The sequence below is a fragment of the Spermophilus citellus genome (genome assembly GCF_964194105.1).
Source record: "Spermophilus citellus genome assembly, chromosome: 8".
Classification (NCBI taxonomy): Eukaryota; Metazoa; Chordata; class Mammalia; order Rodentia; family Sciuridae; genus Spermophilus; species Spermophilus citellus.
The window spans coordinates 61,106,023-61,394,380 of record NC_138189.1 but is presented as its reverse complement, the minus strand read 5'-3'; the positions used below and the strand labels follow the sequence as shown (position 1 = coordinate 61,394,380).

Genomic DNA, 288,358 nt, shown 5'->3' with positions numbered 1-288,358 from the left:
CTCATCCTCGGAGATCCTTAAACTCAACAAGCCCATTTGAAGCCACTAGCTCAGTCTTCACGACCCATTTTCTAATCTTTGACCCTTTTACCCTGGGTGTTACAGTTTAGGACAGTCTAAGTGGGGCTATGATTTAATATGAAATAATATTTCATATTATTTCCAGTATTATCCTTTCAAATAGTGACAGCTGTTTTTCAACATGAAGTTATTTCTTTAAAGAGCTAGAATATTGTAACCAGTACCCAGAGATAGTAGTGATGTGATTACCATCACCATCCAAGTGTAAGTTTTAAAGGTGATAATGGCATCCTAAAGGTGCTCTTTCAGCTTTTCAGTAGTACTCTTCCTGGAAGGAGTTTACCCAGTATGCCATGGGCAAAAATCTGAACTGGATTCTAAGTTGATAAGTTGACAGGCACTAGACTTGGAAATCATACAAAGTCATCCCTGTAATCATCTAGGAAACCTCAGGAAAAAAAGGGGTTAGTACCTAATAGATACAAGAAGTAGAAGCCCCAGATTAAGGAGTTACCTTTATGTGAAGCTCAACCTCAGTCTGTAATACCAGTAACTCAAAGCCAAGCCTGGAGGATCAGGAGTTTCAGGACAGCCTCATCAATTTAGAGAGTCCCTCAATAATTTATTAAGACCCCCTTTCAAGATAAAGATGGAAAGGTCTGGGGCGGGGGGTGGCTCAGTGGTAAAGTGCTCCTGGGTGTAATCCCTAGTATATCAAAAAAAGGCAGTTTGCAAGGAATTAGGAAAAGGATTAGATTCCTGTGGTTTTTGTGGGCCTGTTCTTTGAAGATCCACTTAGTTTTAAGAAAGTTGGAGTTTGTTTTGTGGTACTGGGAATTGAACCCAGGGTTCTTTGAAGACAAAAATGAGTGGTTGCAGCTCAGTGGCAGTCAAGATTTTGTTAAGTTGAAGTTAGCCTCAAGCTTGTGATTTCAGCAACTTTGGAGGCTGAGGCAGGAGGCTCACAAGTGTGACCTCAACCAGCCAGGGAAGCTTCCTCTATGGAGGGAAAGAAGCACTGCTTCAGTAGAAGTTCAGGAAAGTGACATTTCTAATCCATTTTAGTAACATTCTTTGAAATATAGAGGCACTTGGAGTTGGCTAGACTGGAAACCTTGGAAAGTTACAACTTCCATCCAGAGAGCCTAGAAAACAGTACTTCTGAGCAAGTTGGATGAATTTCCTTGCAAGCACTGATAAGACCAGTTAAAGAGTCTTTAAGGACATTGGAGATATTACACTAGAAAAGAAAACTAAAGTACAGAATCGCATACTGGAGGATTTCTAGAAATAATCATCTGCCGAGTTGTGAAGTTTGAGCTCCTGTTAAGATGTTTGCATAACAGACCTTTTAAGTGGCCCAGAGAGAAATCTCAAAATGGTACCACATCACAGCCAAGGCCACTGGTCAAAGAAATCATTCTGACGTTACTGGAAAATATGGATAGTAGTGTCCTATACAATGACAGAAACATTCAAGAAAACCCTGTCACGTCTAGACTGGGAAAAAGTAACTTTTAAACATTTCTCTAGAGAAGTATACAAGTGCAAATGGTTAGACATTTCTTGCAAGTTGAGGAAGTTGTGTACATTGATGTTTTAGAAGCCAAAGAGTATGTTAAAAAATCCCTTAAAAGGCAAAGATGTGAAAAACAACCAGACTTCCCCCAGAGAGCCCTGACTGCTTGTAGCCACTTTTATAAGTGGCCCCAGTATTCCTAAGTGCACCCCGAGCTGAACCACCAGGAGTTGACCAAGGTTCTGTCCAAGGAATACAAGCAGCTCACAGAATAAGAAATATTGATTTCAGAATGAGAAATAGGAGTCTGAGGAAAGACTGGCTAGATTGAGGTCACCCTGATCTAGCCAAGGACTCCAAGACGTTGATATCTACACAAAGGTGCCAAACCAAAACCCCAAATGGGTTAAGGAATGTGAAAAACGTGAGCTCTTTTCTAGAAACCAGTGGATTTTCCAAGAAAAACTTTCATGGAGAGCCCAAGAAGCCTCCCGTGAATGGATCTTACAAGTTTCACCAAAAGTCATGGTCAAGGAGGGAGATGCAAACATCTGCCCCTGAGGGAACACAGTAGAGATTGGGAGGTGCCAGCAGTTCATCCCAGAGCCTAACAGTATGAAAGAGGCTGAGGAGCTGCAGCAACAGTACAGGGTAGACCCAACCTCTTGCCCAGTAGCTTGTCACCTGAGGAGTATACAGAATACGTAGACAAGCTATGGTAAGCTTAGAACATGACCAGCTCTGGAGGACCAAACCCCAAGTTTAGACGAATAGACTAGTGGTCTGCATCAGCTCAGAGTCTGCAAAGCAGCCTTGGAGAGGAGCAGGGGCTGCATTCTCCAGAGAAAAACTCAGTTGATAGAGCCGATTGCGTCCGAGCATTCTCACAGGAAGCAAGACAATAAGAAGGAAGGCGGCAAAGAAGATGAAGGAGGCGATTCCTCAACTCCAGTGGTGGAGATGAAGATGAATATGGTACGTCTTAGGGTAGTGGTTCTAGCTCATCTTCAGGGGGAATCTCTGGATACTCCAGATTTGTTCATGTCCTAAGTAGTTATGGTCAGAACTCCAACACAAAGGGTACAGGTTGCAAAGAAGGCAATATGGGGTACTTTATACCAGGTTCATAAGCCTGGGAAAGGAAGGCCCTTCAAGTAAATATACCAAGTGACTTCCACCCCAATTCAGACTCTAAGAATACACAATACGATTGTGCTCTGGAAGGCACACTGGAGTATTGAGAAGTTTTGCTTTCTACCTTCTCATGATGGTAGGTGGGATACTAATGAACCTGTGACCTTCCCCTTTCTGTGAAGTTGTCCCTCAGAATTCTTGTATTGAGTCTGGATAAGGATTATTTGATCGTGATAGAGTAGGTACCTTAAGGGGAGGACAACTCCTGGTATCTCTTCCAACTTGAAGTGGACAGAGTTATGCAGGCAGAAATATCTCCATGTGTATTTAACTTGGTCCTCAGTGAGACTTGTGTCACTTTTTAGTAATGGAAATTGAAAAGACACCGTAGCTATTTTGCCTCAATAAGCTCCTCCATAGACTCAGTCTTATCACTTTGGGAATGGTTTCTACAAGTGGGTATCTGAATTTATTCTTCTGAGAAGCTCCAAATCCTTCCTGCTGCCTCAGGGGAGTAATTTTACCTTTAGTATTCAAGGTAAAGTTACAGGTATAGTAGTATATGTATCATGTCTATCTGACCTGACTTGAATTCAGGTAGCAGTATCACTACATTATTTTGGTTTACTAGTATTGATGTAATGTTAGGACCTTATAATTTTCTTTCTCATGAATGTTATCAAGGAATATCCAGAAGTATGAAAATAGCATAGTTGAATCATTTAAGAACACGGAGTTTTGAATATTAATTTTTGTACCAAGGATTGAACTCTGACACTCAGCCTCTGAGCTACACCCCCAGCCCTATTTTGTATTTAGGGACAGGGTCTCAACTCAGTTGCGCAGCACCTCTACTTTTTGCCTATGCTGGTTTTGAACTCGCGATCCTCCTGCCTCAGCCTCCCGAGCCCCAGCTGCTGGGATTACAGGCATACACCACACCGTGGCCAGCCCAATTTTTGTGCTTTAATGTACCAGTTAAACTTGAGCCTCACAAGCTGGTAATCCTAACTGGTACATTAAAGCACAAAAATTGGGCTGGCCACGGTGTGGTGTATGCCTGTAATCCCAGCAGCTGGGGCTCGGGAGGCTGAGGCAGGAGGATCGCGAGTTCAAATCCAGCCTCAGCAATTGAGCAAGGGACTAATCAACTCAGTGGACCCCAAGACCCTGACTCTAGTGTAATAGAAAATAGGGCTAGGGGATGTGGCTCAGTGGCTGAATGTCCTTGAATTCAATTTCTGGTACCCAAAGACAGAAGTTGTACATAGTAATGTAGTGCTATGTTTTAATATGTAGTCCAATTTAAAAGTTGTACAATAGGTGTTTCCGAAGAGGAAGTGATTTGGAAAGTTCTAGCTTTTTGAAGTGTACAGGTTGTTCCTAGATATCCAAGTCAGTTATAGTATTCTTCCTCCTATGTTAATAGTTTTCAGGTAAAAATGGCAACGTTTGTAATTGCTGCACCTCTGCCGTCTTCACTTTTAAGTGTGTTGTATGAATATCCAGAACAATGTTAAGCAACAGCAGTGAAGTTCAACTTCATTCTGACTTTCAGGCTTTAATAAAAGTCATTCTGATACACATTTCAAATGTATTATCACAAAAAAAAGCATCCTGAAGGACAGTTGAGCCATGTGATCAACTTTCAGTAGCTTTCCCATCTTGGCCATTATCCAAAAAGCACCTTAAACTACAGATGTTTTTAAGTCTGTTAAGTTTTCATATCAACTCTTAGGTTTCCAAAATCCTAGTATACCAAGTTGAAGAAACAGACATTACATAGTCTTTTGTCCAAGTTATAGTACAGTATCTACTTGCCAAGGAACAGATGTGCTACGGCTCCAGTCACTACCTCACAATGTGACCCACTTGGTAACATGATGCATTCTATCCCACAACATCCATCCTTGCCGGATTAGAGGTTGTAGTACGTAGACAAATACATCATCCAGGAGATACAGAGTGGATTCCATAGAGCCAGCCTATAATTGTTACTTTGGAATTTCATTCCAGTAGACCAGTAATTCAGAGTTATTTTACTGGCAGGAATTACCCTAACTTGAGGAGTTAGGTTTCAGCTACATAAGATTGTGTAAATACATGTACTTTATTGCAGTGCTTTGCTGTATAGGGGGAAGAGGGACAAAAGTACAGTCACTAACTTGAACCACTGGACAAGAGTCCTACAACCAGTTGTATATGGAGTCAGTCTAGGTCAGCAGTAGTACTAGCAGAGGATGGCAGGAAATCCCCGATGTGTGGTTAGAAGCAGGAGATGGATGACCAATCTTAGGTCTCATGGCAGCTGTGGGGACAGTAGCTTGTCATAACATTGTAGCTTCTTTGTAAAGTTTGGTCAAGATGGTAACAAGTCAAAAAAGTAACCTTGGTAAGGTGCACAAGTGGATCCACATGAAAGGTAGGAAAGTGGATCAGTTTCTCTATTAGAGGTCATCCATAGGTCACCTGAAGATATTTCCACATTCCAATGGCTTCTATAGATTATTGTCACAAAAATTACCTTGCCTATATGTAAGCCAGGCCAGAAGAGATAGGAGTCAGGGAGATCTTTCAAGGAAGGGCAGGAATGGACAGATTACCACTGGGAGTTCACATAGACCACTTCAGAGATGTCACTAAAGGTCCTGCACTCACAGAAGGAGGACAGTTGTTCATGGGGCTCAGACTCAATAACACATCTGGGTTCACCTGCCTTCCCAGCTTACTTCCCATATTCCTACTATGCCCCTGTGATCATCTCTACAATAAGTATCTGCTCATATGTTCATCTCAATCTGTTCTTTGGAAAATCCAGAGAAACTAGGAGAGATCTGAATTGAATTTTCACCTGAAAAAAATTTAGGTTAGAAGTCGTTCAAGTTTGGCAAGTTTAACTGGGCTCATTGTAGTTAGAGAAATAAGTGGAGTAACTTCCTGGTCCACCTTAGATTAAGGTTTTAAAAGGCACAGTAGTCTGGTTCTTATGCTTTTACTTAAGTGAACAAAGTTAGCCTAGAGGAGTCGAGTTATGACATTAAAGATATTTGAATATTCTGAGATATGCAAACTTTGAAAGGAATTAAGCTTGGAAAACGAGAATGCTTAACTAAGAACTCCTGTGGATGAAACCATGTGTTTGGCTTTGCACAGCAGAAAAACTGTTGACTTATATCAAGTATTTTCCATATGTACACAAGTCTGAAGATTACTGAGGTTTCTACTGTACGTTACTGTCAAGAGCCCAGGTCCTTCCTATCCTTTTACACCATCTTCAGAAGATGCTTAAACAGTTGTACTTAAGGCCCAAGATAGCATGGTTCCTGGAGCTCAGCAGCTAACATTCCAGGCACAAACAGAATGATGTAATTAGAGCCATATCTGCTATGCTATTTTAATCAGTGAGGAAATAACCTTGTTTATATTTCTTTAGTTCTTATGTTCTAGAGTCTCGAGATTATATTCAGCAGCACATTCGTAGCTCTTTTGTAACTGCAGATATTAATGGGATTATATACGGCTATTGATTAGCCAATCAGTAGTGTATACCATGATGTTTCAGAATTTAATATGCAAGGCCAGGCTTCAAGGGAGAAGTGCTTAACCCTTCTCCTAGGGCCCATAGTGTCTTACCCTTATAGTTTAGTAATTGAGGAAAAGAAACCTTAAGTGCCATGTATGCCTACTGATTTGTAGGCTCTAAGGTGCTAGAAATAGGTACAGCAAGAATCATACTTCCTCCCCATCACACCTTATAGACCAACTTTTAAGACCCTCTACAGGAAGCCTAAGATTAGGAGAAGGCACACGTTAATGCCACGTTTTATAGCTGCCTCGACTCACCTTAAGCACATCCTGTATCAAAACAGGCTGAGCTCCATGTCCATGTGACAGTATTGCCAGAAGATTATGCAGGGAAGTACTTAGCCTATTTCACGGACTCAAGGCCCAACAGAAGACCCACAGTAGGAGACAGTATGTTCCGATAGTGTCTTTACCCCTTGTCAGAACTGCCCAAGAAACCTCATGCACAAGCCCCATTTTTCCGTCTCTATAGCCCCAAAAATAGAGCAGATAGTACAAAGGGTTAGGCTCTTATTCCTTGTCTAGGCCAAGTAGCTGAGCAACATGCTACTGCTTTACCAGGATTCTGGTAAAGTAATGAAGACACCAGCCTCAGATGAGCACTTGTACGAATTGTATGTACTTACAGAGCACCCTTCCTTCTAGATGGGTCAACAAGAGTTAACCAAGCAGATCTTTTGACAGTAGCTGATGTATGACCATTGTACTCCAACAATATAGCTCAGACTGAGCCCACTCAAGCCATCTAGCAACCTGGAGGATAGACATGATCAGCCCACTCCATACTTGGTGAGGCAGAGAATACACAAGACCTTATAGGTCAAGTCGAGTTTGGAACCAGAACTACAGTTTCCTTCTAAACATTAAGTGATCCAAGGGTTAGTTTACCAGGTCATCCAAAATTCATTCTGCCTTTGGTCAACAGGCTTCCATTTGGGTAGGCACATGGACATCCTCCCTCCAAAGACTCCACGACTAGCCCTTCAGCTAGTTGTGACCACATGACTAGATCCTGGGCACTGGAATGTGGGAATGTACCTTATGTGCACATTCCAGTTTATGCCACTAAAAAGGAAGCTGTGAATGGGACCCACCTTAAGTCACCTTTGTGCTGGCCAGAACAGTTGTCAGTTGGCCTACCTTCAACAGTGTAACAGGGAAACACTCTGGATCCAAAAAGTTAGATCCATGGTCGATCATCAACAAGACCATCCCTATGGACACCTAATAACTTAAACTAGTAATAGAGAAGATCTTAAGTTATAGTTGAGATTCATTCAGAGCTGCTCCATGTTCAAAAACCAAATAGGTATACACTAGCTCACTTATATAGTCATCCAAACAACTTGGTAGTACTGGACAATACAGTCCTCTTTAGTACTAGGACTCAGTAAGGATACTGGACCAAATCCCTCCCTCCGAGAAGTTCTATAGTGGAACATTCGAGGGTAATCACATTAGAACCTTCAACGGGGACTAGGGAGATGAGCTCCCCTCACAAGCACTTCATGACAAGAACCTAACAGAACTGAGCATAGCTCTTCCCGTCATCTCTAGTCTAATAGTAGACTTTCTACAAGGTGAGTTTGGGCATCCATATGGGTCTCCCAGGCAGTCTGCTCTCTCCTAGCCCATTTCTAGTAGTGACAGAGGAAAGGCTCAATACAGTGTGGTCAACAACCGTCAATGAACACTCAATCATTATTCTAACTCCACTGAACATTAGAGGGCAAGTTGAGCACTGAGGATCACAAGACAAACCTGAAGAGAAACCACTCAATCCACAAAAACATGAAGACCACGAAACTAAGAACCCAGAAGACCACAAGGGAAGAGAGTATCCCCAAGTCCCTATTGTTCCACATCTGAACACAAGCACTACGTATCAAGTCTTCAGTATCTCATGTTGCAGCCAAACCATAAGGACAGTTTGCAAACTATAGAGGTTACAGGTCAAAGTAAAGTAGAACAGAAGGAACAGCCCGATGTATTTCCAGGAGGTACCACAGATCCCCACCGTTTCTCAGACCGTCTCCTGTCTCAGTATTTCAAATTCCCTTGGAGTCTCACTGGATACTAAGTCAGAAGAGCCCAGTAAGTTCTGGTGAAGGACCTCAAGCTATAGGGTCCCTAATGTGAGGCGTCCTCCAGTCACTGGAACCATCTGACCCACAATGAGTAAGCAGCCAGTGTCACAAGAGAATGCTCAAGCTAGCTTCCTCAGGGATTCCATATAGCCTAAGTATTGAGGGGTGTGTGGGGGGGGGAGAGACAGAATAAGTTATTTGACTTCCATTCCCCCTCCCCCGTTCCCGTAAGTGGGGAGTTACACCAATTTAACAACTGAGTTTGAAAAAAATTCTAAGTTATCAATGAGAATTTTGTTCAAGAAAATCTGAACACAATTAGAACGGTTTCTACTAAAATTTAGCTTAGTGATTAACAGAAGTTTAGTTGAAGACTTCATATATTGAGTGTCTACTACCAGTGTGAGAATGAACACCCAGCAGCTTTTCATATGCATTGCATTGTAAAACAGCTATCATTTGATAAAATTTGGAAGCCTATGTATCTTTACCTTTTTTGATAGTAGTTTTGCTTGGCAAGAACATTCACCTATTTATATTTGCTGATGAAGTCCTTAATTCTGAAGAACTGTTCTAGTGAATAAAAGGACATGTCACCAAGGAGTTGAGGGATACTTCGAGAAATATTGGTGAGTCGTCCAACGAGTCTAGTTATGTAGTCCTCAGATTAGTCATGAGCATAACTAATCACTTCTCCCATTACAAGTCTCCATTGTACTGTTATTCAAGAATGACCATCTTTGGCCATAGACAGATACCAGAGGGAATAATAGAGGATATCTTCAGATTTCCTGGTAAGAAACTCAGGACAGTCAAATTCTGTTGACTACACTTCACAACATCCCTTGAACTAGTTCATTTCTCTATTTGCGATTCTGTCACCTGACTCCAAGTTACCACCATTTTTTACTTAGACTCAAGTCAAAATTAGATTTTTGGCTAGCACTTAGGTCATGTCTGAGGAAATTTAGAGCCTAAGTTTTTAATCACCTGGCCTTCCACAGGTGCTAGAGTAAGAACATGAAACTTGAAAGATTTTACTGATGAACAGAGTGCCTGAAGATTAAACCAAGTCTACTAACGTGACCCATCTGCCCCACAATTTAAACGAACTATTTCTTGACTTTTAATAGAGTTATGTAGCCAACAACATTGTCATTCCTTCCTAGCACTAATTGACTTGAGCCAATAACTCCTCACAGAATCTTGTCAGTTTTCCCAAATTTGACAATGCAAGACATTAGTACAGTTTTTAAGGGTAAAAATTTTAAAAAGGCAGTTTAGATAAATATTTCTGGTCCAAGTTTTCATACAAGGTTGCACTCACACCATTGGCCAGATGCATTTTTATTTAAAGTTTTAATTGGCAGCAAGTCAGTTTTCAATTTCACTCATGGCAGTTGTCACCTCCAAGAATGTCTGCTCCCAAGATAACTTACAGCTTCAAATTCTCCCAGCTATTGGATAGCTGGCTCCATGCCAGGCATGGTATTTGGGCCCAAGCAGGATGCAACCCAAAATGAACCTTGTATCTCCTTGGACAATTAAAGACCAAGACAGAAGCTACAGTCTTGATAATGGCAAAAATGATATACCTCAAATGTTAAGTCACATCAAGATCCAATTTATCGTTAGGGGGAAGGTGCTTAATATCAGAGGAAGCAAGGATCACTGGGGGCCATCTCACCAGCTACCTACCCCATACAGGCTATGCTTTATCCTTTTCACCAGGTCCTAATCACTTATTGTCTTCCGATCTGCTCTTGGATTCCTTGTTCTATTCGCCATTTCTTTGATATCAGGTTCCAAACCAAGACCTTCAAAGTGCATGGTTTGGAACCTGATATCAAAGTGCATAAAAGCACTCATCTGTAGAAAGCTCAGGGTTTATTGGAGGTCTTGCTCAATAGCAAGGTCTAGCTCCGCTTAAGATTTGGTCTAGCAGTTAATTTTTCCACATTGCATTAATGTGATAGTCCCCAAAATTTCCACGGTCCATTTTAAGTACATTACAGTCTGAAGATCAGACTTCACTATGAGAAACTTCTGCACCCGTTTCAGGCAGAAGCTCCTATAAGTTCTTTCTACTTTTCTTCTGAAGTCTCAAAGTTGAAGACATTCATATTGCTATGAAGCAAGCAAAGGGTTATAGTATTTCCCTATCATGGATAGAACACTTTGGATTCTCTACGCCCGAGAGAACTCAGAACTGTTCCTACCTAAGGAGTACCCCCAGCCTAGGGGACCTGCAGTAGAGGCCTAGAATAGCTCAGCTTCAGGACTGGGGAAAACTAAGTTTTTTTATAGGCTTTTCAAATGGCAGAACAGAGACTACAGACAACCTGGACCTACCTTTAACCAAGGCAATGAAAATAGTTTTCCATATGATCCAAGCCATCTGGACTTGGAATATAGTATGCCTAACTACTCCATATTAGGTAAATCATCTTAATAGATGCAGAAAAAGCATTTGACAATTCAGTATCCTTTCATGGTAGAAGGATGTGGTCAAGAACATTCCTTCTATACCTTAAGGTCATATCCGATTATCCAAATGATAGCTATGGGCTTAAGTTAAAGTCTTCTCCGACAAGATTTGGAATGAAACAAGGGTGCTCACTCTTGTAACTTGTTCAGCCTAGTACTGAAATTCCTAGCTATAGCAATAAGAAAAATTAAAAGGCATTAAGATAGAAAAGGGACAATTTCCTTTCAGACAATTTTATGTGGAAAGTCCTGAAAATTTCAGGCAACTGCTAGAACCAGAACAGTTGACTCATTGAAAACTATTTTGCAAATAAGTTTCTGCAAATATTCAATGAAGTTGATATACATTCATAGGTTGGAAATTATAATCTAGAGCTTATACTATATCATGTAATTAATGTATAATTTTGTAGGTTTCCATTATCTGGGATAATGGGACAAAATTGGTTAAGAAACTACAAAAAATTAAATAGCCCCATCTAAAATGTCAAAAGTAGGAATAACCAGAGGAGTAAAGTCTATTAAAAAAACTTAAAGAAGTTGAAGATGCAATTGAGAAGATGAATTGAGAATATTGTTAAAGTGTATTGCCCTAAAATTTTATACAATCCCTACCAGTGAAGCCAGATTTAAAGTTAGGTAGTCAGTGTAGTTAGGTCAATTGGGTCTAATAATCGAGTGAAATCTAAAATGGAGGCCATGCCGAGAATGAATTCCAGGAAATGCAGGACAACTCATGGAATGTTAATGAAGTCCTGAGAAAAGCCCTAGGCCCAAAGTCCATCCCAAATAAATGTCAATGAACAGCCCCAGCAGATTTGAAGATAGCCCATCCCAAAGAAATGTTAATGAAGTCCCTCCTGCCCAGATTACTTCTTTGGCCCACTTGTGTCCCACCTCAAGGTCCTTCCAACCTACATTCCATCACTGAAAGAAGGAAACAACCGCACTTCCACGGATTCCACCTCTTGAGTCCCCTTCTTCCTCCAGGAGAAGTCTTTTCTGCTGTCCTTTAATAAACTTCTACATTCCACTCTGACCTTGCCTCCACATGCTTCTCTGGTGTTATTCTTCAACATCGGGGAAGCAAGGACTCGTCACCGGTCAACAGCGGTAACATATTGGAGGTTCCCAACCGAGATTTTACACCGGAGGTAAGCACCTCTCCACGCACCCCATGTCTGAGGTGCATCTTTTTCTTTCTGGAGGTTAAGGTGGGCACCCGACGGCTACTTAAACGCAATTAGTGCAGCCGCCACTCAAGACTCCGGTGAGAGGTTTCCTGGCCTAGGCAGCTCTCAATCACCTGTTCAAAACAGAGCAGGCATGTTGGATTCTGTCAAAGCCACTTCCAGCTTTTCTGTCTGGGCCCGGAGAACAATTGGCGCTAGTACAGTGTCCTGAATCCCAATCTGACTCGGATGCGTGGAGGTGGAGGAAGGAGTTTGGAACAACTGCGGAATTCCAGTCTGGGCTACACTCAGACATATTCCTAAGGTTCCTTTCTCTTGAGCCCCCTCCCGACAGCCTTCAGGGGCATCTAGGGTGGTCAGTAGATGAATGGCACCGAGGGAAAGCCCCAGTTACATTTGCTTCCATTTGGGCTATGCAACACTCCCAACCCCGCATCCATTCCCTCCTGGATGCTCCCCTTCCTTTGCAGGTCAGAAATGTTAGCAATTCAGGTTTTAGGACTGAGAGAAAGGCATGAGATAGTAAAATTTGCCCAGGTTCCCCAAGATGCATAGGTAACTTTCACTAGTCTGTTTTACCGCTCTGATGTTTAAAATGTGCTGTGTTCTCTTTAAGCTGCTAGAGCAAGGCATCTTTAGAATCCATTCCTCCCGTCATCTCCAGTACCTTACAACCAGTAGATTTCCCTCACCCTTAGGCGGTTCCTTTAGTCTACAGAGGAAAGGCAACAAGAGAGTTCATGATTCTCTTCTGCAATGGGTTTTTAGTGGCCGGGAGGATAAGCAGTAATGCCCTTAAATCTGAATCCTCCCAGGGTCTGGCACAGGACAAACTGAGACCCTAGCACTTTGCCAAAGGGGACCAGAAACACCCTTGGCAAAGCAAGGTGAGAGACAGGTTTTCTGGATCATTTAGGAAGCTCAAAGCTTAGGGAGACGTCCCTAATGAGAACAGTTTTCTCTGGTGCAGCATGGGCGCCTGAGTCCTATTTTCTTCTCGCTCAGATGGGAGCTTCTCTCCAATACGCCAGGTGCACCACTAGCCTGCGTATTGAAAAATTGGGATAGATTTGACCCTCAGACGCTCAAGAAAAAGCGCCTCATTTTCTTGGCCTGGCCTCAATACAAACTCTGATGGAGAAACCTGGCCAGAGGGAAGTGTCGATTTTAGTACAATTTTACAGCTTGATAAATTTTGCAAAAAGGAAGGCAAATGGTGTGAGGTGCCTATGTTCAGGTTTTCTTTGCTCTAAGGGAAAATCCCAAGTTATGCCAACAGTGTAAAGTAGACTTAGCTATGATATCTGCCATGAAGTGAAAATCTTGGGGACTCACTGGGAAGAAGAATCAGGAGAACCATCAAAATCTCCATCTGCTGGCCTCTCTGCATCTGTCCCAACAGGCAAGCCAAATATATTACCTCTCCAGGAAATGCCAGGAGGAAAATTTGGGCCAAAGTACATACCCCCTTCTCCCATCAAGGCCTAAGGCAGATACAAACTGACTACTGGAAAGTTAGGAGATATGCCAGCGTGCCTGGAATTGGATCTAACCATAGGAGCTAATCCTGTAAGTAAAAGGAGAGACTGAGGGACTCCCAGCAGCTGCCAAAGCCATTTTGCTTTGGGGAACTTCCTCATTTCTTCCCTGCACTGTAAGGATTGCTCCATCTCCGTCTACTTGAGAAGGGGAAACAACCGCACTTCCACAGATTCCACCTCTTGGGTCCCCTTCTTCCTCTGGGAGAAGTCTTTTCTGCTGTCCTTTAATTAATTTCTAATTTCTACTCTGACCTTGCCTCAGCATGCTTCTCTGGTGTTATTCTTCAACATTGGGGAAGCAAGGACTCGTCACCGGTCAACAGTGGTAACACCAAGACTCCAATGGACAGCTTCTTAGAAGTTGAATACAATCCCAAAATTCCTACTAGCCAAAGCAAACTTGAGATCAGTGAAGCCAGAGGCATAATACCTGATCTAGGAAGTAACTACAGTATTAGAACAGTGTAAAAACAGACCACTGGAACAGAAAACCTAGAATATACGGCCAATTCTAAGAGCACCAAGATGTCATAGCAGTCTATCCCTAAGTTTTGGATAAACTTGATCTCTATCCCCAAAATAAGTTATGTCTTTATACAAAGAAAAACCTCAAAATTGATAAAGGCATAAGACCTGAAACTGTAGAACTCCTAGAAGGATTAGTAGTTTCTTGATGGCTTCACAATTGTTAAAACACCGAACGTACAGGCAAAGAAAGTGAACACTTTACCACACAGTAAAGATTCAGTGAAACAAAAAGGCAGCCTATGAGAAAATATTCACAAGTTTAATGTTAGTGAACACATTATGAGGAACTAAACTCAATAGCAAGGAAATAACCCGAATTAAAATTGGGCAAAGAAACCAAGTTGAGTTTCTCCAATGACAACTTAATCACCAACAGGTATATATGGAAAGATGCTTGAAATCTAGTCAATACGAGCTCTAGAAATAAGCTAAATCCACAAGTATCTCCTGGTAAGGTGGCTTTCCCCCAGACCTCCAAAGAATCAACTTGGTGATGGTAGTAAAAATACTATTCTTCTGGTGGGAATATAGATTGGTGTAGCCTCTGTGGGGTAAAGAAATTAGTAGCATGGTGATGAAATTTACTTCCATTAAACCCAGCAATCCCTCTTCTGAGTATAAACCCAGAGGAAAGATCTGTCATGTTCTTTGCAGTATTTTTCATATTAATTAAGATATAGAAACAATTTGACAGCCCATCAATAGATAATATACTTCATCTTAATCTAACACCATTCAAACTTAAGGAAATCCTGTCACTTGTGACAGATGAGCCTAGAGGATATTTTGTTAGAGATAAACCAAGAACAGAAAAACATTCTCTTTGAAATCTTGACACAATAGGGCTGGGGTTGTAGCTCAGGGGGTAAAGTATTTGCCTTGCATATGCAAGACACTGGGTCCGATTCCAAAAGGTATTATGTTTATTTTACAACTAAAAATATTTTAATACATAATAAAATGGGATTGGCATGAGAACTTGTCAAAGAACGTAACTTGCAGTTTTGTAGGATAAGAATCTCCTCAAGTCGTGTATGCTATGCATCACATACTAGCCATTTTACAATTAGGTTCGTTTTGTCATTTTGTTTTGTGGGGGTTGTGGGGGTTTGAACCCAGGGCTTCTTGCATGCTTGATGAGTGCTGTACTACCAAGCTACATCCCAAGCCCCCAAGAGTAGATTTTATCTACTGTTGGGTGGGCACAGCTAATTTCACAAGCTTCAGAAGACATCGAGAAACAGACCATTGCCGACCTGTGCCCTAGATGTTTCTGAAGATTGAACTCCCAGACTGGATTCTGCATTTCCCAATTCCTTCACATTCAATAGATTGAGAATGAAGTTGTTAGCAGTATAGTAGCACCTCTACACTTTCTGCATCCTAATTACGGTAAGACAAATTCCAGTCCCTTCGTGGTTTAGTCGCTTGCCAAGTATGTAGTATCTAAATCAGACTGCAACTTTGGGGCTCAGTAGGAAAGGATCGAGCAAGAAAACTGTCAGGTATACTCACATGTAAGATGCAAGAGACCATATTATTGGTTTTAGAAAAACAGAACACCCTAGGATTCTCCAGGGACATTGCCCTGGCTTCTGGGACCACTGCCAGTAGCCTCCAGGTGTCACCTTCAGCATTTGCTTCAGCTGAAGGGACATTCCTTCCCTGTAGAGCCCTCATCCAATTCATCTAACTGGATATGAGAGTCATGCATTTTAGGATGCTAGAGTAATTGTTGGGACATGTTCTTGCCAGCACTCCCTTGGGACTGGCCAAGGCATCATTAAGCCTGTACTATAGCTATTTGATGCACCATTCTTTCCCATTTCTTTACAGGTTTATGATCTGATGTGCATTTCCTCACGAATTCTACTTCATTCTCAGAGCCTAACCTGTAACAAGCTCAAGAGGACTTGATGAAGATGATCCCTTTCTACTTGACTGAAATGCCCATCATTGCTGAGCATGGCAGTGTACACCTATGATACCAACGACTCAGGAAGCTGAAGCAAGGAGGATCACATGCTCAAGGCCAGCCTCAGCTACTCAGTAAGATCCCTTCTCAAAAAGGGGTGGCGATGTAGGCTCACTGCTGGAGTGCCTCAGAGTTCAGTCTCTAGTAAGAAAATGCCCACCATAACCAAGCTCCGAGTACTGTAAGCCTAAAAATGCTTGGTGTTTCTCAACTTTGACACATCTAGGATGTTTCCTGGTTTCTAGACTGTAGTTTTTTTTTGTGTGTGTGTTTTTTTTAAGCTACACACCATCTTTTCTAGCACCAATGGTTTCTTGTCAAGTGTGGGCTCTCACCTATAGTAGTTTCTGTAGTTCCGTCTATCCCAAACACAGATGTCTAAGGATTCAAAGTTGGTTCTGTCTTGTTACTTTAGGGAAAACATTGCTCAGTGGTCTAGATACAGGACCTTATGCATTCGCCGATTCCAGGGAGGATCCCAATACAGAGCCAGACTAATATGGGGAAAAAAGCACTCATTCACACACTAATGGAATATTCAACATGAACCAATTCAAACTTAGTACTGCTGCATCTTCCATAGGAACTGCAGAAAGACGCGGTCTATGTATCTTTAGTCACGCCCAGAATCTGAGTGAAATACACTAAGCCGATTAAGGACAGTCCCACTTCTGATGAGTTACATTAAGTTACTTGCCTATAAATTCTAGATGTAAAAACACAGACCTTAACCCAAGGAGGCAAAGCCCATCTAGTACTCCAAGAACTAGATTTAAGTTACAACTAATGGTTTGTCGTTTTCCCCCCAAAACCCCGATTATTTTCCTGGAAGAGCCAAAGGTTAAGATTTTCCATGAACCAAGCTCACTGGTAATTTTAGTAACTAAAGTTAGCTGTAAGATTCTGTCTGGCAAGACTTATCCCCCACTTCCCTATACAAAAAAAAAAAAATCACTATGTGTATGTATTGATATATATTGAGAGAACCAAGATGAGCTGGTGTTCAAAGTCGGTGTGTATCAAATGCAGATGTCAACAGCCATCTCTACATGTTCCACAATGCCAGCTCATTTTTTCATGTTTAATGATTTGCTACGTTTCGTCTCTGATCATCCAGAAGTAGAATAACCTAAGAAGGCTAACATACTTGACGTATACAGTAAGATACAGGTAGTGAAACCATCAAAGATACATTAAATCTTACATTTATTTCTTCCGTTTCTGTGCCAAAAATGCAGTAGTTTTGAAAAGTTACCATGCTAGTCAGGCAGTTGTTTTCTAAAAACATGAAATTGTTCACTATTGTGACAATCCACTCACCAAGTTACCAGGAGTGCGGGAAGCCATCCGTGATCTGCGCATGAACTAAAGTGTTGTTGAAGCCATTAGGCAGGAAAGCCTGGCATCAGGAACTCCCAGTAGCAACCCTACTGGTGTAATGATGCCTGGTTCATTTGGCCTCCTGCCTAGCTCCATCTCAAGTTCAACACAGCATCGGAAATGTGAGTGACCAGCTCAGAGCCAGACAGCCTGCCTACCCCAACCTATATCATGAAGCAGCAAACACTACTATACTCCCACACTGAAACCAATCCCCTTTGATCTGTACCTCTATAAAGCCCTGGCTCTATCTTCCTTACCCCTGGTGGGCTTAACTTTCACTGCCCCCACTCTTTCAGCTGTAGGTCTGGTCTTTTGTGGTACCGTTATAGCTTTTGTTTTGTAGCCATCCCATTCCTGTGACAGGAACTCTTTTCCTTGCCCATGAGAGACTTGAGATAGAACAAGAGAAGCAAAAGTCCTGCTTTAGCCCTTCAGCATGTATCCCCCCCCCCAACTGAGGTCCTCTCTTGCTCAGAGCCGCTTTAGGATCCTTTCCTTTTAGTTGAACATGTCTCCCCCAAAACTGCCTCCATACAGAGCTGCACATAAGTTTCTTTATCACCATCCAGTCAATGACTACCAGTTCTTGCCAACAAATCCTTAGCTCTCCCACCTTAGACTCCGGTGTCCCAAGAAACAGAGCTTTGCTGTATGAGTGCTGCAGTCTGTTGGCCAACTCCAGTTCAGTCCCAGTGTGTTTGCCATTACACCTCTGCTCCTGCTACCTGAACTGCCAGGAATGGAGATACACACATAGGAGAAAGCATAGGAGAAAACAGATTATCAGTTAATATCTAGATCCTATGGCCTTATACAACCTAAAGACTAACATTGAGAGAAACTCAGGAGGTCAGGAGTGTGCAGATAAGTACTGCCCTTTGAAAGGTTTTCAAAGTCAGCAAGTTTCCAACATTCACCGGTGCTACACCAACTTTAATCCAGAGCAACTCAATGTTGAGAGATGTCTTAAAGACAGACCAGGTTACCAAATGGGTATACCATATAGGAACTCGCTTTAATACTACATCTTGAGCTAGTAGAAAGACATGGTTCAAGAACAAATGTATAAAGTGGAAGGAACAGCCACGGAGGCTGTCAAGTCCCTCACTAGGGCCATCCAACTAAAGATATTCTAGTGGAGAAGTCATCCCCCTTACCTATAACCACTGCAAATACTGATACACCAGTTACTAGAAGTACATGCAACCAGGACGATGATACAAGCCTTCTAGTGTGGAGCAGCCTGGAGGTAAAAATGGAACAGCCACAGAGGCTGTTAAGTCTTTGTCCCTGTGTTGAATTCATCAAGGGAGTCTCTGCCTTATGACATCAAGCAGATATGTCTGGGGAATTCGGATCCTCCTTGGGCCTCCATTCCCTATAATGTAGACCACCTCGTGAAATTGTACCCCTTACTGGAGGGGATGATTCCTGCAACTTAGATAGGTATCTATTCCCAGGGTGCCTTGACGGGATATTTCTAGCATTGATTTTTCAGGTGACTGAACACAGCTCCCAACAGTGAGCTGATCCAAATCCTGACCAATGGAGACACATTTCCTATAACTTTCATGGGTGGGTTTCAATATACCTAGATCAGAGCTCAGGAATTCGGTCCTTTTGTGAAAAGCTACCTTTCAAAAATAAAAGTACTAATATTGACACTCCAATAGGCACTATTAGTGCAACCAACTCGTTACTAGGTAATAGTGACACGTGTAGATACCCAATTTTGGTGCCGAGTTATCTTTCCTGCTGGTGGTTTCAACCAGGACTTCTATAATCCACTCATAGGTATGTATTCTTGTAATCCCATTGTGCCATAAAAATGGCAATTGTTACATAAGCAGTTTCAGGATAGTTGCAGAATCTTAGGACTTGATCTAAAATGACCAGGAGTCTGGCCGATTCTAAATAGACTTCATGGACATAGATTAGAAGGGGTGCCATCAACAGCTGTGGATGGACCCAAGTGGAGAAACTAGAAACTCCAGCAACAACTAGTCAGCCCTTTATATCCTCCCTCCAAGAAGCTTAAGTCCCTTTGCTATCCATCAGTTGAGCCAGATTTAGAGCATGCCTCCTGCCACTTGTATTAAGTTCTTTTTGAAAAAACTGATGCCATGGTACTGACATCTGTAATTGTTGGGCAGTAAGCCCTTGCTCAGTATGGAATCCCACTTCTATGCATTGATAGCCCACAAGTATCTCACTGGTGGGTTCACGTCATAAAAAGGATGTGCAGAGTTTTACGAGGTCAATTACGAGGTCAATTATCTAAGGTAATACAAACAGCTAATGAACCTTAGGCCGAGTTTGTGGATAGGCTTATACAAGCCGAGTCTTTGGGGATGTAGGACAAGCGATGTCATTAATAAAACTAGCCTATGAACAAGCCAATAGATGGTGTAGGGAGGTTATTAGACCTTGGAAATATAAAGACTTAAATGCATACATTAAATTTGGTAGAGATTAATGAACCAGTGTTGGCAGCTGCAGCACAACAGGCTTTAGGTGCCAGGCCAAAATCATGTTATGATTGTGGTCAAGCAGGACATTTAAGAAGGAATTGCCCCATAGGAGGAGGGTTTAAAACAAGTAACAAGACTGGGTATCAAAAAAGATAAGTACCAGGTGTTTGCCCACGATGTCAGGAAAACATTGGGCTAATGAATACCGTTTTTGGACTAATGTAGAGGGTACTCTGTTGCCAAAAAACGGACAAAGGGGCCCGATGCCCCAGGGCCCAGAACCACAAATGTTTTGCCCAGCTGGACTGCGGATTATGGAATCCACTATTGGACCATGTAACATCTTTGAGAGCAGGTAGCCTATTAGGACATTTATAAGCCTTCAGAGTACATAGAAGCACTAACTCAGTAAATACATGAATGCTTAGAAGATCTTCATTCAGGATGCCCTATGTATCTTGAAAGGGACATTGTTATGGAACCAAGATTCCTAATAAGCCACATGGGTCCAGAAACCAATGGGTAGAAGAGGTCCTAAGCCATTGGTTCATTTTGAGTCATTGTTATTGTAGGGATAACAGTGATCTGATAGAGTTGAGCTATGTTAATATACTGGGAGCTGATGAGAATTGAAACCAGGAGTATCTCCTAGTACTTCCTTTTCTCATTGTAACTTGGACACATTCGGTAGCCTTATATTGAAAAGTATATGATCAATAGGGGTTCAGCACTATTAAGATGTTTGGGGTCATGCTACCAGGTAAGCATCCACCCTAAGCTGATGTATATAGCTGAAGTTGAAGGAAAGTTAGAGTGGGCAGTGGGAGAAGGCAGAAGATAAGTTGTAAGGCAAGAAAGACTCCAGTGATGAGTCTTCATACCACCGACATCCCTCCTTTTAGTTTCTACTTGGAAAAAGGCTTATGAGACGGGAGGCATTGTTCTAAGAACCTGTCAGTAGGTCTATGCAGCACAGTCGTCAGTTCTTTGGGCTGCAAGTGACCTCAAAAAACAAAGAGCCAAACACTGTCTCAGTTGTTTGACTCATCTGAGAAGTCCAAGTGCTGGTAACTCCAGTTTACTGGTTCAAAGGACTCGGCTTCAGCAAGAATCCAATTTCTTGTGTCTATCCTCCATGACACTGGGTTTGTCCTCAAGGATGAGGCACCCCTAATAAGAAATTCTGGCACTCCCCGATAGCAAGTGCTTGAGACCTTGTTTTTCTTCCAAAAAAGCTCTTCTGGAAATTAGCCGATTCTAATAGTGTCCCCGATTTATAATGGCATGCCCATCTAGATAACATCCCATTTTATGAACTTGTCACTGTAGTCACAAGCAAGTGGGTAGGAGTGGAAGGCTCCAATAAAAGGTAAAGTCAGCAGACTTACAACTGAGGACGACCAAGGAAGAAAGACCGACTTTGGGGGAGAAATGACCCATTGCTCAAAGTTTGGCTGAAATGTGTAAACAGACACTGAACAAACTCTGCACGTGTAGGACTATTAGGCCTTCCGATTTCAGGTAGATTTCCTATTCAGTTCCCACCTCAAAAGAAGTCTAGCTTCAACTTTACTGTCCCGTGATACTTAGAAGTATAGTCTACTTGATATAGCCACCTTCTAAAGGAGTTTGGCAATTTGGTGCTTGGCCTACTTGAGAATGGTCAGCTTTCTGATCTATTTCTGTCACCATTGATGACCACACTGAAGTGACAGCTCTGTTCACAACTAAGGAAGTTGGGTATGCTCACTAAACTGAGGATACTCTGTCTACCGCTGAAGCCACCCCTCTTAGATTAAAATACAAATCACTATTTTCTGCTGGTTGTATTTCTAGTAAGCTTCTTACCTAGATATTAAGCCACTTGACCAGCTTTACAAAAGCCATGCTGAGCCAAGACCTACAATATGGAGCTAGATGAATAAATGTTCAAGTGCACAGCATTGTTGGGACTAGGAACCATTTAAACAACGAATTCCCTTCACCCCATGAAGTCTAAGGGTACCAGAATCTACCTGCCTCAGAACATGAATGTTAAACTCTTTGGAGGGTCTGAGATCTGCAGCCACATTCTAGGCTCTCTCAAATAGGGCTCTGGTAGCCACAATGGAGGGTGGGGGGAGTAGTATTCAGCCCGATATGGGGAGTGTAGTTGAGTAACAAACCCAGATAATTATCATGGCAGGGATATCAAGGAGTCCATTTCTACAGACCATCTAGTAACATTCAGGAGGCTCCCTCGTCTACCCAAACTCATGCATTGTCACTAATCTGAGACTTCATACCTTTTCTACTTTGTGGGATTAAGGTTTTCCTACAGCACTTTTGTATATATTTACTCTTCTGCACAGGTTCCTATATGTCCAATCCTTTTTGGTGTTTGCTTCTTATAGGACCAAGATCTTTTACCCCAACCTTGCTCAGTGCTCAAGAGCCCTTAAAGCCTTCGTTTCCTCAAACCATCCTATGAAAGGTTCCTGCCCATCAGTTCTTTCCTGATCTGCTTTATACCAATTAAAATTCAAGATGAGCTAGCCCTGGAACTCTTAGAGAATAAGCAACCAACTGATTTTACCTTATTCCCATGATTTGGTTTGCCATCTCCCCCCCCTCCCCCATAATCTAGTTTTGATTAGTGAAGAGGTCAACAGGATGGTGTCAAGAATTATGCTTCATGACCTACTTTAATACATGTGTCTACAGCAAGGAGTACCTAGTTATTCAGACAAGGGAAAAGTAAACAGGAGGTACTGATAAGGCTCTCCCCCATGCTCCATCCCCTTACTGTACCAAGGTGGATCTGCTACACCTTCTGAGAACAGAGTATGAAGTTACACCAAGTAATTAGACCCTGTTGTCTACCTAGAGCAGGAAAGACTTTTGCCCTGACCATGTTCACTAAACCTGGTCATTTGACATTCTCTAACCTTCAGAAGGTGGTCCGTCTCATCTGATGCAACACTTTTACAGACATGTATCTTCAGAACAGTTGACTCTTCCAGTAAACACTGATCAGTTCTTCCATTCAGTTCTCCACCTTAGCCAAAGAACACAAGTTTCACTCCTTTTTGGAGAAGGCCTTCCTAGATCCATTTGGTTTTTGACATAATACAGGTTAAGACATCTAGTGATTTCCTTATTCTTATTCCTTGAATGACAGTTTAGTAGCTTCCTCTGAGACCCAGTTTTGTCAGTGTAGTTCAAAAGGGCAAGTGGTACTCAAACCCACAGTGGGGCATGTTTTTTTATATTATGTCATTTGCCTTGTTTTAACTGATCCTCTGTTATGTTCCCACTTGGCGGAGGGGGGAGAAGATGGCAGCAATTCTTCAAACACCAGGATTGTCATATTCCTATCTGCTCACAATGATTAACACATCTACCAATCTGTTCAGGGCCTATTTGTAGAGGAAAGTAACAGCTCCAGCTGTTTCACTAAGAATTCGACAGTGGAGTAGCAAGTGGCCCAAGAACATACTGATAGACAGGTAGGCTGGGGCCTGCCATCTATCTTGTCCTTTGACCCAGGCCACTAAAGATGTAAGTTCTGATAAAAGACGTCAATGCATGCTTCTACATGCATTCATATTTTCGTATTGGCAATACTTACCACAAACGCCAACCACAAGCAGCACTGAACAACCCAACAAAATGGCCATAGTTTTCAGCAGTCTCAACACATACCATGGCAGAAGATACAAAATTACATGCTCAAAAATGGACTACTTTGTAAGGAAATTGTGTTACGTCTGAATACCCATTCTAACAGACAACCTTGAATCTCAATGTCCCTGTTAAACACCAAGGTACAACTTGGTCTCCTTAATTAAAAGGGGGGAGATGTTGAGGGCCGCAACCAAGTCAAGATGCCACCTGGCAGTTTGCCTGGAGGAGTGGTTTGTGAGGCAACGCCACTGAGCCATTAAGATGTAGATTCCTTATTGGCCAATTGCTGTATCTAGATGCTATTTGAGTCAAGCTGTGTGTAATCAGGTATATATACCCCTGCTGTCCCACAATAAAACGGCTCTCGCTACCTTGAGTGCCTGCTCAGTTCCCACGGAGTTTCCCTGCAATAAAGCAGTTCCCGCTTCAATCTTCAAGTTGCTTGTCACCTCCCGGTTATTTTGCCCAGCCGGACTGTGGCAACTTGTAAGAGATGAATATTAAGTTTTTATTTTAGGAGAGCCTTAGGAGAGTCAACAGTACGTGCTTACAGGGAATAAATACCTAATCGTAGTACAAGTTTTTCTTGATTGTGAAGTCTCAAGACTTCGTGGCTTACTCTGGAGTCTTCTGCAATCGTTGCTCCATGGGAATAGAATACCTCAAAGAGAATCTGGATAATGGCTTGATGTGACAAAAGGTTTGACGGACCTCCTGACCATGAGGTCTGCCCTTCATGACACCATTCATAAACAGGATAGTCTCAGAATGCTGAGCCTGCCTTCCAAAGGGAAGATAGATTTGAGTGAACACTGAAGATTTGAGTTGCCCTATTTCATGATGCAGAAGGTCATGTAGATGCCTCTACACTATGCCTAATCTCCAATAAGAGAACTGCATGGGTGCAGAGAACTAGTTGTCAAACCAAGGATGTTCCCATCATCCATCACTACACATGATCCACTGGGTAGTTTGAATATAATTGTTACAGGAGTAACAGGTCTATGAGGATGAGGAAGTTGGGCTATTTCACTAGGGCACTTACTGTGAAAGACTGACACAGGATTATCTACTTGCTCTTTCTTGCACCAATTTTCTGACATTCAGCAGCCCTATACTTTAAAAGTTTATTCTCACTAGGGGTGAGGGCCCATTAGGATGAAGTATTACACCACCATCAACCCTCAGCCAAGACAATAGATAAGGGTACTGAGGATTTAGAATGGAAAGTGCAGGCAGCACAGGATGAACATGACACCGAAGATCAACCCACAAAGGACAAGAGCTACTTTGTTCTATTAACATCCTCTTGAATTCCTATCAGAATGAACTCCTGTAGGACAGGAGTCAGCAGAAGCATAGAGAAGTAGATCTGTGCATTACAGGGACCAATTGGCAGGTCACTCAAATTCACTTCCCTTGTGATATTTAACCAATATGTCAGTGCAGCTGGGCCGCTAAGGCAGCCCCATCTAGGGCACCTGTAACGGGCAACTGGAGCTCTGATACTTGTCAACCTTGCCAACATACTTAGTATTTGATATTTCCTCATTTCTTCACAAGGCCAAATTGTGATCATCCTTTCCCAGGCTGCTGCAGCTTGTTCCCTTCTCAATTTCCTTCACAGGAAATCTCCAGTTTAACATCATTTGTTGTTGAAAAATTCTGACCACTCATGAGTGGCAGGGAGCTATGACAGACCATGGAACTCTCATTTTAACAAGTTTTCCTCTGCTTTAACATTGAGGATTCTTGCCCAAACCTTTAAGTCTATGTCATGATAGTTAATGCACTGGAGGAAGTGGTAGTGGGAAGTTTATTTTCTTTGGGGAGTTGGAGGTAGTGACCTTTCTCACTGGAAGATTAAAAATTGTTAGGATACAAGATAATTGGAAAACATTTCTAAGACTCAAAACTAGATTTAGTAATTTCACCAGAAGATTTAGACTTGTGTGGCCTTAGTCAATATGTACATCCCTTTGTAGGCTAATCATTATGAAAGCAAGTTAAGAAAAATCCTGCTTCTTGGTTTAATCCTAGAGTTATCATTGGTTTGCATTCAATTAAAGTGGTCACCTAGATACAATGTACAATATTACTAACATTGAACTTACAATGCGAGTTTTGGTGAGGAAGAAACCTTAAACCTCTCTAGGCAGCAGAAATACATAGAACAGTTACAAGTGTAAATACTGGCAAAGGGGCATAGGACTTTATCCCAGAGTCAAACCATAGAAATCTCAGTATTAAGAAAACTAATGATTTCTTACGTTTGCATTTTGTGGCAGGAGAGAAAAACCCCTGGTTCTTAGTACTTTAAGTTTTGTCATGCTTACGATTGGAACAGCAGCTTCTAAAGTCAGTATTCTGAGGGAATTTCAGCAGAGTCTGAAGTTCCCACTTAGGGCGATTGAAGTCATTTCTTTATCAAGGGAAGATTGTTAGTACAAATGGGAGTGTCGTGGTGAAGTCTCTGTATCCCAACCCCATGAAGCAGCAGGCACTCAGAGGTCCAAGGGTGACATCTGCCACTCCTCCAGTCTGCAGGAGGCACATGGGTGTGGAGAGGATCCGAGTTCAGCTGGCCGGAGCACCACAGAGCTGTCTAGCAACAATCGTGTCTCCTTTCCCCAGCATTCTAGTCCCACAAGCTCTTGGATGGGAGCCAAGGACCTTTGTGTGAACACATTTGGAATAATATCGTCTTCCAGGTGCAAGGGCAGAATATTGCCGGTAGGAATCATGAAGTGTACTCTTCTCCCTTTTCAGGGGGCTATACCTGTCCAGCATGGAACTGCACCTGAACCTAACAACTGTCCTCAAGAGACTTCCCCAGAGGCCTACAGCTACCTCTTACCATGGACCTCTGGCAGCAATTGCATCCTCTCCATTTTCAAAAGCTACAGTTCTGGCCCCAATCAGCCACCAGGGCAGAAGTTATTGCCACAATATTAGCCTGAAGGGCAGGCCCTCTGAAGGCAGGAAATCCTTCCATAGGGGAGGGCCTTCAGGGGTGCCAGGCCCCTTCCGAGGACTCCAAGGATATTTCTGCCTTGCCCACTTTTCTTTGTGGCAGTCTTGATCCTGCCCTCTTTTGCTGTGACAGGAATATTCTGATGTAGGTAAAGATGGTCACAGTCACTCATTCAGCCTGTGGTGCTCAGCTTTAATTGATGGCATCATTGATGTGAATGAGACCAAGCCAAAGTCACCGATTCTTGTCATTGGGGGGTGGGGGGGGGGACAAAAGACAGTGTAGACAGGGCTTTAGGAAAGCCGAAAGTGAGAATATACAGAATAGGCACTGAATGGTCCACCTCAAGGAACAATGTGGCTCATTGAGTCAGGGGTTTGTTTCATTTTGCTTTTTTTAGTCAAAATTTAAGCTTATTTTTCTTCATACCATTAAGTGATTTCATTAACTCAAGTGAGGTTTATGATCATCTAGTCACAGGGGTAGGTGTGACAAGGGGCAATAGTAGCTCCGTTAAGGAGTTATAAGGAACTTGAGCAGGTGTGGCATACCAGTTTCCATTTTCCAGATTGTCTTTGATAAGGTTCCCTGTGATTCAGTCCTGTGACCTATGGACTGGTGTACAGGTCTCATGTCTTCCCTTTAAGTTACCACCCTTCATTGTTCCCCCACCCATTTGTCAATGGGTGACTAGCAACCTAATAGCACCAGGTCCTCAGTGTCTTGAGGCAGGTGGACTACTGGCAATTAAGATAGGGAAGCAAAACTTCCAGTGTTTTAGGAAGTTATTACATCATGCCTTCTTTAGACTAGAAGCTTTGTCATCTTATCCCTTTCATTGGGGCCCTTACAGTAGGGTTCTTGGTTAAGAAACACTTGGTAGATTGAGAACCTAATCCCTCCCCCTTCTTTCCTCAACTCCTGTGGAGTTCCAAATATGGACAGTGCAGGAGATCAGTTGAGGTTAGGAGTTCTTTTCTTTCAAGATGGCCAGTGGCCCAAGATGGCTCCAAAAATCCTCAGACATCCGATTCTACCCTTGCATCTCAGAACACCAACAGCGTTAGTTTTAGGTCATAACTGAAAACTAGCTTAGGAAATTCAAATGTGAAAGTTAGCTTGTGTATACCTATAGATACTCCCAAGGCTACTCCAGAGGGAGGATAACTATTCATTTTAGCAGATATTAACTTCGTTCCACATTGGTGTGGTATCTGATGTATACAGACCCTTCCACCCAATGCTAATATATCAGTGTTTGCCAAGTTACCACCTTGCTATTGCTTGGGGGCAATTATTTCAGGTTCATCTCCCATGACACTATGCCCTTTCTTGTATCGACCCAGATGAACTCATGACTTACCTAGGTATAGATTACATAGCCATTTACATCCCAACTATGTCTTCATTTGTGGCTTATCCCCAAGCATCCAAAATTTAAGTGGCTGGAAGAACCCAGACTGGTCAGTACTTGCCTTCAACTAAGGTGCATAAATTATTGGAACCAGTTCTGCAAACTGTTAAGTACCAATAGCCAGAAAATAGGTTGTTTGCTCTGGAAACCTATACCCGTAACAAAAAACACGTGGCTAGAAGCATGTGGTGTGACAGGTATTCCTAAAATACCACAGGAAGTCAAGTTATAGTTCTATTTGAAGAACTGTAAGGTCATATGTAAGGTTTCTGAAAAGTTATGAACGAGACGGGACCGAATTCCTCTAGAACAGTTTGGAACTCACCTGGCTATAGAGACATCTAAATCCACCGCCTCTATACCTCGAGTGCTTATCCTATTTTCCCATTTCCACTCTGCAGCTGTCACTGGCGAAAATGTAGACCCATTCTTAAGAATGGTCTCAAATCCCATAAGCCTTCCAGAAAGGACTCCTGCTCCGTCTGCCTGAACTACCTTGTAGACCCAGTCGCCATAGGCTATGGGCAGCGCTTTTGTTGGCCCCGTCTGCCTTTCCGGAGAACAGCCCAAACCCCTGCCTGTTGCCATGTGTTTAGGAAGCCTCTGCCAGAGGCTTCAAGACCAATATTCCTTTGAATAATGTATTGTCCATTGCTAAGACAAGCTACTCAGGAAATTCCTGAGCCAAGGCAAATGTGTGACCCAGAGAATGATTTAAAAACCTATAAGTCGTCTACTCTAAATGCAGAGAGCCATACACTCAGTATGGATCTGCTATGCTTACATCAGGAAAGCTAATCAGTGCCAAGTATAGGAAACTTCATACAGTTCTCTACAAGGAGAGAAAACTACATTTAGAGAGTCTAAGATCTTGCTTTCCTCTTAGAGGAACTTCAAGAAAAGCAAAGCCAAAACGACTGAGAAGAGCAAAGTAGGAGAAATGTGTGGAGCTGGTGAACATGTCCCATGAGCCACATGGAGCTGCTCTGGGACTTGGAGATCTATTGACAAGGACCAAGTCGGTGCAGCTGCACATGCCTTATCCTGTGAGGCCAGCACTTCCTGCCCAGAGCATCACTGCACTGATAGCTGTTGAGCGTGTTTTCCAACTGGAAACTTCCTTCAAAAATGTAGTAGCCAATCATAACCTCAGGGAATTTGAGGCGAGAAGTTTGAGGTTTGGGCATATCCATCCAGACTTGGATTTGAGTCCTGATCCGTTTTGCTTCATGGAAAACAGTTTCTATTCCAGAAACTATTAGTGGGAATTGGATGTGAAGAACTCTTGGGGCTGGGCTCTAGAAGTCTAAGGATTCCTGGGTAAGGGAATGTCACACTAATTGACTCTGAAGACATGTTTCTCCTCCCACGTGTGAAGGGGGATGATCACTACAGTCTCTTGACCTCCTCCGCAATGTTTCCTCACTACATAGAGGAGCCTCAGGGCTGGGTTGGCGTGTTCCTCGATTTTGATTGTGAAAGCAAGTTTTGTGAATGTTGCCAAGAGATCCCTTATGAGGCAATACCCTGCTGGTTCTTTGAATTTTCCCTTTTGTTCATACTGGCCACAGATGACCAGGGGATAAGCCAGGAAACTATGCCTGAGAACTGTAGTTCAGGCAGCCCTTCTCAGTTAAAGTCAACAAGACTGTATACTTACAATGAGAAGTTTGCCTCTGCATTCTTCCTCCCTGAACCTATGATTGTATTCTATTCATGAGAAAAGAATCTACAAGCCAAAGTTGAGGGTCATTTTATGAAATCTCGTCTTAAATTGTGAAGGTCATGAAAGACAGGCTCTTTCAGACCAAAAGAGCATGAGAATGCAATGTTCCATTGTAAAATGGACCCTGTATGCAAGCTGGGGAGACTTAAGTTATGACTACAGCCAGTGTAACTCCACATTATGTACAACCACAATGTGAAATTATACTCTGGTATGGTAAGACAGATTCTAGTGTGTAGCTAATAAGTTAAAAAGGGATTAACAGTCCAAGTCATAACTGCAGCTGGAGTTCATCCTGGCATCGCAGATGATTGCCACAAGAGCCCTTTAGCCCAAGCCTGTGAATTCACATTCTCATCTGCCATCTCACAATGTACCACCTACTACAGGCTCAAGGTCTTGTCAATTCTAAAATCCTATTGGTTTGAGATGCTAAACTGTAGTAATACCCAGGGAATGACTAATTCTGAAAGAGTTAACTCCCAAGTATATGGGAAGTACTTGGTAAGTTGTATTCCTCATTAAAAAAGCTTTATTTAATTTTAGACTAAGTCATCCAGGTGGCAGTGGCTACATTCTTACTTGCATCATTGGTGACATTCTGAATAGGTCTTTATAAAGTGACACATGCTGAACTTAGGTCATACACCTGAATACAGTACTGTTTCAATGTTATTGGCCTAGGCATAGGCTGTTCATCTCCCTTTGGAAGTCTGTAAACCTCCCGCTTTTGCATTTCAAGTATTCAGTCTGACAAACCTTCACATTCAATTCATAATTCCCCCAGGCTTAAGTAGCAAGTTCATTTTTCATCTTGTACACTGTACAGGAAACAAGTTTATTCACATACAAATCCTCAGAAAAGTTCTATTGAGTTATAACACCTGTCAGACGTTTACTGTAAGTGACAAGACACCTAACCACTTTGGTTGAAGTAAATAGATTTATCGGCTCAAGCCAAGAGGTCAAATACAGCGTGGGCTCCGAGTGAGGCTGATCCAAGAGGCCCAGTTTCACCAAGACCTACATTTCTTGTCTCTTCTCCAGAGTATCCAGCTACTTCTCAGGTCCACACTGGGCCTTCCCTTTTACCCTCCAGATGGGAGGATCTAGACCCTCTATTCCAGTAAGTACCCCATGCCTCATTGTTTCAGATCTCTTCCAAAAAGAGCCTGCAAGTGACAATTGGCAAAGTCCAATAGTGTCTGGGTTTTAGTGCATGCCTGGCTGAAGTACAAGGTTAAGAGATTTCTAGAAGGAGAGAAGAAACTATTCAAGTGATAACGTGGGTTCCTATGCTAGAATTATCAGAGATGAGAATCTCTTCAGGAGTCATTCCACCCAAGTCCAAATTCCTATTCCTGAACTAATCACTGTAGTCATAAGTCATAAGGTACTGTGATTAGCCAAAGTTTGTCATGACTAAGTTTATTACCAGGGAGTTCCCAGTCTCAGGTTTAACTCTCAACTTTACTATTCCCTCAAGACCTGTCAACTTGACCTAGCTGGTAAGCCAAGAGGAATAAGTCTCATTTAGCAATTCGGTGTCAGTTGACTCAGACGTGTTCAGGTCCGATCCATTTCGGAGATTGTGGGTGATGACCACACTTTAACAGCTCCTTCAGTAGCTAAGGAATTCATATTTGAAGTACCCGATACTCTCACTGTTCTACCACAGGAGCTGTCCTATTAAGATTCTTCTGTACATCCAGCACAGAACAGTGACTACTTTTATCAAGTTTCCTAATGAGAGATCACTTGACCAGCTTTACAGATTTGCTGGCTGAACCCTAACACACATGGAACTCAGGCCAATGGCTAAGACTTCCAAGTGTTCTATACAGCTGGGATTAGGAGCCATTTAAGTATCTACTTCCTTCCATCCCAAGGAGTCTGGGGCTATCACTACTAGAAACTATACTGCCTCAGAACATAAACATGTTTAAACACTTTGAAGGGCCCGAGATCTGCAACCACATTCTAAGCTTCTTCAGAAGGCTCTGGGGGCCTTAGGAAAAAAGCTACAAGCTCTACTCAGGCTACTGTGAGAAATAAAATTGACTAGCAGTATCCCTGCCATGACAATGACCTGGGTCCAAGGCAAGCCTATTTCCATAATGGAGAGTCCTCCGTCTAAGCAACATTGGGTAGGCCGACAAGGAAGTCTCTCAAACATTCATGCAATGTCACTGCAAATGCAGGCTTTATTCTCTGCATTGTGATCTCTTACAGTTCCCTTTCAGACATTTACCGAGATGTATTTCTACACATCCTACCTTGTATTGGTGTTTGCTTCTCATAGAAGCTGATCCAACCCAAGAACTCATACTACACTGGCTCAAACTCCAAGAACCCAGAAATGCCTTTATTTCTATATGAAGTTACCTCTCCTGTGGCTTTGTGCAGTCAATCTTAGTATAACTTCAAATAGAAGTGATTCATTGTGACCTTTGTACATGCACATATCCTGATCTGGCAGATTTTATTCCCCATATGTAGAGTCAAATGGAACAAGCAAACAGCCTAAGAGCCCACATTTTGTTGCAAAGAAAGCCACGGTGTGGGAGGATGGAATCAGTTTTGATGAGGCATGGGAATCAACATTAATGTCAACAATTAGCACTTATGCTCTACTCCAACACCCAAGGACGAAGGTCCCCAGGAGTTGAGGGATAGGATTAAGGTTGAAAAACAGTAACTCGGGCAGAAATAATGGCAAATACACATACAATAACTGGTAGTCAAGGGTTCCTCCCCTGTGCTCCTATCCCCTCAAAGATACCAGGAAGACACCTGTACCCCTGAGACCAGTGTACAGGGTGCACCAAGTTACCATGCCCCATTTTTCACCTGGAAAAAGACTTCTCCTTGAACATGGAGAGTATTCCCCTGTACCACTCAACCTGATGGTTTTACTCGAAATCTTGTCCGCTTCAGGGAAGGATCTCACTTTGTATGATGCTGTCAATTTTACAACATCAAAAGCTCTTGCCACTATTTTAGTCCTATTCCTTGTTTTTAGTTACCAGGGACCTTTTGCTGTGGATGTGTGTTCTCTGATCCAGTATCTGTAGACAAAGTAATTTCTGACATCTTCATCCCGTTTACTACCCTACTTCTTCAAAACCAGTTATAGCCTTGCTGTCATGATCTGGTTGTTTCCTCATTTCCTAGAATGTGGGTTCCCAGTCTAGGTCTTAGATCATTTGTTATGAAGCACACTAATGGCATATCCACTTTTCCTGAAGTGGTCTTCCTCCTAAGACTCTACCCCATCAGAAAAAAGATTTAGTACTGCCATGTCATAAGATGCCTTTTCCCAAATTCACTTCCTTCTGATGTATAAGATAGTTACATCTCTTTAAAAACCTGTTCATTCTTAATCCTTCATGCTCTTTAATAGCTTTTAATGTATACAGGAAAAATAAAAACAGTCATCCAGTCATATGCAACTTAGTCATGTTTGATGTCTGAGGCACCTCAGCTGGAACTGGTGTGGTTGGAGAGTAAACAAGCCAATTCATACAGCCATTAGTTTTTATATCATAATCACCTTCTGTAGGCGATTATGCCTGGTATGGTTTCCACCACCTGGTCAGAAGGATCAAGATGGCAGCAATTCCCGTCAACTCCAAGAACACCATGTTCCCAAAGGTCTTATTGGCTAATCATGAAAAACCCTTGAGCTTCATAGAAAACCCCCTGGGCATTTAATCAGAAAGACCAAGTTGCTTAGTCAACTTTAATAGCAATACTAAGTCAGAAGGTAATACCAAAAGTGTTATAACCAAACTGGCTACCTTGAAAGAACTTTGTTAATGCAATAGTTATGAGGGCTCCTATTCTGAGGATAGGCGAAAATTACTTGAAGGAATAGAGGTAAGGAATACCCTGCTGGCCACTTTTTATTCTACGATCATTTATGAATTATGCTTATACCACACATTTATCCCCTCCCTCTTGGCTTCTGTGCGTTTATAAGACTCAGCCCATTTACCTTGTTGCTGGAAGGCCACCTTTAAGTTGAACTTGTTTTGTCTGTACACAGGTGTGTCAATTTATACACACCCCTCCACTAAACCAAGTCTGTTAACTGACTGTCAGATACTCAAGTATGATAGTCTGTGGTCCCCCACTCTGGAATCCAGAGGTCCCTACAGAGCACAGGATGTTACCCAAGATCACAACTTCACTCGACTGCCTACCAACCTGTCCCGCCTCCCTTCACTGGTCTCTCCCAAGACTACTTCCTTAATGTCTGAATTTCCTAGAGCATGAGAAACTCAACTACCAAGTTATTTGGCCTCACTTTAAACTCCTGACAACTCACAGCTCTTCTGGTTTTGAAGATCTGGTTCCGTTTTGCAGCATTTGGAAGGAACAGACTGGAATTTTCCCTTGTAGTGCAGACCTTCTGAGGAACCTCCAGAGGCTATCAGTGCTTTTCTAAGCTCTCAAAGCCATGTGGAAGCTTGTTGTCCCCTGGTAACACAACTGCCAGTAGCCACCACCCAGCACCTGTGTTGATAACTGCCAATAGAGCACAGAGGGCCTGGGAACTTATATCCCTAGTGGCTGGCTTAGGCCAGTGTTGGGGGAGACAATAAGGTATAAGTATTTCTCTTGCCTTGATTGACATCCTAAGCACTAGCTGTATATCCTGGTTACTGAAGTTCATTACAGGATCCATTTCCACAGAATCCAACCTAAGACCTACTTGGAAACTCCTGGCCATTCCCCAGTTAAGTCTTGGATAGAACCCGGTCTTTGAATACAAGCTTTTGTGTTCACCAGGACCATTGCATCCAAGCAAATGACAGTCACTTGGTCAACTTGCATCTGACACCTCTCTACCCTACATCTACTGGCTTTTATTTTTGGCCACAGAGATATGGTCCTAGAAGGCATAAGCCACTTGGTCATCTGACAAAGGGTAGTTATGTAGGCAAACACACCCCGAAGACAGCTCAGTTATTTTCTTCCCTGAAGGAGTAGGGTTACAATATGGCATACAGACATAACGTGGCATGTGGCATCTGAGCCAGATGCTGGATTCACATGACATGCTTGGAATCCACATGAATACCTGTTCTCTGATGGAACACTTCCAAAGAGATGAAAGTCCAATACAACAGCCAACAACGGGGCCGCTAGTGAGGAACAGTAAGCGGTACAGACTAATTGGGAGTAACCTCAAGCAAAAGTGGAGTCATCTAAGCTCATCCGACTTCACTTTCTTTAGCTAACCCTTTTACCCATGGACCCTGCACATTTGTGCTTCAAACTAGGTGTCAGGAGCTTTCAGAATAATCCTGAACTCCAGTCATGCCCATCAAGTTATATTTCAAGTTAAGGAAACTTCCATGTAGTATTTTTATCTCCAAAGCTGTTAGTGTCTAGTAGCCAAAGGGTATGTGACCTGTAACCGTGGTATACTGTGACCCACTCGGCCATAGAGTGCTTTCTGTCCCATAACTTCAGCCCTGGCCTTATTTGATGTTCTAATCCCAGATAGAAATTCATCCTCCAAAACATGGGTTCCATAAACCAAAAGCTATGTTTTGTCATAGGCCATTGAGAAGTCATGGCTTTCAACTATGAGAACCTGGACAGTAAAATGCTGCTTTGGGGAACCCTGCAGTGTTAGGGTGCCCAGGTAATGCCCATTTGCAAGACGAATCCTGTTGATAGGGGAAGTTTCGTGTTTGTCATGGAACTCAGTAGTTCAAAAGGCCTCTATTTTTAAATCCCAGCCTGCCCAGAGGTAGAAGAGACAAGTATAAACTGCTAAGCCCCACACAGAATCCCTTTGTTGTACCTACCCAGTATAAATAGCTGCTCAGGTTCCATTTGGTTAGATCCAGTCTCCAGAGCTGAACCATTCACATCGCCACTTTTCACTTGTGAGTCTTGTTTCTGTAGTTACTAATTACTTCCCCCCACCCTCAATCCAGCTCATCACCCGTGTCAGTCATCTGTCCTGGCCACAGCGGACAATATTTGGTCACTTAGGCACTATCATGCCAATAGACTAGTTAAGAGTTCTCAGAGAAAATGATCACAGCCATCATGAGAAAGTAGGTTTCCGCTATGAAGTGGGGGGAAATACGGCCAGACTTGTGACTTACTGCACGCCTCTTAGCATCAGCACAGGTGGTGACAAAAGGAGTTATAGTAATCATGGCCTGACCAGAGTAAGAATAATCAGGTCCTCTGATCCTTCATGGTTGAGCCAAGTAACCCTCGTAAGTCTGGGGTTGTAGAAGAGTATTTAAAAGTGAATATCCATTGTGACTTCAGGATTATTTGCAGCTGTGGAGACGACTTGGTCACCATGTTGCAAGATCATGGCCAGTGAAAAGTAGATTCAGTAGGGAGCACAGGTAGATTTGAGGTAGACTGAGCAGATGCAACTCCCGTTTTCTAAAGCCACCCACCTGTCACCCTGCAGACACTTTCACATGCTGACTACTTGTCTCCACCTGTTCTGCCATAGGACTGGCCATAAGTGCTAGGCATTAGTTCCAGTAAGACCCTTCAGCCAGGAGTGGGTGGCTTGTCCTTGGGAGCCGACTATTCAAAGTTGTCCCACTAAGGCTTCCTCAGAGTTGGCCTCAGTTTCCTACAGGGCTCACCTACTTGCCAACACTTTATCTACCTGCCTGCCCCACCTCATTCTCCCTCCATGCACTGTACTTCTGGAATCACCTCTCCAGTAAAACTACTCACTGCAGGCAAGGCAGAGATGTGAGAAGGATCTTGTATTTGAATTTGACACCATGTTTACAGGTTATCCTAAATGTTGATTGTTAGTCAACCAACACTAAGCTATAATCTGTTTAAAATGAGGGTATGAATCTGCTCTTAGAATTAAACTTGTACTCCTTTAACATTTGTTTTCTTCCAGATTGTTAGCCTATCACAGGACTCATTAAATTTAAAAGCCCTAAGTTCCTCCCTGCCCTCCCCATCCCTGTAAAACTTCTTCCTTCATGCTAAGGACAGAAATTGAGAAGCTTGGTCCAGGCAGTGCACCAAGGGACCAGGAATCACAACATGTTCCAGCATAGCCTGGCTACATCTTGTCTCTTATTTCTGTAGATCATAGCTACTTCTATTGGACCATTCTACATCATTTGCTTGTTTCTCATGCATGCTGGAAACCCAGTAGAGACATCCAGGATACAGGCAGTTTCCTTGGCTGCTGATAACAGTCTCCTAACTTCAGTTCTTTCCATTTAACTTATCTGAAGTGAACTCAGCTTTAATCAGCTCTCAGCAGCCATTTGTCCTTCCAGTTCTGACTCGGTTATCGTGGCCTGATGCCAAAGGGTTTCAGCCTGGCAAGAGATAGAGTTCAAACTGCCTGATGCCATAGCCAGACATTCAAACTACCAAATAAGGTAAGAAATGGATTGCAGAGAAAATCCATATGAGACTTTTGCCCTTCCTATTTTTCACTTGACAGGTATAGTTAAAATTTCAAACAGTTACTATGGGTAACTTGACAGAACCTCAACTAAGATTCTTTAGTCCACCAGTAGGTAACACTGCCAACATCCTGAAAGCAACTTTAAGAATTGTAACAATATAAATGGAATATTCTTTTAATTCATCCTGGTTGTAGGGTATTAAATGATTTTTAAGAAGTCACTCCTGTTAAGTCAGAATGTGCCAGTAATATTACGTTACTATTCCTGGATAACTCCTGGGGAAATTTGAGGTCCAACTATACAAGAGTACATTCGATGGTTATAACACATCGAGTTTTTCTTGGTCATTCAGTTGATTACTCTTAAGAGTAGAATCCCGATTTAAAACTACCATGCAAACTGGATTTATATTCTTTTGGGTTTTAGTTTTTAGAATCTTTACATGTTGGCTACCAAGTTTCTGAATTCCCAGTGAATGTTGGCCCAGTGCTATGATAAAACAACTATTTGAATTTAGACCCACACCTCTAAGCTTCCCTGTTGCTTATGTAGGCAAGTGTTTTATTAGCAACTCCCAAGTAGCTAGTCACCTCCCCTAATGTGGCATCAGGTTAGATCAACTGAGCAGGGTCCTTCCTGGCACAAGGGACAAATTAAAGTGTAACAATTACTGATCAGTGTTGCTTTAAGACTTGACCATTGCCTTTTGAAAACTTCCCCTTGATATTTCTGAACATACCCATCATTTAACATAGCAGGTGTATTCCCATTGCCATGCTATGCTATTTAAGTAACATTAGTACCTAAGAGGAACTCCTAAATAAAAGAGTACCTGAGTGTTAAGAGACTACTGGATATCTGATGTCATTTCCTTCCTTTAGGATAAGGTCCCGCAGTTAAATATGCGCACAACTCTAAGAGCATGTGATTGTGTCTCAGCTCATTGTGACCATGTGCCTAAACCCTGGGAAGTGGGATGTTCATGTCCTGGTCCATGTCTTAAGATGGAAGTTCTATTTTGGTTTCATTCCCAATAGATGGAGCACAGATGGCAGTCATTGAGACCATCTTCAACAATGCAACAAACTTCCCTTGGAGATGCTGCACTAAGACTGAATCCCAAATCCATAGATGTTTCTGCATGGAACCACTATTTGACAAATCAACTACTAAATCAAACTCAGGGGAAGCATGCTTTTAGGTTCAAAGTATTTTGACGTCTGTTAAATCAACAGGATGGATATACAGAACTACCCATATCATTAACACTCATCACCCAAACAAAGCCTAACTAGAAAATCCCTTCCTTGCTAGTCTCCAATAGCAGTTGACCAACTCCTTTAGGAAGTTGCTTTACAGTATAGCCTGTTGGAAATTGCTGTACAACACAGCCCCTTATAACAAGTTAGATCCTCCTGTAGAAACAGGATCTTCACTTCTTATTTCATGCCAGACACTTAGAAGTTAAATGCCAGTTATTTACCCCCAGATATTGATGGTTTACAAGTTTGAGGGCTTACATGGATCACTCAGGAAGTCTGACAGCCTATCTCCCAGTGTTAAAGGACAGGGAAGACTGAGGTTATTCTGTTTACCAGGCTGTATTCTCAGTGAACAGGTCTTACTTCAGCTCCATTACACAGAAGGAGCAAACACACACACACAAAAACCATTTAAGGTGAGAAACTCCTCAATCCATAAGGATGTAGGAGAGCACAAAACTCAGATTCCTCTCCTGCAGCCTGGCCATTGTGTCTAGGTATCTTCTAGTGTCCTGACTGCAAGTTGAAGAAAATATTAGTACCAAGTTGCAGACAGATAGCTTATATCAAGCTTAATAGTTCATAGGTCAAAGCAAAGAATGGGTAATGTCATAACTTCATTGAAAAACCACAGGCTCACTGGTTCTCAGATTCTTCCTTGGTCTCCATATCCAGTGAGCTTGCAGTGTCATCGAGTCCATGCTTTTGGTAGTGGGAATGACCAGGGTATATTTCACGAGTAGTATCAGCATTGTGGAGTGTACTCCATGAGATTTCTCATTGTCACATGCCCTTTTGCGTTAAGAATTGTGTACCATGTCCTATGGTGGCTGGATATACTGGCTGTCTTTGGGACCTAGCTCTCAGAGCTTGTAAGAGGTTTGTTACAGGGCATAGGAGAACTAAGGTTTCAGATGGAATTGAGGTTGCTAATCAGCTGAGCTTTAGAGTGGTATATTACCCTTGATTACTGTCATTACAAGATGTCAAACAGGAAAGAGGGAGGAATCAGCATAGTGGTGATATAAGACTCCAACCTATAGAACTATAAGCCAAGAAATACAGGTAGAAGCTGGAGTAGCCCAGAATATGGAACAGCTTCCATCTTTTAGAACTTCAACACTGAAAGCCCAGCCGATCTATTTTGGCCAGCTGACTCATTTCAGATACAATTTCCAGAGTTCTAAGAAATACCATTTCCCTACAGTTAAGCGGCAACTTGAGATACTGTTATACTTGATACTGTCTAAATTACTTTGTTACCAGATAAATTTAAAGCCAGTTCATGGTAGAAGTAGGAAACTCACATCTCCTATTATGGCTCAATTATCTCTGCCAAGAATCTCACAGGGAGTGCCTTGTCATTCCTTTGACAGTTCTAGCTCTACAAGGTACTCCCTTCTCCACCTGCTGGGAACACTAAGCTTACAGCTCATTCAGGAATGAACATATGCTCACTAGTCATTCATCACTACCTTCAAGCCAACTCAAAACCATTTGATGATCCCGAGCAACTCTATAATTTGCCTGTTGCCCTCAGTGGATGTCTCTCCACTCGGGGCAACCACCACCTAACTAGCTCATGCTCCTCCAAAGCAATGCTAACTGAGTCCCAAGTCCTACCTAATAAGTGTAGATTGTCAAATTTGCACTGTTTAAAAAAATTCCAGAAGCATTTCAGATCACACTTATGGTTCATGCATGTCAGGAGTAAGGAGAACAATCATACAACTTCTCTAATACGTAGTCTCAAGTAGTACATTTGAAGATTAAACTGCCTAAAAATGCAGTATTTTCCAATGGTGAACAGCTAAGACTAACATTTGAGTGTTTGAGTTTGGAGGGCTTTGAGCAAAGTCTAAGTGGGTTCCTTTGTAAATCCGTATAAGATTTTAAAACAACATTTTCCTCTAAAGACACTCATGTCAAGTGGTATCTTTTCACAGGTTGATGTAGTTAGTGTTTGAATAATATTGTAGCCTAAGTGTTGCTATGAAGTATATTGCAAGTGTAGTTAAAGCCCCTAGTCAGTAGAGTTTAACGTTATCCCCATCTGATGAGCTGGGTGCTCAGATGAATCACTTTGGTCAGGACTGGCTTTTTCAAAAGCCAAATTCCATTTGTGGACAGCAGTTTTGCCATGCCCTTGGATTCCATCTGGCTCCTTTGCCAGTTACATAGAGGCAGTATCTTTGGCCCGAGCCCACTCATTGTACCGTGTGTTACAGTACTATGGATACCCGCCCGTTTACTCTATCTTGGTTGGCCGTTAGCTTTCCATTGCTGCGACACCACCCAGAAGTGGGCCAAGAGGAAACATTTACTTTGTTTCGTGGCCTCATAGGTCTCAGTCCATGGTCATTTGGTCCCGATTTTGTGCCTGTGGCATGGTAGATCATGGGGAGCACATGCAGGAAGCCACTCAACTCATGGTGGCAAGAAGAGAATGTGGCCAGTGTCCCAAGTATCCCCCTCAAGGGTACACCTCCAAGAGTCTAGCTAGTGGAAGGTCATACCACCTCCCAGTAGTACCATCAGCTGTGGACTAAGCCGTCAACATGTGGTGGGGAGGCTTTTAAAGGTCCAAACCTACTAACTTCCAGCTTACCTAGCCAGCCCCCACCACAGAAGCCAATTCCTTATACATGTGTAGAACTTCACATCCTTATGGATATGTGGAAGTGCACACCCCCTTACTCATTCTGCTGCTGTGGCAGAATTGGAAAGCTCCCAATCTTGAACGGGTCTCCGAATAAGTTCTCTGCCACAGGCTTAGGTTTGGGGGCACTATCCCAGCCTTGGGTCACATAACCCCTAAGTTATAGGGAGTGGTGTGTTCATGGTTGAACATAAATAGGTCCAATGTTTACATGAACCAGTGAACAGGAAGCAATTGAGTGGTAAGTACTTTAGCTCTCCCATTCCTCAGGGGAGTATTCCAAAGCACATTCAATTCTTCAGTTGACAGGTTGTGCCCTAGTTGCCTATAGCAATTCTTCTCATTAAGAGAACTTTATTGCTTTTTGTTGTCTTCCCTTCCCTTCGTTTCTCCTTTGCCACCACCTTCGTTTATGCTTCCCATGATCACTTCCCAAATAAACTGAGATGAGGACATGAATGGCTTGAGTTTATCCAAGACCATCCTAACACTTGATTTGAAGTTCCAATATTAAATCTTGTATTTATTCGTACCTTTCTGTAGAACCAGTTTTCATGATTTGCTGGAGACAGGTGTGAAAAATGAATTGGAAGCATAACTATGCAGACTGAAGATGGGAAAGACTAGGCAGTAAGTTGACAAGCGTCAGTCTGAGAGTCTGTTGCCTTAGACAAGTCACTAGCAGTTTGTGTGAAGGACATTTTCTAAGATATTTGCAGACACATAAGCTTTATTAAGCTTAAATTCAGCAAAGATCTGCTGGCAAATATTTACAAGTTAGATGTGCAATGGCTTTCACATGATTCCAAGTGAAATGGTAGTATGTGTAGACTTCCAAGTCTTTTCAGTTGGTCATTTTTCCTGGGCCATTTCTAACTTGCTTTTCCACCAAGGAAGTTATGAGTCTTATTGTTGCCTTTATTGGTCTCATGAACAGTGTCTATGGAAGTCTGAGTCAACACCTTAAACTCTGCAGGTGACTACAAATGTTCAATTTATGTCCATTTCATAGGCTGTAGTTGAGCTTGCACTAAGAATGGAAACTTGAGATTAAGAGCATCAGTGTAGGTCCCCCATGAACAATGCATAGGGAGGTGCGAGATCGACCTTGACTCATGTCGTGCAGCCCCAGATGGGGCCAGTGCAGATGCACACCGTGGCAATATTCATGGGAGAACTTTGATGGTTAGTGTTTAAAATGAAAGGCTCCTTCCTATAAGCTGCTACTGAACATGGCCAACTGCTAAGAAAATGCTAAGCAGGCCATGTCTGTTTCTGAAGACTTCATGACTGAATGTACCAAGTAATCCAATAGCTTTTATTGAGGCGTGAGTAGGCTTGTAGTAGTGCATTGTAGTTCACCTGCATATTTTCAGGTGAAAAACTCGTAAGACACAGGCTCCAATTTGGAGAGTCACCTTCCCTAATAAGGTCTTCAGTATGCTCTGGAGACAGTATTGTAATTCTTGACATAAGTATTTTAAATGTGTTCAATAGATCAAAGTGTTCAAAAGAATTTGTTATTCAAGGCAATGGGTCTGTTACATTATGACATGATTATCACAAGTTGAAACTTGTATACTTTGTTACCTTTTGAGATGATTATCAAGTACATCAAAACATTGTATACTTTAAGTACATGGTGCATAGTTTGAAGGTCATCTATTGATCCGGGGAGAAAAATGACAAGCTCACAGAAGCTCACGGAAGTTTATGGAGCCTCCTCATCCCTTTTCCTTGCAGATACAATTGGTGTAAGTTATGTGATACGTGACAGGCCTTTCTTTTTCCACATGAGCTTTGCCTAAGGAGTCTGGCTCATGACTTCAGTACCTGTTGTGGTTTGGATCTGCAATGTCCAAAAAGCTTGGGAGTTGAAGACAGTCCAATGCAGCAATGTTCAGAAGTGGGGCTTTTGGGAAGTGATTTATTATGAGGGCTCTAACCTCACATTAATCCATTTGAAGAATTTTAATGGACTACTGGGTGGAGGTGCAGAGTATGGTTGGAGAAGTAAAGTGGTGTGCTGTTGGAGACTCTTGTCCCTGGCCCCTTCCTCTTTCCTGGCCATCTTGAGCCAAGAAGCTTCCCACTACCACCACATTTTCATGATGTTCCATCTCCCCTCAACCTTAGGAGAAACCTGAAAGTGGGCCAAAATAAACTTACTCTAAGGTCATTCATGTAAAGTAATTTGGTCATAACAAAAAAGCAGTACCATACCCAAGTATGTTCACATCTAGTTAGGACTTTTGTCTCTGCTTATTCAGTAAGAATGAGAATGAGGGGCAAAGCAGAAGAGCTACATCAAGGATTCTCCCAGTGCTGTGCTTGGGGTAGTGTATCCTTAGTTCTTTTGTTTTGCCACCTTTTGCACGTCTATCAGCAAAAACATTTGTGGTTATCTGACTTCAAAGATCTTGTCATGTCCAGACCTCACTGTGGTTCTCAGCATTGAGTATTATCCCTGTTGAAGTCTAGCAAAGTCAGACTAGTAACGTGGCATTTGAGGACCTGGGAAAGCAGCTCAGCTATAGCCTAGTATCTGGATTAGTCTAAGCAATTTTATTGACTCATTTTCTTTGAGCCCTTTGATTTTAGGAAGTATTTTACTAGTTCTCTGTAAAACTGGCTCTAGTTTTACAGAGAAGTTGGCTAGTTTTACTAGAAGTTGGCTCTAGTTTTCCCCGTGAGGTTCTATCGGGATTTGCAGTCATGTAACCTCTATCGGGTAACAACATAACCTGAGGTATTGGTGAAGAATGCCAATATAACACACTTGAGGGTCTGGGAGCTTTTTACAAGTGAGGCGTTTAGAGCTATGCCTTATCCTGACCATAGTAAATGCACTTGGGAAATGCAATTTCGTCATTCTTGTTTTCATCTTGATCTGTCATTCTCCATGAGGCAAGCAGACTCTTTCAAGAGCATGGAGATGGCCATCCCTTCAGTAGTTTTGTTGAACTACACTCAACCGAACTTGCAGTTGACAGTAGTACACAACTACAATATGGAAGAGGATCATGCCCATTTTCATCCAGGAATACACTTGTCCCCAGGCCTATCTCACTAAAAAAGGCTTAGGAAAGTGAAAGCTTAATGAAGTCAGACATTGCAAGCCCTATTCCCTAGAGCTTAGCGTTTACAACTCCACTACACTATGAGATAACAGCACGTCACCCTGGGAAACACTCTTCCAGCAAGCACAGGTAGATGCTAAGCAATCATGACAACCTCAGTAAGACTTCCAAGTCTGCAATGTTGTTTGTGCTGAAGGATAGCCCAACATTACCTCAGGAAGGCTCAACTTGGATGATGTTCCCACATACCATGAAGAGCCGTTTTGGTGGGGTCGGGGGTAATCAGGGATTAAACTCGGGGACCCTCAACTACTAAGCCACATCCCCAGCCCTTTGTTTCGAGATAGGGTCTGAGTTGCTTAGTGCCTTGGCATTGCCAATGCTGGGTTTCAACTTGCGATCCTACTGCCTTGCCTCCCTAGCAGCTGGGATTGTAGGGGTGTGCCACCATGCCCAGCTGAGAATATCCTCAAACCTGTCCCTTGAGTTTGGCTGTGACATCTTTGTACAACATTTCCATAGCAGTAGATGAAAGCTTCAACAGGTCAGTATGTGGTCTGCTGAGTGTTTGCTCCTCGAGTTCCTGGTATGAGACTGGCCATCAGTAGCTAGCGGGGACAATAAAGGAGGGTATGGCCTAGAACGGCGATACTTGTCTTTAATGTCAACCAGGCTTGAAATACATTACAATCCGGGATTAATTACCAATGGGAATGTGTGTCAAGAAAGGAAGATCCATGAAAGATCCTCGAAAAAATATCTAAGGAGGAAAAATGAATGGGGCCAGAAGGGTTTGGAAGGGAAATGAAGTTTCAGAGGACAGAGACCTAAATGCATGTTTAGGGAGGTCAAAGGTTAAGTCAAAGAACTATCATTTTAAACGCAAGTTAGTAAGACTTCCTACATGGAGACTCGATGAGACCGAGTATGAAGGTAGCTCAATCAGGTAAGAGCAGTCAACAGTAAGTCAGCATCATTTTTCTAACAGGTAGACTTCCTCCCCACCCAACCTCCAGGCATATCTGGCAATGTCGGGACATACCTGACTGCCAGCGTAGAAGAGGGGGCTGTGTGTGCTGTGGGCATCTATCAAGATGAGACCTGGTGTGCAGCTACTCAAAATACAAGAAAGCCCCCAAGGAGGGTTAGCCATCACAAAACATGCAACTCGAATTTCAAGCCGACAAATTGAGGTTTTGTATGGGTCATCCAAATGGATATTTAAGTCAGATGATGGCAAGACCTGGGGAAGATACATTTAGTTGTCCCACTCTTCACTTCGCTTACAGTTCCTTCAGTTCTCAGAAGCAGGGTTTCTAGAACTTCGAGCCCTGGAGTAACCAGATAAGCTGGGCAAGGGTTTTTTGCAAGAAGTCTGTGCCTGTGGTTATTTATTTCACTTGTATTCACCAGAATGAGAACTTGGGCACTATTGGGTGTGGGCTTTAGTCAACATTGACCTGGAGTCCTAAGTGATAGTCATGTGTTGATATGTAGAACTGTGGTTTAGGTAATTGGAGTTTTGATTGGTGTTTGCCCAAAAACTCGCCTACTGGGTCTGAGGACACTTCCAGGAGTTATTATCCTTGAGTGTAAAGTTGAGATTAACATGCCTGTCATTTGGAATGACCTACCTTCCTACCTAAACATCCTTGGCATGTCAAGTAGAGGCCATAACAGTAGGTATGGCCAGTTATAAGCCTCTGAAATTACCCTCAAGAGAAAATAAAATCCCCCACAGTGGGAGATAGCCAAGTTTAGTACCATTCTAGAGCAAACTGGGTTGGTGGTCCTTGAAGTTGAATTCAACACTCCATCCCATGGAGCACACAGTGGAGGATGGAGGTATTGGCTTCGATTCCCCGTGGGTCCGGTTCCGAGTACTAAACCTTGTCACTTCATGAGTGACAAAGGGCCTGAAGCGAGATTGTATGTAGGCAGTGTTCAGTAGCCTCGTTGTCCAAGTCAGCAGCCTCAGAGTGGCAACAAGGGGATCCAGGTAGAGGAACGTGGATGGACACGTCAAGGGTCAGTATTAAGTGGGATATTTTCCATTATACTCGATACCCATCTGAAAGGATCCACAGATGAGGAATAACTCCCTTTATCCAGCTAAGCCTATAAAGCCATACTGCAGTCTGAGGCTTTTCTCCTCTTCCTTTCTCCTTTCACAGGTATTAACCCTGAAAACTGATACAGAAGTTCCTCTAGTCATGCTAGGACTGACTACCTTTGAGTGCATTGTCCTCACCCCACCGTAGGCCAGGAAAAGCAGAACGGAATCCACGAGTTCACATAACTTTCTGAAGCGAGTTTAAGATGTTGTAAGCCTGTTCTGATACAGCATACTATACTGAAGTGATACTTGTCTCCCAGTAGTATCTTGCCATTTTAATCTCTCCTCCCTAGACTTGGGTTACTGCCTATGAAGTATTTCACTTCTGCTCTCAGTTTAACCCTTTAGTCCGACATTTCCTTTAAAGGGACCAAAGCCTTGCATACCTCAGATTGGGTGTTCTTCAAAAGGAGATGACCCTGAGTTGAGACTAATGTGATGAGCTTACTTCTGGAAGATTAGTTTAGGATTAAACACAGCATGAGAAAGAGCTCTCTAATTAGATTGAGAATGTAACATGTAAAAGGTGTCTGATGCCCCAGGATCTTCCGATTTGAAGAGATCCTAAAGATCAGAATTAGGGTCTTACAAAAGAAGGAAACTATCTTGGGAAGCCAACCATCATGTGCTGTGCCAAGCCAACCTATCTGGGAAGAGATGCATATTCCTCGTTTAGCAGATCCTGGAAGTCTAGTTTGTGGGCAGTGAACTCAATTCCATATGCAGTAGGACCTTGCTTAATTCCAGGTCTCTCCAGTCCCACTTGTATATTTGCCTGGAATACTGGTCCCCCTGCCCTTTTTAACCTATAGTGTCACATTATCCGGGGACATCTGGAACCTTGAAAAGCATTGGCCTGGTCTCCAACTCTCCTGCATACCAGCACAAAGCCTTGGATAGGGGAGCAGTGGCAATGTGTAGCCAGAGTGCCATAGAAGATAGAGCGAGACCATAGCAAGTCAGAGCCCAAGCTCTGTTTGAAGTACCTTTCACTTTACTACTCCCCCCAGCCCGGATTCAGAGCCAGTTCACAACTAGACCTGAAGCAAGATTATACTGGATTTGCTGCATAGAACCAAGCTTGGAAGAATCATTTCTCCTGAACTAGACCCAAGTGACTCTTCCCTCCATGAAGTGGAGAAACCCTGCTTAGTGACGCTTACACAAACTCATAGGGCAGATCACTCAGAAGTTGATCCACAGATGCCCTATGAGTTCTTTCCAGTTTTATTAACCTTAACTCCTCCTTTCCTCTTGTATAGGATTGAGGAGATGGGGAGGAAAAACAAAGATCTTAGTATTTCAAAAACACAAGTTCTACTTCGGAAACAATGAGGCCACCCTATGACACAAGTTTTGTTTAGGATACAATGCTTTCCAACTCTAAATCCCATTCCAAGGGACCTTTTTGTACTTGATGTACACAGTGGGTGTAAGTAAAATTGACATGTTATCTGTCTGACAAAGCCCCGATTTCTAGTCTTAAGAAATCTAGATGTTTTTCCTTAATTCCCTAACAAGTTTTATCTGTTTTAAGCATGTCAAAAGCTGTAGACAACTCTGAAGGTATATACACCAAAAACATGATAGCTGAACGGAAGTCAAACTTCCGTTTGTCCTTGTGATGTTTTTCCTTGAATGTTGCCCATCAAGGCAAGCCAAGGTTGACTTGAAAATTTAGTTCCTTTCATGTAAACAGTTACCACAGGAGTATTCCAGTGCTGACCCTGTCAGTCACACTACATAACCCACTGTAGTTCTCTTTAGTGTAACCCTAGTAGAAAAAGACTGCCGAGGCCTTTGTACAGACAAGTCATCCTGTATCAGATGACAAGATTGTCTGCCAACACTGCAAGCAGTAGATCTCCCAGTAGACAGTGTTCTCCCCGCCATTCCTGCCTACTTAGGAGTAAGTATTCCAGCACCACTGAAACTGGTGGTCTTGGCCTCAGTCTTTCCCAGCCAGCTCTTATTGTTCCCTCTCCAGTAGGTTAGGAGCACCACACAAGGAACTTGTTTAGGCAGTCCTCACCTTCTTTCAGGTGTACCAGCTAGAGTAGGACAGACCCCTTGAGGGCAGTTGGAATTCCACACCTTATGCTCAAGGATGGAGGTAGACAAGGATAGGACCCTGGCAGTTTGGGCCAACTTAGTCTTGACTAATCTCGCAGAATTTAGCTTCAAAGTAAAGGCCTTCATCCAAGTGATAATTTAGGAAAAACTCAATATGGAAGACATCCAGCATAACTGGTCTTGTTGAGGCAGGCATCAGAAAGGCCTTAGAAGTACGCTGAAGAAGGCTCCCAGTTACAACTCATACCCAGTTTGATCAAAGACCTTTGAGCAAGATATAATTAAAGAAGTGATTCAGTACACCAATGGTGTATATTACTAGTCAAGACAGTTCTTATGTTCCGTTTACCTTACCCCTTTTCAAATCCCACCTAAAGAAACTCCAAGTTCAGTCCAATGAGCCCTGGGAATCAGGATTTAGATAAACCCCATAATTTTACTTTGACCTCCAAAATTCTAAGTAGTGTGACGGTTCATCCGGAGCTCAGTGGTAGAGCGCTTGCCTAGCATGTGAGGCACTGGATTCAATCCTCAGCACCACACATAAGGCATGCTGTCCACCTATAACAAGGCTTTTGGAAAGTGAGACAACTTGGTAGTTTTTACAAGTTTATGATCAAAACCAGATTGGTCCTTTACCAGGTGATTTAAGCAGCAAATGTTCCATATTCAGGGATATTCCATAAAGAGAATACCATTAAGCAGAGCTTCCTACCCGCGAGCCACAGAATAACATTGTGTTAACTTGTGACAGATCTCATCCCTGAAGGGTACTGTGCCTCCAGCCATGAGCTGTTTCATCATTCCCAAATCCCCTTTTGTTTGTATGTTGTGACAAGTGTTTTCCATGTGGGCCATGACTGAGCATTGTTCTAGAATATCTTGATGCTTGGGACTCAGTATTCCCACTTTACTAGCAGCATGCTACAAGTATCCCCCTATATCGCAGACTCTAAATTTCAGTGACTTGAAACAGTTTCCTATTGAAATTCATCTTAGACAACCATATTGACAAGTTAAAGGTCTTGTGTCAGGCCAAGAAATAATTTCTGGTGTGATAACTACTTTCTAGTCCTATGCAAGATATCCTCCATGTTTTGTTTAGTCCCCAAATTCTGTTATTTCTAGTGAGAAAATGAAGGTTTTGTAAAGACAATACGTTTGTCGATAGGCTATGCTGCCAAGCCTGAGGTTTCGGGTCTTCCATCTTCTAACCTATGTTGTAGTCATTAGATTCGTTAGGAAAGCTACACAGTTTCCTAGAAAAGCTCAGAAAAGACGCCATTTCCAGAATCCTTACATAAGATGTATTTATAAAGCAGTGGCCAGGTTTGTAGTAAAGTGTATCCGTGACTTGAAAACGTGTTTGTATATCAGAACATTGATCAGGAATCAAATCAACTGTCAGGAATCAGGTTGGAGTTCTGTGGAAGAGGCAGCAGGTAGAATCTGTCACTAATCCTTGACAGGGTCAGTTGAAATTTGAGAGCATGACACTAGGTGTGGTTATATTTCTAGGATTCCATCACTTGAATACCTAGTGAACTATTAGCAACTTCAGTTCTCCAATTTTAGAGTCCATCTCAAATCTTAGTCCCCTCGAGTGTATAAAATCCTGAGGTCTCCAGTACTATTGATAATCTCAACTTTGAAAGGAATGAGGTTGTTTTAGATGCACAATTAAGTGGATGATCATACGAACGGGGCCAAGCACATTCTCCCTAGAATCCAGACTCCAAAAGCTGCTAGACAGTCAACATTTAGATTGTCTAGTTACAGGACTGGGGCTAGAGCTCAGTGGTAGAGTGCTTGCCTAGCACGCGTCAGGCACTGGGTTCGATCCTCAGCACTATCAAGATGTTAACTTTTTGCCTATAACTGCATCTTGTTACGTTATAGTCACTGAAAGTTTTAGTTATAGGTCTAAGATGACTAGCCGTCTGTAAAGTTAGGATTCGTGTTGATAAGACGTGGAGTATGGTTTGTTCTAGTTCAGCCCCCAGTTTTCCCCCTTACTACCTCCCTTCCCCTTGTTCTCATCCCTCTGTTTTATAGTTAGTCTTGTGTGTATATGTAATTGTAACATCAAGTCTTGCTTTCCATTGGAAGAATCATGTATAGAAGTTAGATCTGGAATCTATCCATCCCAATTATAGGTTAAGATAAATAATGAAGAATTGAAGACTTAAACAGAGTGAGGTATTTTGTATAGATTAGATGTGTCCCAAGTCTGATGTCTTTAAAGGCTTGCACTGACCAACCTGCCTGTTAAGTTTGAGACGGTTATTAGAACAAGGTTTAGCAATGCTACTTACAAGTGATAACGTGGCAGTCTGGTTTCAGTTAAGCTCATTTGTCACATTAGAGACTAAATAGTTTAAGCACCATGCGAATATTCATTTTGTAACAAGTTTACCTCACTTTAGGAAACTCATTGTATGATATAGTTGCAGGTATCTATGAGTTCAATTAACACCAGTTTCCTTTGGACTTAAATGTGGTTTCAAATAACGTTTGTAAATACAGAAGTCTCATGTACTGGTTTATAACCAGTCAGAACCAAATTGGCCCTTCACCAGGTAGTCAGGTGTACTAGTCTGGGCCATGTTAATCTAAATCATTTGATTAAATGAGTCTTAATTGTCTGATTTTACTTCTTCCTGGCATTAGGCCTGGGTTTTAACTCTTCCAAGAGTAAGAAGATATTTAGGCAAAAAATTTTCCTGACACCGATCAGCCAAGAAGCTTCCAGTTCTGAATTTTCTCAATGTCTTCAGCAAAAAAAAAAAAAAAAAAAAAAGATACGGCTGACCTATGAGGGGATTAGAAGAGCCCAAACAATGGGGTGGAGAGGCAAAAAGCAAGGGCCACAGGGAGATGACCTAATGCAGTCTAACCTCAGTCTTACGTTTGTGAGGTTTTGGCCTTTGTTCGGGGTAAGACAGGATCTTGCAGTTTTGAAACATTTGCAGGATATAGCCACCAGTTACAGCTTTAAACACTTCTACCAACAGGGGGCACTTGGTAACCACACAAACTGAACTGTTAAGCTTATGCTAACTCACCTGAAAATTGGGCCGAGTTATTAGATGGATGTTCCAACAGTAACTTAAAGGTGGAACCATTTCTAGTCCAAGTAGTCAGTTTCCTCACAATTTCATAGTCTTCAAGAGCACAGGTGAGTGCTGGTATTGTAACTCAGTGGTAGAGCACTGGCACCATGTAGGTAATAAGAAAAGCACACGTGAGCCCTGACTGCCGAGCTGACTAGAAATTTGGTATCACCTATACCCTGTTTTTCAGGATAAGTTTACTTATTAGGTCTCTAAAAGTTCTAACATCTTCCAAACTAGTTTAATTTTGTTGTTTAGATGGACACAATACCTTTATGTGGTACTGAAGATGAAACCAAGTGCCTCACATGAGCTACAACTGCAGCCCCTCGAACCAGTTACGAGTTTCCTCACATTGAGTCCCTTTGCTTCAAGGACTATTCTGGAGTCCCTGTGGCTATGGACAGTTGTGAGTATCAGAAGCAGAAGGACTAATTCAGAAAGGGACAGGGGGGTCCAAGTGATTGAAACCCATCTTGGAATACAGCAACTAGTTGGTGAGGATATGCAAGACCAGAATAACTTCCCTTCTACAGCAAGTTAAGGTAGTTTTTTTAATAATCTACAGATTTTGTTACAAGAAAATGGTGAATGCAGGTGTGGTGCATGCCTATAGCCTCAGCAACTCAGGAGGTCAAGGCAGGAGGATTGCAAGTTTGAGACCAACTTCTACAACTTAGTGAGACCTTGTGTTGAAAATTTTTGAAAAGGACATGGACATAGCGCAATGGTAAAGTGCCCCTAAATTCAATCCCAGGCAGTTCATTTGCTGACTAGGAAAGTGAGTCTTAAGACTACCCCAGTAGTCTTATTTTCTCTCCCTTCAGAAGTTTGGCATCTGGGAGAATACATTGGAAGCTGGTGATGAGTTTAGAGTCCTACACTTACCATAGTTTGATTTGGTCACTCTACCTTTTTAGGACAGGTTTAAATCCAGTTCTCCCCACTTTTATTTGTGCATTAGTTGTGAGAATTTGTTACATGTTCATACACACAGGGTAATTTGTCCAATACTCTCCACAACTTCCCTCCACCTCCCAGTCCTTAGTCCCTTTCCTCCGATCTCCTTTTGGTTTTCATGAGATCCACCTCCCCATATGCTTTTTAATCACTCTAGCTTCCATACATGGAAGAACATAGTCCTTGACCCTCCGAGTTTGATTTATTTTGCTTAATATAATGGTCTCTGGTTTCATCCATTTTCCTACAAAATGACAGTTTCATTGTATGGCTGAGAATGCCACTGTGCATGTATATGACACATTGTATTCATCTGTCTGGTGAACACCTAGGCTGGTTACATTATTTGTCTACTGTGAACCGCACTGTTATAAACGTGTATTTATGTGTATCATAGTATGATAATCTTTAGGATTAATTCCAAGTGTTAGTAGGGCTGGGTTATGTGATTCCATGTCTAGCCTGAGGAACCTCCATTTGTGATTTCCAGTGGTAGAATAAAGATTCTTTGATTCATGTGAGCCGAACTTTGTCAGAGTAAAAAAGAAGCCGTAAGTTCGTTACTTGGAAAAAGACAAGTTAACAGGGAAAGGTTAACTGCTGGTGCATCAAGATGAAGTGGTCAACAGAGGTGACATCTGCATGCAGATGAGCAGTCTTAACAGCTGAAATGGGAAGAGCTGAATAAGCAGGAGAGGAAGATGCGTTCCTGAAACAATCGAGTTATTTGGGAGGACAGAGTACAAGCTGTTAGCCATCTACTTATGATGAATTCGAGTGGAAACAGTTAACAAGGTGTGCCCAGGATGGAGGGGTGTTCCCACAATGATTGCCATCACTTCGATTATTTAGCTTTGGAAATAAAGCTGAGGTTCAAAACATTCAGCACCTTAAGGCAGATCTTTGACAGGCTAGCTTCCATGCACAAACCATCCTCTCCAAAAGCACCTAGGACCAAGTAGTTGAGTGGGTCAGAAACAAAGTGACTTGCTTGAGAAAGCATTCTAGAAGATGGTAAATAACATTTCCAGTTGTTCAGGTGACATAACAGAATGCCTCTAGAAGTGGCAAGAGCATCTAGGATTTTACCGTTTAGGGAGAGTTATGACAAATGCTGTCATGTACCAAGCAGTAGTTTAAAAACCCGATTTTAGTAGGCCAGCTTTGAGAAATCCATTAGGTGTACTTAAGCCACAGGCCAAAGATAAAGGATGGCGGGGACAGAAAAACATGCTCCAAGTTATGACAGGTCTACTCCACCCATTGTGTCTTTATTTGGTCACTTGATCTGATGCAAACATGACTAAGCTCGTGACATTTAGTTTGTCATTCTGCCACACCAAAAGTTTCCGTTCATAGAAGCTACATGCTACTCCAGCTGATGTTTGGGTGTGTACACAGCCAGGCAAGCACATAGGACTGCTACAGGAAGTGATTATTCCCTTAAGATATCTAACTTCCTGCTAAGGTGGGAGTGACATCCATCTGACTAATTCCATTTCAGAAGTTTAAGTGATCCCACCCTTGACAATGAAAAAGGCCAAATTCTGGTAAGAACAGTTTGATGGTTTCAAGGTAACTTTGTCTTACTTTGAAACCAACTAAGTAAGAATGTTTTCTAGGTTGAGGAGTTAAGAGAATTCCGGGTTCATTTTTCCTTGTGAAATTAGAAAGTAAATTACTCCTTAACTACTTTATGTGAAGCTCTCAGAACATTGATGTGAAGGCTCGGCAGTTACACATTGATAATCCTGTAGAGAATGAATGTAGATTAGCCCTGACCCCGATTTGCTTTCCATGTAACTTTCACCATGGTCCTACATGAGTAGTGACGTGTATATAAGCTAAGAAGTGCCTAGGAACACTAGAAGTCAACTAGTATCCACTGGTGTTTAAAGAATGGATTTAAGGAAAAATGCTAACCCAAGATGGAATACACGTAGGGAACTTTGTATTGAAGTCACTCAACAGGATGTCAACTAGCAACCAACCTTCCCTTCCGTCTTTCCCAATTGGTTTTGCTTTCAACTCCATTTTTAGACTATAAAAAGCAAACAAGTTTCCCTTCGGTTGGAAAAAAATGGTATGAACGCAAGAAAGAATACAAGAGCAAGCCGTAACAGAAGAGGACCTATACCAGAGTTAGGTTATTAGAATATCTGCAGTGAATTGACCACAGAGGCAAGTATAGCTGGAAGTGATGGGATAGAGTTGTTAAAAACGTTCTTTTTTTGCAAGTCTTATGCAATGGGGAATTCATTATGAATTACAATAGGAGAAAAATACCTCCTTCAGTCTTGAAGGGTCTTTACATGCTGTTCAAAGTTTTAACATTGTATACATTTGGGCTACTGTAGCAATGCCATAGGCACCCCCATTTAAGTTCACCTGGGAGCTAACTCCAGTTTCACTTCTATAAGTCACAGGAGTGAGACATTCTAGGATACCCAATTTCTACAGATAGAAGTGGGTAGAGCATAGCAAGTAACAGCACTTAAGGAAAACAGATTCCTCTTGAAGTTGGTTAGTATCCTTAGTTTTTTTTTTAAAAAAACGACATGCCAAGTTAGTGAGTGTAGGCAACTGACGTAGTACCCGTTTTTGCTTATGAACTCTAAAACATTCCATGTGCTCAGTTTTGTAAACAAAGCCTTTTGACTCATGGTTGTAATTTTTTAAACCCCTATTGCAGAAAATGCCTGTCCTGAGACATGTCATTACCCAGTTACCCAAGTCATAGATCCTTGGATGAAGCAAAGTATCAACTGGACTGTTTGATGTAATAGACTCTTTGACAGCTTGGAGTCAATACATTTTTCACCTATTAAGTGCTGAAGTCAGATACCAATCCTTTGTTCACTGCTAGGGTTAGGCATTTACATTGAGACTGGCTCCATTTGAACTGGCAGTTACACAGAAGTACATATGGTGGGGGTTTGTCCTGAGACCCTTGTACCAAAAGCTCAGGCCTGCTGCAACACACTTGTCAGTACTGGAGGTTACCCGGGGGCACCGCCACTGAGCTACAACCCCATCCCTTTAAGACAATTCCAGCTAAGTTGGTGGGAGCAGCCTCAAACTTGTTATCATCCTGCCTTAGTCTTCCAGCATTGCCGAGATCACAGGCATTCAGTCCCGATACTCTTTCGAGCAGAGGGAATAGCATTGTGGAGTCTCTGGGCTGTGACCAGTTTATGATGGGTGGGCGGGGCTACATTATCTTTGCTGCCTACAAACAGCAGTCACCTGGACTTCCAAGTGAAAGATTATGGAGATTCCCAAAAGGTAGGCATCTGAAGTTTTACAGAAGGATTTGAGAATTTAAAAATGGAGACAGCATGACATAAAACTCAGGAAAGGAATACTGGTGATTTTTCCCCATGGATTAATACAGGACTGCGTTTTCCTCTCATTTCCAAACAAGTGAGTAACACTTTGGGTGTGGGGTGCCAGTGCTAGGTTGACCATACCACTGAGCTACATCTAGTCTTTTTTGGGAGGACAGGGTTTAAGATGCTGAGGGATTTAGATACGAGATATCCTGAAGGCCCTATGTTAGTGCAGGACTTCAGGGGTGAAGATGAGTACCGTAACTATTTAGCCCATCCTAGTTTGATCAGACTGGGTGGTAACTGCAGGAAGGTGAGGCAGTGCAAAGTAGTAGTGGGTCACTGGAGGCATGTACTGTGCCCCTTCATTTCCTGACCCTGTCCACAAGCCAAACAGCTTTTTCCTTGGTCTCATCCCAGGCCCAAAGCAATGGACCGAATCTCAAGTTGAGAATAACTCATTTAAGTTTGTCAGATATTTTGGTCAAAGTTATCAGATGCCCAAGCTGATCCGTTTTTCATCCTTCTGCCTCAGCCTCCAGAGTCACAGGGAATACAGTTGGATGCCACCCATACCCACCTGTAAGTATCATTACCAGTGCCACATTCCATTAGTTTGCTAAGATTGTTACTGCCTTGCATTCGTGTTGTCAGGTGGCTTGGTGGTTTATGATTACCAACAGGGACTGGAACAACTGTGCTTCCCTACCCCTGTAAATTGGCTTTTGGAACTTGAAATTCCCACCTCCCAAGCCAGGGCAACTATGTCTCCATTCACTAGGAGTCTTCAGGTGTTGGGCTTCTCCCTCATGAGCTTCTGCTTTCCCAGAAGTCCTTAAGTCCAAGGATGGAGTTTGTGGTTTCCTTCAGCTAGGAGTTCAAGAGACCCCCGTAGGGTGGAGGCAGTAAGCGAGCAGGGGAACCGATGAGGACAAGGTGATGCGAGCTGGTGGCAGGGTGGCAAGGCAGGAGCCCCTCGACCTGGGAGCCAGGCTTCCAGCCCATCACAGCTAGACTTCACTGGTATCCTGTGCCTGACCAGCAAGGCAGGAGGCCCTGGCCACTGCAGAAGCAGTCTGAAGAGTTGGTGGGCGGGGCTGGGGATGTGGCTCAAGCGGTAGCGCGCTCGCCTGGCATGCGTGCGGCCCGGGTTCGATCCTCAGCACCACATACAAACAAAGATGTTGTGTCCGCCAATAACTAAAAAATGAATATGAAAATTCTCTCTCTCCCCCCTCTCACTCTTTAAATATTAAAAAAAAAAGAGTTGGTGGGCCCCCAGCCAGAAAGTCCCCAGGGAGAAGAACCAAGTCTCCCAAGAAGCTGAAGTCCTCACCACTCTAAGTGAGGCAGGAACCAAAAGATCAGCAGCAGTGAGAAGTGTCAGAACAGGACAACAGGAGAGCTGGTAACAGTACCTGGGACAGATACCAAGGCCATTCCAGCTGCAGGAGATGACCATAGTCCTGGGAGCTGGCAGGGACAAGATCAAGCCAGCAATGTGTGAAGGCACAGGAAAAGTGAGTTTAATGCTAGTCACCGAGAACATCAAGAATGAAGTCAGTGGCAGGAGTAGTGAGGCTCAGGAGTTGGTTCAGCCTGGTGGCAGTAACAGATACCTGCCCACCCCCAGAAGCTTTGGGCTTTTGGTGTCAACCAGCAGTACCTCACACACTTAAGGTATAGTCCGTAAGTACAACAACCTCCCTGCTCTCCAAGTCCCCCAAGAGCAACTCTTTCTGCTCCTTTGTAGATACACATGACTGGAAGTAATTCTAGACAAAGTGCTTGCCTTTTGGGTGACACCACATTGACATCCCAGTTGATCATCCCCCTTTAAAGGTGTATGCTGTCTTTTGGTATCCCGTGGAATACACCTGTGCTGATGGCAGTTGGCGGAAGTCCTACATCATTGGCCTTGGTTCAGACAATGGAACCTTAATTAACGTATTGATCTACAGATACTACGAAGGCAAAGAAAAGGATGTAAATTTTGGTTCAGTAGCAAAGAGTGTCTTGCTTCAGTTGTTAGATACCTCAAATAGATAGAAAGGAGTGTCCCAACAGCTGGAAAACAGAACTTTAACCATTAAAACACTTTCTTGGATGTCTTTGGATTGTCTTAAGGAGCACATTAGTATTCTGTAGCTTCTTATTGCCCCAAGTCTTTCCTCTATTGCTAGCCAGCTTACGTTTAACAGACTTGTGACATTAGCTACACACATGTGGTCATTTCTTTTAAGTAAAAGTAGTGTTAGTTTCATTTGAAGTGTGTTGTGGGTTTAGTTGCTTTCAGAACTGCCTAGAAAGCTAAAGCCAAGGGATGCTTGCTCTTTGTAAGCTTTGTAGACCAGGAGGCAAAGCCCTGAGCAGATGGTTTTACTACACTTAATTGTCACCAAAACAGCCTCTAACATGCCAAGTCTTTGACCTGGTTGAGCTCCAGTGATTCAATTTAAAACAGCCATTTTGGGGAGAAGGGGTGGTAATTTACCAGGTGACCTGAGTATTTTTCTTTATGCCACCTCTTTAAGCACATGACAGAAAAATCGTGTCTACTCCAATGGGTGCAGGTTTAGCAAAAACTGAAGTGGATTGTGGATCTGTTAAAATTCCCAATTTCTCTGGAAGGTATGTTGATCACGTTCATTCTTCAAAATTTGAAGAAACTGAAAGTTACAACTAATGGCAGGGCCATTTTAACAGATGGGATTATTTAAATGTTCTTTTACACTTCATCTTTTAATCAAGTTTATTTACCTTCCAAGGCTGGAAATTTAGGACCAGTTTTAAGTTTTCCAGGGTTGTGTAAGTCAAAGTTGTTAGGTAGGGTATATGTATATAAGTTGTGTCAAAGACCTGCATACCGATTTGCATATGCCAGTGTTTTGTGATACTTACAGGCAAAGCCCTCCTACATTTGAGGTTTGTGTTCTGTGGGCAAGTTTGTAAATTTAGCCCCCTTCAAAGAAATGGAGGATAGTCTTCGTTATTATGTCACATGGTTAGCCAATCTTGGACCTTGTCTTTCTGAAAAGAATGTTGCTAGAGAAGCCAGTTGGTATTTACAGACTTGGGTGTGTTACTGGTGTAGGGGGGCCAAAACCACTTGGGTTGAACACTTGTTAGTAATTTTAATCCTTCAAGCCCTAAGCAAAGCAATATCGACCAGTTCTGCCTATAAAAGGCAACAACTTCAACTGATATTTAGGTCCCCCCTCTCCACTAAGATTACAATGGTGTCGATATCCAGGTGGTTGGTGCCCGTGATAGTAAGGCCTTCACTTAAGGGTGCCCCCCACCTCAGTTATATTTGGTCTTTAAGCAGGTTTATGAAAAAGTTGGTTTAGGTTCTGTTCCGATATTGTCTACTGCCGAGTTCCCGAGGAAGGATACCTCAGCAGAAAACAATTTTGGTCTAAGGATATCCCAGCTCCTGGATGGGCCAGTTGGTATCTTCAAATGAGAGCCAAGCTCTCAAGCAGTCACCTTTCTTCTCTGTCACCTCAGCCCAGAAGGAGCCAGGTGCTTGGCCTTTCATGTTCAGCTTCACAGCTTTGCAGTTCAGAAAAGCAGACACATTCTCTATACCTGCATCTGCATGTGCTGGCTCCCAAAACCAGAACTTCCCTTGACAAGAGGGGAGGGGGGAGGACAGATCACCTATTTAACTCCTATTCAGACTGGGTTTTCGCCTTGAAGTATTGTGTAAGCAGTTGTGAAGAGACTCGTCTCCCTACTTTATAGGGACGTAGGAGATATTTACGTTGTTCCTTACACACGTATACCAATATCAAGTCCCACTAAGCATTATAAGCTAATGGGAGTGCGTAGACTAACAGCACAGGACTGGACAGCACACTTAAACCCGAGTGCAGTAGTAAAAGGCACGCTTCTTAACATGAAGTTGACAGATGTTTAAGAGTGGTAAGGCTCTGGCAAGACATGAAGATGCTTTCAAGTACTTTGTTGAATCAGTACTGGTGATTGATCTGAGGGCCTCATACATGTTAGGCAAGTACTTTCAGTGAGCGACATCCCAGCCCTATGAGATAGGATAACAAGTCGCCCAGGCTGGCCTCAACCTTGAGATCCTCCTTCAGCCTCCCAAGCAGCCGACATTACAGGTGTGTACCACTTTTAAAAACAAAATCCAGTAGCCCAGGTTGACAAATATTCAAAAGATTTCTCCGGCTTCCTGTACTGGAGATAACCAGGAATTATTCCAAACATCAAGACATGTGCTATTAAGGAACAGATGGCATAGAAGATTCTAGGTCAAGTTTGTCTGCAATAACCAAATAAGTGTGTGAGGAAGACTGTCACATTGCTGATGTAGATGGAGTGATTGCCTTTATGTCTAATGCTGATAAACCGCAAGTTAAGTTGTTTTGTAAGGGTCCGGCGAAACGGAGAAGGAAAGACCACACGAGACTAGCTTCATGCAATGGCAAGGGGGATTTTTATTAGGGATCCGTTCCAACGCGTTGGACTCTGTGCTCACTCAAGAAGGGAGAGCAGCCCAGAGCCCAGAGCAGAGGTCAAGCAGAGCTTAAGTACACTTTTTGGAGAGGGCGGTGGGCTTTGCATACATCAGAACAAATCATGAGGCGCGGGGAAATTGAACAACAATTCTGATACGTGATTAGTCCATTCATTGGCGGGAACAGTTTGGGCAGGGGCGATTGGTTCTGGGGCCTGGATGCCTACGTGCCATGTTACCTGGAGCCCTTAGCTATTAAACAACCAGGGAATCAAGAGATATTTACTGAGCAGGTCCCGCATTGTCCTAACAAGTTTACAGAGATTGCAGGTTCCGGGGATAGCAGGGGAATTGTAACAATAGGCTTTTACCTTTTAGCCCAGGCCTTGTAATCTAGAAGATTTACAATGCCCTAGTCTTTTACACTTTAACTCAGACTTTTGCAGCTTAGAATCAGCTTAGAAATTTTACCTTTACAGTTTCAAGATTCTAGTTTGACAATTTTTCTATATTTGCAGTCAACTGGTAATACTGAAGCTACAACTCTACATGTCACTTTAGACCAGCATCTCCAGAAGGCAGATAAAAATTCAGCCCCAAATGTTCAGATGTTCTATCTAATGCTACCACTAGCCATTGAGATTTGTGGTGGGCTAGTCCAAGTTTAGGTGTTTTAACTTGGAAAAAAGTGTGCTGGGGGTTGGGGTTGTGGCTCAATGGTAGAGTGCTCACCTAGCACGCCATGAGGCAACTGGGTTCAATCCTCCGGACCACCCGAGTGTGAAGTAAAGATATTGTGTCCACCTAAAGCTAAGTTTAAGTACTAGGTTTTAGGGACTTAGGCTTTTTTGGTGCTATGTTCCATGATCAATTATTTGATCTGTTGGGCTAAAGAGGAAATTCTACTTTTGAATGAAGCCACAGAGACATTGAGACATGTTGCTTGTAGCTCACGTGTTATAGCATTAGAGGGTCCTGTTGACTCCAGAGGGCATATGCAGAGAAACCTCTGACCTGGAAGCGTGTCAAGAGCACCATTTCTGGCAGAAGTTGAGGGCTCTTTGGGATGAGAACTCAGTTTCATGGAATTAAGATCACAAGATAGCTCAGTTTTTACTATATCCCACTTCCTACCTAGGAGTTCCCAAACCCCAGACCTGGAAGTGGTACATCAGCTCCTTTCAGATAGTTCGTTGGGCATGCCCAATTTAGAGGTTGTAGGGCATGACTTGCTGACCGCTTCCTGGTCTTGGGGCCGCACATGTGGCTGGGTTGGTGCCTAGTGATCAGCCAGGAGGCGGTGCTGTGGGTGGTGACGGAAAGAGCCTCCAAAAGGAGATTTCCCCCAGGGCCCCTTCAGGACCAGTTTGTCAAGATGCTGGTCTGGGAGGGGATGACCACAGACCACAAACTAGCCTGTGCAGGGATGAAGGACAGATCTATGGGGATATGGGATGGTGGCCATTTCCCCTAGATAAACTACAAAAGCTAAAGGAGATAATATCAGAACAATTGACCCTAGGGCATACTAGGCCCTCCCTGAGCCCTTGTAATAGCCCTGTATTTGTCATACAAAAGACCACAGGGAAATGGTGAGTGTTACAGGACCTAAGAAAGGTTAATGAGCAGGTTATTCCTGTTGGTACCCCCTTTCGAAGGCTACCCTGGATCCCCTCCATCCCTCAGGACTTGACTCATTGTGATGGATGTCAATTTTTTTTTTTTACTATTCCCCCTTGATCCACAGGACTGCAAGACGTTTGCCTTCTCCGTTCCCTCTGTTAAGTTCCAGGGGCTAAAGATACGAGTGGGTGGTGTTACCCCTGGGCATGGCTAATAGTCCAGCCGTCAACATTATGTTTCACAACTCCTGCAACCCCTTCGGAGGCGATTGGACATAGTTCTATGTTTACATGGACAACATTATTGGGGCGGCGGATGCCAAAGCGTTAGGCTCCACCTATAAGGTACTCCAGACTTAGAGTATTACATATGTCTAACGACAAGGTCCAGACCTTACCTCTTTAAGAGTTCTAGGGTCCGAACTCGAGTTGGACTCTTACCCCTTAAGCCTGTTACTTTTCCAGTCGTCCTATACCTTTGGTGGGATTACAGAAACTGTTGGGCAAACTGGTTAAGGCCCTGGCTTCACCTGCCTACAGAAGACCTGCTTCTGCTTTGACTGTTTAAGAGAAAGTCCCCACAGATGTCATTCACGATGACTCCATCGCATCAATTGATATTCCAAAATATTCAGTCAGCCTTAAATGCTACACAGTTGGCTTGCTACAGGCCCCAATGCCCCTCTGGATCCTCCCCGCAAGGAGCTTTCTTCGGCCGCCATTACCCAGTTAGGCGAGCCTCTTCAATGGATACGTGCGTCTGTGGGAGGGGCCCCTAGGGTCTATTCTAAACTTGACCAGTTGGCTGACCTGATAGTTAAGGGTAGGGATAGTTCCCCGACATTATGGGCGGGATCCTGATGTGCTAGTAGTCCCCTACCAGTTTTCGGACTTTGAGTCAGAAGAAACCATGGTCGGGTATCCAATGCCTTGGAGGGTTTCATGGGAAAGGTGGATTGTCATTACGGTACTTTGAAATGGGTGACATTCTCCATGTTACAATGGACCCCTAGTACTTTTTTCCCCCCACCAGACCCCTCACTAAAGTGGTAAATGTCTTTACTGATGGGGGAAAGCGGGATCTGCCGCAGTGGTGTACTCTGCCTCTTCCCCTGCCAGTGAAGAAAAAAGTACCCACTATTGAGCCAGTTACGGGATCTGCACTATTTAAGGAACTATGTGCAGTTGCCCTGACCTTGACCCATCTCCATGGACCGATGAACTTGTTTTCTGACAGCCTATGTAGTCAACTTGTTACCAACTCTAATATCAGCGTATATTAAGTTGGACAAAAACCCCAATTACTCCCGATTGTTCAAGTCCGATCCTTGTTGATAGGGTGGGCTGAGCCCACTTTTCTGCAGCATCTCGGGAGATACTAAGAGTTACCCGGAATCTTGAGACAGGGGAACCAAATGACTGAGACTGATCAGTAGCTATGATGGTCCCATTGGTAGCCAGTTAACAGACCCTTTAAGTTTGACTCAGAATCTTCATGATCTTCCTTACTGAAATGGGAGTTACAAAGATTCCCCCCGATTCCCATAAAAGATTTTAAGAATATCATAAGGACATGTAAGTCATGTATGCCGTTTTTACAGGTCCCACCTTCAATTTCCCGGGGTCAACCCCAGGGGCCTCAGACCTAATGTCGTCTGGCAAACTGATGTGGCCCACTATACACGTTTTGGAAAGTTTTATGTCTAGATACATATTCACATGCTTGGTGGGCAACTGCTCAATCAGGAAAAAAAGCTCAACACGCTGAAAGCCATTTCCTCAATGTTTGGGGTATGATTATGTTCTCTTTATAGGAATAAGACCATTCTGGACACTGCCTGGTTGTGACTGCACTCTTGTCTCCCTCGTGGCATTCATCATGGCCACGGGGATGGGAACTGGACTTGCTGGCCTCAGTGCACCCTGTCATCAGCACTACCTGCAATCTCAACTCCACTCCTTGGCTGCGGTAGTTCTCCAAACCTGCTTACCGCCCGAGAAGGAGTACTACGTCTGTTCCTACAGGAAGAGTGCCGTTTCTACTGGGCTCCTCCAGTTTCAAGGATCGAGCCAGAGCTGTTCAACTGATGGTGGTCCGGCAGCAATATGCTGTCTTACAAGATACTGTGAACCCTATGAGTTTGGCCACGGCCCCTACCAGGATGTGCATATGTAAGCTGGGAGCACAAAGGTTTCCTTCCTAGGCGATAGCCATCTCTCTTCCTTGATGCTTCCCATTGGGCCTGCAGGCAGGATTGCCTGAAGAGCTATAGTGGTTCTCAATGACAGGTTTGTCCCCCTCTGGGGATCTTAAGACAGGCACATACTCAATAGAACAAGAAGGGGGAGATGTAAGGCATGACTTGCTGCCCACTTCCCAGTCTTGGGGCCGCACCTGTGGCTGGGATAGCGCCTGGCAATCAGCCAGGAGACAGTGCTGTGGGTGGTGACGGAAGAGACCTCCAGGATAGGTTCAGGACTCTTCCGCCCTCTTGGACAGCTTGTGCCTTCCCTTAGACCATGGGATGGGTGTACACGTGAACTTGCTCCACCCCTGACCTTTATCCCGATTGGCTCCTGTGCAGTATATTAGCCGTGTGTACTTCCTCAGGAGATCCTGCTTTGACTCGTCTCTCTGGTGCAACTGATTGTCCTCCAGTGAGGGAGGGCTGGGTGTGGTCACTTGACTCTTGCCTTTCTTGGTTTGTCCTGGTTGGTGTGTGCTTTCCCCGTTTCTCCTGCTGGTCAGGAGGGGGCTGGCTAAAAACCGACAAGAGGTATCTAGAAAGTCTCTGGACTTCAGAACCTCACAAGTATCAGAAATTGTCCTGATCATTTCCAGACTTCCCCTTTCCCATCCTGAAGTTTGGCCCTGCTTCTACCAGACATTAGGGAAGTGAGACCATGTTCTCACCAGCTAGAGGTCCACTAAAGACTTCTCTCCCTTTACTAGGGTATTCGAGTCTTACCTAGTTATAGTGTGATCATGTGGCCAGATTAGACAACTTAGGTGCAGAAGTATGGTAATAGACCAAAACCTACCCAAACATTGATAATTACTTGGAAGGTTTTAATTCTTATTACTACATACTTTGAGAAAGGTGTGTTAAGCATCTTGAACTAAAGCTGGGCCTTCATTTGCCTTCAAGCTATGACAGACTTCTAGAGGACAGGGACAACCTTCAGAGTATGCTCAGCACAAGGGTATTAAATAGACATCACTATACCCAGAGTAGTCTCAACAAGATCTTTGATAATTTGCTGCCAATCACTTATTCCAGTCAGCCTCATGCCCATGACTTGGTATGTTTCCAGGTTGGAAATGGGGGAGGATAATCTGGTCATCTTGGAAAGCCTCTAGCCACCACAGCTCTCATTCATTAGTTTCATAAAGGGATTGAAATATCTGGAGCAAAAAATGCCATCCATTCAAGTTAATCAGGAGTCAGATGCCAGGAAGGGCCATTTTTAATCAGACCATATCTAGTGAGGGATCAGAAGTAATGAAAGCCCAATGTTTACACTCTAGGTTTTGACTTGACATCTTTCCATTCAGTACTGCAAAGTCACTAGTCAGTCCTACTTAAGCTTCGTTATTAGCCCTAGATATGGTGCTTTCCCATGGGAAGATTTGGAGAAGTGAATTCTGTGATCACAGCTGCAAGCTTGATGTGTTTCCCTCATTGGGGACCAATTCTCAGAAGCTAAGCTTTTTTTTTTAAAAAGGCTAACATTTAGCCACCAAGTTCCCCACAATGACCGATTCTTGTGATAGGAGGGTTCTGCATGCAATCTTCCGCAGATCATCTTAAGGATGACTTAACTTCATATCGGGAAATCCATTAAGTTCAAAACTCCCGAGTTGTAACATGTAATAGTGGCTCCTTCCATATAGGAAGACGGAGAAAAAAGGTAACTTGATGTGATTATCAGACCCCTAACAAATCTCTCCAAAGTCAATAGCCTTGAGACTTCAGCTGGTTCTAGTGTCACTTAGTTCACTTTTGATCATTTAAATTCCCCTTCTCATTTAGGGCTTATCTGTCATCCTCCTGATTGTAGTAAACCAATGTTTCCAACTAAATTTTAGGTTTATTATCCCCACACACTACTTGGCACCAAACCCATTTCCTGGCGAAGTAGCCACTGGTCTCTGGCCGAGTTGAGCCCAAAATGGCCTGGGGGACTTACTGGCCACCTGAGGCCTAGTCAGGGTTTGAACTAAGTTGGGTCTAAAATAAGTGAGTTCAGGCTATACCAAGTCTAGTGATAAGATTCATACCAAACTTAAGAGGTAGTCACCCAAATGACGCGTCCTCAGGCATGGCCAGATCTCTATTGATCGAACAAAACAGCGCAGACTTCCCTGCCTAGAAAGTCTGACTTGAGAAGCTTGCCGTTTTGAACCCCTTCTCCCCACCTTCCAGTTGTGTTTAGTTGAACCACATGGATTGTGTCCAAAGCCATAGAGCTGCTTCTCCAAGAAGCTATGCAGTAACACAACTACATGGTATTATGGTTTGGATATATGTCCTTCAAAAGCTACGTCAGTGCAGGTGTATTTGGCAAGATTGAATTGTGAGCTGTAACAGTCCAACCTAGTATATAGGAACTGATTGGGACTTAACTGTAGGTTTTGACTTGACATCTTTCCATTCAGTACTGCAAAGTCACTAAACTTTGGGCTTTCATTACTTCTGATGCCCTCACGAGATGGGGCATGAATGGAGGTGGTCAGTTACTGTAGAAATGCCCTACACAAGGTTCATCTTCCCCATGGCCCCCTTCCTCTCTACTTTCTAGATGCCATGAACGGAGTAGTGCTCCACCACATCCTTCTGCCAGGATGTTCTGCCTTACCCCTTGGGCAGAGAGCAATTAATTCAGCCTACCATTAATACTCAAGTCGTCAAATATAAACTCTCCATCCTGTTCTTGGATAATTTTGGTGACAAAAAGCTGACTAGAGCAGGAATTTATTCCAAGAAATGGTGTTGCTGTGTCTAACACAACTAGGTTGTCAGATACTTTAGACCTGGGTTGCAGATGTTTCAAGGTGCCTTACCATAAGCAAAGCTAAATAGACATTCTGATCTCCTGAGCTCCCACCAGAACTAGGAATGCCAGGAGTAAGAACTGTACAGGAAGTTTGAGAGGAATGAGCATTCAGTTGGAAATTTGGACTACAGGTCACTATTACATTCTGGCAGATATGCCCTTTATATTTTGCCCGTGTCCCGAGATAGGCTGAATTTAAAGGCTGACTAAATCCAACAGAGAAAGCGTTGGAGACACAACATTTACATAGTGGCATGGATATTTCTGGCTGCTTTGCCAGGTTTACTCGATTGGTCTGGAGCAGTTCAAGCTGTTTTTAAAAACTAAAGTGCTTAAAGCTGGGGCCAAGAAGGTTTGATTAGTTATTAGATTACTGATACTAGAGATGTTAAGTACTTGCAGATAAGTTAAAGATGGCTTGAGGGCAAAGAATTTACAGAGACCACACTCATTGCAGAGGCTTAAAGACGTAAAAGGGAAAATTCCTTTAAGATCTCGTGATCACCAGCTTGTAGAGGGCCCTAGAAGTTTTTCCTCAACCTGCACAGACATAATAGCACTCAAAAGATATTGCAGCCATGATTCCAGGGAGCCCAGGTACGAAGAAAGCTGGCAACAGACCTTGTCCACATGGCACCGAGTTCAAGGATGCTGGAGTTAAGGGAGACTTCCACCCAGACTTACAAGGCAATGGGTAGCCATATAAGAATCTGTGCAGGCTGCCCAGATGGTGAAGCATGATTCTGTTAAAGGTAAAGCTGGAGTGGAGACCAAGAATTCAGATGCCAATCCTGTGGGCTGTGATAAAAGCTATTGCCTGCGGAGAGCCAGGCTAAGAGCCCATGTACACTGTAACCAGCAGTGTCAAAGGAGCAGAGCTTCCTGAGCCCTTTAGAGATCACATTCCGCCACATATCCGATGCAGTGTGTGGAATTACAGAACCCAACCGAGTTTATGGTCTTGTTTCGTTCCCATCCTTTTTTCCTGTGGGTCTATTCCTCCCTTGCAGAACGGATATATTTAATCTGGGCCAGTGTGCATTGGCCATTTGTAACTTGCTTATTTTTACAGGGGCTCAGTCAAGAGTTTGGCCTTGAGTTTCAAGAGACTTGGACTTAGTCTTTAGTTTCATTGTTGCCCAAACTTCCGAGTATTATGGACTAAATGCCCTTTTATATTTCGAGACAGACAAACCTTCAGGGCCAGAGAATATTTCATTTCTGATACGAAGTGGCCTCCAAGAGCTCCTACATTAGTATAGGGATGTCTGGGGGTGGGATCATTTGTTATGTCTCATTTAAGGAGCTAATGGAAAATGCAGGTGGGTTGGGCATAGCCAGAGATGGCGATCACGGGATGATATGCCCTGAAATGATTCATCTTAGTACCCACTTTTCTCCCTGCCTCCTTATTCCCAGCTGCCTTAAGTAGAGCAGCACTCCATCACACCCTTCCACCATGATGTTCTGCCTTATCTTGGGCAGAAACAACGGGCTCAGAAGATCATGGACCTGATCTTGGAACCATGAGCCAATACAAGTTTTCTATCCTTTAAGTGGTTCTTGAGTATTTTGGTCAGTGCTGAAAAGCTAACACCTGGATAAGGTCATATTGACTCACCTGTAGTTGAGCCCATAATTGGTTAATGGGGTTAGATTGCTCTTCATTAGTGGATAATAAACTAGCTACATCTGTTGTCTCCACTGTTCTTTGCCCAATAGTCTGCTGGCATATTTGTAGGTAGGCTAGGCATACAGATCCCATTTTGTTTTTGTAGTTTGATAAAGTTTATAGAAGTGAGGGACTGGCAAGTCAGCATTATCTACATCTCAGACTTAAGATTAAGTGTGACTCAACTCTTGGAAAAGTAGGAGTGTAGTGGCTTCTGGAATTCCTAGAAGTGAAAAATTGCTGTCAGAAAAGGCGAGATCTCTATAGGATTTCTCATGAAAACATTAAGAGGCCCGAGAAACATCCCTGCCTTAGAGCTGCCTCCTACAGGATCTTCTCCTGCCCCAACACCCCAGTTGCCCTTGTAACCATCAGTTAGCATCCATTTCCAAGTGCTGTAGCTTCAAGCTCTCAGGTATAGTTTGTCAAGTTGTATAGCGAGTATTACTAGTCCAGCACTACAAGTCTCCCAATCAGGTTGTCTTCATGAAGATAGAAATCTTTGCTGTTAAGCCTTCTACTTCATCCCATAGAGGGACTCCCCAGTGATGGAAAACGCTGTGTTCCTACCCTTAAAATTTGAAGAATTGTGAGTAAGCTTAAGTAAAATGTGTCCAGGCAGCGAGATGTATCCCTGTTGATAGATGAAAGCAACATTTTAACTGTAGTAGGCTGCCTAACCTGTGATGTTACCATGGTCAGGACATTGACGTCCATCACAATGTTCCTGCCATGCCTCTATCACTTTTGACATAAGTACCTCTCCCTATAAACCCAAAGGATGCTCAGAACTCCTCATACCGACTTGAGTAGCCACCAGCTAGGTGTTTTCCTCACTGTCCCACCACACAGAAAAGAAAACCCTCTTCACCTGTCAGGAAAGATTTTTCAGGTGAATCTGGTAATGACTAGAGAACCTAAAGTGAGTACTCTACCTCTATAGCCAGGTTTAAGAGGAGCATCAGTCCACAGGCTTAGTATCAAGTCAGACAACAGCTAGGATTAAAACTAGCTCCGTGGCGAGAGGGTTTAAGAGCCTTGATGACAAAGACCTGAAGTGAGTGTCCACTGTCTTAGTGACATTCCCTTTCCTTGGGGAAGCTTAACCCAGAGAGCTTTGTTTCTTCTGTAGCACTCCACTAATGAGATCCCGGCTTCCATCTTAGGAAACATGGTATCAGCTGGCTTTCACTCTCCACCATTGCCCACAACAGGCATTTCTTCAACACATACCAGGATTCTAGCTTAGAAAATCGTTCCTGGATAGCGAAAAGTGTTTACTGAGCTTAGAAGTTCTAAGCATGATTCTTTTGAAGTTTAAGTTTCAGGAATAGGTTTAGTTTTTTTTTTTTTTGCTATAAGTAGAGAAGAGTACTCAGGAAAGCTTTGTAAGAAACACCCAGCTTAAGATTTAGTGTTAAACTTCCCACAAGGCCCAACTTGCTTCATGAACCCCAGTAAAGTTTCTCCACTGTTTCAAAGAGGCCTACCCCTAGTAAGATGACCTCAGAAATTAGCCGTGGCATTTTCTACACCGTGACTGGTTCCTTTCTTTACAGTTCCTTAGTACATCTGCTCCATTTCCCTCCCCTCTAGTCTTTGTTCTTTCACTTCTGAAGAAAGAGTAGCCAAAATTCCCCTTAGGACCTACCAGAAGCTCCATTCTTACTACCCCCCACTCCCAGCCATCAAAAAACTTTTTAGTACGCAGGACGTCTAATAAAGCGTTAGTCCACATCCTCCCAGAACAACCTACAACCCACACCCACCAGCACAGCAGTGAGGAATACCCCTTCCGTTGGCCTCTCTTTTATACTCAAAGCCCTGCCTTCTTTTTGGATGTGGACCAATGAGAACGCCTAAGAGTTAATTAGCTCTGCAAATGGTTCCTAACCTACAGCAGGTGAAACCCAGCTTTCCAAGGCCTACTGCCCTTCTCTCTGGGCTTCCTGATTTAAGAAGGCATTCCTCCCTCTCCCACTTCTTTTTTGCTACAAGGTGAAAGCTGATGAATTGTTAAGATTATTTTAACGGAATAACTCAGTCACCTTCAAACAGTGGCTGAATCAAGCTCCTCTCTACTGTTTAGTCTTAATGTAGAAGATGTTTAATGTGCCCCAATGCATTTCAGAAGGAGTAATATGAATAGCTATTTGCTCAGACACTGGTGTAAGAGCTAAACATCCTGACCCTTGGAAAACACTGATGAACTTCATCGCTCACCTGTGTGTCATGCATTTGTTCTTTCACTTGCCCGTGTTATTGAGGCTAAGGGTTCAGTGCAAGCAAGGAAGGAACCTAGTAAGGTGTGGGGTTTTGTCTGCTTTGCAGACTGCATGCCAGAGATTATAAGAATTCTCAGCATAGACATGATTCTGGAAAGTTAATTACATCTGTACATTTTGGGGTGAAAAGCAGTATTTTACATTAAGACAACAGCAATCTAAACCAACATAAACAGATGACTTCATGAACAAAGAGAAGAGACCAAACTTCCTTATAAAAGATTTCAAATAATATATGTGCACACTCCCCACTCCTGGGGGTGAAGTTTAATTCTTGAGTGTAAGCAAGTCTTAGTGATCTTCCTGCAGGTGAGGTGGGGGAGTAAAGGGAAAATAATTACAGTGAAAAAACCTAGAAACCTACCTTAATCAAGTGATCCAGACTAACATTGCCAGTGGCAAATCATGTTATGTACTCCCTGATATGAAGTGGGGAAAATAGCCCTTCACTCTTGCGTCCTTAAAATACACAACTCCAATCTAATCATGAGGAAACTGCAGACATAACAAAATTGAGGGACATTTTATAAGATCCTTCAAAATAGGTAATCAAGGTCATGAAAAATTAAAAAAAAAAAAAAAGAAAATATCCCATAACAGGAGAGACTAAGGAGCCATGAGAACTAAACTTGGTGTATTACCTGAATGGGATCCTGAAACAGGAAAACATATGAATGCAAGAGTGGAAAACTGAAATAAAGTTTGGAGTTCAATTCTACTAAAATGTACAAATGTCTTAGTCTTGACAAATGACCACAGTTATATAAAATATTAACATTAGGGGAAACTGGATGAAGGGAATATTGATCTCTGCTCTCCTTGCAACTTTTCTGGAAATCTAAAATTATTCCTAGATGAAGCACTTATTTAAAATAAAAATAAAAATACATTTTAAAATTTGCACGAAATTAAGATAAAACATGAACCTTCAAAGAAATCTTATGCTTATAGCAGACTGTTTTCAACACTGCCTCCTCTTGTCTTCCTAGAAGCAATTTTCCATTGTTGGGGTGAATACAACAGACATGAGTATGTCAACATGTAAATCAACGTAAGTGTAACTGATGTGACTCTGCAATCTGTATACGGGGTAAAAATGGGAGTTCATAACCCACTTGAATCAAAGTGTGAAATATGATATATCAAGAACTATGTAATGTTTTGAACAACCAATAAAAAAAAAAAAAGTTTGAAAAGCTGAAAGTTTAGCTAGATGAATCCCTTGGCTGTTTAGAGGACAGCTGTGAGAGGAGAGGAGCAGAGCCCGAGGACAACTGTAATCAGGCTGGGATAGGACCATGTCTAAGGCAATAGTTTAATAGATAACTAGGTACAAATTGGCCTGCTTTATTCCTGTGACTGATACCAGGGCTTTCTGGGAATTTTCTGATTCCAGTTGTTCACTTTCTTCTTGAGTTTTCATATATCTATAGTTTTTCATATATCTTGAGTTTTCATGTATCTATGGTTCCTCTTCTAGGGAAGTCAGGTAGCATTCACAAAATTGGCAAACGTGCTTGAGAAGAATGTGTTCTAAAAAAACTTAACAAAAATGAAAAACACCTACAAGAGACTGCTTAAGTAATGGTTACAATCTTGGGCTTTAGAAAAATCTGGGCTTGATTCCCAGTTCTACTACCTACTGGCTGTGTGATCTCACACTGGTTGACCTCTCTCTGCTTCATTTTCCTCATCTGTGAAATGGAGATAAAATAAGACTTACTTGTAAGATCACTGTGAGGGTTGATCGAAATTGTTTGAAACGTATCTAGAACATTTCATGGCATTAACACATATGGCACTTACTATTAACCTAGGTCTGTTCTATGTGCTATACACACTGACTCAATATGACACAACAATCCTATAGTCTCCCTGTTCCTTAGAAGGATGAATAAATGGCCTAAGGCAACACAGCCTAAGTAATGGACCTGGATTCATTCCCAAGCTTACTGCGTCTAGAATCCTTACCTTTAGCAGACTACGTGACATTGCCTCTCCTTCAGAAGGAAAACATCATTTCTTCTGTTACCAGAAAGGGGAAGAAAAAAAATACAAAATAAAGGAGACCAAAACTAAGGTCCCTTTATAAAAGGGAGAAGGCTAGCCCTATTGTGGAGCTGCAAATGTATAAATAATGCAGGAATGAATTTGAACAATACTAAATATGTGTCCAAGAACCGGCAGGGGTAGCCCTTGCTTCTGTTGGCCCAAAAGTCAGTGAGAACTTTCATCGAAAATCATATAAACATTGTAAAAATATAATTTACCAAGAGCCCCTCCCCTCAGGCTCATCCTCATATTTTCTCAGTTGATCTCCTGAACAGAAAGCTCAAAGACCAGACAATCCAGTTCAAAAGTAGACACAGGACAATCCTCACTGTAGAGGAGCAGGCCAACATTCCACAGTTAGTCAACATTCTTCTAGGCCAAAGAATGGGGCACTGGACGAAGCATGAGGCAATGATCTTGGAAGTTCCCACTGCTCCCCAGCCCAGGTAGATGGCACTCACAAAAGTGGGCTCCCAAATTAACCACCCCATCTCCAACCTATTGCTCAGATATTAAAAGTTAGCACAATTTACTACATAGTCTGACCCAGGGATTCTACAAACTTTGGCTCACTTAATTCCCCTTTCAACTCTGAGATATTGATATCCTCATACTGTAAGTGAGAAAAGTCTGGTTCAAAGTGATTAAGCAAAATTCCCCAAAATATACAGCTGGCAAGAGGCAGAGTCGAAAGCAAGATTGTCTGAATTCCAAGACCCTACTCTGAAGCAGAAATGGCTATAGTTGGGATTGTCCTGAAAGTGAGTTTAGAGGTATATAGTGGGCTGGAAGAGCCAGTAATATCTTGTTGTAGCCCTATCATGCTTTTTTTTTTCTACCCAGAGATCCCTGAAACCCATGAAAAGAAAGGCAAAATGTTCTTTCAGCCATAGGAGCTATCTTTAGGGACGGAGGCACAGAGAGAAGAGATGTGGGGAAAGCACTCCAATTTTTATTTCAACAACCTTATTTCAATTCTGTTACTTTTTAGCTAAGGCAAACTGCTTCAGATTCTTCATCCATCCATTCGTTTTACTTTCTCTTAGTTTTCCCCAATCAAAACCTGAGTCAGTAGAGAGAGAAATTAGGAGGGAAATAGTCTTTGTGCAAGAAAAAATTCTAGTTCCAGTTTCATAACTCATTCTGAGCTGGACTAGTCCCAGAGGTTATTCACTGCATTCTGATGGCTGCCTAGATCCTGCCAGCAAAGAACAAGGCAGCCAAGGGAACAGGTGGTGGAAGGTAGCCTGCCTACCCCAGCACAGCAGGAGGGATTCTCTGTGTTGGTGATCTGCCCTTTGGAAGCTTGGATTTGTTATTGTCTAACTCATTATTTGGATGAGGCTGGTGGTATTACATGTGCATATAATAGAATTTAGTCAATCCTATAATAATATAATATTGAACTCCAGAAAGTAGAAGCCTAATTTAGAAAAGATACAGAGCTAGAACTTTCCAGTTCCCTGTCATGAAAATATTTCTATATCCCCTGTTTAAAATGAAAAAGCAGTGGCAGGTTCTGCATTTTAAATGATACCTAGAGACATTGTCATGGTCCTTCCCTTCTCAGCATCCACTCTGATCCTGCCCTAGTTTAAGACCTTATTCCTCACCTCTGCCCTCCCATTTGTTTTTGCTACCTTTTAAGGTTATTTTCCACACTGCAGCCAGAGAGATCTTTCTAAAACACAAAATCCTTCCTTGGCTCCCCATTATGTAAAAATTAAAGACAAAAGAGGTAACTTCCTGCTGGACCCAGTCTTCCCGCCTTCATTCAAATACCATCTAGGCTCTGGCCCCCTCTGATTGTGCTTCCTTCTAGCATTTTTCCAATGCTATCCCCTCTTCCATTATATCCTCATCTCCTTTTCACCCTCCCTACCCACATGGCTAATTCCCACTTACCAAGGGTCAAAACAAGTTTTGTTTTTGGTTTTGTTTTTGTTTTTTTCCAGAAAGCACTTCTCACTGGGTGCAGTGGTGCACACCTGTAATCCCAACAGCTCAAGAGGCTGAGGCAGGAGAATCAATGAGTCCAAAGCCAGCCTCTGCAACTTAGCAAGGCCCTAAGCAACTAAGAGAGACCCTGTCTCTAAATAAAATATAAAAAAAGGGATGGTGATGTTGCTCAGTGGTTAAGCACCCCTGGGTTTAATCCCCAGGACCAAATTAAAAAAAAAAAAAAGAAAGCACTTCTCTGCCCAGCCCCTGTCTTTGTCCCTTTGAGCTGATAAATATTAAAATGATGTAATTTTTTTAAAGCATAAAATGCATCTTATAAACAGCAGAACTTTATTTGTGACTGTTACAGTTTGGATAGGAGGTATCTCCTAAAACCTCTTGTAATCATTTCAGAGGTGAAATGATTAGATCATGAGAGCTATGACATAATCAGTCCATTCTAATTTGAAAGGACTGAATGTATAATAACGTAGGCAGATGGGCCATGGCTAAAGGAGGTGGGTCACTGGTGGCATGCCCTGAAATGGTTCATCTTTCTTGTGGCCCCTACCCTCTTTCTCTCTCTACTTTCTGGCTGCCATGAATGGAATGGCACTCCTCCACCATGTTCTTTCACCATGATGTTCTGCCTCACTTTGGGCCCAAAGCAAAGGACTGCACTGAACATGAATTAAACTTCTGGAACTATAAGCCAAAATGAAATTTGTTTCTTGTTGGGTATTTTGGTCAAAACCATTCAATATTGACTAAAACATTGACAATTCTGAATGCTAGGAAACCCAAGATCAAGGTGCCATTGGATTTGGTGACTGATAAGGGTCTACTCTCCAGTTCATAGATGCTACCTTCTTGCTGTGTCCTCCTCTGGTGGATGGGACAAGTAAAATCTCTGGGGTCTCTTTTATAAATCACTAATCCCCAAGTAACAATAAATATTGGCAAGGACCTGGGGAAAAGGGTACACTCATACGTTGCTGGTGGGACTGCAGATTGGGGCAACTACTCTGGAAAGCAGTATGGAGATTCCTCAGAAAACTTGAAATGGAACCACCATTTGACCCAGTTATCCCACTCCTTGGTATATACCCAGAGGACTTAAAAAAAAAAAAAAACATATATTACAGTGACACAGCCACATCAGTGTTTATAGCAGCTATATTCACAGTAGCTAAGCTATGGAACCAACCTAAGTACCCTTCAACAAATGAATGTATAAAGAAAATGGTATATATACATAATGAACTATTAGTCAGCCATAAAAAAGAATGGATTTATGACATTTGCTAGAAAATGGATGGATCTGGAGACTATTTTGCAAATCAAAATAAGCCGATTTCAAAAAAAAACAAAGATCAAATGTTTTCTTTGTGTGGATGCTAACACAACAAGTGGGGTGGGAGAGAATAGAAGTTTAGTAGATTAGGCAAAGGGGAATGAAGGAAAGGAATGGGATACAGGAATAGGAATGATAGTGAAATGAATCTGACTTAACTTTTCCCTGTACATGTAAATAAACCACAGCAAATCTCCACATCATGTATAACCACAAGACTGGGATCCTAATTAGAATAAGATATACTCCATATTTGTTTAAATATTAAAATATACTGTCATGTATAACTAAAAAGAACAAATAAAAATGTAAGTCACTAAACCCATTCATGAGAGCTCTGCCCTCACCTACCTAATCGCCTTCCAGAGGCCCTACCTCCTAATACCATCACCAGGGACATGAGGATTTCAACATATACATTGGGGGACACACACACATTCAGATCATAGGGAGGCCCCAAAGAGTTAGGAATTGCTCTTGCATCCTCTTATTTGGCAAAAATGCACAACACTCCTGTTGTCACCATCTGTTCACTTATCTGTTTCCTGCATCAGCATTGGACTCGTGGAAAAGAAAATATTTCATTCATCCTTGTATCCCAGTCCCTGCAACAGTTCCTATCTGAGAAATAGATATCAGTCATGATTTTTGAAGGAATGGAGGAATGAAGGGATGCATGTCTAGGATGCTGTATCTAGAAATAGATGGTAAACTCTGTGTAATTGAAGAGCATTTAATAAAAGGACTATTGATAAAGTTGTGGGCAGGAGGTTAAATCATAAGAAATAACAGTGCTTCCATAGAGCCTGCTATAGCAGGAGCTGTGACCACCCTAGGCCTGCAGGTGTACAGAGAAACAATAGCTCCCAGAATCCAGAGAAGGCCACTGCAGGGGAGGACTAACCAACAGGTGGTATGACCATTAACAGAGGATATATTCAGCATGTAGTGCTCTGTAGTGCTCTGATCAGAGCTGAAAGAATAAATATCCTGGGGGCTGGGGATGTGGCTCAAGCGGTAGCACGCTCGCTTGGCATGCGTGTGGCCCGGGTTCGATCCTCAGCACCACATACCAACAAAGATGTTGTGTCCATCGAAAACTAAAAAATAAATATTAAAGAAAAAAAGTTAAAAAAAAACAAGTCAATTTAAAAAAAAAAAAAGAATAAATATCCTGAACTCACTGTCCTCCCATCTTCCAATCTCCTGTTACTGCCACACACAGGCCAAACCAAGGAGAAAACAGAGAGGGCAAGAGCATCAATGATGCATTCAGTTCCCTGGGGGCACAGAGCAAGGTGGGGAGGAGCAGAGGAGGGGATCTAGAAGAGTAAATGGAAATAATCCAACACAATTTCTAAGAAAAGAATCATGCATTCTACAGGTGAAGAAGTTCAAGAATATGATCAGAGGGGAAAAAATTATCTTCTTATCAGCTGGTAAGAGACTTAGTTGTAGGAAGAAAGACTTTGATCAGCCAGTTGTGATAAAAGAGCTTAGGCTGGCATTTAGGTCTTTGCAAAAGAAACATATTTCTCGGGATGATAAAGGTGGAGAGGGCAAGAACAGGTTGGATACATCCTCAGGGCAAGTTGAAGAGTAGGAGGAAGGCTATGGTTGAGAAACGAGAAGAAAGACTTTGGAGAAGAACTCAATCTAATGGAGATTTTTATGTGAGTTTCTAAGCATTCTGTCTATCTCCCAATGACTCTATGACCCCACAGTGAGGATGAAAAAGTGGTGTGCGTGGGTGGAATATACTCAGTATGAAGGTACTTCTCATAAAACCTAATGAAGGGATTGAGTTTACCAATATTGGTAAAGGGTTGTCAGAGAAAAGGATCGAAGAAGAAAGACATATTTCTTCATTAAATAAAGTAGAAACTTGGGGTCAGAGGTAAAGCGCCTGACCAAAGGACATATACTAGGAATGAAAGCAGGACTCCAATCTATCTATCAGACTCCAACATTGGGCATTTTCATCTGTCAAACTGCTTCCTTCCATTGTATCTCCAACCCAAAGAGGTGAATGTGTGCATGCTGATTGCCTCCCTGAACATAGAAATGCATATAAATGCAAATTTAATATACTGGCAAGGATTTGTGGAGTACATACTGTGTGCCAAGGGCACGTGCCCCATTTTGTCTCATCAGAGAAACTCAAGAAAGCTTCTAGTACAATTCCATCTTATGGAAGAGGAAATAGACTAAAGAGATCAAGCCAACTTTCTCACAATTGCATAGTAAATTTGCATTCAGAATTCAAATTTAGGTATCTGTATCTCTAGATAATCTCAAAAGTCATCCTGAATACATTTTTTAAGCATTTAGAAAGGGAGGATTTGTATCTTTTAAATTGAAGACCTACAATTCAAGGTGTTTTTTTTTTCCAGTTCCAAAACACTATTGATTTTTTTTTTTAGTCCCAATTCTTGCCGTCTTGCATACCACAATAGCTGCTATAGTTGTACTTTTCACATTTTTCTCTTTGAAATGAGACTATCCGTGGCAGCTATGGAATCCCACAGAGCCCCTTCAGGACTGCATATGTTAGAAGAGGTCCCCTGCGATGATCTCAGCAGTCCCTCATCTCTACACTTGATCCTCTCTGCAGGCCAGCTCTAAACCCAGGTGCTCAGGAGAAGAAGAATGGCTTTTTAATAAAGAAAGATGAAGCATTATTCTTATTATTTGTGGTTCATGTTCCTCACAGGGATTTCTCAAGCACTTAGATTTTGGTAGCACTTAATTCCACTGTAACTACCTCAAATACGAGTTGTGTTCTGCCATTGTCTAGAACGTTCTTGATGAGCACTGTGGTCTAAAATGCTGACTTAACATTTTAGACTTTTCCTTAAAGTTCATGGATATCAAAGCATTTGCTAGCATGTTATTACATTTAAGATCATCTGAATCTTGAAAAGGTATTATTATTCCATTTTATAGACACCAACAAATTGTCACCCAGCACAGGAGGTGACTTATTTAAGTCACAAATCAGCGGCAAATCTGGGGCCAATAGCCTGTGTCCCTGCCTCTAGGTGAAATGATTCATATCCTAAAAATACCCTCTCTTCTTTCTCCATATGTCCAAAACCACCCTTACCTACAGGATAATCTATCAGGCTTTTAATGCTATGTGTTGAAGCAAGGAGCCAGCACCAACTTCCAATAGGACCTTATACTTTAGTGGGTGGGGGAGGCACTTTGCCACTAAGCTATTGAGCTACATTCCCAGGCCTTTTTATTTATTTTGAGATAGTCTCACAAGTTGCCCAAGCTAGCCTCAAACCTGAGATCCTCCTGCCTCCACTTCCTGAGACACTGGGTGTTGAGAGCCACAGCTGAAGGGGCCCCAGCAAACTATCAGACTGCTGATGATTGGCTCACAGCGGCCCCAGCAACATCTAGCTGATTGGCTCCTCTGCGGTGATGCTCATTGGGCTGTTTCCCTGCACTTTCAGACCACGGAGCTGCTCATTGGGGGACTTTTTTGGCTCCGCCCATGCGGCCTCAAGAGCAGGAGGATTGTGGGAGGTGGAGAGGCTTGTGGTTGTGAGAGAGGCTTGTGGGAAGCCGGTGGTGGCAGTTGGGCTCTGAAGGTTTTCCTGAGGAGCTGTTTTGTTTGGCAGTGTGTGATTCTAAAAATAAAGTTCGTTTCTTTTGACAAGTGGCTCCTGAATTGTGCCCAGCCAGACTGCGGCAACTGGGGTTACATAGGTTCAACACCACGTCTGCCAGCAATGACCCTATAACCCTATGGACAAAAAGCCTTGGCTTTGGAGTCAAAAATAGCCAAGTTTAAATTCTATCTCTATCACTAGCTGTGAATAGAGTAAACCCTCTCACATCTGAGAGAGTTTTCTGTAGGATAGTAGACATGCTAGTTGCCTGCCCAGTATTAACTTTCCTTTCTATCTCCTACCAGAAAACTGATTTGGTACAGGATATCAACATGCCCAGCTAGAAATGCCAACTTTCCAGACTCTCTCAGCTGGGTGATGTGGGTGCCCACCTCCCACACCACAGTGTTCTGGGTAATGAGTCATAGCCTCCACAAGTGTATATCCAACCTCCTCCTCTTCCTGCTAGATCCCACTTTTCTTTATTTTTTTTTCCCCCAAGACTCAAACACCGACTTTCTTATTTCCATTATGTTATTTCTTGGATGAAATAACTAGCCAACTAATTGTAATAAGAGCTCTTCTTCCTTCATTACCAGCCAAAGACATGTTTCCAAACATGCCCCTCCCTTCAGCACTCCCCAAAGAGCCTATCATATCCAAGTCTAATTTGTAAGCTTGCAGTTTTCATAATATCTGCTTTTCTTAGGAGTAAGTTACACCATCTTCTCTTCCTTCTCTTAGTTCTAGAGATACTCGGCATCATCCCCCATAAAAGGATAAACAAAAAGAAAACCAGGGTAACTTTTCAGATCCACTCTCATCTCATTTCTGTTGGGTTTCCCAACCAGGAAACCGAATTGATAGACTCCACTGATAAGGCTGTTCTGCTCTCTGCTTCTCAGTGGGTCAATGAGGAACCCTGGCAGGAAATAGAGTGAGGGAGGAGTATGAGGTCAGGTTGTGTATTCCCCTGGGCTCCCTCCCTCAGGCAAGCTGTGTTCTCTCAACTGAGGTCACAGATCTTCTCAAGTCTCTCTCTCTCTCTCTAATTTGGAGGTACTGTACCCTACCACTGAGCTACATTCCTAACCTTTCATATTTTTTTAAATTTTGAAACAGGTTCTTGCTAAGTTGTAGAGGCTAGCCTTGAACTTGCAATCTTCCTGCCTCAACCTCCCAAATCAGTGGGATCACAACCTGTCTCAAGTCATCTTCTCCACACAACTCTTCTTTTCATCTCGGGGCCTAATTTGGTTAAGCTTTGCGGTTTCTACATCTGGCTTTTACTATCCCTCGAGATTTCCCTACACCCCACCCTGAGCTTTGGAAATAGTCTTTTTATTAAGCCTCTTTGAATTATCCTAATTTGAGTGTGTCACCTGTTTCTCTGAGAACACTGACTGATACAGATTAGAAAACCAAAATTGTCCATTTGTGCGTCTAAGTAGTACTTCTCGAATTTCTCAGAGTCCCCACAATTAAAGGACAGTTACCCAGAATTCCCTCTACTACAGACCAACAATGAATATTCCTCACTCTCTCTCTCGTCTACCCCATACTTTCTTCAACTACATTTAAAACTTACCTATTCTATATCCTTTTCCCATGACTCTGTCTTCTATGTGACAATGAGTGAATATGCCTGCGGGTGCTGATAATTCATGAAAGAAGGCTGACACAATGCTCAATAGTCCCCTGTAAACAAGTCATACCCACTGGTCACCCTTCCAGACAATACTCATTGCCCTCATAGTCGGAATATTCCTTGCTTTTCAACTATAATTAGTCAAATGGGACAGGTTCACCTAATACAGGCTCTACTTCATTATTTCACTGCAAGAAAAAAAAAAGAGATGACAGGTTTCAGGCTTTTGATATTTAAAAATTGTTGCTGATGGGACCTATAATCTTATTTTGCCCTGGAGCTTGAAACACTGCAAAACCTCTTTGCTAAGACTAAAAAGTACAAGTTCAGGGAGGACCCAGGTGAATACATGTGGTCACCCTTTTCCAGGTTTTGTCTTTAGCTCAGGCCTTAAAACTGCTTTCTCAGTACCCTCAGTGAATATTGATTTCACAAAGACTGACCCATTCTAACCAAAGCATTAAGAAAAGGATATGTAAAGCATGCCAACTTAACTAATTTATAATAAAGCTTATATGAGAATTTACATGTAAGTTATGAGAACCAAGCAATGAATATTGTATTAGTTTATCTGCAAGTAACAGACAAAAAGAAAAACAATGGATTAAACCATATGAACATTATTTACTGCTTGACAAGATGAGGTAATAGTCTCATCAATGTATCAAGGAATAACATCTTTTGGCATGTTTGCTTGGGACCTCATAGCTGCAAGGTGGCTGCCACTCGAGACAAGGTACTACATTCAAAATCAGAAAACAAATAGCTAAGATATTAGCTATAAGGCTTTGTCTTTTCATCCAGTTAGCTGATCAGAAACCCAATTAACCAGAACTGGGTCATATGATCATTTCAATTGTCCCAGTGATTGGGAAAGTAAATAACTCTCTAGTCACTTTTTTATGGAATAAGATTTGAGAATGGCTCTAGATAGTGTGGCAGCTATGCGTGCATGCTGCACAGATCGCCCTTCAAGAAGGAAGCACTGCTGAGCGGTGAAGAGTATGGCTGGTAGTCTTATCTGCAGGGTCTTTGAGATATACCGTGTTATTCCTGGGTGTCCCCCAGTCAATACTCTACCAGCTGGAAGTTAAGGTCTGGCCATGTCCGGCCAATGTGGGCTCCTCTGTAGAGCATTCTTCCTCCCAGAGCTCCCTGCTGGGTTGACAGAAACTTGTGCAGATCCACACCAGAGTCTGAAGCTCCCCCTGCCCAATTCTGCTTTCTCCTCCTTCTCCTTTCACAGTTGTCTGATCTGCATTATGGTGTGAGGACTTCCCTGTCTGGTTCCGGTTCCTCTCCCTTTGTTGTTCATGGCCATTACATCCCCATAAACGGCTTGTCCTCCTAACTCCATCTTAGCATGTGCTTCCCGGAAGAGCTGAACTGACAGCAAAGGGCAGCATGAACTAATTTGTTCCCTGTAAGGAAATCTCCATGGAAATCAAATACCTTATGTGCTAAGAAAACAGAACATCAGAACAAGCTAAGAGAATGAGATCTGACTACTCCATCCCTTTCCCCTGTAAGAATGTTCCCAATCTGGTGCTCTTTTTTCTTATTTCAGAAAGGCCATCCATGTCTCAGCTTCTGCTGGTGAGCACAGGCAAAGTGGGTCTCAGGCTGACTCATGTTTCCGTTTTCATTCCTATCCTCCCTGCGGGTGACCTATGCTTTCTTAGCCAGGCTAATTCAGTGGAATATGCTGTAGCCAAGCTCAGTTTTTCCCACCTTGGGGCCTAGAAGACTGTATTCTTTCTTTCTTCAGGCATTTGCTTATTTTGTATTGCTTTAGGGAAATTTCTCCAAATATCTGGTCCTTTCCACTATGTGTTGTTGACTTGATAATTTCATCTCTCAGGGTTAAGACTTTGAAAATATCATCAGTTCTGGAACATAATGTTCTCTGAGTAAAACTGCATTTGTTTTATTTGTTCATTTAACCTTCATTATTTAAACATCTGTTCTGTGATAGGCCTTCCAGAAGGTGCTGGACATCCAAAAAGGAACGGGACCGAAGTAGTCCCCGAAGAAGCTCACAGAGCTGTTTTTAAATTGAATAAAATAAATCCGAAGAAGTGAGATTGAAGCTCAAAGAGCAGCGAATCACTCATCAGATCCTTCTTATAACCTGTATGTTTTAAGTTTTCCTTTCTTCGTGAAACGCAACTTCAGAGATTCTCAAACCAGCATAGCCTCTCTACATGGACCAGTATTAAATATGGATGTAGCTTTTGTCTGCCAATGTGTGCTGCTTGTCCCTGCCTGGTGCCACCCTCAGATCTCTTCTCCTGATAGCTGCCTGCCTGAGATGACTTCTCTCCACCAATGCCTGACATATAATGGAGCTGCCTAAATGGTGATTATTTCTGCACAGACACACATTCCCAAGTATGTCTGTATTGAGGTCTGTCCTTGTCATGGTTTCAGAATGTGTATGTGCTGAATGCACTCATTCTCATTTATTAATGACTATCATCCAGTTTCCCACCATAATCATTTAGTTCTCGCCTTCCAAAGTAAAAATTAACAAAGCTCCAAACAGACTTGACTGGATCACAGACTGGATGTAATCTTAAGAAAGATTACAAGTGGAAATAATGACAGTCCTCCAGTCTGACACTTAAGAAACTCCTTCTCAGCAGACCAGAGTCTCAGGTGCTTTAGAAGTTTTTTTCCTAAGTCTTGAAATGAGAATGGCAAAGCTACAATGGACCTTAGACCATCACCGAGCCCAAACTTCTCATTATTTTACAAAGAGATTAACTTTCTTACATCAGATAACTATTGCCAGATCTGGGACTAAATCCCAAGATTCCTCCTCCCAGCCCTGGCTCTTTCCAACAGCTGCCACACCCTGGATCTGCCCAGTCTCACTGTCTTCCACAGCAAATTCTGCTCTTTCCATACTTTAATCCCCACCATGTCCCCTTTCTTTTATCCTGTCACCCACAGATTCCTCCCCTTCCCTCTTCTCCTGAGGGATTTCTTACATTCCAGGCTGTGCTCTGTTTTTTCCCATTTGGGCATCCTTTGTTTTTTTTTTTTTTTTCTCTTTGCCATTTTTAAGGAAAAAAAAAAGATAACTTGTACACATCTGTCTTTGTATCTTCTATATTCAGTACTTAAAAAAACTTGATGCATATGAAAATTCTGAACTATCTTTAAAATTGCAATTCTACAAATATACTATAGGTTGAATATCCTTTATCTGAAATGCTTGGGATAGTGCTTGGATTATTTTTATATACATAGTGAGATATCGGATGGGACCCAAATCTAAGCACAAAATTCATCTGTGTTTAATATACATGTTATATACATAGGCTGTTAGTAATTTTCGACAGCATTTTAAATTTGCACATGAAACAGTTTGGTGTGAAATTTTCCACTTTTAGTGTCATGTCAGTACTCAAAAAGTTTTTAGTTTGTGGAACATTTTGGATTCCAGATTTTCCAATTAGGGATGCTCCACCTGTATAAAGCCTACTACAAAGTTCCTAAGACTTAATACTAAAGCACTTCTGGGATGGCAGAAGAGGCTTGAGAATAATTGCATAGGGACCTTGAGGACTTGAAGAGAAGATGTAAAACTTCAGTGTCTTCTCTAGTTTCTATGAATTGATAAAATATAACAAATATCTATTGAGCATAATTGCACACTCTTGAATATGGTAGGCTATTTGCCCTCTAAGAGGAGACTATCTCCCTGGTTTCAATAATCCAGAAGTAGTGAGAATAAATGATTGAAGGAAATGGATAACTGGGTCTGCTTCCCTACCTGCCATCTCTTTCATGTTTTTCTAATAGCATCGAGAAAATAAAAGAAAGCAGTCTTGAGAGCCTGCCGGGGCTGACCCAAGGTGAGAAAATACCCAGTTCTCTTTGTTGTCTTGTCAGCCCATTTCACTTTTTGCTTGAACAACCTTGTCTGTTCCTGGAACTCGGAGTCCTGTAAAATGCATATAGAGCTATGTCATTGAACCCCAGTCAGGGCTCTTGCCCTAAGTCCAGGCAGCAGCTGTTAAGCAGCTGCACCATTGTGCTGTAAAACTGCTCAGTGTAGGGTGCAGAGGAAAGAGGAATAAATGCTCTGAAGCTATGTTAAAAAATACAACCCCCTGTAACAACAGCTGGCTGGTAACATATTTCATGAAGATATTTGTGCATTAGAATAGATGCATTGCGGACGAGGTTTAGAACAGTATTTTAAGGATTTTTCCCCCATAAAAGGTATGCACTTAGATGTTTATAATAAAAAAAATTTATAAAAACTGAAAAGAAAAAATTAAGGCAACTGGTACAAGACAGGCATGGAGCCCAGTAAATGGACTATCATCCTCACCTCCTTCCCCTGCCTCAGTGCCCCACCCCAAAATGGCATGGAATGTTTCCCTGGAGCAACCAAGATGAATGTCTGCTCTTGGGGCCCCAAGTTCAGGCACAGCACCACTTCCTAGAGTTGGCAACTTGACTAGCCTTTGATCTCTTTTCCTTCCTGGGATGTGTCAATCTTGTTCCTCTAATGTGCAAGTTGGTGCAAGAATTCAGGCTAGGTAAGTATAGCTGTAGGCAGGGCTTCTTCCAGTGCTACACAGAAAGCTCTTGCCTGCCCCGGCCAGAAGCAGTTGCTGTAATTGCTTACCTGCTGCATCCTATGGGAAGGAGTCTGGGTGTTCTGGTGGCTTAGCCTATGTGTTGCCCAATAATGGGCAAGCTGGAACCTGGGACTTAATGGAAAGCAGGGGACAGATTACTTGAGTCTGGCTTTTTGGGGTATCTATCCTTTTTCTCCCATTCTTTCTATGGACATTTTCTTCTGAGCCCTTTAGAAATCTAATGACCCCATTGGCTTTACTGAGCCCTCCTCCTCCCCCAGCCCCATTAAAATTCTCTTGCATGAAAGTAAGGAAACTGAAATACATTATTGATGGAGGCATAATTCTATATTCCCCTTTCAGGAGAGCAGATCAACAATATATAAATTTTAGATGTGTCTTGGTTAGGCCCAAGAATTTTGCTTCTGAAAATATATCCTAAAGAAGTGATTCATGGGTAAGCAGAAATGTATGTATAAGAATGTTTACTGTTGCTGTAATTAAAAACACTAAAAAAAAGGCATCCATTAGAAGGGGATCAGTTAAACAAATTATCACATAATATATAGTGAAACATTCTGGAGCCATTAAAAGTAAGGAAGTCATTCCATATTTACTCACACTGATATGTCCCCCTGATAAATTGTTAAACAAAAAACATAGGTCATAGAAATTATATAGAATAGGATCCCAGACTTGGATAAAGAAAAATTGATGTGTTTATACTTTCATTAAAAAAGATTAAAAATAAATATTCTATTGACAATAATATCTAAGGAGTAGCACTTTAGGCATTATCAACTTTATATTTTTATAAAGGAGTTATACTGACAGAAAAATATTCTGATGTATTTTGAAAACCTTCCCTTAGGAAAATATACAGGATGTCTTCACACAGACAACTTGCTTTTGTACAGAACTTTGCAGTTTTATTTTCTCCATTAACCTGCTCTGTCTTCACAATCCTGTGGAGTAGGAAAGGTAGATCTTGGTTTTGTCAAAAAAAAAAAAAAAAAAAAAAAGCCATGCAGTCTTGAAAGTGGTGAAAACAGATGTTGTTCAGCAACTACTGACAGTAGTATGAGGCTCTTCCGATTTGTGCAGAGGGGATGGGGCCATTTAAAGGGGGAAATGAGGGAATAAGGAGGGAGAGTGAGCAAGGTCTCAAGTGAACGACTACAAAGCACTGCTCAGTGGAAATGTGATTAGGCCAGCTATGTGCTAGCTGGCAATTACCAGAGTAGGATTTTGTTCTTCCACAGAGACTAGGAAGAAAACAGAAGCCTGAGTTCTTAATGATTACATTTCAAAGGAACGGCTCTGAGGTCCTAGAGAAAGATACTCAGTTGTCTCAAAGGGACAGAAATAATTCACAATTTAAAGCCATTTCTAGTAAATGTTCTAGGAAAGAGGGCTGTAGGCCCTGTAGTCAGGTATGGGCCAAAACAAACAGCAAATTCTTTTCATGGCTCTGAGTTTTCCCAGACAGGAACTCGAAAGGGGACTGGATTCTCTCATGGATGCCACCTGAGGCTGCCGAAAGTTATGTTAGATGGGTCCAGTGTGTCGGTGTAGTGGTTTGACTGGAGTGTTTGTGCTGAGAGCTTTTGCCCGTCTCAAGATCACTTTTTCAGATTTAAAAAAACAAAACTAGTTCTCAGAGAAATTGTGTGGTGTAGCACGTTGGAAGTGCACCACATGGCTCTCTCTTCCAGAAAGAGATTTGCCTTGCTACAAGGAGGACAGTAGCTGACAGCCTCCAGCTACAGCACCATCCGACTCCACCTCAGTATTTGAGCCAAAGCCAACCTCTTCCTGGGTAGTCCTCATCCAATGACTGAGTGCTTGGGAGCAGTAGGCTGGCATTTCTGCTCAAAATGGGTATATCTAATGGACAACTTCTGCTCCCAAGCTATCTGACTCTGTTACATCTCTGCATCATAGAGGTTCTCCTGTACTTCTGACTTCATCTCTGTCTGTTTCATGGGAAACCTGAACTAATAAATAAGCCTTGTCCAAAACTACATTCCAGTTAAGAGCTGGTCAAACCCTGCCTCAAACCAAAGTTTCTGAATCTCATGAAAGTGTAAACCCTGTTGGACATATCAGTATTTAACCACACTGCAAGTGTTTAGCTAAAGGAAAAATATGCTACAAGTAGAAAACAGAATGAGCTGGAGGGAAACAAGAATGTGAGGCCATCATCAGGGCCTTGAAGAAGACGGCCATCATCAGGGCCTTCCTTGAATGACTGAGATCACACCATATGGAACTAAAAGTTTCCACCTGGAAGGTTAGAAATAGATGAGAAGCAAAGCCAGGTCACTAACACAGCACCTCATAGATGTTTCTTACATTCCATCTGCCTCCCCTGTTAGATTGTGGGTTTCTCAAGGCTAAGAACTGTGGTTGAATTCCTTTTTGAATTCTCAGGGCTTGGGACAACACTCTACATCATAATAGCTCAATAGTAATTAGACAAATAAGGGAGTCCTGTTTTAGCAGGAAGGTAAAGGTAGGGACAAAAGTGGGATATTAATCATTATAGCCAATATTTACTGAGTGTCTTATTGGGCATTGTTCCCAAACCATGTATCATCATATTTAATATGCATAAACACTGCCCAGGAAGGCAGTGCTGCCAGTGGTGATGTGCATGAAGTGGACTCAGACAAAATTTAGGATGCACAGTGTATATTAGGGAGCACCTTTGAGATTAGCAGCTATGAAAGGAAGGGGAAGGAAGAAAGGCTGGTTAGAGGGAGTAAAGCTACAACGCAGACCTCACAATAGCTGCAGTCACTGGAAGCTCTGAGGCCAAAATGATCTATTTGAATTGTCCTAATTTGGATCCAAGTGACCAGGCCTTATACATCCTCCAGCCTCAACTGGCCATTAGGAATAGGCATTCCTGGGAGAATATGGTCCAGGGCTGAGATGCTCTCTGTAGCTAAGGCAATCCCCACTCTGCACAGTTGGGGAAGTTTGGCAATGCACTTCAGGTAGCCACTGTTATTAGCCCTTTACACAGACAAAGAAACTGAGACACAAGACGCTTTAGTTAACACCCTGCCTGGTCATAGAGTTAGTGGCCAAACCCAGTCTCAAACCCTGACAGTTTGGTGCAGAGCCTATGTTCTTCCTCAGTACACCACCTTCTTGAATAAGGTACACCTAATCCTACCAGTGGGCCAGGGCCTCCCACATGCCCTGTTAATGATTTAAACTCCTGGCTTTGGAGAGGGTGAATTTGTCCCTACATGCATAGAAGTTTAGCTTCACCAAACAAAGAATGGAAAAGACAGTTCAGGCATTATCATCAATGCGTAGGAAAGTGTTGACACATGTTCTTTGCCTAGCATTATGCTAGGCACCTTGAAGGATATAAAGGAAGCAGAATATGTAGTCTCTTTTCAGAAGCTTACAGTTTAGGCAAGATGATGAACCACAGACATGTGAAGTACTTATTGGAAATATCCCAGAGCCTAAATGAGTAAGTGCAAAGTGATTGCTATGTTGGATAATAGTAAAACAGACAAAGGGCAAGCAAACTTTTAACAGTCTTCTATTATTACAAAGTTCCACCCCCATTAACACTGACTTTGGGTCTTGGAATCCAGAATAATAATAAACTATAACCCAAGTATAAAAGGAACTAGATGTTAAAGGTTTTAGAAAGGCCCACAGGCCTGAGTACAAAGAGGTTTCCAGGGCAAATTAAAATTCCCAGCCATTGGGGGTTGGGGGTGCAGCTCAGTGGTAGAGCATGCATCTAAGCTTGCACAAAACCTTGGATTCTGTCCTGTGTGTATGCCTTGAATTTTTACATTAGTGTTCTAATCTGACTCCTGAATATGAGATATTTTAACTCTAAATCTTGGCCACTTTTCCTTTACATGGGTGGGAATGCTTAAAAACAGGAGAATAATATGATTTACTTTACTAGTTTTTTTGAGTAGGATTTTCTTCATACAAATTTCATTATTCATTCAATAACTGAGTACCATCAACTTTTGGGTAGTTAACATTGTGGTTAAGAGCATCGTGTTTGACAGACAGATTTGGATTGAGTTACAACCCTGCCACTTACTCAATCTGTGAGAAGGAACTTAACTTCTCTAATCATTATTTTCTTCATATGTAAAATGGGACTAATAGCAGAAGTTGCCAAATAGCATTGTGGTAAAGACTAAATAATTCATGTAAGGTGCCTGGGTCATAGTAAGTGCTCAGTAACGCTGCTTGTTACCTAAATAAAGCAGCAGGAGTGTGGGCCAGAAATCCTGCTGGGTGTTGAGCATTCAACTAAGGACAAGGGAGACAAACAGCCCCCATATTCAAGTCAGGTGAACAAACAAGGGGGACGGACAAACAAGGTATTAAAAAAATATAGGGTTTCATGGAAATATGTAGCACTAACAGGTAAAGCCAATGAGTTACAGAAAGATTATAAGAAAATATCATCACACCCTTTAAAAATTATATTAATTGCTGTGAATCATTGTTTCTACCATTAGACTGTAAATTCCCAGAGGGCAGCAATATTGTGAGTTGTGCTTTGTGCCATACAGCAAGCATAATGTGGTGCCTGGCCCATAAGAAACATTCAGATATCCAACAAGTGAATAAGAAAGACTATGTAAGGTAATTTGGTAGGAGTCCACTAGATGAGGGTGACAGGAGTGACCAATAGGAGTGGGCCTTCTTGGGGAGTTCCAGCCAGAGGAAATAGTGTGCATGAACTCACTGAAGTGAATGAAATCAGCCATAAGTGGAAGGAGCTAAAATATAGTGAGGCTGAGAAGGAAACAGAGCCAACTAGAGGGTCTTTTCATAGTAAGGAGTTTGAACTTGATGCTAAGGAATAGCAAGACATCACTAAAAATTTTCATGAAAGGAAAGCTATCATGTGTTTTTTAAAGTTCATTCTTTATTCTTTTAATATGCCAGTAATTCAAATCCATTTTAAGAAAAAAAAATAGGAAACTACAGATAAGCATAATTTAAAAAACACCTATAATCTCTCCAGAGATAATCACCAATTGACCATAAATAACAAACTCTTGCTGTGTAACAAACCACCCCAAAATCTAGTGACATTAAAAAAAAAAAAGGACTTATTATTTTTGTCTGTAGGCTGATTGGGATCAGCGGGTGATTCCTCTACGATGTATACCACAGGGAGTAGACAGTGGTATTCACCTGGGAGCTCAGATCATCCCAGATGGTCTCTCATCCTCAAGACCCACTCTCCATGTCTTCCCAAGAGCCAGAGCTCTTTTGCAACATGGTAGCTGGCTTCCAAGAGGGATTAAAAAGGTAACTGCCATCCTCTTAAAACCTAGGTGTAGATATACACTGAATGTCTTCCACCGCACTTTAGTAGGCAAAGCCAATCATAAGGCCAAACTTCAAGGGAAATAGACTCCCCTAATTTGATAAAAAGAGCAGCTTGTATTCCAGCAGCTTGTATTGAAGACTCACTTGCTGCCAACTTGGGAAACTACCTATGATATAATATGACTGGCTAAACACAAATGAATATAAATTTTTTATAATTCTGGTACTAAATAATTAGGAAAACTGAGTTCAAAAATTGCAAATGCAACATACATTGTTTTATCACATATAAAAATCTAAGTGGATTACCTAACTAAATTAATAATTTGCATTTGTGGTGGGGGGATGAGAGGTAAGCAGAGACATGCCATATTGGAGCATAATGTTAAAATGCTCAAAGAATTGAAGACAAAGGCAGATCCTAGATCACAAATGGTTAAAATTGCCATAAGAAGTGTGCAAACAATGCTTTTGTAATAGTATCAACTCTGAGTGTGACAGGTAATTAAAGCAAATTATTTGTCTAATCTCAGCTTCCTACAGGGAAGAGCAGAAGCAGTGTCAGATGGGTAGAGACCAAGGGCCCTGGCATAATACTTCACCATGCACAACAGAAACAGCAAAGCACACACACCTGCTCCAGTCCGTCTTCCACATAGCTGTCAGTTTTCTTAACACAAAATTTTAAGCTATAGGAAATGGTATGGAGAAACAAGCCAAAAACAAGTGTACATTAGAAAGAGACTTCTATGTCATAAGATAGGGCCCAATCAGAAAACCTATTAAACAACTTTTCAGGTCAATTTTACATATTTAACAGTATGTACAGGTAGCAATGAAGAGATAAGCAATAAGCCTCAAATGAAAAATAACTAACATATTGCAATAACTCTTAGTAAGAAGGCAGGTCTGAACCAGGGACAGAAAAAGAGACCAAGTAAAGAGAGAGAAACAGCATTAAGAAAATCACATAAATGATAAGAGGCTGGTGACCCTTCAGTAAACAGGCAGAAGAGATGAAGATATCACCTTAGTTTCTGACTTGAATAGATAGAACTCTTATTCATTGAGATAGACATACAGGAAGAGCAGGTTTAGGAGTGATCAGAAATTTCCAAGTAGAATGGCAGTTGTAAATAAACAGGTTTGGGAGCTCAGTAAAGAAGTCTAAACATAATATACTTAAAATCAGAAAAGGATACAAATGAAATCATATCCAACTTACTCAGAAGGAGCATCTACAAGAAGCAATACAACCCTAGAGGAACTGAAGAGGGTCCTAAGATTTGGAAAGTCACAAATAACTTTTACATCTCAAAGAACCAAAATCTGAATGCAGAATATTTTGTTCATTATGTGCCAAAATTACTCAGAAAATCATCCTCAAGCAGATTCTCCACTGAAGGGTAGGAAAATACACCCTTATCTCCAAGGAAGAAGTGGTCTTACATGAAAACCATATTCAGCATACTCTGATTTTTAACCAACACAGAAAATGATGTCTACAAAATCAAACTAGATGGGGGAACTTCTACAAAAAAAGATCACCACTTGTGAAACAACCTGAGACGTAAAGATCCAAACAGCCAGTAGCCAGCAGGACTCCATCCATGCTTATTCACTAAGCAACATTGTAATTAGAATTTGATTTGTCAGAGATTGTACTGACCTGCCAACCTGGGCATTCCGGTTGCCTTTCACCGTAATTTAATAGGCATTCAGGTTAATTCCCAGTCTCTGAGAGCTTACTTTACTATGAATCCACCCCAGAGAGAAGTCAATCCTCAAGTGACAGATTCACTTTGGGTACTTTCAAGGCAGAACAAAACTGTGGTAAGGAGCTATTACCCAAAGTACTTTTGGTAGCCAGTTAGAAGGCTGACAGCAGAGGCACTTCAAGCCTCCTCATTGAAATTCAGCAAGTACTTTTACCAAAAGATTAAAAATTAGGATGTGATTGCAAACAAAAATTCAATGATATTTTTATTGAATTATAATCTATTATCACTTCAAAAAGATCCACTTCAGAAAACATCCAATGGATGTTGACTTACCAGTAAAAAAGTAAGTCATCCATGTCTGATTATAACACCAAATACATAATAAATTATATTTACATGCAATGACTAGACTATCACACACACAAGGTAAAAAAATACAGTATTTTTATGTACAATATTAAAGATTTACATTTTCATATACAGTTTTATAAAGTTAAAAATTCTCTGTACAAAATCTTAGGTGTACAGAGTTTTTATATATCCCCATCCTTACAGCTGGATCACAACAGATTTGCTTAAAACTATAATACTACAAACACTGGAGTTCTTTTTACTTCATATTAAAATCTTGGCACCCATATACTAACACATTATTTTTGAAATGTGAATTACAAATTAAATAAAATGTGATCATGCAGACTTTTTAATATAAGAAAATGAGATAAAATGTGCTTCTAAATCAACATTTATCAATTCCATAGTTAACCTAGTTCTGTTTAACTTCCTGTACTGCTTTCATACAGGTACATGCAAAACTAGCAGATTATGGATTTTTTAATAACATTAAAATAATACTATAGTCTGACAATACTTAGGCATTAAGGATTCAACTATCTAACAACTCTAGCTTAACAATTATTTCTGCTTTAGCAGAAACCTCAATTAAAGACATTATATACTAAAATTCACAGAAATGTTAACAATTCCTAAGTTTATAGGATCTGCATCAAATAGTACAATGGTCACTTAAAAAGCAACAGAAAATGTTTGACATTTAAGAATACTGTGTAGTCTCTGTTCTGAGAATGAGAGAAGAAAATCTAAGATAAACCATGAAAAGATTAACCATTGTCCCTGCTAAGGAAGCACTTGCACACTCCCAATCTGTTAAATAAAGACACCTGAAGGCTTTATAAAAAAGCTTAAGCAACACTACTCAACTTTAAAAATCTTCTTGAAAAGTAACAAATTAAAGGTATCAGCACCTTCCTTCCTGCCCCAAATAGCTAAAGACCAACAACAAAAATAAAGTGCCAATGTCTAAAGTATTGTTAATTATTTAAGAGGCACTAACCCATTTGATGGCTTAGGATTTAAATATGAAAATAGGCCAGATCTGATCTGAATAATAAATAGAAGGTAGGTATTCTAGTCCATGTAATTCCTGCCTAGATGGGGGCTGGACCAGAAAACCACCTACTCCCCCATTTATTGCTTTAAAACTGGTAGACATATTTTAAACTCTGACACAGAACAATCAGTTAAGATGGAAAACACAGTGTCTGTGCCACTTTGAAATCGAAAAAGAAGGTGCACTCTTGGTCACTGGGTGGAGAACTGCTGAGACTCTCTTCTCCACAACTCATATCTTCACAAGAGTCCTCACTAAAGGGAAAAAGAGACAAAAAGAGTGGATCGTTACTTAAAATACACAGATGCTTTACAGGAAAAAGAACTAAACTGTAGTCTGTCTATATGCTGTAGTCTATATGAATATCTCTAGTCTTAGGACTTTGTATACAAACATTATTCTTTATAATACAGAGCCGAATTTGACTTGTAAGGATCTCCTATTGTAATCTCATTAGAAAATAATTTTTCTTTAAGAGATTTACACAAATTACTACTTGCCAAACTAATATTCTTATTCCAAATAACAACTCTTGCATTAACCATTTAAAGAATTCTAAGTGTTTTAAATCCAAGAAATGCAAACTAAAGACAACATATGTCCTATTCCATAGTCTATTTAAATGTCCTTCTAGTATCAATAATCATCACTAATCCTCTCCAAGTATCAAAGCAAGAAACCAACAAGCTACAAAAATGAAAATTCCAGTCTTATCTCTGTAGCATAAAACAATCAAGTTTATTAAAAATATTCACTTTACAAAAATGATTAATTCTAAAAAAGAAAATGACATTTGGCAAAACTGAAAAAATATCTGTAGAACTTGGCCCCTTTATTTTCCAGTCACTTACCCGTCAAGTCTCTTCCTCATAGCATCATATTAGAAATTCATTTGAACATTAAATAAGCCTAGAATACTGTTATTTGTTTTAACTGATCTATATTTCAAAGAGCAGGAGACAGAGACAAAAACAACCTTTTTTTTTAAGGGGAGGCTTATAAATTATTATTATTTTAATGAAACTGCTGGTTAATTTTTTTCTTCTGAAGAAATTATGCAATAAGAGTAGGACCTTTTTCTGATGCCTTATGTTGCAGTAATCCACAGCTCTTTTTCAATAAAAATTAGTTATAGTGTGTGGAAGTCTAATTAGCCAAGATACCTGCTTACCTTTCACTTTCATCAAAACAACCCCTCTCTGGGATTGTTGGCAACTCGGGAACACTGTAGTAGCTATTGTGGAGGTTCTGAGCTGTGCGCCTTGAAACAATCCAAACTAACTTCTTAAGATCTGGTTTGCAACATTCAGGAGAAGAATATTCAGCTAAACATTTAGATACTAGCTCCCTCCAATAGAGGAACTCGGTGTCATTAATCTGGGAGGAAAAAATATATATATATTTTAATGAAGAGGTCATAGCACTGGTTCCCAAACCCTGCACTTGGAATTATCAGGTTATCAGTTTAAAAAAAAAAAAAAAGTGATGGCAGGTTCCATCGCCAAATATTATAATTTGATACAGAGTATAACCTGGGTGTCAAGAGATTTTTAAGTCCCCTAGATAATTTAAATGCGATCAAAATTTGGGAACCAATTTTACAGGAAGAGCATTATAATTTACATAGCATTCAATACATAGAAAGGTTTGCCTACTCTAACACACTGACTTAAAAATACTGTCTTTTAATAAATCAACTATCAAATATATTATACTTTTCTTTCCCCCACAAGTATATTCTTTACTAGTCCCATGCAAAAAAAAATTAACATTCCTTTTGTTACATAAACATTGTTATAGAAATCAATGTTGTTTTTATAACAAGACACTGTATAGGTTGCTAATAATATACATTTATATTGTGACACCAGATATAAACTAAAGGAGAAGTTACCAATATGAAAGAAGATCCCCCCCCCAAAAAAAAAGTTCCTTCACCACTGGGTAATGCCCAGTTTATTTCATGGAATCAGTTTTCACTGATGATGCCTCCATATATCACCATTAATAAGTTCAGATGAAAACTGTAAAATTATGATTAAAAAGCCTAGAAGTTACCAACAAAATATTTCACACCACATGCCCTTCCACCACAAGCAGGTTTTTGTATCATCTTGGCCTCCATTTACCACTAGATTCAGTCACATGTTAAGCCTCCTATAATCTGTCTTCAACCAATCCTTTCTCACTACTCTATTAACATCACCTCTAAGACATCAATGACTTCCTTCAATTTTCATTATACTAAACTTGTCATCAAAATTCAATACTCTTGGCCACCTCCTTCTTAAAAACCTCTTTCCAACCTGACCATGCTCTTACTTGTCTGGATGTACCTCTCTATCTTGCTTGGGTCCTAAGGGAAGAAAAGGGCAATATTGAAAACCCTAGAGCTTCAAAGAAGCTCCCTAAGTTTCTTTAGGTTTCAACTATCACTTCTTCATGGAAAATTCCCAAACTAAATCTTTAATCACAATTTATCTTCTGAGTTTTTATTCCAGGCTGCCAAACACATGCATGCCTGGGTATGCAAGCATCAGAAATCATACTTCTTTCATCACAAATTAAGTTCTTCCAAGTTTCTTTGAATTATGCCAATATTCTCTCCATTCTAGGTCCAAATCTTGGTCATTCACAATTCCTTGCCTCATTTCCATGCTTGGCTCTGAAAACTATTGCTTGTGTTTGATTTTCTTATTCCTGCAGTGGCTATCACTCAGTCTACCTGCAAGCCTACCCTAAAATGACTTTCCAAACCCATCTTCTAACAGTCTACTAATTTCTTAAATATAAGCTTTTATTGTGCAAACCTTCACTCTTCAAGAATTTCTTAGCACTCACCAGGCTCCTCTCCTGGTCTGCCATATATCTTGGCTAACAACCCCCAAACATTCCTATATTCACTATTATCTGCATTGAAACATGATAATAAACAACAGAATACACTATCTCATGATTTGTTTCCTCAACTAGACTATTAATTTATAAAAACAAACTGTGCTTATTTTTGCCTTACCCCTCTTTTTGACTGCAAAAACACTGGGATGGCCTGCCTAAGAGGCTTAAAAAGAGAATGCTGATGTTAATTTGGTAATGCTACTAATGAAATGATTCAGCCCTACAGATGAGAAGGAATGCCATCCTATTCTATTAATGCACATATTAAGTCTACGTCCTAGTATACATTTTAAAACAATGTGCATGTGGCAATATATACAGCTTTATTAGCCTCTGACATGATACTACAGAAAGGACACCTGCAAGCAAACACAGTGCTGGACTAACTGATCAACTCCCATCTAGCTTAATATCCAAAGCTGTATTTATACTTGATATACAAGAAAAATATGAATATAAAAATTAAGAACCCCATACTATATTACTTAATATTTAAGATACCACAGGGGGCAAAAATGAAATATCAGGAAAAAAAACCTTGGACATAAGATCTTTACCTTGGAATGCTTTTTAACAAGCAGGAGAATTTCCAGTAATTCAACGGATTTCAAAGTTTCTACTTCCAAATTGAGAAGGCACAAAGCTAATATAGATGGCTATCAAAAGATAAAAAGAGAAAGAAAAAAGAAAAAATTAAATTTATTTTTTAAAATTCAAAATAGAAACTATGAGACGTGTAAGAAATACTTACTTTTGCTTTGGAAAAGACAAGTCGGCAGTTGCAAGCTTTCAGCTGAGCTTCTAGTTTGTCAAGGCTCAGTATTTCTTTCCTATAAAATACAAATGTCAAAGTCTTAAATGATTTTAAGAACTTCCTATTAAAAGTGCAAGTTGATCTGGATGTGGTGCTGCATGCCTGTAATCCCAGAGAACTGGAAGGTTGAAGCAGGAGCATCCCAAGTTCAAGGATAGCTTCAGCAACTTAATGAGGCCCTAAGCAACTTAATAAGTCCCCAAAACTCAGCAGCACTTAACCACTGAGCCACATCCTCAGAATCAAAAACCAAAAAGAGAACAAGTTGAAAACTGGCACCCTAATATTTTACTGTTACAGCAATGCTCAAAGAACAAAACTTTCATTATTAATCCCACTAACCTTTCTGATATATGACAGAGTATAATAGTATGATATAAGTGCAAAAAGTTTAAGGCAGTAGTAGCTTCCAATTCATAGTGCAATTTTTCTGAAATTATTTTTTCCATCCGTTTTATGTCAGAAGCAGTACATTTACACTGACTAATCCGGATTACATCATGAATGGACGGAATATTGCATTCTTCTTCAACTATTCTAGCAGCCAGCAAAAAACAACAGACTCCAATGCAAGATAAATGTTTAGGTTTCACCTGGAAAACAAAAACAAAAGAATTCTTTTAACTGTCACTTTAAGTATAGCAGATACTTAAAAATATATAGTAATCATGCCCCTACTCTTAAAAGAGAACACAATCCAGCTGCTTCTCTTATATATATATATATACACTTGCCTTTACCCACAATTATAATCATTTTTACATTTTAGAACTTCTTAGCATTTGTTTTTAGGCCTGGCATGGTGGCACATGCCTGTAATCCCAGTAACTCAGGAGGCAAAGGCAGGAGGATGGCAAGTTCAATGCCAGCCTCAGCAACTTAGCGAGACCCTGTCTGAAAATAACAAAGGGCTGGGATGTAGCTCAGTGGCAGAGTGCCCTGGGTTCAATCTCCATCCCCAGCACCAGTAAAATCAAAATCCAGTTTAAAAAAGTAAATAAATAAGGTTTTTTTGAACATTTAAAATATTTAAATGCAAGGGGAAGAAACACAATGCAGTGAAAAGTTAGATTTCTAGCACTGAGTAATACTCTGTAATCTTTTAAATTTTGTAAATCTAAAATAAAATCTCCCTCAAAAAAATTGAGCTTTTCAACGTTAAAAAAAAGAGAACCTGCTACTTCTTCAGATATAAAACAATACTTTCTACAACTTTTTATGCAAAAAATCTTTAAGAACTATTCCATACTTCTATATTATTTTACCCAAGAGAAATATTACATCAGTTTGTGCAGCATGTGGGACGTGTATAAAAGATGCAATGGACAGATGGCTGTCCTTTTCTTTCCAGTGCCCTGAAAACTGACCTAGCAGCTGAGAGCAATCCTACTGGCAGGAGAATTACCACATTTTTCTAACAGTTGCTAGTGATTGTTAATGACTGTGGCTCACTTTCAAAAGACTCACAGGGAAGGGTGTCTACTTCATTTGTTGTGTTTTGGAATTAAAAGCATCTAGGCTCTAATAGAACTGTGATGAAAATGAAAATTTCTTTTGAGAACTGTATACATATTTATATTGAGTACTGAAAAAAGCCTTCTTTTTGTCACATTTTCCAAGAAAAAGTATTTAAGAGGTACAGCAAAATCTAGTATAAAATACAATATACACTTAAAGTCTCTTGATCTGGCATTGGCACTAACAATCACAATTCTTATTATAAATGTATATGTATAATAGACTTCTGTTACGTTCACTTAATAAATATTTACTGAACCCTTTGTGCTAGGCTCTGGACATAGAAAAGGTATTAATAGGATGTAATTACAGAAATGATTAAATACCTTCATAAGAGCCAAGAATCTGTCCAAAATATTGACAGCTAGAACAAACGTTTCAGTGCAAGATCCAAAAAAGTTAGTTAAACTCCTTAAATCTTCTACTTTGGCATTTCTCAATCTTGAACACAGAGTATTATCATTCTACAATAAAAAAAACAAGAGCCAAAGTTAATTATATTCTTAAAACTATATAAATGATGCACAGATTCAAAGAATAAGGTATCCTTTCCCTTTAACTTTCAACAACACTGAGGGAAAGAGTGGTTAATAAAGCTTCATCAGATGTAAGATGTAAAACACTAATTTAAAAAAACACATCATAAAAGAACTTCAGCAATTCAACATAACCTGAACTTTTGCCACACTCCTGAGGGCAACAGCAAATACAGTATAATTCAGTTCCCTTAGAATAAATGTTTCCTTGCTTGTTTTTGTTTTTCTAAAATCAGCTAAGATTCTATAAATATTTCACAGGCAGAGGGTAGGAAATGAACTGCAATTCTCTAAGAGTCTCACACTCAGAAGAAGCAGGCTGGGGAAACTAACATCTGAACTTCTCTATACTTGGTATTACTTCCTTTCTTGCTAAGAAACAAAAACACGATCCTGTACAGTATTAAGGTTTTTCTTAGTACTCCAGGAAGACCAATTTTGGTCTTTTGCTGGCCTAAGTCTTCATTCAATTGGAGGCGGGATCACCTTCTCCAATCCCCATTAGCTACTTGAGCAAGTCCTCCTTCCTGCAAACTTACCTCTGGGGTAGCCTCGATCAAGCTCAGCCCTTTCTCTCGAGGTTGGAATCTCTGCTCTTGTTCCAGATAGAAACTCAACAATCCAAGGAGCTGAACTCCTTCACGATCTGCCAAGTATTCTGCCCCCAAATCCTTCATCTGTAGCAAAGACACCACATAAGGTTAAATATGTAACTTGGGGGTACGGGGACCGTGAAGTAAGGCAGAAAAAAAATGATGGCAATACCTCCAACGAGGGGCGCCCCAGCACACCCCTGCAAGGAAATGGTGGTGAGGGGACCAATCTGCCAGAACCTCCCTGACCGCCAAGGAGGTGTGGCAGGGGAAGGGCTTGTGGTCACGTCCGCTGGCCAGCGCTGGGCCAAACCAGCCAGCCCCAGCTGAGGCGCTTCACAAACAGGAAACTGTCTGCGGGTTGGCAGCGTCCCTAGGGTCTGCCTATCTACCCCACCTAAAGCTGTGCATAGAGGATTTCTGTCCAGGGGACTGCACAGGGACTGTAGGGACCAAACAGGGAGCCAGGGAAGCTCCAGGGTTCTGGAGGTGGGGTATTGCACAATAGGAAGGAGGGGAGAAAAAGTCTCGCGACTGAACAAAGAACCGGAGGGAGGAGACTCTCGAGCCCCGCCCCGCCTGGGGATCCCAGCACCAAAGACCCCCTTCGTTAAAGCCCAGCCTCCAAGATTTCCCTATCCGCTTCCGCAGCGCCAATTACTTAAGTACCCCAAGTGCCGGACACCCCAATCCGAGAGGGGGCGTGGCCCGCTGGGCTGGGGTCGAGATACAGAGCTTCAGTCTGCCCACACCGGAACATCACCAGGGAATCCACTCACGCTTGGGTTCCGCAACTGTGAGGAGCTCTGGGGCTGTCAATCCTGGAAGCACCACCCAAGCAAGCCCCCGTGACAAAAGGAGGTGGGGATGCCGAAGCAGAGAGCTGCTTTTAGCCTTGTTGCCCCCTTCATCCACCCCACCAACATTGACTGCTGCAACTCCCAGGGACTGGAGCAAAGGGCAGGACCCGGGCTGTTGGGGGGGGGGGGATGAGGGGTGGGCAGCAACCAGAAGTCTCTAATCACCCTCCCCCATCCCCACTGCAATCTCCACGAGGAACAAAGAAACCCAGAGCAATCCCAGGAGGCCCACTCACCGTGCCAAAGGTGCGCCTCCACGGCCCCCGGCGTTGCACTTCAGAGTGTACCGGGTGCGGTGGGGGCGCCGGACCCGTCTCCGAGGTCTGGGACCTGCCGCCTCAGCGGTGCCCCGGGGCCGACATCCCAGCCTTCCCTCCTGCCACGGCCGCCTCGGCCTTACAGCCCTGTCTTCATCCTGCTCCCTCCAGCGCCCACCCAGCTCTGGGCACAACGCTGACCCCTCACTGCCGGTGCCTCTACCTGCACCGCCTTAGCCTCAGCGAGGCCCCAGCAAAGCCCTTGTTTTTGTTTTGAGTTTTCGACGCCCCCAAGGGGGCGGGGCACGTGACTCTCCGCGGAGGAATCCTTCACTTCCTCCACAGACTTTGAAAAAGAGTCCCGCCTCTAAGCCACAGTGTCCAGTGTCTCTCTGGGCCTCCACAGCTCTCCTAGGTTGTACCTAGCCAGCCCCCGCCCAGTTACAAAGGCCGTGGGTGGAGTCTGGGCATCCGTCTCATTTCACAATTGAAAGGAGGAAAGGGCAGTGAGCTGGTTGAGAGGCGGAAGGAGATCATTTCTGTCGCATCACACCTTTTAAAGGTCCCCGATTTGTTTTGTTTCCCCTGTTTTGAAAAGTCCGCCCAAAGTAGCCGGGTCTCTGATTGGATACGGGTGGGGTGAGCAGAATGCGGAGGACCTGATTCACTTTTGAATCTGGATTGGCTAACTGATTAGTTTTTGCGCCCTCTGATTGGCTCTCGCTGTATCCTGCACCTCTATCTTCCTCCCGGCCTTAGCAACTCTGAGGTATGGGTGCGCATGCTCAGATTAGGTGTCTTTGATGGCATTCAGTTACCTGCCTCGAGGTCTGTGTCTTTTCTCCGGGGCACCTCCACCTGTCCAGGGAGATACACCATGCTAGACAGTCTTTGTGACAACCACTTCTGCCAGGGGGAAGTCTTGTGGTTTTTTTTTTTCTTTTTTTTAACGTTTCTTATTTTGTCCAGAGCTATTTTGCAATAACCAATCAAGTTACTGTAACATTTTTAGGGTCTTTAAAATGCCATCATGTTTTGGTATTTATTTAAAATTTTTCTGACCCAGGAGGGGGAAAAAAAACGGAGATAGATGAACAAGATGGACAAAAAAATGGAAAGCTGTTGAAGCTCGTCGATACAGATTGCATTCTTATTCTTTCTACCTTCTGTACCTTGAAGTTTTTCTATAATTAAAAAAAAAGAAAGTTCAAAGGAAGTTTTTTTCAATAAAAACTGCACATGATGAGGGCACCTAAACATCTAATCACTATAATAGCATTCCTCTAGAGATTGTGGTTGTGCTGTTGTTTTAATGAAGGCTTCTAGAGCTGCTTGGTCCTCAGTAGCCTATAAAGTACCATTTATTGTCCATTATAATTAGTATAGTTATTAAGGTGGACACCTCTCCCGAGGCGTGGCAAAAAGCAAACCAACTAGGTGCCTTAGGCTGGAGAAACTTTTACACGGAATATGTTCAGGAGATGTAAGAGACAACCCTGGAACATTTATAGTTCCTTTCTGCCTCCTCGGTCTCCTGCCAAACTTGAAAACCCATAAATAGCACATTCATGAGTTCTAATCTAAATAATCAACCCCTGAAAAACAGTTTCTCCTTTCTGCTCCTCTGTATGTTTTCTGTGAATTATTATGTTACTTGTGAAAAATGGGAAGGCACATAACATAGTTTTAACATCAGCTTTCTTCTTTCCAAAGCAGCTAAGGAAATAGGTCCCTTTTTATATTAACTGCAACTAAAACACTGGAGGAAGGGAGCCCAAAGAACTATCCTTTTATTTGTGGAGGTGTACCCTTGTTGGAATTTTTAGAAAATGATGTAAAACTAGCACACTACTACATAATTTTATTCAATGCTTCTCTAATTATTTAAACCTTATTTAAATTCTTATTTGACATAGTTTTTTTTTGCCAGAAATCCATGATAATAAACTTAAACAGAGACATGAACTAATTTGGAGAATAGATCCAAGATTAGACTATCGATTACAGCTCCCATACAGAGAACACAGAGGCTCAGGAAACAGTCCAGAGACAGAAGCAGCTGTACAAAAACATATACCGTGGGAGAAGAGAGAGAGTTTGTGGCCAAAATGCGAAGGACATTGAGGACTTTCTATTTTTTTTAAGTAAGAAGACAAAGGTAGACAAGGAACACAAGATATAAACTGAATGATATGAAATAGGAAATGTAAAATTATGTGATAGACAATTTTTAAAATAACAATTATAAGAAGGAAGGGATCTAGAAATTTCTAGATCCTTTGTTTAGACCATTAAATGGTATAAGTTATGCAAAATATATATTATATTTTATAAATGGTATTTTATGTACCTTTTTTTCCAGGCGGCCTCTTGAATGATGTGAACAGTTCTCTAAGAGTAAAACAAGAAGTTTGTAAATGGTTTTGAATTTCCTGCTCTTTGTATAGTTGGCTTAGCTCAGCACAAGAAAAAGATGATCAAGTTGTCCAACACGGAGCCCTTTATCCTATTAGTCCACTTTTCTCTTTAAAAGTGAAGGAAAACATCATTTTTAAAAAATCGTCCATGAGTTGCATCATCTTTTTTTTCCATCCTTCAACACACCTCCTATTATTTAACAATGTTAATAATCTGGAGGGAGGGGGAAATTGTATAGGTTTTCTCTAATGATTTTGTTGTTGTTGTTGTTGTTTATATATATTTTTAACTTAGTACATTGAATCGTTTTTTACAAATTAATATCTCTAATGAGGAGGAAAATTGGGACAGCCTTTCTCCAGACTTTTTTTGTCCTTATCACCTTAGCTTACTTAGTGTTTTAGGCTGCCAGTACTACTTATTAAAAAGACATTCCTCTACTCTAATCAGACTTTACATATTAGCTATTTTTTATCCTTTTCTGAGCAGTTATTAAGAGTGGCTTTCCTGCAGTGTGCAGCAAAATTCCCACAACTTCCTGCAGTGTGCGTCTTTACAAAAATCAGGAAATCAGAAATCTGGCTGCCCCCAAGAAGGATTTTGAAGGAATTTATTTTAAGATACTTGGTCTGATACAGAACAGTGATAGGGATATGGTAGGTTTGGGTGATACTTTGCCCCCAGTAACCCCATGAAGACTTGACACAGAGCCGATTGTCCTCAATGACATCTGAAACTGAAACTAGAAGGTGGGGACAAAACAGGAAATAAGCATGGGGCACCCACAGAGAAACAATACCTGCATTCAGCAAATTTGACTTGTGAGGTGTGTCCTTCAAACCAACTCACTCTTAACAATCTGCCTTGAAAAGAAAATAGGGCATGCCCAAGGGGCTGCTGCACCCTTCCCTAAATGATTTATATTCAGACATCTCTGAACTGTGCAAGGAATCAAAATTCCCACAACTTCCTAGATAACATCTTCCTCTTCAGAAATGATGGTCTATGACAGCAAAACCTAGCTTTTAATGCAACAGACATATAATGAATACACAGTAAGTGCTAGGCATGATACTAGGCCTCAGGGATTCAAAAAATAAATAATGAAACAAGGTCCCTAAATGTACCCTTGTTTATATATACAGTAGGGCAAAAGTGTTCATGGTTGGATCAGAATGACTTTTAAGTTTGAGCTTCCTACTAGAGATAGCACCTTGAATAATTTGCATTGTTCTGAACCTCAGCCTTCTAAGGGAAGGGGGAAAATGGGTAATTATGTCTACTTCATTTGTAACAATTAAGTACAAACCTATGTGAAAGCTTTTTGCTTGTTACCCATCTAAGCTGTTAGGATTTTTCACAACTCTGTGACTTCTGGAAGGGGAGAAAAGAAAGGATTAGCCCTAACTTCAGCAAAGAAATCTGGTGGAAAGCAACCCTAAAAGGAAAGAATCTCAGGATCAGGGTTTGTAAAGCTGACATGAGGTTACCCCACCCCCTCTCCACTTTCCTCACTATTTCTGGCTCCCTGTCTAGGCTGTTTTGGGGCTACAAACCAGTTTCTATGACAGAAATTTCCTACTTAGATTTACCCTGCTAGCAAAACCCGCAAGAGACAGGAATGCCTGTGCCAAGGAGAGGAATGGGGAAGGTATTACCCAACCCAGAATGCCCTTTAAAAGTGATTCTGATTTTTCAACCAATAGCCCATGGTTTAATTTGATCCTGGAAAAATGAGACAATTTATACATTAGACAATCAATCCCTTGCCTCAAGTAATCAACTAAATAAATCAGCAAGGCTTCTCATATAGTCTCTTTCCTGACTTTCTGAACATCAATAAATTCTTCTCAAATCTGAAATCCAAAAGCCCAACATTTTACCACTTAGGTATCTTGTTAATGATAGAAGCACATGGTATCTTTCTGGGAAATTGTATATATGTCTACAGAAATGTTGGTGATAATCACAACACAGTCAAAGTGTGCAGTCTCAGAATTGTGGGAATTATCCATACTGTAGAAACCATCTGAATGACCACACCAAGAGGACCAGTTTTTCTTGCCAGCCAGTTTAGCCTCTCCCAGTTCTACCAGCTTGAAGTGAGGTAGCCTTGTGTAAACTCTCTGAAATCCCAGAGCTCTATGCTCATTTGACTCTGTGGCCCCTGCATCGCTTTATTATCCAGAGCTCTTTCTTTTAGACTGAAAGTCAATTGAAAAAATGAAGTAGCTTTGAGGATGTGGAAAGGCCGTAAAGTACAACAGAGTACAGATATTCCTGAAATCAGAGCTGTTTATCTCAAAATATTGGTTCTCTCCTAAAGTGTATGTATGTTTTTCTTTTTTCTCTTGTTTTTCTTTTTTTCTTACAACCTGGCACAAATTTAATTAAACTGTGTGACAATGGCTACAATCTTTTGTTTTGAAGAGACAGGTTCTCACTATGTTGCTCATGTTAGTCCTGAATTCCCGGGCTCAAGTGATCCTCCTGCCTCAGCCTCCTTCAACACACTGGAATTACAGGCAGGCCAACTGCACCTGCTTCCAAAGTAAATATAAGTGCCCAGACTACATTCTGGGACATTGTATGTTATTTACAAAGTACTTTCTTCTTCTACAACTTGTCCCAAGAATCATAACATAAATCAGATTTATTCTGTCTTTTCTTGACATCACACTACTGTGTAAAGTTGTCACTTTCAGCAAAGACATCACTTAGATGATATATACAACAGACATCTCCTATTTCCCAGAAGAAGTTTTACATCCATGAAAGTAAGGATCTCTTATTTTGATCTCAAATGAAAAGGCAGTTGACATTCACAGTGATATGAATAAGGAGTATAAGCTTAAAATTTGCTTTTGTTAACATTTTAAAGTGGTTTCAAAATGAAGGTTCTTTTCAACTTCTAAAAAGAAATATTGCTTTATAGCAAAAATTCACAAGTCTGTTTAACTCTATATATTATGTTTTTAACCACATTCTAAAGAAGAAATTGTAGCTACATACAGGAGCAAAACCAGATTTGGGGCAGGGAAAGGGGAGATGAAACTTGACAATTTGAAGGGGTTCTCTCTAGGAAAAAGAGGAGAATTTACAAATACAAAATTAGATATGAAAGCGAATATTTACAATGAGACAAATCAAGACATTATACAGTTTTAAAAGTATAAAAGCTACAACATTCTGTTGTAGCTCTCTATTGCTGTGCAAAGAATCACAACCTAACTTAGGAGCTTTAAACAACAATAATTCTATCATTATGTCCCATTGTTCTGGGTGTTGGCTGAGCTTAGCCAGGCAGTCCTGGCTCAGGGTCTCCAGCGGCAGGGACCGCAGTCATTTTGTGACTCACTTGCTTATTATCTGGAGTTCATGCTGACTGTGTACTGGGGCCTCAGCTGAGGTTAGTGACGAGAACACTTTCGTACATGGCCTCACCATGTAGTCTTTTCACTTCCTCATGGCATGGTGATGGGGCTTGAAGAAAACCAGGTGAACGTCATTGTCTCCTTTTATAAACTAGTGTCTGTATTAGTTTCCCAATCTTCTATAACAAATTGACCACAAATTTAGTGGCTTAAAGCATCACACATTTACTCTAATAGTTCTAAAAGCCAGATGTTCAAAATGGGCCTCGCTGGGTTAAAATCAAGATTCGGGCAGAGCTGCATTTCTTCTGCAGACTCAAAGTGAGAATGCATTTCCTTGCTTTTTCCAGTGTCTGGAGGCCACTTGTACTCCTGGGCTCACAGCCCTCTCCATCTTCAAAGCCAGCATCACAGCTGTTTCCTTTCACTTATGAGGACCTCGGGGTTACACTGAGCCCATCCAGATAATGCAGAATAATCTGTCTTGGAATCAGTCAATTGATAGTCTTAAGTCTCCCTTGCCACCTAAAATAATGTGTTCACAGGTTGTGGAGTAGGATGTGGATAGTTGGGGGATGTTTTTATTTTGCCTACTACAGTGTCTCTTCATCCACAAAGTCTGCTCAAGGATGGGAGATATTGTGGTGTCCCCCTCTGAAAAATAAAATCTGACACATTCACCAACATCAAAAAGCTGGGAAATGTCATATTTTTATTAATAAATGTTCTGACATGTGACTGTAAAACTTTTTGCCAATGTTTTGCTGCATACTCTCTATTCACCTCTTTATGCATATATCACATTTTAGGGTTGATGTCTGATTTGGGAAAACCTGTGTAAGTTTTTATATATGAGCTACAAAAATTCAGGGCATCAGTAAAAAATGACTATACTCACTTGTTTAGCCTTATCACGTTTTTCCTTATTGCAGAAGCATATTTTGAGTTTTGTGTCATCTTTGACTATCAGCATTTTGTATCAAATCATCAAGAAATTTCTATTTTTAATATGATCTTATGATTTCTTCATTAAATTAGAGTACTAAACAATCCAGGAGTCTATCCAACATTTCTAAAGTTCTGTCCTTTTAAGGAAGTACTGCTTTCAGAGGGATCTGAAAAAACTTTTTTCTACAATTTGTTTCTTGTCATTTGAGCACATTCTACTGGTTTCATCATGCATTTTTATGACTTTTCTTTCATACACCACTAGTTTATTTAAATTTTCTCTTAGTTATTTGACAAAAATATTTATGAATGACAAAAGAGAGTACATTTTATTTTACTAACATTTTGCAGTACTGAGGATTGAATCTAGGGCACCCTACCACTCAGCCACATCCCCAGCCCCTTTTTGTTTACTGAGATAGGGTCTTGTTAAGTTACCCAGGCTGGTCTCTTTTCCTGCCTCAGCCTTCCTTTTTTTTTTGTGGGTAGCAGGGATTGAACTCGGGGGCACTCAACCACTGAGCCACATCCCCAGCCCTATTTTTTTGTGTCTTATTTAGAGACAGGGTCTCACTGAGCTGCTTAGTATCTCGCTTTTGCTGAATCTGACTTTAACTCACAATCCTCCTGCCTCAGCCTCCCAGGCTGTGCACTACTGCGCCTGACATGTGCCTCAGCCTTCTGAGTCACTGGGATTACAGGCATTTGGCACCCAGCGGCACCTTTCTTTTTTTATCCAAATTAGGAGTCAGTCATTTCCCAATTGTTTTATTAAAACATCCCAAATTGTGTTTCTAATTCTCAGTTAAAATGGCATGTCCCAAATTCAATTTTCCCTTAGACAGATTCCAAAAATGCTGGTGTACACTCAAATACCTCCAAACACAAGTGAGAACCATTAGAGTAAAATTTGACATGGAGAGAGATAGTAGCCTTAACTGACTGCAGATAAAAAAACATTTACTTTTTTAAAAACTCACAAAAGAAAGAAAAAGTGAATTCTATTAGGGTTCTCTGAGAATTAGAACCAATAGCACATATTCAAATATCGATATATAGAAAGAGATTTATTATGAGGAATTGGCTCATGCAATTCTGGAGATTAAGAGGTCCTTCGGTCTGCTGTCGGCAAGCCAGAGGCCCAAGAAACAACTTTAATTTGAATTAAAATATCCCACAAAGATCCATGTGTTAAAAAGCTTCATCTCTAGCCTGTGGCACTACTGGAAGATGGTGGAACCTTTAAGAGGTGGAGCTCAGTAGGAGGAAGTTATGTCAGTGGATGTGTGCCCTTAAAGGGGATATTGAGACCCCAGTCTCTTCCTCTTCTGTTTTCATATGAAATCATGAGGCAAATTGGCTTCCTCAAACCCATGCTCCTGTCATGATGTACTGTGCATCTCTGGCCCAAAGCAATAGGAACAATCAGTCATGCAGACTAAAAACCTCCAAAACTGTGCCAAAATAAACCTCCCCTCTTTTAAAGCTGATTATCTCTGGTGTTTTATTATAGCAACAGAAAGCTATTGTATAGTTACAGTCCAAGTCTAAAGGCCCCAAAACCAGAAGTGTCAATGTCCATGGAATGAGAAGATGGATGTTATAGCTCAAGCAAAGAATGACTTTTCTCTTCCTCCCCGGTTTTGTTCTATTCAGGCCTTCGGTGAATTGAATGATGTCTCACTACATTGGAGAGGACATACCTTCTTTACTCAGTCTATTGATTCAAATTCTAATTTATTCTGGAAATACCCTCACAGACACATCTATAAATAATGTTTTAACCAGATATCTGGGCATCTCTTAGCTTAGTCAAGTTGACACAAAGTTAACCATCACATAAACCCTCTACCAGGGCCCCTCCTGAGAACTTGGAGAGAGCTTGTATAAGTAAAGGCCCCTAATGTTAAATTTCATTAGCTTCCTATTAAACCCATATGTAGTAATCAATAATTAAGTGTCAAACATTGTGCTAGGTGATTTACATGTATTGACTAATTTTAATGCCCATAACACTCCAAGGGGTAAATACTATAGCACAGATGCAGAGACCCAGAGACCCACATTTAGAGGTGGAATTAATGCTCATACCCAGACAATCGAACTCTAGCACCCACACTGTTAACCACTATTTTACATAGTGATTCCAGCATCAGGGGGAAGGAAAATAAAACTGATCTGGACATAAACTTGATACGTTTGGCTATATCAAGTCACTCAAAAAGCTTGTATCAGTAGTTTAGGTTAACCTGTGTCAAGGTAGCTTGGATTGGATGTTTGATTAGAAAATTTAATCAACCAACTATTTACCTACATACTTGTATGTGGTTTTCCTTTATCCTCCCTCACTTCAATATGTAATGAATACAATTTTGAGAAATTTCAGATTAATTTCTACCAAACTAATCTGAAAAGAAACTGTCCCCAGAGATCAGGCCTACAAGAATCAACTGCCCTTGGCCTAGAGTTTTGGCTTAATTTATTTCTAACAAAGGAAGGCTAATTGTTTCAGCACAGACCCACCACTCAACTGGTCAAATGGGTCATATTTTGCACATGTTTAGGTATTCTCATTGGTCCTGATAAGGACTATTTTGCAGACATTTGGGCTGTTTGCTATCTTGTGACATAGAAGCATTTTCAAATTCTTTATAACAGAAGGTTATAATCAGCAAATAATCTGATTTCCCTGCATTTCTGCTTCTCCTATAATATCCTCATTCAAAGTAGAAGTCAAGGCCCTCTGATAACTCACTGCTGAAAAGACAAAATTTGAGTTTTACAGCCTGCACTGCATCCCAGGAGGGTAGATATGGCGAAGGTGGCACAAATAGAGTATATACAGGCCAGAAGTCACCAATTTATTGTGCTTATTATGTAATGTTCATAAGTTTTTATGATAGACAATAATGTATTATCTCAAGAGCTTCTATTTAAATATAACAGATGTGTATTGGCATGAAGGTCAGTACACTTTTTACAATATTCAGGTTTCTATAGCCATGTGTCTTACAAATGCAGCCCCCACTATGTTTAATTTTTTTTCCTTCTTTTGTTCAGTTTAATTAAACATTAAGTGGGCAGCTACCCTACTCCAGGGACAATGGTGGAAACGGGGTACACAGGGACTGTGCTTAGACTCTGCCTTTAGAGAGATCAGAGCCTAGGGGCTACAAATTGAACAAATAACAATGCCACTTGGGATCTGTGCAAAGATAGGAGTATTTACAGAGTGTAGCAGCAAAAGAGGAAGATGATAATTTAATCTCTAGAAGGAGAGGGAGATTAGATAAATCTTTAGAAAGGAGATTGTTGGCTGCTTCAAAAAAAATGTTTCTACTGTGTGATTTGATCTTCTCCCTTCAATTCAGAATGTTATGTTCATGTTTAGAAGTGAGAAGCTTCCTCCCTAAGAACAGACTAACAGCATCTGAGCTACCCAAGAGTATGTGTTACTACAACTTCTACCTTGGGAAGTTCTTTCTTAACATTGGTGCTTCCCAGGTTATTTGTGAAATCCATGGTCCTAAATAAAGTTACTTCAAGTTATATTTTGTGACCTATTTAGGATAAGTCAATGCATTTTTAGAGAAATGACAGTATGTTGACTTATATTGTGATTTCTCTAAAAATGCATTATTTTTGTTTTAACTATGAAAGTAATACAAGCACATTATGGAAAATGTGGGTGGTTGGAGGAAGTCTTCTGGTCTCTTTTCTGATAAATTTTTCAAAAATTATATTTTGAAAATACATACAAGACAGCATACAGGATGTACACACAATTAAAGGACTACTGATAAAACAAGTAATTGTGTATCCACCAGCCAAGATAATAAATAGAATATAATCTGGAATCTCTAGTGCCATACTTGGATCACATTCCCCATTGTCTCTCCTAAGAGTAGCCTTAGTATCAACCATTCCCTTTCTTCTTAAAATAAATTATTGCTTAGATCCATAACAATTACTTGTCTAATTTTTTAACTTTATGTAAGTGGACTCACACTAACCATACTGTTTTTTTAAAAAATATATATATATATATATATTTTCTGAGCTTCATCTGTTTCCCCATAGCCATGGCAATTTTTATAGGCATATAATTCCAATATATAAAAATACTCTTCTTTGTTTATCCATTCTACTGTGAATAGGCTTTGGGAATCTTTCTAGTTTATTGCCATTTCAAAAAAAAAAAATGTTGCAATTCATGGTTGTTGTTTTTCCATTTCTTTTTGTACACATCCAAGAGATTTTCTCTGTAGTAAATGCCTAGACCTGGAATTTCTGGGTCTCCAGTTGTGTGTATCTTCAACTTGACTGAATAGCAACAATTGGTTTCCAGAGCAAGTGAATTAGTTTCCACTCTCATCAGCACTCTGTGAGTATCTGCTGTACCACATCCTTACCACCAGGGTTTTTTGTTTGTTTGTTTGTTTGTTTTTGGTACTGAGGATTGAACCCAGGAGTGCTTCACCACTGAGCTGTATCCCATTCTTTTTATTCTGTATTCAAGTCAAGGTCTTGCTGAGTTGCTGAAGCTGGCCTGGAGCTTGCAGTCTTCATGTCTCAGCTTCCGTAGTTACAAGATTACAGGTGTGCACCACAGCACCCAGACACACATTACCTATTTTTATAATACTTAAAAACAAGGGCCAGAATGGCTTATGCTTCTATATCTTTCTCCTTGAATAAAGTTAAGCACAGAGCAGATTCTCAATAAGAATCTTCTGGCTGCTTGATTTTGGGGAAAATGTTCTATAAAGTCAAAGATAACTGTACTTAAACATAAAATAATTATTTACATACATACCTAGGCTAAAGCTTTGCTTTTATTTTTAAATTAATAAACATGTACATAAACATATGTTCAAACACGTACATATAAACAGAAACACATGAATGTGTAATGTTTATTAACACAAAAAGTGGGAGAAAGCTGGGCGCGGTGGCACCACTGGGCGCGGTAATCCCAGTGACTTGGGAGGCTGAAGCAGGAGGTTCGCGAGTTCAAAACCAGCCTCAGTGGAAGAGAGGCACTTAGCAACTCGGTAAGATCCTGTCTCTAAATAAAAGACAAAGTAGGGCTGGGGATGTGGCTCAGTGGTCGAATGCCCCTGAGTTCAATCCCTGGTATCCCCCAGCCAAAAAAATAGGTGGGAGCTTAGTAAATAGCACTTTTTTAGTTAAAAGGTATTCTGAAACTTTTTTACCCCCAGAGACATGTACATTGTGTGTGTGCAGCTGTGCATGTGTGAACAAATATGTGTACCTCCTTAAATATTTGGTTCTGTTAACAAAATCAGTTTTCAGATACAGTGATTTAAACACAGTAATCCACTTCACGGGCTCATTTGGAACCACTGACTAAAGGTTCTGATTGATCAATTTGTGTAGAAATCAAGTTAAACATACATAGTTTAAAATGAGCTTAAATACACACCCAGCTAAGCAGGAATAGAGCTTCAGTGTATTACTTGAAACTTTAAATCCATTTTCTATCTATAACAGATGGTTATCCTCCTACTACCCACCAATTTAAAACCAGCTTTGTTTTAAAATATAAAACTTTTATTCATCTGTCGATACAATTTCAAGGCAAACTTTTGAGACTTTCAAAGCTAAAAAAAAATACTATATTCAATTTCAATAACCAGCAAAAGATAAAATTTTAAATTATAGTTCTAAAAATCTGAACATTATACCTTACTAGTAAAATACATAATTTTTTACTAAAATAAAAATTGTTACTGAATACAATGCATTAAAATAATATAAGTACATATTTTATCTTGTAATTTTGAGGGACCCCAGTTAAAAAACATAACGGAATAAGTAGCTGAGAAATAATTATATATCAGTTACCTTCTTCATTTCATTCAGCAAAAATAAAAGTGGTTGGACTCTATGCATGCCCAAATAATCTGAATAATTGTGAAACCCCATTTTGTTTTGGACTGTACAGCCTTTAGCTTTACAATAAATATACATATGCCTGACCATGGCTGTCTGATAATTAAAAGATACTGAAGCCTTACTTTCCATACTGACCCTGACACCTATTGGCCAAGTGGCCTCTCAAAATCTTCATTCCCACATTTGTAAAAATAGAATAACTCCTGACTACTCATGAGACTGAGAAGATAAAGTGGAAGAATGTCTGTAAATGCAATTCTAAACCATAAAATGCTAAACAGACATAAATTATTATCTTGTGTTTAAATTTCAACTTTATGTTATTGCATGTATGAAACCTGAATATCTTTTACTCTAATGACTTTTGCATAAATTTAGAAAGTGTTTAGACACACAGCATAGTGCATTTGCTCTCAGAGGTACACAAAATTCTAGTGACAGATATATAGGCTCGAATTTTGGAATTATAGTTCTTATTCCAGTTGTCAAAAATAAAACCATGCCTTATGTTCTTATATTCTAATATGCATGTATTTTTCCCTTCTTTCTGTGTTTTCCTGTGTCTACCATTGAGTGCTTTGCTGTTTTGTTTAAACACTCAATTTTGTTAAATTTCAATTAAGTTGTAAAATATGCATTCATTTATTATTAATTCTAATGTGCAATTTTATTGTTTCTTTAGCATTATCTTGGCCATAGTTACCAGTAATTATTTGTGATAAATATTTTTATTATATTTTTTTCAATGCTGAAGATTGACAATAAAGCTTTCTTTCAAACACAAAAAAATAAATAAATTTCAACTTTATTGTTTAATATAACTTATATGGAAAGCTTCTTAACTTTTTAAAGCCTATTTTCTAACCTAAAAATGGTAGCTTTGTGAAGATTAAATAAGACAATACACAGAGAAAGCTTAAGCATAGTGTAAATGGTATTAAGCATTTGGTAAAGGCAACAAGATTTTCTTAATGTTATTCATTACCTTTATCAAGAGAGAAATTGCTATGAGTTGTCCTTTTCAATAATTATAATCAATTCTACCAAACTATCCACATGATCAATGACCTGTGCTTGTGAGAGACCCAGATTGAATAGCATACGAGCTACAGCAAAGGAACAAAACTTTTCTCCATATAGAGCTAACTGGCCAACATGAAAATGAACCTTGTCCTTATTAGGTAACTGGGTGAACCAATCTGGACACAAATTATATAAACAAATTTCACATATCAAGAATACTGTTGCCAAGTCCAAGGATTGGCATCAGTATAATTTGATGAACAATGCACTCATAAAATGTTTGGATAAGAATTAACATTGCTTGTTTATTTCTTACAAGGACACTGTAGTGATGACCTATTTCCTTCTCTTTGCTTTTGTTTTTATATTGCCCTGTCCTTGAAAATCTGTGCTCTGTACTTCCTTATCATCCATTTCTACCACCAAATGGCTTCGGCCATCACTACCCAGCTGTCCTTTTTCCATATTGCTCAAGAGGTGGACAAAGTAGGTCACCATGAAGAAAAAGCCATGTGCTTCCTCTCACAGGCTTAATTCACTTTTCCCTACAGCCCTTGAGGTCAAATGTCTCCAAGCTGTTTATGACCCAAATTCAGATCTGCCATGTGCCAGGGAAACTAGACAGCTGTGTATAGGACAACTCTGCTTTAAATGATGCTAACTCTTTGTGATTTTATTAAAGAAATAAAAGATGACATTCAATGGAAAAGTATAAAATTTTTATTGTAATATATGACATATATAGAACAATAGTAATGTAATGTAAGTAGTTATTGCTTTTTTTCTCCATTTCCAAGATCACTCTGTGTTCTCAGAAGCCACTGATTCATGGTAACTTCTGATCTTATCCCAACCAGTTGCACAAGTACTAAGAATCAAACACCTGTTTATTTGTTAATACAATTGAGGGAACTCAATCACTGGGTTTTAATGACTCTAAAATATACACATATATTCTGTTTCAGACCAAAAAATGTATTTCCTTTCATATACAGGTTTGTTATGATAATCAGTTTAATCTTTGAAAAACCCATGTGATTAATATACTTTGCCTCACTGTTGATGATTTATTGTTCTTGTTCTTGGGAAACAATGTGAACTCTAATAATTTTAAGTTTTAGGGGTTGTAGGTGATGTCAATAAATGACTTAGCATTCCTCTGGGATGCAAGACAATCAATTAAATGCATCTATGTCACATCATATCCTAATATAAGAAGATGATATTAGCATACACTCTATGAATTAATTATAGACTCTAACCACTTTGATATTCCCTGAGTGTTTTGTTCACTGCCCAAAGATACCGTGATGGGGATTTTCTAGGCACAGGACCAGTGTTCAAAATGATGCAGGTAGTACTCTTGGTTATGTATCAGCTGTCACTCTAACACTTCTGGGAGGGTTTTCTGACACTTCGCAGGAACACTGATTAAGAGAAAACATTCATTTCAGCTCAATGAATGCTTTTTGAGCGATTACTGTGTGGCAGGTTCCAAGGGCTTTGGGGGTAAAAAAAAAAAAAAGACATGGACCTTCATAGTCTAGTCTAAAAGCAAGCATATAAATAGGTCACTTAAATAAAACATAGTAAGTGCTATGCTAGAGTTATGCACAGAGCCATGGGAGTTTGGAGGAGGAGCTAGAATCTTCTTTCCTGAATTTCAGACTCACAATGCAGCAGCCTCTGGGTATCATTAACTTCTCAACATATTCACGACAACATTCAGAAACCTGTCATATCTAAACAACTGTAGCAGATGTTTTCTTTAGACTCTAGTTTGTTCTGCCATGTGTGAGAACAGTCCTCAAAGGATAACTAACTGGGTGGACACATAACCCAGCTCTGCCCTCATAAAAGTAGGATAACTCAGAGGTAGGATAATTCTGTTATATGTTCTATACTTATCCTATTGAAATTCTGCCCATTGGGAATCGGGATGGTAAAAATGAGTCAGGCAAAGCCCCTAGAAATTCCTGTCTTTACAGGATTGTAAAGCATAAGCAATACCATATCCCTGATGGAATTTGGAGATTAACTCCACTTTTCCTGTTTGGCTATACAGAAGTCAGATGGATCTTGGATATTAATAGTATATTATTGTAAACTTAAACCAATGACTCCAATTGCAGCTGCTGTTTAGATAGAATCTCATTTCTGAAACATAGCAAGAGCCCCTAGCACCTAGCTTGCTACTATTTATCTTTAAATGCTTCTTTTTCCACTACAGTTTGCAAGGACCACCAGAAAGAGTTTGTTATTACCTAATGTAGCCTCAAGACTATGGCATCTCTCCTGCTTTCTACCTTATAATATGGTCTGCAGAGATTATGAGAACCTTGATAGTCTACATAAAACTCACTGGTGTCCATTGCATTTGGTAATATTATTTTCATTGCAGTTGATCAGGACCTGGACAAGAAGTAGCAAGTATTTCTAGATCACTTATTAATACATATGAGAAGCAGTAAATAGGAGCTAAACCCGACAAAAATTCAAAGACCCATTACCTAGCTGAAATTCCTGAGAGTCACATGATATGGGGCATCTCAAGATCTCTCTTCTATACCTTACAGAATCTACCACTAAAGAAGAGACACTAGGCTGGGTTTGTGGCTCAGTGGTAGAGAGCTTGCCTGACATGTGTGAGGCACTGGATTCAATCCTCAGCACCATATAGATAAAAAAGTGGACACAATACCTTTATCTATTTATTTATCTATAACTAAAAATATTTTTAAAGAAGATGAAGAAGAAGAGGCACTAGATGAGCCTTTTAGGAGTATCTGTGTGTGTTGCTTAAATCCAGGGCCTTACACATGCTAATCATGGGACTTAACCTGATTCATGGGTAGTTGCTAATAGTTTATCTGGATGTTCAAGGACTTGGTAAAAACAGTTCTGGAATACTGATAAGAAGAGACCTAGGGAAGAAGTATGTAAATGGTTTTCTCTAAATGGGCCAACAGTGTGAAAACACTTGTATTTCATGTGAATACCCTAGTAATGAGCATCCACTGCATAGGTTTTCAATAATCAAGTAGGAAAATGTCATATTCTGTATATTTCAATCATTTTCTTTCACCAGCCACTGTGGGGCTTATTTGTGGGCCCATGTATTAAGTGTTCAGAGTGGCAAGAATGGAGGTTATTCATATTTAACAAGGTGAACTGACCTTGCTACTATTCCTAATGTGTGCCTGAAGGGCTGGCAGCAGAGACTAACACTAGTTCCATTCCCATGAGACCAGTCAGCTACCTGGTACAGACTGATTACAGTGGATCCTTGTATTATGGAAAAGGTGGAAATTTGTCCTCACTAAAATGGTTATGTATTTTGGATATGGATTTTTTTTCCTGTTTGTGATACTTTTGAGAGTCCATTTGTGAACTTTCAGAATGATTTATTCACCATCATGGCATTCTGTAAACATTGCTCCTAATCAACTAATTTTGTAGCCAGAGCAGTTCCACAGTAGGATCCTTCCCATGGAATTTTACAGTCTTCCCACATCTCCATCACCCAGAAGCAAGTGGCTTAATAGAATAGTGGAATAACCTCCTGAACTAGTTTCCAATGCCAGTTAAGGAATGGAGTTCTAGCAGATAAGATGAAACACTCTTTGAATCAGCAACCAATAGATGCTGCCTCTTCTATAACCAAAACATATGGGACTATGAATCAAGGGGGACATGGGAAAGGGTCCCTTCAATATTACACACCTAATGACCACTCACAGAAGTTTTTCCTCCCATACGTCAAAGTTTTAGTTCTGTTGATTGAACTGTCTTGGTTTCCAAGGGCAGAATGTTTTTGCCAAGAGACATAACAATGGCTCCATTGAATTGAAAGTTGAGATTGACATATGATCCTTTTTTGGCTCTTTATGCTACTGGCTGGAATGATTCCTCCAAATTACAGAAGAAAAATCAAGTTTGTGCTCCACTATTGCAGCAGAGAGGGCTATGCCAGGAACCCAGGGGATTCTCTGAAGAGCCTTTTAGTATTTCTATGTACAATAGTGAAATTTAGTGGAAATTTTCAGCAATTAAAAAAAACAAGTTAATATGCCGATGTTCCAGCATAGAAAGCCTAGATCCCACTGCCAGGCCAAACACACACACACACACACACACACACACACACACACACAGAAATCACTTGAGGTCCTACCTGAGGACAAATAAAATATAGAAAGGAAGAAATAAGTTAAAAAAATCAATGATGGTCTTGTGGCTGGTTACAAAAATAAAGACTATAGCAGCTTTGTATATTTTCTACCCAGCTTACTATGTACATACTTATATATAGAGAGAAATAGACATGCAAATAAATTATTTTCTTATTATTTGACACAAGTTTTGGATATTAACTTTATAATTTAGTCTTATGCAGAAAATTCAGATAAGACTATGGTTGAATTTGAGGGGTAACTGACATGGTCCAGAGAGGGGTGGTATGACTGTCTCCCAAACATTGGATTCAATAATTATTAGCATTTAGTGTCTCCTCACTTTGGGAGAAGGTAAAAATATCTTCATTCATTTAAAGGATAATTGAATCTCATTGGGAGAAAAACAGAGTTCTTTTCGTCGGTGGTTAGAAGATTGAATTAGTAGGTAAATGTGGATGCTGAGCAGCCAAGAGGTAGACTGTGTCCGTTATTAAGCTATTATCTTTCAGCTGCAAATGTACCCTTCATATTCTGCTTAATGAGTCTGGTTCAGGAACTCTCCAAACCACATTTCTGCTTTGCCAGCTGGCTTCCTGTTAAGCCCTGCTGATAGGGTGTTCTAGAAGGACACTGAAAGTGGGGAGGAGGAGGAAGGGTCTTGTCATATGTTTTCTTTCTGACTGCTTTTTGTGCTTTTGAGCCTGAGCATCATTTCTTCACATTCACAGCACTGTTTTTTCCCCTCTCCCATAGCAGCAGTTTAACTCAGTTTCCAATTTTTCTTAAACTTGCAGAACCATCCTCATTTTGTTCTGCTCAGAGACAACAGCACCAGGATGAGCCTCATCCTCTATCTGAATTTCGGCTTCACAGACCTCTACTGAAGCACCTAAATTTTAATCATTCCAATCTCTTTTCTTTATTGCATCAGTCTCAAAGTGGCAGCTGCTTCCTGCAATGGCTCTTTCCATAGTAACTTGGTATTTTCCCTTTGCCCCTTTGGTTACCTAGTAATAACTTTGTGCCTTGTTAACAGTGCCTCATGTTGAATTCTCTGTGTGATTTCTGTCTCCTGCCTGGATGCTAACTGATAGAGACACCTTCCTAGGATTCTGTCAGACCCTGGCCTATGTCAGAATTTCTTTCCCACTTACCATTAACAACCCCTGGCATAACAATTATCAGTATCTCCACTAAATAAAGAACTCTATAATAACAGATATAGTTGGAAAAATTCATCTTGTCATTACCTAGAAAATGGATGTTCAAGGAATACTTGTTGAAAAAAAATAAAAGAATGATTCAGGATGATTTCCTAGGGGAAGGTAACAGAGGAGAGAGGTAGAAGTGCCCACTGACTAGCCCAATGCTTTACCAACATTTTGATCTCAGGATTCCTTTACAGAGTAAATACATTGGTATGTTTAGTAAATATTTTTTTAAAAGCTCTGATTTGCAGTCTTTCCTGATGTATGCTTTGTAAATACTTCCTCTCTGGACAATTTCAAGCCACCAAATGATGTCATTGAGTGAAGAGCTGAAAAGAGATATACACCGTTGGCTTTCGTGAGTCAATAACAGCTCTAGGACTTTGGCTTTTTTTTTTTTTTTTTTCAATACTGGGGATAGAAGCCAGAACTTTGTACATGCAAGGCAAGCACTCTACCAACTGAGCTAGTTCCCCAACCCCATCACTTCATGCATTTTTGAGATAGTATCTGTCAAATACCCAAATCCAAATAGCCATAGTATTTTTGTCAACTATTCTGTCAAGAAAAAATGATATTCCATGAAAAAAAGAAGCAATTAGTTCAGCTTATATTTCAAATAATTGCATAAGAGTTTTTCTTGAAGACAACCATTGTACTTCTATATATAGCAGAAGTGCTTTATGTATATGTTCTGGAAAAACATGGCTTCAGTGTATGAGAACTGGCCCCAAGGTGCCATGAGAATGAAGAAAGGAAACACAGATCTAGAATTACGTGCAGTGCAATTATTGGAGGACTTATTGACAGAAGCATGGCCCTGGACCACAGCATGATCGGTTGGATCCCTGCAATTTGGGTCACAAGAAGGACAGGTTAGGATAAAAATGATTTCATTCTGGCTGGAATATACCTGGTTTACCTTGAACAGGTATCAAAGAGTCGGGCACATTTCTGGAGCCCAGGTCTGGTTTTAAAGCTCTTCAAACTGCTCTAATGATTTTGTCTATTTATAGTTTGTTGGGAAATTATGCAGGAAAAAACCAACCAGGGTTACTCTAGGGCAATCGCAGTGACTACAATTCAAGATGGTTAGAGTTACCTCAAGCTGAACCAATATGGCATACTTCCTTTTTAGGTACAGTATTTAAAAGTGTGTGACCAAGGTCTAGATTTAACAAAGGCAATAATTTAACTTACAAGTGCACTAGTGAGAAAATACAATGGCTCCAATTATGGTGTGGTGCTACTACCTGAGTCATACCCAGATGCCAGCAATTTAAATCACCATTTCTTTACACCACTACTGAAAATGTCCTCACAGTTTAATAGTATTATAAGATTATACCATCTTAGTTCTATTATAATTTTGACCTCATTAACTCCATAAGGGATCTCTACAAACTGCTGCACAAGACAAGTGAAAAAAAAAATCTAGCCATGAGTGGTCTTCTGTGAAGTTTTCATGTATATAAGGACCACCATAGATGTGAAAGATTAGAAATTTTTTTTTTTCCCTTCGAAAGATGTTTCTCCAGGTCACTAGGCTAGATGCAAAAGAAAAAAAAAGGGGGCGAGGAAGGTCTTATTTATTGAGTTATATTAAAGCAGTTAATCACATCCACTCATGAGGAGGCAGCTCTAGACAGCTAATATCTACCATTAGATCATAGGGGATCCTTCATAACATTCGCCATCCCCATCATCACCAAGTCATGACTTTGAGCTGAAGGCATTCAATAAAATACCTCAGAAACCAGGATGTTATGATGAACTTAATGCAAAAGCTTTACTGACACAGATATTAATGAGAGAAATCAAACTCCTTCTCGCCAACATTTTATAGGGGATATACAAAAAGGAATCTGCCAGGTGTAGGTGGTACAGATGCTGGAGGAGAAAAAAAAAAACACCCAAAGAAGAAATGGGGTAGTCAGGACTATGATGGTTTATGAGCATAACGATCATTAGAAGCTGCAATTACAAGAAAGGAGAAACAGTAAGGAAAAACAATGAGACACAGAAGACAGGCTAAAGAGGGAATGAGCAGTAGAGGCAGAAGCAGTAAAAGCACAAAGAGGAACCAAATCATCATAATGGGGGAAGGTCAGCAAACTTCTGTTGAATAGCTAACTAGAAAAGCTAAGTCTTAGAGTTGCCATGCCAGCCTCTAGATCTTAGCTGAAATTCCTTTTGTCTATTTATATTCTTCTAAAAATCCCACCTTTTTTTTAATAACTTGAATGAACCTCTGTTCCTTGCATCCAGTGGAGCTTAATTAACTCATATTTCCTGGGGAAGGCATCCCACTAGGTGCTTCTATATCATCCCAATTTCAAGTTAATATATCTCAATTTAGGTATACGTACCAACAATGCTTCCAAACATAAGATGCAACAAGAGAAAATAAAGTTGTCATGATTTTTATGTCCCATAAGCCATGTAGAGGCCACAAGCCCAAGGGAACTATGTAGTTGAAAAATTGTTGCTATTGTACTCCTGATTCAAAAAAACAATTGCACTACATACCATTAGAATGATAAGGGAAAAAAAATGGTCTGATTGGAAGTCTTTTAATTGTAGGAAAACCAAATCCAAATGAATCATGTTAAGCAAACAAGGAGAAATCAATACAACTACAGGAGAAGCTGATGGAGGCATAAAGATGTGATTTGGCCTCCAAAAGACCATCTCTGTTTTCTTTTATGTTCCTGTTTTTCCTCTCACTGTAATAGCATCTTCTGTCTGTGCACCCCGGCTTGCTGTTTCCCTCCCTGTCCGCCTGGCAGAGAAGGCCACCCACAGCTCCCCCTTATTGGTCACTGGTATACCTCACAGATTGATTCAATCCTCCTCCTTCCTTTCCTTCTTCCTTCTCTTGTCTTCATCTGCCTCTATTCTAAATCCTTGGGGAAAGTGCTCTGATTGGGTCAAATAAGGGACAGGATTAAGAAACCACCTTATTATATAAAATGAAAATGACCATGGAGTGGTGTGGGGTTGGGTAGTGGTCGAACTTGTCACCTTGGATCACCAGGTGGGAGTAGTTATGCAGGGCATCATCAGTTAGCTGATTCCAAAAGATATCCACTGTAAGGCAGGAACTCTTAATCTCCGTATCTTAGACAAAACAACTCTTAAATGATACCAAATAGATGAGTTACAACTTACAATCGAAAAATAGGACAGTCCATATCCATCTCCTCAATAAAAAGTTTACTGACCCCAGGCAATAATGTCAAAATGTGTTTTGCGAAATCTCTTGCTTTTTAGATCTGTTTACCATTCACTTGATGCTTCTCGGAGCCCACTTCTGTGGCCCGGCTTGGGCCTGCCAGCCCCCACACAATAATCTCCAGTTTTCCAGAACTGTTCCATTCCTTTCCTTTCATTCAAACAAAATCTGTCTTGTTTTCCATGACAACAACTGGAAAAGGAATTTGTGTTAGAGTTTTAATTCTCTGATACTATTAGGAATTCTAAGTAAGATAAATGTTTGCTAGATATCATTTATCATTTTATTCATTTTTGTTTATTTTTGAGTCAGGTCTCACTGTGTTACCCCAGATGATTTCTCCTGGGCTCAACTGATCTTCTTGTCTCAGCCTCCAGAGGTAGAACTACAGGCACATATCATGGGGCCCAGCATATAATCTTACTTTGGAGGAGGGTTCTGATGATAGCAACAATTTGAGCCAATTAATAAAACAGCTACATTAAGTCAGTACATACAGTGACAGACAATCTATCCACAACACAAACCATTTCTCCCAACATGTAGCACTGGCCTTCTGTTTTCATTCCAAACTGGCAATCTTGTTTTCTAGACCTACTTTGTAACTATTATTTCTGTGTTTTATTGTAGCCATTATACTGTGTTCTTGGCATAATGAACAATATTACAAACCAGAAGAAAGACATGCAAAATCCTAAGGAGTCTGCATTTGTGCAATGCTTTCCAACAAGAATGAACAAATCCTGAAGAATGAAAAAAAATTCAAGTTTTAATGAGCTGTAAGGGAATTTTCAAAGATGAAAGTTTTCTAAAATTTGCAGTTTCTATCCTCTTAAAATGCAAATATGTAAACATTCAGTAAGAACATTTTTTTAAAAAAGGAAACATTGCTGTTTACATGAATTTTAATAAGTATTACCCACATGTTCAATTCCCTTTTCATTTAAGGGACTGTAGATTATCCTAGAAACTGACCTACTTAATCAAAAATTCTGTCTGTAACTATGATACAGTAACCAAGATGAGATTATAAATTTTTCTGTCAGACCATCCAGCTCACTGTTCACTGTAAAATCTATACCCAGAAGATCATAAGCTTTGAGTCTCCTTATTTCCCCCACAAAAAAGCAATGTGTCTTACTGCTTGGACAATGGATTCTGTAACCAGACTTCCTAGTATTAAATCCTTTAGTTAGGAGTTGGAAGGCTTTAGAAAAGTTACGTAAGAGCTCTGTGTCTCAGTTTCCTTGAGGATGATAGTCTATTCATATGGTTATTGTGAACACTGAACAATATTGCAAAGCTCTTAGTACAGCAACTGGCCATGCCAAGGATTAGTTATCATTATAACTTTATAACCTCCATTGATTGTTGGTTAATGACCTATCTTCATTGTTAAATGTTCAATCGTCTGGAGGTTTGGGAGGTGAGGTACATTTAGGAGATGACTCTAAGGTTTAATCTTGTCTAATAATTTATTCTGTTTTATCAGTACAAGATGGAATATTTGTGATATATCTACATAGGACAAAGAAGAGACTATGGTTGCTTAGAAATGGACCAGCCTGTGATAATAAGAGTGGACAAAAGGAATCACCTCTGCCAATAAGAAAATGTGCTTTGATATTGCTTTTTATCATGCAGTCATAAACTTATTATTATTTTTTTTTGGAAAGCACAAATAGGAAGCAAAATAGCCAAATCTTGTTAAAGATTTACTAGGTATGATTGCTTCTACTATAAGGCTCCCAGTTTCCCTTAAATAGTTTTTATTCTATAATTCTATAAAGAGCAGGGGGAGACTTTTTCTTTTTATAACTAAAATGGCTTTTGATGACCACACAATTGTGGGAAAGTATTATTACATATACCATTCGTGTGGGCACACACATTTTTACTGTTAAATTATTGTTCCCCAAAGGATATCTCTGAAATACAAAAGAATATTAACTGAAAGATCATTTTGAAAAGCAAAATCCTTCAGTCTTTTTTTTTTTTTTTAAACTGGGGATTGAACCACCCAGGGGCATTTAACCACTGAGCTACATCCCCAGTCCTTTTTTATTTAGAGACAGTCTTGTTAAGTTGTATAGGCTGGCTTTGAACTCATGATCCTCCTGCCTCAGTCTCCCAAGCCTCAATCATTCAGTCTTAAGAAGAAAAAAATAGCCTGTGGGAAAGTTCATTCATGTCAAATGTTTTCCAAAAATGTTGGTCTATTAAAACTCTTATAGAGGACATATTACAAATCCTTCCCCTGGACATTGTCTAAGAGACTGCTCTGTGACCTACAGCAAAACGTGTCTTAGTTGAGTTTTGTAGAAGCATAGCCTGCAGAAGAGGTTCTGTATATGTACTTAATTAGGAAAAATCAGAGAGGAAAGGAGCACAATAGGAAAGCAAAAATTTGAGCAAGGATATGGTTCCCAGTAAAGGCTGAGCTGAAAGGAAAGTAGTGGAAATGAGTCAGTCCTTGGTCACCCTTGAAGAGGGTCTCAAGAGCCTCCAGAGAGGTGGTTCCACTTAGCCAAGGCCAAGTCTCTGGAGAAAGTCACTGCAATAAGCTGTTTGCCAAGGCACTTAGCAGCAAAAGGATGGCCTCTCTGGCCTACAAAAGGGATCAGAGTTGAGCAACAACAATGTCTACTGCCCTCCTCCTCATTGTTGTTCAGAAGTGATTCTTTAACTTGTTGTAGGGACCTTTATTCTGTGCATTCTTTGTATCCCACTTATCACAGTACCTAGCACTTAAATTATCTATTGAGAGCTGCCTATCGAATTTACAAGGCAATTTCTTAAGAGTCATCTAAACTTCAGATTTTACTTTGTACGCTTGCTAGATAGCATTGTAGTTTTCTGTATACCCTGTGTCACCACCCTGCCTGCTATACTCTGCATATTAATCATAGGAGAGGAAGAAAGTAAGGTCTTGTGGTTGGAGGAGTAGCTTGAGAACCCAGAGATCCTAGTTTTACCTCTCTTACTGGGTGCCCAAGGGAATCACTGGACCTCTCAAAGCCTGCAGTGTTGGAAAGGAAGGAAATAAATCTGTAAGAAGTCCATTTTGCTTCAATTAACTATACATTTCATACTCTTCTTTTTACATTAAGCATTGTGTGTGAGAGTTAATCTAAAGCATCTTCTTGCTGGAGATAAGAGTCCAGAAGTTCTGATGTTAAAAGAACACATTTCTGGGATCTTAGAATCTTTAATGCTCAGTTAGCTTCATCAAACCTTTTCCTGGGATAGAGAAACTGGTTGGTGACCACTTTCTTCCTGTCTACAATCATTAAACCGTGCATGTCCCCAGAGTAATGGAGGTTAGGGAAGGCTGCTTTAGGTATTAGAAGCCCTATTTTTTTTTAGAGGAGTGGAGATTGATTGCCCAAAATATATGATATTAAAACTATAACTGAGGGTATTAAATCATGGGGAAGTACAAAGATCTTTTTTTCATAGGATATATAAACCCAAAACTCTAGTGGAATTAATAGCCTAACTAAAACTTAGCTCATACATTTTTATCTAAATTATAAATTAATAATGCTTTTAATACCACAAATTATACCACATATTTACCTTATGAATAATCATCTGGCTCCATCAGAGCTGAGGAAAGTTGTACTTGGTGAGAAAAGAGGAGGAGTTTTGTGTGAAGTTGACATTACATGTGTGTGGATTTGCACTCTGGGTACAAATAACTAAATCTGTGAATTGGGAGGAGAACTGGAGCAGGGAGGCAGGGATAAAGAAGCATAGAATACTATGGAAACAAGTAAACAGAAAGTTTGTAGGCCTCTAAGGGTAAATCTTATCTAAATTCCCTACATTATTGTCTATTTTTCTCTTAGGAACCAGATAGAAATGAGATTCCCCTCTTTAGAAATTGCGGCTCAAAGATAATATGTTGGCAAGAATATGGAGAAAAGAGAACTCTTGCACACTGTTAGTGGGAATGTCAATTAGCACCAACGTTGTAGAAAATAGTATGGTGGTTCCTCAGAAAATTTTTTAAAAATTCATCACATGATCCAGCAATTCCACTACTAGGTATTAAGCCAAAGGGAATGAGACATCTGCACTCCCCTGTTCATGCAGCATTAGTCACAATCTCTGAAATAATGGAAACAGCCTAACTGTCCACTGACAAATGAATGGATTAAAAAAAATCACACACATATACATAGTGGAATATTGTTCATATTTTTTTAAAAAAGGAAAATCCTGCCATTTCCAACAAAATGGATGAACTCCTTCCTGTATGGTATCATTTACAAATGGGATCTAAAAGGTCTAACTCAGAAACATAGTAGACAGTTGTACAGTATAGGGGAAACATGAAGGGGTTGGTCAAAGGTACAAAGTTTCAGTTATGCAGGATGAATAAGTTCTGAAGATCTAATGTACAGTTTGGTAACTAGAATTAATAGTATAGTAATGTGTTATATACTTGAAATGTACGAAGAGAATAGATCTTAAGGATTTTCACCATACAGCACAATGGATAGACATGCTAATCAGGTTGATTGGGGTAATCATAATGTATACCTACATAAAATCATCACATTGTATATATAAATTATATACAAATCAATTATATATAACTATATAAATCAATTATATAAAATCATATTTATGTATAATCAATTATATATAAATATATATAATTTTTATTTGTAATCACATCTCAATAAAGGGGAAAAAAAGAAATTGATATTTATGGATGAGAACCACACCAGCATCCTCAGTGCAGACATGGGGCCAGATAGAGAATTCTACCATGCCATCTGCCTTACCATAGCAGGGCCTGATGATAAATAGGTTTAAATAGGGGAAAGGAAAGTTGATTTTTGCTGGCTTCCCCCTTCCGAAGCATGGGATTCTTACCTAGTAAGAGTTCTAGTTCCTTTCCATATATCATCCCCACTATCCAAAACCTCTCCTTTCTTAGTCTTTTTTTTTTTTAATGATAGCTTTTTAAGAAATCTTTATTTTATTTATTTTTATGTGGTGCTGAGGATTGAATCCAGGGCCTTTCACATGCTAGGCAAGCGCTCTACCACTGAACCACAACCCCAGCACCTCCTTTCTTAGTCTCTAACTTGCCTCAGAGCTTATTGCTGGAATAATCCTTAGGAATGGTTATAGAGACACTCACAAACAACAGGCTGAAGACATTTAGAGGTCATCACTGCTGAACGAATGGGTGCTGGGGAGGAAGGGACCTTGGCAAGAGAGGGAGGATTTCCTTTCCTTCCTAAGGAGACAGACTCCCTGGAACCTCCCTTAAAGTTAGGTTGGGGCCATGTGATGAGTTCTCTCCAGTGAACTGAGACTAGAAGTGATGTGTGACATTTTCATTCTATGACAGTTAGGGGCACATGTGAATTCTCACTCTCATCCCTTGCTGCCTCATCCCTGGAAGTCTTGGGTTCCACATAGAGTAGCTATTAAGATGAAAGCAACCTGGATTCCTACATTACCACTGGGAAGGGAGCTGCCCTGAGAAGTTGCAGCAGGACCAACAGTGGGCTTGCATAAGTGAGTTTGATAAGGTTGTAAGGTTTGTTCATCACTGACATAGCAGAGCCTCTCCTGACTGATTCAAGAAAGGATGCAGAGATGCAAGGCAGGGCTCCAGGAAATGTCTGATCTCATTGACATTTTTCAGAATCACAAAGAAAGGGACTCCATTCTGGAAAAGGAAAAATAATAAAAAAAATCTTTCATGAAAGTAGACTTAAATATCTGTATGCTTTCATATTGTCTTTTATAATAAGAATATATTTATCATGTAATTTTTAAAATTTATAAGTTAGGAAGAAATTCTTTGTAACTTAGAGACTTTGTATAACTTCATAATGATAATTTAAAAACTTTTCCAAATGTTTCCTACATTTATTAAAAGATTTACTTGGGTTACCAAGTACCCCTTTTAAAAAACATGATTTGCTGAAACAGAGCAAATGGAATGAATTTCTAGACAGGTATGATTTGATTTATTCAAATGCTGGTTGTTAGAACTCTGTCTGCTTCATTTGGCAGGGTGATGTAAAACATCAGCCTGATCTAGCTGGTCAGTTACAGCTTTCTGGATGAGCAATAAGTCCCAAAACTCCTTCAGGAAACCAGGATGGTATATGTTAGTAAGGTGTATTTCCTACAAGCAACCTAAAATGCTTTGTGGCAGGAGGTAGAACACAAAAGAAAGTAAGAGTACTTAATAAGTAAGTTCTACTGACTTGTAAAGCATGTGGGGGTGACCACTCTGGTAGGTAAACCACAAGAAATTAGAGAAGTTAGTTTGCATGCATTCTGTGAGACGTTGATTTACTGTACTCTGTGGAAACGATCCTTATCAGAGCTGTTGGTGGCACTAGCAGCTGAAGAAGACAACAAGACCAGCTCCATAAATTCTACTTCATAACCTTAGCAACACCCTGGAATCAGAGCAATATTCCAGCCAAATATCCCACATAGAAGTACCTCCAAAGACATTTCTATCTGTCACCAAACACTGAAAATAAGAGACCCAGAAAGACGAGAGAACCTTGAGCTTTTCTCTTCCACTTTCCCCATTCTTCTACCCACCCCCCTTCTGCTGATACTGGGCTGCCTCTTCTTGAAACTATGAAAGCCTCTCTTATCAGCTATTTATTCTCTGTCATTTGATTAACAGCACACTGGGGTAGAAATGAGTTTCTCCCAGTGAATTACTAGACCCAAGAATTTCCCAAGAGTGTGTTTTATGGGCTGGGGATGTGGCTCAAGTGGTAGCGTACTCGCCTGGCATGCATGCGGCCTGCACAAAGATGTTGTGTCCGCCGAAAAACTAAAAAATAAATATTAAAATTCATCTTCTCTCTCTCTCTCTAAAAAAATAAGTGTGTTTTATAATTGTGGGGATGGGGATTGCTTGACCCAGTAAAGAGATTTCACACTTTGGTATTTTGGGAGACAGAAGATTCATGAAAAAACACAATCCTTATTAGCAGGTTGGCCCAGAAACTGAATCTGATCAGTTGATCTTGAATCATCAAGAGCATTTTATGCTACTGAGGATAAAGTTCAAAAATCTTAGCTCTTCCATTTTCTCCTCTGACATACTAGAAATGATCTGGAAGCTGGTGGACTTCTGGAAGGCCATCCTATGTGTTAGCCTATTTTTTTCCTCAGCTTGGACATTGCTTGAATTTCTAGAATACTCTTCTTCTAGCTCCTGGTCCTCCCCACTCTCCACTCTCTGAGCAGGAGTTTAGGCTCCCCTCCCTATCACCAAATTTTAACACTTCCCCTTCCTCTGGTCTCAAGAAATTGTGTGTATGTGTGTATGTGTGTGTGTGTGTGTGTGTGTGTGTGTGTATTACTGTTTTTAGGAAGCATGGTTTTCATTACATAAACTACTCCTTTTATGAAAATTTGGATGGCTCTAATTTAATAAGAAAAATGCCCTATCTTACTCTAAATATTAGAAAATGAGATTGTTCTTTAAAAATGGTGGGTGTCTTTAGACAATAAGATAACAAATAACCCAATCAACAAATGGGCCAAGGACCTGAACAGACACTTCTCAGAGGAGGACATACAATCAATCAACAAGTACATGAAGAAATGCTCACCATCTCTAGCAGTCAGAGAAATGCAAATCAAAACCACCCTAAGATACCATCTCACTCCAGTAAGATTGGCAGCCACTATGAAGTCAAACAACAACAAGTGCTGGCGAGGATGTGGGGAAAAGGGTACACTTGTACATTGCTGGTGGGACTGCAAATTGGTGTGGCCAATTGGAAAGCAGTTTGGAGATTCCTGGGAAAGCTGGGAATGGAACCACCATTTGACCCTGCTATTGCCCTTCTCGGACTATTCCCTGAAGACCTTAAAAGAGCATGCTACAGGGATACTGCCACATCGATGTTCATAGCAGCACAATTCACAATAGCTAGACTGTGGAACCAACCCAGATGCCCCTCAATAGATGAATGGATAAAAAAAATGTGGCATCTATACACAATGGAGTACTATGCAGCAATAAAAAATGACAAAATCATAGAATTTGCAGGGAAATGGATGGCACTAGAGCAGATTATGCTTAGTGAAGCTAGCCAATCCCTGAAAAACAAATACCAAATGTCTTCTTTGATATAATGAGAGCAACTATGAACAGAGCAGGGAGGAAGAGCAGGAAGAAAAGATTAACATTAAACAGAGACATGAGATGGGAGGGAAAGGGAGAGAAAAGGGAAATTGCATGGAAATGAAGGGAGAACCTCATTGCTATACAAAATTATATATAAGAGGTTGTGAGGGGAATGGGAAAATAAACAAGGAAAGAAATGAATTACAGTAGATGGGGTAGAGAGAGAAGATGGGAGGGGAGGGGAGGGGGGATAGTAGGGGATAGGAAAGGTAGCAGAATACAACAATTACTAATAGGGCACTATGTAAAATTGTGGATGTGTAACTGACGTGATTCTGCAATCTGCATTTGGGGTAAAATTGGGGGTTCATAACCCACTTCAATCTAATGTATGAAATATGATATGTCAAGAGCTTTGTAATGTTGTGAACAACCAATAAAAAATGAATAAAAATTTAAAAAAAATGGTGGGTGTCTTATTTTAGCATCCTTTCATTATTAGAGGTCCTCAGAATTCCCATAGTCCCCAACAAATGTGTACAAGTGTCATCATACCTTTTTCACATGTGAGAATTCTTTCATTAAGCCTGAGTAATTTTAATAATGTTAAATTAATCTGAAAAAACAGAAAATGTGACTCACTCAGTACTTAAGCCCAATTCGACATACTTTGATAAAACTAGTATGTTTTCAATTCTCCATCTGTTTCTGTTACATCTTATTACCTCCAAAAATAAATTGAAATTTTTAGAAGTCTTCATAAGATTTCCGTTGAGAAAATAGATATCATTGCTTATGTTGCAAGTTTTGAACTAATTTAAGTAACAAACAATTATTTTTTCAAATCTTCTAAGCATTTACTGTTTGGAACTAAAATTCCAAAAATGAGGTAGACTGATTTTTTAAATTTAAAATATCTTAATATCTACAGGATATAAACACCCTATGATCTATGATCTGTGTTGTCATTTATGTAACCAATACAACAAAAGGCTGTATTATTTTAGTCATATGGAATAATAGATGGAATTTTCAAAAAAATCTATTTGGCTTAAATTTATTCCCCTCCAGCATCATACTAATACCCCCAAATATTAACTAGAATGGAGAACAGAAGAAATTTGGTCTTACTGCCTTTATTTTTCTTTCAAGTTGTTTGAGTGCCAAAGAACAAAGAAATAGTCAAAAGAAAGATAGCAGTAGGGAAATCAGAAACATAAAAGTTGTAAAAAAAAAATATATATATATATATATGCACAAATTGAATATCCAGTACCTTAATAAATTGGCAAGAACGATACTCTAGACTATTGTGTAACCAAAGAAATTAATGAGGGGGTGATGCATATGGTTGAAAAAACAAAGTACTTCAGACTATAGCAGACTATACAGCTTAAAAAATAGAAATTTATTTCTCACAGTTCTGGAGGCTGGAAGTCTGAGTAAAGGTGTTGAAAGGGCTGGCTTCTTTTACTTCTTTTTTTTTAAATTTTTGTTTTAGTTGTAGATGAACACAATACCTTTTTTATATTTTATTTTTATGTGGTGCTGAGGATCAAACCCAGTGCCTCATGTGTGCAAAGTAAGCGCTGTACCACTGAGCCACAACCCCAGCCCCAGGGCTGGCTTCTTTTGAGGCCTCTTACCTAGGCTTGCAGATGGCTGACTTGTCCATTTTGTTCACATGCTCTTCTCCCTGTTCATCGTGTCTCGTGTCCTAATTTTTTCTTATCTTATAAAGATACCAGTCATACTGGATTAGGGTGCACCCTAAAAACTTCATTTTACCTTCATTACCTCTTTAAAGAACCTATCTCCAATGCATTTACATTTTTAAAAATTTATTTTTATGTAGTGCTGAGGATTGAACTCAGTGCCTCACACTTGGGAGACAAGCGCTCTACCCCTGAGCTATAGCCCCAGCCCTGCATTTACATTTTGAGGGATACAGCTCAGCCAACAACAGAACCTGTTTCCAACAAGATGGTGAAGTAGATACCCTGCCCAAGCCACCTGCTGAAAACCACCAAAAATTTCTTTTATAATATGCAAAGCATCTTTTAAAATGCATCAAAGAGCCTCAAAAAAAAAAAAAAAAGATACATGTATAGGCCAAAAACTAAGTTAAAATGGGAACAAAGATTAGTAAAACAAAGCAGTGAAACTGGTTTCATATGAGAGCACTTGTCAAACCCCAGTGAACTTGAGCATCAGATTTTTATTTGTTTGCTTTTTTAATTTTCAGGAAGTAGAAGTAGAGAGCAGGAGGTAAAGCCCAAACCAAACCCAAAGCCTTCCCAAACCAAACGGATAAATATTCAGTAAATATAATATTGCCAAACCATGAGACCAAAGGAAAATTGCCACTTGTGAACCATGGCATTAGGTAGAAGGAAAAAAAATCTAAGAATTCAGTTACATCACTTTTATTGCTCCCAAACCCTCAAATCTGGAACTTAAAAGTACTTTTAGGGTGACTTCACCCACAAATATCTGACAGAAGTATTCTGATTATTGGTTGCTCAGTAAAAACCTGGGCTCCTTAAACTCTGTATAGCAAAACAATGGCCATAATAATATACTCATAGATTCCGTGAGCCAAGATTTTGGGCAGTGTAAAATAGGGACAGTTAGTCTCTATGCAATGATGTCTTGTGCCCCATCTGATAAGATTTGAAGAGTTGTGAGTTGGTGGAAATGGGATCATCTGAAGGCTGATTCACCCACATGTCTGGTGGTTGATGCTGGCTGTTGGCTAGGATGTCATCTGAGGCCACTGACTCAGATTACCATGGAGCTACATGGTTTCTCACGGCATGGTGGTTGGTTCCAAGTGCAAGGCATCCCAAGAAAAACAAGAAGAAACAATATTGTCATTTTACCTCCCAGCAGTGGAAGTCACACAGAATTACTACCCTGATCATAAGCCCTCCCAGATTCAAAGAACAGGGGCATAGATTCCACTTCTCAATGGGAGAAGTGTCAAAGAAACATCATAAGAAGAGTATGTGGGATGAGACATATTGTTGTTGCTATGTTTAGAACATACAATATGCTACCCAGAAACATACAAATTCTTTCTGGAAGAACCCATTTTCAACTCAGGCTTCAAAGCTTTCCCCCCCAGATAAGTTCAAAAGAATAGTATCTCAAGAATCACAAAATACATAAAATTCATAATGCAGAGATAACAAAAACAATCAAGAGAAAAATTAGGTCTCCAAGTTTCAAATGATGTAATTATTAAACCCAGAAAATACAGTAAGATTAATATGCCTGTATTACATGGTCATCTTCTGTTATGGACCTTCCTCTGGGTTGCAGACTGAGGACTTCCTATATCCTCACATATTGAAAAGAAAGTGAAAGAGCTCTCTGGTGCCCAAGAGGTCTCTACTCTTTTACCTAATCACTTCCCAAGGCCCTATCTTCTAATGCCCATTACCTAGGGGTTAAGGGGTTAACACGTAAATTTGAAAGGAAACAAATATTCAGTTCACAATGTAAAGGAATAAAAGAAAGGTTTAAAAACAAGAATTTGGCACTGGGTGTGGAGCTTAATGCCCTGGTTCAATCCACCAAAAAAAAAAAAAAAAAAAAAGGAAAGACTCTAAAAATGACTAGATTGAAAAAGAACCTGCTAGAATTTCTAAAAATGAAAAAAAAATATGGATTGAAATTTCAAACTCTGTGGACAAGGTAAATAGCAGAATAGCCAGAACTAAAGAAAAAGACCATAAACTAGAAGATAGATCTGAGTAAATTATATAGAATGCAGCATACAGAGTGAATGTGATAGAAGATATGAAAGGGAGGTTAAAAACATGAAGGATGGGGGCTAGGATTGTGGCTCAGTGGTAGATCGTTTGCCTGGCATATGCAGGGCACTGGGTTCAATCCTCAGCACCACATAAAAATTAAAATAAATAAAATAAAGGTATTGTGTCCAACTACAACTAATATATAATATATATATTAAACATGAAGAATAGAGGGAAAATTTTATTCAGTGTTCCAAAAAGGAGAGGAAAGGGAACAAATGAAGGAGAGGTAATATTTGAAGGAATATGATAATTCTTATGAACCAATGAAAGATTGCAGTCAACAAGTCCTAGAATTATCCATAAATCCCAAGAAGGATACATATTTAAAGAAATTGACATCTAGACATATCATGGTGAAACTGCAACACCAAAAATGTGGAAAATATTTATAAATCTATCCTTCAAAGGAGTGACAATGAGGTTGACAGCAGACATCTCAACAAATATATGAACGCCGTGAGGCTATGAAATAATATATGTGAAGATGTCAACCTAAAATTATACACCTGTTATTCAATGTCGAGGGTGAGATAAAGACAGTTTCAAAAATAAGAAATTGTATGAAGAGTTTATCACCAATAGATCTCCATAGCGGACATTCCAAAAGATTGAAAGAGAGAGAATGATTTGAGATGGAAAGTCTAAGATGCAAGAATGAATGTTAATCAAGGAAAGCAGGTGAATCTAAATAAATATAGGCTATACAGAACAATAAATAATATATGATTGGGTTAAAAATACCCAACAATAATTTTTACATATAAGTAAAGAGAGGAATAATAAAAGTGCTCCAATGATCCTTCCATTGTTTGATGGGGAGTTAAAGACAGTACATGATAAATTTCTAAAATAACAGCAATAGAAAAAATAGAATGGGAAAAATGGCTCAAATAAGCAAAAAGCAGTCATGATAGGAAAAGAAATCCAGCCCAAGCTGCTGCCATGTTGGCTCCTCTCCCCACTTCTCTGTCTGGCTCTGTGTCCCCACTCAGTTCTCTGAATACCTCAGTTCCCTTATTCTTTAACTGCTAGTAGGGTTTGGCCAATAGTAGATGGTGGCAGGAGATCATAGGATGGGAGAGAGAAAGGTAGGTATGTTAGTTCCCCCAGTTTCCCTCCCAGCTGTGCCAGAGTATTTCTGCTATCTCTGGTTAGGACAACAGCTCCTGACAGGCACTACTTTCCCAAGAAACAGCTTTTGCTGGATTCCAGGAATAATGTTCTCCTCTTTGACCTTTTAGAGCTAGGGGCATAAATACCTTTCTTGGTGATCAGTGGCTAGAGCATTTCATCATCTTTCTTTGGTTCCCTAATACTGTCCACTCCACACCTTTCTAAAGAATTCCTTCATTAAACTCTCTTCCATTAACATTTTGAATTGCATTCCCTGTTTATACCCTGGGATCCTGAATCTTATGGATAAAGCATAAAGATACTAAAAGGTTGAAAATGAAAGATTGAAGAATGTTATATACTGACTGCTATATATTTTAGGGGGTGAGGAGTACCAGGGGTTGAATTCAGGGGCATTCAATCACTTAGCCACATCCCCAGCCCTATTTGGTATTTTATTTAGAGACAGGGTCTCCCTGAGTTGCTTAGCAATTCACTGTTGCTGGGGCTGGCTTTGAACTAATGATCCCCCTGCCTCGGCTTCTGAGCTATTGGGATTACAGGCGTGCACCATGGCAAATGGCAACTGACTGCTATATTAAAGTAGACTATAAGATGAGGAAAATATATTAGAGATAAAAGAGAGTAAATAATGATGACAAATTCACTTCACTAGTATTCTAAATTACTACCATGGCCTCAAATTCTTTTAACTGTAAAAAAAAAATGAGACAATTACACAAATCTATCAAGCTAATGGAAAGGAAAAAAGATAATAATGATCTACAAATAACTAATTTGTGTGTTTTTCTAAAGTGCACCATATATATGGATTGCTTTATAATAGACCATTTATTTTCCTAATTTTATATTTTCTTAGAGGAATTTCACCCTTGGTTTGCATTTATCTGAGAGGATATTGTCAACAGAAAAAGGCAAGTAGAAATGTAAATGATGGAAAGAGGAAACTAGTAATGGTAAAAAAATTTAATCTTTCTTATATAGTATATTAAGTATTACTGGGGCCAGGCACAGCACCACATAAAAATTAAATCCAGTGACTTGTAATCCCAGTGACTTGAGAGGCTGAGGCAAGAGGATAACAAGTTTGAGGCTGGCCTCAGAAGTCTAGCAAGACCATGTGGATGTAGCTTAGTAGTAAAGCACCCCTGGGTTCAATCCCCAGTACCAAATAAATAAATAAATAATTATGACTATTAGTATTTTCCTTAGGTTGATATGTTAATGGTACTAGCATTCAAAAATGTAAATGGGCAAAGAAATAGATAAGTTATAATGTAGAAACTAAAAATGACTTGACAAATAGAAAAATGTTCAACATTACTATCAATCAAGGGAGTAGAAAATAATATAGTATTTTCATCTACAAAATTAATAAAAATTCTAGGGTAAAATAAACACTGTATTCTACTGCTGGAAGGAGTAAAAATTAAGATAAGTGACTTAACATTAGATCCAGTAATTCCATTTCTGGGAATCTACCACAGGAAAAATATGAATTAGAGATATATGACTCAAGTACAAAAAGGGAAAATGGTTGATAATGCATTTCTTTAGAGAAATAAAAATGTTCTTTTCCTTCTCTTCCCTCTTTCCTCCCCTTGCTTACTTCTGCTCAATTCTTCACTTCCCCAGCAATTGAAACCAAAATCTACTAGATTGGGACTCAGCAAGATGGGCAGCCCTGGGTGAAGGATACCTGTCCTCCCCGCCCTAAAGATTCCATCCACCAAAACTCCTTCCATGACCTGGCCTGCCCCTGCCCACCAAAAGGGCCAGCCAAAAGTATCTAATTCTTCCCATGGCCTGATTCTGCTAAGGCTGCATATGAAGCCCAGAACCTCTTGGTGGCCAGCAGCCATTTTAACCCTGAAAACGAGCCACATCAGATATTTGACCAATTGACACCCCCACTACCACCAATCCCCACCCCCCCAAGAGCTTGCGGATCTCGCCTTCATCATTTGTGTGCCATGTACTTTCATCCGGAGACAGGTAGTGTAATGATGGCCTTAGGCCTGAGCCTAAGCAACTCCATTTTAAAACTCCAGTTTGAAACCTGCAGTCTCACCAGGCACGCCCAAGGAACCCTCCAATATGGCCCTCAGGCACAAACAAGTCATTTCCCCCAACTCAGAGTGAAGTCTCTGGCATGTTTCCTTGCCCTATTAGGGGAAAAGGCAAGAAAATCTGGGTGGGGACCACCAGACTAGATGCTTTAATCCTAGGGCAAATGATGTCACTGAGAAACCCCACGGCAGCTGATAGGAAATGAAAGGGTGGTCAGAAGCCCCAAAACTTAGTATAAATGATGGAGCAAATGAACAGACATTCAGCCTGAAATGCCAGATTCGCTGGAGTCCCAATAGACCTCCAGGAGCCGAATCAGATGCAATCACACAAGAGTCTTTATTGCAAGCTCGAGCCTGGACTCACAACCCTTTCTGATGCAGAGGTCCCTGAGGAGTGAGTCCCAACCCTTAGTTCAGTGAGGATTTATAGTTTGGGGAGGGATACTCTATGCATCACACATCACAACATCACACAACAAATCATTTCATACCACAGGAAAATCAAACAACAACTCTTAACATTGATTAGCACATTCACTGGTGGGAACAAGTTGGGTAAGGGTGATTGGTTAGTTCAAGTGGTGGATACATTGGTTTAGGCCTGAGGGGTTGCAAGAGTGTATATGCTAAAGTGCAGGGTTGCCTAATCACCAAAACTACTGGGAGGGTCACCTGGCATTTCAGATATTTTCCCCATCTCACTCTGAGTAGTTGTTGCTATGGTCTGAATTAGGCCTCAAGCATTTTTTTTTTTTTTTTTGTCTTTTCAAGAACTTGCATTTGCTGAGTCAAGGATGTCTGGTACAGACAAATGACTCAGCAGAATAGCTTAGTGCCTAGGAACTTGTTTTCCAAGGACAAGGGTCATTCCCCCTCCCTTTGGACTGGCCCTGCTCTGAGGTAGAGGCTGGTTTCTCAAAAATGGAGTCACATCAGTTTCTCAAGCCAGCTGATGCCCTCATGCTGATGAGGACCTGGACTGACATCCCAATTTTTCTCATCGTTTGCCTCACCCTCTGCATCTTTCTCACTCTCTTGAACTCTAGAGCCACATCTTGACCCTGGTGAAACCCGCCACCTTTCTCTATGACCCTTCCTCCACCTGCCATCAGCTCCACCCCAGGAGAAACCTGCCTTGGTTCCTGATCTGATCACCACAGTCTGAGTAAAAGTGCATCTGCTGGACTTAGAGCCTAAGGCTTAAGACTTTTGATCTGACACTTGAGCTTAGCATGCAGAGGGAATGTCTGTCATGAGCCTGTCATGATTAAGTGTGTTGCAGTGCTTAGAATTAATCTAGAATTGTTTGCTGTGGATTGATTATGTCTATTGCAGTATCTAGCATTAAGGATTGTCATTTTCTTGATTAAGAAAATGAGATTAAGAAAATGAAATAGAGTGATTAAGAAAAATGTATTGAGTAATTTGAGTGAATAAAGCATTGAAAAGGGCAGAAGTGTGGACATTCTTTATTTCTCCCCCTCAACTGCAAAAGTTGTACCTTTTGCCCATCACAACAGGTAGAGGAGAACCATGGCATCCCACACATGGTGGCAGAGCCTGAGTGGAGTGAAAAGGGCGATCCTGTGGGGAATCCATTCAGCACAGATGTAAGAACCTCCAACAGAAGGAGGAGAGAATTTGTGTGTGTATTCAGGGAGTGGGTTGCCCAGAGCAGGAGAGGAAGGCATCTGCAGGGTGAGGAGGTGGTAACAGTTAGGAGAGCTGGTTATGTACAAGGACATTGTTCAAATAAGCACATACATTGAATATAGAGGAAACCAGGTTTCTTACTGCCAGAGAAACAAATTACAATTATAGAAAGGAAGAAAACATAATGAGGTATTGACTGAGCATTGGAGATATTAGCATGAACTCAACAACTTTCAATAAATATATAGATAATAACTACAAACAAACATATGTATCTGTGTCCCTTCGGTGGGTATGAAATCAATATCACCCCAGTAGCAATGAGGCCACTAGGGTCCAAATGTGGGTTTCTAAACATTACTACTATTCTCCACTAAAAGGAACAAGGTTCTCTAGAGAAATGGCTGATTCCTAGGCAGGGGCAGGAAGTATACAACGAAGCTGGAATATCTTGTGCCAGAAAGTGACATCAATCATTGACTAAAATCATCTAATTTTATTAAGAATCTTAATAAATAGACACTATTAGTATCTTCATTTTGCAAGTGAGGGAACAGAGGCTTAGAGAGTTCTGAGATTATTAGTTATTAAGGAGCTGGAAAATGTACTTAGACCTGGGCTACTCCAAAACTCATGTGCTAAACCACCATGCATACAACCTTGCAATATTGACAACTGTCAGAGTATTTTGTAGCAGATTAGTTTACATACTTGTTTCCCCTTTGAATTAAATTCTAAGTTCAAAGACCAAATCTTACCTATTTCTGTATTCTCAGCTTTACACAATGTCTGACTACTTTTCAGTATTTTATTCTGGGATGAATACATAGCAATTGTACGCATAACAATTAAATAAAAATTCAAAGTACTACTGGACTCAGTGGCACACACCTATAATCTGAAATTGTCTGGAGACTGAGGCAAGTTTGAGGCCAATCAGGGCAATGTAGCAAGATCTTCCTTGTCTCAAGATAAGAAGGTCCAAGGATGAGGCTAAGTGGTAGAGTATTTGCCTGGCCTACACAAGACCCTGTATGAAAAAAAAAATCAAAATACTTTGTGATAGAATGTGAAAGTGAATGACAGAGACAGTAAATGGTCTTAAAGACCTTGAGACATAAAAGATCCACGCATACTGTGTGGATTTTAAAGAATTTAAAGACAAATTGTGGTCTGGAACTAGACCTTAACTTAAGAAGAGAATTTGATCTGATGATGGAAGAAAAAAATTAAAAGTATAAAAAAATGAACATGGTGTGTTTATGGTGCATTAGGAAACCGATTCATAATAATTATGAGCGAGAAAAGAAAGCTAAGATTGGATCAGAAGGATGGAAGCAGTTTGTGGAGCACTTTGGAATTCATGTTGAGGAATTTATGTAGCAGAGATAAAAGAGTAAGATCATAACTTCTGTACTGAAGTGAAGCTTGCATCCCATCCCAACACCACCAGTACTGGGTGATCCAGTGAATTTTCTAAATATTCTAAAATTCTTCCAACTGTAGAATTGTTTATTAGTAAGGTTCTTCTGCTTGACATAATTAATCCATGTAAGAGAACTTACTATGGTAGGCAGCACATAGCAAGTATTCATAGAATATTAGTTTTTGATATTGTAATTGTTATTAATTGGAGCTACATCTTAAAACTGAATGATAACAATATTCTAGAAATATTAATTCTTGCATAGGACTGGGAGTGGGGTTTGAAATTTAAAGACAAATTAAGTGAGCATTGACATAATCTTAGCCTAAAATAGTTTTAAAAAGAAGACATTTATTACATTGATTAGAGAGTGCTTTTTCCATCCTTGCTGTTCTAAAGAGTTTACGACAAAAACTATGGAATTCAGTAAGTGACTGGACATGTGAGATCAGAAAATACATGCATTAAAAAATTTCTTCAACATTTTAAACTTCTAAAGACCAAGTCACTGGAAAAAAACATAGTCAATGGGAGTAAATCTCACTGGAGATGAAGGGAAAGATGAGAAGATGTTGGATTTGAGAAGATAACTAGAAATCTGCAACTGATGGGCTAAATAAAGGTTTGGAGTTTAAACTATTAGAACAGCTAGCATATATTTGAAATTACCTGACTAAAAGTAATAAATAAAGGTAATAAATTGATAAGGCTTCTTTTAAAAAATGTATCAAGAGAGTCAAACTAAGGTTTGGGATTTTGGGAACATGAGAGTTAGGGAATGAAAAAAGGGAGAAGAGCCAACAAGGGAAAGACCTTCTTAAAGGTAAAAGGAGAGTAGGGTAGAGCCCTGCCATGGACAAGCTGTGTCATGTGCTCTGTGAGGTCAAGATCAGAGATGATAGCAGGCCACTATCTAGACTACTGCTATACAGTGATGAATGGCTGTTTGAATAAAAACCATGAAAGCTAATACAAGGCTGCAACCTTGCAACCTTCTCAGTAAAAAGATAATGAGGCAAAGTCATTTTCCTAAGAATAAATGGAAGAAGATGGAGTCAAATGCTGTCCTTGTTTGTATTGTGGCAGAACAGATATTGTACACTGGAATTTGAACAGAGTTTGTATGAAATTGTGAGCAAGCATAAAAAAGAGGAAGAGATTGTATGTTACCTCAGGGTTAGCAATACTAGGTAATTACTCTTGTTCCTAGGCCTGAAGGAGCAAGAGGAGTGGGCAATTACTGGGACCTAGAGAAAGCTGTTTGGAGAAGCCAGGAGCTGTGACCATTAGAAATAGAAACAGCCATAGAAACGAGAGAAGGAGCAAGGGGAATAAATAATCTGACCTCACTCTCCTCTTGCCCTCTAGATTTCAGCTTCAGTCATTAGCTGAACACATGCAGAAACTAGGAGGTAAGGGAGTCAGGTTGTTGCAATTTGAATAGGTCAGATTCCTAAGACAGAGCAAAGTACACAGGGCTACAGGATGCATCCCATGCAAGTGCTCAAGAAGAATGGAAAGCATTCCATTGAGAAAAGGGATAAGAAGCCAAGAAATGGGAGAGAATTGTCAAGATAAATTAGATCTGGTTGACACTAGTCAGTCCCTTTAAATAAAGGTATATATTTTTATGTGATTATAAGAATCCTATATAGTTATTATAGCAAATTTCAGAAGCATTATAAGAAAATTTAAATCACCCATAATCATTTCTAACATTTTTAAAGTTACTTCAGCCTTTTTTATATGTACAAATAATTACAAACAAAATGAGATTACACCATAAAAACCCGAATCATCTTATGTTCTTTAGGTAATGATTTGATTGAAATTTTTTATCTTAAGAATTAATTTTTATCGAATGCCTAAAATGTGCAAGGAACTTTATAAAAAAAAAAAAGCTGGATAAATGGGTGGAGATGGGAGGATGATGCAATTAACCAGGTACTGAAACAGGTAGTAACTGATAGTTATACTCTGGATCTATTTCAAGGTAGAGCCAACAGATTTGCTAAGGAGGATGCACTGGGAGTTCTCTGATTGTCCCTTCAAATATATTTGAAAATAATTTTTTTTCTGTGACCTGAAAGTCTGACTCCACAGAGTACAATTCTCCTGTTCTCCTTTGGTTGGGTTCAGACAACAAACAAAACTAGGAGATATGATGGCAGGAGATCAAAAATGGGGTATTTTTTCTTCCTAATTATTCATTGAAGTTTTCTCAGATACCCCCTATAGTGTGCTATCTCTACATCACCAGGATGTTGAATGACACAGGATGTAAGAAAAAGGAGTCAAAGTTGATGCCAATGGGCTGAGGCTGTGGCTCAGGGGCAGAGCTCTTGCCTAGCATGTGTGAGACACTGGGTTTGATCCTTAGCACCACATAAAAATAAACAAATAAAATAAAGGCATGCTGTCCATCTACAACTGCCCCCCCCACAAACAAACAAACAAAACAAAAAGGTGAGGCGAAGTTTCCTGATCTGAGCAACTGGAAGAATGAAATTAATTGTCATTTACTGAATTGGGAAGAGACATCAGAGAGGAAACAAATAACACAAAATAAATTCATTAGGATATAGGGTACTTACAGAGTAGAATAGAAAGTAGAAATGTTATGAGGTGAGTGGATTGAAGCTCCAGGCTTGCTCAGAGCTCCAGGTTCAGAAGTTGGAAATTATTAGAGTTCAAAAGGGAAAATGGGATGGGGCCAGTCCATTTGAGGAACTGGGGCAGCAATCAGCTCACCTGTTGAGGGAGGAAACAATAAAATGGCTGCTGACCACTGCCCAGGCAACTGCAATATAGTAAGCTTCAGGCCTAGAAGAGACTCTTCAATGCACAAGACAACCTCTTCAGCAAAGAATTATTCAGCCTCAAGCAGGAGTGCCGAGGCCAAGAAACCCTGCTCTGTATGAAAGCTGCCTCATGCTTCATTTTCTATACCTCAGAAGACAAGTCGGATTATTCTAGATTCAGGGCCTCAAACTCCACTGGAAACCATATTTTAAAGCAGTAGTGGCAAATGTATAGGTACTTTTCAAAAGAGTCTCTGCAAGAATTGCCACCACAGTTGAAATTATTTTGAAATCCTAGAATTTAACTTTACAATACTATGGTAAAATGTAACTGCACAAATGAATACAACCCCACCTGGTATAGCATAAATTTATTAGGAGTTTAAATAGACCATCTGTATGTGCTCAAGTCTGCAACTGAAATTAATAAGGTTGTAAATCATGTTACAGCTTTGAAATTTTTGCAGGAACCTTTCCAGGAAGCAGAATGCTATGGTTTTGTCTAATGACAGATCCTCAGGCAGTCCTGTAACAGGGCTGCATTCACAGCACACAATATGCTTTTTGTGTCCCAAGGGTTCCCTTGGGACAAACTGACTTACCTGGAGCAGGTGGACAGATTCACTAGAGAATTCAGCCAGTGCTGTAGATGGGCTTTTTCCCTTACACTCAATACCAGAACTGAGAACCTGGGCTTGGCATGGAGCCAGGCAGGCATCTTTAGCAGTTAAAGAAGGGAAACTTTGCAAACATGCCTCAGAGCTTTAGGGTTTGTATGACTGGGTTGTTTTCTAACATTCTGGCAAAGACTGATATACTTTATAAGTAAGAAATATTTTCTTTTTTCACTTGGAGCTAGAAAGTTTTATGTCTAAAATAAACATGATTTATGTCCCAAGAAATCTCAGTTCCAGAGCACTCTGTACCCTTGGCTAACTTACACCTCTCCTACCACTTAGAATCTAATTTCTTATTCACAACCCTGAAGTGAAAACTCTGCCCTTAAATTTCAAGGTACAGGAAAACCTGGACACTCAGAAGGAAACAGTCTATGGAATAGAAATTGTGCAGCCTATGTCACAAGAATTCGGGCTCCAATTATCAGAAAAATGTTAAGTCTTTGGTTTTCCCCACTTCACTTTGCTATCTCTGGAAGTCCCCTAAATTTACTTAGTATTTTCCTGAAGCTATAAAAACCCCTACTCAGGAGAGTTTTAATATGTAAAAAAGAATTTCACAGAATTTCTGCTTGACTGCTATAACTTTGGCTATCAAATTAGCTCAACAACTTAATAAACTCCATCAACTGTTTTTTTCCTATTGTAAATGAATAAGTAGGTCATTTCTTCATATTTGTATGTTTTAAACTTTGTGCATTTTAATAATATTAATGTGATCAGATAATTAATTCCCTCAAGAAAAACATTCTTAACTCACAAATTAGCCAAAGTTTATACTTTTACAAAATTTATGTGTGCATAATTATTAAATAAAACTTATGAGTTCACTGTTTTGTATTGAGCTCCTACAGTTGGCCCCAATCGACAAGACCAAACCAGAATGAAGTCATTTACTTTAGGAGCCCACCTAATCAAACTGAACTTTCAAATGTTTAAAAAAAAAAACATGGGTTCACAGTAACCAATCAAAAGGGGTCAAATTTACCTGAGCCAGCATAATAAGGAAGTCCCCTCTGTTTTAACCCTATTAGGAAAGAAATGGTACTAACCAATCTGCTTTCTGTTCCCTTTTCTGCTTTCTTAAGCCTTTTTCTACCCAGGAAAACCACCTTATCTGCTCAGCTTGGGGGAGCACCTTTCTTTTCTCATGAGATGCTGTGCTGGTCATGAATCATTAATGAAAGCCAGTTAGATGATAAAATTTGTCTAAATTCCATTTTTAGAATATATATGTATGTACACACACTATGCAATTCAAACCACTTTAGGAAACAGATATAAAGACCTAGAAGGTGAGATACACTAGACCTCAACAGGATCTTAGAATAAAGGAAAAGTGCTTAAGAAGTCTTTGGAAAGTGGGAACTTGTGAGAAAAGGTACAATTTTAAGTAGATTCAATGAAAGGGGAAATAAGGATAAGCACACAAAATAGTTGCCAAGACAGAGTTTCTTGGTGATGATGGTGTTTTGATGTTTCCCTTAGGGAAGAAATCATTTGAGTCTCTAGAAATGCTAAGCCTAAAGTGAATTAATGACCTTAACACACTGATTGCTAATATGCAAATAATAAAACATAAAGGCTGAAATCCTAGTTAATAGTACTAAGTTCAGACTGCTGTAACAAAATTACCATAGACTGGGTAGCTTGAACAACAAACATTCATTTCTCACAATGTAGGAGGCTGGGAAATCTAAGACCAAGGACATACAAAATCACATGTCTGATGGAGTTTCTTCTTGGCTTATAGTTAGCAGTCTTCTTGCTATATTCTCACATGACCAAGAGATCATCTCCTTCTAGTCACTAATATCATTCATGAGGGGTCTGCCCTCTTGTCATAATTACTCCCTGAGATCCCACTTCCTAATCCCCTATTGCCTTGGGGATTAGGCTTCAACATATGAATTTGAGAGACGTGCACATTCAGTCAATAGCAAAGCTACTAGAAAAGCAGTAGGAAGTATTTGATTCTACTTGTATCAGAAATGTTTCATAGCAGATCATTGGATAATGGTAGATTGGACCTGGAGCATTTGCTTCCTTTCCATCTGGACTGGTTGAATTCTGGAGAATATTAAGCACAAATCGAAGCCAACATTGGAAGACAAAAAAAAAAACCAATGTCCTCCGAGTTAAGAATGACTTCATGTGTGATTTCATTCTAGATGAATATAGAAATTTCTAATGTCGTTGCACAATATATGTTGTGTTCACAATTTTCCCTTAAATGTGTGATCATATATATTTACCAACAGGCATATTAGTGTTTACAGCATTATCTCCTGGTTTCACGGTCAGCTTGATACTTTAAATCAGCCCAAGACTTTGTACACAGCTGATGCTCAACAAATATTTGAATATTTCTTTAATGAATCAGTTAGGTTCAAACAAGTTCAGCTTTCACCAGCAAATGTGGCTTGTAGAATTGACTGATATTAGCATGAGTCTGAACCACACACTGTCCCATGCTGTGTTTAAATGAAGAAATGCCCTAGAGAATTTTTGCACTTTGGATCTTAAAAAAAAGTAGTTGAAAGCTACCTAAACTTAACTTTTAAAAAGTTGATAAGAGCCTCATCTTGGAAGTCAAAGACATGAGGATTCTACTGAAAAGGCAAAATTTCATCAACTTATTGGCAAGTAGAACACAAACTGATGTTGCTCCCACAAGGATACTTTATCTCAGGAAATATCTCCTCCCCGCAGTTTCTCAGTAGTTCCTACTCAAAAGACAGGCTTGGGGGGGGGTGGGAAATAAGCACATAGCAGATCATAAAAATCTAATTTACTCTAAAAAGTAAAAGTCTCTGATAAGTAAAATTAGAAAATGAAATGATACTGATTTCAAGCATAATCTTTGCATACAATGCTTTGTCCTTACCTTTTTCTTAACTAATCACATTAAATGATGAAATGTTTTATTTGTTTGATGGAATTTTGTGTTTCTAATTTGTTTACATAAAGTGAATTTACCTCTTAAAAAATAAAAGCTATACCAGGTGCAGTGGCACATGTCTGTAATCCGAGTGGCTTGGGAGGCTGAGGCAGGAAGATCATGAGTTCAAAGCCAGTGCCTCAGCAAAAGTGAGGCACTAAGCAACTCAGTGAGACACTGTATCTAAATAACATACAAAATAGGGCTGGGGATATGGCCCAGTAATGGAGTACCCTTGAGTTCAATCTCCAGCACCCCAAAAATAAAAAAATAAAAGCTACATCTACATGGGACATGTTTACCTACACAATCTAGAAAGTACAGCAAACTGTAGCAGGCTAGGAGAGGCTCTAGCAGGCAGAGACAGAGAAAGAGAATATGCTTTGGAATTCATAGTAGTCTCTGTTAAGAGGGTACAGGGGAGGGACAGGGCTGCCCCCTGATTTCTTTGGGGTAACCTGAAGTGGGTAAGGAACCCACTTTGAGTTAACTGTCCAGACATTTACAGGGGTTAATTAGTACCACTGAAGTCAATGATAGCCTAACAGCTAAGAAACATAAGGAAAAATATTAACAAAGGATTTAATATTGAGCTCTATAAATATAGAAACAAAGGCAACTGTGTTTAGAAGTTAATTGAAAGGATTGTAACACTGGCAGAGGGGATACCAGTTCATTACTCTTCCCCTTTACATAGCACAACACACAGATGTTGCCCTCAAGGTCAATAGGAACCCTGATTAGTGATAGGTACAAACTAAGAGGTAGTGACCTCCAAGGTCATGCCAAAATCAGGACAAATCTAAAGAGAGCATAAAAAACCCACAGTTAGTCTGTTTTCAAGCATACAGCAATGAGCTGGAATTCTTCTAATGGCTATCAAAAAGATAGAGTCAACTCTTCTAAGATCTGCCACAGAAAGTGGGACATTTAGTGCTGGGAGGACTAAAGGTTGAGTGCTAGCATCTATGCAAGTAGGACTCAGTGCCAGAAACTCCTGATGTTGTGAAAACTCCCTGAGATGCATTCCCTCAAGTTACTGTGGACAAAGGGGATATTAACTGATTGCCCTGACTGGATGATATTTTCTGCAATCATCAAGAATACCAGTAACAATAAATGTTGGTGAGGATGTGGGGGAAAAGGTTCAATCATTCATTGCTGGTGGTACTGCAAATTGGAGCAACCAATCTGGAAAGCAGTATGGCAATTCCTTAGAAAACTTGCAATGGAACCACCATTTCACCCAACTATCCCACTCCCCAGTATATACCCAAAGGACAAAGCCACATCAGTGCTTATAGCAGCTCAATTCACAATAGCTAAGCTATGAAACCAACCTAGGTGCCCTTCAACAGATGAATGGATAAAGAAAATGTGGTATATATACACAATGTAATATTACTCAGCCATAAAGAAGAATGAAATTATGCATTTGCTAGTAAATGGATGGAATTGGAGACAATTGTGCTAAGTGAAATAAGCCAATCCCAAAAAACCAAAGGCCGAATGTTCTCTCCAATATGCGGATACTAACACACAATGGTGGGGGAGGGAAGACTAGAAGGTCATTAGATTAGACAAAGGGGAATCAAAGGAAGGGAGGAGGAATGGGAATAGGAAAAACAGGAGAATGAATCAGATATAACTTTCCTATGTTCATATATGAATATGTGACCAATGTAACTCTACATCATATACAACTACAAGAATACTCCATGTATGTATAATATGTCAAAATATACTCTACGGTCATGTAGATCTAAAAAGAACAACAACAAAAAAATACAGGGGCTGAGGTTGTGGCTCAGTGGTAGAGTGCTTGCCTAGCACGTGTGAGGCACTGGTTTGATCCTCAGCACCACATAAAAATAAAGGTATTGTGTCCGACTACAATTAAAAAAAAATTTTTTTTTGACTCACAGAAGATTAGCTGAGTCACAAATTAGTTGACTCACAGAAGACCCTGTACTCAAAAAAAAAAAAAAAAAAAAAAACCAAAATCTGAAAAATCTTTTCTAATGTTGGCCTTTACTCTAATTAAACTCCTAACATTAGGGATAATTTTAATATTATGATAAAGGATATTGGATTTGTCAGCTTAGGAAATTACATTTTATCTTGTTCCTTTGTTTAATGTTCAGCAAAAAGTCAACATGTGCTATGTGACATTATCATTTTTATAAATTCAATTTTAATTCAGTGAGTGACTAATGAGAACTCGGAATTAATTCCTGCCTTTGCTCACTTTTAGGCACCAAGACAGTAATTGAGTTTAAAGGCTAATATACTATGCAGAAATATAAAAACAATACTATTACTAACATAGTCTTTTTTGCACTAAGACAGTCAAGATCCAGTTTCTTTGACCTTAACTAAAACCATCCATAGCAAGAGATGTGGTGCACATATCATAATGTACGTGGGTGTAGCTGTCAAAGGAAGTCTGTTCCAAGTTCTATTCAATGATTCTCTTAGTGAAAAAAAAGTGACTTGGCATTCAAATCAGTTTTTAAATATTCATCACCTACTTATATGTACATTGTATATTTCTGGTAGCAGTCAGGAGGCCAAGTTTCAGTGGACCTATAAAAATGGATCAGTGCCCCTTCTCTGAAGGGCACATAGAGAATATCTGGCATTTGGGGAAGAGTGGAAGATCCCATAGAATATTAGAGTCACTGCCCCATAAAAATCGATTCCTCTCACCATATTTCTTTCCTTACCGAAACTTATCCTCAGGTGTTCAGAAGGCATTTTAGATTCTGGAATGAAAATTATCTTTTACAGAAGTAAATTTTGGAATATATCTATTTTTTCCCCTTAAAACGCAAGTGGTTATTAATATAAATAAGATTTAAGTAAAAATTAGCTGTTAACATTGATTATTCCAAATAGTTATTTGGTATGGTTATACCTTTGATTCTTAAATTCTGTTATCATACAGTTTAGATGAATAACAGGTTAGGAATATCTTTCTTAACACAATTAAAAGGAAAATATTCCTTTGGAATGAATTACTTACAGAATTTATAAAATACCTCACATATTCTGACAGAGTAAAATAATAGGAAAGACTTTTTTCCAAGATGGTTGAGGAATAATCTTATTAGAGAAAGATAAAGTATCAAAATCTCCTCTATATCAATGACATAATATTTGTGTTATTATGTCTGGAAATTAAAAAAAATGGTTTTGATAAAACTTTTATTTTTCCCTTTATGCTCGTTATGAAGCCTTTTCCAACTGTGCTAAAGATGGAAATCACACTTGAATTTGTAGGATTATCAATATGGCAATGGGGGTGGGGGTGGGGACAGACAGTAGCACTGAGGAATTAAATTGTCCTTTTTTAGGAAACTTGTGTCTCCCTTGAATGGCTTTGATGTCTTCACCTACCCACAAAATCCCCTCATGTAATAGACTCCCCAAATCATCTAGTAGTTTGAAATTCACAAACTGTACACTGCTCTCTAGAGGGAAAGTTGAATATGGTCTATAATATCCACAGAACCAGCTCCCAACCCTCGTTTTATGCTTTACCAGGTGGTCTCAGGTCCCATTTTTCTGCAATCCAGTATTTTTCCTTTCCAGTTTGTTATACTGGTTCCCAGCATATTGTACCATTTGCTATACTGGTTTTCTAGATTTTATTTTCAGCTCTTTCCTATCAGGGTCTACCCACTGGCTTAAACTCCCGATCACTTTTGGGTAGCCTAACAATACTCTCTAGCTTCCCCAATTATCTGGGGACCCAGACTGGAATGGCCCAAAACAAATTCTGAGTCTCCAAGAAAAATACTAAGGTTTCTTGCTCTGTTACACACAAAGCAACACAGTTCAACAGCTTTTATTTAATGCATATTCTGAAAAAAATCATAGCTTGAACAACATTTATACCTTCTGAATCATCAACCCAGTTGTTTATAAACTGGGCTCTTTAAGTTTCTACCTACTTTCTCTCTTCCTTCCTAATTTCACATTTCCCTCTGGTAGGAAGCATGGCTAAAAGAAAGCCTTGAAATAAGATATCAAAGAGAAATAAATGCTTAAGAGAAAAAGGTCTAAACAGGAGAGAATAAATAATAGTGAACAATATTTTGAAATGAAATTGTTAAATATTCATATATTTTGAAATAAATAAATTTATGAAAAAAGCTAATCACTTTTCCTTTAGTCCACATGTTTTTAGTATTGAAAAGACAAAAATATATTAATAGAAAATCCTGTTTTCTAATGACAAATCTCTTTAACAGATAAAGCACACCAGAGAAATATTCTAAGATACGTTCCCTAAAAGAATTAAGAATATTCTATGGGACTCTCCTATTTCCCACCAATATTAAATGTTCTAGATCATGTCTCTTAGCAAGAGTGACTGGTTAATTTTGTATAAATCCAACAAAAATAGGGGCTGGGTTGTAGCTCAGTGGTAGACCACTTGCCCAACATGCACAAGGCACTGGGTTCAATCCCCAGCACTGCATTAAAACAAAAAGAAAAACAAAACTTAAACTCAACAAACAGCTTAGCATTCAAGGCCCTCTATAATCTGAACTCCAAATCATCACTGTTATATAGGGTAGTATGATAGTTAATAGTATGTATTGACTTGACTGGGTCATAATGCCAGATATTTGGTCAACTATTATCTGGATGTTTCTGTGAAGGTTTGTCTTTAAATGGGATCAACATTAAAATTAGTGTACTTTGAGTAAAGCAGATTACCCTTCAAGATTACCCTTCATATGGATGTACCATTTAATCAGTTAAAGACTAACAGAACAGACTGACTTTCCCTGAGCAAGAAAGAATTCTTCTGGCAAGACTGTCAGTGGGTTCAAACTGCAATTCTTCCTGGGTCACCAGTTTGCAGCCTACACTATAGATTTTGGACTTACCAAGACTCTATAATTATGTAAACCAATTCCTTAAAAATCAACAACAACTCCCTACTTCCTTATACATACACACAGACAGACACAGACAGACACAGACACACATTGGTTCAATTTTGGGGGAGAATCCTAGTATAGTTAGTGATAAGATCAGCAATTCTATAATCAGAAATATAGGTTCAGGACTTAGATTTCCCATTTACTGTATACGTTGGAAAAGTTACTTTATCTCCCTAAGTCTCCATTTCATCTTTAAAATGTGAATAATAATAATACCCTTGATTCTCTATCTATGCTCAATTACATGCTAAGAAATCTTAAATCTCTATTTTTTATCTTATGGCCACCCTCTATAATTAGACACAGACCTCATTTTCCTTCCATACCCACTGTGGTTTTTAAAATATATCCATAAATTCTTTAATATTCTTCCCCTCAAGTTTAATTCCTTTCCCCTTCAATATAGACTGGGTTGCTTCAGATGAATAGAATATGTCAGTGATAATTCATAACTTCCCAGGTAGAGTTATAAAATGACTATAGCTTCCATCTCTGTCTCTGTGTCCCTACAGCTATGTTCACCCTCGGTTACAGCTATGTAACAGAGGAATCAGTTGTCTGGTCTTGGGCATCCTAGGGAAAGGCCCAGTGGTGAGGAACTGAAGTCTCCAGCCAATAGCCAATAAATTTTGAAGCAGATTTTCCAGCTGCCTCATGACTTTGGCCCAGCCAACAATTTCATTATAACCTCATGAAAGACTCTGAGCCAGAACCACCCAACTACGATACTCACCAACCAGTTCTTGAGCTTCAAAAACTGAGATAATAAATATTTGTTCATTTATACAACTAAGTTTTTTTGTTTGTTTGTTTGGTACTGCGGATTGGACTCAGGGCACTTTACCACTGTGCCACATCCCCAGCCCTATTTTGTATTTTATTTAGAGACAAGGTCTCATTCAGTTGCTTAGCACCTCACCTTTGCTGAGGCTGGCTTTGAACTGGCAATTCTCCTGTCTCAGCCTCCAGAGCCACTGGGATTACAGGTGTGCACCACTGCATCGGGCTACAACTAAGTTTTGAGGAATTGATTACACAGTAAATAACTAATATTGCAGTCAACCCAAATTTATGAGAGTCTTTACTAACACATAGATTTTCTCTTTTCTGTTGCTCCATAGCATTTCATACTATCACTACTACAATACTTAAGTCATATTAACAATGCTCATGTATTTGTCTCCCTTCCAAGGCTGTGAGTTGCTTAAGAGTGAGCCATGTTAACTGTACTAAGTGGAAAAAAAAATCAGACTCAAACATGGCAAACAAAGACCTCTTGTAACAGTTAAGCTAAAAATTAACGTTTCCCATGTGTCATACATTGTTCCAAGCCTTTTGAAAATATTATCCCGGTTAGTCCACATAAAACTTTAGGGCATACATTATTACTACTACCATTTTACAGGTGAGGAAAATGAGGTCAAGTTATAGAGAAGCTGAGTAGCTAGTAAATGTTGCTGAATTAAAGGATGATTGTTTCTTACAAGCAAAGCCATATTTTGGTCACCTTAGAATCCCTTACAGTACCTGACCTAGTATGCAATTTGGATATAAATATTTGCTAAATAAAAGTAGCTTAGGTGTGTGTTTTGTTTTTTTAGAATGAGCCTTGGAAACCTTGCCTGTGGATAATTTGATTCTCAATTTAAATAAAAGGAGGGGTACAGTAAACTATGTTGTTATGAGACCAAAATTAAACTTTGGAAGATTTAAACCCTTCTCCACATCTCTCCCCCATAAATGCATAATGGGAAAGAAAAGGTCTTGGTAGTTTGCTTTTATAAAATATACAAAAATAATTTTTACTAAATTTATTAAATGTAGTGGTTCAAAATTCCATAAAGTCTTTAAAAGAGTAAAATACATTATTTTAGTGATGTATTTTTCTCCCAACCAAAATACATAAATAAAATATTTCTACTGAAGACTTTTGAGATACCAATACAAATAGGTGGTTGTTATTTGATTTCCTGGCTCCTCTTGATAAAGCAGGAAACCAATGGTCCCTTCTGGTGAAGTCTTTTAAAGTAAGTAACTGAAAGTCATTTTACATCCAAAGTTGTCTGAAATATAAAAAGCAGGTTGATTTTTGACATGCTTTTGAGTCCTTCTTCATGTTAATTAGGAGGTCTTACATTATTTGGTGAATGGGGGTTCCCTGCTCTCTTGATGACATAATCAAGAGAGGTTTGGGAAGTTGGGAAATTCGTTTGGGAAGTTTCCATCTCTGTAGAAATGAACGAAAACAAATATTTTGGAAGCTATTAACAGAATCTTTAAATGTAGGCAGATGCTAAAGATAAGTGATTATAAAGATAGTAAACCATTTCCCTTGTTCTGTAGGCTTTGATATTTTTCCTACAAGATAGTACTTCATAAATTGTCTGGTGGAAATATTACCCAAAAGGTTCATTCAGGAAAACAAACTGGAAATTTCTGCCTAAATATTAATTAGGCAAAAATTAAATAGTCTTGCCTTCTTTACTCATAACATTGTAAGTAGTACACTTCTAATTGTATTTCTTGAAAAATTAAGGATTACAAACCACTTTGTGTTGAACCATTTGGTTCTCTTCCCCAGTCCTAGACTTCTGAAACCCGTAGACTTTTCACTATTTTGCATTTCAGGACAGACCCTTTATTAAAACAGCACAATTTCTCAGGTGCTTCCTTACTTTACTACTCTGCATTTGAAGCAAGGCATGCTTTTATTTTAAGATTTGCTATTTCAGTCATGAAATAAAGCAAGTCTAAGAATTTTAATAACTCCTCCAAAAAAAAATCAGCTCTTTAGTAACACAAATAACAACTGCTCACTGAATTGTTTTTTTTTTTTTAATTTGTTCTAGGATTAAAGACAAGCCAAAAATAACCATAGGTTGAGTATTTTCATTCTAAAATTTAATGCTAGCCAAAAATATCTACAGGCCAAGCCAGAAAAGAGTAGTGGTTAATAGCATACCACGCCCGGGAGTCAGTCAAACAGGGTTTGAATCCTGGCTATGCCTTTCTAAGCTGTGTGGCCAACCTTGGGGATTTACTTTACCTCTTGATCTTCTCAAACACGGGGACAATAAAAATACTACTATAGAAAAGTACTGTGGGGATTAAAAAAAAATGAGAGCTTATGATAAAAGTGCTTGGTATGATGCCTGGTAGATTGTCATCTGTATGTGTTAGGTTATTATGATTCTCAAATGCCATGTAGAATGGAAATCTAATTTTATTTTATTTTGCATTTTTTTTAAGAGAGAATGAGAGAGGAGAGAGAGAGAGAATTTTTAATATTTATTTTTTAGTTAATTTTAGAATTTAGGATAAAAGGGAAACATCCCTAAAAATATAAATTCCTTATCAATATATATATTAATGTCTTCTTATATGCTTTATTTTCTCAGGGGATATCATAACTTTGCATTTTTACAACTATAATTCATTATAAGAAAATTATAGTTATTTATAAAAAAAAAACTATTGGGTTAAAATTTTATAAATGAGTAGTGAAGAAAAAGAATGTCCATTTTTTTTAGACAATTAGAACTAGCTCCTTACCTATCTATTAACTACTTGTAATTATATTTATAGTATTGTGAATTAAATTGTCATTGGCAATCTTACAGACAGCAAGATGGTTTTAATTAACCTGAACTACAAAAAGAATAAATATATAATGAAGTGGTTGCTCTAAAATAATCCTGGTTACATTTTAATTGGTTCAATTCTTATGACAAACAATTTTGTAAATTCATATTCATTAAAAGCCATAGAAATGCAGATACCATAGGACCCAGGAATAACCTAGAAGAGATTATGAGAAAAAGATGTTAAGGGAAATTTTTTTCTTCATTTTTTCAGTAATAGCTTTACTGATATATATTTTACATAATTTACAAAATATATTTATATATATTTACATAATTTTACAAATATATTTTACATAATTCCTAATTCATCAATTTAAAGTGTACAATTCAATGGTTTTTAATATATTTAGAGCAAACATCACCACAATCAATTTCAACACATTTTCTTCACCTCAAAAACCAACCCAATATCCATTAGCTATCATCCCCTAAATCCTTGTCTGTCGCCAGCCTAAGCAACCACTTTCTGTCCTTATAGGTTTGCGTATTCTGGAAATTCATACAAAGAGAAGCATATAATATGTGACCTTTTGTGATTGGCTTCTTTCCTGTAGCTGGTTTCAAAGATCATCCATAGCACATAGGAGAACTTTCTTTTTAAGGTTAAGTAATATTCTATTGTACAGATTTACTACATTTGACTTATAGGTTCATCAGTTGATAGGTGTCTTAGTTTTCTGTTATAGTAAATAACTGAGACAGGGTGGTTTATGGATGAGAGAGAGAGAGAGAGTGATTGGTTTCTTTGGGCTTGAAGTTCTGGGAGTCCAAGAGTAAGGTGCTGGCATTTGCTTGGCTTCTAAAGAGGGTGGTGGAAGGGGAAGTGGGTACATGTGGAAGGGTAGAAGAGATCACATGGCAAGAAAGATCAAGCAAGGGAACCAAGGAAAATGAACTCATCTTTCAACAACTTATTCTTTCAAGAATTAATCCATTCTCATGAGATCTGACCTGTCCAGTGATTAAAGACATGAATCCCTCTTTAAGACTTCACATCTCACAACACACCTAGGGGACATAGCATCAGCATGAGGACAAACCATATTCAAACTATGAAGAAAGACATTTGAGTGTTTTGCTTTTTGCCGACTATGAGTAATGCTCTGTGAACATTTGAGTATTTCTTGAGTGGATAGATATATTCATTTTTTTTTTTTTTGAGTGTACATACACCTAGGAATAGATCCCCCCGTCCCCAGGGGATTGAATCCAAACCCTTGCACATACTAGGAAAGCACACTATCATTGAGATACACTTCTAGCACCTATTATTCTTACAAAAGTGAAAATATGCAATATTTTTTGGCCCAACAATGGAATTATACTACTTTTATGCTTAAATGTTGGCTATGTAAAATGAAGAACACTTAATACGGAAAAAGGCTACATGAAGGGAAAAAGCAAGACACAAGATAACCTAGGTGAAATCCTTCCAAGGATTCCCATGGGGTTTCTCAATCCATACTATCTTATGGATCTGTCCCCTGCCTTCCTATATGGCCTGGGCTCTGCCCCTCAATTCTCTGAGGGCCTGCCACACTAGTTTCCCGGGACTTTTCACAGTGTCAGCTTTAGAACCTTGGCACATGTTACTTCCTCCACCCATCTCATTCTTTGCCCACTTTTTTGCCCGGTGGTGGTTTCAAATCTCCTTTTAAATGTCACTTCACCAGAGAAACCTCTGATACTCCAAACTAGGCTAGTGGTAACTGTTTCCATAGCAGCCTGCAGTTTTCCACTTTAATACTTTTTGATACTGGTAATTGTTTATTCACTCAGTAATCAAATATTGAGTCTTTTACATGTACCTGATAAAAGAAACCATACAAGATTCCTGCTATCTGTGATCTTATATTCTAGGGAGGGGAAGGCACAAATAAACAAATGAATGCATTGGGTAATTTTAGGTATTGATAATTAGCTCAACGGCTACCTCTGCTTGGACTGTAAACTCCTGGAAGACAGAAGCTATTTCTTTCTTGGTTACTTCAACATTGCTCGTCTGCTGAATAAACTCAATGCTGTATGACCTTTTTTTTTTTAATTGTTATAACAGGCATACGGAAGACAAACATGGAAAACCCCAATGAGGTTATATTTATAAATGGTTGAGTTTAAGGTTTTCTTCTCTCTTCCAAAGAATTCTGTTAAGACTATACAGTCTTTTAATAATTAAAACAACTAAAAGATAGGCAAAAATTATCATTTGGAGTAAGACACATTTACGTCATCCACTCCTTAAGAACCTACTAATAACCCTGAAAAATTCAGACATGTTGGTTAAATGGATAGAATTCTCTTGGCACACTACCAAGCAGGCTCCTAGCCATTAGCAGTACAATTTAGTGCTTTAAATGAAGCCTTAAGCACCGATGATGTACCCCCCCACAACCCCATTTTCTGATTTCTAAAGCTCTTCATAAACCCCCTTCACCCACAGGATGTGGCAGCAGGGGAGGAAAACAAACTACAAATTCTTTTACACGCCAACGATAAAGAAGACGTTTTTTGCGAAGTCAACAAGAATTCAAGATTTTTACTCAACAGATCCCCAGCCCCTTATGTATAAATCCTTCTGTGTTGGAGATAAGCTAGATTGGAAAAAACCAGGTGGCTATAGGTTGGCAGAAGAGCAGACCAGACAACCCTGCCCCCAGGCGAGCGCTCAGCGCTTCTTTCTTCCCAGGAGCGCATGCGCAGCGTACTCTCCGGCCACCACACGCCTCTTCAGCTAGCCGAGAGGACACTTACGTCATCGTGAGGTTCAGGAGAGACCCTTCCGCACCTTCAAAGAAAACGAGTCCGCGGGCTTTCAGCTCATCTTAACCCACGGAAAATGTCCTCCCTTCTTCCACCCAAGTGTCAACGACTTTTCCAGTCCTTCTACAATAGCCTAACTTTTGGGCAAACTTCTCTTCGTGTTGGTTGGACAGAAAAAGCGGCGGAAAGGAAACAGGGGGAGGGTGAGCAACTAATCCAGAGTTGTTTACAAGGAGCGGACAGGCAAGGAATCAGTCCGCGAAGGCGGAGCTGAGGCAGCCGGCACTTCTTCCTGTCTTCCCCTCCCTCCCCAGCCTTCCCCGCGAGCGGACGCGGCAGCGCCTCTGTCTCGCTTTTTCTTATTTTTCCCCCTTTCCCCTTTCTTTTCTTTTCTTTTCTTTTTCCCCTTCCCCCCCTTTCACCATTTCCCCTCGGAGGCGCTTCCCCCGGGCAGGGGCAGAGCCGGTCTCACCCCCCGCCTCTCCCCGGCCCCCGCCGCCCTATGGCGAGAGGGAGCCCCCTCCTCACCCAGGCACCAGCGGCGGCGGTTGGAGGAGCGGGACCGGCGGTGGCGGCCTCAGGTCCGGGGTGGTCATGGAACTAATTCGCTGACCGACCTTCTGGCCGCAGCCGTGCGTCCCGCTCGAGCGCCAGCTACCGCGCCCCCCCAACCCCGCCGGGTTCCTTCTCTTCTCCCTCCTCTGTCGGCCCGGTCCTAGTCCTGCGCGCCCCCGCCGCTGCGCGAGAGGAAAATGAGGTGGTAACGGGCCTGCGGATGACCCCGCGTCACCACTTTGAGGCCTACAGCTCTGCCGGGGAGGAGGAGGAGGAGGAGGAAGAGGAGGAGAAGGTGAGGGGCGGGGGCGGGGGGCTCGACGCGTGTCGGTGACCGCCGCCCGCGCGCTACGCCCCTGCTGCCCGAGTGGAGGCGCCCGGCGGCGCGCTACTTGTCCGAGCTGCCTAGCACGGTCCCCCTCTGGAGGAACCTAGGGGCTACCCCTCGCTGTCTCCCCGAAGTATCCCGGTACCTCCTGGGTTTTGAAACAATGTGCGGGGTTCCCTTTCGGGCCGATTTTTCAGTTAGCAAGTAACTTTTTAGTAGTAACAGCACATTCTCTGCTCGGCCGTATGAGTTCCAGGCTCCGCACATCTGTATCATTACACAAAGGGGACACACCCCCACCTTCACACTCCACGGATCTTTTCTCGACTGCCCCTAGATAACGTGGGTTTCAGAGCCGAGTCAGTGGGGAGGACTGCCAGGACTCAAATTTGCGAGAGGGAAGCGTTACCCAGGCTTGGGCCGGTGGGGGAACCCGTAGAGGTGAGAATTGAGTTGCACCCTGAACTAGAGGTTAAAAGTACCAAATTTGGAGAAGAGGGCCAAAGGCCCTCCACCGAGGAAGGAGTCCCGTTGCAGACCATTTCGGCAAAAATTGAGAATTAGGAAGCAAAATAGTGAAAGCATAACCCGTCAAGAAGTAGGATGGATTCAGACTGAAGGTCTTTCTTTGTCAGGTTAAACGATTTCAATTGTCTTCTGCCACTCAGTGTTACACCAGCATTTGTAGATGAGAGTTATCTGCCAGGCACTGTTTGTTCTTCATTCTCACAAAGACTCCACCCAGGTGATACGAGACTCATTTTACAGATGAGAAAAACTGAGACTCCACAAGATTTGCTTCCCTTTAGATAACAGCGAGAACCCGCTAGCCAGAGTTTAGTCTGAATCTTAGGCTCTAACGACTCCATCCTGAAAATGAATTTGTTGAAAAGATTAGTAGGAGTCTTATCTGCTTCTAGTTTTTCCAGGTCATTTGTGGTAGAAAGGAACAGACTAACTAAGAAAGAATGGACAGGGTTTAAATTAGTTAAACTAGGACTAGAATAATGAGAAAAGAATGCCATTCCCTTGGACCAGGAAAAGTTAAATACTGAATGTAAGGATAGACTATTAGAATCAACATAGGTTGGGAAGGTATAATAGACGTGAACTGTAGTTAACAGGTAAATATTGTATGTGGTAGTGTGACGTTCTAGTAGGTTTCAGTGGAACTCTTTCATATCTTGGTCAAGATTGGAAGCAAGATTGTATGTATTTTATTTTCATTGCATTTTCTTTCCTTTATTTTTTGGTACTGGGGATTGAAACCTGGGGTGCTTACCAACTGAGCCACATCACGGCCTTTTTTTGGGCGGGGGCGTCTAGAAACAGGATCTTGCTGAATTGCTTAGGTCTCCTTAAGTTTTGTTTTGGTACCAGGCATTGAACTCAGGGGTACTCCACCACTGAGCTACACCTCCAGCCCTATTTTGTATTTTATTTAGAGACAGGGTCTCACTGAGTTGTTTAACCCCTCACCTTTGCTGAGGCTTCACCCAGTTTTTTTTTTTTTTTCTTCTTATTTTAGTTGAACATGGACATAGTACCTTTGTTTTACTTATTTATTTTATGTGGTGCTGAGGATCGAACCCAGTGCTCCACATGTGCAAGGCAAGTGCTCTACCACTGAGCCACAACCTCACCTAGTTTTTGAGGCTTGTGATTCTGCATCAGACCCTACCATCTGCAGGGTCGGGGGATCCGCTGGCCAGGCAGACCGCTTTGGGATTACAGGCTTGTGCCCTGATTGTGTAATACTTTTCAAATGAACTGTATTTACCATTCTGTGCATGCTTGTTCATCTTTAAGATGGATTTAATAATTCCAACTTCATAAAGTATGAGGATTACATGAGTTAATATGGCATATACTTTGAACAGTAGCTGGCCAAATAGTAAACACTCAATGCTTTTACTTGGTAAGCACCTAACAAATATAAGCTTATTATTTATTATGGTACTAAACTTCAGAGTTTTGTTATCAAGGAAGTAAGGGTTGGTAGGAGACAGCCTACCAACCAATGAATAAAATGCAGAAGTAGAATTGTGCCCAAGTGCCCATGTAGGAAAGCAGGGTGCGGCTGGCTGGGCCATTCCAGAGGGTACCATTCACCGACTGATAGTAATTTATGGAGGAGTGTAAGCCTAAGAAGATGATTTTTAGTTGAAAGAATAGTGTATGGAAAGAGCAGATTTTGGAATCAACCTGTGGTTTGTTTCTGCTGTTGTATAAAGTCAAGGAGGGAGTATTAGAATGTGAAATTCTGTGGGGTCAAGTCTGTCACACTTCAGAGGAGGTACTAAGATTCAGGAGGCAGCATCAGTACAGAATTAGAGTTGGTATTGTGATCATAAACACAATAATTATACATTAATGAAGTTGTTTATATTATATACCCAGTACTGTGCAGCACTTTTCCTCAGAAGAGTAGGTGGTCCTGAGTGTAATATTGTTCCTGCTGTTCAATTTTATGAATTAGTAGCTCAGAAATTAGGCTGTTTGTAAGTGTGGAGAACAGTATAGTAGAAGTAGTTGAGAATGGGAGGAGGAGGAATGTGAAATTCAAAATTAATTTTGTGTGGAATGTATCTACCCAAATTCGGATTGAACAGCCCTGGTTTGAAAAAGCAAAATGCTTCAAAGTCCAAAAATTTTTTGTTGCATGCTGACCTGAGACCACAAATGAAAAATTCCATACCTTGAAACTTTGTTTCATGTGTGAAATTACTGAAAAATATATAAGATTACCTTCAGACTATATTTAAAATTAATTTCCTGTTTTGACTAGGACCCCATCCAAATTCATTATGTATATCCAAATATCCAGAATCAAAAAATAAAACAAAACACTTTTGGCCCCAACCATTTTGTGTAAGGGGTACACAATTTATATGTAACTTATGTGTACATATGTGTATATATAAATTTATATTTGATTTTAGAGACTATTCTGCATGGCATGAAGAATAGGCATATATAAACAAGATATAACTAAAAAGCTCTTATTAAAAAAACTAAAATTGTATTTCAAGTGTATTTTATTCCTTAGCAGAATTCATTATTCATGTGACTTAAATAATCTGTTTTGCACATTTTAAAATAGGCTGGTACATTGTCAGTAAAAATGAAAAATGAAGCCCATGGTATCTCCATATCATGATTTCTGTCTTAACAGTATTATAAAAGGAAATACTAATTTAAGTATTTTCATAAGTTATGTGCTTTTTTCTTTTTTCTGCAGTATTTGTAAATAACTTAAAACTTACATCTTTTGCTCAGATTTCACCTGTTAACCTTTCATTTTATTGTTTTTATCTCCCCCCATGTATAAATTGCATACATTGTGACTTTTTACTTCTAAAATGATCAGTGTGTATTTTCTAGGAATAGAGATATTCTCTTGACAAACCACAGTACAGTTTTTAATTTCAGTAGATTTCAAATTAATAAGACAATTTTGTATAATCTACTGCCCATATTCCACTTAATGTCATTTGACACATTAATAAGCCTTATAGCATTTGTCTCCCTCCAGTACAAAATTCAGTTCAGAATCCAGTCCAGGCTAGGTATTACACTTTTATTTTTCTGTAGCTTCATTTAATCTGGAACATTTCTACAGTTAACCATTTTTTTTAAACTTGCATTTTTTATGTACCATTTTTAAAAATTTTAAGAAAAATTTTAAACTTTTTTCCCTTTGTTACATTTCCCTAGTGTAAGGAAAGAAATATTATTTTTCCCCTATTAATATGGTGTATTATGTTAATTGATTTCTCATCATTGAGCCAATCTTGGGTTGTGGGACAAATCCCTCTTAGTTATGGTTTATAATAATCCTTTTTATGTTACAGAATTCAGTTTGCTGGTATTTGGTTGAGGAATTATGCATCTTATTCAGGTGGAGTTTTCTAGTTATGCTTATTTAGTTTTAGTAGCAGGGCTTCATAGAATTGAGTTGGGAAGATTTCTTCTATTTTGGGGGGAAGAGTTCATAAAAAAAAAATTGGCATTTTTTTCTGTAAATGTTTGGTAGAATTAGCCAGCGAAGCCATCTGAGCATGGATTTTTTTTTTTCTTAGTAGTTTTTCTATCTTCTAATGGCTATTCAGCTCTTAAGTCAGTTTTCGAAGTTTGTTTCTTGGAATTTGTCCATTTCTTCTAAGTTGTCCTAATGTATTTGCATATAGTTGTTGATGAAATTCTATGATTTTTATTTCTGTAAGGTAGGGTACATAGTAATATCCTGTTTTTATTTCTGATTTATCTTTTCTGGTTTTTTTTTTTTGGTTGTTGTTGGTAAGACTAGCTAAATGTTTGCCATTTTGATTTTACCAAAGGACCAACTTTCATTAATTTCTCTATATTTAATATTCTCTACTTCATTCATTTCTTCTAATGTAATTTCTTTGCTTCTGGATTGCTTTAGCTATGGTTTTATTTCTCCATTATCTAAAGGTGGGAGGTTAGGCTATATTGATTTGAGATCTTTTTTTTTTTTTTTTGTATAACATATTTTCAGATATTTTCCTCTGAGCACTCCTTTCATTGCATCCTGTAAGTTTTCATATGTTATGTTTTCATTTTCACTTATCTCAAAAGTGTTTTTTGATTGGGACTTTTTTCTTTGATCAGATTCCTTTTTTTTTTTTTAAAGACAGAGGGAGAGAGGGAGAGAGAGAGAGAGAGAGAGAGAGAGAATTTAATATTTATTTTTTAGTTTTTGGCGGACACAACATCTTTGTTTGTATGTGGTGCTGAGGATCGAACCCGGGCCACACGCATGCCAGGCGAGCGCGCAACCGCTTGAGCCACATCCCCAGCCCAGATTCCATTGTTTTTAAAAAGTCGTTAGAACATCTACCTTTTAAGTCTTAGGCCTTCACTATAGGAGATCGGAGTCTAGGAATTCCTTGAGTCCAGTTTTATTCTTCTGTACATGTTTCTGTCCCTCTCTGTCCTCATCTACACCTCCTGAAAATAATTTTCAAATCAAGCATTGTAAGGGAAAAGTCCTTAGTGGCAGCTAGTTGTTGGGGTATGTTTAAAAGGCAGATCCTGGTGAGCCATCCTGTTGGGTATAGCTAATGGCATGAAAAAATTACTTAAATTTGAGGCTTGCCAAGAGTTTATGAACTACGGACTAAAATTGGGTTTGGAAGAGATCTTACAGCTTATGAAGTCCAGTCTCTATCCAATATTAGTGTCTCTTTTAAAAATATCTTGACAGATGGTTATCTAGCTTATACTACAGTTCCAAGGCTAATACTTCTATCTGCTTTAGATGAAATTATAGTGAGCTTGCTCATCAAATTGTGGAAGATTTGAGAAAAGCACCAAAGCAATAAAATTAGAATCTTAAACATCTTGGCAAAATGCAACAATGGGTTGAATCTAACAAGATGACTTAAAACTAAAAAATCCTTTTTAAGTCCTGAACAAGCATGTATTCCCTTCCACCCAACCCCCAAATTACCAAAAAGCCATACAGAGATGGAGCAGGGAGAGGTGGAATTGTCCTAACAGTATACTTGCATAAGTCTTAAAAGTTTTAGTTGATCATAAATTTTATCTGAATTGGTAGTGTAAAAGTGGTGCTAATTTAGAAGAGCCAAAATGTCATGTGAGGAATCATTAAACAGTTTTTCAGCTATGAAAAAGATGAGCCAGTGAGCATGATAGCAGCCTTCCAACATCTGAAGGATTGACTTATGAAAGAGAAATTAGATTTGGGTATGTTTGTTTTGGTTTTGTTGTATGCTTTTGTTTTTGCCTCCAGTGGTTGAAACTAGAACCATTTGTCAAGTCCTTCTTTCTTCAAAAGTACTCTGCTGTGGGTATGATATTTATATCATAGTATAAAAGATGATAGTTGGTAGATGTGACTTCAAAAGAACTTATAATTTTGTTGGGAGATAGTGGAAAGCTGCTTTCAAAGGAGAAAGAAATCGCATCTGATTAGAGAATCAAGAATAGAATTCTTGGAAGAAATTAACCTTTGAATTGAGCCTTTTAGGATAGGTATAATTTCTTTTCCTTTTTTCTTAGTATGAAAATACTTCATCCTCATTATAGAAAATTTCCCAAAACTTGAGAGTTTAAAGAAGCAAAAAAGAAAAAATCCAGTTAAATGGAGGTAGTCTGTAATAAGTTTAGTGGCGAGGAAATGGAGTGTGTGAAATGACTAATATAAAAGATGACAGATAGTAGCTAGAGTTGGGTATGTAGAATGTGGAAGTAAGAGGTTTGCTTTTTGTTTGAACTTTTTAATTTTATAAAAAATTGGAACTTGTCTCATGTTAAAGATTTCTAAAATATGAATCTGAAGCACGTGATACAGGTACATAGTTTTTAAAAAGTCAAATAATTACAAGACTTTTATAATGAAAAATATCCCTGCAGAAAGTCTTCTTGACCTTTCCTCATTCTCTGGAGGTTAACTCCTTTCAACCTTTACCTGTTTCTCCTGTTATTTAATATCATGTTTTCTGATAACTTGCCCTGCTACTGTTTTTTGATATGCCAGTTTAAATATTGTTGTTTTTGTGTTTTTGGCACTGGGAATTGAATCCAGGGGCACTTTATCACTTAGCTATATCTCCAGCTCTTTTCATTTTGGGACAGGGTGTAAGTTGCTCAGAGCTTTGCTAAATTGCTGAGGCTGGCCTTGAACTTGTGATCTTCCTGCCTCAGCCTCTTGAGTTGCTGGGATCACAGGGGTGTGCCACCATAGCTGGCATCCAGTTTCAGATACAGTTAATAGATTTCCTACTATGAAATGTATAAGACTCTCATCTAACATCTCCCAAAATCCACACTTATTACCTATACCATACTACAAAACATTTTATCAAGTTTTTAAATTTGTATTCAATATTTTCATTATTACTGCTATGTAAATATTATGGCATTAATTATACTTTATTATATAATTTTTTCCAATTTAGATTTTTTTTCACATTCTTCAACTTCTCAATCCAGTTTTATGTCACAAAACTTGGATCTGTAGTTCTCTTTAAAAAAAAAAAATCTAGATCATCACTTTTGGGCTCTCAATTACATGGCCATGTTTTTGCTCTCTATAACTGACTTTCAGATTGAAATTGAGAACATTTCAGATAACTGATTATTAGTGTAACATTTTAATATTTAAAAGAGCTGTAAAATCTATATGACCTCATAACATTCTTAATTTGTTTTATGAGTTACGTAATAAGTATCAACATATATATACATTTTACACTTATTCTATAATTAAATAATAAACAATATTTATATTTGATTTTATAGGTAGCTACATCAAGCTGGGTGGCAGGCAGATCCAAAGGATATCATGAAGTTTCCAGGATCTTTGGAAAACCAGAGATTGTCTTTCCTATTGGAAAAGGCAATCTCTAGGGAAGCCCAGATGTGGAAGGTGAATGTGCCGAAAATATCTACAAATCAGGTAATGACTTCTCTGCTTAGATAGATGAGTTTTATTAGAGATAAGTACACTAGTGCATATATATAATAATTTCTTGACACTGCATTGGATAAGTATGTACTTGTTTCTTCCTGAAACAAGAATTAAACTGTTTTTGTTGTTTTCTGAGTTACAGCTATAAGAAGATAGTTATGTCATTCATTTTCTTCATGGTTTAACTAACAGTAAGATATCTTCTAAGCATACAGTTAGACTTACAGGTAGAACAAAATTTATTACATTATATTTAGTGAACCAAAAAATCTATCAGTAAAGGGGCTAAAAGCATGAAATGGAGGAAGGATAGCATCTTCAACAAAAGGTGCTGGGAAAACTGGAAATCCATATGCAACAAAATGAAACTGAATCCCTTTCTCTCGCCATGCACAAAAGTTAACTCAAAATGGATCAAGGAGCTTGATCTCAAATCAGAGATACGGCGTCTGATACAAGAAAAAGTTGGCTACGATCTACATACTGTGGGGTTGGGCTCCAAATTCCTCAATAGAATACCCATAGCACAAGAATTAATAACTAGAATCAACAAATGGGACTTACTCAAACTAAAAAGTTTTTTCTCAGCAAAAGAAACAATAAGAGAGGTAAATAGGGAGCCTACATCCTGGGAACAAATCTTTACTCCTCACACTTCAGATAGAGCCCTAATATCCAGAGTATACAAAGAACTCAAAAAATTAAACGATAAGAAAACAAATAACCCAATCAACAAATGGGCCAAGGACCTGAACAGACACTTCTCAGAGGAGGACATACAATCAATCAATAAGTACATGAAGAAATGCTCACCATCTCTAGCAGTCAGAGAAATGCAAATCAAAACCACCCTAAGATACCATCTCACTCCAGTAAGATTGGCAGCCATTATGAAGTCAAACAACAAGTGCTGGCGAGGATGTGGGGAAAAGGGTACACTTGTACATTGCTGGTGGGACTGCAAATTGGTGCAGCCAATTTGGAAAGCAGTATGGAGATTTCTTGGAAAGCTGGGAATGGAACCACCATTTGACCCAGCTATTCCCCTCCTCGGTCTATTCCCTAAAGACCTAAAAAGAGCATGCTACAGGGACACTGCTACATCGATGTTCATAGCAGCATAATACACAATAGCAAGACTGTGGAACCAACCTAGATGCCCTTCAATAGATGAATGGATAAAAAAATGTGGCATTTATACACTATGGAGTACTACTCTGCATTAAAAAAATGACAAAATCATAGAATTTGCAGGGAAATGGATGGCATTAGAACAGATTATGCTAAGTGAAGCTAGCCAATCCCTAAAAAACAAATGCCAAATGTTTTCTTTGATATAAGGAGAGTAACTAAGAACAGAGTTGGGAGGAAGAGCATAAGAAGAAGATTAATATTAAACAGGGGTGAGAGGTGGGAGGGAAAAGGAAAGAGAAGGGAAATTGCATGGAAATGGAAGGAGACCCTCATGGTTATACAAAATTACATACAAGAGGAAGTGAGGGGAAAGGGGAAAGAAAAAAAAAACAAGGGGAAGAAATGAATTATAGTAGATGGGGTAGAGAGAGAAGATGGGAGGGGAGGGGATGGGGGATAGTAGAGGATAGGATAGGCAGCAGAATACAACAGACACTAGTATAGCAATATGTAAAACAGTGGATGTGTAACTGATGCGATGCTGCAATCTGTATACGGGGTAAAAATGGGAGTTCATAACCCACTTGAATCAAAGTGTGAAATATGATATGTCAAGAACTATGTAATGTTTTGAACAACCAACAATAAAAATTAAAGGAAAAAAAAACTATCAGTATTTATAAGGAGTTCAAGTGAGGAACTCGGGTAACCCAATATTGGAAGCCTCTTGGGAAATAGGCACCTAAATTCATAATTACTATTGGCTGTATGTCTTTGAGAGATTTTTATACTTATATCATAAAATTATTATATCAGTTATTTTTAAGCAAATAACTATTAAGAGTATTAATTTCAAAAGTTGATTATATAAGATGTGTTATACATCTTTTTAATCCTAGTATCTAGCATGGTGCTTGGGATATAGAATAGCAAGAAATTTGTAATATGCATGGGTGAATGAATAAATGACAAATATCTAAAACTCTTTTGTGTTATTGTTCACTCAAAAGGTTATTGAAATTGTAATCTTTTTCTTATTATTTCCTACAAGCTGAAGAAATATGTTCTGCATTTACTATTTCTTATTTGTCATTTTGCAAATTGAAGATTAATTGACTTGAATGAGTCTCTTCTGTGGTAGGAATATTTACATATGGTATCATTTTCTTTTTTTTCTTGATACTGAGGATTGAAGCAAGGGGTACTTAACCACTGAGCCACATCCCCAGCCCTCTTTTATATTTTATTTAGAGATGGGTCTCCTGAGTTGCTAAGTGCCTCACTAAGTTGTTAAGGCTGGCTTTGAACTCAAGATCTTCCTGCCTCAGGCTCCCAAACCCCTAGAATTTCAGGCTTGAGCTTCCGCAGCTGGTTTATATATGCTGTGATTTAACATAGGGATTAATCCTCTGAAATAAGGAATACTATTTAATTTGCTTAAGACTTTAGCTAATAAGTTACAATTCAAACCTTTACCTTTATACTTTTTAAAATTTTTTTTTTTTCTGTATGTGTGAGTTTTAGATTTCTTTAAATGTTTATTGAATGTTTGCTATATTCTGGACACTATTCTATAAACTGGACATATAACAATGGAAAAAAATTCCTGCTTGTATTTTATGACATGCTAGTGAGCCTCATAGTCTTTTAACCATTGCTTTTAGAACTTTACCTTTCTTCCTTCTCCTGCTGTATCCTAGAGTCTGTATGTAACCAACAATAATAAAAAAGATACTTTTTTTGGGGGGGGGGTACTGGGAATTGAACTTCTGAGCTACACCAGCAGCCCCCCCCCCTTTTTTTTTTTAAATGGTACTGGGGATTGAACCCAGGGCCTTGTGCATACAAGGCAAGCCCTCTACCAACTGAGCTATATCTCCAGCCCAGCCCTTTTGATTTTTTTATTTTTAGTTGAAGGTGGACACAATAGTTTTATTTTATTTATTAATATGTGGTGCTGAGGATCAAACCCAGGGCCTCACACAGGCTAGGCAAGCACTCTACCACTGAGCCACAACCCCAGCCCTTTTTAATTTTTTATTTGAAACAAGGTCTTGGTAAATTTCCTAGACTGGCCTTAAATTTGCAGTCTTCCTATCTCAGTCTCCTAAGTAACTGGGATTAGGATTGTAAACGCAGGCTACCACTCCTTACTTCGGTAATCATAAACTTTAACACATAGTCTTTGAAGGCATTTGTTGCTGTATTACTAATTAATCTGGCCTATTTCTATAGGTGATTTAACAAATTTTAGCAAGGTAACATTAGAACAGTACAGTGTTAAAACTTCTAGGAGGAACCCACTTCTTAAGGAATTGCCTTAAATAATGCCAAGTAGAAGTTATTAGTAAAATTTGGGTGAACTTGGTCTGGTGGGGATAGGGAAGAAGGAGCTGGGGATATAAAGAGCTAAGGGTGCTTGACTTACTTGCCAGAATAACCCCCCAGGAACACTATTTTAGTCCTAATTCCTTTGTTCTGCTACTGTCAGGGATTGCCTTTGGCTTTTCTACTGTTTCAACTTTTTTTTCTTTTCTTTCTTTCTTTTTTTTTTAAGTGCTGGTAATAAAAATGGAAAAATTGAATATTTCAGAGCTTCCTTTTATGCTTATTTACTCTAGTTTCCTTCTCCTTTTTTCCTTTTCCCCACCTAAACTCTACTTTGAGGTTATTCTCTCTCAATTCTCTTTTAATTTCACTTACTCCCAGTAAGTGATACAAATACTTACTGACACTGTGGTCAGGCAAGACTATATACACCTATCACCCTCTCTATGTGCTTTTACAGCTTTCTGTACTTATGATAGAATATATTATAGTAATTTCTTAGTGATTTGACTGTGAATTTCCTTGCGTGTGGTAGTGAAACACTGAGTTATATTGCCCAGCCCTTTTTAAAAATTATTTTTGTACTGGGAAAAAATTCCCTGGGGATTGAACCACATCCCCAGCTGCTTTTATTTTTTATTTTGAGACAGAGTCTCACTAAGTTGCTTAGGGCCTTGCTATGTTGCTGAGACTTGCCTCAAACTTGGATTGTCTTGCCTCAGCCTCTAGAGTTTCTGGGATTCCAGGTGTGCACTACCACATCTGGCTTTTAAAACACAGGCGCTTGGATCACTGGGTTATATGTGGTGCTAAGTGTATCAGAATTGCCCAAAAGGGTTCTTAAAAATAGAGATTCTAGGCCTGACATCTTCATTTATTCTTTCAACTTAAGTAAATTATGTTTTTCAGGAAATTTATTCACTTTATCTACATTTTTCAAATTTATGTGAATTTGTCCATAATCTTAACATCTGAAGACCTCATAATGGTACTGCTTTTAAAATTTTTGAATTAACAATTTATGCTTTTCTTTCTTGTTCAGTCTTGCTAAAGATCTGCCAATTAGACTTTCAGTTCTATTGATTTTTCCTTATTGTACACTTATTTTCTTAAAATTATTTATTTGCTCTTTCTACTTTGTGTAAATTCATCTATTCTCCTTTTACTTTAATTTCTTATATTAAATACTTTTCTGATAAAAATCTAGATCTTTTTGCCTATTTTTAAAATTTGTTTCTTTTTTTGGTCATGCCTAATAATTATTATTTAATGTTGAACGTTGTGTTATATAAATTGTTGAAACTTCAGTTGACAATCCAATCCCTTCTTTTAGAGAGCTAACACTTTACTCTGAGGAGGGACTGAACTGATGGGAGCCTGGGTTGCAGTCGGATACGGTTTTATCTATCTCTGGTTTGCCCCAGTTCCTAGAGTGAATCTGTAGGTTCCAGCTGAGAGCTTAGTTTGTTCCAGGACCCTCTTCCTCCTGAAGGGTGTTAAATTGTCCTCTAAACTCATGATTGCTTTTCAGGTTTTTTTTGCTTAGCATTTAAGTTCCCTGTGTCTACCTTCAGTATTTCATTCAGAAAACTGTCTTAAAGGGGGAAAATCAGCTGAGAATGGCATACAGATCTTTGACCACTCCCCACTAGGTTCTTGGCTCATCGAATCTTCAAATTTTGACTCTAGCTCTGTAAACTCTGAAAGCTCTGTGAGTTTATTTTTAGTCTTTTGCCCTCCTTGGGAAAGGAAAACATCCTAAAGAAAACTACAGAATGTCGACTCATCTCTTTTTGTTTACTCCCTCTCCAGAATCTTGGCTCCTCGTGGCTTAGTTGTTCCAGTAGTTCTGGTACCTTTTAAAAATAGGTTGTTGTAGCAGCTTTTCTAGTTATTCTCAGTTGGGGTGTAGGTTTGCTGCCACTTACTTAATCATAACTAAAAGCAGAAATATAATCTTTTAAAAATATTGAACACAACTATTAAAAAATATTGAACACAATAGGTGTAATGAGATGCTGTGAAAACACAGGAAGGTACTTTGCTCTTGAGTTATCAGGAAAAGTGGTAGAGAATGACCACTGAAATAGCATAGAAAGACATAAAGCAGGTGAAGTGAAGATGGGTGTGTGTTCCAACTAGAAGGAACAATGTTATTAGCACAGGAGCACTGGCAAGAGCAAGGAAGAATCAAATAGAAGTACTATTAGAGCATGAAATTTAAGGCAGAAAATGATGGACAGTATATGAGACTAGAAAGATTGGTGATGGAGGGATTTGTATGCACTTTAATCTTAAGATATAATGGCCAACCTTTTAGAGTTCAAAGTTGAGCAGGATGTATATTTAATGAAAAAGACCTGAAGCATGTAGAAATTATGTACAGATTTTCTTTAGAATTTTTTTTACTCAATTATTCGCTTTCTACTTTTCTTTGTGGAATTTACTATTCTTCAAATATAGATTTATGAAATATAGCAGTCTGTTTTACCATGTTGATGACAATATAAATTCTCCTTGAGATTGGTTATTCAACCACCTTACTGAATTCTCTTAACCTTGTTTGAGCAATCCATATGGAAAGAAGAAAATATAAAAGTTCCATTGATAAAATCAATAAATATTATCTAGTTTGCTCATTTCCTCCTTTCTTTCATCCTTTCTTCATTTAGATGAATGGAAATAGAATTACTTAATGGAATTAATTTTTTTGTAATATTACTGGTTTTAGTACATTTGAATTGGATTTGATAAAGTGATCTTAAGGTTAGTATTACTTCAGTAAGAGTAGAGTGTCTTATTAAACTGGGTTTTTGTTGTTGCTGCTACTAATTTTGGCTAATGATGACATGCTTTCTTGGTCCTATTGTGATCTCTTTTCATGATTATCATGTTTAAAAGGTAAATTCTTATATGATATTTCATAAATTCTTTGTCTTCCGAGAATCAGGTAGCTTAAAGGTAAAAAAGGAGAAAATTAGTATTCATTCTGTATGTGTGCTTTATATGGTAAATCACTTAGTTAACTTTGGTATGGTAATTTCCATATAACTGTTCTGTTGTATTATGTCATCTTTTGTGATACTACTTAAACTTTTTGTTGTTTAATGTCAAATATCAAATTATATTTAATTTAGTCTGTTATTCAGAATTATTTTTTCTTCCTTTAAACATAATAAAAGCCTCCTCAGGTTGATCAGATTATATAACCACCTACCTCTGCTTTTGTGAATTTATTTTTATTGATTTGTTTGGCTGGCTCACTTGATATTGCTCTTCCTTCTCTTAAATGGTTAATTTCCTTTGGAAATTTTGTGACTGCTTTCACTTCCCAGCAATCTTTAGGAGTAGAACTAGATCTTAGAAAAGCATCTTGGGGCTCTATAGAAATATGGTTTATTATAGAACTAAGGACCATGTTAACAGATACTTGATCCGGGTCCTAACTGCAAGACTGTATATTTTTCTCTTACCTAGAGAAACCATAGCTCCAGACAGTGGTGTTTTGCTGCCCTTTTCAGACTCTTTTTGTGATAGGGATAGCCTTTCTCAGAATATTAATAATGGCCTTATTCCATTTTCCACTTTCATATCAAACAATAGTCGTTAGGGCATAAATTCCCCTGCTACTCTGATGCAGCAAGAACCCATCAAGCCCATAACTTTAGTCTCATGAACTACCTTAAGTTCTTGTTCCCCTTCTTGATTCATAGAATGATATGACTATTCTTAAGAATGATTTGTAGGAATCTCTTCTGTCAACCTTGATGTGATTTGCAAGTCTGAGGAGTTTAACTAAAATTTTATTGCCTTCAGGTTGATATCATTTCTATCCTTCACAGTAAAGTTCACAGGCTTCCACACCATGACTCCTTTTCTTGCAGCTACAATGATCACCTTGTCCCCTCACTTTTAAGTTACAAATTATGTTTTATCTCAAGAAGCTCTTGTTTTACTACTACACTGGGCCAGGTCCCCTTCCCTGCAACCTCATCATACCTCTTTCCATATTTTATTGACATTTTTTATGGCCTACCTCTCCACATTTCTTAATGCGTTATTGCAGGGTCATTCCAAAGGTAAGTGAACAAAAAGTGTTATATGGTAGTTAACCTCAAAATATTAGTTATAATTGAGTTTAGAATTAGGTGTAAAAATTATGTGTGATAAATTGGTTTGGCTGACACAAAGGAACACTTTACTTTGTTGTGCCAAAGCTAAAAAGTGAAGTGACAGGAAGTCAAGGAGGAGGAGTTGGAATAAAATTAGAACAGAAACTAGCAGATGCATTGGCAGAAATTATAATGAGCAGCAAGCCATATGTTCCCTCATAACACTAGAGAAAGCCAAGAAAAATCAGAAATCACAGCTAAAATTCCTTTTTGAGGAGATACATTGTTAGATATATAGTGTTCAATGGCTATTAATGCATCTTTGTATTATAAAGGAATAAATTTCATAAAGTTGACAACTAAAGGATCAAGGAATGAGATAAATAATATGTTTTTTAAAAGATTTTGATGAAATGAAACAGTGATAAAGACTGCAATGTTTGTATTATCTCTACTTGTCTGGAACTCTCTCTTACTGAAAATAGTCTTTTCCACATACTCTGTTGTGTTTAACTTTTGTAGGAGTGGTACTCATAAGGACTTTTCATTTAGCTTTAGATTATTAGTAGTTGTTGTTTAGTAATGACAGAAACTCAAAAGAGTAAGTATCTAAATCACTGATGCTTTAGAATGTGTTACCCTCTAAAAATTAAGCCTCAGGAGTTAAAAAAAAAAAAAAAAAAAAAAACATGTAGGGATGTTAAAACAAAAGCAAAATGTTTGTATTTATGGCAGTCTTTCCCAGTAATAATTCAGTTCAGGTCAACTTCTATTTCAGTGTTTTCCCATCATCTTTAACTGGAATTTATTTGTTGTCCTAACATTTATTACTACTGATTTATTTTATAATGTGCTATCATTCTGTTATCAGAATCCATTTATGTTTCCTAACATAAATTAATAGCTATTTACTGCCTTAGAAATTCATTCTTACTCTCAAGAATTGGGAAAATTTAATTATAAAATCACTATCAATTGATATTAATTTGTTTAAATTTTAAAATCATATATTCCCTGAACATTAATTAGATACCTGTTGAAGTGATGTAGTAAAGATTTTAATAAAGAGTAAAAGTATATTGGTATTGATATTAAATGCAATTACCAGTACACAAAGTTTTATCTTCACCTATCTCAAGTTTGATTTTGAGTAATCTTAAAAGACATTTTTAATGTACAAATGTATTTTCTGTAATAAAAACATAAATTTTTATGAGAAATAATTCTAAATTATATTCTTATGGTAACTAACACTTTGTTGTCTTTTAATTTTATTTATTTTTTAATTATTCCCTTATAGAATGTTTCCCCATCTCAGAGAGATGAAGTAATTCAATGGCTGGCCAAACTCAAGTACCAATTCAACCTTTACCCAGAAACATTTGCTCTTGCTAGCAGTCTTTTGGACAGATTTTTAGCTACTGTAAAGGTAAATATTTTAATATTTAATAATATTTAATATTTACACATAACTTTTCCTTGAGAGTTTAGATATTAAACCACAGGTTATTTTTATACATGGTATAAAGTATAAATGAAGAACTTTCTTGGATAATGGTGTTATGTACTCATGTCAAGATATAATGTCTTCTATTGTTTTTAAAATTTTGTGTGTCTAATTAATTGTACTCTTTTTGCTACAAATACTCATAACTCATATTTACCCTATGAAATTTTGTTGTTTTGGGGGATTTATCCCAGGGGTCTTCGCTAATGAACTATATCCTCAACCCTTTTTATTTTGAGACAGAGTCTCACCAAATTGCTTAAGGCCTTGCTAAATTTCTGAGACTGGCTTTGAACTTGGGATCCTCCTGTCTCAGCCTCCCAAGTTGCTGAAATTTTGATCTCTTTATTTAGTACAAACCATATAGCATTGGCAGAGTGTCTAGCCATCTTCTAACATGTTGGTGTACTAGAGGTGGACAGTTTAATCAGACTTTAAAAAGTGTAATAAGTTTTTTGCACATTTTTCTCTGTCATTCTTATTAAATATGCATAGTGTGTGATTTTTCTGGACAATATGTAAATACTTTCCAGAAACATACTTGGGGATGTAAAGAGGTCATAAAACGACTTTGTTGTGTGTATATGTGAGTGTGGGTTTTATTTATTTTTTGGTACCAGGGATTGAACTTAGGGGCACTCAACCACTGAGCCACATCCCAGCCCTATTTTGTATTTTATTTAGAGACAGGTTTCACTGAGTTGCTTAGCGCCTCACTTTTGCTGAGGCTGGCTTTGAACTCAATGATACTCCTGTCTCAGCCTTCCAAGTTGCTGGGATTACAGGTGTGTGCCACCACGCCCGGCTAGAATGCTGTTATTTATCTCTGTCTTCTGTCTTTACCCTGTTCCCTTTCCTATAGCTAACCTTTCTTTCACAGGTAATTCCATAGAAAGTTGAGTTTTCAAAGTTAGCATTCTTTCTTGGGTTGCATATTTTTCAAAATTGGTAATGAACTTGCTACTTCTACCATAAAAAATTCTTAGGTTTACTGAAGATTTTAAACACATTTTTGGAAATTCTAGAAATAATTTTGCCAAATATAATCCTGTTTTTTAATATTTCTTATTAGGTTTAATCATGTTAACATCAAATAACCTTATTTATAGATGGTTATGTATGGTTAATCTATATTGAAATAGTCTAAAATGTAGCTTAAATTAAAGACACTTAGACAAAAACCATAAAAGGGCTGTAATAGTGAAGGGAGCCTCAATCCTAGCAGCAGAAATCACTGTGAAACCCTTAAAAATAAGGAGAGGCTAGGGATTTAATTCGGTGGTAGAGCGCTTGCCTGTTAGCACATATGAAGCCCTGGGTTTAATCCCCAGCACTGCAGATAATAAAAAACTACTGTCAGCATATCTAAAAAGAACAATAACAACAAAAAAGTCTGGATTGGGGATGGGGCTCAGTAGTGGTGTATTTGTCTAGTGTACTCAAGGCCCTGGGCTCAAAATAAACTGTATAGATGGATTGTAATATATATAATCAGACTGAGAACTAATATTTTTTAAAAAACATTTTTTGGGGCTTGGGACCCTTAGTGGTAGAGCCCTTGCCTAGCATGCGTGAGGCACTGAGTTCGATCCTCAGCACCACATAAAAATAAAATGAAAATGTTTCTTTAAAAAATTGCGATTCTTTTTATTAACAAATTTTTTACTGGTACCCTTGTTTTAGAAGTAGTAGTGTTTGCCTAGAGTTGTTAGGTTCTTTTCTTTGTAAAGAATTCAGTTTATTTCAGAGATGAGGATTTTATATATTATATACATGGAGAAATAATAACCCATAGAAAACTGTCCTAGCAACAAAATTAAATTTACTTTCTAGATTACCAGTGTCATGTCCCTTAACCTCTGAGACTAGTTTCTCAACTTTAAAAGGAAAACCTGATAGACATGATATTATTTTTGGACATGACTTTTTTAACTCTAAAGCTCTGATTAATAATTATTTTCAAAAATAGTATTGAACCATGTTTTATTTCTCTTGTGAACAAAGGATTGAAAGATCTGTAGGCTGTGCACCACTTATGCGGAAGCATAATATAAATATTGGTATGTTTATATCAGTTTAAAATAAGTGTTTAAACAGGTCATACTGTTTGTATGTTATTTAACTTGTACATCTTTGAATTTAATATGGCTAAATTGTTTGAATTAATAAAAATAGCATTTTGGTGCTGCATTGGCAGACACCTTGAACATGAGCCTATTTTATTATACATAGGAAAACAGGCAAATTCAAGTCATTTTGTGTTAAACCCAAGAAAGATCTTTTTTACCACTAATCTTGTATGTCTTTTTAGGGCCTTTTCTTTCTTACAAAGTAGGTGTGTGTGTGTGTGTGTGTGTGTGCGCGTGCGTGCGTGCGCATATGTGCACGGAATTAGAAAATTTCTACTTATCTAGCATCATAGTTTTTTAAAGCATTTGGAATGTGCTAGTTACTATGGTCTTTTATATTTTTTCTTTCTTTAATTTCCATAATACCTTGTATATTATCTTACGAATGCTTTGTTAGTTTTATTCTCTTTGGCTATCCAACTTTAAAAGTATGTATGCATACACATAAATATATTTTTAAATTTGGGAAACATTATTAAATACTTGTAAAATGAAGCTTTTTGCTGGGTAGAGATTGACTTTATAAGCTAACTGACTATGGTTAGTTAAACTTTTCAATAGTGGAATAATTTTATTTCCATAGAATAGCTCATGCCTAAGGTTGTGATGTTAAGTTAGCTCTGAGCTAGAAAGGAATTGGTAGAAATTGAATTAATTGAATTCTATAGAATTGTGTGTACTTGTCTCAGCATATTTAGTCAGCATATTTAGTTTTCAAACTTTAAACTATTTTAAAAATGACTAATGGTGCTTTTTTTCCCCCTTTTTCAAAATTTTAGGCCCACCCAAAATACTTGAGTTGTATTGCAATCAGCTGTTTTTTCCTAGCTGCCAAGACTGTTGAAGAGGATGAGGTAATAAATCCTTTCAAGATTAGTTGTTTCTCTTTTTTCTCTTATTAACTTGCCTTTTGTTTGCCAAGACAAAAATTTAACGTGAATTTATTTCTGTCTTCTTCCTGTTCCCCTTTTCTTTGGATAGAAAATTCCAGTACTAAAGGTATTGGCAAGAGACAGTTTCTGTGGATGTTCCTCATCTGAAATTTTGAGAATGGAGAGAATTATTCTGGATAAATTGAATTGGGATCTTCACACAGCCACACCATTGGATTTTCTTCACATTGTAACTATACCTAGTCTTTCAGTTTCATATTTGAATATGTATGTAATATATAAATTATACCCAAAATTTTTCTGTAATTTGAAAGAGATTACCCACTCTTTTTTTTTTTGTACTGATTTTTAGGAAAACTATTTGAAATTAGCTAAGGAAAAGTTAGAAAGTATGATATATGTCAAATCTCTGAAGCTAAAGTTGCAAATTTAGAACTTGAGTAATACCTGAGGAGATTACATCAATTTTTATACATAATTTTCTGCACATTTAAATAAAATTAAAATAATAATGTTCTTTTTATTTTCAGTTCCATGCCATTGCCGTGTCAACTAGGCCTCAGTTACTTTTCAGTTTGCCCAAATTGAGCCCATCTCAACATTTGGCGGTCCTTACCAAACAACTACTTCACTGTATGGCCTGTAACCAACTTCTGCAATTCAAAGGATCCATGCTTGCTCTGGCCATGGTTAGTTTGGAAATGGAGAAACTGATTCCTGATTGGCTTCCTCTTACAATTGAACTGCTTCAGAAAGCACAGGTAGGTGCCAGTCTGATTAAATAGAATTCATTTTGTTTTTATTTTATTGGGGTACATAAGACATTTCTAATCTGTAAAGGTAAACTATTCTTTAGAGTAGAAAAGAAGAAAGTGTTATACACTTTAAACTTGTGGGGTAGATGTTTTTTTCTTTTACAAAATTTGCATTTTTTAGTTATTATTTTCAACCCTTCTAGGTTACTTAATATCTAAGAATTTTGAAAACTGAAGATTCTCAATATATTCTCCTTTAATTTTATATAAAGTAACTTTGGTTGTATTTAGTTTGTTAGTAGGTTGATAAATCAGCAACCATCTAAGCAAAATTTCAAGATTTAGTGGAGAAAGTTCTCATTCAAATGTCAAGTTAGTAATAGTGCTATATGTTATCAGTTACTTGGAGGGAATCCTTACTGGTTCCATTATATCACTAAGTAGAATTCATCAAGTTTGGATCTGTTGCAAACCATACTCCTACCCTTAAAATAAAAGACTGAAGAACTCCCTTTCACTTTTTATGTCTATTCTCATTTAGCAGTACATTTTCTTACTTGTTATATTGATTTTATTTAGAAGACAAATTCTGAGCTTAAAAACATAAAAGAAAAATAATACTTGAATTTGCTGTTCGGTAGGATATTATTGATGATCTTTAATGATGAGCACTCTGAAATTAGGAGACACTTAAGAAGTATCTCAGTGCTAAAACCTTACCTTCTGAGAATTTTGGATCGTAGTTTGTGAGCAGAGAAGAACTGAGTCTTTTCATAAAAAAGATGATCAGACCAATATATTAGCCTGTTGTACTACTTATGTAGTATAACAGGCTGTTTTCCTTTTATAAAGGAGATATATTGTTCTAATAAATACCATATCTTAGATTGAAATAACTTGAGTGTTTCTTTCCATTGAATTAAATGGGTAATGAAAGTAAATCCTAAGAGGTAGTTGCTATTTAGTGAGGAGTTTTAGAAACTGTCATAAACTACCATACAAGTGAATAGCATGAACCAGAAAATTGACTTTGCCTGCATCAGGTGTTGGAAAGTAAAGTTGAATATTAATCATCAACATTGGACTGTGAAGTTGGGGAATAGGCATTAATCTTTAAATGCTTCCTGAATTGGCCTATGTGTCTATTCCCACGGTAGTACAGAAAAAAGTTGCTATGTAAAGTGTTATTGTCATAAAGAGTAGATTTTGAAGCATAAATAAGAATGTTGTAAATAGCAAAGTATATTCTGTAGCTTTGTGAACTTATTCTCTATTGAAGAACCCTGGGGAATCCGCTGATTCCCTTTTGTATATTTTGGGAGGGGCTAAAAGAAGAAAGTGTTTACTGAAATTTCTTTTCTTCTTAACTGAATGAGTATTATAAACTTGATGTTTGACAGGATCTTCTTAGATCAACTCCTTTATTTTACAACTCTAGGGAACTTTTGACTTTGTTAGAGTCACATAGAACTTAACTAGTGAAGAAGACTAAAAACCAGTGTTTTTTTCCATACCACACCACTCTTAAATAATTTAGTCCAGTGGTTTTCAGAGTTTCTTTTAGAAGTGGAACCTTTTCTTTGCCTTTCTCCTTATAACAAAATTTATACATACAATTCCAGAATAGAGTAGAAAAGTGGCTTTTGTAATAAGCATTCAGGGCAGAGACCTGTTGGGGGCAGAGTCCTTACTGATCAGAATGTTTTCCTTTCTATAATCTGTTTGGACATACTTTGAACACTACTGTTCCATTCTTTCTCATATACATTATATGAGTATATTAGCAATTATATTCTACAAACATTTATTGAGAAATCTATGATCTACACATTGGGAAAACAATGGTTTTAAAAGAAATAAAGGTTTCTGCTACATGTAGTATTCAAGTTGCAATGGGGAAGATAATAAACCAATACAAGTAAGCTCACAAAACTTGGTAGAGACTTTGGAATTTTGTGTAGCAGTTCTATCTTGGCTAAGTTCACCTTTGTTCAGGTTGGAACACCAGGTATAGTATCTTTGTAATTGACCTGTGACAAGGCCTGGTCTCATATAGCATATTTTTGCATCAAACTGAGATCATGCCTGTAATAATAATAATAATAATAATAATTTAATAATAATTATTTATTTATTTATTTTGGCAGTGCTAGGGATCAAACTCAGGATCTTGCACATAGTAGACAAGCCCCCAACCCAGTGCCAATATTACTTCTGACATGATTCCCAGCATCTTGGTTTGAGGGGGAGGGTCCATTTGTAGACATTTTTGTGCTGTGAAGAGGCCACAATCACTAGGTCTGCCCTCTGCATTTGGGACAAGGTATGGTGAGTGTTCTCTGGTTTGAAAGGCAAAACTTCTCCCTCCTGGCCTTTCCCCCTCCCAAGCCAAAATTTTATACTGCCTCTTGGTCTCTACTCTGGGACAGCTCAACCTTTTTTTACCCTTCTCTTCTTGATCTGTTTAATGGCTGTGCTCACGTTCTCCCTGTGACTAATGTGGCCCACTCTTATATAATCTCAGGGTGTTAACTCTACCTAGATTAGTGTGGTGATCTCCCTAATTTCTAGTGAAGAAGTTCGTCAGTTTTCTAGTTTAAAACTAAAGTAGAGAATTGAAAAGGCAGACTCTCCCCACCAGGGTCTCTCGTTATTCCTAAAGGTACCTAAGGTCACACTTCCAGCACGTATTTTCAGTGCTGCTTTCTGCCCACCAAACCCAAATCTATTTGGACCTATCCCTTTGTCATACTGTTGTACTTCTGCTTCTCATCAGTAACGTATCTGAAATCTGTTTTAGTGCTTCTTAACCTATCTCCTTGTTAAACTAAATTAGTTTTGTTTTTCTGGCAGAGGATACATCATATTAAGATTTGGGGAGACAGTCATAAAAATTAATAATGGTTCTACTGGCACCATGTAATTAGAAAATGTTCATTTTAAATGTTTTAACAGATCCATTAGAGGACTTGTCTAGTATCTAGAGTTGTGGAAATTTCAGTATTATATACATTTGGTTTTGCCACTGGATCTCAATAAGGATTTTTTTCTTTAGAACAAGGTCAGATTGTTACTAGATGAGAGGTTTAATTTGATGTGTTGTTTTGGACAGAGGACTGCCTTGAGACTTGGGTGGAAGATAGAGCGCATACAGATAATATTAGTTTGATTTGGAGGGGGGTCCTGCTGGGAATTGAACCCGGGGCCTTGTGCATGCAAGGCAAGTACTCTACCAACTGAGCTATGTCTCCTTTTACTGACATTCTAGCTATTATTTTCTTCCAGTCTTCACTTCTAAAACAATTCCATATTTCTTTTTTTTCCCCTACACAAAAAGATTATGGTGACTTAGTCTTTCTATATATATGTATCATTTTTCAGGATTCTTCCATAGTATTATGCCCAGTGATCAGAGCTTTAATATTTTTATAATTTTGCTTTTCTGAGTTGCAACACATCATTTAGTTGCTAAAGAACAAGTTTGTTAAACTTGGAACATTTTAGAAATAATTTCTACACCATAGTCTTTTTTTCCACTGTCCAATTTCTTTTATCTCTAGTACTTCTCTTTTAAAAGCTGCTCAAAATATTGGCAGAAGCCCCTGTGCTTTTTTTCCAGTATTTCACCATAGGCTAGCTTATTCTACATCTCTGGGTTCTACATATGACCCAGCCTACAATAGTAAGCTTGATGTTGGGGGACTATCTTAAGTATTATTTAAGGAAATAAATTCCTAATACTAGATAATATCTTACCAGTGGTGTGTTATCAAGTGCTCTTCAAAGTAGGGACAAAATATCAGTGAACAAAACAGTAGATCTTCAAATGCTATTTTCATGTTTTATTTCTGACAGTTTGAGGAAATTTTACGTCTGTATTACATGACGACTAACACGAGACTGTCATCCTTTCCTGGTTAACATATAATGAATATATTTAGAGATAAAATTAATTTTTGTGACCAAATATGTTCTTGTAGAATGTGTTATTTTCCTTTGTTTTTACTATAAAGAATTGAAGACACTCATATACTAAATGCTGCAGGTTATATAGGAATGAATAACACTTATTAAGAAAGGTCCAAAATACCTATAGGGTGCACAACACTAGAAAAAAGTGATCCCTGATAAATGTTCAAAAGAAGCTTCCTGAAGGTAATAGGGTTTAGTTAGGCTAGAGGCAATGGGTAATGCAGTTTCACAGGTAGAAACAGGATAAGCCAGGATAAAGAAAGAAAGGGAGAAAATTGTATGTAAATAGACCAGGCCTTTTGGTAGGAATGTAGAGCATAAATTTGGGATATGTTAGAAAATAGGGCTGGAAAATGAGGTTTGGGCTGATTATAGATAATAAGCTAAATTCCTTTTCCTTATTTGATATTTCTGGTAGGCATTGGGGTACTACTAGAGAAATTTGAATAAGCTAAATATATATGATGTTGTATGTTATTTAGACAGTGCTATAATTACAGGTAAAGTAAGACTTTTTTACCACAGTTAAGATTTTGGAAGCCTTACTTGTACAGGCATTCTACTAGAAACTTAGTGATGTGATACAGTGCTTATTATTTGAGATCTTTTAGTCTATAATGGAAAAGCTAAGTTATCAAACAGATTATTCTAATACAGTATGGAAAGTATGATGATACTTTGATATAGAAGCAGATGACCATAAATTGGGGGATTCAGAGGGTTGGAATCAAGTGTGACTTCAAAAAAGGACTGATACTTGAACTATCCTGAAGGATAAAAAGGAATAAGCAAAATTCCCAAATCAAATAGAAAGATTAACAAAGATATTGCCTAGTATTTTTAAGTTTTACTGTCTTCTATAAAAATGTGTCTAAAGTTTTAAAGCAAGGTACTGAAATTGTTTTAATTCTTAGATAAGCTTCCCCACCCAATTTTTTTCCCCCTTGCCTCTGGCTTCTTCCTTAAATTCTTAATGACTTTTGTATTTATCTTCTACTTTGATCTTCATGGAAAAACATTAGAAAAGGCCAAAAAGGGTAAGGTGAAGGGTAGACAAAAATAATAGACTGGGGGTGGGGGGCAGGGATGTGATAAGTAAACAGACAAAAAGACATTGCTTATATAGCAGTGAACAAAAGAGAATAGATATTTGATCCCAGGTAAATGTTCAGCATATAATTGCAGATATAGAATTCAAGTTCCAGTAGCCAGGTGTGGTGGGTCACACTTGTTATCCCAGTGGCTCAGGAGGCCGAGACAGGAGAATCACGAGTTCAAAGCCAGCTTCAGCAATGGCGAGGTGCTAAGCAACTCGGAACCTGTCTCTAATAAAATACAAAATAGGGCTAGGGATGTGGTTCATTGGTTGAGTGCCCCTGAGTTCAATCCCCGGTACCCCCCAAAAAAAACCAAAAAAGAGAATTTAAATTCCTGAAATATTTACATTAGATATGGACACAATTTAAGATGGGGTGGGTAGGCCATAGGCATTGATAAGTTTGAAGTAGATGTGGGAAAAGAAGAGAAAGCTGAAGGAACAAGAGGATGCAGCAAGGAAAAGTGGCCAGCAAAGATTACAATAGCCTATTTTAATTAATGATCAATGTTGTTTCTCCCCCTCCTTGGTCCAGATGGATAGCTCCCACTTGATCCACTGTCGGGAGCTTGTGGCACATCACCTCTCTACTCTGCAGTCTTCCCTGCCTCTAAATTCCGTTTATGTCTACCGTCCCCTCAAGCACACCCTGGTGACCTGTGACAAAGGAGCATTCAGATTACATCCCTCCTCTGTCTCAGACCCAGATTTCTCCAAGGACAACAGCAAGCCAGAAGTGCCAGTCAGAGGTACAGCAGCCTTCTACCATCTCCCAGCTGTCAGTGGGTGCAAGCATACCTCTGCTAAGCGCAAAGTAGAGGAAATGGAAGTGGATGATTTCTATGATGGAATCAAACGGCTCTATAATGAAGATAGTGCTTCTGAAAATGTGGGTTCTGTGTGTGGCACTGATTTATCAAGGCAAGAGGGACATGCTTCCCCTTGTCCACCTTTGCAACCTGTTTCTGTCATGTAGTTAGCTTTCAGTGCAAACTAAGGTTGACTATTCTGGGAATCAGAATATGCAAAACCAGGAAAGTCTGTAGAGGGCTGTGTATCTTATCCAGCTGGTTTGAAGTGAGCCAGGAAAAAGTTTTTTTTTTCTTTAATTTCATTTACTTGTGCAACTTATTAAAATTCATTTTTAAAGGCCTATAAACACAAAAGATCCAAAATATTTTTTAAAAGTTAAAAAAAAACTTCTTTGTAGTATACCAGTTTCACTCTTTTCTCTGCTAAAATGTAGTTTGCCCCATGTCAAAAATTACACTCTTAATGCTCCAAAAAAGTTCTAAAACTCTAGCAACTGTGTTCCTGTCATCCTGATTTACATTGTATTGCTTTTGCTTGCTTCTCCACTGAATACTTAACAAATTTTATGTTCATCTCTATCTTCTGACTTCACTGAATAGGTAACCCTGATTTTTTTTTAACCAGTTTAATTTAGTATGGCAGCCATGTACAATTCATGATTCAACTCCAGTTAATCTGAAAAGGGTACTTTGGAATTGTCCCATATGAATCAGAGGTGGTAGAAGGAAAAAGTTCTCACGTTACCACATGATTTTGATCTTATTTCAATTTTTAGAGCTTAAAAACAAAGTAACTTCATTTTTGTTTAAAGTGAAGCTTGAAATAGCAATGTAATTAAGACAGATTTGTTGAAAGCATTTTTAACAGTTGTATAAAAGAATTTGTGACAAGTTAATATATCCCGGTGCTTACCAAAGAAACATGTATGTAACCTATAATTAGATTTTTTTGTAACTGATTTGTTTTTACTCATTGATAATCAGTAGGAGAGACTGTCTAGATATTGGGGCAGCTCTAATGATTTGAGTCTTGTAATATGTAATAACTGAATTTAGTACCCTACTTTTATGTTAAGCTATTAGGATTTTCTTGATAAAAGTTATTCTCCTCTCCCCCACCCCAATATACCTATGTTTTTCTTAACTTCTGGATCCTGAGCTCCCTTCACAGTCTGAAGAAGGTATTATAGCCAGAACCATGTACTGATGATAAAAAGCCTCTGGAAGCAATAAAAAGTTGTCCTTAATCTTTGTGTCTGAAGTCCCCCCCCTTATGAAGGGACGGTTTCCTGGGTACTTAGGCACTGCTATTTGAACAAAGGAAAACAATAGAAAAGATTAAGATATGTTTACTGAAAATAAAACATGAAAAAAAGGGATTTGAATGTGACAAGGATGCAGATTTTAGACATGAGAATTTTCCCTTTATGGTGTTTTGTCACTGATGGGCTGTGGATTTTCCAAACAGTAAACTTTTATACTAATGGGACTGTGTAGGGGAAGGCCCAGACCTGCATCTAGGAAACATTTTTAGCCCACTGATTTTGTTCAGGTATAGCAGAGCAAGGTTGAAAGGTTGACTACCTACCTTCCAATTTTATAACCTTGAAGGGGAATAATTTGCTCTTGTCTAAGTTCAGGGAATGAGGGAAGATGATAAAGAAATTGTTAGTGAAGATAGCAGGAATTGGCCTCAGATACATATTTTTTAAAATTCCATAACTGTATATTCACAGTATCTACAAAACAAATGGCACTTAGTTCCCCCCACCCCCATAACAGATGACATGGTTTTGTTATGTAGAAAGCCGGGAGTAACATTAAATCCAGATTTAGAATAATTAATTTGTAGTCCTAGAGCTTCAAGTTGAGCAAAATTAGAGGGCAACAGGATTTTGATCACTTGATCTTAAGTTTTTCTAGTATTAAAAGTGGATAGTAGTTGGGTGCGGTGTAAATCCAGCTACTCTGGAGATGAGAATACAAAGTTTGAGGCCAGCCTCAGCAACTTAAGAGACCCTGTCTTAAAAGTGGTGCTGGGGATGTAGCCCAGTGGTACAGTGCCCCTGGATTCAATCTCCAGTACTCCACCCCACCAAAAATAAAGCACAATGCTACATACCAGTAACTCCTGCTACTTGGGAGACTGAGGTAAGAGGATTACTCATGCCCAGGAATTTGGGACCCAGCCTGGGCAAATGTAGCAAGACCCTGACTCTCCCCCAATCTCCCAAAAATATGGTAAATCAGTTTGGAAACAGTATTATTTCTATGGGGCACTGAATCAAGTGGGTGGTTGGACTTCTAGTTTTCATGCCTCAAAGTACATTTAACCCATAGTTCAAGTTATAATACTTGAGACCTGACCCGTGTACCCTTTCAATGTGTGTTCCCTGGTAAGTCTAGAGAACCCAGCCCACTTTCTATGGTCTCTTTGAAAACTCTAGCTTGAGAAATAGCAGTGAACTAACTTTTCATTAAGAATATTCTAACTATTCCTGTTTTATCCAAAACTTAATCTGTCCCAAGTTAGTATCTTGGCATGACAGCCAAGATTTGGGAACTTAAAACTGTATCATAATTGTTTGGTGCCTCCTGGTGGTTATAAAACCATTCCATGAAGCCTCTGGAAAGGCTAGGAAACTTGATGGGCATAAAGTAGTTCTCTAATACTCCCACAGAAGAGGGAAAGATCATGCTGTAGTTCTTGAAGATGAAACTATGAGAGACTATTAAAGAATAATATGAAGTTAGTTACCTGTGGAGAAGTTAATGTTTTCCCTATAGATGGACGATTGTCTTAGTGTGGAGGGGGAAGGAGAGCTGGAAATGAGTGCTTCCAAACACCAAAGAAAGCAAATGTTACACACTTGTGAGAAATATTCCTGACACTGCCTTTTGTCTCTGAAGAAAGCTAGAGGGTAGCTCTTGACTCAGCTGCCTTGGCTTCCCACTGTTGAGGGAATTGAGAGATCAGTGTCTGCCCACCCAAGAAGTACTATTTCTTTTCTATGTTAGAGCCAACCACTTTTGTGTTGTCTATACTCCTCACATACCTGGATGGTCAAGCTTCCCAGTTAACTCTTCGTGAAGCAAGAAGGCAAGTTGTGCTTGAACATTACTGCCCAAATCAGCATGGTGGCTTCTTCCCTTGAGCAGAAAATGTTATTAAGCTAATGATGCTCAGCCAACATGATGGGTAGCTTATCTTCTAAGGTAGTTTGTACATTCTTTTTTTTTTGTTGTTGTTTTTTTCTTAGTTTGTACATTCTTTAACTGAAAAGGGAAGACACTGTGCCAAACTTTCTCACAATCATCCTGAGAGAAGCATCTCTGGTTTACATTATCAAATTGAGGGTTAAGAGAGTTGTACAGTACCACATAGCCAAGAATTTTGAAAGAGGTTCAACTTCTAACTCGTCTTAAACCTTTACCCTTCTATTTGACATCAGGATGTTTTGACTAACATGTAAATGTCACTTCTAAAGCCTCTCAAATTCTTGAAATTAGCGTTTAAACTATGTTAACAACAGTTTCCTATACTTATTAAATAATGCTTTGAGCTTTGACCACTAGATGGTGCTTCCAGAAAAAGAATCATTGTTTTAAATTTCTGAAAGAAATTGAGTTTTGGGGGGCTTCATCTAAGGTAATGAGCAGTTGAACACTGCCCTGGTTACTAAGTGCCACTGCATCAACAATTTTTGCAGTTACTAGTACAGATCACTTAAGGTACAGGATGCATGTAAAACGGAACGTCAGCAAAATCAGAGAAGGGTAAAAAAATGACTGGGTACCCAGTCTCAAACCAAAAACAAAACAAAACCCAGACCAATTTTACAAATTAAGCATCCTAATTAGTGAGTTTTGTGAGTCCTACAAAGTAGCCTAGAAATAAAATTGATGCTTGATGCTTGAGTTGGATTCCACCAGTCATTAGGACAGTAAATAAATGTTCACAGCCAGCATGCATCAAGGAATTAAAACCTTTTCTCCTCATAGTGATGAATTGAGTTAGTTTTACAAAATACTGATGTGTAGGACAACTCCACTTCTGTCATCTGTTGATTACTCTTCTTCAATGCACAACCAACAATGGCTTATACAGAAATATGAATTCACAATTCTAGTTTTGTAGCTCCCCGCTTCTGAGCTTCTGAGTTAAGGATGAGGGAGAACTCTTTTAGACTCAACATATAATCTTCATAGCAGATCAAATGTCAGAACTGTTGGTCTTATTATGTTACACAATAGCTAAGGTAATAAAGAAGGAAAAAAATTTTTTTTCTCAAATAGCTCTAGACACAGTGAACTGGTGTCTTATTTCCTGGGAACAGCTTATTTTATTAGGCAGCAGATACCCCCAAATGAAGGGCAAACTCCAGCAAAGAACCATAGAAATGCAACTGGTAACGGGACTCTCTTGCTATTCAGAATATAATCTATCTTCAGATAAGTTAGCAATGGAAAGGGCTTACTTTTTCCTTCACTCCAAAAATTTACTATGCTTAGGAGGTGTAGAGGGAGAAGTGCACCTAATGTACGTTTGGTGCATTATGTAGAATAAAGTTTATGGAAAGGGAGTAGTATGGGTGGATGTAAAAAGCAAGGAGAGCTAGATCTGCAACTCATCAGGGTTCTAAAAGCATGTACAAAGAATGCCTGGATTATGCCCACCTCCTGATGGAATGTTATTCTACTCTTTACACATGTGCACATTCATTCTTTTGTGGGACAGACCTCATTAAAATAGCCTCTGCCTCTCCGGAGGCATAATTTTGAAAGACAATTTCCACAAAGGAAGGGAAGGCCATTCAACTCATGGTACTTCAAATGATTTGAGGCAGATGTGGACTCTTGCACTCCATATGATGTTCCACTGACAACCAGCAGATTGCATTTCTAGAGTTACTAGTCAGGAATGGCAATGTTGAAAAGGCTTACATGAGTCTTCACAAATGAATATATTCAGTTCCTTCACCAGCCCTGGGAATGACAGTTGCTCTCTGGAGATTGATCTGAAAGCCAGATGGCATCAGTCACAAGGACTAGATACCACAGTCATAACAATTCAAGCACAAGGGACTTCCAAGTGGGCCCCCGTGCCCTCACTGTCAATCTCCACGGTAGAAAGATGGTAAATCATCTGTCAAACAAAAGGTTTTGTGTAGAAAGTTCACCTAAATACAGCAAAAAATTATGTACTTAAGCTTCTCGACAACCATAACTATTTACCCATAATCTGTGCTAATGGTAGACAAAAATATAAATAAGGAATTTTCATACAAGTACTGTTGATGGGGAAGAAGGTTTAGTCAAACACTGGAATAATGCCTTATTTTCATTTGCTGTGGCTCAGTGTATACCGATTCAGAAGATCAGATGTCTCCTTTATTCTTGTGTTGTACTAATCTTAAGGGGACCATCTAGACTGTGCCTGTATTAGGCAGAGTCTGTATCTAGTATCAAGTAATATTTTTAAAAGATTGAATGAAAAATTAAAAGGCTGTCACCCATGGAAATATGTTCTGACAGCTAAGTTCTCCTTGCTTTTCTTTTCCACTATCTAGTTTGAGATAACCTAGTATTTTTATTATTGCTGATCATTATCCCCAGGGTGGTTTCACACCCCTTTCACAGTCAGGAGAACTTGAGAACCTACCAGTTTTGCCAACACTTGAAAAAAGGAGCCACCGAAGGTAAAATGCCAAATCTGGCAGTCTTAGAGAGATAGCAAGGCACTTGACAATGGTGTCCATGATTGGCTCCCCTAAGTTTACTGAATGGAGGCTAACCTACTAAGAACAGCCTCTGTTCCTATCAAGGTTACTCTTAGACTGCCTCTAACCTGGGGGCTAAGATTGAAAAAGAATAGCAACTTCAGACCACACATTTCTCTACTTAGAAAAATAATACTACCTAGACTTTTAAACATTGCTCAAAAAAATCTTTACAACTGATGCAGAATGTTCTTAAAACAATAGTATAAAATTGATACAATATTAAAAATAAGGGGCTTAAGAATAAAGCCAATTATACTTTCAATGAGACCTACATGTTTAATTCTATGATAATGTGTTATATTCTGGTATCAAAGAGTTGCAACCCTTACACTGCCACTGATCCCATCACCAGATTTCTGTTTTTACAAATTGTGGTGTAGTATGAGGGAGACAGCTCTTGACTCATGGTTTCATTATCTAATGGCACAGATGAATCTGACTTGACTTACATTTAGTTTCTTTCGAATGCTCATCTCATGGCTTTAAGTAACCTCTTTCCAGGAATCAAAGCACCAGCCACTTTGCTTCATCATTTATCTCACTGCCCAACAAAAGCATAGATTACCTTCTCATACAGAGGGGACCACTCCTAGGGTCCTGACCAATTCATGCTACCAATAGTACTTTTATGATCTACCTACTAGAGCTGGAAAAGATGCAAATAAGTAAAACTATAGGTAAGCAATGAACTTGGAAGGTAACTTCAAAGGCATGACTATGATCTACTATCTACTGTTGAATTTGAAAATTGTACAACAGGTAGAGCTTATTTAAGTTATGGAGCCCTGAATCTGACTCATCACAACCAAGTCAGCACTGGAAATCAGACTCATGCAAATGGCAAAAGTGTGCGTTTGGATGTGGGTGTATCTGAAGTGATCCAGTGCTTTCATGACCAGCAGATATTTTGCAAACAGTGTGGCAAAAACCTCTGGGTCACTCTGAGAAGACAATGTCAATCAGCCCATGTTAAGGATGCTGTCATGTGGGAGGGAGCTGGAATGTGCTTGTGTGGGGTTCATTTCTCATGGTACAGGACACACGGGTCCTGGTGAAAAACCATGGACACAAGGTAAAGCAGAGCTTCACAACAAATAAAAAGGCAGGGATGGATCAGAAAAATCACTTTAAGGTATCTTTAAATATAAATTGAGCCTCAGAGGCAGAAAAGTCATCTACTCATTTTAAACATGATTAAGACCCGTAGATCAAAAACCCTAGTAACAAAAAAGGGGAGTTTTTTTTTTAGTTTTGTCTAAGATGAAGAGAACATATTAAACAGAATTTTGTGACTTAAACTTCACTCATATTTCCCCTTGAAGTGAGCTTAAAACTGGCATAATTTTGATACCAAAAGTAAGTTTGAACAACCAATACAAAAAACAAAACTATATAATTTTTTCCCCAAAAAAACCTCCCAAAGCAGAATCCCAATCCCAAACAACTTGTATAAGAGATGCAGGTAACAGAAAAAGGGTCAAATAAAACAATGGTTCCTGAATTTAAAGGAAGGATGCCCACTTCTCTTTCTCAAGAGGCAGATGGTCAGCTGAAAAATAAAAACATTGTATCAATAGGACACTCCAAAGGAAACAATTGCAGCCATCTCTGTTCATGCAATATCAAATGTTTAAAAAAAAATCCCAAACACCAAAACAACCCACAAGCCCACAAAACTAACAGAAGGAAGGAACACGTTGCCCAGCTCTTATGACCTGATGGTAGTGAGGATCCTGATGGGGCTGTTCAGAATGTTGCTCATGGGACAGAGAGGTCGGGAGTTACCATGAGATCAAGTTTGCCCTGGAGGTGGGTCCACCTCAGGTTAGGGTCCATGAGTTCTTGGATCAGCAGCATCAAGAACATGACAGCTAAGCAAGAGGATTCCGGCACAAGACCTTGGGTCTGGGCCCAAGTTTTCTGTTTCACTCTATTTCCTTTTTTTCTTTTAATTAATATTATTAAACTATTTTTGGTAGTGAAGTCACTTCGGTAGCCACTGTGGGCAGTGGTTTGTAAACAAACATTGACAAATACAAACAGCAGTGCAATATTTGACCCAGACTTTAAAAGAACGGGAGGCGATGGTGGAAATGAGGTAACTCTTCCCCAACACGTGTGAACAGACAGCTCCTGCTCTTCTAATGCTCTATGTCCATTAGGAGAGAGTAGGGCTTGTCAACAGGATGGTTACATAAAGAAGAAGCTACAGAAGAGAAAAAAGAAAGGTTCAGATTCAAATTTGGTTCTCAAAACCTTAAAAAAAAAAAAGTGCTTCTCTATAACAAGCTGTGAAAGAACAGCGATGTGTCAGTTAGAGGGATGATGTCACTGAGCACAGCTGGAGGCACAGTGGCAGCGTGGGCACCGCAGGCGCAGGTCAGAGAAGAGAATACTTCTGCTGGGCACCCAGACACGTGAATCCACAGGGCAGGCAGGGACAGAAATGGAGGGAAGGGGGCGGGGACCATACGTGAGCTGCAGGACACGACATGGCAAGTGTCTTGGAGAAGCTGGAGCTGCCCATTGAGCAGCATCTGAAGTCCACCACACAAGGCAAGAGAGCGTGAGACACTGCCATCCCTAGTTATTTTATCCAATATAATAAGCACGTGTATGTCCATATGGATATCAATCAGTGACTAAAAAGAACTCACAAAAGGGCACACAAAACAATGTTTGGGTAAAAATATATTTTCCCCTGCTTAATGTCTTGGCACTGGTGATATATGCATAGATTACCTGTTCACCACTCTCCTACCTTAACAGACACCAAATTATGCAGCACGCTGCTGATTAATTTCATACTTGAAAAAAATGAGACTTCACAATAATACAATTATTTTAGTTCTTAAAAAAGACAAGTGTCTAACATGCATCTTACATATATGACAATTCTGCATTAACACTGAAAGTAGATTACACAACAGTTTTAGAAAACACATCGGTTATTTTCAAACAGCAAAATGACAAGAATCTACAGCTACAGTTTAAGGCATATCAGCATATTTTAAAAATTAAGAAATAGACAAAGTTCTAATGCTGTTCACAGCTTAATTTTCAATTTATTTTTAAAAATTCCCTTCATACCTACATACAAACTAGACTTTGTAGGTCATAATTCCCGCTAAAGAATCATCGCACATGTCCTGCCAACAGAACCAGGACTTTGGAAGCTGAGACTTGACAATTCCAGACACTTGCAAGGGGCAAAGCCAAGGAATCTGAATGGACAGTTCAGGTTGGACCGCACAGAGACAGCATGACGTGGGCCAGGAACAGCTGAAAAACCCGACTCAACAAACCATGTGTGAAACATTTATGGATACATCAAGAAAGTCAGGAAAACATGTGCGTTCATCGGAGGTGCACAAGATATGGAAAATATGCATATTGCTGGTGAGTTACAAAGCAGGGAAGGAAGATTACAAGACAGCTTGCCCAGCGTTGTTATCAGACAGTTCCCTGGTTGAGAGATGATGCCTTTTTAGACAAAACCTTGACCATTAATGCAGAGCCTATGCTGGGAAAACCCAGTCTCTGACCTGCAATAAATTCCCATACGTGCTCTTCCATCACATCCTACAACACATACAACTGTTGGGGGTATGTACAGTCCAGAAGAAGGAAAAAGATGGTTATTATATTTGAACAGAAGATGGGGGGGGGGAGGAACTGGAACTAACTGGCCAAAAAAGAAAAAGAAACAAAACAATGATCACTGTTACTGTTAGCACCAAGGAGAGCCCATTTATCAAGATCCAAAATTTAAGTGATCATGAAGTCGGCCCAGCACAAAAGGTTTCTTTCTTTTTTATTTGCTCCAGCGGAAGGTGGCAGTTTCTCATTCTAGTTTACAACGTCAGAGTCAAGGACTCTGTGTAACATCCAATGATGCCCATGATACTGTGCAGAACACAGGCTGGGATCAGGATTTCCAATTTCCACATTGAAATCAAGGAGTTGAAAAACATGTACATTGTTGGGGGGGAAACATGGCCACTTTAGATATTTTTAATTTGTTTAGAAGAAAAGTTACTCAGACCATTCTCTCCCTACCCCCTCAAAAAAAAAAAAAAAAAAAAAAAAAGGAAAAAGAAAATCCATCCATCCCATTTGTTTTCTCTAATTTTAAAGCGTTAGAAAGATCTGGAAGGTTTCTCACTACTATACTTACATGCAAAGGCGAAAGCACATCCAATTAGATTTGAGGATATCATTTATTCCGTGCAGAGCCAAGGACTACTGTGAAAAAAGGCATAGATACAGAAAGAAAAAGAGCAGCAATAACAAACTAAACAGGGCTGGGGAGCAGTGGTAGAAAAAAGTTCAGAAGCAACACATTTTTTTGAAAAAAGCTTCTATATGTTTCTTTTGACTTTTTATTCCCTGACTCTCCATCTGATTCATTTTGCTGTGTAAATTTTAATGCAAAAAAAAAAGAATCAATCCAATCAATCAATCATCTTGGAATCAAAAAGTCAGCAGGATGCTTTTCATGCTAGGCTCATATTTAAAAGCTTTCAGGGATGTGAGAAATAGAATTGAAAAGTATGTTTTCTGGTTACAAGGCACAAAAATGCTCACACAAGCAGTGGTTGGAACAAGCATATGACACAAAGATTCAAGCTTTTGTGTAGTGCTCAGCATAGGAGCAAACGCAGCCCATGGTTAGAGTCGGCATGCCGTCTAGTGCTGGACAGCCAGCTTCAGAACTGCTATACAAACAAAAGCTAAGACAATAATGATGGTCTAGTGGCTTCTCAACCTGTGAAGACCATAACTGCTGCTGGTCTAGTTGGCAGGGTCTTTCCCAGCTTAGTTTGCATTCCAGTGAAACTCATTTCCTTACTTTGCCTAATTAAGCCTACATCAGGTTCATGGGAGAGTGTCCCTTCTTTCCCCTCAGTATGACTGGGGACAAAGAGAAGGTTGGGGGGGATCTTTGTTGTAATCAAATACTTATTACTTTAAAAACAAAGTGTGTGTCAGGGGAAGGGAGGTGCAGCATATTCTATCTTGTTTAACTTAATATGCAACTAGCGATGGTCAGAGAGGAAACCTAGAGGTAAAGTGTTGGGTTCATGAGAAATGTTATCCTTTTAAGTAAGAAGTAGGAGAGGACAGGGTTAGAAAGCTGGGAGGATCTTGTTGGGATCAGGGGAACAAGCATATACAAAGATAAACATGCGAAAGGACTGGCACAGAAAAGAGATCAGATATGCCCTTCTCCATACCAATCAGGAAGGTAGTATATGTCCTGGTATATGAGTTAGTCCCAACCCTGGATGAGACGGTGGGCCTGAGACACCAAGGGCAAGTAGAGTCAGTCATGGTGAGGGGACAAGTGTGGAAATTTCATTCAAGACAATTGGATCTGAAACATTAGCAAGGAAACTGGCAGTGAAGTTGAACTTCTTTTCTTTCCTTTTTATTTTTTGGACTCATGGGTTTTGTTGCCTGCCTTCTCAGTTTTACCTTAAATTGATGATGTCCTTTCAACTTTGTGCTACAGATGACACACACAATTTATAGCAAATTTCTTATGTGAAGTATTTGTGAAACTTTCTCTCGTGGTTAGTGAATGGTTTTATTACAAGTACCAATGTCCAGTGCCTCAGCCTGCTGAGAGCAAATGTAGGAAAGGGTCCCCACTGTAAATAGATTGTGGGAAGCCCATCCTCCTTAGTGGAAGATTCTTTTACAATCAGTGATATAGGACCTGACCTTTGAGATCTTGATCGGAGGGAGGATGAAAAACACACTGGCCAACGTGAACATGATCATCATTTTCTAACACCAGTCGGTGCCAACTCGGCCAGGCTTTGGGTGGGTGTTCAGATGCAGTCTCAACCCCTGAGGGGAGACAGTTGGAACAGACCACAAGCTCAAGCCAATAATGTTAGCCATTAAGACAAAAATTCATGCAAATGTAAAAGTCATCTATGATGCTCACCCACCTTTCTGCCTACGTTCAAATCTATCTTAGTTTGGGGCTGGTGTGGAAGAAAAAAACCAGGGAGTTCGGGATTGTGCAATCATGGAGATGAACAATCAAGAAAATGCAAGTTGTTGTCATGGCTATTCAGGGTTTTAGTTCAGCTGCTGAGGCGGTGAGAAGTTTTCACATCAGACGTACAGGCAGCATTTTACCCACTTTCCTCGATCCAAAGCGACATACAAGTAACAGGCATGCTTCCCGCTGCCATTCGGAACAGGCATAAAGGGCAAATCATTTAATTTCCGGAAACAAAAGTCCAGCTGCACAGAGCCTTTGCTGTTATTCCCTTGTTCTATGGTTTTCCACCACCCGACAACATTCAGCAAAATGAGTTAAGAGTTATTGGTGTTTGGGGAAGGGCAAAACAAAATAAAACAAGGACACAGATGGCAGAGATACACTATTACTGCAAAAGCAGGTGAATGCGGGAACATCCTTGGCTTGCCAGGCTTTATGTGAAGCTTGCACTGCAAGTTAAAAACAAAACAAAAAAGTTAGAAATAATAATAAATTAAAAAAAGAAAGGAAAAATTAGGAGCGCCAGCACCAGCATTCAGTGATGGTGAATGCTCATGCAATGATTATGGAACTGACAGAAATTAAAAACCAAAAATCGGAATAGGCTATTCTACATGACAAGCAAAAGCAAAATTTTAATACTGAATCAAAGAACACGTGGTTAGTTTCCATTTGCATGTAATTTAGAATTCACAAGTGACTTCTTGAAACCACTGCATGTTCCGGTGGAAGGATTTACTGTTTGGTTTTTTGTTTTCTCAAATAACACACAACCATGATCTACTGGATGCTGTTATCACATTAGCACTGAATAGGAACTTCATCTTCCACTTTCTGAGCTGCTAAAGGAGTCAGAGAATAAATACACAATAAATGCCTTTGTACAAATGACTTGGAAACATCTACAGTAGCTTGGGGATTAGAATATAGTGGATGAAGACATGCTACTAATCTAGTTGGGAAGGACACAAAAAGATCATTATATGGTTACAGCTACTGCAATGCTGAGCTTTCCCCCTCTTTTAGGAACAAAGCAATGCCAAACCCAAGATCCATGTCTAATTTTAGGCAAGTCAAAAACATGCAACTTTAATTCTTTAGCAAAAATCAAAATGTATGTGTGCTTAAAAACAAAGGTGAGTAGATGGTTGGGTAAACTGTTACTCCATGCCAGTTTTTAAATGATGAATCTGAAAGCTTTCTTTTGGATTAGATGCATTTTAACCAGCTAATGCCTACTGGCAATTGTGCAAACTGTTTTCAGAAGAGATGAATGCTGTCTACTGAACAACTTACCCTCAGGCAGTCCCACCACTGTGGTGTAGCCGCAAACAAGGAAAGTGACTTGGTGGCCAGAGATGGCAGAAGGTGGGGTCCAGCTAATGGCAGTGCCAGGGTTAGTTCTACTTTGTAATCTTAGGTAATGTTATATACTCTCATGCCACTACAGGTCAAGGAGAAGTATAAAGCCTTACCTATGTTAAAAAAGGAGCGTGTCATTAGAATAGAAAAAGAAAATTTTAAACTATTAGAAAAACTCAGGTAAGCTTGAAGGGGGAAGCATAGCAGATTCAAAAAAGAAAAAATGTCTTAGTAAATTTTCTACCCCAAACAAAGCCAGCTCCTAAGAGGTGACTATGGCAGCTCTGGCACCTGATCCAGCTACACTAAGAGGAAGAGGCTGTTTGTGTGTGAGGTGATCCTCTGGTTGCAGTGCTTACTATCTTTCTGTGGGCCTCTCTAGCCAAACCCTTCCACTGCCACAGGCAATAAGAGGGGTGGATTTTTGTTTTTCCACTATGACACTTCAGGCCTCCAACTAGCTTTCACTATACAAAAGAGATATGAAAAAATATGTGCCATTGTGGGGCGCAGAACCTGGTAACTATTATGAACCAAGTCTAATGCCATTAGTAACAAAGGAGAATATATACATAAAGCTAAAACAGAATGCACACAGATGTCATGTAAACTTTAAAAGCTTAATTGGTAAGGCCCAAGATGGGAAGAAAATAAGCTAAAATATCAAAGGGGCAAGGAAAAAACCTCCCTGTGCTGGGAAGTTGGTTACTACGTAGATTTTTTTAATGGAGGCACAATATTGATCAGCTCTTGGGATTTCCATTACTTAAAGGCACATCCAGTATACATGAAATATTCTTCAACATTGCTGGTCTTCTATAAACATTTTTAGTTTGAAGACTTGTACCTTGACGCACTTTAGTGTTTTGGGGAAGGAAACCTAGACTTTGGGTTCTCTAAGCTGAATCAGCAGCCTTTTCTCTCATCCACACCTACAGACATACATGTACACACATACCATACACACGTGCACCCTATTTTTATCTCAGGTTAGTCTGGATGGAGGGTACAAAGCCAAATGGCTTTCGTGTGTCTTCACTAGAAGAGTCATGTAGCCTCTGAATCTGTGTGTGGACCACATCACCCAGATACTCTTCCAACACACAGAGCTAAGAAGCATTCTCTTGAATTGGATTATGATCTGAGCAACCGATTCTCTCAGAATTAATCCAGGATAACCAATCTGGGGCCCTTGGACTCCTCTTTGGTCACTTACATCTGTATCCACCCCAGTTAAAATCACACCTCATCCTCACCAACTATTTCTGTTATTGCTTAGAAAAGATGCCTGCCCCTTTACCCTTGACACATTTCCTGCTACTTGGCAAGTCAGTGTACAAAGTGTAGCTTAATATTCTCTCCGTGTGTCACAGTAGCAACACATTTTGATCTTTACTATAAGGGGAGAATGGCTGTGCTCACTTTTCCCTTTCAATTAGGATTGCACAGACACTCAATCCTATGTGCTATATTTTTAAAGAATGTAATCTTTGCCTTTTTGAGTATCATATTTTTGTTGTTTGCTTAGTTGCCTGCTCTTTCCCTAGAACCCTATGGCATCTAAGGATGAAGAGCAAGAATCCTCAAACAAGCTCCGAGTTGCTTCATAGCTGCCCTAAGAGTATGGCAGGTTAAACAGACAAAAGAGGGTGGCATCTGTGGGCTTGCCATTGGGCCACCACATAGGTTTCCTTCAAAGGCCTTCTTATCATCATATTTACTATAACCAGCAGCTATTGTCATAAAACTCACTCTGTATTCTTTAACGAGATTCAAAGGAGAGCTTCAAGTGACAGAATTTCAAGGAAGCTCAAATCTCCCCTGGGTTCAGGCAGCTGCTACTGGAGCGTTCTAAGAAGTGACCAACTCAAGAGCAGAATCTGAACCTTTGGCACATTGACTCAAGACAATATTAAAAACTGTTTCGTGAGACTTGAGGGTTGGCAGGGTATGTTAAGGGGAAGGGCATTTTGACTGCATTTCACAATAAGATCATTCACCACCTTGTTGAATTTAGGGGAAAACCAGTGGCTACAAGCAGCTCTTCCCGCTGTTTTAGTTTGGGAACATGATTCTCAATGACTGGCTTGCCAGGCCTTACAACACAGAGTGGGAAAACAATTTGAACAATCAAGATTTTAAGATGCTCTTTATCAAGAGAATCATGAGAACTGTCTTCAGAGGTACTGAAGAGAAATAAACCTGTCTTCTCTGAGAATCCTAGTGTTGGTGCAGACGATGCTATGGGAGATGACAGGTTAGTCCATCCTGATTGCTTGATCAACGTGGTCAAGTTTTATAAATTAATCCTTGTGTACCCTTTAAAAATACTTTTAAAAACATTTATCATCTTCCCTGCACTGTAGAGAAAATACTTGCTTTTTATTTTTCTGGTAATAGACCAGTTTCCAGTCTGTCAATGGGTAAAGCAGACATGCAAGAGGAATAAATTGTTAGAGGTCCCCAGTAGATGGGGTGGCACCTGCTTACTTTTTCTTATCCTTGTCTTTCTTGGTTTGCTGGGCCCCAGACTGCTGGGCCTGGGACTGTAGTAGCTGCGCTGCTGCTTTCTTCTTCTGGAAATTGTTCACCTCGTCCTCGAGCTCCTTCTTCTTGTCTTCCACTTTCTTCTTCTCTTCTTGGTGTGTCCGCTTTAGAAGGTCAAACTTCTCGTGGAGCTGGAGAGAAAAAGAGGCAGACATGCTTGGAGAAGGGAAGGAAACTCTTACTAATGTAGACCATGTGAATTTGCTCAAAAACAAAAGTTGCATCATGTGGCTGCTGTTGCTTTCATCGCAGGAGTGAAGTACTGCCTGGTGGCTTATCGGAGGAGCCAGGCTAAGGTGCTCAGAGCATCCCTGAGACCTAAGCTCCTTTGTTACTTGAGCTCCTTGGGGCTAAAAATTCCTTGAAAACCCTGATAAAAAGAAGATAACAAAAAAAATCCATCCTGGTAGTAAAAGCGCTTCTTTATTTCTGATTCCTTTTCACTATGTATGAAACACGTTAACTTAAGAGACGTACACAATGACTACAGAGATATAAACACATATCCATATTTTAAAAAAACACAATCACAGGATGGGGGTGTAGCTCAGTGGTAGAGTGCCTCCCAGCATGCATGAGGCTCTGGATTCATTTTCCAGCAGACACATTCAGAAACAAATACAGAGAGGGAGGGATGCAGAAAGGGAAGAAGAGAGGGAAGGTATGCTTACTAGGTAATTTTAAATTTTTACCCATTATCCATTTGGTTCTTAAAGCCATAGCAAATAAAGCTCAATATTCCTTTCTCAGCAGCAAAACCATATTGAGTGCTTAGTTATTCAAATGACCTCCAAGTTTTATTAGTCTTTTAAAGATAAATTAAAATAAGATAAAGTTACTTAGATGATTTCATTTAGAGAAGCATTGAGTTATAAGTCAAGCACTTGAGATACTCATTTATTTACCAGCAAAAGCAGCCATCTCTCTCTCTCTCTCTCTCTCTCTCTCTCTCTCTCTCTCTCTCTCAAACAGAATGGGATGAGTGTTATGCTCAAAATTCATGTAAACTTTTAGAACACAGTTAGTTTGGCCTGGGGGTGGGTACCAAGGTTGGAGGGATGCTGAGATTAGGAAGTGCAAGCTGGTAAGGGAGAAACCTGGGCACAGACGTGGAATATGGGTTTTGCTTCAAACTGCAACCCACCAGAGAATGCCCTCCACTGTTCAGCCGAATTGTCTGATAGACTAAGATAATAATAACAGTTCCAGAATCCAGACTTTCATATGTCAAGAACTGTAAATTGAAGAAACACAGAGCTGCAAAGACCCTATGATCAGGACTAGAAACCCAAGATCTAAATCAGGCTTCCTGTATGGTTCCCAGTTTTTCATCTGCAAAATGAGGATAAGATTATCTAGCTGGGTGTGGTGGCGCACATCTCTAACGCCAGCAGCTGAGGAGGCTGAGGCAGGAGGATTGCAAGTTCAAAGCCAGCCTCAGCAATTTAGCAAGACCCTGTTTCAAAATATTAAAGAAAAATAAGCCGGGGAGGGACTGGGGATGTAGCTCAGTGGTTAAGCATCCCTCAGTTCTATCTCACTGTCAAAACCAAACCAAAACAAAAAAGATATCTGGCTCACTCTTCTTGCCAGGTTAGTATGCCACTGTGATAAAATATGTGCGGCAAGTACTTGAACTGGCATGAAATCCTATAAAATGCAAAAAAATATATATATTATTAAAATAATTCTAGATTTTTGTTTGTTGCAGGAGGACAGACGGCTTACCTCTTTCTCTGCCTCTTTAAGTTCAGCCTCTTTCTCCTTCACTCTCATAACAAACATCTGTCTCATCTCTTCTTCTTTCTTCTGCAATTCTCCCAGGAATTCATTCCTTTTTGCTTCATAGGTCTCCTGAAGACTATTCAAAATCCACAAATCAAGGGCAGGGTTATGCCATTGCATTGTTATGAAATTTCAGTGTACATCATTTCTATCCATCTACTTCCCAAAAAACAGATAAAGCTGCTGCCTACCATATTAAAGCTCAAATAGAATGAAAGGTTTTTTTTAAAGTTATTTACACTGGGATTGAAAAGACAAGGGCATCGGAAACCAGAAATGAGCCAATAAACACAATGCTGCACTAAGGGAAATCACTAACTAGCCAAGTTTTATCTCACACACGTTCACACAGAGATAGCCTGGGCTGAGGATGTGATTTTGAGTTTTAGAAGATGAAGGTGGCCTAGTAAGGGTGAAATGAACAGGGAATGAAGTCAGACAGAGCAAAATTTGAATTTTGGCCCCACCAACTGACTGACCTTGGGAAAGGACCAGCCTCTCTAACTCTGCAACTGTGAGACGTGGATACAATAGCACTTACCTTCTGGGATGCGATTATTAGAATTAGATGCAGGACAAGTGAGTAAAGCATTTGACAATAAATCAGTGCTTAATAAATATTCCCCTTCCTCCACTCATCTCCCTCCAGCCCTCAATCTGAAAAACAGACTCAGTGAAAATACTAGAGAGACAAGAGTACTTCTAAGTGTAGAAGAGAAAACTGCTACTTTTCAAGTTATATCACCAAATGTAAATCGTGCAGGAAGGATTTTATTTTCATTTTAAGCCCCATCTTCTTTCTGTCTGCAGAACTGAGAGCCTAATATTTTATACTGAGTGCCATAATGCAGCTTTATCTCTAAGTCAGAACATTTACAGAGAAAACTACATTTACAGAGAAACTACCTTTGGTAACAATATCAAGAAAACACACCCCACCCCACAGGTGCACTATAAATAGCTGCTGATTTTATAAGGTGTTCATCCCCGCCCCTACCCCATCAGTTTCCCTAGAACAATGGTTGTATGGAGTCTGCAATACAATGTCTGTATTATATCTACCTTTACCCATAGACCTATTCACCCCAGGGATAAATTACAAACTGAATACAAACTGCTGAGGACCCAGGGTCCCGGTAAAGCCCCCACAATAGCCACAGAAACATTAGATGGAAAGAAGGGGGGGCAGGGCATGAACTGAACAATTAGGTTAGGATTAGAATCTATTAGTTAGGATGGTACACTTCTATAATTATCACCCTTATTAGTTTATGAGAAATAAATTCTCCAGTCCCCAACACTGCCAGCCCTTTCTACTTGTGAACAACCATGAGTCTTGAGTTTCTATAAATATATTTAGCTTTCATATTACGAGACAAACACAAGTTGGACAGTGTTAATGTTAGGTAATACTAATAGAACTATTTGGTCTATAGTCACTGAGAGATTGAATTCTGTTGGCAAGAAAACTATAAATAATTCATGAATTTGGTTTTGTCAGCTTGTAATAAACTCTTCATCACTGTTATGTGGGTCAGAACTACCAAAGGAAGCTAGGCATGGGGGTGCACGCCTGTAATCCCAGTGGCTCGGAGACTGAGGCATGAGGATCACGAGTTCAAAGCCAGCAACTTAGTGAAGTCCTAAGCAACTTGGCAAGAACCTACCTCTAAAAAAATATCTAAAAGGGCTGGGGTTGTGTATATATAAAAATTGGCTTGGTGGTTAAGCACCTGGGTTCAATTCTTGGTACGAAAAAAAACTGCCAAAGGAAGAGAATGACTTGTCCTTATTATGAAATGTTACAGAAAACTCAATTTCTATTGATTTTAGTATAATTAACACATCTCTCTTCTAACAAGCAATGGAATACCTTTTCATAGAAATAATACCCAACATGTGGTGTTTTAGAGATCACCACCTAGTTTCAAGAGAGGATCTCTGAATGAGGTTTCCAAAACTGAGAGTTAGGTGCTGTGTGTGCTTCTCCTTAAAAGGATTCACAATGCACAGGGCATCCCCCCTGGCAGCACAGCAGCACACCGGGCACACCTGAGTATACTTTTTCTAAATTCATATTTCCAAGCCCACTCCTAGAGATTCGGATTCAGAACATCTGGCTAAGGTAACATCTGTTTTGAAATGCTTCCTGGGAGATCACAGGTAACCAGCTGGCTAACCACTGCTTATTTGAGAAGCCCATCAGTGAAAGAAACAGGTGGACTTGTTTTAATGTTTTATCATAGGAACTTTCTGAAGGAACTCACAGATAGAATGTGGTTTGAGTAATGCTACCCCAAATACTGAGAACTCCCACAATGACTCTGTTGTATCTAGTCCCAACCACAACCTAACCCATGCCCCAGTTTCTGGAAATACATTTTCAAACTATGTATCACAGTCCAATCATAGATTTTTTTTTCAATCATAGATCTCAATCATGATTAAAAAAAAAAAAAAAAAAAAGATCGAGACTAGGACAGAAAGCAACAGAGTGCAGTGCAAACAGAAGAGTTGGTGTGTTGACACCTGATCACAATGGAAAATGTTTTGTATACTCCAAACTCCTGTCTAGAATGCCCGGTCCTTGAGAAAGCCTAAGAGCACCTTTGCTATTAGCAAGACTGGTCTCAGCCACAGGCTGGTAGTTCCCTGGGCCAGCACAGGGGAAAAGGGCTCAACAAATGCTACTACTTAATTATTCTGTACCCTACGATGTGAACCAGCTTTGACATGGGAAACGATAAACATAGCAACATATGAGAAAGAATCCTAAAACATTAGCCCAAGAAACCAAACAAAATTAAGTTACTTAAAAATAATTTAGAAAACCTATAATATCCACAGAGTCCTATTCCCTAGGCACCTCCACCATTTGAGCTGTTATTACCCAGAGACTGTAGAAACCCTAATATTTCCAGGTATCAAACTCCAGTTCAGAAGCTGGGATTGTAGCTCAGTGGTAGAGCGCTTACCTAGCATGTGTGAGGCACTGGGTTCGATCCTCAGCACCACATAAAAATAAAGTTATTGTGTCCATCTACAACTAAAAATATATATATATTTCAAGTATAAAAAATAGAAACAAAACTCTCACAGGGGCAAGAGGGACCTCAAAATGTTTTAATCTCTGACACAGTGGTGGTAATGAGCACTTTCTGTGGCCTGACTAGTGGTGAGTCAAGAAGGGGCTTTTTGTGAGGAGGAGGAAGCAGTTTGAGCAGGGACTTTTGTACAAAGGGCAATGGTATCTCAGGAAAAAAAAGAAGTGGGGAATAGCCAAAGGAGACACAATCAGGTCCAGTGGCGGCTTAAGTCCTCTCTCCTCATTTACCCTAAAATGCCACTCAGAAAGAGAGATGGAATAAGAGGGCCCTGGGTCCAGGGAAGAGATGGCTGCCCTCATTAGGTGGAAGTGAGTTCCAAGGCTACAGGGCAGCAGTGAGCATACACGGGGGTGAGTAGGCACAGGAAGGGTAGGCTGAAGCCTGGATATCTGTGCTCTCTGCCAGGAGACAACAGAGACAGCACTCTAAACACAAGCAGGTTCAAGGACAACCCCAGGGCCAGACTCCATTAGCTTTACTGCCTCTGGTGTGCTTCTGAGGCCTGAATTCTCCCGTCACTGGCAGCCCAGCTCCTCATTCTCACACTATGTAACACACACAGGTGACAGCTGTCACTACTAGAACTGATCTTAAAGTTCACTCTCTATTACAGACACGATATACACTACTGCTTAAAGGAAAGGATAAATTTCAGCAAACACCCACATAGGAATCTACTTTGAGGATATTAAAAAACATTAAGGTTTTTAGATTCCTCCAAAGTCATCCTAAATTCATATGGGGAAAAAAAATCTCCTACGAATATCCAGGATTGATGATTTTGAAGTTGAAATTCTGGGAAGTCCCTGAAATCAACTGTCGTTTCTGCTTTTCCTAAATTCTGCCGTCCTTCACATGAGGTCACCTAACTCCACTCCTCCCTCCATGGTCCCAGGTGCTCAGGAAGTGCTAGGTAGGATAATGATTCCTTAGGGGAAAGGCTCAGCGCTTTTAAAGTAGTCGTTTCCAAGAAAAGGAAATCAAACTCATCTCACATTGCTCTTTACCTTCATGTATAAACCAATGCCAACTTTTTTGTTCTAAATGATCTTTCTAGTAGTGAGAGGGACCTGCTTTGAGTGAGCAGCTTTCCAATTTAAATGGAAAACAGGGTCCTATTTATTGAGAGGATACAAAGTATTCATTTTTAGAGGGTCTGTTTTTTCCTACTTTTATTTTTTTCTTATATAGGGTAAAGAGTAAAGATCTTGGTAATAAATTTGTAAGTATGATTTTTTTTCCCTTTTCATCATCAAAAAGGAAATTTAGGCCAGTAGAAAAGGGACCAAATGGAAATGGGGAGACAAGTTCTCTATGAGTCAGGTAAGCTCAATGACTACTCTCACCAATCCTAAAAGCCCTGTCTACAGAGTGGTCAGAGGAATGGGTTGGCCCAGCAACTCCCCAGCCTTGCAGAAACTCTGCTGGAACCGCCCAGCTCCACTTACTCTGGTGGGCACTTACTCTGGGCTTGCAGGAGATGCCTTAATTTAAACGCCAGCGACAGAGACAGCAGAGCAGGTGGCAAGCTAGCACCTGGGGGGAATGCCCAGCATCCCCAGGTTCCCAGAAACCTATAGAGCCCTGGGTCACCTGGCCCCTTCTGGTGGTGGTAGAGAGCTAACAGTAGTATCACAGACTCTTCATATTCCACAGATTTCAGAATTAAAAAGAACATAGCTGTGCTGAATGGTTCCGAACACTGTGGGAGGCAAATTACCTCTAACAAACTCAGTCACACATTCTAATTTTTACAGCAATTCACAGGCTCCAGGTTATGATCTAGTCTAGGTTTCCGCAAATTATAGCCCAAGGACCAAATGTGAGTCCCTCCCACCTGTTTTTATAAATAAAGCTTTACTGAAACACAGCCATGCCCATTTATACTATGGCTTGTGGTCACTTTCAATTGACAAGAGTAGAATTGCTAACTTATGATGAGACCACGTGGCCCGCAGAAGCGGTCCATTATAAGGAGTCCTGGTGCTAGATCTAATCTGTCCCTGATCTGGCTCAAGTGAAGAAACTCAGGCCTGGATGGGTTAAGGATGTGAGTAGTAACAGGGCCAAGACTTAAACCCAAACCCCAGGAACTTTTCCCAGTGTTCTTTAGCACTAGCTGGATCTGAACAAGTGGGGGATGTAGCCCAGTAGCAGAGCACTTGCCTAGTATGCGTGGAGCCCTGGGTTCAATTTCCAGTACCAGGGGTGAGGTGGCTTGGATTTGAATGAATCCAGTGAATGAAATCCAATTTTATGGCAGTTCCTTTGTTTTATTTCGGGAACACAAATACTCTATGAAATACTAAAGATAGCCTTTTCTATACAAAAACTATTTTTATCAGGTTTAATAACCATTGAATGAGCCTAATTTTGTGGGACTATTCTTTGGTAAATGCATTTCAAGGTACCTAAACCTGTGTAGACAAAAAGGCCTCCTATCCCTAGACTAAGAAAGTAACATTTCACACGGCTGGAGAGAGTCAGTTTTATAAGGCCCCAGGGCGGGATGCATGATGCAAGCTAGAAGTTAACTTCTTGGTGAGCAGCCCTTTGTTTGGGTCTTCATTCTCACCAAATACACACATGCCCATGGGCCTGCCCAATAGCACTGTAGCAGGGGACCAGCGGAGGCATTACTGAATTACCTCCAAAGGAATTGCAGAAAAAAAAAAAAAAATGAACCTCTTCTCTTTCCCCAAAGTAGCTCAGACCCAGGGGACAGCACAGGTTGCCTCAGGTTCTGTGGATATCAAAATGTTTCTGGGCTAGCCACAAAAGAGAAAGAAAACAGTTTTTTTCCAAGGCATTGCAGCCTCCAATCAGAAGAGGCAGCCAGCACAGACAAACCTCACATCATTTCAATTCAAATTTCCACTAAGAAATAGGTTGGGTACAATCCTCTCCTCTACCAGAAGGTGGCGACCTGGCTTGGCAGCCTCACCTTCCAGGGTGACCCAGAGCTGTGCCTCTATCACCAAGCCTGGTGGGCACCAGTACTCCAACCCTGTCAATCCTTTCCCTGCCACTGGGCTCTAGCAAGAACTGCACATTTGTTAGGGCAATAATTCTACATTCATTACTCCTTTTCAAACTTTACATCTCCATCCATCAATGATGTGGGAAAATATATATACATTTTCTAAAAGTTATTCCCTTTCCTACTCCTCTGTTGTTAGAACTGTACTGGACCACTGAAAGCTAGTAAGAGCGCTCAAAAACACCAAGAGCTTTGAGAAGTTAAACCTATTTGGCAAAAACGTGTGGCTCAATAGCTGGGCACAGTGGCGCACACCGTAATCCTGCAAATTGGGAGGCCAAGTCAGGAGGATCACAAGTTTCAGGCCAGCAGCAGCAACTTAGTAAGGCCCTAAGCAATTTAGTGAGACCTTATCTCAAAATTAAAAAATTAAAAAGGGTTGAGGATATAAAATTAAAAAGGGTATGTTAGTGATAACACTCCCCTGGATTCAATCCCCAGTACTAAAGGGTGGGGGGACTGTATGGACCAGGATCTGTACTCTGCAAACCTAACAGTTAAGAGCCTGGGCTCAGGAGTAACATAGTGAAGCTCAAATCCCACCCACCTCACTTACTTGTAGGGTATTAGCTAGGTTGCTTACACTCTTTCAGTGCTGTGAGTTTCATCATCTACAACTCTAGTTAGTTACAATAATTCAAATACAGTGGTACAGTGGTTATCACAGTGCCTGGCTTTATGTTCCTTGAATCTCCTTCCCCAGGCCACTCCATCACCAACACCCCAATCCAACATGCATTTTCTATGATGCACCAATGTGCTACCCCCAGCACTGCCAGATAGACACTTAACAGCTGGGTACCCTCATACCTGAAGGGTTTGCTGTCAGGGTCAGTGTCCTTGAATCCCATCTCCTCAAGCTTACAGCGCCGGTACAACTCATAATGGCGGGTGTGTGTCTGTTCTCTCAAGTCTTCCATGTTCACTCGAATCAGCATCTCCCGCAGCTTCACAAAATCACAATGGTTTTCATTCTCAACTGCAAATGATGGGGGAAAGTAGGAGAAAGGGCTATTAGCAACATCACAGAAAATCTTAGATGCTTCCAAGATGTTGCTACCATCACTCTGAACTCTCTGAAATCTCAAAACCAGCTAAAGGTGTTTTACAGCTATCAGAAAGGATTTCAGATAGCACTGAAACTAACATTAATGGTGGTAAGGCTAACTGCCGGGTGCCTATTCTGTGCAAAAACTCAGAGAGGAGCTTTACAGATTTTGACTTTATCCTTCACAATCATTCGACCAATAAACTTTGTGATTTTTGCTTTGCAGATAAAGAAGCCTGGCTTTGATAAGCAAGCTGACCTCCCAAAAAGAGGTAGCAGAGTCTAGACTCAAACACCATATCATCTGGTCCAAAGCCAGGCCTGTTTCTATCATTCCATGCCATCAGGAACTGTACCAGGCAGTTTTTAAATACCACCATTATTCCCAATTACCAAATATTTATTGAAATAACACTTAATTGGAAGACAACTTTCCCAGAGATGACTGAGCAAGTCATCCTCTTGTTTGCATGAAATTGTTTTTTCGTACTTTCTGATACTTTGCTGATGCAACTGGTTCAGGCTCCTGGGGAAATTTTTATTTTCTAGGAATTTATGCTGAATTTCCTACACAACCAGTGAAAGCTAGTAAGAGGAGTCACCTCATTGCCACTAGGGCTTGGCAGCTGCTTCTCTCTACTGTCTGTCTACCTGCATGGGTCTTTCTCACCTTGATAACAGCCAGGAATGACACCACACCAACTACTCCCACCTGCCCGTTTTACACTTCCCAACACAGGGAGGGAAGAATTGTGGTCATTCACCCCGAGCACTGACTTTAGAGTCGCCTTCCCGTGATGGACATACCCTGCACCACGCCCCAGGGGTACTGCCTGGCCTTTGCCATCTTGTTGCCAATCTTCACCTCTTCGGTGCTGCCAACCACTGCGAACGGGAGGTGGACCTGCCAAGCAACAGAAGAGGAGTGTGGTTATCTTCCACAGGTCCAACAGAGTCTGTTTCTCCACCCACCTCTGCAAGCTCCTCCTTCTGCAGAATCTCTATTTCATGGCAAGACACAAGGTGGGCCAGAAGAACACATAGAAGATTCTCTAGCTCATGTATCCTACACCCTACAGCCAAATACTTGTTAGGAGCTAGATTGAAGGGAAAACTGCAGAAGCGGTAGCATCCATACAGTAAGCTCTAGATGTGCCCCATCCAACACAGCCGTCACTCACAACCTGTGACCACAGAGCAGGTGAAGTATAGTTTGTGGAACTCAAAACTTCACTTTTTAATTTTATTTGCTTTTAATTAATATACATGTAAATTCCAAATGAAAGCAATATAAAATGTTTTCCTGTTCAACATAACTTGTTGTTTGTAAGGACAGCATTTTACTACGCTTCAAAAAAAAAAAAGACCAGTTTTGGCAAAGTACATACAAATTTAAAGGGAAAGGGCTTTTTGTTTGTTTGTTCGTTTGTCTGGGAGGCGGGATTGATACTTATTTCACATAGAAGTATGTTAGGAGTAATCTAAGCATGTGAATCTACTTTTTAACTATAAATTTTCTTTCTTTTTTTTTTTTAACACTAGTTATTGAACCCAGAAGTGCTTTATCTCTGAGCTACATCCTAGTACTTTTTATTTTTTTTTATTTTGAGACAGGGTCTCACTAAGTTGCCCCAGGCTAGCACTGAACATGTGATCCTCCTGCCTCAGCCTCCTGAATTGCTTGGATTACAAGCATGTACCACCAGGCCCATCTTACCTATAAATTTAATGAATTGTAAATACAGATTAAGCATTGTTAATAAAAATTGAAAATACAAATTGAGATGTACTAACATTATAAAACTTCAAAGACTTGCTATTAAAGGATCATGTTAATAACTTTTCAATTCATTACATAAAGAAACAATAATATTCTGGATATACTGGATTAGGATTAAGTAAATTTTTAAAATTAATTCATGCTTCATTTTTTTAATGTAACTACTAGAAAAATTTAAATTACTTGTGTAGCTCACATTGTATTTCTATTGAACAGAACTATTTAGATAGCTGATCACTGCACAAATTTCAAGTCAGAAATACACGTTAGCCCAAAATACTGAATCAAGCCTTCCACTCAGATTTATCTCAAGCATAGGTGGTGTCCAAGACAACTGACTCTTTTCTAATGGTTTATTTGGTAGTTATGGCTACACTCTGGGGGTAGGGAGGAAACTAATTCTGTTTTTCTATTAGCATACAAGAATAAAGAGATTTGATAGAGTTGCTCTTAGAATTACAACCCAATATCCTTCTCCTACAAATCCATTGAGAAGGAGAATGTTTTCAAGTCAAATCCTTTTCCACGGAGAGCTTGGCAGAATCCTCACCTCAAGTTTCTCAAGTGGGACTTTGTGGAAGAAACAAGATTATTTAAATTTCCTAGTTAATCTCACCACTCTGAAGGGAGAAAGGAAAGCACATTTTCCTTCTCACACTCAAAGTCTGAAACTGAACCATGGTCCCTGAAGCTCAGGAACTCAAAGGTCTTTCTAGTTAACATTCTGGTCCGATGACCAAGGAAACATTTCCATTCAATGCATCAAAAGCAACCACCAGGGGAATCTGTGTTACTCAGCTACATACACATCATATGGAATCATATGATTCTGTTTCATATGAACTGTTTGCATGAAAAGCCTAAAAGAAAATTTTTTGATAAACAGCAGGATTAGTTTGGAATGTCAAAGATCTTCAGTCTTACTAATTAGACAAAGAGAGAAAGAGAGTAAAAGTTTGTGGATATTTTCTTTCTAGGAAGTTCAATGCAAACTTAATTTTATAACCATGAAACATTATTTAAAAGGATTGAGGTGGGGGGATGGAGAGGTGGCTCAGTATTAAGAGTGCTTGCCTAACTTCTCAGAAAAAGACAATTGATCAACAAATGTATGAAAAAAATGTTCAACATCTCTAGCAATTAGAGAAATGCAAATCAAAACTACTCTAAAGTTTCATCCCACTCCAGTCAGAATGGCAGTTATCAAGAATACAAGTAATAATAAGTGTTGGCAAGGATGTGGGGAAAAAGGCACACACATATATTGCTGGTGGGACTGCAAATTGGTGCAACCAATCTGGAAAGCAGTATGGAGATTCCTTAGAAAACTTGGAATGGAATCACTATTTGACCCCCGCTATCCCACTCCTTGGTCTATACTCAAAGGACTTAAAAACAGCATACTACAATGATGCAGCCACATCAATGTACAGTATAATTCACAATAGCGAAACTGTGAAACCAACCTAGATGCCCTTCAAAAGACGAATGGATAAACAAAATGTGATATGTATGTGTGCGCACATACACACACACAATAGAATATTACTCAGCATTAAAAGAGAATAAAATTATGGCATTTGCAGGTAAATGGATGGAGTTGGAGAATATCATGCTAAGTAAGCCAATCCCCCAAACCAAAGGCCAAATGTTTTCTCTGATAAATGAATGCTGATCCATAAGGGGAGGAAGGGCATGGGATGAATGGGCACAGGGGACAGAGGGAAGGGGAGGGGGCACAGGGGATAGGAAAGATAGAGGAATGAGACAAACTTCATTACTTTATGTATATGTATGATTACACTAATGGTGTGATCTACTTCATGTACAACCACAGAAATGAAAAATTGTACTCGGTTTGTGTACAATGAATCGAAGTGTATTCTGCTGTCATGTATAACTGATTAGAGCAAATTAAAAAAAAAAAGGCTTGGTGGCATGAATGAGAACCTGGGTTCAATTACCATTAAGGCTTTAAAAAAAATGATGAAGAGAGATATAAAGAGAAAGATGATTTTATTCATGCTTACTGAACCCTACACTAAGATCCCATATTGCGGTTCTATAGAAGAATGCACACATGGCATCTCCACCTGAGCTGAGATTTGTCTTGGAAATCAGTAACCATTCGAGTAAGAAGGAAATCTGAGATCATCCTGTTTAACTCTCCCACTTAATAGGTGGGGAAACTAAGGCTCAGGCTGGTTAAAAGACTTGCAGTGGTAGATCTGGACTCCAAATGGAGTCTCAGGTCCCCAGTGCAGGTTCTAGCCACTCTGCAATGCTGCTACTAAGAAAATCTTCCAGGAGAGTCATTTGTACCCATTTTATTTGAGGTCTTACACTCATCGTTGCATTAATCTCTGCCACCGTTTCTTCATCTGTAGGGAACTGATATATCTGGACGCCATTGCTGACTAGTTCACTCATGATCTTACTTTTAAATTTGTGCAGTTCATTCTTGGCAATCGTGTCTGCTTTTGCAATTATTGGAATAATGTTCACCTGTAAAACAAACATGTCCATTTTTACACAACTTCAACATAAGAGAAATAGACATGGGTGTAAAACAAATAAATAAATATTGTGAAACCTCACTGTAAAAAACATATATGATGCTGAAAACTGGACTATTTACCTAGATGCAAAATTAAGAAGACCTGGGATAATCTTTTAGTTCCATCTCAGAACACTTAGACTTCCTTCCATCCTACACAGAAATCATACTTGTAATTTCCTCTCCTGTGCTACCTCATCCTTTTTTTTTTTTTTTTTACAGAGGGAGAGGAAATGTTATTACTCCATGACAAACAGTGATAACAAAGGAGCTATTCTTTGAATAACCAACCACTCCTTCTGGACCCCTCCCACTTTCTTTAGGTGCTTGACTTCTGCATGCTCTGACAGTGTGATCACAAAGTTTCTGTTAGAGCAGCAGAACGTCAGCCCCATGCAGGCTAAAATCCTTTCTTTGTTCTGATACCCTGAAAATTGCTAGGAGAGGGGAACCTAAGTATTAGAGCAAGAATATTTTTACTTACTTTAAAATTTTTCAAACTCACACTAGCTAATTCTTTTGAAAATCAGCTTCTATCAAATTTCTCCTTCATGCCAGAAGTAGACCCAGTGCCAAAAACATGGCTCAATTTCTGAGTCTCCTCAGTTATGAATAACAGGGGAGAACTTGGAGTTTGACATTAATGGCAGACAGCCCAGAACGAGGGCCAAGGACACCCTAGAGTATAAGCTTTAAACCCAAGGTGGGCCATTTTTTTCCTACCATCCCCCAGCCCTGTCCATAGGACACATTTTTTAAATCCACATTTTAAGATTAACTTCCTTCTTCCTGTATGGAGGTTTCAATAAGACGCTACTGACATCTGATATTTAGAGCTCTGCTCTTCACCCAGCCCAAGAACACTGAAGGAGAGGTTTCAGGTCACATCTGCACTTTTGCTTCTCCTTTTATCTCCCACAGGCCAAATCAGAAGACGTGCTGGTAGAAAGTCCTTTTCTTCAACCTATTCTACAACACACTCCTAAGTCCCTAGCACTTGGGATTCCTCCAAGCGAAGTATAGACTGGAAATCATCACTGATGGCAGGGGATGTGTCTGGATCACAACCAGGGAACCAAAACCTTCCCTCCTGTGTTCACTGGCTATCTTGCATCCACACTTAGTACTCCATTAATACCAAAGTGGACAAGATGACAGAGGTTCGTATTTCCTTGACCAAACTGATCAAGTAGATAGAGACACCAAGCAATTTAGTTTTAAAATCTCTTTTATCTCATTGACAGGAGTTTGAGAATCTTTTCTGAAATTATCATGTTTTCTTAATTCTTCCCTTCACTTGTGTAAACAAAACGTGGATAATATCATTTTCAGATGCTACACAGCTCTCCAACTCTATAACAATTCAATCCTTGAAAGTTTGACTTGCACGGTGATTGAGGTGTTTGGTTGCCTTGTGCTGGATCAGCTTGTTTTGCGTGCCACACTCCCTTTTCATATGAAAATCACCTCTGCTAAACACAATTTCATTTTGTGGGCTATTAACCTGGCTTGGTCTACATGCATGGCCCTCAGGTAAGAGGCCACCTCACTCTGCTTCCTTCGGACTGTCTGTGGAGCCTGGGGGGCTCCTGATGATGGGGGACCTGCCTCACTTTCAAAGATCTGACAGCAGAGAGAACAGCCTGGCCTGTGCAGAGTCCCATCCGGGTAACGGCACAGCTCCCAGGCACTCAGCTCAAGTGCAGCAAACCCAATGGGCTGAAGAAGGGTTTCTATTTATTCTCCCAAGAGTGCTCTCACTGCAGTAATCCCTTCAGGCCATCGGAATATTTTTCTGTAAAACACTGTGTCTGTGTGTGCTGGAAGCCCAAGGAGCCTGGCTCGGCTTCAGCCTCTCCAGCCAAGCCCTTTGTGGGCTGTTCCAGAAGAAACCTTGGGGACAGGCTGATCTCTAGTTTGGCCTCTAACTATTTTATCCCCCTAGAGAATAAGCATCTTTTAAAGAGTGTTGTTTGGACCAAAAAAAAAAAAAAAAAAAAAAAAATCACACCAACCAAGCCCTCTACGGTCCTTATCACCTGATAAGAATTTCCATCTGAGGGCTGGGGTGGTGGCTCAGTGGTAGAGCGCTTGCCTAGCATGTGTGAGGCACTGTGATTGGTTCTCAGCACCACATATAAATACATAAAATAAAGGTCCACTGACAACTAAAAAATATTAAAAAAAAAAAAAAAAGAATTTTCATCAAATGGAAGAAAGTATTTTTCTAGGAGAAAATACCATGACTTAGATTTACGGTTGTTCTGGTTGCCATTTGCTTTTCTTTGTTTCAAAATGTGTTCTCTTCTATATATTTCAAAACAGAAAATCAAATTAATTGTAAAGCAGGAAACCAATTTATCAAATTTAATAGTCACCTCCTTTGAATGCTCTGAAAAAGAGGATACAAAGGCATCAAGCTCAGGGAACAAGCTGAATGGAGACTCCACTTCTTCTGAACACCCATGTTCAAAAATCTAAAAAGCCAGGCTGGCCTCAAATAGGCAAAAAGTTAACATTTATTTCATTTTAAACTTTGAATTAAAGTTTTAAAAATCATTTAACCTTAAAGAAATGGCCATTTTAGAAGTTAATTTAACCTTTAAAAATCTTTTAAAAGAGATTTAGAGAAAGGTTTTAAAGAAAATAAATGAATCTTGAATTTATACTTCAATCTCCTACTTAAGAACTAAATGTATTTTCTAACAAGCCACGTTTCGTTGTTGTTGTTGTTTTGTTTTGTGGGCTATTCACCTGGAGATTAAACCCAGAGCCTCGTGCATGTGAGGCATGCACTCTACCAATGAGCTCTATCCCTAACCCACAAGCCACGTTTTGTGAGTTTTGTTTTGTTTTGGCCTAACATCCAGAAGATGATTTTAAGCATTTCTTACACTGCCAAACTCTGTAGTTCTGTAATCCAGAAAACAAAACAAAACAAAAAACCAAATTGTAGTGAAAGCAGAGAATAAATTGAGGCCTTAGAATAAAGGTACTCTAAAAGGAGAATTGATATAATCAGAGTGACAGACAGTACCTTACTGTCCAGCTTCTTCATGGTGACCAGGTCCAGAGACTTCAGTGAATGTCCCGTGGGGGCGATAAAGTAGAGGCAGGCGTGAATCCTCGTGTCGTGGTAGTTGAAGAGAGAACGTTTAATCTTCAGTTCCTCTTGCAAATAGGCCTCAAATTGGGCGTCGATGTATTCCACTATTGGCTTATAGCTACAAAACAGAATATTTTGAAAATACTTTTAAATCAGCATGTTTCCAGTCTCAAACCTCTTTCACAGAAACATCATCAGTGGCTTTCTCCTAAAAGCTGGAGCCCAAGTTCCTTGCCTTGGTATCCAAGGTCTTCTGTCACTTGGCCCCTGAAAAACTCTCCAGGATCATCCATCTCTCCCACTCCCTCCCTGACAATACACAGCGACGACCTGTAGTGGCCCTTGTACAGTACATCTTCATTTGCCTCTGGCCCTCTGTCATGCTGGCCCCTGTAGCTCTAACAGTCTTCTTTCTAATATTCTCTAGGCTAACACTCATTCTTTAAAACAGAGACTATACATACATGGAACATGCTACCTGTTCCCCGACCTTTGCCCCCCTCCCCCCGGGTGCCCAGAGAAGATATTAATAAGAGGTTTTAGCATTCTTTCCTGCTGGGCCAAAACTAGCTTTGAAATCCATCTCAAAAAAGTGTTTCTGAAAGACTTTAACAAGTGATTGGCCCTGGTGCACAAAATGAAACTGGTTTATGACTTTGGGATATGGCATCACCACCCATGGGGGCCTTTCCTCCAGCCATTCCTCCAGAGACAAGGTGAGGTGCCTGTCTGTGCTCCCTTAAACCCTATACACACTCCCCAACTCCATCTAGAAATTGAAGAGCTTATGTTACCAAGATCTTCAAGATTTATTGGTAAACTCTGTAACTCTCTCTTCTCTTCACCAAAACATAGTTCAACTCTGTTTTGGATAATTGTGTATGACTCTATTAACTAACCATCAACACACTGTTAAAAGCATTTTAGGTCTACATCATCAATAAATCCCAACTTCTGCAGGGAGTAAGTCTTATGTTAGGTCACCGTGGGAAACCCATGAACTCTTTCAGTCTCCAAAGGGGAGCAGCTCAGAAGTTCATTTTAGCAGCAGAGACAGATCTATTAGGAAGACAAATAATCTACCCCAAACTTAGTGCCTTTCTGGGGAATGATTTAAATTGTAAGAAAAAATAAAAACCTTTCAACACACAGATCCCAGATCCATAAATTAAACTGAAACCTTGAATAGGCACTACAAATATTTCATAATAAACATGACAGCAGACATTCTAAAGGAAAAAAAACCAAAATCCCCTGAAGTAAATAATAATGCATTTATGATCAAGACTAAAAGCAGTCAATAAATACCTTATGGTGGTATTTTTCTTTGGTGATTTTATCATAATATACTGGTTCAATTTAAGCACTTAGAGTCTTTAGATATTAAAAAAAAAAGGTAAAATATGTAACTGTAATTTAAAAGCCCTGAGTCATAAAAAGTGAAATTCTAATAGAAAGGATAAGTGAGTAATTAGATTATTCTCTATTTTTCAATTTTAAAATGCAGGCTCGTACTACATAGCAATAATCATAATTATTATTATGGGATAGTTATATAGGATGGTGGCTAGAAAGATGGATTCAAGTCAGACTGCCTAAGCCCAAAATCTGTCTTCATAGTCCCTAGCTGTGTGGCCATTAGCAGGCCACTAAACCTCCCCTTGCCTCACTCTCCTCAGAGATAAATCAGGGACAAAACAGTACCTTTACCAGAGAGCTATTCTGAAAAATAAATGAGCTAATATAAAGGACCAGCACATAAAAGTACAATAAATTAAAATGTCCTGAATTAAAACAGAAAACCAAACCAGGAAATTTGTACCCACCCAGTTCCCTGGTGACTGTTCTGCTACTGAGCTCATACCTCTGGGGAAGTGGACCAGGCCATTCAAAGGAGGTCCACCCATGTCTGCAGGCTGGTGCTTTCGTTTCCTGACACTGGAGCAGTGTTTAGAGATAGATGAGGGTTCTCCCTAGCACCCTCTTAGCCCAAAGGGAGAAAAAAAACAGCTCACCACATTTATTCTTCTTGCCTCCCTAGTTTCTGAATTTAAAATGTCCTTGTCTCCTCTCAATACTAGCCTAAGTGCATTTCCGCTTTCTTACTTCTGGTTTTGATTTTTATCCTCAAAAGACCCTGGAAGGCATAATAACACTGAATTTGTTTTATTTTATTTATTTATTTATTTTTTTGCGGCGGGGGTGCTTTAAAAAAACAGTCTCCTTTATTTGGTGTATCTTTGTTTATTGTTATAAAATGATTATATCTTCCTCAGTGAAGGATGCTTTCTGAGCTGGATTCAAGTCATCTTTTGATCTCTCACATCTTAGGTTTCCCTTGCCTGCCCCCATTAACCACTCCTGCTAGTCTTTCAATCTCCCTCCCTCCACTCTCTGTGATCTTCCTGAAAAATCATGCTTTTTCCTGTGTCTCACTTTGCATTTATCTAATGACAAGTCACAAATGTCTACCTCAGTGAGCTTCAGATCACTTACCCAATTGTTTATCAGATACTTCCAACAGCTCTTCAAACCAAACTGTTCAATCCTGCACCCCCAACCCTCAAGGTGGTGAATGACAAGAGCATCCATACCACTGTCCCATCAGAGACCTGGGATTCAACCTGGAGACCTCTCTTATCTCACGTGCCTAGTCAAGCATGAAATCCCTTCTGTTTTACCTTCTGTATCATAAACAAATAACCACTATTTACCAAAACCACTATTCCCTAAGTCAACTATTTAATTATGTTTACAAAAGTTTCCTCTTGACAAGAAATAAGCCCGCCAAGTGATTTGTACTCCTTGTCATAATACAAATTTTCTGCCCCTTCCTTCAATCACTTCCTTTCTTTTTTTCTATCTGCATTCATGGTCAGAAAGACCAAGAAGCTTAATCCCAGCTGGCCTTTTTCTATCTTCCATTCACACAGAAAGGACACCCACTTATATTCTGTGTGGCCAATTCAAACTTCTTGATTCTAACCATACCGAGCTGAGGAGATGGAGGAGATCAAATCAAACTAGTGTGCATTTTTACATAATCCCCTTTTACAACATGAGTGTACTCCTTGTAACCCACTACTCATTTTCTTCATATGCTTCCAGACAGGAAGGGGGAAAAAAAAGCAATAAAATCACAAAGGGTGACCCTAAAAGTAATGGAAGAAGTTATTTAATATACTTTTCTATCCATCCAACCTACCCACTGATCATTCTAACACAATGGCAAACTTACCAAGTTTTTCTCTTATCTTGCTGTTAGTCCAAAACAACTTTTCTTACCCCTGCACTACCTCTACCAGAAATCATTAAAAACTTAGAATTTAACAGCTAAACAGCCCATATCACTTCTATTTTATAACTCTAATAAACATCAACGGGTTTTGGTTATTCAGGCTTTTCAGGACTATTATCACAATTTGTGATACCCTATGGAAAGTCCACCTCCCATCTCTCAAATGTGGGACAAAGTAACTATTCTATTTCCAGTTGGACAGCAAAATATAGTTTCCTTTCGTCTCCAGACCCCTTCCTTTTTCACCGAAGAATACAGACAGTCAAAGCAAGGAAACCCTTAAACAACAAGGAGTTAAACACAACAGGAAACCTTACCAGATCTCTCTTCCTGCCTCCTTCTAGCTAGCCTGGTCAAAGGAGATAATGATGCAGGAATGCTACATGTCCCAAGCCTATGTAAACAAACTGGGACATTCTTAAAGTCTTGCATCTATGGCAAAAAAAAAAAAAAAAAGCTTGCCTAATCCCCGAAGTAGGTAAAAATAATCATGGGTTACAGAAGGCACACATCCTTTCCCATGTGGTTACATACAGATGCAAAAATGCATATTCTACTTCCAATTTTTCTGATGAAAGCAGAGCTTGTCCGAATAACTATTTTTAAACAAGTGATTTGGGTTTATAGTCAACAGTGTCAACAATGCCTTCTGAGGCACAAGGGAATGGGGAATTTCAAATGCCATTCAAAGAAGTTATGCAACAGCTGTCAAGAAATTTCAGAGGGAAAAAAAATATTTGGTATCTAGGTTAGGTTAATATCATACTTCCTCTCTTCTAAATCTCCTTGGTAACTATTATTTGACCCAAATGAGTCAGATCAGTTCTTAAAGAGGACTCCAGCTGCAAATATGAGGCTCCACGTTGCACTAACTTCAACTATTTGCTGTTCAGGACTGGTGAGTGATAACCACCAGCCAGAGGGGAGGTCCCCATTCGGGGGAGGCACTGAGACAGTGACTCTTAAGCTGAAAAAGCACATGGAATCTTGGTAGCAAGATGCTAGGTGGAGAATGATTCTTACTCAAGTGGGAATCCTGAAAAAGTCCAATATAAAAGCATGATGTTCCCTAACCCCAGGGAGAATCTGTCCAGCCTGAGAGCTAAGGAACAGGCCTGGCTCTGGTGTGCTCTGTGACCATACAATGACCAGAAGCCTCTGGCACTCTCCCCAGCTCCCACAAAGCACTGTGCACTGTGTTCGTTTTCTCTCTCTCTCTCTCTCTTCCTTGATGCCAGGGTTTTCTCTTCATTTATTTCACTGGGCATTAAAACCAGCCTTCGGGCAGGCACCTCTTCTTCATGACTTGGCATTGAGGTCTCAAGCGAGGAGCAACTGCTCAGCTGCAGAGTCAGAGCTTAGCTGTCCCTGCCCCAACACAATGTACAGACAGTCCATTTTGACCAGATGCAAAATAAAATCTTCCTATCTAACAATAGACACAGGACAAGGTCTACTGAAGAGCATTTCAAGTGCTCTATAGATAAAGAGCTCGGTGCTCCAAGAATGAATTAAATGTTTCTCTCTGATTATTGAGATGCTCTGCTTCTACTTAAATCAGGAATTGTTAAAATATATCTAGACAATACACATTTTTACATAAAAATAATTCAAGTTCCTCTTTACAAAACACATGTATATTGTGTTTTGAGGAAACACAATTTTGAGGAAAAGTTAAAAAGACGAAAACTCTGATATTAATGAAGACTTAAACAAATATACAACTTATTTCTACACACTGGTGTCTTAAGGGGTGAGACATTCTCATAATGTCACTGCCCAAAAATGTCTCTGGAAGTCTCATTCTAGAAATATCTTTGGGCCGGATAGTTTCTTAAAACTCTTTTGAGAATGAATTTACATTTTCAAACAGTCAAGCTATCTGAAGTTGAGACTAAAGAACAGGACTGGTGTTGGGAAGGACAGTGAGCTAGATCTTGCAAGTAGAATTAACATGTGGGTTGTGCATTGGGAGGTTAAGAATTAACAGCTTCCCTTAAGCAAGCACAAACAGCAGCTCACAGTGAAAACCCAAACTTATATGTCCTTGTAAATGGGCTATATGTATTTTATAAAATAAAAACTTACTATATATTATTTTCTAATTATATCTTCATGCTTATGTGAAGAACCATACCAGTTTTAATGACTGATACACAAAGCTTGACTGGCAGCTAGGAGCCTCCATCTATACACAAACTACTGAACCAAAATGCTTTAAAAATAATTTTCTTTCTTTCTCTCTTTTTTATTTATTTTTTAAAAAATATCTCTAGTTGTAGATGGACACAATACCTTTATTTTATTTATTTATATGTGGTGCTGAGGATCAAACCCAATGACTCACACATGCTAGGCAAGCACTCTACAACTGAGCTACAGCTTCAGCCCCTAAAATATTTCTTAACCAGGCATAATAGCATATGCTTATAATCTCAGAGACTTGGGAGGATGAGGCAGAAGGTTCACAAGTTCAAAGTCAGCCTTAGCAACTTAGCATAGCCCTAAGAAACTTAGGGAGACCCTGTTCCCAAGCAAAAAAGGGTTGGGGATGTGATTCAGTGATTAAGCGCTCCTAGGTTTAATCCCTGGTACCAAAAATAAAAAGTATGTATGTATTAAATATATATCTAATTTCTTAAGTAGGTTCAACAAGTGTTTTTTCCACAGATGCACAGAATTCTGTAGCATCAATTACTCAATTATCTCTGCTTAGGAGGGGAAATTTTATTCAATTGACTGGAATCCTTATTAGTCTTCACCAAAACCCCAACTGCTCTTCAGACTCCATTTGGCAATTCTGACTGCAAAGCTCTGCCTAACAGAGCGGCTTCCCTCTCCAGAAGAGCCTCAAGCCATACCACTATCATCAACATTAAGATCCTATACCAATCAGAAATTCACTAATACATTTCAACAGATCATGCATAAAAGTGCTTTCTTCATTATGGAGTTTTAGGAGTAATATCACTTTTAGAGGTAATATCACAAAAGCCAGAATTACAACCTTAATATAACAATATTCTTCATCAAGACCTAACCTTTCACAATGTCCTTCCTCAGGCCTCCATGTGAGAAGAGGACTGTATGAAGTGTCAGAGTGGCAAACACCTAGGGTAATCCCTCAAAGTTAGATACATTCCTAAGGTCCATGGCTTGTCACCAGTCAAAAACCCAACCACTGATACAGTCTCCTAAATCCTGGGCTGTGGTTTCTTATGCAGAATCACAATGATTCTCAGTTTTCATCCAAATCAGTAAAAATTTGCAGATTAAGTCAAATATCTCATTCTGCCTCAGGGACTAGAAAAGCATAGCAGATATTTATTTCAAACCTCCTACTTTTTAATATTTTCTAATTTTGCATATCTAAAAAAAACCCTGAAAACCTCATTTTCTAGACTCTCTTGCAGCTAGTATTCTGGATGTGGCTTCGTCTCTGCCAAATGGATGCAGCCACCCAAGATCTGGAAGCAGAAAGTGAGCAACAGAGCTGAAGGCTTCACTAGGGGAGAAGCAGGGGTGAAGGCCCTTAGTTATCTGGGACAGATGTAGTAGAGGTTCTAGGATCCTCCCCTCCAGTGCCATGGGTCCCAGCTAGTTTAAGGTGATTGATGGTAGGCTTTCTGCAAACACTCTCTATACAGTGCCTGGGATATAGATTGCTTTTCCGCATGAGGAAACCCCAAAACCTGGCAAACACTTTTCTGGAAAAATGGCATAAGCCACCTTACTCCTCTAACAGGCTTCTCTTTCTGCTTAGACCACCTAGAATCAATTTGTTGTCTGGTTCTGACCTCAAGGAAGAATATTCTCAGAAAATTTCTTTGAGGACAAGAATGTCCTATCTTTCAGGTGACAGAGGATGGAGCCCCACAACTAAGAGAACACCAAAAATAATTCACCTTTGAAGTTACCTGGAATGGAACCTACTATCTTCCACATCTAGTTACATCCCCACAAAATCCCAAGACGCACCTGTCATCTTTATTTATCTGGTCTCCAAATCCCACGGTGTCAACAATGGTTAGCTTCAGCCGTACATTGCTTTCCTGAAGCTCATAACTTCTGGCTTTTAACCGGACACCTGGTTCGTTGTGTGTAGCTGGGTCACTTTCAAATTTGGTGTTGAATAAAGTATCCATTAATGTGGATTTGCCAATGCCTGTCTCACCTATAACCACAAAGAAAAACATCAGAGAATACGTCTATCAGTTCGATTAATCATGCTGGCAAAGTTAAAAAAAAAAACAAAGAGTCATGTTACCAGAAATCCTGCTGTGAAGAGAGTTTTTCCTATGTATGTCCTGAGGAATGTCCTACCTAGAAATGCCTCACTGAATTTCAGACTATTCAGCAGAAAAGAGCTTGGACTTAAAGACGTTCTTCTTCTCAGGGTAGAAAAATAGTACCTATGAGTTTGAGTGTGGTCAGTTTGCGTATTACAAGGATACAAACTATATCTTTATCTTTCCTAAATGTTGGTATGCTAAACTGAATTACTTAAGGGGAAAAACTATGTTGTTGAATTTGTTACTAAACAACAACAAAAATTCCATGTTGTAGAAAAGAATTATTTCAAAAGACTCTCCTGACCATAATAATTACTTTATGCCAAAAATCTATGTCAAGAGGTTCCTACTATTCCCCTATGAAATAGGTACCATGGTTTCCTTTCCTCCAGATGAAGCACTAAGGCTTAGAGAAGTATCTTGCCTGAAGTTATATTGCACAGTGTCAGAGCTAGGGTTCTAATCCAGGTGTGTGCAGTTCAGACATTGACCTTCAATCAGCACAGCATCCTGACTTTACTGTTACACAGAAAACTGCCTGCCTGGTATTTTCCAGATATATTTCTTTTACTTTTCTTTCTCTGTTCAGCTGGAGATAAGATAGCCAACATTTGTTAGTCTTCCCTGTTTCCTGGTCACCTTTAATGATAATGAAATTAAATTGTGCTAAGCCATACCACTACCATCAACATTAAGATCCTATACCAATTAGAAATTCACTAATACATTTCAACAGATCATGCATAAAAGTGATCCACTTTTAGGGGTAATATCACTTTTAGGGGTAATATTAACCTTATTATTTTACACTGACAATTCCAATTCATAAATGTTTATCAAGACCCTCACATGTACAAAGCATGGGGGCAGACACCTGGAACAACTCTACCAATCCAATGGTGGGACCCAAATGTGGAGCCATGACGAAGTTCAGCTCAATCTTCAAAATGGGACCAAGCAATGGTCTCTCTTAATTCTAATTCTGCTGTTAAATCAAAGATAAAGTGGTTGAGTATGTGGAGACAGAGAGGTAGAAACTAAGAAACACTAACCAGAAAAATGCCTTTTTTGGTGTTTCTTTTTTTATTTTTATTTTTTCTTATCTAAAAAATTTCTCCAATTTCTAGGTCAATTGAAACATGCCAATGGTTAGAAGCCCTTTCAACAAATCTTTATGCTGATGACATTCCTGGAAACATTCCCTTATTTGAAGGATTGCAGTAATGACTTTTAGGACGCTGACATCCCATGGGAAAAAGAGAAGCTCCAGAATCTGTAGCCTTAGGGCTACTCCCACAATAAGGACAAAACCTGTTAATTAGAAGTTCTGTGTTATACTCACTGCTTTCCAACATAATCCAAAATTAAAGTAAGATGGAGTCTTCCTAGATGCATGTTTTCTTTGATTAGAGGCCCTCTGTGGCTTGCCACTTACTATGATTGGTTTATATGATAAGAGTTGTTCAAGTGCATTTCCCTTACTCTTTAACCTTTCCCACTATGTCCCTGATCTATCTAAGATCACAGAATTTCCTCCTTAATCAGCTTCTGTTTAGCCAATATTTTTCCAGTGCCAAGATTTGTGCTAAGTTCTGGGAATACAACAATGAACAGGGCTAATGTCTTAGGATCTGGTCTAGAACACAGCTGAATAACAGACTCTAATTTATTGTTATGAGAATAACATTCCACATGTCTACCATGACCACATTCTTCTCATGAGCAAGACCAGACTTTATACCCTGTGACCTTGTGAATTGACCACAGATAAGTGGGCCAGGGCTCGGCTCCTGACCTGAAGACAATCACGCAAGCCTGACTGTTATACATACTGCGCCCATCCAATCGAAACGTCTCTATTTGAAGGGGAGACATACAATCTGCACACAGTGTAGAGGCATGAGAAAGGAAAGAGGTAGAGAGAGAAGGAAATAAGCAGAAGCCATGAGACAGCAAAGGCTTTTATTAAACAGAAGCCGCACTGTAGATACACCACTAGCTGGGAATCTAGGAGAAGGAGAACAGATCAATACAGTAGAATAAAGTATCAGAAACCCATTTATTAAATTAATACTTGAATACTTGCTATATAACAAGCGTAGGTGTGGGGATAAAGGTTTGAACAAAAACAAATAATGACACTGCCCGCAGTTCTGTAATATAATGTCGTTCCAGATTGTTCTGAGGTCTGGTTATGTTCTGTCTTCCTTATTTCCCTGAATACTCTTACAAAAACCCTCATTAATACAATTAATCACAATTCATGGCTTAACAAATCAACTTTAAGCAAAACAAAGTTACTGTGTAATGGATAAGAAATAAAACACGGTTCCCACTCTTAAAACGCTTAGAATCTGGTAGGCAACTCAATACGAATAGTACTTGAGTCAGTGTAAGCACACATTGTGCGTGTAACACTCTCCAGGATAGCCAACTTCTTTATAGGATTTACCCATTTTCAGGTCATGGACATAGGACACCATCAGAGCACCTTTATAAAAATCTCTCCAAAATGTCAAAGGTTCTGTCAGTAGAAAGTGATCTACTTAACTTTCATCTGTTTCCCTAAGGACAGCAATAAAGACTTCAATTTACATGGCAAGAATTCTAGGCTCCTTAAATAGGAATGAAATTACCATCTCCTTTACTAGGTTGAGAATTACTTAGCACACATGAATCCACAGCACCAAAACTTTTTTTTTTTAAGGCATGGTAATCTTAATGATCATTTACATTAAGGTGGAAATCATGAACAATTAGCATTCCAGGCCTTACTTAGAGCACAGGGTTAATCAATGGGTTGAAAAAAACCACTGTTCCTCTAAATTTCAGAGTGTTTTGCTTTCCATTTCCATGCTCTGCGCTTTTGAGAGCCATAATTAGGCACAGCAATGCTAGCAGCGGTGTGATTCACCAAGGCAGCTCAGTAGGAAATGACAGTTCTGGAATAAAAGGAATTAGCGGAGTCTTCAATGCTTTGGCTTTTGAGACTCCTCTCTGAACTTTGAAGGAAGGGCCTTGTCTATACTTTTGAGGACCCACAAGAGCAACAAAAAAGTGTCTTTCTAATTGAGTAACTCAGAGCCTATGAGGTAGAGGTTCCAGTCCAAACCAAACAACCATAACAATATGTTCAGAAAATCAATGACTCACATAGACTTTGCAGAAGACTCCCTAGAAGAGTACCAGACACACCCGAGGCATTTATTAAAATTAACTGAAGATAAAAATGAGATCATGGTAATAATTTATTCTGAGATTTGCCACTTTGGTAGATTTTTTTGGTTTGTTGTTTATTCTGTTGTCAATTCATCTGCCTAAACACTTGGTCACGGGAGTAATTAGAGAGTCACTCGTGAAGTGCTATCTGTGGTTTCTGTTTTCGCTGCCGCCCCAGTGCTAGCGGACATGCCGCCCACATCCCAGGGGAAAGCATCCCCCCTCTTCCACTCTACTCTCAGGCCTATCTCACCTATCAGCTCCAAGGTGGATATGAAAAAAAACATCGGAAAGATTGTATTATTAATTTAATTAAAAGGTGACTGCCAGTTGATCAAATAGTTGATGTATGATTTAGCCTCCTTGGCTCTAACTGCCAAGCCTGGCTTCTCAGGAAAGTAATCAGGCTTGCTAGTCTGCCTGCCTTCTGTACCAGACTGAGTCTAGATTTTATTCTTGGATGGAGCTGGGTTAGCAGAGAGCTGTAAGCCTATAAGCTGTGTTGTTACTCCTCACGCCTTCATCTTCAATGAAACCTGCCCTAGCACAACACCACCAGCCTGCACCGGGAACTTGAAGGAACAGCCTATGACATGTCACATCATCAATCAATTGCACTGATTTAGAGAATACCCCCAAATCTAAACAGCATATTTACCCCATCTCTTTTCTGAAAATCCATGAGAGAAATTTCCAAACTATATCTTTGTTCGTTTGTTTGTTTTGTTGGTGCTAGGGATTGAACCTAGGGCCTCATACATGCTAGGCAAGTACTCTACCACTGAGCCACATTCCCAGCCCCTCTAGGTATATTTTTCCAGAGAAATTATCTCTGTTTTTATATTGTGGACACTATAAATCTGACATTTGTTAAACTATTAACTGCTATTTGGCATGTAGTATGTGCTCAATAAATAAAGGATTTATTAAACTAAAGTGTAGTGTAGTAGGGAGTAGTTTAACATGTTGTAAGCAAAACAGGGAGTGGGGAACCATTAACTCCAGGGTATTTTGTTATCTGATTAGCATCAGAATTCTCTTCTGAATAAATGAATGAATGAATTCTCTCCGTGCTATGACCACTAAGTTGAGAGACAAATGTATTCCCTCACAAATTAATTGCTATCAGGAAATTTGAGCTCTGACTCTGTTTTTGGCTTCACCTTACTTTCTGGAGTCGATTTTATCTTCATTCATTTTACCTTATAAGCAATGCATAACTTTTCCTGGAAAAAGATGGAACTGCAATTTTTAAGATTTGATTATTAAGCCTCACCGTTCATGTTGACACTTTTGGCCTTAATTAAAACAACCTTAAACGTGTCTGTTTTCTATTCCTCTTCTCTCATCTCCTCAAAACAATTAAGCTTGAATTTAGAAAAACTAATCTAGTTTCTAAATGTACTACTGATTTTCTTTAACTCTTCTATTGAATTTGTTCCTCTTCAAAAGCAGAAATATCACAATATCTTATTCATCTTTCTGTGTTCACCAAGAACTGACACACAGCTGGATCAATGCAGATGAGTCTTCTCAGAGCATTATCATTTTGGAAAATGAATGAGAAAGATACATACATTAAAATGTTGAAAAGAGGCTGAATACTAGAATCTAATTTAGATTCTTTGGAGAAATACCCCCCGATAAAACATAAAGGCTTTATTTAAACTAAAGTGTAGTTTAGGGAGTAGTTTAACATGTTGTAAGCAAAATAGGGAGTGGGGGAACCATTAACTCCAGGGTATTTTGTTATCTAATTAGCATCAGAATTCTCTTCCTAGGTAAGTGAAAACTTTTCTCGCTCTATTGCATTTATTCCCAAGACTCAACAGAGATCGGTTCTAACAGTGGAAATTTAATTCAGGATTTCTGAAACTAGAGTAAATTCATACCAGGATCAGTTTCTGTCTTGGTTTTTTCCTCTGCTTTCTACCTATAAGCTCTTGTTACAAAATGAAATTATGACTCTACAGCCTTTTTGATAAAAAAAAAAAATTTCTTTAATAGAACTGTAACTTTTGTATCCTCAATCCCCTTCCATATTTATCACATGAAAGTAAATATCACATGGTTATAATGTATAAAAAAAATAGTAGGAGGACAAGTTGGAAAGAAGTGACTATGAATAGTCTTAAGTTAAATATGACACCTAATCCTGTTTGTGGCTGTCCAAATGTTTTGATTGTCTATAACATTTCTTTATAGATTCTAACTATAAAAATCATTGACTGACAATGGGAATTATTTCTTATGTAGGTATTTTTCTTTAAAATATTTGTGGTAAAGGGTTTTGAGGCATTCTATCCTGAGAATACATTGATAATTTAATGCTAACACCATATCCCCCAAAGACCTAATGGCAGCTTTAACCAAAGGCTTCTGTATTGATCTATTTTCTGTTACTATAATGAAATGCCTGAGGCTAGAGAACTTTACTAGAAAAGAGGTTTATTTAGTCCACAGTTCTGTAGGTTGCAGGGCCTGGTGCCAGCAACAACTCAACTCTGGTGAGGACCTCATTGCTGATAGCACAACAATGGTGGGGACACGCACATGACAGAAGAGATCACATGGCCAGACAGGAAACCAAAGAGGCTCGGGAATGGCCAGACTTGTTCTTTTGTAATAACCTTCTTGAAAGAACTGATTCAAAGGGCCCATGAGAACTCTACTTTAATCCCAGAGCAGTTCCCCCAATGACATAAGGACCTCCTACTACCCCTCAACTCTTATAGGTCTCACAACCCTCAATATCATCATGCTGAGAACAAAGTTCCTAACACATCAACTCTTGAGGACTACATTCAAACCAAATCCAAAACACAGCCGACTCCAAAGGGCTATGGAAATAGGAGAGTTAAATATACTGACATGGAAAGATATCCAGGACTTATTGTGGAGTGGAAAAAAGAATATAAACAGCATGATCTTATTTGTGTAAAAGCAAAACAAAACACACCTAGGTAATTGTGAGGGAGCTGTTTTTATCTGCTTAGTAGGTGTCTATCCATGCCCAATCTCCTTTCTCACAATGTCTTGAGTCCCTTGTTTTGAAGTGGACTGACCCCACCTCCTAGTCAGCCTAGGTATGTGACCCAGTCCTGGTTAGTCAGAGAAATCCTGTGACATTCAGCAAGACCTGTCATGAATGGCTTGTTCTTTTGCTTGGGGTTGCGAAGCTGGTAACTGCTGGAGGCCAGACTGTTGGAGGAAAAGGCCCAAACGTGAGGCCCAGCAGAAGCAAGCATGATCGCAAACCAGAAATACAGCCCTGAGGACACACTCTGACCCTGGAGCCAGCTGTTCTTAGTTCTAAGATTCAACATATTACCTTTTTAGTGTATGTTGGGGACTAGGGGGAGTCTCAACTGCATTTAAATTGGATCTCTGTGATTCTCTATGGAAAATACAAGAAAGTTAGAGAGATGCCACACTGCTGACATTAGAGAAAGAGTAAAGCATCCAAGAGCCAAGGACTGCAGGCAGCCCGTGTCCTGCCCTGGAGGGTTCCCTAAAAAGACACCGCCCTGCAGACCCATATAGACTTCCACCTACACAAGTGGAAGATAATATTATGGTGGTGTTAACTGCCACCAGAAATGATTTCTTATCACAGAAAGATGTAGAAAGCTCCTGGAGGATCCCACATGCTATCACTATGGAATGGAAATGGGAGTGGGAAGTCAAAGGGGGAAAGTTTATAACTTTCAAACTTTAAGTATATATCAAATCATTAAGTTTGAAAAAAAAACTAATCTTAACCATATTTAAGGGTGGAAACATAATACAATCTAAGAATCCCAGATATTCTCACCCACCCAGGGAAGTCAGAATAGCAGGTGCTTACAAGTCTAACAGGACAGCACTGGTGTGGCCTGTGAGGAAATCCAACCTGCATCAGAACTGTGCTGTTTAACACGAGAGGCTGGCCACTGCACCACTCACACCACACAGCTGGTTAGACCTGACCCTTCCACCTAGTCCAGTTCCACTGGCAGGATTTCCACTACTATGCAGGAGTCAGGACACAGCTTTCAGATATGTTCTTGAAGTCGATTTTGGAGACAGGGCCGGGGAGGTTTGAAAGCCAGAACAGTAATTGCCCCAAGATTACAATTTAGCATAATTTTCTACAGAAAACCAACAAATTGCTATGCTAATGAAGAATTGCCCTGCTCTGCAGTGAGCATGTACCAAAAGACAACTTATTTATGCTACTCTGTAGAACTAGCTGCTGTGCAGGAGATCCCCTGCTGAATTTTAAAAGGCTTTCATGCAGGGAAAGGAGCAAAGCATGAGAGTTGGCTGCTTTGGCCATTTCTCTCCAGTAATTTCCTTATCCAGTGCTTAAGACATAATGCCAGACAGCAAGCTGGCCCAGCGCACCGGGCAACTACGGCTTCCTATGTTACGGGCTTTCATAATGCCCAATGCAGAGGCCACAGGCTATGAATTCCTCAAGAAGCTTTTGAAAAAGAAAAACATCTGCTCCCCCAAATGCCACTACTAACAAGTCAGTCAGTGGTGCGTCTCACATTGAATGCACACCTTTTCTAAATGCACTTCATTTTACTTGGACAACAGAAGTAAGTCAAATTGAAAGGAAGACCGCTCCACTTGGCCACATACAGAAGGGCTTTGATCTGTCTCAAGTGCTATCTAGATGCAAAGAGAAATAAGGCAAGAAAACACTGCAGCCCAAGCCTCCCCCTGCTGTTTAGCCTGGTCACAGGACGGTGACCAGTAGAAGATTTATATTTTAGAAGATTTATATTTATATTTTGGTTTTCTTCTTTTTTCTCCTTGTTTTCTACTTTCCTTTTCTTAATTTAAAAGCTGGTTGCAAGTTCAAAGCCACCCTGGGTAACTTAGTGAGACCCTGCCTCAAAATTAAAAATAATAATAGAGTGGAGATGTAGCTCAGTGGCAAAGCACTTGCCTCACATGTGTGAAGTCCTGGGTTCAATCCCCAGTACTTCAGTCACTCCATCGAGGATATGGCTAGAAGAGAAAGAAAATACACCAAGGCTGGAGGCCTGGGCTAACATGTAACATTTAAGGGATCTGAATAAAATATACTGCAGATGCATGTCATCCTTTGGACTTTTCCATCTGTCTACCAAGAACAAACTAAGTCATTTTTAGATCCCAACTAAAGACAGAAGGCTAATTCAATAATTAAGGTAAAACATTTATATTTTTATTAAAACATTTATATTAACATTTATATAAAACATTTATATTTTTATATCTGAAAAAAAATTCAGATATAAAATAGAATTTTTAGACTGTCTTCTGTCCTAGAAGCAAAAGTTTTAAACAGCATAAGGATAGTTAAGTAGTTAGAGTGCTTTAGATTTCACTTTCTGCAGGTAGTATATCTTAAAAAGACTTCAGTGGAGATTATTATTTCACTATAATCAGAAAAACCTACAAACAGATTCTAGTCACAAATATATATATAACATAACATAATCTTGAAGGGGGTCCTAGGCATCACACCTTGTGCCTGCTAGGCAAGTGCTATGCCACTGAGCCTCATCCCATCTTTTAGAAGCAGATTCTTATAAAGCTTTTGAATATTTTTATTGCAGGCGTCTCAGTTCTTTCTTTCAACTTTCTATAGTCTAGTTAGGGTCCATGTCCCACTCCCTACCAAAAAATTAAAATAAGTATTTTAATAACCATATTAAACTGATATCGCTTGACCATGTGACAAAAATAATAACTGGAGTAACACCTCAACACTTAGAAAGCATTTGCCCAAATGCAACTCTGTCTTTACAACAATGTTACCTATGTAAAGCAAGTATTATTTCCTTGCTTTCCCAAAGGAAAAAGAGTAAAAGCATCATTTTCCTTATTTCCCTGAAACATGCCCCTCTGACACTCACCTGCCAACATCCAAGGGTCAGATGCCCTGCTGGGAAGCAGGTGACCAATCACTTACCAACACACAGGATGTTGAAACAGAATCCTTGAGAAGTAGACTTGTTGACCAATTGGTCTGGGAGACTGTCAAATCCAACATGGCCAGAAAGGGACAAGTTTCGAAGCTCTTCATTCTGGAATTTCAAAGAAGAAACATTTGAGAGGCCATGAACTACACCACCAAACATAACATATTACAGACATTACCTCTTCCCTTCTCTCCTTGACATGTGTAGACAGAAAGAGACTGCCCAGTGTCTACACCCTCCTTGGCTTCTTCACAACAGAGGGCACTAACAACTCCAAAGCCATGCTCTTTCCACAATGTCACAAAATCTCCTTTCTAAAGCAGACTGTATCCCAGGGTGCTTCGTGTGTTATTGTTTTTATTAGGTGTACTGATCCTAAAAAAACATAAGCTTCTAGAAGTGCAATTTCAGATATTCATTAAGTAACATTAAAAAAAAAGACTAACCATTTTGATAGTGTCCATCACTCAAGGAAAACTTTCAATTTATTTTCAATGCATAGTTAAACAAACCAACACTCTTCCAGATATATAAAGGAGCTTTCAGAAGCTCACAATGGAGGATATATACTCATTACAATTAAGGCAATGTTATAACCACCATAATGCAATATATTAAAAACTAAGAGCACAGACTGGTTCCTTCTCCTCCATTTACTGTGCAAGCTTAGTGAGGGCTTCTCTGCTCTCTGCACAGTTAGCTAGCACAGGCTTTGTACTCCCAAGAGCTTCTCAGAATGTACTGATGGACACCGGGATAAGGTAGTTATCACACTTTAAAAAGTTAGTAACTTATACTGCTTTATAAGATAACGCTGACTGCTTCTACAACTTTATGTGTGTCTCATGAGTGTTATGGATAATGTAGGAAACCTTGCTTTCCTGGGGAACAGAACTCACGGATGGTCCTTCAGTTGTAATACCATGATTATGTTTTACAATTCCAGAATCTGGATACTGAGAGTCTTCCCCTTGAAAGCAAGATTCCTGGTAATCTGGCTGTGTCACCAATGAAATTTACATTCAAAATACTGAAGTCCAGGTGAGGAAATGAGCCTCACTGATCCTTAAAAAAAAAAAAAGAAAGAAAGAAAGAAAAGAAAAGAAAAAGAAGAAAAAGGAAAAGGAAAAGGAAGCCAGGCATGGTAGCACAAGCCTGTAAACCTAGCAACTCAGGAGGCTGAGGCATGAGGAGGAGTGCAGGTTTTAGGCCAGCCTCAGCAACTTAGCAAGACCCTGTGTCTCAAAATCAAAACTTCACCCGGCTGGAGATGTGGCTCTGTGGTAAAGTATCTCTGGGTTCAATTCCCAGTACCACAAAAGGGGGAAAAAAAAAGAAAAGTTTTGCATGGAATTACTTACTCGATGATTTTTAAAGACTGGTTTTCACGACCCTATTTTATATTATATAATTATGAGAATGATTTCTTATAATAATCAAAGACTGAGACTCCAATTTCAAATTCCTATGGTTACTATACAGAGACAATAATGTGACTTCATAAACGTAGCAATTTAATGGGTTTTAATGGTTTTACTAACAACAATGTCTAAAATCCATACCAGCTCTAAAATTCTGATTCTGTGAACTAAAACTAAAACCCAACACACTGTATGAATACCATGCTGGCAGCTGCAGGTCTGAGGTCAATAGGACACAACAGATGTCTAGTCTATGAATAGTTTCCTTGAAACTTGCCAACAGCAGCGAATATCAGACTCAAGAGCAGCCACTTATGCTTTAACAGGATGGCATGGTCCACAGCCCACCAAACAGCTTCGGGAGCAGGCCCAGTGGGCAGCAGTCCTGGTAGCCGGACAAGCCTCCTACCAACAGTGGACTTCTTCCAACCCCAATTCTAGTACCTGCCCCTTCCTCTTCAGATACCTCAAAAGTTCAGACAGCAGGTATTTTTAGGGTGTTTACCACATCCGCCAAGACCTGGGGGAGGAGGATTTGAAATAAGTCCTGGGTTATATTTAAAACTGTTTCCATCACAGCTGCTGCTGTGCACCAGGCTGGGAGTCGCCATTGCAACAGCTTCACTCTCACCATGCAGACCTGAGCAGCTGGGGAATGAATGGTCTGCACATAGAAGAGGCGAGGAAGGACCCCATCCTGCATTCCCTCCACTCGCCATCACAATCATTCCTTTAATTTCTGGGGGGCTGGGGAGTTACTGCTGTGGATTCTAGCTTGTTGGGTTTCTAGAGACCAGATATCCACCCATGAGCCAATCCTAGGACAGAATCAGAGTTAGTAATTATAGCTCTCATCCCAGAACCCAAAGCTCAGCATCTCATATTCTCACCGTTTTCCAAAACATGAGAAACCACCCACACACCCACAGTGTATTTTTATACCCATTGAAAACCACATACAAAATGAAGGGCTATAAAACATTTTGGTCTTGGAATTTTTGAAATTTAAAGTTTCGTCTTTAGAGTCTCTGCCGTCTTTGTGAAATAAAATACGTAAATTTTATAATGCTGTTTGTTAAATTTCAAAATTTGAATCGAATTCTCTCCCCAGTATTAAAGGAGAGTCCCTGCCCTATCAGCATGTGGTGGTCAAAAAGGAAATAGAAGTTCCTCCTCTGGTGCATGAGCGATCTTAAAAACCGGAAAACACTGGAGGAAATGCAAGGAGTGGCTCAGAGCAATTTACCTGGTGACTCACACACAGCAGCTGAACTGAATTCCTACACCCAGCATTTCAGGGCACTTTCCTTAGCTGTCACTCACTATCCCAGGAATGCAGGATCTCATTTGAGTCTATAGTCCCAGTTTTATATTCCTACATTCCTAATACTATCACAGATCTATAAGTGACTCCCCCAATTTTACCTCCAATACTGAACTCTTCACCCAGTTCTTGATTTTTATCATAGCAGGGCTGTTTTCTTGGGGTTTCCTATCTACACTGCAAGCTGATGTTCACAAAACTGAAATCATTTCCTTCTAACCCCAGCGGTCCCTATTTCTGTTAATACTATTGACTTATGCTGGAAACCATCTCCCCTACCACCATCAACTCCAAAGGCTTAGCAATGCTACATCCTCCCCCACTCAACTCCTACTAACTCCACAGCCTCCCTGTCTCCATTCCATCCTTCTCTAATTCTTTTTCCCTCTATATCTTGTGGCCAAAGGCATCTCAGTACTCACAGGCTGCCAATACAAACTCCTTGGCTTGCCACCTCAAGTTCCCCAGGGGCTGAAGCCACTTCACCCAGGGAGCACCTGGTGCTGCCGTTAGACTGAATTACTCCCTGTGCCTGGGACCACAAACCCAGGGATCTGCCCCTCAGAAAACAGGGACTCACACTATTTCGTCTTATCAGGAAGGACCTCATACCCAATATTAACGCATACAAACCTTCCAGATTCTACTGAAATTCTACCTGCCAAATCAGTTCTATTATGAAATCTCAGGAGGAGTTTCAGTGAACACTTTTCTTGCCAATGAAAGGAAAATCTTGATTGAATAAGGGTGGCTCAAGCTATTTGACATTCTGTGATCATCATCATAACGGCTAACATTTATTGACCATCCCCATGTTCCAGAAAAGCCCCAAACACAAATGAACTGATGAAAATAGAGGAACACTAGTTATCTGCCCAAGGTCACACAGCTAGTAAAGCTGAGGAGCTAAAAACTAAATGCAGGAAGTCAACATCAGGCCAGAATCCTTGCACTTGGTCACAGCTATCTCGTGGTTATCTAAGTTTCCAAGTAGCCCCAGACATCACAGTGCCTTCTGCTGCTGTAAAAACCCAGTGTTAAGATAGGAGGAAAAAAAAAAAGTCTCTAAAACCTTAATTCTTTGGCAACCAGAAAGGTTGGAAATCGAGAATTAGAATTGGCAAAGTAGCTCCAGGTCTAGTTTCACTGCTCCTGGCAATGCTGAGACCCACACTTTGATTTTTGCAGCTGTGGCACGTGAAGCCCATAATATAAGGCTTAGGTTTAACCGTTTTCAAAACAAAAGTGCCAATATGAAGCCACTAAGTAAGTAACTATAAGACCTTAATTGATTTAGCCCTTCATTAGCTAATCTGTCTAGGGAGGATTTGTTATTAGATGATTTCTATAGCCCACTACATCTTAAAAAGGGCTATGACTAAGAATGATGCAAAACAAAATAGCTGGTCTTTAACTGGATTATTTCATTTTTCTCTTTTTAGACCATCTCCTCTTAAATATAATTATTTACTAATCCATTTAAAAATAGTACCCAAAGCACTAAGGGAGCTAAAATGCGTTATTTTTGTTTTTCACTAATAACACTCTTCTTAACTCCAAAAAGTTTTACAATGTAGCAGTAAAGACAGAACATACTAAATTTACTACTACTAGGAATAAAAAGTGGCAGATACCATGACCTCAACTGTATGCAGCCAGGGAGAAATAGCAGCTTTTGGCTACAGAAATGCTGGGGACAGTTCTTAGGAAGGCTAAACTGCCCCATTCTACCAGTGAAATAAGAATGTGGCTTGCAGAAGCCTTCTACATAAATGCTATCTCTGCCTAAAGGAATGTATACTCTGAAGTTTATAATTGAGAAGTTTTTTCATGATGTCCAGCTGACTTAATTATTGAGACAATTATAAAACAAATTATATAAGAATGTGTGCCAACACCTACTTTCTGACTATTGCTATAAAATGTTCCACAGCTCCAAATCTTGGTTAACCAGAGCAGGACAGCAAAAAGCCTGGAGTCTGATGGATCTGAATCCCAGTTTTGCTTTTTCTCTTTGTTCTGCCACCAGTAAAAATGGAGCACTTGGTAGGGTTGTATTTAATAGGTCTTGAAGAAACTTGTGTTTCCCTTCCCTAAATTTCATGAAAGAGACAACTATAATTTTAAAATCTGAAATGAATTAGGAGTTCTGTTACTGCTGCAAAGCATTCCAGGAGAAGCTGCTGATCAGCAAAGTGCTTGGAGTAAATAAGAAATTAAAATCCAAGGGGATTAACACACTGAACAAAAGAAATCAAGAGACAGAGTATTCTAGCATGAAGAAAATCCACCTTCTAATAAGAGACTCTTAAAAAGGGGGAGGCAAAAATAAGAAATACATTCCTGTTTGCAAAATCAAAGGTTGAACAGCACCAACATCTTCTAAGGCTGGAAACCACTCTGGATTCCCCATCTTCACTTTTGTTTCTATTTTAATCCAGCCTAGACTTTTGAGATTAACAAATTGGATGTGCCCAGATGGATTCCGTTCACCATACTCAAACTGGTATCCTTTGACTTTAATTTTAAAACTTCAGTGCTTCAGGGTTGGATGTGGTTGGGAGCTTACAGCCTTTGATCCTTATCAGCAGGCAGAAGCAAGAGAGCACGTTACTAAGGTGACATTTTAACTGTTTAATTAAAACAAATTAAAATTATGTTTTCATTTGAAAGCAAGGCAATTTTTTCTTTAAAATCTGAAATTACAAAGCAAGGTAATTTTTACCTTTAACATCAGAAATTACAATTTAAGTTTAGAAAGACTTCCCCATTTTTAAATTTAAATTATATAAATTTTGAATTTAAGAGACAACTTCTTTTATGCATTTAGTTAAGAGAGTCAGAGATTTTTGTTTATAAGAAGTGGTGATTAGGGTTGGGGCCGTAGCTCAGTGGTAAAGCGCTTGCCTGGCATGTGTGAGGCACATGGTTCGATCCTCAACACCACATAAAAATAGATAAGATTTTGTGTGTCCATCTACAACTAAAAAATATTTAAAAAAAAAAAAAGAAGCAGTGATTACATTTTTCTCAAAGCATTGGTTTATAGATGATAAATTATTATATTGATCTAAAACACTTAATCCCAAGGTTTATGTTTCCTCATCTGTAAAGTGAGGAGATTTCATCAAATAACCCTCTAAACAAAGCCTCTGAATCTAATGCCAGTTCTAAGGTTTCTTGAACTTGGAAACCAGAGATGCATAAATCCAAATCTGTCATTTTGCCTAAGAAAGCCAACACACAGTGAAAACTTCCTGGTAGTATATTTCTTCTCACCAGATCAAGAGGGCTCAATTTTTAAATGATCCATGAAAGAGACTTTCTATCAATTATCCCAGGAAAACTTTAAGCCTAATTGAAATTTGCGTGCATATTTCCATGTTTTTCCACCTAAACTTTCCATTTCTGCTTATTTTACTACAATAATTGTGAATTTGTTTTTCTTTTAAGTTACATTGTTTATGACTATTCTGCTCAAAAGCAAGTTTTCAGATATATATGCAGGTTTTTGTTTGTTTTGTTTTGTTTTTTTGGTGTTGGGGCTTGAACCCAGCGCCTTGGGCATGTGAGGCAAGCATTCTACCAACTGAGCTATATCCCCAGCCCTATATACAGTCTTTCACATAATTTTTGAAAAGCTGATTGATATCCTCAAAACAAAACCTAAGAAATAATTCTTAGGTGTAAGTCACCTGTTTTCAAGAAGAAAAGTAAAGCTTTATTCATGATTTCATTCATTCGACAAGTACCTTCTTCGTACCTACCTACAATAGATACTGTGCAAGACTAAGGACAAGGTGAAGATGAAGAAGTCCTAACTCAAGGAAGTTAGTGGGGCACCTAGATGTTAATCAAATAATCAAAAATTAAATATAATAATACTAATTTATGCAAAGTACAGGAAGCAATGCAGCCTTGTAACTCATGTGAGACTTAGAGCTCAAGTGAATTCATGAGTCTATAGCATGTAAGAACATGTGTTAATCCAAGCACCATTGGATATTAATTCAGATAACTGTTTATTAATTAACTGTAGGCAACACCTATGTACAATTGATGTGTAGGTTTTTTGAATTCAGATGAAAAGAGTCCTTCTGAGCAGTACTGCCTGATGGGCAGAGGTAAAAATAATGAAGACTCAAGTCCTAAGGGGTTGGATTTAAATAAAGCTGAGATGGAACCATGGGGCAGCAGAAAGAAATAGGAGAAGGGAAAGGCATACTCCCTTTGCTCTGTCTTGTCCCCATAAAAATGATGGCCACATAGGGAAGAGAAAAGGTGCACGTTCCTTCCTCACCTTGGCAGTGTCTTTTTTTTTTTTTTTTTTTTTTTTTGAGGTCCTGTTTCAGTAGTACAGGTATCACCTGGCCACAGAGGAGCAAAGAGAACAAACTGATTCTCATAATAAGACCTTTGACTAACCCCAAGTCCAGTAACTGAACAAATGCTGGCCCCACAAACTGAGAAATAAGTTTTATCCAAGGGCCCTGATAGATCATTTTGGTAAATATGTCTTTTTATGTGACTATAATCTATAGAATATTGAATTAGTCTCATGTTTTCTTTCAAAGAAAAGAAGGTTAGCAGAAAGATGAGAAACACCCTTAGTTCCCATGCAAAATGGAAAATGCTGGAATGCAAAGTATTGACCCAAACCACAGCTATGAAGCTTACTCTGGGATATTTTCAAGGCTAGGCATAGCTAGAGTAACTTTCATAATATAAAACGTCTGAAGCATCTCATTACCAATGAGGGTTACATTCTTTAAGGATGATTCGGATAACATTTGCTACTCTGCTTGTCATCTATACCATGAAATCCTAAGGCTAGAGCCAAGAAAAACCCCAAGGAAATTGTCTTAAACAAGCAGCAGAACAAAGAGAGCCAGGGAGAAGAGCAGAACAGTTACCGGGGAAACCATATGTTAATAAGGAAAAAGCAACTTCTCAGTGTAGCCCATCTGGAAGCTGAGACTGGGACAAGGGACAGTCTGGAGTCAGCCCCCAGGTCATAAAGTCAGGTAGATGAGCTCAGAATGCCAAACCCTCAGAGCCACCCGGGAAAACAGCACTGAATTACAAGAAAAGAACTTGATGAATACCGAGTAAATGCCCCAATTCCAAGTGTTATCTCTTAAGTAACTTTCTCCAAAAAGCTTCCAGTGAAGAACAAAATTTGCTTTTCCTGATCCTGGCAAAAAAATAATGCAGTATAGAGGGTTTCTTAGATGATGGTAGAATTTACTGTCGGGAAATTTTACTTTCTCATTAGGTTTCTATAAATTTGCATTGTTGCAAAAGGAAAAAAAAATCCCTTCCACTTTTATAATAGAAGATAAATAAAGGATTTTAAATTCAGGAATGATAATAAAAATATACTTAACGTCTATTTTAAGGAGGTAAGCCTACAATTTTTATTGCATCCCCTGGGTGGGTGATAGGATAAAAATGTGAGCACTTCATTTTTCTAAAAACAGAACCAAAGACTCAGCAGAAAAGCAGAACAGTCCAGTGGAAGGTAAGCTTGACAAATGATGTCCTCACAAGGGCACCTCAACCATCCTTTAGCTGTGTGACAAAAAGTAAGTCACTAAACTTAGCCATGGTTTTGTCAACTTTCAAATAACTACCTTAGAGTGCTATTGCAAGAATTAATTATCTATCCTCTGCCTGTTTTACACAATTTTCTTGGGTTACCTCCTCCTTGCCAATCACAGGCTAACAGCCCCCGCTTCATGTGGGCTCCCAACCTGTTCACCTACAGTTCAGGCATCTCTAAGCTAACTTTCTCAATTCCAATATGTCCTTCCTCCTATTTTCTCATGCCAAGTGGCAACATGTACTTCAAGGTATCAGAGATGTTCCTGGAATAACAATTCCTAATACACCACTGACTAAATCTGCAGAAAGTTAGATGTTCCACCCTCTTGTAGAAGAAATCATCTTAGACCTGCCCCTATGCTATGATTTGGACAGTGAAGATTTCAAGTTGTTGATACCAAAGTAACTCTTCTCTGCACCCAGATGTTAATACCAGCATTCACTGCCCATCAAGCACACTGTTTGGTTAAACTTTTCCTAGCCTGCTCTCTTGTTGACATAACTGCAACTGCTCTACCAGATGGTTGCTATCTCTATACCCTAAAAACCAGTGACTTGGGCCTTCCCTTTCCCTAACCTTATCCACACTGAACTTCACCAATGTCTGTGTTTAATGTGGTGGACATATTCTCCAATTTTCTTGTTTTCAGATGATATAGGTACAGTGGCTCTCCTTGTGCACAGGGGAAGGAGGACAGAACCTCAGGGTATGGCCCACTCCCTCCACTACACAGGGGAGAGAATTAAAGTTAGTTGCTGCTGGAGAAGCTGAATTGGAAAGGTCTAAAAACACCATGCTGCCTCATTCCTTCACCTGTGCCCAGTCCTTTCTGTCTTCTCTACATCCAACCAACCTTCAGATTAAATGACAACTGTCCACATTTTCTCTGAGATCTGGCTGGTCTGTCTGGGACTAGAGTTTTACCTTCCTTCCATCAGAAATTAGATTTCTCACATACCAATTAGGAAAAATACTGTTGAAAAATTAGACCCCAAAATAGGTATATGCAGTAAACACAGTCCCAGGTTCTGCTTACAATTCTGGATGAGGGACAGGATCATTAAACAGTCCATGGGCAAATAACTGCTGAGTGTGACATCCAAACAAAATAATCCCAACCAGCACACAGTGAGAGCATTTTTTTTTTCCTTACAGACAGAATATTTTTCAAAAAGTCTGTTTAAACTCAAGAGATTCAACTTAACTGGATGCCAAGAATTAACAACAAAAAGACATTTTCTTAAAGTTTCCAAAGACTTACAGTCTTTCTGTTGGAGACCAAGTGACTAAGGCCTGTAAGAGTCTCACAAATCTACAAAGTGCTGACCAGCAGAAAGTCTCATGTTCGGGAATGACAAGGTCCACGTGTGCATTCCAGGGACGCTTACAAATTTTACAGTATTCAGAGGGAGACAGAGTGGGAGGGAAACAATGTGACAAATAGTCAAGAAGTATTTATAAAGGCATGATATGATGAGAGACAGATGTTGCAGCGGTTCTCACCTCCCCTCACAGAGATGAAGAGAAGCCCGTGTATGTAGCCACCTAGGAAAGCTAATGAGCAAATCAAATCATGGAGGTCACTAATCATTTCAAAACCTCCAGCTCTCCAGGTTATTTTCCAAATCACCTGACTCCATTTAAGACACATTGCATCTCTTGTAGAGCAGAAAATCACCTAGTTGTCTCATGGTTCTTCCTTTGGGTCATATTTGTCCTTTCTGCCCTGCCTTTACCACAGACTATATCTTTCAGGTGAGCATTTCCAAAACAAGGATGAGTAAGTAGGTCAAAGAAAATTAAGAGGCTCAAGTCAGCTGGAAGACTCTTCCTCAACTTTTCATGTACTCCATGTTCACATATGCTTTCCTTGGTGTTTCCTGTTTGAGAAACACCGTGGCTTACTTCATATATTTCTATTCAACCAAATGTATTAATCAGCAAATAATGATCTATGGATGGGACACTGCCTTCCCTGTGCTGCCGTTTCTATCACTGGATACAAATTGGCTACTTCCTGATTGAAAGATACCATTTATTTCTGTTCCTTTCTGGAAAGGTGGGGATTCTCAGGTATACAAATGGTCACATAATGGTAGCCTCTGAGAGAGAAGAAAAAATAACCCCAACTAGCACTAAGGCAGTCATGAACAAAGCACCAGGTCTGTGTCCCTCAGTCACAACCTGGCCACTTTCTTCCCTTAAGGGATGTTTGGTTCCTAAGCCAGACCAACCTAGCACAGCAAAGCATTTCTATACCCTAAACCTGAGACAACACCTGAACATACAAATTAACATCTGGCCTTGTTCTACAAATATTACTAAACAATATGGCCCAAATTCTCAAGCCTTTCTAAGAGTTTCACTGTGTCTTAATCTTAGCCCTGGATGAAACACTATCAGAGTGAAATAGAGGTCATTTGCATAGGTCATTTGGAATGTGTATTAGTTTTGCATTGCCGTGATAATAAATTATCACAAACCTAATGCCTTGAAACAGCACTCATTGTTAGCTCTCAGTTTCACAGGTCACAAGGCTGAATATGGCAGGTCTGGATTCTTGGGACACCAAAAGGCTAGAGATCAATGGCTGCCAGAGGTTCGGGAGGAAAGTCCACAGGCAAGTTCATTCAGTTTGCTGGCATATTCAATTCCTTGCAGCTGCAGGACGAAGGGCCTCCTCTGCTTGTAGCTGAGGCAGTGCTCAGCTCCACAAAGGTACTAGCTCCTAACCTTAGGTCCACTCCATATTCAAGAACAGCACTGGAAAGTCTCCCTGTATTCCTTTCCCATTTGGGATCTCCTTTCCCAGGAAGAGCCCTGTCCCTTTTAAGGAACCACCTGATTAGGTCCAAGTCCACCAGGATAATCTCCATTTTTAAAAGTGAACAATGATATGACCGGCTCCTAGGAGTGGTTATCCCATGATATCCACAAGCTCTGGTGTATACAGATTATATACACCACAGACAGCTGAGACCAGGGCCTTATTAGGATTCTGCCTACAGAGTGTGCATGATTATAATCTTCAGGTTCTTTAGGATAGGTTCTAATAATGAATATTAGCATTTCCCCATCTCAAAACAGAACACAACTCAGTTTCCTGTGGGAAAAAAGATAGAAATTAGTAACAGCACACCATAAACTAGATTTCTCTCAGGTTCCCAGGGCGTCTTTTACACTGAACTTGATAAGGGCAGATATCCACTGACTGGCCAGAGTCTCTCTGTCTTTAGAGGAAGCCTTCCAATAATGAAAGCAAACTGCGAACAGCTAGGTGCCTGGTGTGTGACAAGAATTCTAGGAAATGTAAAGATTCTTTGGAACTTGATTTTTATTAGGAAGATACGTAACTGAGACAAAACAAACTCTCAAGTGTTTCACGATGAAATACAGTACCAAAGTTAAGGGGTTGGACAATGGATGTCAATGCCAGCCAGGACAAAGAAGAACGCTTCCTTAGCAGAGGGCAGATTTGGTCTGGGTCTGGGTGAGCTGAAATAAATTTGGATAGTTTGCAGAAAAGGAATGGAGATGACAGGAAAGGAAGAAGTGGAACTTGTCAAAGAAGGCAGCAGGAAAAGAAAGCGCTCCAAAGGGCAGGAAATCAGTGAACTAAAAAACTGAGGATATATCAGATTTTAAAACTGGTTCATATTTCTGTTTACTGGAAATATTTCTTAAAGTAAACCATTACAAAGACACATACGAGCAATAATATGTAAATATTTATATGCCCAGGATCTGACACTGTGTTGAAGTTTTCTATCACCCAGCGTAGTTATGAACATATCTTCCCACCAGACCCAGATCTTGAGTACAGAACTTGCCTTCTAGCCAAGGTTTTAACTCAGATTACTAGGAGGGCAACCATCCAAATGGTAAGCTGCTTGATGCAAACTTCCATCAGAGCATTAAAAAAAAATGCATATTTAGCAGAGAATCTAAGAGATTAACTCCATTAGTGATGGCTACAAGTCCTGCCATTCTAAACAAGCTAAAGCTTTCTTCTTTATTCCTTATTCTGTTCTTCTTCTCAAAAAAATTAGGTCCAATTAACCCCAACAAAATAAATACTCCCACTACCAGAGAAGACAACTTTCTGCCTTACTGAGGTTAACTGCACATCATAGAAGCATCCATCTAGCTGCAGAGAAAGTCGGCTGAGGGGTTTTCTCATACATATTGGTGTTCCTTGGAAAGCAGACCCAGGAGGTTATGTTACAGTTTTTCTCTTCACTCAAAGTGTCCTATTGAAGGATGATTTTAGCTGCTGGCTCTTTTGCCTTGATCAGCTAATGCAAAACAAACCTCTTTTCACATGCTGCCTGCTCCCAAGAATGTTCCCACAGTCCTCTCCACGCCCTCTATTGTCCACTAAGAATGCCTCTTAAAAAGGCATTTTCATTATCATTATTATCAGGTTGATATGTCTGAATAATCAAATAGGGCCCATGCAGAACACTGGGAAAACTCTAGTGCATAGGAAAATCTGTTATAAAACTCCACTGGCTCTTAAAAAAAAGACAAAAATAAAGAACTGGGAATAGAGCTCAGTAGTAAAGTGTACCTGGGTCCAATCCCTAGTATCAAAAACTAAATTTAAAAAATTTAAATCCCATCAGCTCTTAAAAACCGATGCTCAAATATGTGCAACAGCAGAGACTCCATTGTAATGCATGCTGTCACCACAGAGAACTAAGCATTTGGTTCAGCAGACCAGACACCTCAAAGAGATGGAATCCTACTCCACCTCAATGTCCTCGATTAATAGATTAAGAGTTATGGGATATGGGGATACATTTCTGACAGTCTCTTATAGCACGAATACAAGGAACCATTAACCTAAAATCCAAACCTGAAAGATTACAGGTTGGCAAGAAAAAGAGCCTTGCTGTGATTCATATATTCTGTAGGAAGGAGAAACTGAGAAAGTTAAATGAGACCTAGGGCGAATGAAAGACCAGATTAGCAAAAGTCTTAGGCACTGATCCAAGTAGCTGCCATTAAATTCTTCCAAAGCAGAATGGTTCATTAGAATAATTAGTATTCAAGTAGTGAAAATGAAAGCAGGCAATGGAAATAAGTGAAAATTATACTGGCAAAAATAAGAATTACTCCAGCCATCTGAGTTTGAAAATAATCCAAGCCTCAAATCCCAACCCGCAGAGAGAGGGTCAAACCATGCATCTTACTGTAATCATGGCTACACAGAGTTAAACCCCTTCTGCCACAATTGCCCCAAATGTACACACTTGGGTTAGTTATTACCAGGAGTGGGTTCAGCGCAATGTGGCAGCTCTGACCACCAGTGCAGGGAAACCAGGCTTCACTGCCATCTCTCAGATTCCTTCCCAGCCCAACTTCCTACCCACTCCTCAGCCAGATGTTCCTCACTCAGAGAGGGTGTGACAGCCATGATTCACATGCACCTAAGGATCACTGTAAAACCAGATGTATTTGGACAGAGAAACCGATAAAGCTTCAGTCCCCAAGGAGAGTAGAGTACTAGTAAATGCACCTCGTATTCTGCCTCCTATTCTGGCAATCTAGGTGGAAAAGTAGACGGCAATCTTTAAAAAGTGTTAATTCAAAGTTGCCTAATGAACCTTTATCATGAACACTGAAATACTCAAGAAGGAAAAGGAAGAAATGGGTTCTACTGCTTTTTTAACTAGGAAACTAAAAAGAAAGGAATCTAATATTTCCCTTCGTCAACCAACAAAAAAACAACACTGGACATTTATATAAAAAAACAACAATGTTATGCATAGGCTAACAAAATGAACAAGGTATTCCAAAGGCTGCCACGCTTGGCCTGCCCTTCCAACGCCCCAATATATCCCTCCTTCCACCACAGTCATCAGGAAGGTTACTAGGTGCCTGGCCCTTTAAAAAAACTTCCCATTTAATCCTCATAACACTGGGAAGTAGGTATTATTGTCCCCATTTTACAGATGAGGAAACTAAAGGCAGAACCTGTATTCAAACCAGTTTTGCCAAATTCCAAGGCCTTCACCACTCATGCCTTAAACTAGACTACCAAATCTTTTCAAAGCATACTCACATTTGCACAGAGAATGCCTCCACTCTCACACCAACTGTAAAATCCTTCACATCCTCAAAATTGCTAGCAAAAATGCCACCCCCTTCAATGAGCCGTCCCTGATTCCCTGAATTAGACACCACTGTTCTATTTTACAAATGTCCGCTGTATTTGGGTCATTCATCACATCTTGCATGTGGTAGGACACTTGGTTTATTTTACTTGTCAGGCTCCCAGAAGAATGTAAAGCATGAGGACAGAAACTCTTACTCATCTTACTTTTTATTTTTTCCATAGCTTTATTGAGGTAAAATTGAAGTACAATAAAATGCACATATTTGAAGTATGCAATCTGATCAACAGACATGTTTTGATATATATGTAACCAATACATACTCAATATAAAAAGCTTTCCCATTACTTTTTTTAAATTTGAAATCACGCTGAGTTGTGTTTTCTGCATGATTTATTATATTAGAAATCAATCACGTTAAGATATATAGAACCCCACCACCACAACTCAACTACTTCAAAACTAAATGGCACACTTATAAATATCTCATGGGTCAGAGAAGAAAGCATGAGAAAAAATAAAGTGCTTTAAAATAAGTGATAATAAAAGCTTAAAATATCAGAATCTGGGATGAAACAGTGCTCAGATGTATAATTAAAGTACTTGTATCAGAAAGAAGCTAGATTAACAATCAAATTATTTTCAACTTGGGTAGGTGGAAGGAAAAAAAGAAGAGTAAGAGCAGAAGTATATGAAGTAGAAAAGAAATAGTAAAGTTGATAAAACAAGCCAAATTAAAAAAAAAAAGCAAGAACACAAAAATTAATAAATGAAAAGGGAGCTATCAAAAGAGCCCCACAGATACTAAAAATATATTAAGATAATATTACAGTTGTATGCCAACATATGTGATACCCCACATAACATAGTCTACATTAGAGAAGGATTGTGTGCTGCTGAGAAGAAAGTATATTCAGTCACTGATGTATGAAATATTCTATATATGTCTGTTGTCTGAATTATCAATTGTATTTTTTAGTTCTACAGCTTCTTTATTTAGTTTTTGTTTGGAGGATCTACCCAGTGGTGACAGAGGCATGTTAAAGTTACCCAGTATTATTGTGTTGTGGTCTACTTGATTCTTGAAATTGAGAAGGGTTTGTTTGATGTACGGAGATGCTCCATTGTTTGGGGCATAAATATTTATGACTGTTATGTCTTGTTGATGTGAGTTCCCTTAAGCAGTATGAAATGGCCTTCTTTGTCCCTTCTGATTAACTTTGTCTCGAAGTCCACTTTGTCTGATATGAGGATAGAAACCCCTGCTTGTTTACGAGTTCCATGTGAATGATATATGTTTTTTGCCCATCCTGTTACCTTCAGACTGGACCTCTTTGCCTATGAGGTGAGTCTCTTGAAGACAGCATATTGTTGAGTCTTGTTTTTCAATCCAGTCTTCCAGGCTATGTCTTTTGATTGATGTTACTCATCTTACTTTGAACTTCACTTATGACAATGTCACATGTAGCCAGGGATGCCCATTTAGGATGGATCAATGCAGAGACTAAGTTGCCAACATGTCTACGACCTACCTTCCCCAAGCAAAAACAAACGTCATCAAGCAACAGCACAGTGACAGAGAACTCACAGAAACATTCAGTGTGGCCAAAAGGCCTAGGATATGTTTAATGAGGGGGGAAAATTTAAGAGGACCTTAGAAAATGGATAACGTAGAGGTCAATGTGCCAGTCATATGCTTAGGTATAGACCTTCCCCAACACTTGGACCAACCAGCCTGTGGGGAAGACATGGGGGAGAGGCCACATGCTGTAGGGTGCATGTTTTCAGGAAAATTATCATTCTGCTAAAGTTAACATTTATAAAGCTCTTATTTTATACACATGATAGGTGCCATCCCTGTACTTTACATGGATCTCATTTATTTCTCACAATCACCTCTGAGATATGAACCATTATCATTCTTATCCTAAAGTTGAGGAAATTGAAGCTCAAAGACATTAATCTCCTCAGAGCCACAGCAAATAGTACTGGGCCAAGATTCAAAGCCAAGCAGGCTGTTGTCAAAGTTCTTAGCACTCCATTAATGAGGCCTGGGAGCCTAGAAAAGCTACTTGTGCTCAATCTTCCATTAATCAATTAATACGTATGTGTTGATCTCTGTGGGATAGCCACAGCCACACACCCAAGCATATTATAGTATCTGCTGAGATCAGAATTAGGATGCACTCTGTCATGGTACACACAGGCCCTGGACCACCTTGTGGGAGGTTTTAGGAAAGGGAAGTAGAAACTGAGGGGACAGGAAGAAAGTGGGTTCACCTGAGCCAAGACTTCCATCAAACTGCTGGAATGGATTTTTTAAACTTCTCACATAAAAGGAGCTGAACAAGTCTAACCTAAAGGATACAGATGAAGGCTGAACAGCCCATAGCAATCACTCTTCCTCTCTCTCTCATCTACTAGCAAACACAATTAAGTATCCTTTCTTTTCTCTAGCACAGGTGTAAGACCCAGTGGCAGAGCAGGGCACAGTGGCATATGCCTGTAATCCCAGTGACTCCTCGGGAGGCTGAGGCAGAAGTTCAAAGCCAGCCTCAGCAACCTAGTGAGACCCTGTCTCAAAATAAAAAGGGTTGTGGATGTGGCACAGTGGTTAAGCACCCTGGGTTCAATCCCTGGTACCAAAACTAAGAAGGACCAGTTGCAAAGAAAAGCCAACCAATTCAGAAGCAGCAAAGAGACTAGAAGACAGACAAGATGCAACCTGCAGTCCCGACTCATTAAAACCAAGAGCCTAACATACAGAAAATTCCCATTACCTCCTCCTTAGTTTCTTACAGACCACCGAGGAGCAAACATACATATGATTTTATTGCCAAAATCCCTCTTGGTAATAAGGGCTGGAGTAGAGGAAGTATTTTCCATACCCCTACCTATTATGTGCAAAGGAACTGGTGAGCCGTTTTATAAACTTAATTATTCTTTTAAAGAAAATGCAAATTTTGGGCTAAGAAGCATCTTCAGATTCAATCCCGCATCCTGTCTGGAGAAGAAGGCCAAAAATGTATTCAGGTGTTTAAGATAAAACTAAAGGAAAAAACTCTGTTGACTTACTGATGGAACATCATTATCCATTTCTGAGCTTATATTTAAAAAAAATAAGACTTTAACAACAATCAAAAGTTTAAGGCCAGCCTGGGCAACTTAACAAGACCTTGTCTCAAAATCCAAAAATAAAAAATGCTGGAGATGGAGCCCAACGGTAGAGCATTTATCGGGCATGTGTGAAGCCCTAGGTTCCATCCCCAGTACCACCAAGAAAAATAAAATTTTTTAAAGACTAGTAATATTTTTAACCTCAGTAAATGAAATTATGATTCTAAAGCCTACCCTGAGTTCAGCATTAGTTGGCAATTTCACTACATTGTTTCTCTTAATAAATATAATATTTACTTAGACTCCCATCTCTGAAGGCATTTTAATTACATTCATATTCCTTTATATTCACTTCTCTGCCACTTGCAATTTGGAACAAATGTTCAAACCACCAGCCACTATGGCACCAACACAAAATGCCTATTGTGTTGATTTTCTAACAATCCATGAGGTAATTACAAATAGTTTACTCAGGTCCTTGGAATCTATATTCAGATGTTATCTACTTAGGCAATAATAATATTTCTATATGCACAACAAATAGCAAAAGCATTCCAAATCCAACTTTAATAAATTTAAAGTCACATATTATTTAATACCATATTCTCTTTCCTATACAAATTGGTAGTAGCTTCCTCTTAAGACTTTCCCTATGGTCTACAATTCTCTCCCACAAAATAGGCTTCCTTTAGGATACTGCACTCTCCTCTAGCCACTTTGTTCCACAAAATGTTGTTTAGTTGGATTCACCCACCTTAAAACAGCTAAGTACAGTCATACAAAGCTACAGTAGTCCTTAAACTCCACAGCTAAAAATCCTCCAAGCCTTCCAATCCTACTTCAGCTAGGGTCTGCATTTATAGTTACATGTGTGTGCACACACATGTGCATGCACACACACTGCTGGAGAGCAAACCCAGACCTCATACAAGTACTCTGCTACTAAGTTACATCCTAGGTAGGGTGTGCTTTAAATGATGTGGCTCACCACCTCTCTGGCTTCAGTTCCACCATCTGTAATATGGATAGGAGGAGAAGGGTTGCTGAGAAATGGTACACAATCTAAGTTCTCAAATTATAAGATTCTATCATTCGGTAAAGGAGAAGAAAAAAAGGTTGTCAGAGCCTACATTAGACTGGACACTTGGCTTCAAAAAAAAAAAAAAGGTCATCAAGACACTAAAGCCAAATGAGAAAATAAGACGAGTAACATAGATCCAAATGAAAGTGACAGTGAGTGACAGTTAGTAGCAAATGTAGTACAGTTTCGGGACCTGTACTAAAATTAAAATTATCCTATTATCTAGCAGAAAACAAAAACAACCAGCTCTTAAGGGCCAATGAGAAGGGTCAGAGCACTGTGAAGCCATTGCCACCTAAAGTTCCCACCAAGAGATCTCCTGAAGCTAGCCCGACATTTGAGTTGGAGTCTCCATTCTGTTTAGTCTTACAATAAGGGAACCACAAGCTCCAGACTTTATGATAACACAATTGCCAGAAGTGAGGAATAACTGTAATAGGTAATTTATCTATCAAAATAGGTACTTTTTAAAATTAGGTCTAGAAAGATTCAAGAGATTCCAGCTGAAAAGGCAAAGGAGACTGAATGAGTAAAAGAACATATTCGTTGTTTCCAAGTACTCAAATCCAGGGCTCTCTTTAAATATGAGTAGACACTCGTATTTATAACCTTTTATAACATCTTTACTGTGTAAAGAAAATAGAACAAACACCCATATATCCAACAGCCAGCCCAAGAAACCCATCTCTAAATGCTCTGAAACCCCAGAGTACCCTACATTTGCAAAAAATGAAAGATGATGCATTCCACCCCACTAAGTTTTTAGTTTGAAATATCGAGTTATTTGGGCTGGGGATGTGGCTCAAGCGGTAGCGCACTCGCTTGGCATGCGTTCAGCCCGGGTTCGATCCTCAGCACCATGTACAAAACAAATATGTTGTGTCCGCCGAAAACTAAAAAATAAATATTAAAAAAATTCTCTCTCTTAAAAAAAATCGAGTTATTTATCATAAAACAATGCTATGTATGTTAACATTTAATAAGTTTATTATCGTTACTTTAAATAAATTAATTAGCAAATGTACTAGATTTACCTTCAAATGTAATTAGCATCCTTCTCTCTCCATGGCCCCCACTAGAGATAAACCCTACCCTGAATTTGCATTAACCCGTGTTTCTGCTTTTCTTCATAGTGTTAGGTTACACATCGCTATCAGCATGCGGTCACTACAAGTCCTAACTTGGAAATAACAAAAGTGTCCACTTCCTTCTCTATCAGGAAATGCAGGGCTCCTCCCTTGAGGACACAGAGTGAGAACACAGAAGAGTTACTTTGAAAGAGTGGTTCTCAAAATGTGGCTAGAAGATCCCTGGAGAACTTGTCAGAGGTGTACAAGTTCCTCCTTTTCCAACCACATACCCATATGAGGCTGAATCTTTTTCACGTACTTCAGCCAGAACAGTATATCACATCAGAGTGAACGAAAAGCAGAGCTGAGGACACAGCTGTCTTCCATTAAGTCAAGCAGTGAAGAGATTTGCAAAAAAATGAAAGATGATACATTCCATCCCACTAAGTTTTTTGGTTTGAAAAACCTAGTTATTTATTATAAAACGATGCTGTTTATGTTAACATTTAATAAGTTTATTATTGTTACTTTAAATGAATTAATTTGCAAATGTTTTTAAAACTTAGCAATAATAGAAGATGGTTAAAGTTGCAACACAAACCCCCTGGGAATGCCTAGGGGAAGTACTCTGTTTTGTTATAAAGTATACCAACTAACCAAAAGTGTCCCAAACTGACACTGGTATTGTAAATATTTTGGACGGTAGAGTTTTCAAACAGTTTCCTGTGTTCTCTGTGAGGCATTCATTATTTGTTAGTCCACTGGCTGAGGGTACACACAAGCAGCACCAACCGTAACCTGAGTTGTGTTACATAAGCCTTTTACAAAGGAACACATTTTTTACAAAGACTGGCTCACCATAAATATTCAACCGCATTGAGGATATAAGTTAAATATGATTCGTTCCATCTGCAGCTGGCTCCAAAACTGTAAGATTCTCTTCATCATAAATTAGCCAATGGCCAGGATCCTATTTAGTATCTGTGACTAAAAGGGGGGTTTGGGGTTTTCCCCACTAAGCACTGGAAACCACTGAAGAATCTGCCTCTGAACCACCCATCTAGAATGCCTTAGTTCTACTGTCCTTGGATGTGTAGTAGAAGCAAAAGTCGGAGATTTTGGCTCCAATTCTGGGTCTGTGGGCCTTAAGCAGGTCATTTACCCTCCTGGGTCTTGGCTTCCTTCTCTGTAAAATGAAAGAGCTGGATGAGATGATTTCTTTAAAAGTCCTTTCCATGCTAACGCTCTATGTAGCCCCAAGCAAGAAAAACCTGCAAGGGCACTCACTTTGTTTCTCATACAGGGATTGGCAAGGGGTCGATGCTCAACATGAGTTCCTGACCTTCAAACAGACAATGTGGTCCACAATACCATAGCTGAGGGGTACGAAGGGAGAAGCAACAGGAAGAGGAAGCAGGGAGAGTCAACACAGGATATCCAGGATGTTTTCATCCAGATTCCAGCTGTGAGGGGTAGAATTTAGGTATACCAAGACAAGAGGGAAGGACCTAATCCTTTAGGCTTCAATGAGGATCGCATTTCAGTGACCAAAAGATTGATGAAAAAGAACAGGACCAAAGCCAAAAGAAGTATCTGGGGCTCAAATGAACCTTACTTCTCTAGAGACCACAAAGATGCTTTCTTTGATCTACCAGGGGAAGTAAAAGTGCTATCAATTCACCAAAAGTTTCAGAGATAAAACTATAAATATGTCCATCAAGCGTACTGAAATAGTACCAGAATCACCACTTTAGACACTAGGACTTATTGCTTTCAATCTATAAAACAAGCTAACATTCATAAGGTGCTAGGTACATGCCAGGTACTGGTCTAAGTGCTTATACACATTAAAGTTTATATTTTCCCAAGCCTGTAAGACAGATATTGCCACCCTCATTTTATAGATGTGGAAACTAAATCACAGAGGTACAAAGAACTTGCCTAAGGTCTCACAGCAGTTTAAGTAACAAAGCCTGGATTTTAATCCACACCAATACTGTGAAATGATACCAGCAATTCACCTCAAAATTTTTTCCATATAAACAAATTTTAGTTTTTGTTTTGCTTGTTTGGTATGTGTCTCACAAAAAGCAATAGACAAAAGTGGAAGGGTATGTATGAGATGGTATGATGAAATGCATACTGAGTTGTTTGGTAAATGATTGATGGAGGAGAACTGGGCGGAGGGGATGGTGATTCTCTAAGCATCAGTCACTGAGCTACTTCACTTGTGCATTTTCTGAGCGACTGCTCCGTGCATGTGGAAGTATCATGTACACACATGCTGGCAAGCTACATCCAGTCCCCTGGCACCACAGTGACAGGTGGGTCCACCTGTACCTGACCAAGTGACAAATGCTAGAGAGCAATGCCAGGGCTCAGAGGGAGAGACTGTCCATTTGTCAGCCTGGAAAGCAAAGCCAAAGTAGAACTGGGCTCTCCAGGAAATTAGGGCTTCCCTTTCCCTTTCCCTTTCCCTTTCCTTTCCCTTCCTTCCTTCCTTCTTTCTTTTTTTCCTCTCCTTTATTTTTTTAAAGGTCCAAGTAGTAAAATCCCGCAAGAACTTCTCACATCCACTAACTCTCTCAGAGCATGCCAGCAGACAGGAGCCTGACTTAAAGCAGAACAGGCACAGCCACTGACTTTAGGGACCCATCAGCATCTTCACATACAATCAGCCTTTTATATCCATAGGTTTCACATCCTTGAACTTGACCAACTGTGGGTCAAAAATATTTTGGGAAAAAATATGTTTATGATGAAATGAAGCCTTTTTTTCCTGTCATTCTCCAAACAATACAGTATAACAACTATTTACATAGCACATATATTGTATTAGGTACTATAAGTAAATAGACATGATTTAAAGTATATGAGGATGTGCGTAGGTTGTATGCAAATACTAAAGCATTTTAAAAAGGGACTCAAGCATCTGCAGGTTTTGGTGTCTCCTCCACAGATTCCAAGGGATGACTGTTCTTTTTATTTTTAAAAAAACATGTACTGATCACATTTTGGCAACTCTGAGATCAGGAAAAAATGAGTCTAAATTCTGGTGATTGAGTAGTTGCTCGGTCTGGTAGCAGCTCTGAACTCTGGGCAAGTTATTTAATGTTTCTGAGCCTTTTCTCATCTGGAAAATGGCCTGTTAATGACACCCACTCAGAAGACTATTGGCTAAATGAGACAGTGCAACAAAGGATTAGACACAGTGTGTACTGGAGTCAGTCCTGAGTATTATTACTTATTAATGTTATTGATAAGAAAACTTTGATCTATAAGCCAGGGATTAAACCAACTGAAAGGAGTGTTAAAATGGAGTCTCCATCCCAAAACAGCAAATTTCAACAATCTTACAGAACTTCTCACTACCCTAAGGGATTCCTTGCTTACCTTCTAGTTAGCTCAGTTTGTACTCAACTGCTAATTACAAGTTAGATGTTAATTATCTCATAAAAGTTTCTTCAAATCACAGAGCACTAAATGCCTGCCCCCATTTAGGAAGACTAGATTCTGGAGCCTCTCTCCTTTTTCATGTCCTGGGTTCCAAGCTCTTGCCTTTCTGTGGCCTCTCTGAGTTGTTTCTAATTTATTAATGCAGGACATCTCCCAGACAAATGAATTCTTGTTTCTTAACAGTTGCTACCTTCTTGTCTCCTCTAAGCCACTGAGCAAAGGTTAAAACATAAGTTAAATATAACTACATGAACGTAAGTGAAAAGTGAACTAGATTTCTAAACAACACAGCAGAAGAACAAACCAAAGAGAAAAGATGGCACACTTAAGGCTTTTTATAATAAGACTCCAAAAACAAAAGATGCATGACTGACTAGAAGATAGCTGCACCCTTCATCAAGGAGGGATGTCAGCAAGGTAAAGAAGTAGGCCAATAGGAAGGGGGAAAAAAAGATGATGATGATGATGATAAAGATAAAGATAAGAATGCAAAACAGGTTATTCATAGAGAAATAAATATAAATGGCCAATAGCCATATCAAAAGATGACATATGTGCTGGGCATGGTGGCACATGTCTGTATTCCCAGCAGCTCAGGAGGCTGAGGCAGGAGGATTGCGAGTTCAAAGCTAGTCTCAGCAACTTAGTGAGGCCTGAAGCAGCTTGGTATGAGCCTGTCTCTAAATAAAATACAAAAAGGGGTGGGGATGTGGTTCAGTGGTGAATCACTCCTGGGTTCAATCCCAGAGTATTAAAAAGAAAAAAGTCCAACCTCATTAAATCATGGTCGTTAGGGATCATAACCACCTAGAGCTTGTTATATCTTATGCGGCCATTGACCATCTTTACTTTAGAAAAATAAGTTACAACTCCTGCTGGACATGGTGACATATACCTGTAATCCCAATGGCTAGGGAAGCTGAGGCAGGAGGATCACAAGTTCAAAGCCAGACTCAGCAACTTGGCAAGGTCCTAAGCAACTTGGCAAAACCCTGTCTCTAAATAAAATACAAAAAAGGGCTGGGGATGTGGCTCAGTGATTAAGCACCCCTGGATTCAATCCCCAATATTACAAAGAAAAATAAATTACATCTCCTGTGTTTATGTATGTGGGGCCAAGGGGTTGCTGGAAATTGAACCCAGGGGTGCTTTACTTCTGAGCTATATCCCCAGCCCTTTTTATTTTTTATTTTGAGATAAGGTCTTGCTAAATTGCTAAGGTTGGCCTTGAATTTGGCCATCTTCCTGCCTTAGCCTCCCACATAGCTGGAGTCCAGGCACGCACCACCAGGCCTGACTACCTCTCCATGTTTTGAAAGGCCTATTTTTAAAAAGATCATGCAGTGCTGGGCAGAGCCCAGGCACTATGAAAACCATACATGGTCCTGGACTTACCAGGTTCCTCTTAAGATTTTTCAACTTTATAATAATGCAAAAGCAATACATATTCAGTAGAAACTTGCTAAGAGCCATAGCCAAGTAGTAATGATGCATGGCATTTTTGGTTGAAAGGTGACACCAGCAAGCCATTGAGATGATATGATTATGTTAAGATCTGCATTCAAATGGATATTAGACCCCTGCTGTCCACCTGGGCCTGCTACGGGACTCCTGGAGAGTTCCCATTGGTTGGGGAAGTGCAGTAGGAGGGAATTTCAGAGGAGGGATTTCCTGTTGGTGTGTGTGTCTGGGAGAACACCACGTGTGTGGGTCGGCATATTTCCCCGGGAGCATACAGGGCATTGGCGGGAGTTTCAAAAATACAGTTTGTTCCTGTTTGAGTGGCTCGTGATTTTGTGCCCAGCCAGACTGTGGCAGAAACTGTACTTCAAATTTTGAATATTTATCTTTTCCCAGGCTAGTGATACGCAGTCCATTACTCTCTTGGGATGCTGAGCAGGGGCAGCAAGCCACAGCTCTCAGTCAAACGCTCCACAGTGAACCATACTGCCAAGCTACAATGTCCAGTAGGTTAAGTGTATTAAATACATTTAGGGTGTTTTTAACTTACCAATGGGTTTATCGGTACATAACCTCATTGTAAGGCAAGAAGCACCTGTAGTTGGCATTTCACACCTGGACTTTCATTGGCCTATTCTGGTCTTCTTTTAAAATAATCAGTATATTGCTAAAGAATACCCAGGTTTTGGTTATTTCAAAATGTTTTCCCCCCACTTTCCCAAATGAATACTACCCTTTAAAAAAGTTATGTCTTTGCATATTCATAAGTGTTGTGCTGTAACCACACAAGATTCAAAGGTTCTAATTAAGAAGTACTTAGCTACCCAGTGACTTGGGAGGCTCAGGCAAGAGGATCACAAGTTCAAAGCCAGCCTCAGCAACTTAGTGAGGTTCTAAGCAACTCAGTAAGAGCCTATCTCTAAATAAAATATAAAAAAGGGCTGGAGATGTAGCTCAGTGGTTAAGTGCCCTTGAGTTCATTCCTTGGTACAAAAAAAAACCAAAAACAAAAACAAAAAACCACAAAGGACTGGGGATGTAATTCAATGGTAAAGCACTCTCCGGTTCAAGCCCCAATATTAAGGGGTTGGGACCCTGGCTCAGTGGTACAGCATTTGCCTCACATGCATGGGGACCTGGGTTCGACCCTGAGCACAACATAAAAATAAATAAAAATAAAGATATTGTGTCCATCTATGACTAAACAAATTTTTTTTAAAAAAAATCTCCAATATTAAAAAAAAGAAAAAAAAAATCTCAACATTCTGTTCCAGAACAATACATAAAATAATTTATATTTCAAAAATAATTGTTTTCTTTTACCAATATAAATCTAGGCAAGCCTGCTCGAAACCCATATGCTTTCCTTAAATTTAGTATTCAAATCTCAGTATCTTAATTGATAGACTTGAAAAACTATCTCTGTAATTAATGTAAAAAATAAAGAACTATGATGGGGGGAGGGGGAATAGGTACAGAGGAAAGGAGAAGTCTCCTGGGGAATCAAACTGACCAAATTATGTTGTGTGCATGTACAAGTGTGTAACAATGGATCTCACTGTTGTTTATAATTATAATATACCAATTTAAAAAAAACAGCACGGAACGGTGGGAATCAGATGTAAAAACTACAGCTCAGCTACTTTTTAGCTAAATGCCATTGAGGCAAGTTAATTTTAAGCATCTCTATCTTCAATTGTAAAACAGGGATTTTTACATGTGTCATAGGTTTGCTGTAGTTTCAACTGAGATGATATAATGCATCTGGCAGTCTCACCCACATTAGGCAATTCCATAGTAGACAATATTTAAAGTGTTCTTCCCTATCAATTCAATGTCAATTCTGCTAGACATTTAAGTATATTCATATAAGATACACATACAGATATTTATCATACATAAACTTTTAAAATGTGAATACTCATTCAACTTATAGACCCTGCTAACCCTCTTTCAGAGGACAGAGACACCTATGAATAACCACCTCTCACACTATTATTTCTAAAACTTTCACCAAGCATGTTGGAAGTTCTCTGGAAGTAATGAAAATAAAAATACTGAAAGAAACCCTTTAATTTTCACACAAAATTGCTTTAGGGCTCATTGCTATACATATAATTTCAATTATTAGGAAACACAAGCCCCAGGGAAGACCTTAAATATGGCATCAAAGAGAATACCTATATCATTTGCCAAGACTACCCTACCCACTCACTGCAATATGATCTGATTAATAGGAGTAAATTATATTCCACTGTCAACTCCAAGTGGTATGGTTGGAGTAACCCAGGATGGAGAAAAATTAGACTTGAGACTAGAAACAGGCAAAATGAAAACTGAAATCTTAAGCCCACTGCACGTGCTTGGCCAGTCCTCCACAGTCCCTTGCTCTCAGAGGCTCAACCACTATATACTGATTAACTGAGAATTCCTGGAGAAAATTTAGCAGATAATAAAATTCTTTGTCCTGTCTTCTCCATCTAGGATGTTATGTCATAGTAATTCTTACTGATTAAGTTCCTCTGCCTAGGAAGAGACCCAAGCCTGTATTGCACAGTTACTTTCGGAGCATTTATTGAATAACTCCTTTGTGCCAGCCACTTGATGCTGTGTTTAAAAGGCAAAAATAAATAATGCATGAAAATATTATAATACAATAAAGTGTCTGCTTATTATAGGAGCCTAAGATAAATGGGAATTCAGAAAACTAATCCTCCTAACTCTGCCTGGGTGAGAGAGTCAGCAGAGAAGCCTAGAGACTTCCCCCCAACACACACACAGCTTTACTATATTTATTTATTTATTTGTTTGTTTGTTTGTTTGTTTGTTTTTATGTGGTGCTGAAGGTCAAACCCAGTGGCTCACATGTGCTAGGCAAGTGCTCTACTACTAAGCTACAATCCCAGCCTGCCTGGAGAGTCTTGAAGGAAGAAGAGGTATAAGAAGGTGGGAAAGGCACCCAGGAGCTGTGCAAAGAGAGGTGTGAGAGAAGGGGACACAAACAGGGCCCTGCACATAGCTTCTTTGGAAATATCAAAAATAAGGCATGGAGTCAGGAAAGAGCACGAGTGTCACCTGGGGAACTGAGCCTTTGTGCCTGCTGAAGTGCACATGGTATGGAAATACATTTATCAGCAATAAATTAAGAGGGGAGCCAGGCACAGAGGCACACACCCATAATCCCAGTCATTTAGGAGGCTGAGGTGGGAGGATTAAGGGTTTCAAGGCAGCTGAACAACTTAGCAAGACCCTGTCACAATAAAATACAAAAAGGGCTGCAGACATAACTCAGCGGTAGATTGCTTGCCCAACATGTGTGAGGCCTTTGGTTAAACCCCTACTATCGCTTATTATTATTATTATTATTATTATTATTATTATTATTATTATTATTTGAGGGAAGGGAAAATGTTTCATACCAACAAAAGGAACAAAAGGGTTGTTTAGGTATAGTTTGAATAAAAGTATCATGAAATGTTTTTTAAGAACTAGAGTAAATAACCTGAATTTTTAATTAATAATCAGAAAGAGCCTAAAAATGTCAGAAGTAAATTTCTAACTAACCCTCTGATTTAAAGTCTGGTTTAAGTGGAGCAAAATCCCATTTCCAAGCTGATATTTGTGAGGGTTCTTCGGTTGTGTTTATTCAGCTGTGGAACACTCTGATCTTATTGGAACCATGAAATTGGTAGGTTGGCTTACTCTTATTGATTAGATTTTGGGTAGATTTCTCTTTTCAAATTTCTTTAGAAAAATAAGCATGCATACATTTATTAATTATAAATTACTTGATACCTAAAGTCAAAAATTCATTTTATTTGTTTAGGGGCCATGATTCAGAGGTGGCAACATTTCAAAATTTTCCATAACTTACAAGTTAAGTTCAAATGTCTCTTATTTTATTATACTTATTTTTATAATTACCAAAATGCTAAAATACCACTCCTTTTTACAAAAATTGATTCAATCAAGCAAATGTTCTATGGACTTGATTTGGAGAATCAAGCAAAAGAGTCTAAAGCTTATGATACTGCCTTCTGTGGGCTCATTCACTCCTCTGCAAATCAGAATTGAAAGGATACAGTTACAATAACAAGGCAATGTTTTCAAGAACCTGAGTCCTCAGCCCAACCTGTAATGCTAGTAACTGAGTATCAAACCGTGGTGCTCTTGACCGAGACTAAGCATGAGAAGCACTTCTTTTTCCAACTTGCTTCTGTTGGCCTGAAAAATTAGAAACAAATCCAGCATCTGACTTTGGCTGGGGAGTCTTTTCTTCAAGGCAAGGGAGGTGTTTCAAGCCAAACATCACATGGGAGAGGAAAACTATTCCACAAGTGCACTCAAAACCATTAACTTTCAATCCCACATCTCTCAATAAAAAATGCTCCAGTGTAACAGTGTTTGAGCAGGATAAACAGAGAGCTGAGTGGTCAATGACCCCATACAACACCAAAGTTATCTTTATAAATAGGAAGATGCCCCAATACCCAATACTCCTTATTTTCCCTGTTGCTTAGGCTACTATTTTGATTCATATGAAACTACCATTTTTGAAGTTGAGAAATGCCTAAATCAACTATTTCATGTTATTCAACCCATTATTAGGAAATTCTGCAGATTTAAGAGCAATTTTGTCCCCTCTTCCTTTTTTTTTTTTTTTCTTCTGTTAACAGCCTGGGTTTTGTTGTTGTTTTGTTTTTTTTTTTTTTTTTTTTTTTTATTTTTTTTTTTTTTTTTTTTTTTTTATTTTTTTTTTTTTTTATTGGTTGTTCAAAACATTACACAGCTCTTGACATAGCATATTTCTTACATAAGCTTTGAGTGAGTTATGAACTCCCATATTTACCCCCAACGCAGATTTCAAAATCATATCATTTAAATATCCCCATTTTTACAAAATGCCATATTAGTAACTGTTGTATTCTGCTACCTTTCCTGTCCTATACTATCCCCCCTCCCCTCCCCTCCCCTCCCATCCTCTCTATCTACCCCATTTGTAGTTGGACACAATACTTTTTTACTTATTTATTTTTATGTGGTGCTGAGGACTGAACCCAGGGCCTCGTACATGTTAGGCAAGCACTCTACTGCTGAGCCACAACCCCAGCCCTTTGTGGTTGTTTTGTTTTTGTCTTCCCACACCCCCTCAGGAACATTATGAAAGAGTAGTCTTTTGGAAAGAAAGTATCAAAACTCATACAAAAACAACAGAATTTGTCATAATCATTAGAAAGACAGGATAAATAAAAATCTTAGGAAGGTATTTTATAAATAGTCTACTTACTAAACACCTCTCTTTTTGGTTTTTGTAATACTCTCTAATTGTTTTCAATAGTTCCTGGAAGATACTTATTGCCCTGCCCCTGACTCAGAGAGATGAAAGTGTGATTTTTCTGTAGGCAGAAGAAAATAGGAAAAGAAAGAAGAGTGCTGGGTTCCTGCTGGACAGGGAAGAGTTAATAATGAGAAATTTCTCAACTCCCAGGCCTCATATTCCTTATCTTAAAGGAAAGCCCTGGATTAGGTGACCTCTAAAGTCCCTCCTGGCTCTAGCACCAACAATTTGTTGGAATTTGGTAACAGACCTTATTCTACCTGTATCTACTTGCATTTTATATGATCATGTTGCCAAATTCATAAATAATTTACAGCCTGTAGGCACAGCCTAATGGACCTGTCATTGGACCTCAACCAAAAATTAAAAATCAAATCCCTTGACTATATATAGCACATGTTTTTGCAGAGGCACATTTGCTTGCCCATCACACACTCCATAACCCTTCCCTCATTCTCTCTGTGCAGGTCCCACTCTCCAGCCTGTCAACCTAGGTTCTACTTATCCCAATTTGATCTTCTATGGCCCTAACCTGTTTGGTGAGATCCTGTTAAGGAGACAATATAAAGGATTGTATGCTGCCCCTGAACAATCTATAATACACTTTGAAATCAGAGCTCAAGTACTTGGTTTACTTCTATTTTAAAAACAAGCATATTTTTCTCGCACACACACAAATGCTTTAATTGTTCAAATTTTAAAGCATTCTAAAAGGCATACCAAAAATTTTTAATGGTTTCTTCGTTGAACTACAAGAAAAATAAAAATGAATTTTTCCAATGGAAATCAGATTGCAAATTGGCAGGCTTAGTTCACAAACATGTTTATATGACCCACACAGTATTTTTCAAATATTTGATTTAGTGTTGCCAAAATTTTCAGATGGGGAAATTTCACTTCAAATTCTAAACGTCCATCTTTCCTAGAAAAATTGAAAAAAACGTAGTACCAATAGGCCCTGATTGTTCTAGCCAGGGCCAAGAGGTGGTGAATGCTTGCAGTTACAGTAGTCTGGCTAAAGAATATGAGTGTTGTCCTTTTGGTACTTTTTCTCCCTCAAATAAAGCAGCTAAATAGTATAACTATAAGAATGGGACTCTAACTAGAATAAGATCATTCCATGCATGTATAATTGTATCAAAAATTAGACTTTCAAAACAAAACAAGAAAAAGCAGCTAAATAATGAAGCTCACCTTGGTCAAAGATGATTTATGATTTTTACTTATTAACTATTGGTAATTTAATTCAAAACCAAATTGATGTCCACCAAAATCTGAGGAGCAATTGTCATTACATTACATGTACTATGTCATTAACTATTTTATTTATTTTAATATTTATTTTTTATTTGGCGGACACAACATCTTTGTTTGTATGTGGTGCAGAGGATCGAACCCGGGCCGCATGCATGGCAGGCGAGCGCGCTACTGCTTGAGCCACATCCCCAGCCCCTCATTAACTATTTTAAAAGACAATACATGAGGTAAATTTCTATTATTAATGTTATGGCAACATCAAATTAAGCATATTTCTAACTTTATTGAAGTATAAGTGTTAAATAAGATCTAGATTACATAAATTTATTTTCTTTTTCAAGATGTATTATTACTGGATTTAAATTTGGTCTATTATAGAAGCATTTCAAAATATATAAACTTAATGCATTAAAAAAATTGCTGCTAATACTGATCTTATGCCCTCTTTGCTGAAAATAGTTGCTATATTTGTCTAATCAGGTCAGAGTCATTTTAAAAGCCTTAATAGTTTCTTGTCTCTACCCTGCTTGAAAAGGACAGCATGACTGATTTGATAAAACATCTTCCTAAATTTCATTCTTAGCCTTCCCATGGATTCAAATGTTCTTGTCAAGTGGAGATAAGAAGATTCATTTCTCCGGGTATGGTGATACATGCCTGTAATCCTGGTGATTCAGAAGGTTAAGGCAGGAGGATCACAAATTTGAGGCCAGGGAAACCCTGTCTCAAAATAAAATAAAAAGGACTAAGGATGTAACTCAGTGATAGAGTGCTTGGGGTTCAATCCCCTTAGTGCCAAAAAAAGAAAAAGGTTAAAAAAAATTCAATTCATGGAATTAATACTTGCAAAAATGGCATAGATCCTTGGGGGGGGGGGGGATGTGCGGGTGGTACTGGGGATTGAAACCAGGACCACTCTACCACTGAGCTACACCCCCAGCCCTTACTGTTTTTTGAGACAGCTTTGCACTAAGTTACCCAGACTGGCCTGGCCTCAAACTGAGTCCCTGGGATTATGGGCATGCACCAAAAAATCCCCAACAAAAAAATGGCATAGATCTTGATTAATGTGGCAGCATTAATATATAAGATATGCTATGTTCCCAGCCTGGAACTATTGGGATGGAAAGTTTTACTATGGAAACTTTTTAAGGTGGAGCCTAATAGAAGGTACTACGTCATTTGGGGCTTGAGCAGAATATGGGACCTTAGTTTTCCTCTTTCACACCCCTGCTTCAAAGTGAATAGCTTTGCTCCACTCGGCATTCCCCACTATGATATACTGCCTCATCACAGGCCCCAAAACAACAGGGGCCAATCAATCATATATGGAACCTCCAAAACTGTGAGCTAAAATAAACTTTTTTCTTTTTATAAATTGATTTGCTACAGTAACAGAAAGCTAACAACACAGGGTGCTATCCAAATATTCACTAACTCCACTAACAATGGAATGAAGTAAATTAGACTTAACTGCAACATAGATGATGAGATTAGACATAGATCTGCCCTGACTTCCAGAAACAACAAAAGGCTAAGAGAACCCAAAAGGTAGAATCTGCTGGAGACATGACCATGTTAAAAACAAATAAACAAAAAAAGCAGCATTTTATTGCAGCTGAAAGCTTACAGTGGTCCAAACGTTGCTAAATTTTTCAACTTAGCTCTTATTCTAAAGCATATTATCTTTTTCCATCAATAGGACAGCTTAGCCAAGACCTAGGAGCATTTCTGATGATGTAAGATCCTTTTACCATCACATATTCATTCTCCTTCAATTCAGAGATCTCAAGTATAGGGTTCCAAATTTAGAATCTACGTATTCTGCACTCTATCATAAGGAAGAAAATCATTATTAGCTTCTAAATTCAATGACTAAAGCACAGTGATGATTTTTGCTTTATGTTGTAGGGAGAAATGCACTTTTAAATATCATTGGTGCAAGCATTATTTCCTTCAGTGTGTCCACATTACTAAAATGTCCTTGCTAAAAGAGCTTTTTTTTTAATAAACAGAGACAGAAAATAAGCAGACATTTCCTATAATAACTTCTATCCGTAGTAGGCATAAACTCTCAGCCCAAAAGACAAAATATCATAAATGACTCCTTTGTACTGTCAATGACAAAAATATTTCTCTCCAACTAAAGTGTCTATAATACCATGAGTAGACCCAGACATAACATCTCTGTTCTCAAGAGGTCAGAAAAATCTACCTCTTTAAAAACTAAGTGGGGGTGGGGCTGGGGATGTGGCTCAAGCGGTAGCGCACTCGCCTGGCATGTGTGCGGCCCAGGTTCGATCCTCAGCACCACATACAAACAAAGATGTTGTGTCCGCCAAAACTAAAAAATAAATATTAAAAAGTTCTCTCTCTCTCTCTCTCTCTTAAAAAAAAAAAAAAAAAAAACTAAGCAGGGGGAACTTACTGCTCCAAGTTTTAACCCAGCAAATCAGCTGGCCTAGCAAGTGTGCCTATCAGAAAGCACTCAATCACTCTAAAGAGGTCAAACCAAGCTGCTTCTCTCTGGCTAAAATATGATCCAACTTTTTTTCTATCTTTTAAAGTTTCCATGATGCTATAGCATTGCTGGTATTCAATAAAGCTTGATGATAAATATTGCATACGGATGATGTTTAAGTGTTTTAAATTATGCATAAGACCCAAGTTCAATATAAGCACAGGTAAATGAGTAACTATTTCATCTGAGCCAAACTTGGCTTTTTATTATTATGATATGGTAATGAAATAGTTTAAGCATACAGACCATCACACGTCTATCTTTGCCAATCACAACTTTTACTACTATACTTCCATTTTGTTTTAATCATAGGTACATTTGATGATCCCTGAGTACCTCTTCCAAATGCTGTAAGTTCTCCTCTTTCCTTCAGGTCATCATCTTGGCTTTTAAAAAGAGATCAGATTGTGTCTGGGATTTATTCCAAACAATATGAAGAGAAGAGAAGGAAGGAGGTTAGAAGCAATGGGAAATAGACAACATAAGATTGACCAAGAATTGATAATTAGCCTGGGTGATGGGATGAAAGTCTTCATTATACCCTTCTCTCTTGTATGTGTTAGGAATTTTCATTAATAAAAAAGTTTTTCTAAAGAAAGAGTGAGAGCCTGGCATGGGGGCAGATTCGTGTAATCCTAGTAACTCAGACTGAGGCAAGAGGATTGCAAGTTTGAGGCCAGTCTCAGCAATTGAGTGAGGCCCTAAAGCAACTTAGTGAGACCCTGTCTCAAAATAAAAATCTTTTATAAAAGGAGCTGGGAATGTGGCTCTGTAGTTAAGCAGCACTGGGTTTAAAAAAAAAAAAAAGCAAAAACTTAGGCTATAAATTAAATATTTCTGGATTGTACTCTTAAAGCTATGCTATGCAATACAATACGGTAGCCACTAGCCCCATACGATTGTTTAAATATGAATTAAAATTAAACAAAATAAAAATTTAATCCACAAGCTGCACCAGCCACATTTTAGGGGCTCAGTAGTCATACATGGTCAATGTCTACCAGACTAGACAATGCAGTAGAAGAATACTTCCATCATCACAGAAAGTTCTATCTGACAGTGCTGTTCTGCACCCTAGATTGGTATCTCCATTCGGTAAGAAGAGGGTATAACGAGCAGTCAGAAGTCTTGGCCTTGAGATCATCATTGTTTACTTGGAGCAAGTCTTAAATTCTGATCTATGGAATAGGGGTTGAAAGTATCAAGAATAATATCTAATCGACCCAATCACAAAGCTGTCATGAAGATAAACTTTTACTCTCTGAAATCTAATCACAAGAAAAAAATATATGGAGTTGCACAATTTCAATTAGAAAATCACTGCAGTGTGTACAATGAGTTTAGTGGCAAAACCAATATGCAAGTTAGCAATAACTTTCCAGAAGTAGATTTAAAAAAGAAAGAAAATGAAAAAAAAACCTGAAATGACTCCAGTTTTAGTTGAGAAATGAAGAAATCACACATTTCATCTTCCAATTTAAGTTTTCTCCTCCCACTCCCTTCATTTTGAAATAGAAAAATAACCTTCTACTTGCTTTTTTAGCAATTTTCTCATGGCTGAGATTAAAAATTAAATGATGGAAAATTGACCAAGGTTAATAGCTGAAATGTACCATTTGAGCCCAACAGCACAGGCACTTGAATGAATGCAAAATCTCAGAAGAGCTAACAACCAAGACTATAGTCCTGCTTTTCATCTTCAGATAAGGAGATTGTATTCACTTTGCAAAGGAGAAACTAAGAATCTCAAAGTATTCTTAAAGACCACTAAACCAAAATGAGATTACTTTGCAACCAGAATTTCCTTTATTGTAGACTAATCTAAAAGAAACTGATAAAACAAGTAATATCTCTAGCATCCTTTTGTTTCTAAACTTGGTATCAGAAAACAAACACAAGGCCCTGACAATCGTTTGTATCCAGATGTAAAGAAAAGTTTAATAAAGCAAGAGAGATATTTGCAGCTGAACCCAGGACAAAACAAGTAATTCTCAACCATTTTTCCCCATTTACCCATGTGGGGATAGTTCCATACACACAGTGATCCTCCATCAGAGGCACATGCTAGCAGAGATTGAGAGATGGTTGTGTCCTTAACTACAAATCCCTTTATCCAACAGCCTGGAGTTGGACAATTTATCTTGAAAGGTATTTCAAGATGGGGATTTTAAAAAACAGTCATAATCTAAGCATTTGATTTCACCTTAAAGGTGCATCCATTCACCAATTTTTTGACAAAGGACCAAGGTGTTTTCATCATCATGGGTTAGAGGAATTCCAAGAAGAATGTCTTTCCAGTGCAAACCCATAGCATCATCTATGATTTTAAATGTGTTGCTTTAAAATGAAGAATTTAAAAATCTTTTCATCAAAGCCATCTGAGCACAGACTCTTTTAGATCTTTATATTTTTTTCTCCAATGTTTCATAGTTATCTTACCTATACTAAGTGCACAACAGTTTTATTTCAGCAAAATTCTCACCTTTACCAAATCTTTCCAAAGCATCTATATTTAACAGCAACTTGATATTTGCACTTATTTCATAGTTACAGAACATGAAATTAAATTATGCAATTATGATAATTTCTACAACTGGCATAAGCAGGTTTAAAAACAGACAACTGATGCAGTAAGCATGCAGTTCTGTTGGTGGGTAGAGAAATGGTCATGTGCCTTAGAATAAAATGCTAGTCTACTAGTCAAAAGCACTTGGCATGCTGTGGGCAGTCAGAGTGTTTTGTAGAGGGAATGAAGAGTGCAAATTAATCTGGCAGAGTTTGAAAACATTCCCTTCAGATTCCGATACAACTTTCCAATTCCCTTTGGTGTGTCCTTTTTATCCCTGCTTTAAACCAAAAGAATAAATTTCTAATGGTAGCCTGGGAGGAAAGCAAGCCGGAGATTTCCTTTCAAGTACTCCTCAAATTACATTATAAAAGGGGAGAGGATGGGAAAGGAAAATAAAATGGGGACTCACTCTTTGTGAATGCTAAACAAACAAGTTCTGGACACTTACTGTCTAAGAAAAAGGCAAGGACTGAACACCGGTTCAGAGAGCCTGGCAAGAGTTGCCTATTCAAGGAAGCTCAACATCATTCAAGTCTCAGGTTTTGATCACGTAGTAAACTGGAAGCTTTCTAACAGCATGGGGAACAGGCCTAAAACTCTGAAAGTCAATAAACTGAGTGTGGTGTTGCCAATCGGTAATCCCAGGTACTTGGGAGGCTAGGGCAGAAGGATGGCAAGTTCAAGGACAGCTGGGCAATCTAACTGTCTCAAAAAATAAAAAGGCAGGGGAGAGGGAATATTTGGCAGAATAGAAGTTCAGAGGATTAGACAAGGGGAATGAAGGGAAGGGAGGAGGGATAGGAAAAGGAAAGACATTAGAATGATTCTGACATAACTCTCCTGTGTACACATATGAATACACCACAGTGAATCCCCATATCATGTACAACCACAAGACTGGGATCCTAATTAAAATAAGATATATTCCACGGGCTGGGGTTACGGCACAGTGCTAGAGTGCTTGCCTCACATGTGTGAAGCACTGGGTTTGATTCTCAGCACCACATATAAATTAATAAATAAATAAAGGTCCACCAATAACTAAAAAAAAAAAATTAGAAAGATATATTCCATGCTTATATAAATATATCAAAATGAATTCTATTGTCATGTATAACTAAAAAGAACCAAAAAACAAATAAATAAATAGGCTAAAGATATGACTCAGCGGTAGAGCACTTGCCTAGCATGTGCAAGGCGGTGGGTTTAATCCCTAGTACTCAGGGTTGATGGGAAGAAGATCCTCAAATATCAGACTTGTTGATGAAGCACAATCATGAATGAGGCAAGATATGAAGTAGGAAAGACAAGTTTAAAAACTCACCTCTGAACTGAAGCTCTACTCTAATATTTCAAATCTCAGTGATAGGGAGACCCTTTTGCCAAAGACAGATTTTGGTTTTGGTTTGGTGTGGTGAGAGAATGAGAAGAAAAATAAGTTTTGACATCTCCACTCCTTCAAGGTGCTACAAACATTGGCTGGGGCTCAATGTTTATTGACTTAATGAATAGGAAATAGTAAAGTCACTAAGGAATAACAACACCAATGCTTCAAGGAAAAGATCTGGCAATATTTGGCAGCATCTGAGGTCCCCAATATGCCTACCTAAATCTCCACTATATAAAGACAACAAGACTCCTACCATCTCCCAGCATTGACTGGGATATAAAACCCAACTTAGAAGCAGCTCTTCATTCACACAGCACAGCTGTAAAGTCAGCTTTGGAGCTACAGCTAGTGGCAGCCAATTAGTTACTTGTGATTTAAATGGTTAAGTCATTGATCTTAATTTCCTGCTTTAATTCCATAAAATACCTAGGAATTTTGGTTTCAGAATGGGGCAGATTTAACTATGCAAAACTCAAAAACCTTTATGGAATGCTCATAGATAAAACTGCTTCAAATGTGGACCATCCAACATTCCCTTGGGGAGAAATGATCAAGATGTTGACTTAAGGATGGGGCAAGACTTTGAAAATAAAGAGGTATGTGATAGAGGTATGTGATAGATAAACAATCAAATTGTTGCAACAGTACAAAGGACTAGTCTTAGATTGCCTGCCCACACAAGAAAATTCAAACCAAGCAACTCAAAGATTGACAGCACAGGTGATAAATTCGGGAAGATTTTGAGAATGAGTCATCCTGGTTTATGTCATTTCTGAGGATCTACATTCTCAGAAACTGCCTCTGGAGTAGATACCTACAAAGAAAAGAGATCACTAGCCTTGGTAGCACACACCTGTAGTCTCAGCTAACCTGTGATCCCAGCCACTTGGGAGGCTGAGGCAGAAGGATAACAAGTTTGAGGCCAGCCCCAGCAATCTAGGGAGACTCAGTCTCAAAAACTAAAAGGGTCTGGAGACATAGATTAGTGGCAAAGAGATCCTTGGTTCAATTCCTAGTACCAAAAAAAAAAAAAAAAAAAAAAAAAGGAGAGGGAGGACAAAAGAGAACAGATAATTTGAAAAATCATCCTAAAAACTTGGACAGACACTTACATGAATCCTGATTCTTAAAAGTTTTCAATATTAAGATTGTCTCAAGAATTATCTCATTTTTCCAATCTATATATGTAGTATCATCCCGAAAATTTTTCTGATTTGTTTTAAGACAGTTCTAAGCTTTGGTCCAAATCCACAGCTTATGTATCAAAACCACATTTCCCCCATTCACTCTGTATCTAATTCCTGGAATGTAAAAATGTAATTGAATTGAAATGGATAAATTAAACAAGTTACAAAGTATGCATCCTATCCTCAGAGCCAGCACTTCCATCCAGACAGTGTTAAGAACTAGAAATGAAAATCATGGAAAAGTTTAGATGATGCCTCCAACATTTTTCTTTTCTGAGTCCAACTTGTACAAAGTTTGAAGTCTGCCCTCCAATACATAGAAGTGAAAACCTAGTAAAAGATCATTTTGTTTTGAGCATTTTTTGAAACACGCTGAGTAGCTTGTATGTTATAAAACATTCATACTCCCTTATTTGTATAAAGTAAAAGAAGAGCCCAAGAGAGGTTTTCTTCTAGATTTCTCCAAAATGCAAGGACAGGGACAAGGGCTTGTACTCATGCAGTTATTTATGGAGAACCAACTCAGAAGAACAGAAAAGGGGACTGAAGAGTCAAACAGCCAAGAAGGGAAAGCCATTCTAAGGGGATCTTGGAGGCTCAGGGCCTGCAGGCTGGTTGAGGCTGAGACCCACACAAATTCTCAGAAGCCACCTGCCCCACACCTCAGAATTGTCCAACTTAGTGACATAAGTGAAGAAATATTTACCCACCAGCTTGGGTTCCTACCGAGGTGGGCCGGTGGCAGTTTGGGTTGAGCACAGTCTTCAGAATAAAGCAGTTATTATTTCAGCATTTGTTTCCCCTGGATAACTAACTTTCATGGCAGGCCAATGTCCCAGGTATCAGTGTAAGCACTTCAGGTATACTAACCCATTTAATCTCTACCTCTTTTAAGAAGGTAGAAGGTACTGCTATTATTTTACAGATGAGATAAGTAACGTGCCTAAGGTCACAGAGCTTGGCCAATACCCTGGAACTCAAGCAGCCTGGATCCAGAGCCCCACATTCTTGACCAAAGGGCTATATACTACTGCCTCCAAGCAGAGAGAAAACAGAGCAAGAGAAGGAAGGGAGTCATCTGAGGCATCTGCATTTAGGAACAGACAGGCTGGGAAAGGTCTGATTTGGAAGCATCCCAAGGGAAATAATTCTGTCAAGCAGCTGGAAGTTCTAATGGCCTTGCAACCATTTCCCAGAGAGTACAGTCCCAAGCTGGAGCCACCAGGGAGTGGGAGCAGCACAGAAGGTCTTTCAGAAGGTCACCCCATCACTTACTTGGTGATGATGCCACTGGAAGCTATCATCAGTGAACAATAGGAGCAATCACTCTCAGACTTCAGTTCATTCTGGATGCTCATCTCTCTTTAACTGCTTCTTAGTCTCTGTTTCTCTCTCTCTCTCTCTCTCTCTCTCTCTCTCTCTCTCTCTCTCTCCACACACACACACACACACACACACACACACACACATATACGTATCATTCTACAATGTCTACCTGGAACCAAAATAAGACAAAAAGAGCGAGAAAAATAATTACAGACAAAAAAAAAATTAAAACAGTGCTGAGGAGGTAGCTCAGTGGTAGAGTGCTTACCTAGCATGCTCAAGGCCTTGGGTTCAATCCAAGCAACAATCAATCAATCAATCAATCACCCTTGGCTTCACAGTAGGTTCCTTGACTAGGATGCCATAGTTTACAGAGTATCATTCAAAATGCTTCTCCCTAGAAGAGGATTTACTTCCTCATCCCATAGCTCTTCTCAAGCTTGTCACTCCTTGCAGGGAGTTTACCCATCCCTGCTCTGTGGAATTCAGAAGTAACTATTTACTTTAGCCAATGAAATTCATGTGGAAGTAACTCACTGAAGTCAGTTCAGGGTCCAGCCTGTCTCTATTTCCTCTGTCACCAGCGTAGCTATATGCAGACAGAGGATATTCTCTGAGACTAGGCCCTGGAGTCACTGTAGCATGGAATAGACCTCAGAGGATGGAACAAACAAGAACTTAAATGACAAACCTTTATTACTGTGTAAACCAGCAAGCCTCAAGGCCAACTCGTTACCTCAACATAATTTAACCCAACTGACTGATACAGATGGTAGATCTATATGCATGTTGAAAAGAGGAATTGTTTTCAAAACCAAGCTTTCTTAACAGGCTGAACCAGATTAGATAAGTGACAGGTTATTCTTGCCTTACTTTTCTTGTCTATATTACTTTTCAGGTATTTTGAGTAGATACTGAGACATGACTGTCTTGGCAGCAATTTGAATAAACTAAAAATATCAAATAGTTAAATAGGCTTCCTGTACACAAAGGTTTTGGTCAAACCCTCCCTACATTTTTAAATTTCAAAAACTGATTTGAAGCCAGCATGGTGGCACATACAGCTCGGGAGGCTGAGGCAGAAGGATCACAAGTTCAAAACCAGCCTCAGTAACTTAGTGAGGCCCTAAGTAACTTAGCAAGACCCTGTCTCAAAATAAAAAAATAAATGAGCTAGGGATATGGCTCAGTAGTTACCCCTGGATTCAATTCCTCATACAAAAAAAAAAAAAAAAAAAGCCAGATCTGAGTGAATTTAATAGGCATCTTTAAAGAGAGTCACTAATTTCATGCTGGTATGAAATGAGTACACACTGCACCGTGAAATGAGATGAATGAAAAGGTTTCCTTAAGTTTTAAGGGAACTCTGGCTTTCAAAAAGTTTTCTCAGAGGGTCCAATGTTTTTCTGTTTGTTTTTTGCAGTGCTAGGGGTGGGGTCCAGGGCCTCGTAAATGCTAGGCAAGTATTCATCTTTTTTTCTTTTTTTTTGGCAGAGATGGGGGTGTGCAGCAGGATGGGGGGAGGATTTGAACCCACAGATCCCCCATCCTTTTTATGTTTTGAGACAGGGTCTCACTGAATTGCTTGGGGCCCTTGCTAAGCTGCTGAGTCTGGCTTTGAACTTGTGATCCTCCTGCCTCAGCCTCCTGAGCCACTGGGATTATGGGCATGAGCCACTGCACCCAGCCAGGTAAGTGCTCTTCTCATGAGCTATATCCAGCCCCAGTTCCTTTTTGAACTGCCACTTGAAATTCAACGGGCTACCAAGGAGAGTCCTGCCATCTCCCCCAGCTCCATGCTTCAGGCTGTTTTCTTTAGAGTCTGGAAAGAATTTCTGGTTCTATATCTTGAGGAAGGGATTGATACATTTAGACTAGACAGGGAGATACTGTCATTTGCTGTCACTAGACACCTCTTTCTTCTCTGTGTCCTTCCTCAGACTTTTGTTTTCTCTGTGCTTTGGGGCTCAGTTCAGGCAGGAAAGCCATCAATTCTCAATTCCCCTGATCCTTTCTCATTCCCCCTCTACAGCAGTGAATCCTAGAAAATAAGGACTCTGCAGATTTTTAATGTCTTCCATCAACCACTTCCAATAATCAGTTTTGTTTTGTTTTCAGGAGTAGAGGGTGGGGGATAAATAGGATATAGAGAGTAATATAGTGAATACACATCTATAAAGAGTTCACGTGATCTAGTCTCTTGCACATCCCCAGCATCATGTCTGTCTACCTTATCTACCTGGCCTGGAATACTGACGTCCCAGCTATTTCTTTACGAGGTTCTCTCTCACTTCCAGAGCTTTTTGCACATGGTGTTCCCTTAGCTTGGAACACTCTTCCACAGCCACCTCTCTACCTGGCTTTCCTTGTTCAGTCCAATTGCTTACTCACCCTTCAGGGAGATTTCATAAGAGCAGAAGGGATATAACCTCAGAAACTGCACATGAAATATTAGCAAGCAATATCTGATAAAACAGAGTCTTCAGAAGTCCAAGAATGATTTCGAGTGTATTTTTTCCAATTTCTAACCTATTTCCAATTTATAACCTTTATTACTTTGACTCTACTTCTATAAGAAAAAAAAAAATCATAAATTCTTCCCAAAGAAATGTTACTTATAAAAATAAGAAGGTAAATCTTATATATATATATATATATATACACACACACACACACACACACATATATATATATATATATATATATATTTAAATTTCCTTTTGCATAATTAGAAAAGGTTTAAAAAAAAAAAAAAGGCCAGAACAAGAACAAAGTCCCACTTGTTGGGTGCCAGTTATTCTTTTTTGTTTGTTTGTTTGTTTTTCCCTTACTGATATTGAGCAGTTCACAGAGTGACATCCCAGATCTCTTTATTTTTTATTTTTAAGAAATTTTATTTTATTTTTAAGCTGGGGATGTGGATAAAGTAGTAGTGCACTCGCCTGGCATGCGCGGGGCGCTGGGTTCCATCCTCAGCACCACATAAAAATAAAATAAAGATGTTATATCCATCGAAAACTAAAAAATAAATATTAAAAAGAAAAGAAAGGGTCTCACTAAATTGCAGAAGCTGATCTCGAACTTGTAATCCTCCCGCCTCTAACTCTGGAGTAGCTGTGATTACAGGCCTGTGCCATGTGGCCTGGCACCAAGGTTGGGGTTTTTGTTTGTTTTTTGGGGGGGAGTATGACATTTTCCCCACCTCTCCATCTCAGCCTGCACCCCCTCTCAACATACCACACTCCAACACACAGGGTCACAGTTCAGCAGATGGACAACATGTGTCTGCTAAACTTCCTGTATTATGTGACTTAAGCAATGTGCTCACACTTATTGGCACTGATCCAAAAAAAAAAAAAAAAAAGGGTGGCTACGGTGCCTTGGCTTTAGTCATATCAAGGAACAGATTCCTGATTTCTAACTCAGGCCAGGACTGAGACAATGAGACAATGCAATTTTTCTTTTAGATCACCAGCAAATTCTTTTTTAGAAGTCTGCCTGTATCACACCTTAGCCCAAGTATTGTTTTTCTGTTCAATAGCAGCTGCACTGATGGGTTGCCAGCAAGGCCTGAGTAGGTTGGGAGGTATTGTTCAGTTGGAAGGGAGTTTTCTGTCAATCTAGATTTTTAAAAAGAGGGGGAGGGGAAGCATCAATTATATTGTAAAGTAGTTTCCTTGGAAAAAAGAATAGAAGCTTTAGATAGGCTGAGTCTTTGTTTAAATACTGGATCAGGCTTTGGAGATCCCAGCTGAGACAGGTCTAGCCAAGATTATGAAAGACAGATCTCAATAAAAAGATAAAATCCAAAAGTGGCCTCTATTTCAACTAAGCTTTGGGTCCTATAAAGACAAAAAAGAGGCACAGAAAACCCTGTAGACTACTCCAGACTCCAAATCCCATGATCACTATCAGTGTGGCATCAGGTGGCCTTTTGGCAATCAATTAAAGTAGGCCATCCAAATCATGGAAATAGCAGAGTTCCACAATCATTCATTCGTTTGTCTGGACAGACACAGGGTGGCCCAGGTCCAACACTAAGCATCTATTTCCTCCACTATGAGAGTGTTCAAATGGTCAGACAGGCCCCATCCAGCACACAGCTTGGTTTCTAATGAGCAGTTCATACAAGATGGGTTATTTTCATTGAAGTAAATGTTGATGTTGATGAAAATATACCAGCAATCTAAAGGTTGTTATATCAGGATAAAAGGATGTGAATAGTTTTGTTCTTTTAACCAATTCCTTAGGTATGTCTTTTTTTTTTTTTTTATTTTAGGGTAGACATATCATTTTAAAAAGATTATTTAAAAGATAAAAAAATTAATCTAAAGCTGGGCCTGGTGGCACACTTGTAATCCCAACTGCTCAGGAGGCTAAGGCAGGAGGATCGTGGGTTCAAAGCCAGCCTCAGCAAAATGGAGGAACTAAGCAACTCAGTGAGACCCTGTCTCTGAATAAAATCAAAAAAGGGATGGGGATATGGCTCAGTGGTGCAGTGCCGGAGTTCAGTCTCCAGTAACCCCCCCCCCCAATCTACAGATTTTGAAATATTTTAAAAGGATTATTGCTCTTGAAATACTCTTTATGTTCTTTAATAATTATCTATAGCACCTCCACATGTATAATTTATATCAGACTATATATAGAATTTTAATTCTTAAAAGCCCCTCCCCTTACAGGACAGCCCCTTTATTGTATAGACAGCCCTTCCTTAAACATTTTTCAGCTTTATTAATCTTTCCCAGATGGAGGGCTCTGGCTAGCCCTCCATCTGGGGCCACATCCTCAAGTCATAGAAATGTCAATTTTGTATCAAAGAAAAATAACATTTTTTCCAGGACTTCCTCACACATAGTCTCACCACCACCCCAACTTTGTTCAAGATAGACTCTATCTTTAGGTACTATCTCTAATGATCCCCAGACAGATGAAAGTCTTTACCTGAACTGTAACTGTTGACTCAGCAATATGTGCATAATTCCCTCTCTCCTTAGTTTACAAACACCATTGAAGTTTGTCACTTTAATATACAGGGACACTAAATATCAGAAAATAAAAGCTCCTGGTAAGAAGGAAATATCTTTCTTCTCCACTGCTGTATCCCCAACACCTAAAACAGTATCTGAAGCATAGTAGATGCTCAATAAATGAAACTAGTGAGCAAATGGTAAACTTTGCTTTTCATTTCTTTGGCTCAACAGATAAATGAGCAATTAAAACAAATTTCCTGAAGGATATTATAGAGAAAGTTCTGCCACTGGAAAAGTTTAAGCATATCTCTGGTTAAGAATCAAGTAAGAAATATTTATGCATGGAAAAAACTGAACCAAATGAACTCTAAAGTTCAACTCTTAACATCTATAACTTGATGAATAGCAAACCTTAAGAGGGAGTGGTTCGGTTACATAAACCCTGATTCCCAGGTAAAGTAATTGCCATGTGCTGTTTAAAATCAAGATAATTGCTGCCCTGGGATGCAGATGCAAAAATGCTAATTCATCCAAAATGTAGACACATCCCTAGGAGGGAAATGTCCTTGTTAATTATCAGTTACAATCTGGAAACAGCACACGTGTTTCAGGATTTTCTCAGGACCAAGCCCTAAAACCATCAGTGGTTAAACGAAGAAGTTGGGGATGGAGATTTCAAATGGAACAAACAATATCATATTAAATTGAAGCTTTCGTTTTTTGCAGTCAACAACAAATTCACTTAAGAAACATCTGAATTTAAACCTTGAGGTTTTAATGGTTGTAACCGAATATAGCTACTTCATAAAACAGAAAATACTACATTTGACATATAAACATTTCTCCCCATGAAAATGTATTTACCTTGATATCACACTAACACGTCTAAAACTGAAAACCAATTATTCCAATTGAAATTTTCTTTAATCTGGATGGGAGATGCAGTTTGTAGGAAAAGGAGATAACTTGTGATTTTGCAAACAACTTTTTAAAAAACATAATTAATTCTAAAGGAGTAACTATGCAAATCCATTCTCATATAAATCAACTTTGAAGTGATCCTTTTCCCTCAAAAATGTTTCCTTTCTTTGATTCAAAACATAGAATAGATAAGGGGATTGGAAAGGCAGAGAATTCTAGCATTAAAGATGCAGTGCAGTTCGCTTGGAACTGGGTTTAGAGAATCTTCTGCATTCACTGAGTTGTTCTTAGACACAACTATAGAGACCCCACTTAAAAGAATAACTCAATGAAAAAAGTCAATCAGTTCAACAATTCCTTGGAAATGAAATCACACATTTTCTGTAATGTATTAAGAGACTTTCCAAACTTATAGTCAATTCCTGATTATTCATACAAGTCAGGGGGAAAAAAGTCTTCCATTTTTAAATTTTAAGTAATTTAATCTTAATTCCAGTGACAACAGGAAATGTGCAGAAAGCAGTAATTTCCTCTGTACACGTATATCTTTTTAAAATCTCCTCTATTATCTGAATGAGAGTTCTTACACAAGAATCCATGGGGCTCCAGCTCACATATGGTGGGCAGACCTGGTGTTGGATATGATTAAGGCCATACAACTAAATCTTAAATCCACATATTGTTCCTATTTAACTGACATATATGAACTAACTAATTTATAGAAAAATGTGCAGCAAATTATTTCTTCTACTTCCCCCAGCCCTCAAGAATGCACCAGCAATAGGTGTTACTGAAAAAGACACCCCCTACACAGAATATTTGCATTCCAAGACGCTTGCCAAAGCAGATATTGTTATTTTAATTCTCTGAATCTGTGCCCTGATAATAAGAGTGGGGGGGTTACCCAGATAAACCTATAAACTTCAATTTCCTCACTAGAAAAATACAGAGAAATACAGAGAAAAATACAGAGAAACTATGCAAACTCCCTCAGTGACAACTATGACCACTAATTAGCAAGGCCACAGTTTGTGTGCAAGAGGAAGCCAGAATTCTTAAGAATGTATCATTAAATAGTAGAGTTTAAAAGCCCTAAAAGACCCACAGTTGCGCTTTGGTGTGACCACTGAAAATTCTCTGACCGTGAGAAAAAAATCTTTGAAAAAAACCTGGGCATTTTGATACACCTAGGTAGAACTCACAGAGGGGAAACTCCTTGAACTTCCTCCTGGGCCCGGACTCGGGGTGCAAAAGGCAAGCGTTGCCTCAGGGAGGAGGAATACAGGGGAAGAGCCTTGAGTTTGAAGGCATGGCCTTGCATTTCTAGGTTTCTGAGCTCCCAATATCTCCCTGAGATTTTGTCTATACCTATGAAATCTTTCAAGTCACCACCTGCAGCTGCACAGTTGTGAGACGGGAAAGAGGAGAAAAGAAAGAGGAGGTAGGGAAATCAGGAAGGACCTCGCCCGAGGCACCCTCAAAACCCAGGAGGCAAAAGTGGTCTTTGAAAAAAGAAAAAGAGAAAGAAAGAGGACTCCGCCTTTTCCATCCGGCTCGGCTCCTTTCAATAAAAAGGAAAGGCCGCTACCACCTCTCCCTCCCGCTTTCACGCGGGGGATGTAAAGCAGCCACTGATCGCATCCTCCAAGTCCCACACCCCTCGGGCTGGGTCCCGAGTTACAAATCGCCTCTTGCACTCTAAGAGGCGCAGCCCGGGTCTGGACCTCTGACCCACAAACTCGGGGCAGGAGCATCCCCTCTCCCTCCCTCCGGCCAGTGGGGCACTCGATTCTCCGCGCACCCGCCTTCCCTTCCTCTTCCAAGGGTCTCCTCTTCCCAGGGTCTCCACCTCCGGCCCACCGCCCCCGGCCTTCCAGCCGCAGAGCCTTTAAGTACTTCCACCCACCCCAACAAGGGAGCCTTTTGAAAACTTTGTGTGTACATCTAGGGCTTTGTCCACATCCTGGGCAGGGCCGGGTCACCAGGGTGGGTGCCTGAGGGTGTCCGGGATCTCACAATGCTTGGGAGAAGCCACCACGGAAATCCCACCCCTTTGACCCGCTTCTACCACCGTGTGACACAGCGCTTTGGTTCACAATTCCCATGCCCTGATCGCCCCTGGGCGCGGGGGAGACGAGAGGAAACCCCCGGCGCCTTTCTCGACTGTCACGAGGGACTCGGTGTGCTCGGGGAGAGGGAGAGAGCTGAGAAACGCCGCGGCCGAAAGAACCCTTTTAAAGGGAACGCCGAGAGGGTCCTTTTTCTTCCATATCTCCGGAATAGGGGCGCGACGAGGAGATACACTGTTGCATCAGGTAGGAGCTGAGCCTCACCGCTCCGCAACCTCCCCACAGCCCCAGACGCGCGCCCAAATTCATGCACACACCCACAGCCAGAGCAGCCACGGTCCACAGCCCCGGCCCGGCTCCCCGGTAGTCCCCACCCGCATCCGCCCCAAATCCGAGACCACCCTGCGCTGGAGGAGCAGCGCGCGAAGGAAACGAGGCCCCAGCACTCACAGACTGTCTCCCCACCGCCACGGCCATCGCGGCTGCGGCTGCGGCTCCGGCTCCGGTTGGGTGCTCCGGACCGACACTCAATGCTGCTGCTAGCGCCTGGGCTCCGGCTCGCCTCCCCCGCGCCTCCCTCGCGGCTGCGCTCTGCTTGCACTCGGCTCCCGCTCGCAGCCAGCGGCATCTGCTCCCCCCACGCCGCCGCCCCTCCCGCTTTATTAGAGCAACATGGCCACCCGCCTGGAAGGGACCATTTGCTTCCCCAGGAAGGGGTGTGATCCTGCTGCCCCCGCCGAGGCGGTGGGAGGAAGGGTGATGGGCGGGCTCCGAGTCCGGGTCTACGGGCTTTGGCCGCAGGGCTGGCCTTGCCTGAATTTAGTGGTGCGCCAGTGCGCGACCCTCTCGCTTGTCACTAAGCCACCCCTAGCCTGTGTCCTGAATGCCACCCCCCCCGCTCCATTACGTGCTGGAATCCAAGTAAAAGCCTGGGCACCGAGGTCCCAGCCCCGGGTCCCGCCACGCGCTTTTAAGAAGCGGGCAGCTAGGGCGGCTGCAGAGAGGGGGAAGGGAGACTAGGGGAAGACAGGTCACAGGGACAGCGTCTGGTGGAAAGTTAACCCTGGACGAGCACGCCCTACCTGGAGTAACAGGTTTGGAATGGGTTGTGGCAACCTAGGAGAACGGTGGGCGACCAAGTTGGGGTTGGGAGGGCCCCTACCGGGGAAAAATTTGAAGTCTTCCCTTTAAAAGGGAGAGACTAAAGGACAACTGGGAGTTGTCACTATAGCGTGCCAGATAGGGGACCCCACTAGAGAGGAAGCGGCTATAGTAGTTGTTGCTGCAGACGACCCAACCACCGCGTGCAAGAAGAGAAAAACGCCCCCGCTGGAGAATTGAGGCATCTGTCGGCTGCTCCAGAGCACAGGGACCGAGGCCTCCCACGGGTGTAACTGGAGGCCGCACGTGGGGGCTCCGCTGACTTTATTAGGTCGGTGGAGACACACCCGACCACTTGGAGGCGTGCGTTCCGGGGCTGCAGCTCCAGGTCGCGGTGTAGGCACCAGGCGGGTGACCCGAGAGGATGCGACTCCCGGTGCGGTGCGTGAGACTGAGAAACTCCCCCGCTGTGGGGAAGGATTTTTCCAGCAGATGTTGGAACGGTACTGTGCCTCTATGAGGCAGGCGGAATGGGGCGTTGGAGGGTCCTGGGGCTTGCAGGGTTGTGTGGCACCAGCACAGGCTGGGCAGTGAGATGTGTCAAATGCAGCAGATTCTCGCAGTCCAAAGAAGGAGACCCACAAGATAACTGAAGATAGCTACTGGACAGGGGCGGGAACCAGTTGGATTAAAGCCTTGGTGAAGTGTGGTGAGGCTTTGAAGAAAGGTGATCATCCCAGGGGATTGTGCCCTCAGGGAAAACCAGGCCTATTGAATTAGGTAATAGGCAACCCGCCTGTTTGGACCGGGGCGCCTCTGTGTCTGATCTGAGACTTGAAAGCACCTAACTTTCTGGGGACCTTGAGTTTGCTCCTCCATCAGGGTTCAAATGATTTCCACAGCTTTTGGGTAAAGAGGAGTGGTCTTCCTGCACCGGTTCAGCTTTGATGGAGCAGACACTGAGTTTCTCTGATAGGCGAGGAGCGACAGAATTCCACTGGCAGGACAGCGGTGGAACAGCCAGGGAAGAGAGAACAGTGGTGAAAGAAAAGTGGAGGGCACTGACATGGAACCTGATATCTGGACCCGTGCTCAAAAGAATTCCAACCTTTGATCAATGTCTATGCCAGAGACTTCAAATCTTTTGAAGATAGGTACCACTATTTTATGCCAAACAAACATTAGGCACTCAATAAGTGTTGAATTAAGATTACATGTGGATGGCTGCAGTGCAGAGGGAGAGGGGAAAATACTTTCGTCTGCAACTCTGATATATGGACATTTTGTTCTTTCTCTCATAGAAAGACTCGTGCACTGCCAGTGGACAAGGAGGCTCAGGTGTGCCCTGTGAAAGAGAACTCCACATAGTACCAATGGATATAAGGGCAATTACAAAGAAATTCTCCACTTTGTATTATACTAACCAGACCAGACCACAGATTTTCTTTATTTTGCATTTAGTTTGTGAATACTTACTTGTAAACTGATTAGATTATAAGAACCTGAACTCCCTACCTTGGTGGGTAGATAAGTTCATTCTAATTAAAAAAGCTAAAAGTCACATATTCTAACATCTCAATTGATATTTAAGGAAACCCATTTAGGACAAAATCACTGATAGTTCATCCATCATTGAATCCTTTCACTGACTAGGAACAATGCCTTATTGCTACTCTCCTCCATTTTTTTTTGGGGGGGGGGGAGGGAGGATACAGCTGTAAGCATAAATATATTTAATAAAAGTACAATATGGGGAGTTCTGGGGTTGTGGCTCAGTAGTGGAGCGCTTGCCTCGCACATGTGAGGTGCTGGACTTGATCCTCAGCACCATATAAAAATAAATAAACAAAATAAAGATATTGTGTACATCTATAACTAAAAATATATTTTAAATACAATATGTCAATCCCCATCACTGCAAATAATAATAATAACACTTTCAACCTATGGACACGATTTCAATATGTCAGCTCTCATTTTGAAATTATTTTAATATTATTCTACAGCCAAGACTACCTAGATTCAAAATCCTGACTTTACTGCTTCATAGCTGAGTGACCTTGGGTAAGTTCATTAATCTTTTAGTGCATCAGTGTTCTCATATTTAAAATCTGTTTAAAAATAGTTTTCCCTAATAGAGTTGCTAGAGATTAGTTTATCTTTTCAACTATATGCCTAGCAACTATGCTAAAGACTAAGAATTTTTAAAATGAGGATGCCTCTCTCTTAAGCAGCACACAGTGTGCCAGGAGATAGATGTTTAAATAACTCAGATAAATATGCCAAATCCTAATAAAGATATATGAATAATGAGTAGGGATGTAGTTCAGTTGGTAGAATGCTTGTCTAGTTTTTGCAAGGCTCTGGATTTGCTCCCCGGCATTATTAAAAAAAAAAAAAAATGAGTAATGGAATTTTAAAGTACAGTAAAGGAGCTACTAACTCAACCCTGCTTGTCAGAATAGAAAAGACTTAACCAGGAGAGAAAGCAAAGAGAAAATTCCAGGCATGGGAATAGAATGAGCAAAGATTCTGGGTGAGGACGCTATAGGAAGGGTAAAACTTCTGGCATTGCTAGAGTTTAGGAACCTTAGAGGAACAAGAGTAATAGCATGAACGTGGCACTTCAAATACATTAGTAACTCTTAGCTTTGTAACATTAGTCTAGTTGGCCTTGCTTCATCCCCCACCCCCGTTTTTTCCATTGTAAATTAGGGTAGTGAGTT

At 39.6% G+C, this 288,358-nt stretch overlaps 3 protein-coding genes across 15 annotated transcripts; 1 reads left to right on the top strand and 2 right to left on the bottom strand.

Moving 5' to 3' along the window:
- Nucleotides 1–93,350: 93,350 nt before the first annotated feature.
- CCNG2 (cyclin G2) lies at nucleotides 93,351–102,296 on the bottom strand. Its single transcript, XM_081303787.1, has 8 exons — nucleotides 101,993–102,296; nucleotides 100,843–100,980; nucleotides 100,094–100,231; nucleotides 98,592–98,842; nucleotides 98,187–98,265; nucleotides 97,993–98,091; nucleotides 95,709–95,914; nucleotides 93,351–94,791 (listed from the first exon to the last, which is right to left on the bottom strand). The coding sequence occupies exons 2-8, from the start codon at nucleotides 100,978–100,980 to the stop codon at nucleotides 94,668–94,670; spliced, it is 1,035 nt and encodes a 344-aa protein (XP_081159913.1). The 5' UTR covers nucleotides 101,993–102,296; the 3' UTR covers nucleotides 93,351–94,667.
- Nucleotides 102,297–102,680: 384 nt separating this feature from the next.
- On the bottom strand, nucleotides 102,681–285,341 carry SEPTIN11 (septin 11). Of its 13 annotated transcripts, none has more exons than XM_081303775.1 (11): nucleotides 284,982–285,153; nucleotides 236,317–236,431; nucleotides 226,834–227,029; nucleotides 219,489–219,675; nucleotides 216,217–216,399; nucleotides 212,922–213,018; nucleotides 211,877–212,045; nucleotides 204,863–204,995; nucleotides 203,078–203,265; nucleotides 104,364–104,404; nucleotides 102,681–102,871 (listed from the first exon to the last, which is right to left on the bottom strand). In XM_081303775.1, the coding sequence occupies exons 1-11, from the start codon at nucleotides 285,006–285,008 to the stop codon at nucleotides 102,828–102,830; spliced, it is 1,380 nt and encodes a 459-aa protein (XP_081159901.1). In that variant the 5' UTR covers nucleotides 285,009–285,153; the 3' UTR covers nucleotides 102,681–102,827. The 13 variants fall into 13 exon arrangements, with proteins under 13 accessions (XP_081159901.1, XP_081159900.1, XP_081159896.1 ...); XM_081303774.1 differs by lacking the exon at nucleotides 102,681–102,871 and adding an exon at nucleotides 103,993–104,072 and having other exon boundaries at nucleotides 284,982–285,341; XM_081303770.1 differs by lacking the exon at nucleotides 102,681–102,871 and adding an exon at nucleotides 103,993–104,072 and having other exon boundaries at nucleotides 216,238–216,399; nucleotides 284,982–285,152.
- Nucleotides 160,651–187,738, top strand: CCNI (cyclin I). The gene is given in 8 exon segments (XM_081303786.1): nucleotides 160,651–161,193; nucleotides 168,517–168,570; nucleotides 168,572–168,673; nucleotides 177,560–177,688; nucleotides 180,675–180,749; nucleotides 180,877–181,017; nucleotides 181,319–181,549; nucleotides 187,147–187,738. Coding segments are annotated over 8 exon segments (1,248 nt in total). The 5' UTR covers nucleotides 160,651–161,118; the 3' UTR covers nucleotides 187,588–187,738.
- Nucleotides 285,342–288,358: the final 3,017 nt, after the last annotated feature.

Coding starts and splice junctions, on each gene's coding strand:
- CCNG2 (XM_081303787.1), bottom strand. CDS start 100,980: ATGAAGGATTTGGGGGCAGAATACTTGGCAGATCGTGAAGGAGTTCAG. Junction 95,915..97,992: donor TTGTTAAAAAGCATTCCAAG/GTAAAGATCTTA, acceptor TTTTCCTCCCAG/ATTAATGACACCGAGTTCCT. Junction 94,792..95,708: donor TGTTTTGATGAAAGTGAAAG/GTAAGCAGGTAT, acceptor TTTTCCCTTTAG/TGAGGACTCTTGTGAAGATA.
- SEPTIN11 (XM_081303774.1), bottom strand. CDS start 285,008: ATGGCCGTGGCGGTGGGGAGACAGTCT. Junction 236,432..284,981: donor TGGCGGTGGGGAGACAGTCT/GTGAGTGCTGGG, acceptor TTGAAATTCCAG/AATGAAGAGCTTCGAAACTT. Junction 213,019..216,216: donor TAAGACCTCAAATAAAATGG/GTACAAATGACT, acceptor GTTGCTTGGCAG/GTCCACCTCCCGTTCGCAGT.